The 285,448-nt window shown below is 40.3% G+C and overlaps 17 protein-coding genes and 2 long non-coding RNA genes across 28 annotated transcripts; 7 read left to right on the forward strand and 12 right to left on the reverse strand.

The window, feature by feature from the left end:
- Positions 1-9,607: 9,607 nt before the first annotated feature.
- LOC117263448 (CD59 glycoprotein-like) lies at positions 9,608-12,805 on the reverse strand. Its single transcript, XM_033636772.2, has 4 exons — positions 12,726-12,805; positions 12,423-12,500; positions 10,576-10,683; positions 9,608-10,052 (listed from the first exon to the last, which is right to left on the reverse strand). The coding sequence occupies exons 2-4, from the start codon at positions 12,475-12,477 to the stop codon at positions 9,892-9,894; spliced, it is 324 nt and encodes a 107-aa protein (XP_033492663.1). The 5' UTR covers positions 12,478-12,500; positions 12,726-12,805; the 3' UTR covers positions 9,608-9,891.
- Positions 12,806-30,299: 17,494 nt separating this feature from the next.
- slc39a4 (solute carrier family 39 member 4) lies at positions 30,300-43,722 on the forward strand. The gene is made up of 12 exons (XM_033636653.2): positions 30,300-30,500; positions 32,884-33,234; positions 35,264-35,462; positions 35,717-35,883; positions 36,113-36,287; positions 36,766-36,938; positions 37,138-37,335; positions 37,519-37,623; positions 38,237-38,291; positions 38,402-38,554; positions 39,989-40,176; positions 40,266-43,722. The coding sequence occupies exons 1-12, from the start codon at positions 30,300-30,302 to the stop codon at positions 40,392-40,394; spliced, it is 2,094 nt and encodes a 697-aa protein (XP_033492544.2). The 3' UTR covers positions 40,395-43,722.
- Positions 43,723-49,320: 5,598 nt separating this feature from the next.
- recql4 (RecQ helicase-like 4) lies at positions 49,321-65,557 on the reverse strand. Of its 2 annotated transcripts, XM_078175739.1 has the most exons (29): positions 65,322-65,557; positions 64,944-65,037; positions 64,801-64,834; positions 64,545-64,660; positions 64,312-64,458; positions 64,073-64,221; positions 61,632-62,721; positions 61,466-61,548; positions 61,286-61,385; positions 60,444-60,609; positions 59,287-59,397; positions 58,961-59,128; positions 58,758-58,850; positions 58,534-58,670; positions 58,291-58,374; positions 57,463-57,651; positions 56,266-56,448; positions 55,899-56,100; positions 55,493-55,686; positions 55,285-55,368; positions 54,612-54,749; positions 54,395-54,511; positions 54,003-54,285; positions 53,581-53,710; positions 53,285-53,445; positions 52,959-53,136; positions 51,508-51,661; positions 51,016-51,124; positions 49,321-49,717 (listed from the first exon to the last, which is right to left on the reverse strand). In XM_078175739.1, exons 2-29 carry the CDS (start codon positions 65,025-65,027, stop codon positions 49,596-49,598), a joined length of 4,806 nt encoding a protein of 1,601 aa, XP_078031865.1. In that variant the 5' UTR covers positions 65,028-65,037; positions 65,322-65,557; the 3' UTR covers positions 49,321-49,595. The 2 variants fall into 2 exon arrangements, with proteins under 2 accessions (XP_078031865.1, XP_033492418.2); XM_033636527.2 differs by having other exon boundaries at positions 58,961-59,125; positions 64,944-65,557.
- A 2,927-nt stretch (positions 65,558-68,484) lies between these two features.
- cndp2 (carnosine dipeptidase 2) lies at positions 68,485-85,151 on the reverse strand. Its single transcript, XM_033637982.2, has 12 exons — positions 84,933-85,151; positions 76,209-76,286; positions 75,376-75,519; positions 75,065-75,227; positions 73,585-73,673; positions 71,132-71,332; positions 70,926-71,010; positions 70,615-70,775; positions 70,346-70,510; positions 69,453-69,594; positions 69,057-69,204; positions 68,485-68,689 (listed from the first exon to the last, which is right to left on the reverse strand). Exons 2-12 carry the CDS (start codon positions 76,266-76,268, stop codon positions 68,623-68,625), a joined length of 1,425 nt encoding a protein of 474 aa, XP_033493873.1. The 5' UTR covers positions 76,269-76,286; positions 84,933-85,151; the 3' UTR covers positions 68,485-68,622.
- A 2,925-nt stretch (positions 85,152-88,076) lies between these two features.
- On the reverse strand, positions 88,077-92,691 carry LOC117264000 (zona pellucida sperm-binding protein 4-like). The gene is made up of 12 exons (XM_033637779.2): positions 92,442-92,691; positions 91,204-91,518; positions 91,012-91,121; positions 90,716-90,878; positions 90,479-90,595; positions 90,230-90,402; positions 89,316-89,413; positions 89,019-89,158; positions 88,731-88,908; positions 88,517-88,652; positions 88,218-88,292; positions 88,077-88,148 (listed from the first exon to the last, which is right to left on the reverse strand). The coding sequence occupies exons 1-12, from the start codon at positions 92,626-92,628 to the stop codon at positions 88,140-88,142; spliced, it is 1,701 nt and encodes a 566-aa protein (XP_033493670.1). The 5' UTR covers positions 92,629-92,691; the 3' UTR covers positions 88,077-88,139.
- Positions 92,692-93,143: 452 nt separating this feature from the next.
- On the reverse strand, positions 93,144-101,437 carry dus3l (dihydrouridine synthase 3-like (S. cerevisiae)). 2 transcript variants are annotated; one of them, XM_033636396.2, is made up of 16 exons: positions 101,159-101,437; positions 100,909-101,018; positions 98,768-99,038; positions 98,331-98,682; positions 98,177-98,238; positions 97,981-98,070; positions 97,755-97,796; positions 97,140-97,292; positions 96,880-96,996; positions 96,567-96,632; positions 96,240-96,350; positions 94,956-95,052; positions 94,660-94,735; positions 94,160-94,348; positions 93,917-94,045; positions 93,144-93,800 (listed from the first exon to the last, which is right to left on the reverse strand). In XM_033636396.2, exons 2-16 carry the CDS (start codon positions 100,983-100,985, stop codon positions 93,728-93,730), a joined length of 1,905 nt encoding a protein of 634 aa, XP_033492287.1. In that variant the 5' UTR covers positions 100,986-101,018; positions 101,159-101,437; the 3' UTR covers positions 93,144-93,727. The 2 variants fall into 2 exon arrangements, with proteins under 2 accessions (XP_033492287.1, XP_033492286.1); XM_033636395.2 differs by having other exon boundaries at positions 98,177-98,253.
- Positions 101,438-101,695: 258 nt separating this feature from the next.
- Positions 101,696-104,552, reverse strand: mterf1 (mitochondrial transcription termination factor 1). Of its 2 annotated transcripts, none has more exons than XM_033636539.2 (2): positions 104,442-104,552; positions 101,696-103,446 (listed from the first exon to the last, which is right to left on the reverse strand). In XM_033636539.2, exons 1-2 carry the CDS (start codon positions 104,449-104,451, stop codon positions 102,245-102,247), a joined length of 1,212 nt encoding a protein of 403 aa, XP_033492430.1. In that variant the 5' UTR covers positions 104,452-104,552; the 3' UTR covers positions 101,696-102,244. The 2 variants fall into 2 exon arrangements, with proteins under 2 accessions (XP_033492430.1, XP_033492431.1); XM_033636540.2 differs by having other exon boundaries at positions 104,450-104,509.
- A 5,774-nt stretch (positions 104,553-110,326) lies between these two features.
- Positions 110,327-197,630, forward strand: akap9 (A kinase (PRKA) anchor protein 9). 6 transcript variants are annotated; one of them, XM_033637536.2, is made up of 55 exons: positions 110,327-110,548; positions 119,608-119,874; positions 125,262-125,306; positions 128,233-128,295; positions 130,528-130,668; positions 133,080-133,235; positions 133,390-133,524; positions 133,647-136,517; positions 137,877-137,948; positions 141,266-141,413; positions 141,611-141,681; positions 141,794-141,914; positions 142,349-142,446; positions 143,674-143,770; positions 144,053-144,287; positions 147,321-147,372; positions 148,274-148,618; positions 150,400-150,675; positions 152,752-152,888; positions 153,106-153,266; positions 155,070-155,302; positions 163,213-163,375; positions 166,704-166,798; positions 167,174-167,291; positions 168,979-169,017; positions 169,973-170,205; positions 171,625-171,744; positions 177,583-177,759; positions 178,306-178,410; positions 179,410-179,562; positions 180,127-180,213; positions 180,663-181,691; positions 183,122-183,265; positions 183,352-183,396; positions 183,485-183,625; positions 184,426-184,470; positions 185,066-185,914; positions 186,802-186,859; positions 187,331-187,452; positions 187,577-187,765; positions 187,917-188,084; positions 188,201-188,306; positions 188,441-188,636; positions 189,961-190,111; positions 190,244-190,588; positions 190,712-191,008; positions 191,119-191,351; positions 192,684-192,789; positions 193,120-193,314; positions 193,524-193,727; positions 193,814-194,046; positions 194,180-194,274; positions 194,431-194,578; positions 194,856-194,986; positions 197,098-197,630. In XM_033637536.2, exons 1-55 carry the CDS (start codon positions 110,501-110,503, stop codon positions 197,139-197,141), a joined length of 12,336 nt encoding a protein of 4,111 aa, XP_033493427.2. In that variant the 5' UTR covers positions 110,327-110,500; the 3' UTR covers positions 197,142-197,630. The 6 variants fall into 6 exon arrangements, with proteins under 6 accessions (XP_033493427.2, XP_033493429.2, XP_033493428.2 ...); XM_033637538.2 differs by having other exon boundaries at positions 191,122-191,351; XM_033637537.2 differs by having other exon boundaries at positions 183,125-183,265.
- On the reverse strand, positions 143,482-150,459 carry LOC144467301 (uncharacterized). The gene is made up of 2 exons (XR_013493567.1): positions 150,328-150,459; positions 143,482-144,299 (listed from the first exon to the last, which is right to left on the reverse strand). It is a non-coding gene; the product is annotated as an uncharacterized LOC144467301 (long non-coding RNA).
- Positions 197,631-198,436: 806 nt separating the features above from the next.
- On the reverse strand, positions 198,437-205,060 carry cyp51 (cytochrome P450, family 51). Its single transcript, XM_033636504.2, has 10 exons — positions 204,755-205,060; positions 204,548-204,646; positions 203,423-203,599; positions 203,199-203,325; positions 202,613-202,787; positions 202,251-202,370; positions 201,597-201,792; positions 200,823-200,918; positions 200,514-200,682; positions 198,437-200,379 (listed from the first exon to the last, which is right to left on the reverse strand). Exons 1-10 carry the CDS (start codon positions 204,914-204,916, stop codon positions 200,201-200,203), a joined length of 1,500 nt encoding a protein of 499 aa, XP_033492395.1. The 5' UTR covers positions 204,917-205,060; the 3' UTR covers positions 198,437-200,200.
- A 2,955-nt stretch (positions 205,061-208,015) lies between these two features.
- krit1 (KRIT1 ankyrin repeat containing) lies at positions 208,016-214,813 on the reverse strand. The gene is made up of 17 exons (XM_033636361.2): positions 214,662-214,813; positions 213,007-213,176; positions 212,721-212,877; positions 212,410-212,502; positions 212,184-212,313; positions 211,853-212,096; positions 211,576-211,691; positions 211,237-211,380; positions 210,976-211,132; positions 210,447-210,554; positions 210,091-210,247; positions 209,694-209,845; positions 209,430-209,596; positions 209,179-209,266; positions 208,873-209,079; positions 208,439-208,555; positions 208,016-208,342 (listed from the first exon to the last, which is right to left on the reverse strand). Exons 2-17 carry the CDS (start codon positions 213,106-213,108, stop codon positions 208,253-208,255), a joined length of 2,229 nt encoding a protein of 742 aa, XP_033492252.1. The 5' UTR covers positions 213,109-213,176; positions 214,662-214,813; the 3' UTR covers positions 208,016-208,252.
- Positions 214,814-217,009: 2,196 nt separating this feature from the next.
- rpz2 (rapunzel 2) lies at positions 217,010-221,344 on the reverse strand. The gene is made up of 2 exons (XM_033636576.2): positions 221,203-221,344; positions 217,010-218,281 (listed from the first exon to the last, which is right to left on the reverse strand). The coding sequence occupies exon 2, from the start codon at positions 218,226-218,228 to the stop codon at positions 217,542-217,544; it is 687 nt and encodes a 228-aa protein (XP_033492467.1). The 5' UTR covers positions 218,229-218,281; positions 221,203-221,344; the 3' UTR covers positions 217,010-217,541.
- An 8,078-nt stretch (positions 221,345-229,422) lies between these two features.
- On the forward strand, positions 229,423-234,366 carry LOC117263248 (1-phosphatidylinositol phosphodiesterase). The gene is made up of 4 exons (XM_033636469.2): positions 229,423-229,588; positions 230,151-230,234; positions 232,757-233,327; positions 233,685-234,366. The coding sequence occupies exons 2-4, from the start codon at positions 230,164-230,166 to the stop codon at positions 234,066-234,068; spliced, it is 1,026 nt and encodes a 341-aa protein (XP_033492360.1). The 5' UTR covers positions 229,423-229,588; positions 230,151-230,163; the 3' UTR covers positions 234,069-234,366.
- A 1,711-nt stretch (positions 234,367-236,077) lies between these two features.
- On the forward strand, positions 236,078-239,413 carry LOC117263250 (transmembrane protein 272-like). Of its 2 annotated transcripts, none has more exons than XM_033636471.2 (5): positions 236,078-236,280; positions 236,373-236,438; positions 236,526-236,576; positions 236,691-236,882; positions 238,544-239,413. In XM_033636471.2, exons 2-5 carry the CDS (start codon positions 236,378-236,380, stop codon positions 238,804-238,806), a joined length of 567 nt encoding a protein of 188 aa, XP_033492362.1. In that variant the 5' UTR covers positions 236,078-236,280; positions 236,373-236,377; the 3' UTR covers positions 238,807-239,413. The 2 variants fall into 2 exon arrangements, with proteins under 2 accessions (XP_033492362.1, XP_033492364.1); XM_033636473.2 differs by having other exon boundaries at positions 236,376-236,438.
- A 6,207-nt stretch (positions 239,414-245,620) lies between these two features.
- Positions 245,621-247,851, reverse strand: LOC117263931 (uncharacterized). The gene is made up of 4 exons (XR_004502223.2): positions 247,739-247,851; positions 247,502-247,536; positions 246,142-246,290; positions 245,621-245,886 (listed from the first exon to the last, which is right to left on the reverse strand). It is a non-coding gene; the product is annotated as an uncharacterized LOC117263931 (long non-coding RNA).
- A 6,730-nt stretch (positions 247,852-254,581) lies between these two features.
- On the forward strand, positions 254,582-257,842 carry mrpl9 (mitochondrial ribosomal protein L9). The gene is made up of 7 exons (XM_033637580.2): positions 254,582-254,826; positions 256,207-256,366; positions 256,508-256,632; positions 256,725-256,778; positions 256,906-257,007; positions 257,117-257,200; positions 257,435-257,842. The coding sequence occupies exons 1-7, from the start codon at positions 254,746-254,748 to the stop codon at positions 257,762-257,764; spliced, it is 936 nt and encodes a 311-aa protein (XP_033493471.1). The 5' UTR covers positions 254,582-254,745; the 3' UTR covers positions 257,765-257,842.
- Positions 257,843-258,002: 160 nt separating this feature from the next.
- Positions 258,003-263,713, reverse strand: prcc (proline rich mitotic checkpoint control factor). Its single transcript, XM_033637579.2, has 7 exons — positions 262,947-263,713; positions 262,814-262,864; positions 261,835-262,317; positions 261,288-261,380; positions 261,005-261,151; positions 260,446-260,511; positions 258,003-259,631 (listed from the first exon to the last, which is right to left on the reverse strand). The coding sequence occupies exons 1-7, from the start codon at positions 263,256-263,258 to the stop codon at positions 259,545-259,547; spliced, it is 1,239 nt and encodes a 412-aa protein (XP_033493470.1). The 5' UTR covers positions 263,259-263,713; the 3' UTR covers positions 258,003-259,544.
- A 3,473-nt stretch (positions 263,714-267,186) lies between these two features.
- Positions 267,187-273,163, forward strand: LOC117264181 (hepatoma-derived growth factor-like). The gene is made up of 6 exons (XM_033638037.2): positions 267,187-267,629; positions 269,772-269,848; positions 270,067-270,205; positions 270,416-270,574; positions 270,680-270,868; positions 272,718-273,163. Exons 1-6 carry the CDS (start codon positions 267,543-267,545, stop codon positions 272,736-272,738), a joined length of 672 nt encoding a protein of 223 aa, XP_033493928.1. The 5' UTR covers positions 267,187-267,542; the 3' UTR covers positions 272,739-273,163.
- Positions 273,164-277,515: 4,352 nt separating this feature from the next.
- mrpl24 (mitochondrial ribosomal protein L24) lies at positions 277,516-284,066 on the forward strand. Its single transcript, XM_033636450.1, has 6 exons — positions 277,516-277,610; positions 277,857-278,034; positions 280,677-280,772; positions 281,171-281,274; positions 283,137-283,267; positions 283,595-284,066. Exons 2-6 carry the CDS (start codon positions 277,861-277,863, stop codon positions 283,729-283,731), a joined length of 642 nt encoding a protein of 213 aa, XP_033492341.1. The 5' UTR covers positions 277,516-277,610; positions 277,857-277,860; the 3' UTR covers positions 283,732-284,066.
- The last annotated feature ends 1,382 nt before the right edge of the window (positions 284,067-285,448 follow it).

Below are 285,448 nucleotides of genomic sequence, written 5' to 3' on the forward strand. Positions count from 1 at the left end.
TGAATCTCACCTCGCTGTTCAAAGTTCAGGGTCTGTTGTGTTTGTGTGCGTTTGTGTGTTTGTGAGTTCAGTGTGTGAGTGTGTGTGTGTGTGTGTGTGTGTGTGTGTGTGTGTGTGTGTCAGCCCCAGAGGTATAATCTTTTCCCCTTGTACTCCTGCTGTGCTCCTCTCTCCCCCAGATCTGAGCCCGTACCCCCGACTGGGACAATGAGAGAGTGTGTGTGTGTGTGTGTTGTTTCCTCCCAGTATGTGCATGTTACAGATGCCCAGGAGACACACACCCCGTGGGATCTCTGACACACACATGCCTGAGGGCCCCCATGAGAACAAAAAAAGCAAAAGACAAAGAAACAGATGAATGGATCAAAAGAAATCTACACAACTAAATGTGTTGTTGAGGGTAAAAACCATGCACACAGGTTACTTGCTGTCATTCTTGTTATCGTTAAAAATGTATTCATAGTAGTAGAAGAAGAAGTAGGGGTTTAGTAGATTTGGGCTTTTCCAGAGAAACCATGAGAGGACTAAAAGGAGGACACCAGGGAAAGGACAGCAGAGAACAGATGAAGCGAAATCAACAATTTCTCAGAGCTAATTGGATTAATAGGAGGCTAAATTAATGTGGGATGATCTGGTGTATGAGTGTTCATGTGTGCGTGTCTATGTGCAGCAGTTGTTGTGCCTAAAGCAAAAATATGGAGAGAGAAATTAAGGCAGATTTAGACGGACACAGAGAGACAGATTTGGAGAGAGGAAGACAAAAAGAAAATCGTCAAGGGAAAAATAGAGGGAGACGTTCCTCCTCTCCGTCCTGGTCTGAAACTAATTGGTCCAGGATTAGAGGAGATTATATATAAAAAAAGAAAAATTATACACAGCCCTCCACAGGTCTGGTTTCCATGGCAATCGTCTGCTGTGCAACAGTGCAACAGCAACAGGGAGAAAAAATAAAACCAGTTGCTTCCTTGATTACCAGAAAGACACAGTTACAAACCAGTCACACGACACTGCTTAGAGGAACAGTGAAGCTCGTTATAGATCCGTACAGGTAGCGAACCTGTCTTTTATTACTACAGTTTTACAGCCTGTCGACATCAGGCAGCCACACTGTATAGTCTGATATATCTTTTCTTTTCTTTATATATACTGACTTATTTCTGTGCAAAGTTTGTCACTAGAGAGCTATTTTCACATTCCTCTACTGGGGAGGTGATGTCTGTGCACTTCCCTAAAATTAGGTACGTCATTAATACGACTCACTGCCTAATATAGGGTGACCATATTTTGATTTCCAAAAAGAGGACACTCGGCCCAGCCATGACATAGCCTACTTAAATGATACACAGAGTTTACTCAAAGATGCCTTATAATTTTAATATATTTAAAGTTTATATGTATGGATAGAAAATTCAGTTATATTACAAAATAATATCTCTCAAAGACAGAAATTCAGATAGGCCCCTATAGATAGGGGACACATACACACACTAGAGTGTGGCTACTCGATCTGAGCCCAACGGGTCACGACGGTAGGCCTACCTGACAGGTCAGGCCGGGTTTGGTCACAAATGTAGCTATAAATTGTATTCGGGCTCGGGTCGGATTCGGTCAGCTTTCAGTGAAAATGTAGTGTAAAAATAAATAAAATCCTGTTGTCTGTCCTGTTTATTGCTTGGGGACTGTTATTTACGTGACAACACCTGAACACAACACACACACATTGGCTGTTTGTTTCTACCTCTCCCCTCGCTGGAAGCCTCTGACCTTCCGCCGCCAACTCTCGTCAAACACGGAGGTCTCCCTCTCCACAGAGCACCCACAGCGCACGCCTGGCCTGTTAAATAGCCTGTAACCATAACAACTGTGTGACACAAACTCAGTGCTTTAGTAATTAAATAATGTTGGGCTCGTTTCGGTTTCAGACATAACAAAACAGAATGACTGTCGGGTTCGGACAGAAATAAAGTGGACATGTCCAGGCAAAAGAGGACGTTTGGTCAGCCTACCTAATACAGGAAACATATATAAACTGGGTAACATACTTTGTCACAACATCGGCAAAGAAACCTTAAACTTGCAGTGCAGAGCGGACTTGTCAGTACAGAGCACTAGCATAGTGAAAGTTTTGACGGCAAACATGGTAAAGTATGTAGTTTTTGGATGTAAACAGGACCCTGGAGCTTACTTTCACTATCTACTATCTATAGACGATATTATTGTACGTCTCAAATCCACTAACCCTGAATCAGCCACTGCCAGTTAGCCTACAAGCTAATAAACACCATAAACAAATAGAAGATGCTAACTACACTTATCATTCTGATACATCAGCTCGTTGCCATCATCCTTATCTGAGTCTGGGTTTGACTGAGGCTCAAACGTGTAACATGCTGATTCTCTCCAGTATTTCCAATAATGTCAGCCATCTTGATGCCCTCAACTGCCCTTTCACGGGGCTCGTATAGCCAGACTTAACACCTTCGATTTAGTTCTGTGTCAGCGCTGGAGAAAGGCAAAAGTGAAATGTACCACAAGCACCGGTGGGCAGCGCAAAGATCCAGTAATACTAGTAATTATTGAATTAATTAAGAATTATTACTTTTTGAAGGGGCATATCTATATTAACTGGCACAGTATTTGAAGCACAAGTGTGAAAACCAGGAAACTCACCGACCAATTGCAAGTGTGAAATGTCACGGCTGAAATACATGAGGCACAGATGCTATGCTTCATATAGGTGGGATGGAGTGAGGTTTTTTATCTGCTATGCAGACTTTGTCTCTGACTGCCATGTTAAAAATTAACAAATCGCCTACTGATCATATTTCATGTCTCACTGGAAACAACACACTCCCACCAGTGAAGCCCCTTGTTTTCAGTCTTGCTTCCAGTCATTATGCTAAGCTAAGCTTATCAACTCCTGGCTTCAGCTCTGTGTTTACTGTGCTGCCACAAGAGCGCTACACTCATCTAAAGGCCCTGACACACCAAGCCAATGGCAATCGCAATCACAGCGAGTGTCTGTCGCCCTGGTTTTTGCAGTGTGTCCTGCACCATTGGCACTAGTCTGCTTTTTTTTTCCAGGCAAGTTGGCATGTTGAGTCGGCATCACAGCCAGCGGAGCCTGTCGGTGAATGAACTAGCTCTGACTGGCAGTTCAGCTGGGTTAACCCAGTTCAGAAATGGAAGTGAGGAAAGCAAACAAACAACTAAAGTCAAGAGGGTGTGATACTGAAACAAACGCATCATTAGGTACGATTATACAGTACAGGCCAAAAGTTTGGACACACCTTCTCATTCAATGCGTTTTCTTTATTTTCATGACTATTTACATTGTAGATTCTCACTGAAGGCATCAAAACTATGAATGAACACATGTGGAGTTATGTACTTAACAAAAAAAGGTGAAATAACTGAAAACATGTTTTATATTCTAGTTTCTTCAAAATAGCCACCCTTTGCTCTGATTACTGCTTTGCACACTCTTGGCATTCTCTCCATGAGCTTCAAGAGGTAGTCACCTGAAATGGTTTTCCAACAGTCTTGAAGGAGTTCCCAGAGGTGTTTAGCACTTGTTGGCCCCTTTGCCTTCACTCTGCGGTCCAGCTCACCCCAAACCATCTGGATTGGGTTCAGGTCCGGTGACTGTGGAGGCCAGGTCATCTGCCGCAGCACTCCATCACTCTCCTTCTTGGTCAAATAGCCCTTACACAGCCTGGAGGTGTGTTTGGGGTCATTGTCCTGTTGAAAAATAAATGATCATCCAACTAAACGCAAACCGGATGGGATGGCATGTCGCTGCAGGATGCTGTGGTAGCCATGCTGGTTCAGTGTGCCTTCAATTTTGAATAAATCCCCAACAGTGTCACCAGCAAAACACCCCCACACCATCACACCTCCTCCTCCATGCTTCACAGTGGGAACCAGGCATGTGGAATCCATCTGTTCACCTTTTCTGCGTCTCACAAAGACACGGCGGTTGGAACCAAAGATCTCAAATTTGGACTCATCAGACCAAAGCACAGATTTCCACTGGTCTAATGTCCATTCCTTGTGTTTCTTGGCCCAAACAAATCTCTTCTGCTTGTTGCCTCTCCTTAGCAGTGGTTTCCTAGCAGCTATTTGACCATGAAGGCCTGATTCGCGCAGTCTCCTCTTAAAAGTTGTTCTAGAGATGGGTCTGCTGCTAGAACTCTGTGTGGCATTCATCTGGTCTCTGATCTGAGCTGCTGTTAACTTGCGATTTCTGAGGCTGGTGACTCGGATGAACTTATCCTCAGAAGCAGAGGTGACTCTTGGTCTTCCTTTCCTGGGTCGGTCCTCATGTGTGCCAGTTTGGTTGTAGCGCTTGATGGTTTTTGCGACTCCACTTGGGGACACATTTAAAGTTTTTGCAATTTTCCGGACTGACTGACCTTCATTTCTTAAAGTAATGATGGCCACTCGTTTTTCTTTAGTTAGCTGATTGGTTCTTGCCATAATATGAATTTTAACAGTTGTCCAATAGGGCTGTCGGCTGTGTATTAACCTGACTTCTGCACAACACAACTGATGGTCCCAACCCCATTGATAAAGCAAGAAATTCCACTAATTAACCCTGATAAGGCACACCTGTGAAGTGGAAACCATTTCAGGTGACTACCTCTTGAAGCTCATGGAGAGAATGCCAAGAGTGTGCAAAGCAGTAATCAGAGCAAAGGGTGGCTATTTTGAAGAAACTAGAATATAAAACATGTTTTCAGTTATTTCACCTTTTTTTGTTAAGTACATAACTCCACATGTGTTCATTCATAGTTTTGATGCCTTCAGTGAGAATCTACAATGTAAATAGTCATGAAAATAAAGAAAACGCATTGAATGAGAAGGTGTGTCCAAACTTTTGGCCTGTACTGTATTTTTAGCTACTGAGCTCTAAGCTGAAATGGTTCCTAATTGTGTTATTGGTTGCTATAGCGCACCATAAATATTCATTGTTTTTTCAACATGGGGCTGTGTTGTTGTGCTAACTGGCTAATTAGTGTCTTGAATCAGTCCTGTCGCACTTTAGGTCTCCTTTTTTTAATGATGAATGTAGACTACTGCCGCCTGCTGCTATGCAGAGTTATTTCTTCTCGTGCAGGCACAGAACGTCGGTACTAGTTGGCTGTTGCCTTTTGTCTTTGCGGGATGTTCAAGTGCAGTCTTTTGGCTGAGATGAGGCAATGCAACAGTCGGCCTTCATCGCCGCTAGTTCCTTGATGTCCATTTGGTGTGTGTGGGCCTTAATGCTCTGCAATAAAGTAAACTAGCCCTTTAAACCCACAAACAATACATTTTGTTGTGTTGGATGTTACGATACTTATTGTAATATGTACCATAACTCATCAGGGAACAAAGTGCATTTACTCCCTAAAAATCTGGATCTGTTTTCTGTTGAATGTCCCCAGTAAGTGATGTTCAAATAACACATTAGATGAATGATGACATATAAACAAAAAAAACACAAAAATAGAGAAACCCATTATGACATATTAAACAAGACACAAAGTTTTAGACAGTATATGAATCAAATAGAGGATAAATAGAGTTTTTCAGAGGACGTTCTGCCATAAAATGGAGTTTAATTGGTCGCATTAATCACAAAAACAGTCAGCAGTGGGAGGACTGTCATTTCTTTTTCTCAAGCCACTGCACATGACAACAGACGCAACACTAACAATCTCATGATACTGGATATTAGAAGTCTTTGATATTTAAAAAACAGTCTTATGTCTTCATAACTTTGTTGACATTCAAAAAGAGTGAGAGAATAAGAGGAGGGCAGAGGTGTGGAGAGAAAACAGAAAGCTCCTGAGGCGTCACACAGTCTGAACAAGAACACTTCTCAAAAATGTTAAACTTCAATTATTCGCTGAGACATCTTCTTGTTTCAATACCCCAAAAAAACATCTGCTGTTAATTAAAAAACAGGCCTCTACCTTTCAAAAAGCAGCTGATACTCTGTCTGATTATGGCTGCTGTTTATGGATCTCAGCGAAAAAGCTCTCACGTGCTGCTGCAGGCTTCAGATCCAGCTCTGTGTATATTTCAGTGCTTGAACAAAGGCTTTACAGCGTGTCAGCTGTTGTTTTTTCTTTCGGTGTCACGCTGCTGGCTCGTCTGTGAAATGCGCTCGACTCTGAAGCAGGAAGCTCTCCTCCCTGTCAGTCCTGCAGGCTGATCAGACAGGCTGAGACATCAGGTTTTTCCTGTTCCATCATTGCCTCTGAAATACATTCTTCAGTCTTTACACAGGGTTTTGATCACAGACACCTGTACCCGTGACAAGCAGATAAACCAACAACCAGCCAACTAACCAATAAGAGGAAACTGCTGTTTATTTGCTGAAATATGACACATGTCCTATTTGATTTTATTCAGTTCCTTCACGTAGCAAGATAGCGGTTTGTGGCATTTGTTACAGTGACTTCAAGAGCTATACTTGAGGTAATTTAAACGTGCCGTGTAGAGTTTTTGACTAGTGGTGCTGTGAAGCAATGTTTTTATGAGTATGTCCTGTCCATGCAAGAGGATGCTGAAAATTTGATTATTTAAAGGTCCAGTGTGTAAGATTTAGGAGGTTTTAATGCCATCTAGAGGTGCGTAATGCAGATTGCAGCCAGCTAAAACTGGTGAGAGTTCCTTTGGTTTTTAACAGGAGCCATATTATCCGCAGAGGTCTCTTCCTCTCCAAAACAAATGGACCTGGTGATTTACAGCATTTCTCCAATGCTGTTTGGCATGTCAGAGATGGGTCACCAGCCCAGCACCAAGGTATGTGTGCTCACTTTTTTTTTTCTGATAAGTTAAGATCCAGATATTCAGGAGGTTTTTAACAGGAGCCAAAATATCTGTAGAGGTCTCATCTGCTCTATAAACAAAGGAATCCAGTAATTTAAGACAGTAAAAACTCTGAATAAAGCAGTTTCACGTTAAAAAATACTGCTAATTGCTGAAGGGCAGCTAACTATGGTGACAGATGCAAAAATGCAAATGGTCCCTTGTAGAACCAGGGTTTGGTTTGTCCATTCTGGACTACTCTAGAAAGTTAGCAGGGCAACATGGTGATCTCCGTAGACTGGGACCCACAGCTCATTCCGAGGTAACGAAAACACAGTGATTATTAGTTTCAGGTGATTATGAGCTAAAGAAAACATACATTTATATTATATTCCATTTCTGCTAATATACCCCTCCTAAATCCTACACACTGGACCTTTAAAACAGGCAAAATCTTATTTTGGTGTAGAGCTGTGGGCAGTGTATTGACTCACTCAGCCCTACCTTGCCCCTCTCTTTTACTCTCTTTCTCTCATGAGACTCCTGCTGCAGGAGTGTGAGCTCTGTGCCTGGGTCAGAGTCACACAAAAACAGTGACAGGGCAAACTGTTAGCATCATTCGACCAACATTACACAGTTGTTATTGACAGGTTTAACAACAGAGGTGAGCTTTTTCACAGCCAGTGTGACATTGTTCGAACTGTTTAATGGTTTGGTGTAGGCGCTGCTGCTGTGTTAGTTTGTGCTAACCAGGCAGAGAGAGCAGAAGGCAAGCAGCTCACAGAGTTGGTCCTTCAGCACTGCTTCGAACACCATCACACAACTTATCATCAGTAATATATTTTAATTTTATGGGGAACACTAAATGCTCATAAAAATAGGCTCCAAATCCAAGACATCATCGCAAGTCTTTTTGCAATTTTCATTTGCTTCACAATTTCATTATTTGCATTACAGGCCACAACAATCCCAGAAAACAGCCCATCAAATTTTGGAAGGACTGGTTTATTAATCTTTGTAATATTTTAATTACATAACTAAACGATCATTGATTTCACCAAACACAGCTCATCTTAGCCTCTCTTTCTCAGTCATACACACACACACACACACACACACACCTGGTCTTTTCCTCCCTTGCTCAGCCAGATGTTATCATTGAGATTTCGATGTAAAATCAAGTGTGAGAAATGTTTTTAATTATCTAGCCACCTGGACAGGGTTGTAGCACGCAGACACACACACACACACACACACACACACACACATATACACATATTTTGCATAAAATAGCATCACATGCTTTGAGGCACATTGACGTGTAATGATTTCATAAAACCTTTAACTTCCAAACTTTAAAAATCTGTTTATTGTCCAGAATAAATGTCCTCACTCAATCTTATTTTGCGACTTGTGAGGACATCATGAGGATAAAGTAACACACACACACACACACACACACACACACACACACACACGTTCTCTCAGGTAGCAGATGTTGTCCTTCTTTTGATTAAAGTCAACAAATTAAGACATTGTACTCAGTCACTGCTGCAGAAACACCACATTATTCTATAATCGGCTGTAGGGGAATACAGCAGCTTGTTTAGAAACTCAATGCGATCTTAATTATTATTCAAGGGCGGCAGCAGACACTCATACAGACTTTGATGTTCTTCTTCTGACTGTTTTCAGGCTGTTGTTGTGCTTCAGCAGGTTCGATGCTCCTATTGAGAGCTTTTTAAATCACAGGTTTGAATCTAGCCACCACACACTGTGTGGACATGATGTGTGTTTTAGTCTACTGAGCCACAAAGAGCATCACAGTGTTGACCCAGTCTGTCTCCAGGATCTGTTTTCCTTTGTCACTGTCTCCCTCAGCCTTTCCTCAACATGTACTGTCTACTTTGAATGAAAAGTTTCTTGCTAGACTGTGTATTTTAATTGTGCAGCAGTAAGTACAAGGATTAAATCAGTCATTATCTATGTTACAGATGCAGAAGAGTGAATGCTACATGACAGTTTTAGCTCACAGAAGCGTTAAACTATCAAACTAAAGTGTGCACCTGTGTTTGTACACGATGTAATGCATTAACTTGAGAAGAATAAATCTGCTCTGTTTTGTGAAATAATGAGATTATCGCTTTAACTCAGAAAGACAGAGCTAATATTTTTTTTTCTCGAGTGACTGCACTACATTATAAAATCAGGAAAATATGTTAGTGCATGACAAAAGTCAATTTGCATCAATTTTAGCCACTTTGGCGACGCAATGCGATGACAGGCCGCCACAAAATACCACCCATCTCCATTCAAGCAGAGCTCATACATCATTTTAAGTTAAGTCAGCACTGAGTTTGAGAGAGAGACTGAACAAGTAAAGAAATATAGAAAAAACATAAGTAGCCATTGTAACATTTTCACTGGCCTCTGTGATGCTTAGTACTGTTTACTAAGTTCTCCGGCCTGTGCATGACATTGAATGTTACACATCAGTAAAAATCAAAACAGAAATTAATTCATCCACAGTAGAGTCTTGTACACGGCTCTGGTCTAATACGAAAGCAATCGACCTTTTTAACGGGTTGTCCCGCATTTAAAAAACCCTCACATACGTGCAAATTTTGGTATAAATGTTAACGACTTATAAAGTCTTTATAAAGTGTGCCTTATTAGAAGGTGGTACCATTATGTCAGCATTTCAAAAATACAAATCAGCTTGTTTTAGTAACTTTGTAAAAATAAATAGATACATTAGTAAAAAAGATTAAAACACAGAATAACACAAATTACTGCAATAGAGTCCAGACAAATTGTACAGTTTTCTTTAATGTGTGTCTCCTGACATCAGATCAGTTAAACATGATTCACTGTTGCTTTGTCGACCTCAGCATTAGAACTTAAAAGTACACTTCTTTCAGATAGAAAGTTGATTTTGTTACCTGTGTCTTCATGGAATATTTTCATCAAGACTTTACAGAGTGTGTTACAATGCTTGGCAGTGATACAAGAATTCAATGCTACATACATAGAAGAATCAATATCTTGATGTCAGATTTTAATTTGAATGTATTTGTTCTTTTTTCTTATTTCTTAACCAAAGAAGTCCTTAATCTTCTGAATGAAACCTTTTTTTTGTCCATTGCAGAGGTTTGACTGACAACACTCGAACTCGAAGTCGGGGACGACATATCTGACGGCCAGGGTCATGAAGTCACAGTCTGCGTTCCTCATACATTGGGTGTAGGTCATTTCTGAGGGGAGACAGTGTGAGAAACAGCATCAGTCTTGGGAGCATTACTATTAGTTTTTTTTTAACACTTTAAAGAAGCTTGAAGGTTCAATATGGACCTTTTGCCTGAGCTTTCAGTCACATCTCATGGCCTTCGTCAGTGGATATGGTTTGATCAGTTGTCAAGAGATAATTCAGTTGTTATGTGATTTACATATGGAATTTTGGTCACTATTAAACAGTAATAAATTACGTACTCTACATACAAACTCTGTCGACTAATGAGGTCCATGAGAAGTGTTGAAAAGCTCCAGTGGGTGGATCTGGTGCTAAGAATTATTATTATTCTTTTTTTTTTGGCTTGTCAGTGTTTAAAAAAAGGTTAAATTAGTATTTGAAGATAAATATTTCGATCAATGTCGTACCAATTTTAACAACCCTCCTCCATCTTTCCACACATATACCTGCCTTGTTTCCATTTTCACCATGCTTTCACCAGACAGACATTTTATGTTCTCAAAATGTAACTCCCTAACAATGCTTACCACCACTGGTGAGTTTGAGGCAGCTGTCATCATTTTGGTTACACTCCTGTTTGACTTCACAGCTGTTGGAGGAGCCGTCAGGACAGGAGTAACACTGCAGCGAGCGGCCTGGAGAGACAAGACAGTGTTCCCTTGATTCATTACTCCAGTCTGAAGGTCAGTGTTTGTGAGCATGAACTCATCACCCATTCAACATGAACATCAATCTTCTCATCTAATTCAAGCTCATACACCAAATATAAACATACTTTACAGAATGTCAAAATATTTCTCAGTGTCAGATACTGGCTGTCTTTGTGTCAACTGTATATAGTCTGGTGAATATTTGTATATTTCTATGGAATTGTAAGACTTCATGTTGGAAAGTGAAAAGTTAGATTGATTCAACCCTAAAGCTGAATGACTTTTGCACACTTAAGAAGGCATAGTCATTTTTTTCTGTACATTTTACTCACCTGTGCTAAAATGATAATAAATAAAATGTTGGAGGAAAATCTCAACAACAATGGAAATAAATCCAGGGCCCAGTTGTTTAAAAAATGTAATGTGCATCAGAAGGATCCAGATTTGGAAATCCCATTTATCCAGGATCAGTTAATCCATTTTACTTGCCGGGTTTTCAAAGCAACATTTTTATTCTATCACCCTGATCCAGATACAAACTTTTTAAGATTATCACATCTATATAACCAGTGCTCTAAATGGTACTCTATATGACAATGTAGGTAACTAGCTATGTAAAGAACAACAGGTAGATTAGCCAGAGTTGGGTCACTTTAAGTGTGTAAGATTTAGGGGATTTAATGGCATCGAGCGCTGAGGATTGCAGATTGCAATCAGCTGAAACTACTCCTGGTTAGAATTCCTTTAGTGTTCTTTGTTAAGGAGGTTTTAACCGAGAGCCAAATTATCTACAGAGGTCTCTTCCTCTCAAAAACAAACAGACCAGGTGATTTAAAGCAACACGCACACTAAAATTAAGCATGTTTCAGGTTCACTCTCATCACAGAGAGGCTGCTAACTATGGTGGCTGATGCAAAAATGTGAATGGCCCTATCTAAAGCCGGTGTTTGGTTTGTCTCTTCTGGGCTACTGTAGAAGCATGGTGCTCTCTGTAGACAAGGACCCTGCTTCCTATGTAGATATCTACTTAATCCCTATAGCAATTATACAAATCAAGTGCAAGTGTTTACATAAAATGTGTGTATATATTTTACCAAGTGCATTTTGTTCTTGAAATCATCCAAAATCCAGCCTTCTGCTGGGATCAGGACAGTCCTATTTTTTTTAATTGAAGGTATCCCGATCCTACAAAAAATTTTTTGAACAACACATATTGAAGATTTTATCCAGATTAAAGTCAAGTCTGGATTACTTAATGTATTCCAATTTTAGAATCCTATTTTCTTCTGAACAACCTTTTCCAAGATTCAGTCCAATTCAATGGCGTAAATCCCATCAGAGTTCCTCTGAACAACTAGCCTCAGGACTTTATCACTATCCTTGACAAAAAAAGTCCCTGTTGTATTTAACAAATATATTAGACTCTTGTCGATTAATTAAACCAAAAAGCTCCTGAAATATCATAGCAAATATTGTGAAGAATATTCAGCACTGACTCTGCATTGTGTAAACGGGAGGCACATGACACAAGAGCAGAACATGCAAACTGCACACTGATGTGCCAAAACGTTCCCTCCGGCTGATCTGTTTCCTCTTTGCAAAACATACAATCTTTCTGACTTAGTCCCACTTGGCTGCACATTTCAGGAGCAAAAAAAAAAAAAAAGGGAAAATTAATGAAAGTAACACTGATTTTGTTTTTAACCCCCCTTTTATTTTCTTACCAAATCCAAACATGGCAAAGCTGACAGACAGGAAAAACACCACAGAGATCCTCATGATGACTGGAAGCACTGTCACGTCTGAAAATCAAAACCAAAAGGAAAATTCACAACATTGTCACAGCTGGATTAAAGGCAGGGGATTAACTTTGTGGAAGTGAAAAAGGAATAATGCGTAGAGGGAGTCAATAATCAATAAAATATGACTAAAAATGACTAAAAGAGGATGAGACAAACAGACAAAGTACAGATGAATATTAACATTTTCAGCACAAATTGTTAGCCTTGAATTCATCCAACACTCACCTGTGAATGTGAAGCAAATGACTTTCAGCTCTTGAGGCTTTTTGCAACAGCACCATCAACAAAAGTAAACAACTAGTTTGTTTGGGTCCAGAGTCTATGTTTGGATCAGGCGTGTACAATATGAGCCAATGCAGTGTGCTGTTTGTGTAACACAGAGACATATCTAATAGATGCAATAGATTGTTTTTCTTTTTCCTAATGAACAATGTATGTTGAGTGAATTTAATTGTACGTAATTTGACTTTCATCTGATTTCTGAATGGACACAGCAGTCATCAGAGGGACAGTGAGGGCAGGGAGGGGAGTTACTGATTACATCGCACAATTACAGTAGGCTAATTCAGCTTGTGGACAAACACAGTTATCTGCTGTTTAACCCAAGATTAGGTAATGACAGGGAAACACAAGGAGGAGCAGAGGGAGGAATGTAGGGAGAAAGCACAGACTTAAAGAGAAGAAAATAAAAGTGTCTGTTTACAAGGTGAAACACGATGTGATCACCTGTGTGTTTTGTATCAGTTGTAATGTTTAATGGGAGGTTGGTAACATGTTAGAGCAGTTCGTAACACATTCAGCCTGAAGCACGGAGTCATATACTGCGAGCTGATAAACTGTTACTGCTGCAGGATTTGCCCTAAAAGTCAGATGTGTGTAACATCTCTGTCCATCAAAGGAAGAGGGAAGTCAGCACATTTCTGCTGAGAGTGAGGGTGAAATGAATCAGTTTGAACTTTACTGAATTTATAACAGACACCTCCAGGAAAACAAACAGGGCAGAGAGCTATGTAAAATAACAAAAATAAACCTGACGTGTGCACTGTGAGTGTGTCACATGTATCGCCGGCCCAATAAACACCATCCTGCTGCTGTAAATACTCATAGTAGGGTTTTACCGCATAACTCAAGGCTTCATTCATAATGTTGAAACCTCCTGTTTCTGCACAGCTACAGATAAAGATTAGGCAACACTAATATTCTTAGTATTATATTCATTCATTTTCTGTAACCAGTTATCCTGTCGGGGGTCACGAGGGGACTGGAGCCTATCCCAGCTGACATTGGGTGAGAGGCAGGGTACACCCTGGACAGGTCGCCAGACTATCACAGGGCTGACGCATAGAGACAGACAACCATTCACGCTCACATTCACACCTACAGCCAATTTAGAGTCACCAGTTAACCTGATAGTGGGAGGAAGCCGGAGTACCCAGAGAAAATCCATGCTGCATGCAACCCTATTGCTGTGAGGTGACAATGCTAACCACTGCACCACTGTGCCAGCATGGTAGCATTAGTATTATACTATTTGTAGAATGAGGTAGCTATGTGCTTACTTGACTTCCTTTGCCTGAGGGCCACTTTTGCAAAATGACAGGATGCCAGGGGCCAGTTAATAAACAAATACTGATAATATTTACATATAAAAAATGTATTGTTTGTTTTCAACCTTTCAGTGTTTGCTGTCCTAAGTCATTTTTTCCAAGAGGCAAATCCAGTCACATCAGCCCCGCATAGCTCAGGTGTATGCAGGGGCGTTTCCAAGATTTGAGGACATTTGGGGGTCAGCCGAACTTCTGTCAGGGGGTCCAGTGGATTCTCCCCTGGCATTTTTTTAAAAAAAAAAGATAAATAAACAAGCTCTAATTTAACACATATTATTGTACTGTGGTTCTTTACTTTTATTTAAATTAGCAAAAACAATCCCAGTGTGAATCAGTTTATTTTCATTGCAGATTACAAAATGGTTGGTGGGCCACCTGGCGCCCTATCACAGGCCAGATTCAGCCTGTGGGCGGTAAGCCTAATATCAGCAGTTGGCCAAAAGTCAGAATTAGAGGTAAAGATCAATGTAATCATTTCCAAAATTCACAACATGTTTATTTAATGAAATATTCAGCTTCTATCCATATTTGTTGGCATTTAGCCTTTCTAAACAATTTTTTTTACACGGGCACGCACCTGTATTCGCAATATAACAGCACCATAAATAACATTAATTCATTAAACAAAGTTGATTTCATAAAAAAGAGAAAGTCATTTACTACATGATTCACTTCATAGAAACTGAGGATTGTGTTCAAGGGTGCAGTCATAATTTATTTATTTTTTGTACAGTTTTCAGCAGTGATTCAAAAGCAATTCAAGATTTTTTTCCAAAGAGATGCAGGCAATCTGCGGAGGTGTTATCCAAGTTTTGCGGTTGTATATTCCATTTGGGCCTAGTCATAAAAAAATGCCAACGGACTTTTGAAGCTTCATGAAAGAACTGCAATAGAAGCTTCCGATGTTAGGGAAAAAAAGACATCAAGTACAGCCTCAGTAGTGCTCCAAATGTGTATTAATCCAGCACTGAAAATAGTCCCAAATAAAAGCACTATTAACCTCAATCTGAGTGATGTTTGCCAAATCTAAAATGTCCAGCTGTTGTAGGAAACTGCTGAGCCATTTTAAAACAGCACTCCATGTAAGATTTGTGTCTGTAGTAGAAACAAACGGTCTGCATGAAGACTGAACCTGGAACAAGGCAGATTTAAGACAGTTTTAAGACACTGCAGGTCCCCAAATACACAGAGCATCCAGACCTCAAAGTTTAAATCCATTCAAAACAAATATTTTCATGCTGTGCTTTTCTGTTAACAATGAAAACTGCCAGGAGAGCTGTTTTTTATTATGAAATTTTCACTCTGTAAAATGACTCAACCTCCCATCGCTGTCAGCAAGCGACACAGGTTTTATGTCAATAAACATTCAATCAGGACTGAAACTCTCCTCCGGGTGTTATGAGTTTTATAATCCTGAATTCATATTAAGTCTTCTTTCTTCCCCCTCTCTCTCGCTGCAGATCATTGTAAGCTTCAGAGCCCGCTGGAGGCATGAAATCAGAGTTCAGAGACTCGCACACACTCATACACATGCACCAGAAGCATGAAATCAAAGTTCATGTTACAGTTTTTCCACTCTGAGTATTTTCTTTATGGACCTGCAGCTTTTTGAATCAGTGCAAGGCTCAGTACTTATAGAAGAGGAGAGATCATCTCATTGTGAATAATAGATAAGACTCTACTACAACCTGGAACAAAGTTTATCGTAATAAAATCTCAAAAGTTGTGTCCTTACCGACCAAGGAGTAATAACAATCAATTAAAGAGAATAATATTATTTGGGAATGCAGCCAGTGTCATGTTTAATTCAGAGGTGTTTGAGGTATAATCGTGAATCATTTTTCCCAGGGGGAAGCTCAACATTTTCTCACAGAGGTTTAAATGTCGCCATCTGAAAGCAACATGACTTTGCTTTGCCATTGCAGCTATTTAGGCTAATGACTGGCTGTCCTGCTGCTCATTACTTCCTGTCTGAGGACGGGGCTAAAGGCTGGTGTAATGAGGCAAACCACAGCTTTTATTCCTTTCTGGTGTCGGCTGTTAGTGGGGTTTTCTTTGTGCCTCTGCAGTGCTCACACAGTCAACGTACTCAAAGCTGCCCGGGATTCTCTACTTATTTATTTACATGTTAAGAGGACTGGTGGCACGCTCTTCATTCTGCGACATCATGTGATCACAACTTTGTTTTTCATCAGAGGAAGCTTGTACAGTAAAACTGTAGGCGAATCAGTCCTTTTATCAAAAGGTCAGAACTCCTTGACCGCCATGATGTGAAATTTGTTAAAATTTCCCGATATTTTCTTGCTATGGACACATGGATGATATTTCTGTCTTCTGTATAATGACAGAATTGTTCATGCGGTAAAAACTTTTATTTCCTTTATTCACACTACAGCAAACTAGTGGCCAAATCTACAAAACATATGGAGGTAAGCAGAAGTCAGACAGTACTACTGCATACATGAAAAAAGCTGTCTAAAGATTTTTTTTGTGGCTCCAGAGGGAGCTGTGTGAAAATTGATAAATTGCCTCAAGTGATGTCACTTGAGTCCGTGTTGGTTGAGGCTGAAGAACATCCGGGGGTGTGGAGTAAAACAGAAGTCAGTTTATCAGACCTCTGTAGCTCCTCGTCTCTGCTTGAAACTAGCAGACTGGGGCTACATTAACCATTAAGGCCCAAAAATATCGACATCAAAGAACTGCTGGTGACATAGGCCGACTGTTGAGTCTCCTCCCGTCACCTGTGTCTCACCCAAAAAGTAGCAGTGAACACATCGCAAAGACTACATCTGACAGCCAACTAGCATGTATGTAACACTAACTATTATGAATCATTTCTGCTAAAGAGCTCAATGGCTAAAAGTCTTTTGACTTAATATAACCAGTTTGTTTTGATCTCACACCTCTCTGACTTTATTTGCTTTTTTTGTGAACTGAGCTGAACTGCCACTCAGAGGGATTTCACTCACTGACAGTTTAAATATGATGAATTGGCTGAAAAAAGCTCACAAGGGCTGACTAGTTTCAAGGGTGCAGGACACACCACAAAAACTAGGACGCAAGATGGTCACCAACAGCCCGACACTGACCAGCGGCTGTTTATCGACTTGGTGTGTCATGGCCTTTAGTAGGTTTAGTCTGACTGAAACCGGACTTTTAAAATACACGTAAATATGTTAGTCTGACTGAAATCGTATTTCTCAGTCGGTCTAACACACACATATAATGGGATTTGAGTTAAATTACTCCTGCATGTATACAGTTAACAGGACTCAAATTGGCCTAGGCACTCTGCGCATGCTCCACAGTTTCCTCCCTGGGCTTTGACCCAGAAGTCGAAAGCATTAAATGCATAGCAGAAGAAGAAGCAGGTAACAACGGGGCAAAATCTACATCCAGAGCTGTGCATTTTTAAACGGACGAAATGTACAGAGCTGTAAAGTTGTCCACCATGGTACCAGTTTGCTGCTAGCTAACCGTAGCTAACTCATTTGTTGTTTGTTTGGTCTTTGACATAATAGGTAAACTGGAAAAGGTCCAATACTAACCAGCTGAAAGAGGGCGTATCACCACCTATTGTAGCAGATTTTGACTTACTTCGGTCAATAAATTGATTCCCCGTCCATGCTTGTATACTGGGACAAGGACAGGAGTCCAATTAGACAGCCTAGTTGAGTTATAACCGTAGCTAAACTTAACTGTGCATTTACACGTACCAATTATCTTATGTTTTGCTATTTTAGGGTTAATCTACTATTAATTTTGTTCATATGCAACATTAGCTAAACATGTTTTGTGGAGAACATAACACTGAATGCAGCACACTAAAGACACAAGTTTTTAAAGGAATAGTTCTAAACTTTGGAAATTTATCTTATTTTGTTTCTTGCCCAGAGTCCAATGCAAAGATTGATATAAAATCCATTTCTGTGTCTCTTCATTTTCTTCGCTTTCTCTTTTATTTTTTCCATCCCCCCTTTGCTACATTTTCTGTTCCTCTCTTTTACGCTATTCATTCAGTGTCTTTTGTTCAATTTTTTCTCTTTCAATCTGCCACCATTCCTCTCTGTCTTTCTCTCATTTCCCAGTCCACTGAGTTAAATATGGGAAAACCAAACCAATCAGGCCATGACATGGTTATTATTTTTAAGTACTGATTTTTTTTAATTCCCTCTCAGCCTCTCTCTCTCCATCATTAATATTTGTCCTCTTCTTCCCTTCCTCCACCTCTTTTTATTCTCTCTCTTTCAATCTGTATTCTGTCCATTTGCAAGGATGAAAAACTTCAACACTAAGATTTAAACCCATGAATTAATAAATCATTAACATTTGACCAACATTGTGTGTGTGCACGCTTGCTCATGCATGCATGCGTGTGCCTTTTGGAGGGTTCAGAAAAAAGCCTACTTACCCTGAATAACTAAGACACCATTGATACACACGTTCATATGTATGTATGTATTCACTGAGAGTCTCCATTTGACACCCTGACTAAAAAGAGCTTCCATCTATAAAAAACGATTCCTGAATACATGTACTCCTGCACAAACTACATGTATTATGCTAATCATGCTCCAACTGTGCAAAGTTGCTCAACTCATCCAGGAAATGAAACACACATGTTAGAACCTCCCTGTTGAGCTCATTTAAAGCATGCAGCGATCATTTATAATCTGTAATATCTTCATTGGGGGGATGGGGGACTGTAGTTTTTGGACAAATGATGCAGCAACAGAAACGAGACAAAGGCAGGACGAAAATTTGAAGATTTGAAATGTTTTTTTTTTTTGTTTGTTTGCATTGTCTGCAAACTCATGGCACTTTTCAATAATTTTAAAAGAAAACTCAGACATTAACCTGCAATATTTATTAGGCCACTTGGGGGCAGCAGAAATAAGTTGTAAGTACAACAGTGACATATCATCAGCTTTTAAGGTGATATTGTCAACATTAAACAGTTACTTGTTTACAAACCTAGCAGTTACGAAACAACATTATCATTCATTTGGGGTCATTTTTATGTCCACCCACTAAATAAAAGTCCAATATTTTCTCTCTTTGCCACTCTAATTTGGGTCTCTACCAACTCTCTTGGGGGAAATAACTGCCTTTTTAGCTGCTGAATGCTCCACTGTGCTCACCAGCCACTCGCTAGCTGTGTGTTTCTGCTGTTTGGTACTTAAGGTTTTTTTGCTGAAAACATTTCCCGCTGCTGCTAAAAACAACGTTATAAGAGCAGTAAACATGAGTCAAAAAGGTAAAGTTGTGGGCCTGACAGCTAAACAATGAGCTAAAGCTAAGTGGCAAACTGGAAACTAAAGCCAACACAGAAGAGCCAAAAAACTGCAGTTCCTCTAATGGCCACTAGAGGCTGGCTCCAAAAGCAAGTCAATCCCCATAGACCCCCGTGTTAATATGTCCAACTTTAACAGCAGAAACATGTTTACAGCCTGGTACAAAAATCAGTTTCGGTCTCTACAGTTAATTTCCCCTTTCATGGTAACTGTACAGGGGGTGGATTTTTATATAACTGACCCATTTAAATGCATCTATCAACCAGTGTTATACAAAGTACTGTAAAGTACCTCCTTTGAAGGTAAGTGAATTACTTTATTAGTTGCTATGGAAAGTTACTTACTTTCACATTGGTTCTCTATTGTAAGTTGATCAAATGTTATTCTAAAAATTATTGATTATAGCAGCTTTAACCTCGTTCATTATGACCTGGTTTGATAATCTCTTGATGGGTGACAACACCAGGCAATATCATTTAGTTAAGTCAAGTTGCCAGGAAGATAATAGCTGTTAAACTGCTTCATCTGGCTCATTGTTTCCACAAGAAGCAGTCTGAAAGTTCTGTGTCATTTTAAAGTGTCCTCTCAGCCTCTGTATGGAGGGTTTGATCTTCTCCCCTCAGGACAGACATCTAGAGTACCAAAGCTCGAGTCTAACAGGGTGATGGATTCTTTTATCTCTCCTGACATGAAACCTTTAAATGTTCACTATGACTCAGCTAATGATGAATCTTTTATATAAAAATGTGTGGATGATGACAGCGAAGTAACCATCAGTGACCCTGTTGGATAAATTTTATGTATATGTGCACTGTTTTATGTGATCTTGTGTTTCTTATTATTATCTTATGGTTTCTATTTTATTAAAAATATTTAATAATAATAATAAAGTATATAACTACAATCTCTTTGTACAACATATTCGTGTCACTTCTTTCTGCATCAGTCTAATGTTATGTGTTATAAGTTACAATTTCCCATCAAAGATTTCCTCTGTATCAACATCGTCCTCTCTCTGTATTCCCAAGGTTATGTTAGCTGTGATGCCCCCCCTTCAGCCTGCATACACCAGCGTCTGTGACACGGAGAAAGTAAGGACATATACATTTAGATCCCACAGGGATCGCAGTTTCCAACTTGCCCGGTCATTTTCAGGACACTGACAATTAAGCAGTGTACCTACCCTTTAATTAGATATAGGAAGAAATAGTGTCCTCATTAAGGACGTAATTAACTCAATCAATGAACGCTAAAGAGCAACGAAATACCAATTAAGCTCCACATATATGTACAGTACGTGAATGGATAATGTGTGTGTGTGAGAGAGAGAGAGAGAGAGAGTGTGTTTTTATTATCCTGTGGTCGGACATGTGAGGGTTAACACAGTGAATTAATAAATGTATGACGGAGAGAGAGGAAACGCCATAGGTAGTATAATTATCTGGAATGACCTGAGTGTCCATGCATGTAGGACATACCTCTCTCTCCCTCTCCCTCTTTCTCTCTTTCTTTAAATCTCTCTCACACACACACACACACACACATACACATACACACTTTTTACTCTCTCTCTCTCATCCTCTCCTCCCTCCATCTTCATTGTTCTTCCGGACAGAAACTCCTCAGTAACTCTCATCCCTTCACTGTCCTACTTCACCTCCTCTCTGATTCTTCCTGTACTACCTGAGGCAAACTCACCTCTATCACTCCCTTCATCACACCTCCATCTCTGGGTTTCATATAAGGACAAAACCTGAAACTTGTAAAGATGAGTTGAGACTGGGATTCAGCCTTGATCTTGAAAACATTAGTCCACAAAAAACTGTCGGGAAGGGAGGCATATTAACAAAAGGTTAAATAACTCATTTGATGAAGAAAAGTTGCCCTTCTCAGTTTAAAAGACAAAATCCAAAGACAAAAACAACACTGTCTGACTTTAAACCTTTGATTTATTAACCCTGAATCAGTAAAGAAACAAGAAGTGTAACATCTCACACAAGTCATTTTACTCTTCCTTAAGTAAAATATTCTCTTTCCATTCGTGTAGAGCGGCAGTATTTTCCATACATTGATTTATTTAAACTTATTTAATTGTAGATTAGCACACAATGCATTTACTCAGCCCCTCCTGGTTACACTATCTCTTGCTCTGTTAATGAGACCACAAATAAGACAAGAATTAGTTAGCTTGCCACACCACAGCCACCTCTGCCAATAGGAACTCCCACTCTCTCTGAAATGACCAGTGATTCACCCAAGTCTCCCGTCACAGGTGAGATTTTCTAAAGCTTGAAAAAACAAACCCAAGAGGATGTGCAGAAGTATAGTTTTCTCTCAGACCACTTGAATTACAATATGCTTAAAATCTGGGATGGGATTTTGCTAATGGCAAAATTAAACTGCCTACTGCAGCTTTAATAATCTCAGATTGGAGGCTACAGATTTTTAAGAGAAAGTCTGAGCTGCAAACTGACATGTAGAGTTTTAAAAGCTCATTAGGGAGAGACGGGCAAGTTGCCTTATGGATACTGTAGGATATAGAGATGAGATGAGATGAGATGAGATGAGAGAGATGAGATAGAACTTTATTAATCCTGAAGGAAATTCAGGGAGTCTGCTACGTATACATTCACTCACAAAGACATTCATACAGACACAATAAAAAAACAAGCGCCATAAATAAATATAATGTTAATTAAACCTGTTTCTTATGAGTCTCCTAACTTTATGGGAAAGTAAACATATGTTTAAAATAAAGGAAGTGCCCGGGGCCACAGGTGTACTGATCAGTGTGTCAGGACAGGTATGATATAGTCATAATGGGATTGAATCTGTCATCACTGTAATTTCTATTCTACCTCTAAATCCTGCATCTGAATGACTAAATTAGTTCTAAATAATGTTAATTATAAATTTAAAATAGAAATAGGTGGGGTTCAGAGATCAGATCTGGGAAAGATCCTTCTTTCTTTTCCTTCATTTCTCTCGACCTTTTCACTCCATAGGAAGAATGTGCAGCTCTGTAGGAAATTGTCTTGGGAGATTATCAGTGCGTGTGTGTGTGTGTGTGTGTGTGTGTGTGTGTGTGGATTACCAATGTTTGGTATTTATTTCCAGTGCTCCAGAAAGCTCTGTTTGAATTTTTCACAACAGGGGGTCTTGCTTCAATCACATGCCCCCTGTGTGTATGTGCGTGTGTGCATGTGTATGTGTGTGCGCGCGCTTGTGTGAGCAGACGTGCATGTGTGTGTATGTGCATGCATGTGCATTTGTGTTCGTGAGTCTCTATGTGAGTCAGTATTTGTCCACTTGCAACATGTGTGTGTCTTTGTACTTTCTTGTGTTTCGGCAGGTTTGTGCATGTGTGTGCATGTGTAAGTGTGTGTGTACATGTGGGTGTGTGTCGTCCAGGGAACATATAACTGGATTAGCCGTCATGCTTTTATTTCTGTAATGGAAACATCAGCCTCAAAAAGAAAGTAGGGCTGAGGGCAGACAACGAGTGTGTACAAGACATGGGGGGGAGACAGAGAGAAACAGAGAGAGAAAGAGAAGTGCGTATTACGGGAGGAAATTCTCCGTCCAAGATCCTCTTCGGCTTCATGTTTCCTTCATCGCCACATCAAGCTGAAAGCCTCTTGTTGAATACAATGTACTATTTTCCAAACCAGGCCCACACATTTACACGATACAGTATTCCTGTGAATTAAATAAGTAAAAACAAAAAAAAAGAAGAATCTGGGATCTGCACTGAAGCTTTTTCTCACAGTTGAGAGTGCAGGTAGCAGGGTAACCAGTCAAACACAGATGAAATGGACACACCGGTGCAGTTCAGTGATTTATTGTATCAAAAAGCTTACAGATGGCAAAAGTCAAAACAGCAGTAGGTCCAACAGGCAGGTAGCAGATAGCAGGTAGATGGCTAATAGCCAAAAGGCAAAAGAAAGCACATGCACAAGACACAGGTGATCCTATGGGATCAATACTTCAATGCTACTCATTTGGCATCAGTTCCTTTAAAAAGATATCTATTAGGGCTGCACGACATTGATTTTTTTTTGCCAATATCCAATATGTCCATTTATAACAACTTAATTGACCAATAACTGATATCAATATCAATGTATCCACTTTCTTCCCTACCTTATTTTAGTGATCATCAAGATCCTCTGTCCTGGAATTAACATCATGCATGCATACTGTTATAGTTCTGGCCACCAGCAGATGGAGACATGAAATACAATACTTTTCAAAGTATGTAATATTCATTCATTATGCAAATTAAGAAAAGCATGTTGGTTGAGTCTGATTTTTTTAAAAGCTGACATCAGCTGATACCGATGACGTGCCGATATTATCGTACATTCCTAATATCAATAATGAAATTATAAAAATACAAAATGTGGGTGGCTGCTGCATTATTTCCAAACGCTTTCAGTACTCCAGTACTACAGCACTATGTAATGTTTGTGCCAAAGCAGCCTTGAGTCTTACATTTATGCTTAACATATATACATATTATATTCTGAATTTTCCTTCAGCGATGACGGTGACATGGCGTCATAAATTTGTAAATGTGCATCAGGTATTGGTATTTCCTTTTAGGTCTTGGTCACTTCTATTTATGGGGGGTTGACATGCAGCAAAGGGCCACAGGCTGGAGTCGAACCCGGGCCACTGCAGCAACAGCCTTGTACATGGGGCGCCTGCTCTACTGCTAAGCCACCGACGCCCCGAAATTGGTCAAACTTGTTGCCATATCAAACTACAGACATTATTAATCATAAATAAACAAGTTTCAACCATAAGATGTGATCAGGTTTTGTCCACTTTTGTGTCTGGATCAACTGCAGACTGACTTGGCTCAGATAGCTGCCATCTTGTATTTCCATGGATTAGTGTAATGTGCTCTTACAACAACTAGGTGGCACAAAAATGTGTCCACGAAGGAGGACAACAGGTATAAGTTAAGCAGAATGAAGTACAAGATCAAGTGTACCCAAAATGTGATGTCCTCATATGAGGACACACGGTCTCAGGGTCTCAGGGGGATATATGTGTTGAGGATGTACAGTTCGATTGTATGTTTGAGTTTTGGTGAGATTTGTGTTTATTTTTTGCTGTATTATTTGTCTTGTGATTTGTGCTTATCATAGTGGTTGTTATTGTTTGTTCCTGTTGTCTGTTTGTCATAAACATATGGATTTAAAAAAGAAGCAGAAGGTAGAAATAAATAACTAAGACAAATGTAATATATCACTTCATGTTTTAGCAAGCAGACACACTAATATGATGAGATGTGTTTGCATGTGTGATTATGTACAGTACAATGATAAACTCATACAGTGACCTATAACAGAGATTGTGTCTGTGTGTGTCAACCGTGTGGGACTTGATGAATGTGTGTGTTGAGAACATCTACAGGTTCGCATGACAGACAACATAACAGAGAGTGACATGACGATGGGGGGTGTAAAAAGAGGTCACTGGACAGTGTGTGTGTTTTGTCTCAAAGATTAACAGTGTGTGTGTGTGTGTGTGTGTGTGTGTGTGTGTGTGTATGTTGGGCATACAGCAGAGGCAGATGTCTGGGGTCCCATGCCATAAGGGAGCATGTGTGTGTGTTGCTGTCTGTTCATGTGTGTGAAGTGATGTGCAGCCAATCAACTCAATATCCTTCCCTTCAGTGGTTTCTGAGGCCGTCAGCGAGCGACTGTCGACGTGATTTCAGTTCAGAGATGTCAAAATCCTTGGATCTCACCACACCAGATAACCAAATACAAACAAAGCAATATTATAGTCATAACAGGTATGGATTTATACATTTGTAGAGACAGAGAAATGAACTGGTGGGTCACTCGTGTCGGCATATACACAGAGCATATTGTCAGAATTAAACTTTTACTGTTGCCAGTCATTTTGGTCAAACACCTACATGGCTACAGAACTAAAGAGCACCAACTTTCTCCTGCATTTAACTCAGAGTCTGAGTCATTCTTGACTTCATGCAGTGATGAAGTTAGTTTTTATTATTATTGTCATTTTTGTTGTCAGAGTTACAGGCAGAACGGCATTATATCCTGTAATTACACAGAGCGGCTGCACCATCTGCTGGTTAATACAGAAAGATGCACACACACACACACACACACACACACACACTGATGTTTGAGATCTCTTTATTGAAGGCATCATAGTGACAGTGTCATATTCATGTGTAGACAGACGTGGTTTAATAAAAGACTGATGATTGTTAGCTGTAAAGAAAATACAGTACATATTTAAACAATATGGTATATATTTTTCCATCTCACATTTATTTCTTTCTGATATATTATATATGACATTTTTTTCTGCCATTTGATGGCATACAATACTATGACATGTGTTATGATATTTTTACACACACTGTACTATGATATTTCTATGACAATACAATATATTGATATTTTTTATGACATCCGATATTAAGAAATTTTGTATGACAGCTGGCTGACCATCTGACTATGACATTATAATGGCGTACTATTACATGATTTTTCAGTGACATACTTTGACTTTTTATGGCATTTTTTCTATGACATGCTATACTATGACTATTATTTTATTATTTTATTACTTTTTATACTATATACCATATTTAATGGCAAACTATACAGTGACATTATTGGCATACTATACTGATATTTTTTGTGGCAAACAGTTTTATGACATTTTAATGTATTACTATAATGTATTTTTCATGACACTTTATTTTGAGATTTTAATGCCATTAATTGTATTGCATGCCATACTATGGCATATTTCATGGCATGCTATGATTATTTTTTTTATGACATACTATAGTATGACTTCTTTTTACGACACACCATGCTACATTTTTTTATGACATACTTTACTATGACATTTTTTGTTTTTGTTTTTTGTTTTTTTGACATGCTATGCTTTTGGCTTTGATTTGTGTCCACCATTTACAGTATAATGACTCCCTAAACCTGCTAATACTCTGGGGGTGAATGAGTCCTGGAATTATGACCCACAAAGGACATGATCTTGGACTGGGACAATATTTGGGCTTACATATTTATGTTATATATATATATATATATATATATATATATATATATAGAGATATATATATATATATATATATATATATAAAAGAAAGAAACAACACAACAGCTCATCCACTTTAAGTTTGTGCATACATTATTTATGCCACACCATACACTTTGAGATGAAGCTCACAGATAGTCCAAACAAACTGAAATAAATGAAGCCAGAATACTGTTGGTACAGACCTTCCTGTTTTCCAGGAATGCCCCTCTATAGCTTTCTAATCTCTCGTCCAAGGTGGCTAAGTGTCTTGAAAATATCCTGAAGGTGAGCCCTCAGGAAAATCATATCTGCATGCATAACTGCCACCATGGTTTTCCTCTGAACCTCCATCAATAAATTAATTGTTGAATTTTTTTAGGGATATTGCTCTCATAGAAAGACCATTAGCTGTAATTCATAAAGCATGGGCAGCCACTGTAGAAGCTTGGGATATCCTCGTTAGTTCTCTTTCAAACCCACATTTTATTGCACAAATATAATGTGTCACACATTTAATTTTGTTTTACTTTCATTTTTTGCAAGGCAATGGGGATATGTACATAATTTTTGTTAAATGCTGTTTGTATATGCAAGAATCCGTGTCTGTAATTTGTGCAACAATTTTCACATGATCAAATAGAAAGTTTATCACAAGAAAAAAGAAACAGTATCATCATTGTTTTGCACTTTGTGTAATCTTTATTGTCCTTGGACAACTTAGAGCCAAAAGACATAAGGAAATACAGTCTGTTCCTGGCATTTTAATTGACTTGTGAAACCGCATTCATAGCCCTTGAGTCAGTGTTTTTGTAGTTAACTCCCACCATGGACAGACTGTCAAGCTCTGTACTGATGATAGTGTGTTGTACAACATTTTGAGTCAAACAGTAACAGTCAGAAGTTGATGGGCTGTAGCAGAAACCCACAGGGGGAAAAATCCTACATTAAATGTATAAGCTTAGAACTCTATATTTGTGCCTTTAATATTTAAAAAGCATTTGTCCATCAAGTTTGTAAATTTGTGATTTCCCCGTGCCACTGACTCAGCACTTAATTCTTTTCAAGAGGAGACAATAACTGACTTATTCTGTAACCATTGTCCTTTGTCTATATATCTTACATTGCAGTACAATAACTTCTCGGAAAGTTCTTTGGTAGAGTTACTTTCCTTGAACTGTAGCCAGTAAAATTACGCAAGTTGGTTAAGACGGATACTTTTTCATCATTTTACAAGAAAATGTACACAGTTACTGGCAAGTGTGAAATCATGGAACACCTTGGTGTTCAATGTCAGGCAATGATTTACATCATCTGTCTGTTTCTGTCTGTAGAGTCACTCTTGAGAAGATAATGTTGGCATTATTCATTTGGACAAAGATGTCCACATACATTTGGCAGTAAAAAGATTGCCTAACACTAACGCAATAGCTACTTTCTTTTTGAATTTAAAAAAAGGAGATTTTAAGGGTCCAGTGTGTAGGAATTAGGGGGATATATTGGCAGAAATGGTATATAATATTCATGACTATGTTTTCATTTGTGTATAGTTACCTGAAAATAGGAATCACTGTGTTTTTGTCACCTTAGAATGAGCCCTTTATAGCTCCATACAGAGTGGGTCCTCTTTCAGTGGGTCCGCCATTTTGTTTCTACAGTAGCCCAGATCAGACAAACTAAACACTGGCTCTAGATAGGGACCTTCTAGTTTTTGTGATGGCCACCGTAGTTCTCCTATATGCTTGGCACAGCAGTTGGGACAAATTTTCTCTTGGTCAAGGTTAGGAAAAGGGTCGTGGTTTGGGTTAAAATTAATAGATTTCTGTCAGAGAGTCTTGAAGAAAGCCTACAAGGAAAACTTCACACCGAAAAAGTTTCAATTGCTTGCAATCTCAACTAAACGCTAGATGACACTAAATCGTACACACTAGACCTTCATGTTTTTTGTGCTGCTGATTCCTGCCAGTTTGGGTTTGTTCGGCTCCGTTGTGGGGTCTCCCGGTGTGCTCAGCGTTGTATCTCCTGGACAGCAGTATCTTACCAGGGAGTCCCTCGGCTCTGTCTTTAATACACTGGAGAAATGTGTGCAGTGCAGTGAAGTGTCATGTGCAATTTTTATTAGTCTCTGCAGCTGGTTACAGAGGCAGGTGGGTGACTGCAGGTGCTGCGGAGAGAGGTCAAGGTCCAGAAGTTATCACCTGTAACTGCTGAGTCACATTGTTACAGTGGATTTGTTAATGAGAATCTTCATGCACTTTTTCAATGTAGTAGGACAATTTACCAAAGAATAAAATGCTCATGAAGTTACACTTCATCATGTGAGATTAATGGAATATAAGAATTAAACATTTTGACTTGGATCACACTTGGCTCCACCCAAAATCTGAAAATCTCTAATGTACGTTTGTCACAATTATTTATCTAATCATACCATACCATAACCAGCAAGTGCGATTACTGTTATTTGTAGTAGGCTAGTAGTAATAGCAGCAGTGGTAGTGGCAGATTTGTTAGTTGATTCATGACTTCACAATGAATTTAGTACTTTTTCATTTAATTTTTTAAGACGTATTATATATGACATTTTTTAAAGTTATTTTTGGGGGGCATTTTGGCCTTTAATTGACAGGGCAGGCAGGTGTGAGGGTGGGGAGAGGGAGGGGGGGTGACATGCAGGAGGTGGCCACGGGCTGGAGCTGAACCCGGGCCCCTGTGGCAGCAGCCTTGTACATGGGGCGCCTGCTCTATCCACTAACCCACTGACGCCCCAATATATATGACATTTTAAAGGCAAACTATACCATGACATTTTTAATTCTATTTCATTGTATGAATTTACTACAATTTTGTTTTTATCACGTTATATTCTAACATTTTGCATGGCATACTATTCATGACATTTTTGTCATTTTTTGACATACAATTCTTTTTTGAAAATTTTAAAGGTACTATACCATGACCTTTTTTATGACATTTTGCAAGACATACATAAAAAACAATTATGGGATACTATGACCTATTGATTGAATTCTATAGTATGACATTTTTATGCCTAACTGTGACCTTTTTGTGGACTTTTTTGTGACATTTTCATGGCATAACTTACCATGACTTTTTTCAAAGGCATTCTATACTTTTTTTTCTCCTAATTTTATGGCATAGCCTGCTCCATCAAGCATAAGGTTTCTTAAAAGTGGGATACTAGCTTATCTATGTTTCTGAAACCAGAATATGGTGTTCATGTGGAACACATAACCAGGATACTTATGTGCACGTAAATGCACCCAAACTACAGTGGAGATTAGTAAATTAGAGGTTTTTAATCCATATGGTATGAGCCCCATGTCCCTTTTTGATAAATGTGTGCAGAAGCTAATTATATGGCTAGCTTTTGATATTTTCACCAATACAAAGACCTTTGTATCAATTAACACTGACAAATTAACATTCAATTTTTATTGTATTTTGTTTTTGTTTTCTTTTCTTTTGTTTTTGGCCCCAGCCAACACGGAAAAAAACAAATCTGATCATCTACATGAAGGCTTGTTGAAGAGGCCTTCTCTGTACAGGTGACAAAGAGTTTAATCGTCAGCGCGAGCCACCTCTCAGCCAATCACAATCCAGGTCCAGTGAAGGTGCAGTGGTTTTAAAACAGATAAAAGGTGTGAGCTGAGCTCTGTACAGCTCAATGTCACTGTGAAATACCTTAGCACTGTATAAGCCGCTATCTGCCAATTGTGTTCCTTTTTTCCTTTTTAATTGATCCATTTTTACACAAAAAGTTTTTAAAGTAAAGTTTGAAGATGTTTTTCTCCGGGCTGCTGATTCTTGCCAGTTTGGGTTTGTTCGGTTCCGTTGCGGGGTCTCCCGGTGTGGAGGACGCGTACAGGGCTGTGCTCAGCATCGTGGCTCCTGGACAGCAGTATCTGACCACGGAGTCCCTCGGCTCTGTCTTTAATACACTGGAGAAACGTGTGCAATGCGGCGAAGTGTCGTGTGAAAAGGTAAGTTTTATTAGGTTGTGCAGTCGGTTACAGAGACAGGTGGGTGACTGCAGCTGCTGCGCAGAGAGGTCGAGGTCCAAAGCTTATCACCTGTAGCTGCTGATCCGCGGTCACACTGTTGAGACGGATTTCTTGATAAAATTCTTAAAGTTTTTTCTTTACTTTAAACAAACTCTTGTTAAAGGAAATACATACATTTAATTAAATAAATAAACACCTGGATTAGGCTGCGAATATAAAACAAGTTGCTCAATGGAGGATTTTTTTTACTGAAATATTTTGTGTATTGTATATGTTGAATTTAACAGTGAGTGGGATTACTATTATTTTTTATCAATAGTATTATTAATATGATTAAGTTTGACAGTGAATTCAGTCTGGCTATTGTACTGTATGTGGACTTGACTTGTCAGTGATTTTCTGAACATTGCCAATAAAATTTGCTTTACTAGGCTATTTAATGATAAATTCGAGCTTTCAGTCAGTTTATCAGGGCAAATATTTGATAAAATGGACTTCATAAGATTGTCAAGTCTATGACCTATCTATTATCTCTCTTCCCATTTTGCAATTTCTTAATCTGACTCGAGGTGCTATTTTTCCTCATGACTGACCAAAATGATTACCAAAGTCTGTTAGACTAGTTCACTTTATCAGAGTGAATGAGAGTGAAGTCCCTCAACTTCCTGCGTGTTAGCTGCAATCTGCATGAATGGACAGTGCATGGCTGATAAGTATCTGCTGTTCAACAACTCATGGCTGCTGGGGAACATGAGGGACAAAAGACAAGAGATTAAATAAGAACACACTTAGGCTGATTTTGCTGAAGAGAACTGGCATCAAATGAAGCCGTTAAAGTGCAGTGACAAAGACTCATAATGGGAATTGTTAGAGGTGCTACAGAAGGTGATTAAAGCGTTCAAGAGGTGCAATAAAATAATAAATCACAGGTGAAGTCTATAAGACAGATGACAGATGCCAAGGAGTCCTAGTTTGACCCTGGCTCTTAACCGCTCCATTTTTGTCTGTTTAAAGGAACAGTTCACCCTAATCACAATAATGTGTTTTTTCACTTACCTCTACTACTGCTATTTATCCATGCAGGCAGATAGTTTGGGTTTTATGTGATGTTCTGAGCCATTAGTCCTCTTCTGCCTCCATTCAAATACAACTGAATAAAATGTAATTTGTCTTCCTCAAAGCAATAAAAAATAACATATACAAGATACATCAGGAAAAGTTTTCATAAAGACAATATCCTCATCTCAGTTAGAATGAAAGCTGTTCAAAGTGAAGGCCGAGATCCAGATGAACTAATCACCACAAACCAAATTCCATTCCTCAGTATTATATTGAGGGTGGAGCAAAGATCTTAGAGAGTATGTGAAAGCCTGAAAAAACATATCTATGACTTAATAAAACTAGAGGTCAGTAAAAAAAAAAGCTAAATTCTCTGTTTACAATTTACTGATTTTTATTAATGTGTCCTATTTGCACTGAATGTAATTTTTTCAATGCCACATCCTCTGAACACCACTGGATGGCGACTGTAACACACAAGCTGCAAGAAGTACACTGGCTCTCTGAATTTACTGATACTTTGCATCACATTAGCAACCATCTCACATCCCACTCACTGTTCAACTCGCTTCTTAGGCCAGCAACAGCCTGCACATGGCCAATCTTTGTACGTGAAAATCTTGATTATGATTTGGGGACAATGACATGACTGGACAGCAACCTTGTTTTTGATGTAGCTCTCTTGCTCAAAACCAGGCCAAAGTGTTTAATGAGCTGAAATAGAGAATGATAAAAATATCTCTCAATGTTAAGTCATATCTAAGGCTTGTCCTATTTACTGGAGTGGTGGACAACGTTTCCATTGCATAGGCTAATAACCTAATGGGGCGGTAATGACTGTTCTGGATTGTAAAAACTGTGGGTGTTACCAGATAAACTAAGTTATGGCTTGTGAAAAAAAAATTGAAAATATAACTGACTGGTGTTTTTCTTTTCTTTGACAAGTGACCACAGTAGGCTATAATGCCCTTGTTTCCACAGTCAGGAATTAATCGCATCAGTGGACGCAAAAGGTCGTCCATTAGGCTAATTCCTGATAATGGACACCTCATCAGGCATTATCAGTTTATATTTTGTTACTCAATTATCATCTTTCCTCCTGTCTCAGTTTCTGAATCAAGATCAGTAGTTGTCAGCAGATATTGTATATTGATTTATATTGTAGAAAGGCAATACAAGTAGCTGATACAGGCCACAGGTTGCTGTTAATGCAATGTGCATTTTTTTCTAAGTTCATCTAACCGTGTGCTTAATTTAACAATTAAGTCATATGAGATCTGTATGTGTTTTTCTATGTATGCAGTGTGATCTAACAGACGCTGTTCACCAGCTGATCAGCAACTACTCCACCCATGGACAGGATGAAACTGGAAAAGGCAGAAAAAACATAACTATAAGTTCATCTCAGTTCACCGCTCTCGCTGCTGGATGCATCCTGTACGTCTCATCTCCCGGTCTGGTCTGCACCTCAGTGAGGCAGGGGAGGTGGGGACAGGAGGCTGAACAATTCGTACATAAAATCACACATCAGGGGCCGCACCAGGACCATGAGCACGACCACGACCACAACCATGACCATGAGCACATAGATGTTCATGAGTTAAAAGTGCTGCTTCAAGAGCTTCAGGAGCACTATGAGCCCTCAGACAAAGAGGTAAACATCATGCTACAATAAGATATTTGTAATAAGACAGCAAATAAGAAAACACAACAATAACACAAAAACTTCTCAAATCTTTTTCTTTTTTTGTCAAATACTGAAGTTTCACCTCGCCAAAACTCAACTTAAACTACTTAAGAAGGAGACATTAGCCAACTCTAAATTGCTTATCACAGATCTATGACAAGGTGTGGCCTGAAGATATTGTTTGGCTGGATCTAGTTTATGTCACCAGCAAAAAAAGGTTGGCAATGAGTGATATAGATTATGCAACGATGCCTCATGCTTTACATAAAATTGGCACCATAATTGCCACCAGTAATCCAGTGATGACAATCTTTCTTGCTCTCTGACACAGATTATTCATATGACTTATGTAGTGTATTTTCCCTCCAGGGTGTGCTTTACTAAGATTGTAGCAGTTTATCACTCAACATATCTTATCATACAGGGTGATGCCAGCAGTAAACCTACTAGGCTTTGCCCTGTGCACGGCCACATCACCATAGAAGCCATCATCATGAAAAAAAAAAGTGCCCTCTTTAAATGTTTGGTACTGCTGTATTGTGAGAAGTATAATGCAGACTGAGTTTAAATTCAGATTAGCTCTGGTAAACTGTTTAAGTGTCTTTGTTCTGCTTACTGTAGATAAAGCTATAAAAAGGTGTTTTACTACAGTGCAGACACTGGCTCAATTGTGTATTTTGTGAATAAGGATCAACAAGTTAGCCAAATAACTTTAAAAAAAAGATCTGTAAGAAAGCAATCTTGAGTATTTTCAAATGTTTGGACTCATTTTACCATTTACTTGAATGGAAAAAGTGTTTCCAAACTTTTGACTGGTTCTGTACATAACTGAATCACCTTCCCAAACCTCATAATAAATATTCTACAAAATGAAATTGTGTCCAAAGTATTGCGCAATGTATTTAGCTATCTGGCAAACCTTTCAGACAAAAGCAAACTGAGTTGGGGCTGCAACAACTAATCTGCACAAACCATCAGAGACACTTTGTGGTAGCTCAAGGTAACGTCAAAAAAATGCTTGTTTTGGCCATCCAACAATCCAAAACATTAAGATATCCCATTCACTCCCAATTTTGTAAAATGTAATTTATGACTGCCCATGTTTCCAAGAATTCCAATAAAAAGAAAATATTTGATCACAAAAAAGATATCCCATTCAGAATCACCTAAAGACAAAAAGAGCATAAGAGCCTTCCAGCTGGGAAGCTGGTACTGGGGACTGCTTTTTTGCTTGAAAAATACTTGAATGTATTATATGTAACTTTTCACATGTAGTAGTCTGTTTTTATTGCGAGCACTTGAGCTGATTGTAATGTAACTTAAAAACTGAGACCTTCCCCAAATATCTTGGTTGTCTATAGCAGCCTGTGGAATGACTTCTAAGTAAAGGACTCGGGATGAATTCAAAGATTGTGGTGAACCTTAACAAAACCAGAAAGGACGGCAGAGGAGATATCACATACCAATGTAACTGGGCTAGAAGGCCACAAAAAGGTCCACAGGCTGAGATCAATGCAAAAATAGACTATTTGTTTAAGACATCTGTGTACAAAAAAAAGGTGCAGAGGTGCAAAAAAAGATCAAGAGTGAGTAACAACAGCAGCAAACATTTCAGTCCTTGAGCACTGATCATTCAACACATATCTTTTTTTTTTCTAGTTTGTTTATTGTACCAACACACCCAAGACAAATTCTTTGTTGCCCCAAGGAGGTGCAATTTAACAGCAACCCTTAGGCATGGACCTTAACTAAGAAATCCCTTTCTGGCAGAAAGCCCTGTTGTGACTGATGCAGGTGCTCGCACATGGGTATGGAGGATGCTGACTGCAGTTCACTGAACAGCCTCAGAGAGACGTGTCACTAAAGACAAAGATTTTCTGAAAGTTACATACAGAACCTTTAAAGCTCTAAATTGAGTCAGTGAGTAAAACTCTCTTTGATTATATCCAAACTTCTTCTCTTTGTCCCTCCTCTCCTTTATTGCCATGGTACTCAGAGCTGTGTATCAGCCAGCGACATCATGGCAGAGGTTAGCACATCATCACCAGACCAGGGACAGGAAGTGGGTGCAGTTTTGGGCCGAGTTCTGTATCACACCTTGAAGGGTCACTGCTTCAGCCCGTCCCTTCCTGAGGAGAGCTTCTTCCTGAACTACATCTTGGACCATCTGGGGTCAGAGAACTTCACCACTGAGGGTAAATGTCTTTCAGAAACACAAAAAAACATGGACACATAGATAGAGCTACAGGGCGATTCATCATATGAAAATCCAGACCCTACATATTTAAGCATAACCACCTGTACATGCTGTGCATATCTTTCAGAGGTAAATGACTTTAAACAGTTGGCTATATAAATGTTTAGTTGATGAATGAATTCCTTTTTGTTTACCATGATGGTCTTACCAGGCTAGTTTTGCTCAAGTGCAGGTTTTATTTGTGCTCTGTAGATTTGGAGACTCTCATGATGAGTCTGAACCTTGGACCTGACCACGAACATGGACACGAACACCAGGAAGATGAACACGCTGATCACAATCATAGTGGTTTGAGATGGAGGAAGAGAAGCAGCCATGAACGTCATGAGGGTCATGAAGAAAATACCACCTGGGATCAGGTATATATACTAACGCAAGGGTTTTTACACCAATATTCAGACAGGTGTGTATGAAAAGGTGATGTGTCAAAGTAACAAATAGCTACAGGTGTTTTCTGATGGATTTCACTTCATGTTAAATTAGCAAATTCTTTGTTTTTATTAAACTTTACAGAAAACTGCACAACTGCACCCCAGTCTTAACATAACAGCAATTTGTGTTTAAATGTTTCACTTTACCTTCTTCCAGGTCTGTTTCTCAGCTGAAGAGCTGGTCCTTATCTACGGTCTTGCAGACAACAGCTCTAGCCTAGGTCGGTCCAACTTGGCCCGGCTCAGCCCTGCGCTCATCCAGCAGATCCTGAGTGGAGCATGTGCAGACATCACAGAACCACCAACATCAGATGGGCTCACCGAGAGTGAGAGTAAGTGTATGTGTTCTGAAAGACTGAGGCAGAGACCTAGGTGGTTAACCAGGCCAGCATGATCATTGGGAATAAACAATTGCAACTCCAGAAGCTGTACAACCAGTCCATAACCAAAAAAGGTAACCTAGGTCTAAAATGACCCCACCATCAGCTGTTGCCATCTGGCAGGAAACCAAAGGTCTCACTAGCCAAGAAAAATGGGTACAAGAGATTGCTTGATGCAGCGTACAACCACGTATGCCCCCAGTAGGCAGTAATTCTACTTGAAAGCTACTTCTGATTCACAAGCCTTTAAGTCAAGGTTTTGTCCACCTTATCATCAGGGCAGAATGACCAGATTTTTATAAAGAATCACTTTACATTCATATCTCATATAAGAAGTCCAGGGAATACTTCCAAAGATGAAGTCTATCTCTGCTTGACATCTTGATATCTGACCTTTACCCCCCTCTTCTATTCTCTCTTTGCCTTACAGGATACATCTATGCAACCATTGCCAATACTTTGATAACACTGACATCCCTGTTTGGCATTGTGGTGCTGCTGTGTACCTCCTGCACCAGTGTGTTCCAGTTGTGTATCCAGTTTTGCATCAGCCTGGCAGTAGGTTCACTGACTGGAGATGCCTTACTGCACCTGATACCCATGGTGAGTGATTTAACAAGTTGTTTTTTTTCACACCTCAAAGCTGAAAGTCTGCATAAGTTTGAGGACGTTGTGGCTGTATGGTATTCTTCATAATCACTAGGACACCAAGACGTATTAGTTTTGTCGTGACATTAACAATCATGGCTGCTTCTCATGCAGCATATACTCATTTTGACTTCTTCTTGTGGTCTGTGTGCAGTTTCTAGGTTTACATGTGCACTCAGACAACACCGGCGACCACACGCACTCACATGACCATCACCAGGAAGAAACTCCAGACTACATTTACAAGATTTTGGTTATGATTGGGGGGATCTATTACTTTTATCTGATGGAGACGATCTTCTCTCTGATTGCATATAAAGAAAGTCATCACCATCATCAACATCATCATGGGGTAAGAGAAAAAAATACCATGCTAATACTGATAAACCTGTTAGGAATATAATTGGACACACATAAGTTCACAATCTTATAATTGCCTAATATACCACCCTGTTCTTTTTATATCTCAAATCCTTCTTCTGGTCTCAACCTTCAAGCTAAGTTTCCTCATTATTGTGCTTCTCTCTCTTCTTAGGAAGACTCGGAGCCTCACCACTGTGACCATGGGAGGGTTTTAGAGATGTATCAACAGGAGAGGGGAAAAAAAACGAAGTCACAGTCAGCGCTAAGAGTAGACCTGGTGAGAAACAGACATATATTTAAGGAGTACCTCACCCAGGAAATTATCATTTGTATATCAGTTACTCACCCTGTGTAAGGTTGAATTCGTGAAGAATTATGCATACCTCCACAGCAAACAGAATCCAAAAGCAGAGAAAAATTTTGATGAATTTGAAGTAAAAGAAGAGCAGCAAAGATATCAAAATATATGGTTTTTAGATAGGGATTTGAAATGTGAGGTTTAGGCGAAAGTGCATGTGTTTTGCGTGTATTCAAATTCAATTCAAATCAATTGTCAGTCGTCTACGTGGAAGTGATTGTTTTTGTAAGCGTGACATTACAGTGATTCGGTCTATAGTACAAATAAAAGGTGTTAGACCTGTGTACCAAAACTTGTGTTTTAGAAATGATGGAGACACATTACAGCCTCCTGGAATCCATGAAATCTCTGCACACAAAGTGTCTCCTGGTGCAAATACTATCTCCTGTTAAAATGACTGTGAGCTGCTTTAGTGTGTGTGAGAAACCCTCAGCTACTTCAGCTAATACTATGTAGAAATTTGAAACTGAAAAGCTGTGTTAAAACACATTTTATGACAATAACAGGACTTGTTACTTAATTTATATTTCAGGTTGACTGTGAAGACAATGATGAACCACTTTCAGAGTCAAAAGACCGCACCAGACGTGAGTAAAGTTATTTACAATACAAAAACAAGTATGCTATCATTAAATTGTGATAATAGTGCTAAGTATCCTGGCTTCACCACTAACTATTACTTTGTCTGCCTCTACAGAACAGCGCCTGCTGCCTTATATGATAACCATTGGTGACGGGATCCACAATTTTGCAGATGGATTAGCGATAGGCGCAGCTTTCTCCCTGTCATGGAAGTCTGGTCTGGCCACATCACTGGCTGTGCTCTGCCATGAACTACCACATGAACTGGGTAAAGAACACACACACACCAGCCCAGTCGCCAGAATAAAATGTTGGCATTTTACATCAATGCAAACTACCGATATGTTACGTTTGTAGGGTTCATACATATGATGTCAACATTTCTGAAGTGATGTTTGGTGTGACACGTAGGTGAGACAGCTGCCAAGCAGTATACAAGATATAATAGTGCACATACACAGGTAGCAGCAATAAGATGATTGATGGATAGATAGAAGCAGCTCAAACTCTGAATGTAACGGACGTGAGGTATCTGCAATTAAATGCTTGGCATTCCTGAGTACAGCACTAACAGATATGCTGCTGTTGTTTCTGTGACTTGCCAGTCACCTTCCCTGCAATATAAACAATCTCAGAGTGTTTGTTTTTGTTCACTGCACTCATGTTGGCATGCTATGTTGTTTTGTTGTTGTTTGTTAAGTGATAAAATGTTTTCAACCAGGCTTTTGTATGCTGTTTCAAGTATGTGTTGGCTAACGCAAAAGCCTCTCAGATTCCTGACTAAACACTATTACTAGGTACAAACATGTACAGACTAATATTCCACTTTTATTCCAAATATGGCAATATTCTGATTGATACCAGATATGTAAACAGCACAATCCGTTTGGGTGTTCCATGTTAGGCCTTTTTCTGAATTAAACATTTTCCGATTAACTTTTCCATATTATGACGTGATAAATGAGATGTAAGGGCACATTTGGACTATGCATAGCTGCAGGTAAACGGGAATATTAGTGGAATATTCATTTTCATTACCCATGTCAACAGCTTAGTAGGAATACTGTTCTGATCAATGATTGTGCCCAATTAATTAAAATGTTCCACTTTTTCTACAGGCTGGTTATTGAGTGTGACAGGGAGGATGTAACTGGTTCCTTTTGGTTTTGTTCGTATTATAAGTTCTTTGTTTCAGTCACATTCATTTCTAGTTTTCTTACCAGACACCAGTCCTGAAGTACAGTGACCTGGCTGAAGTGAGCCTCTTCATGCACTGCATTGTCTTTCAGGAGAAGGCTAACAAGAGCCACATCATCTGCATATTTGAACAGCTTGCCAATACTTCTGTAAATGGCTATTTCATTTGTGTAAATGGAAAACAGCAGTGGTGACAGCACACAGCCTTGTGGTGCCCCAGTATTTAAAACAAGGTCTTTTGAGTAGAAAACTACTACTACTACTACTGAGGACAGTCAGTTAGAAAGCTTCTAATACAATACACAGAAACATTAAGTTTCAACATACAGTATCCGCTATGTATGAAAAGTACAAATGTAACCTATCTGTGGTTTGCAGAAAAGTACAATGCCAACTTTTATTCTGACATTGTGTTATACACACATGCAAAGTAAGGCAGTATCTGGTTTATCATTTTTCACCAAAGATTTCATAACATCAGCTTGTTGCTCTTGTTTCCCTCCAGGTGATTTTGCCATTTTGCTCCACAGTGGTATGTCTGTCCGCAAGGCATTGCTTTTAAATATTGGCAGTGCCATGACCTCGTTTATCGGTCTGTACATCGCTCTGTCTGTGGCCACTGACCTTGCCACCAAACAGTGGATAGCTGCCATTACTGCAGGGCTCTTCTTGTATGTGGGTCTGGCTGATATGGTGAGTATTTGTGTTCATGGACCTATTTACCAGACAACTGTAGCTGGCATACAAATAAGAACCTCTATCTCTTCTCTTTCTCCTTCCAGCTCCCTACTATGGTCCACATCAGCAACAAGAGTCCCTGGAAGATGTTTTTGCTGCAGAACATCGGCCTTCTGAGCGGGTGGGGTATTCTGTTGTTGCTGTCACTTTATGAGGAGAGAATCAACTTTTAAAATATGGACAGTCAAGACTCACTTAAGGCTATTGGTTTAACCTATGCAGATTGTAAAATCTTTGAATGATATTCTCAGTAACATAATTGGGTGTTTATGGGCTTACTCATAAATAGCCACGATAAGACCCCTGGAGTAAAAAGCCTTAACGAGAAAATTCACCATCTTTTATGTTGATGTCCAATCAGTGTTGATGGTAAATATAGTTAACAGACGCAATTAATTTCTCATTGAGTGCTTTATTGACCAAGAAAGCACAGTTCTCCTGCTGTGCAGTTCTCGCAGAGCCGCACTGGCAGTGCCTGTGTGTCCAGTGATGCATTGCACGTGAACTTCTGACACCCCTCAAAACCAAAACATAGCATTAGCTGACAAAAATACTCACTCAACGGTCATCTGACCCCTCGTCACTGCTAGTGTTGTTCGCCTTTTCTTGTTCAACTTCAAGAACCTGAAAGAAGGTTTCCTGCACTCCTCTGTCAAAGTGAGGAATAAAACTTTCACATATACCGTAAATTAGCCGTTTCACTTTCACTAGTAGCGCACACATGGGCTCTCTCAGGGCTCTACTGGTGTCAGTGATAGCATCCAACAAAAACTGCCCATGCTGAAATTCATTGCAGCAGAATTATTCAGTTCCGTTTGGTATCAGAGGGCAATTTGAGCAAAGGCAAAACCAGTTGTGTTTTCTCTTGGGAGCTCAGGTTCTTCAGGGTCCCCAACAGCCATTTTCTTTTGCATGGTAGCCACAGCCTTGGCAGTCTCCATGACATTTCTTCTGCCGTAGACTCTGGCACGAATAAATACAGATAAACCACTGTTAAGAAAAATACTGTAAAATGTATCCTCATATTGTATCCTCATGTTGTATCCTTGTCTGAGGGCACATATCCTGGCTACCCAGAGGTGGAAAATCAGCCTGTAGTTTTGTCTTGCCTCCCAACTACGTCACTGTTGCATGATGATGGTGCTAGATGTTAGAAGAGCAACAGCTGCAAACTTTTGCTTTTGCGGTCAATATAGTACACACAGGAATTCATTGATTATATCGATGACATTTACCACCAACACAGATTGGACATTCACAAAGAAGGTGACCATTTTTTCCTTGAAGTGGCCAGACGGTCTTTGTTACCATTACCAAAAGATTAACTCTTACGGATCCTGTAAAATTCACTAAAATTCACCCAAACAAGGCATACCTAATGTAAATTAGTTAGTAGTTAGGTATATAAATTACACCACACTGAAATAAAAGGGTTTTTTTTTTATCTTAACCTGAATATTTTCTTGTAAAAAGATGCTGTAGTTGACTAGAACTGGGAGACACAATGGGGCCATATCATAAAGCCTCACCTAGTCCAAAGTCAAAGTAGATAACAGTATCAAGAAAATAAATATTTTACTTGTTTTTCTAAAGTCCAGGTGCTTTTCAAAAGAAGAAGGTAAAACAATGAACTGAATGTGTTAATAGGAGTAAAAAACAAGTCAACAAAGACAGAAATGTCTATTTAGGAGCTCACTGTATGTAAAAACAGTTTAGTGAACCTGAATTGATAAGAAAGACTTTTTTCCCTTAGGACAAGATAAGAGCAGGTATTTAAAATTTCTGTACACTGATAACAGTCTATGGTCCCTGTGAGGACTTCAAACCTCCTGTGGAAGTTCAGAGTGTCATTGACTACAATACCCATAAGCCATTGGGTCAATCAATCGCTGGCTACTGATTGTCTATAAGCCCCAGAAATGTGAGTGATGCACCTTCCTTCAATACAGGCCCTCACTGGCTAACAAGGCCTCAGCAACAGCATTGAAAGCTCCTGTTGGCTCAAGTGAGGTGTCAATGAAAAGGTCAGGAGTTCTCCTCCATTTTGACAGAAAGCAGTCTAAATATTTACATGAGAAAGGAGGAAATTATGGATAATATGTGGAGAAATATGGAAGTTTAAAGCAATGCAATGCCAGTTTGTGGATATCTATAGATGTAATAATGTTTGGACTAAATATTTTTGCTGGATTTAGATCATCTGGGCCTTTGGGACTGTGTGAGAACTGTATGAGGGCTGTTTTATTAGGATAATATCAATCTGTGGAATAACATGATGTTTATAGGTGAGTGATAACTGTTTGTTTTTTGTCTGACAGAAGTGTTTATTAAACCTGCTGTGGTGGTTGAATCTTAAAATGGCCTACATCACATCAATGGAACCGCTAGGAGTGTAGTTTTCAAAGAATAGGTCGTATGAGTAAACCATTTAAATGCCAGCAAATACAGCAGTTGTTTACATATCATAATCACAGAATAAAACCTCAAGAAGACCCACAGAGGGGTCGTCAGTTTTCTTTTTTTTTTAAGATTATTTTTCTAGGCTTTTTGCCTTTAATGACAGGACAAAGAGTGAAATGGGGAGACAGAGAGAGAGTGGGGACTGACCATCCACTATGCTACTGACGCCCCAGGGCTGTCAATTTTCTATGAAACAACTGACTAATTGTTAGACTGTGGACCTGTATAATTTAATCAAGATGGTTGGTTGCCATCTTATAGGTACACCCATGGTGGTGGGCAAAATATTAGAAACACCTTCCAATTCACTAACACACCAAGCAGGGTGTTGAAAAAATACTTTTCTACAGTCTCAACAAAAACTGAATGTAAGGTTTATAAACGGTAGGATGTACGTATGTATGTATGAATAATATCTTGTTAAAAATATTAGTTAATTTACCTTCATTATGCTTTTAAAGCTGAGATTGGTTATTGTTTCTGGCAGTAAAAATGTCAGTTCAGTTTTTTTTTATTCATAAGCATGAAAATGACTTTAAAATTCAGAATACACATGTTGTTTTCCTCTTGAATTTCCCACTAGATTCACAAGTATTAAATGGAATACAACTTTCTACAGTTACTTTTTGTTTTTATTCAAAGTGCCTGTTGATGAGAAACATACACAAATATATACATTTTTAAGAGAAAAAGCTGTAGAGTTTGACTTTATAGTATTTGCTAAACTATAAAACCCAACTTACCAATTATGATGAAGGTAAATGTATAAAAATGTTAATATATTTTGGTATATACAGTATGGCACACACTATGTTTTACATTCTGCCTTGTTTGGAAAATTAAAACTCTTTCAAACCCATTATTTACTCATTTCTGTGAGACCTGTCAATTTGGGAATGACAGCAGGTGCTAAAAGTGACTTTTTAGCAGTGGGTTTAATCTATATTCCTTCTGTTTGCATTTGATCACAGATACTGTACATTTATTACATCTGTTGGATTTGTAATCTTTGTATGAATAAAGTGAGAGGTGTAGTGGAAACTGGACTTTCTCTTTATCTGCCTCGTCTAATCTCTATTTACAGGTTACATTTTGTCAGCAACAGAGGCTGCTCAGAACTTATCGCACAAAGTACATAATATGTACTTATACAATATGTTGTATGTGTAACCACAAGCATTACCTGCAGTGATGGGAGAAGTACTCAGATCATTTACGACAATGTATAAATACCATAGACTTTAAAGATAATGGAGGTAGTTGACATGATGTCACCCATTGGTTTGTAGACTCCGGTTTGAGCTCGGCATTTTGGTTTGTTGGAGCCATAAGTGACCATATTAGAGCAAGAGGGTAAATGGGTGAGTTATACAGAAATTCACCCCTGTACTGTTGTCATTGAAAAATTAGCTGTAGAGACCAAAACCATTTTTGTACCAGGCTGTAAACATCTTTATTTCTGCTGTAAAGTTGGGCATTTTAACATACGGGTCTATGGGGATTGACTGGCTTCCGGAGGAAGCCTCAAGCAGCTGTTAAAAAAACTGTGGTTTTTGGCACTTCCATGGTCGCTTCATTTTCAGCCTTGGAGGTTGATAAATACTCTACTGCAAGTAAAGGTCCTGCATTCAAATCACACTCCAGTATAAGTACAAAAGTATTAGCATCAAAATATACTTATAAGTTCTCATTATACAGGATGGCCCATTTCAGAATGATATATACCACGATTATATTATTGAATTATAATTACTGAGTGGCTGGGGAGAGGACTGTCTGGGCCTCTTTGCTGAGGCTGCTGCCCCCGCGACCCGGACCCGGATAAGCGGAGGACGACGAGTATGACTACGAGTACGAGTACGAGAGTATAATTATCGATGCCTTAATGTGTTCATTACATTAATGATTCTGCTGGTAATGGTGGAGCTAATTATCGGCGGACAAGCCTTATGCTGATAAATAGTACCACAGTGCAAAACAAAAACATGAATGGTTGGAGCTTCACAGCATCAGCTGTACAAATATGCCTCGGATGAAATCATAGCCCGCACTGCCACTTCAAAACTTATAGGCCATCGTGTGAAAGACTTCCATCCCCTTTAAAAACAGGTGGAAGATCAATTCTCAGGGCACTGGAGAGACAATGGGGGCTAAAAAAGCAGCACCAGCCATTGTAACATCCACTGACCTCTGTTGTGTGGACGCAGACTGCAGCTCATGCACAGTTTCGCTTTAACCACCACAACATAAAGGGAAAAAATGTCAGGGTCAGAGGTCACAAAAAGCATGACAAAAGAATGCAAAAATTCTTAACATCTCCAAACAAGTAAGAGTTTTCAGTTCTTCAGCTATTCTCAAGGAGTGAAAAGAAAGTCCAGGTAGCACAAAAGTGACGATAGCCACAGCTGGGGAATAAAACTCTTCTAATGCACAAAACCACCAAAAGAACACTACACTGCCAACAGGAAAATGTGAGGAAAACCACAGAGGTAGATTCAGCAGATTATTAAAGTCAATGATGACAGTGTTTAACACGTAAATATGTATGCAAATATATGATCAACCTCTCTTCTGAACCTTACAATAATAATAATACACAATTTTATTCATTTATTCATTTTCTGTAACCGCTTATCCTGTTGGGGATTGCGGTGATTTCCCTAAAGTCAATAAAAACAATCCATAATTTTGAAATTACAGCTTGTTTTCAAAGTTTTTTTATGAGCTCCAGGAATAATGTCACTTATTTCCTCAATAAAAAAAAACTTGATTATCACGCTGGTGGACACCTGCAGATTTAAGAGAGACAATGAAAATACAAGGGGAAGACAGAGACTTCTTGACTATGTGCTGTAACTGTGGAAAGCTGGATGGGTAATTTTACAATTACACAAGGTTTATGGTGCAATGACGAAGAAATCTGCATAAAAGTGAGTCTTTCTGTGAGTGACTGCTGGGAAGATGAATAGTTGACATCAGAGTTCAAGTGTTTGAATGTTCAGCTGTGGAGGGAGGGAGGGGAGCAAGACAAGAGCATGTGACTGGTTATACTGGTCATATTCTAGGTTTAGATGTCTGTATCTGAGGTCACCATCAAGAATGTGACTTTTTCCTGTCGCACTACCAGCACGTTAAAGTTTTATTTTGTCCCGTGCTTTTTTTTATGACTCTGCAAAACCAATGACATTCCAATCATCCTCAGCTGTGGTTTGTCTTCGCTGCCAAGTAGCAAACATTAACATGCTAACACACTTAACTAGCATTTAGCTCAAATCACAGCAGCGCATGAGTACAGCCCAGATTTCTACCCTTGTTTTAATCTTACATGATTAAATTAATCCCCCTGTATCACATGACACGAGGACACGTTGTCATGTTTAAGATGTGAATAATAAAAGTAAGTTAGTAATGGCCAAAGTCCAATTACATTCAGTTCCAGGGTATTATGTGTGCTGGCTCAGTGTCATGACTTGACATCTGAATAAAGTAGAGCCATTGTTAATGCTATCAATAACACCAGTGTTTTACTTCAAGTATAAATATCCGCTGTGATGAGATGACGGGAAAGATAAGTAACTCTGCGTCAACAGACCCACCTCCATATGTCTGTTACTTAAGAAACATTCCTTGGGAGTGGCTGTTGATTTCACATTAATCATTGTCACTAACCTGACCTTACATAACACCAATGCCACATGGTAAACTTACTTGTTTAAACATTTAGAGTGAACTGAACTGCCATTGTCATTATCACCTTTTACGTAGGATAAAAAATAAAACTTTGTTCTTCATGTGTAAACTGTAAATATGACTAAGTTGGGTAAAATCAGTTTAACATATACACCAAAGAAAGTTAAAGAAAGATGGGTAAAAGGAAGAGCCACGTACCTTTATAACAAATGATTATTGTTACACTTACTGTATGATACTGATGAAAGGGGCTACCATCTCACACACACACACACACACACACACACACACACACACACACACACACACTAACTCACAACATAGATAAGAAGGGGGGGTGGTGGCCATTACAGCAGTGTTAAATACAGAACAAAACACAGATAAAGGCAAGTTAATTAATTAAATATTCAGTGAAACATCTTACTACGCTGGCCCTATCTGGAGCAACTGTTCGTCTGTCCGCTGTGGGCTACTGTAGGAACATGGCAATGCAACATAGCCATCTCCATAAATGAAAACCCACTTTCTATGTCGATTTAACTGGCTCACTCTAAGCTAACGAAAACATGGCAATTCTTATTTTCAGGTCATAATACACTAAAGAAAACATACTTATTATACTATTAATCCATATCTGACAATATGTCCGACTAAATCCTACACATTGGACCTTTAATATTCAACGTGTCCCAGGTCAGAAGTCTTTAAGAGGACTGTTTTTCTTCTCCTGAGATCAGCCACTATGTGTTTGTGTTTGACTGCATTCACGTCACCCAAACCACTTCTGCTCGCAGCACAAGTTGGAAAACCTGCATTTTAAATGGCTGACTGGACAGACAGACACAGTCATGTCAAGAGCTCAATCTATTTGTGGCATTGACTGAATTCATTTTGCAAAATGTAGCTACACTTGAGCTTTAGATTTAGGTTACTTGGTGCAGTGGTGTTTCAAGATTCATGTAACATAATCTAACATATGGTAATGTTAGGATATGGCTAGCTAGCTTTGGATAACAATGTGCCATGACAAATAAGGTCCCACCCTTATTGGTTTTTATGTCTCATCATATTTGGGAGGGAGAAAGGCCACTGATTTAAATGGCAGGGAAGAAAATACAATGTTGTTTTGTGTAAAAAGGCTACAGTTTTATTTTTTCACCTCTAATTTCTGGTACCGGCCCATAGTAACGTTATTCTCATGCATTCCCCTGCTCTCAGTTTCTCTCAAGTCCCCCCTGGTCCCTTCACCTCTGCTAAGAGACCACTGCTGCGGGAGTGTGAGCTCCACACCTGGGATGGTTGGTGAAAGTCCATCCGCTCCACACACATAATAACAGGGCATCACATGTTACTTAAAGGTTATTCATCACTTTAATGACAGTCAAGCATTTTCAGTGTTGGCAAGAGTTTGTTGGGACAGTGTTGGATGTTAGTCACTAGGGCTGCCACGATTAGTCGACTAATCGATGACTAATCGACTATTAAAATAATCGGTGACTATTTTAGTAGTCGACTAATCGGTTTGAGTCATTTTTCATAGAAAAGTACTATAAAAGCACCCCAAAATACTCTTACTGCAGCTTCTTACGTTCAGATATTGGCAGCTTTACACACTCTCCCGTGACAGTGAACTATAACCCTTTGGCGTGAGTACGAAACAAGACGTTAGATTACGTAATTTTGGGGTTTGGGAGAGACAGATCGACATTTTTCAACATTTCAACACATTTTTCGATAAAATGATTAGTCGACTAATCGAAGAAATAATCGACAGATTAGTTGACAATGAAAATAATCATTAGTTGCAGCCCTATTAGCCACTGCTGTTGTTTACCCGTGGTAACTGGACAAATGTTGAACTAAATATCTGCCAGGATCCAGCAGCTTTGGAGACAGTCCCCTCCCTTCCTTAACAGGTATTGCTTACCATTCAAGAGGTTAAGCAAAACTCTGTCAGCTGACTCTGGGTGCTTGTCATCAAACTCAGGCATTTTTGTCTGTTTTTTTTCCACACTAACTGGCAGCTACTAAGAAACTTGATCACTGACGATTGTTATATGATACTTTCCAGGTCTTCCTTCTTGGAAATTTCAACTGGACGCGTTGGCTCACAAGCCTTATTAGAAGCAGTAACCAAATGTCAGACACTGTACACAGAGATAAACAAAACTTTGATTTTGGACCTGTGTATCAACATTTTTAAAATGATTAAATAACAATCCAAATTTTTTGGATTGGAGAAACAAGAAATTAAAACTTTATTTAAAAAAACCTACTTAACAGGTAGCCAGTGTAGCATTGCAAGGGTGGGAGTTATATGGTCTTGTCTCTTTGATTTAGGTAAAAGTTTGGCTGAGCCCTGAAGTAAGCCAGACGTGACAAAATAAAAGCACGAATGACTTTTTCAAGACCCACTTACGATAGAGAAGGTTTTACTTTCGCAATATTTCCAATTTGATGAAAGCATTGGATTGCATTGCACAACCTCAGAGCTCAGAGTCAAAGATGACACCAAAATTGCGAGCAGAATGTTCAAAAAAAGGACCTCAGATTTGGACTCACTGAGCTGGAGGAAGTTTTGTGACATCCGGCATTTAATATCTGAGAGACAAGCCATAATATGAGGTTTATCACAGGCTTATCTAACAGAAGCTTTGGCCTGTTCCACTCAATACAATATAATGTTTGCTTTCATAAGTACAAGTGTTTCACGTTTATGGGTAAACAGTGACATAGCTACTATGGGATAATAAAGTGCAGAAAGATGCAGTACTCTTCTATTTTTACTTCTTCATATCAGTTCACTTCTAGGTCAGGACTTTTATTTCCTCCGAGGTCTTACCTTATGTACTGACCAAACCCACTAAAACAAGATAAGAGCTTTTCATCTACACGTCACAAATCATCTCGTTCCCAGGAGACATATTTTAAATAAATATCAATGCAAGATCGAGCTAGAAAAATAGAAACATTTTATTTTTAATTACAGTCTACAAACAAAAACGTATATTTATACTATGAACATGTATATAAAAAAAACTTTACATTATAGAAAACATTGTAGATTAAATAATTCAACATGATGGAATAAAAGTGATACGAGAAACAAACATATGTGTTTTTGGCCAAATCCATCACAACCACACCTCAAAAGTATGAGTGTCAGTGAAAGGTGCAGACCTGTGTACGTCAAGGCCGCTGGATGTGCACGTACATTCGGCCGCTCACTTGAAGCGAATGATTTCCTGAGTGGCCAGTTTGATGAGCTGGTTGAAGTCAAACTGGATGTACTTCCTCCAGTAGCGTCTGTCCCTGCCGTACGTTTGAGCAGGATAACAAGGACTTCCTGAAACATAGATTAGATTTCCCTTTTAGTATATGCAAGTCCATATGCTGATCCAAGGCTGGTGAATTTATGCACTTAATGCCAGTTTATTGACGTCCTAATGTAGCTGTCTGAAGCCCTGTGAAAACTTTACAGTGGTTACTTATATTTATATATCATTTACTTATTCAGTCTCTCTTTAAAATTCGGATCAGACTAATTTGGAGCGACGTCTGAGTGCCGCTTGGGCTGAGACGGACAGTATTTTGTGGTGGCACGTCATTGCATCGTGCCGGTTAAGGGGCTAAAATTAGCGTTGTCACACAGGTGTTGCGTTTCCATCAATGCCAATTAGAGCTGGAGTTGATAAATACCCATAACTACTGCAGAGACATTTGACTCGGGTGGGAATGGTGTTTGTAATCTTAAAGCCAGATGTTAACAGGCATTTGTGGGTGTTTTGTGCAGTGGTCTACGATAAATCAATAAAGTTCTGAACTTATAGCCAACATTGTCTGTGGTATCAAGACAGAGACACATGATTTGCGTCTGCTGAATGGCAGAGAAATCTGGTTCAGGGCTTTGGTTAGTGCTGTTAATTAGATTTTAGATATCTCTTCAGACACAGATTAAATTAGGACACTTGCAAACTGCTGGCAGACTCACTGGGGCCATCAGGGTAACTTCAAATTTGTTTTTAATTTGCAAGTATCTGGACACATCCAATGACAGACAACATAAGAATAAGAAGAGATAAGACTTTTGAAATAATGAAAACAGAGTTGAAGTGAGCTTCAGATTTACTTGACAGCTGAGATAAAAGTTTGTGAAGATGTGACCACACTTGTACAAGATAACTGAACATCAGAGAAGACGACATCATAACCATATTAACAGAGGAGAGTTGAGACAGTTTGAAAGAAGACCAGGTGATTTTTTTGGTGCTTGGGATCAAAGTTAAATTTGTAATGTTGTCATGTATGTAAACTGAGATGATTTTCATAACCGAACAGGATGTTTTTTATATCCTGCTATTTGAGCCCAGCTGTAGTGAGGTTAAACACTACCAAGCTGACATTATATCCACTGATCCTCTGACTCCCTCTAGAGGTTAAGAGTCCTTTTGGTCATTTCCACTGGATAACTTTGAAGTGGAGGCAGTGAATTATTAAAGTAGACTTGTGTCATTAGAATAAAGCTATTTATTGGTCACATGCTGTAGGTAAGTTAAACCTTTGTAGTGGCATCTGTGATCATCTAACTAATATACTTGTGTGTTTTTCAGGGGCTTCATCAGAAGCGTGTGTGTGTGTGCTCACCTATGCCGTGCAAGATTCTAGCAACAGCTCTTCCAGAAAACTTCTCGTCACTTCGGTTGGAAAGAAAACTTCTGATGTCAGCTCTGATCTGATTCTCCCAGTCCAACAACTGCAAACACACAAACACACCCACAAGTTAACGACAATATCCAGACACAAACTCAGCTGATGACTCCTGATGTCCACACCTCAGCGCTCATTTATGAAACAAAAGTATGACAGAAAACTGGGCATCAACATTAATTTCATTATGTCTCTCCATGTCGTACACACTAAGGGCGAGGCCTCAAAGCCAAGAGTATACGGGGGCAGAATATATAAATGACGACTGTTTTCAGCCGCCACATTTATCAACGTCTGATCATTCCAACGCAGTCACTGGCGAAATAAGAACGTTTCATGAATCACACACAAACTCTATCATAAGATGATTTGCTTGGCTCTGCACTGGTTTGATAGATGGACTGATAAAAGAGGGCCCTTGTGTTTTACCTTATATTTGTCGAGCTCCTCAATGTCTAGTGGCACAAGTGTGTGGCCTCGGTCTCGCCTCTTGTCAAAGTATTCAGAGAGAAGGTCTTTCAGCTGCAAACTGCGACTCTCATCCAGATCATCGAGACAGGATAATGCACTCTGGAATGCAACACTGCGACATAATGTACACACAGTTACACACAGACACAATGTAAAGTGGACGAGCATATAGACAGACAGAGGACAACACATTACCATTTTATAGAACTGATTCTTTGACTGTTGAGTGCTTAAAGGGGAACAACACACAAATTAAGAATTCTAATATGTGACTTCCATGGCCTAAGTAAATTCTATAAATATGTTTGAGCATGAGCTACTCTCTCTCCAAGTCAGAAACTGGAGAAGTAGGTCTCAAGTCTGGAGCTGCTTCATAGACAATGAATGGTACATTGATTTTCTGAACCAACATTATGTTTGTTTTCTTTTTTATACCCAAATGAGTTTTATTCTATTGAAGTGTTCTCAGTTCTTAAACTGAAAATGTACCCAAACTCTCTGTGTCATCTGAAACATCTTTCACAATTTACTTCTAGGGAGCTGCTTCAGACTTTATAATTGACAACATCACAAATTTGAGCTTTAGCACTGTGGCTGTTGGATTTGGGAGAGTTGTTCATGCTTACTAATGTTTTTGGACTGTCTTAGACCATAGGAATAACATGTACAGTGTTAAGTTTGAAAATCTGCGTAGTTCCCTTAACAGACATTTTGCAGGACTCTATTTTCTCTACTGGCTTTTAAAAAGTTTAAAGGGGTGGACAATTTTACCGGATACAGGTATGGTGATTGACAATATTTCATAACAACCTTTATAAACAAGTATTAGCTATTTGCAATCCTCCATTAACAAATAACATGTATTCATCATGACAGATTGGCTTTACCGAACCATGTCAGTCACAAGGATTTAATTTATTTTTTTTTTTTTATTTTATTGTCATTTTTTATTGTCATTTATTCCGGTATTTGTTGGTATTGTTGCAACCAGTCAAAGGCAAATAATCCTACAAGGAAGACGGATAACAATTTATCTGTCAGCTGAGGGCTGGGCGACAAAATTATCTTGAACTGATTTCAAAAATGTGACGTCTTTGGCCACTCTTTGGCTGGCTCCTCGCAATCCACAACAGGTTTGTTTTACACAATTCTCTGAACCCTAAGGAACCACCTGGTTACTTCAGGCCTCAGTCAGTATCAGGATACTCTTCAAACTGGCAGCATCATTAAATTCAATATGTACTGATAAATACTGACTTTGATCAATATGGAAAAAAATATCAGCCCTATTCAGCAGTCTACAAATACATTTTAAGGCTGTGACAAAAAAAAAACATTTGTCAGTTTTCAAAATACATTTACCTGGAGGGTAAAAATGCTTTACTATGTGTGGGTGTGTGCGTGCGCACCTTTTGAAGGCCTTAAAGCAGGCAGTCAGCTGGTACAGCTGTGTTCTCTCTTGGTTCTGCACTCGATTATGGAGGAACTGACAAACTCTGTCCATCTCCTCATCGCTGAGGTCACCAAAGGAACGGAAGTAGAAAGATATGGAGGAGAATTCAACGTGGACACCACTACGTCCCCCAACTGAAAAACAAATATTTATACCAGTGAAGACAGGCTGCAATACAAGCAAAGAAGGTGTTTTTTTAAAAAGATATTGAAAAGTTGCACCACTGGTATCAGAATTGGCCGTGAAAAAAGAAAAACACTGATCCCTGGTGTGTACACATACCAGTGCTCCACTGCAGCTGTCTGAGTCCTCTCTTCACAAGAGGAAGCTGCCATCCCATAGTGTCCGCAACCTCCACAACATCAAACTCCAGCTGATCACACGTCTCCACCCGTTCACCTGCCATCCGTCTCCTGGCTAACACCACAGCAACTGGAGGGCAACTATAAAACAAAATAACTGATTAAATGTGCGCAGTATATGTTCGCCATTTCAAATATCTATAAAAACATTGCTGAACTTGTCCATATCTCTGTGTAAACATGAGTCTATCCTACAGAATGACAGATGTTTCATACATTTTGGTGAGTTTCTGGAGCTGTCTCGGTCCACTATAGCAGCTGACTTTGCACACAGACAGCGTCGGGTGCATGAGTTCAACAAAGCGCTGGGGGTGCAGCTCCAGATAGCAGAGCAGCGTTTCCACACCTGAAATACACGCAAAGACAGACAGAAAAATTTCAACAATTAAACATTTTGCTTGTTTTTTTTCTGGTGTTTCTCCTATCATTGTTTTTTTATTGTGCATTTGGAGCAGCCTCTAAATTTGACTTTATTCTGATCGTACTGTAAAGTAAAACATGTTGACTGGACCCATATTTTTGTTTTATTTCTTGGATTGATTTCTCTTTATGCTCTACAGTCTGTCTGTCAACACATCTATCTTTGTTTTGATTCAGTGAACACACATGTACACACCCTTGTTTGTATTTCCACTTACCTTCCTCTGTGATGTCCAGAGCCTCGACGGTCTCTTGGATGGGAATTGCTCTCTCGTGCGTGTGACACACTCGCTCACTGGGCCAAGCGCTGCTCTCTTCCTCCTGGTCCCTTAGCCAATCACCGTCTCCTTTCGCCTCTACATCTTTGTGTTTCATCGAACCGTCGGCTCCCTCATGTTTAACCACCTGCTCCTCTTCCTTATCCTCCTTCTTCTTCTTATCCTTTCCTTTATCTCCATCGTCTTGGAGGGGCTGTTCAGCTTCATCAGCATGTGACAACTCCTTGCAGTGAAAACACGGTCACACATCATCAATTGGTCCAACTTAATTTTTTCATTGGGTGAAAGAGAAGAGAAGAAAGAGTATAAAGACCATTAACCCTTTTATTTACCTGCACAGTAGATGTTACTTGTGTGTCTGCGTGTACGTTGTCCTGCTGAGTGGAAGGATTCAGGTTCTCCTCATCACACACATCCATCATTTCCAGCAGCTCCGAATCTTCAATGTCCTTTACAGGTTTTAGTGTTTTGTATTAGAAGTATATTCTCAAAGCTATTTATTCATTTATTTATTTTAACAGCATTAAGACCACAAACACACACAGTTACCTTTACAAGTTCCTGTTGTTTCTGGTGAATCTGTTTACATTTGCATGGTGGGAAAACTTTCTGGACCAGTTTCTTTACTGTGTAATAGTCCACTGTGTCCGCGTAGATATGACGACGGAGCTCATGGAGGTCCCCACCCTGCACACAAAGACACAGCTAAATATTACTGTGTACTGTAGTTGGAAGCACCAACAAGACCACCAGAAAGCCACACAGGAAGACAGAAACAGAATCGAGTCGAGAATACTACTAATGCAGGCCCCTGAATTTAATCAAATCGAAATCGTATCTTGATATCAGCAAATATCGTATCGCTGTTCAAATAATCAATATTATATCGTAGCATGATGAAACTTGTGATTTACTCCCCTTATTGTATTGCTGTTATTGTGACAAATTCAGGCTTTACAGGGGGAAAAAGATATGGCACACTATAAATAGCACAGACAAAAACCTTTGTGAATTACAGCTGACAAAACACATACCAATTAGCTACTTTTTAAAAATCCAATTAATTCATTTAGTGTTTGACATAAAGTTTTGCCATGCCTGCTTTACGTCACTGAAACTCCAGATATGACTAAATGTAGTGATTTAGGCTGCCAGCCCAGAAATACGGAGAATGAGCTGACTTGCTTCCTAAAATGGACAGATACCTCCATCAGAATCTTACCTCAGGGTCTAGAAAGAGGTGACAGTGTGCTGGTTCTCCATCTCTTCCAGCCCTTCCAATCTCCTGAACGTAGCTCTCAAAGCTCTGGGGGAAAAAAAACAAAACAGTAAAAAACAGTTACCAAAAAAGCAAAACATAAAAGTAAGACTACAATGCAATAACAAAGTTTGAGGAGCTCCTGCTTTAGATAAATCAGACCGCCACCCACCTTTGGCATGTTGTAGTGGATGATACCACGGACGTCAGATTTATCGAGACCCATGCCAAACGCCACAGTCGCCACCACGATTCTGAGCTCCCCACACATGAAGTTGTTCTGGACACGACGGCGCTCTGATGCTGACAAGCCGGCATGGTATGACTCCGCCTGCCATTTCAGTGGTTTACGAATCTTCTTCCTCGCTAAACATAGAAATATAGGGTAGTGTGAAAACAGCAGACAGACACACTGAGTCAAAGAGAGAGAAGGTGAAAAGGAAATGGTTCTAGTTTTAAACCTGGCATGCCTGATGTAGTCATTTTACATTTTTCACGTTCACGTCTCTGTTCCTTCACCTCAGTGAAAATAAACAAGTTTTTAATCAATCAAAAATAATGAATTATTCCACTCTTACCCAGCTCTTTCTTTTTCTGTCCCATAGGGTTGTGTGGAGTCTGATTGTTGCTGTTGGTGTGTTTGTTTTCTTTCACCAGCACACCCTGCAGGCAGGTCCTGAGCAGTGCCGCCACACGAGTTGTCTCCTCTCTTCTGGTGCAGTAGACGATGATTGAGTCCAGACAACCAAAACAATCACCTTTTAACAAAGACACTAAAGCCTAAAAAGACGGACCCAGGAGAGACAGAGAGAAATATTAAGAGGACACAAGAGGCGGGTGGTGTAAAATAGTTTCCTCCACTGACTAGGAACACTTATACCCTGCATAATTTCAACTTTGTCCTGCATTGCTAAGGGACACAGAGAAACATGCTACTCATCACACCTGATCCTTCTCTCTATCCATGGACACAGACAGATGCAGGTTAGGAGGCACCGCCGCAGATCGGACAGCAATGCCGTCTTGGTCGGTGATGTCCAGATGTCGCGCGATGTCAAGAGCAGTGGACAGTGTGGCTGTAGCAGTGAGTCCCAGCAAGCACTGCACTCCCAAACGCTCTCGTAGTACCTACAAACACACATACATCTTATTGTTTTTGTGACTGTTGCAGCAAATGCTAGTAAATACAAGGATGTTTGAGTGTGTGATTGGCTGCTGATAAACACACTGGTGCTCAGGATTGTAGCCATCTTTAGGAGAAACCTCACTGTTCAGAAACCTACCAGGCACTGCGGATTAGCCTGATCTGTGAATAAAAAAAAATCTTTCTTAATCTCTAATATTGTTTTCAAACTTTTAAATCGCGTGTAAGAGACAACTGGCGTCTCTATGGCTGTAATGTAATGTGCTAGTACACCTAATCTCCTAGGAAGAGAATTCCAGAGCCTCGGGGCCTTGATGGCAAAAGCCCGGTCACCTTTAGTGTGGGTAAGCTTGAGGATCAGACTGCAGGCAAATCAGATTATAAAACAGACTGCCCACACTGTTATTTGCAAGTCATCATATTGGATTTGTGTGTCCAGACATCACTAACCTATCTGCATGGGTTGCTTTGGTTAACGACATCTTACTACATAGTTATGGTGGTGACACAGCATTCCAACACAGGAGCCTGTACAGAAGCCTCCTCCAAAAGTGCCAGCGGACAATTTATTCTGGCGTCTGTCCATGGTCTCGTCTTCCATAGCACGCTACTAGTAGCAGCATGGATAATGCTCAGCACTTCTGTCACTCAAGATTAGACATTATTGTGTGTTGTTTTCAAAGACACTTTGAAATGCGATCTGAGCAACCACAATGTCAGTACTGAGACACATCTGTAGAAATCGGTTGCAATGGCTTTTTCATACTCAATACTCTTTAAAACTTTAATAAATGTTCACATGCTGTAAGTGTGGTGGTTTTAAATGTGCTGAAATTGGGTTGTTCACGTCTTCCTGAACTATCTGCACCATAGTTATTGTTGGCTTGTTTGCTGACCATGTAATTTTCAAACAACTGTAGTATTACTATTATAACGTTAAATATTATCAAAATAAATATCTGTGCATGGAGTTTACAAACACACCATCATTAACCCACCTTACAGAGTCTCAGGTAGCAGGGCCTGAAGTTGTGTGACCACTCTGAGACACAGTGAGCTTCGTCTATACAGGCGAAGGCCACAGGAGGGAGCTCCTGAGCAGAGGGCAGACACCCTGAGCCTGAACCACCTCCACCAACCAGAGCCTCTGGAGAGAGGAGCAAGACACACACCTGGCCCGACTTCACCTGGAGAAACAGAGGAAGCAGAGCACACACTATAGGCTTGAAATAGTACTGAACATACAATAGTTTAAGATTTCTCTTTGGTTTAAACTGCATGACTCAACTATCAACATACATCTATACAGGACAGACAAAGAATTGTACAATACTAAGTGTATCAGTGTAGAACTATTTTTGGGAATATTATGTGATTTTAACATTAAATCCAAAAAAACAATGTGGGGGAGAAGAGTCTTTTTTACCCTTTGGGAAAGATGTTGGGGTTTAAAGAAATACTTCACCTACAAAATGACTATTTGCATATAAAGTTATCATCCTGTGTTTCGTTGAATTTGTTAAAAAAAAAAAAAAAAAAAAAAAAAAAAATGCTTTTCTTGCATGTCTCCATAGTGAAATTCAGATATGGAGAAAATTCTTGATGACTATAGGTCAGAAAGGTCCATGTTTTACAACAGCAAAATTATACCAAAACATCTGTTTACGAACTCGCACACAACTCATGTAGTATAATCCACGTCTAATATATCCAGTCATATGCTCAGTGTTTCACAGACAGCCCTGTCTGACGGGGAACCGAACTGAAAGTGAAACTGATTTATGCTCGCCACTCTTTACCATGGAGACTCGTATTGTGTTTGTTACCTTTTCTATTGCAGCTTCCCTCTGTTTCATCGTCATGTTGGAGTGGATACAGGCTGCCTTCAGATTGGCTGGCAGGCCAGACAGCTACACACACACAAACACCCACGAGACAACAAACTGTTTTCAAAGTGAGAAGGCACATTTGCTCTGTGCCCTTCAGCTACGATTACAAAAATGTTGGCTTATATCTTTATGTGTTTGTATGTCTTTTTGTTGTGTGTGTGTGTGAGAGCGGGTTAACACCTGGTCATCCATGAGCGAGACGAGAGGCGAAATGACCAAAGTGATGCTTTTTGATCGCTTGGCGTACAGGTAGGCTGGGAGCTGATAGCACAGCGATTTACCCATCCCTGTTGACAACACTACGAGAGTGGAGAGACCTGGAGGAAGACATGAGAGAAACAGACACAAATTATAGATGCACAGATTTGTGTATGTGTGTTCTCACATGTGTGTTCTGTTCATACCTGACAGGATCCTCATGATGGCTTCCTCTTGTCCTGGTCTAAATGACTGATAGCCGAGTTCTTTCAGAGCTGCGTACACATCAGCAGGTGTTTCTAAACAGACGCACAATTCCACAAACAAAACGTAAAGTTTAAAGCAAATATACATGATGCCTATTTTTATTTTGTTGTACTTAATTATAAGAAACACAGTGAGTGTTTACCCTGGACTTTCCCATCATCTCTGAGCTGATAGAGTGGCTCCATTGGTGGTGGAGGAGCGGGGCGCTCGTAGTCGGGACGAATCACATTCAGCAACACCTCATCTTTACGGTTACTGTCCACCTCCTTTTCTTGGGAAGGCTGCTCCTCTGTGATGCTGGGAGGTGCTGCTGGAGCAAACAAACATCCAAAATTTTAACACACACGACAAACCCAAAAACACCTGTGATACTGCAACAAATGCTTTTTGGTTTTGTTCTTTCTAACACTGAGATCTGCAAAGTTGTATTTATGGCATATGACCCAGTCCTAAGTTCAACATGCGTACCCAGTGTCTCAGGATGTAGTGTCCCTGTTGCCCTGGCAACCTCCTCCAGTGTGGGCAGTTCAAAGGGCTCCTCCTCAGCAGGTGTTTCCTCAGGAACAGGAGGGGGAGGGGCTGCGAAACAGAGCTGTTCATGAGAATGATCATACTTATACTACTGCAGCTATGAGCATTCAATGATCTCATGTTACTTGTATGATTTAGTTAACAGGTTTCCAACCTGGGAGTCAAACACCCCACTAGGGGTCGCCAAAGCCTCATGGGAGGTTGCAAGGCTTTCTTGTGTAGTCTAAGAACACTTTTTGAAAAATATAGAAGACTTATATCTCAGAATGTCAGTAATTTCTGTGAAGAAAACTAAGTTCTAAGAAAGTTCAATCCCTAAACAGCCTCATTCTGCATTAGTAAAGTTAGCAGTTAAACCAACCAAAGAGCTACTAGTACAATGACTTTGTTAAAAAGAAGCACGAAAACTTATCTCTGGGAAATAATCCGATCAAAATGTATCCAAATCGCTCATTTTAAACAAACTTCCTGCACTTATTGTGTTTACCATTGATATGGAAGAAAATTGCAATATTTTGCATGGAAATACTGTATCGATACATGCATGCCAAGTACCAGTTTTTTTGGACATGAATTGTTAATATCGCAAATACAAATGAAACTTTTAGTACCATACTAGAAAAATAAAATAAATTTTTTTGAACTGACTGATGAACAGACTGTTAACAATATCTTACTGGATAAAAAAAGATGTTGACAAAATTTTCCTTCTGAGACATAATCTGCAGTTGAAAAAAGTAATAAATCACATGTTATTGAAAATACTATTATAAAACAAAAATCACAATAATATCATATCATGACTTAAGTATCATGATAATATTGTATCATGGAGCCTTGTATTATTAATTGTGTTGTTCTGTGGTTTTACTTTATTGTTATTTTTATGCATTGAATACACCGCACCACCATGAACACCATAAAAAGATTATATTAACTGAGGAGATGAATAACTATCCACAGATAGGTCAAAGCCTCAGTAATGAGCAAATATATTTCAGTGACACGTGATACCTTACTGACGCTGGTTTGAGTCCGTCTCATTATTTTTTAATCGCAGGAGCAAAATAAATGCATGAGTCACTTTGTATTACCTCGTCCCTTGCAGTCCATGGCCCAGTGTCCGGTCCCTCCACACTTGTAGCAGGTGTCACCCTGCCGATTGAACCCCCCTCTGAATCCACCCCTCCTTCCTCTGCCAAAAAATCCACCACCTCCACCAAAACGTTCGCCTTTCAGCTGGAACTTCTGCATGTACATCTAAGAAACACACACAGTAGATTTATGACAACACTGAAACACACATTTTTGTAACTTTGGATACATTATGATAGTTTAATAAGTCATGTGAAACTGAATATATGGTTTAGATTTCCAGGACAAAGGAATCATACTAGTGCTAAGTTAGCATTTATCTATCTATGAAGTGCTAGGTTGAAAGAGAGGCAGTTTAGGTGAGGGTATGAGTAAGGGTTACGTCACATGTTCAAGTATAATAAATTTTAAAGTGGATTATTGCTAAGTTTGGTCTCATATTTACAACATCATATTGAAGCAGGGTTCAAATAACCGTCGTGTTGGTGGGTTTGTCTTGTACTGGTGGTGGGCGCAAGTTGTAGGGTGTGTGTTGTGGCTCCAGATGGACTCTGGGTGCAGTTAAACATTTTTCGTCTACCATGGGTGTTGCATATCCATCAATGGCGATTGAAGCTGGAGCTGATAAATACCTATGACTACTGCAGAGTCGTTTGATGCGGGAGTGAATGCAGATTGTAACCTTTCCCATTAAATACATAAGCCAGATGTTAGCAGGAGTTGGTGGTTTCCTTGTGCAGTGGGAAACCGGCTTAAGTAAACAGGCAGGAGGTTCAGTTTTACCTTTAATGTTTTGAATAAAAGGCAACTTCTCTTAAATTCACACATACAAAGAACATACCTGTTTGCGTAGCCCAGCACCTCTGAGTGCGTATCCTTTGACGTGAGATTTCTTCTTCAGATTTATCTTCACAAAGTTACCCTCTGCGCTCTTCATGCCTCTGAAATAATGAAAAAGAATTATTTGTACACAGAATCCAAATAAAGAAGTCTTTTTGCAGCAGGACATGTTCGGTCTTACTTTGCTTTGACGGGCTGCATGCGATACATTCTCCTGGCTCCAATATCCTCGTCTATTTCTCCCAACAAGTTCTCCTGAGGAACCTGGACAGGAGTAACACTGTATTTAACTCATTTGCACACAAAACATACAGTATGTGGAGATGAATACAAATTAAATGATTTACCTTTTTTGGTTCCTTGGTTTCTTTCTCCTCTTCTGCCTCTCCATCTTCATCTGCCTTTTTCTTGGCTCTCCTTTTCTTCCCTCCTTCTTGAGCTGGGCTGGGGTTTACATCAGAGCTCTCCTCTTTCTTTTTGTTATTTCTACGCCTCTTCTTTACTCCTCCCTCCTCTGTGGGTTCTCCCTCCATGTTCTCTCCCTCTCTCTGCCTTTTCCTCCCTCTCTTCTTTGTAGATTTGTGACTGATCTCATTGTCGTCCTCTGACATTGGAGGCGGTGTCAGTGCTCTTTCCATCTCCTCACCTCGCTTCCTTTTCGCCTTTTCTTCCCCTCCTCCCCTGCTTTTCCCATCGTGTTGTAGAGTAGGTTTCAGTCCGTTATCACTGACTATTTTGTCACTAGCAACGCTCTTGGACGCTTCATCTTTTCCCAAGTCTATGGTATCTCTTCCTTCTCCCTCTGTTTGTATTTTTTCCTTTTCAACTCTTTCATCTCCCTCTCCTCTTTTATCCAGTACTACCTCCTGGTTGCCTGCTCCAGGCTTCACCTCAGCCTCCATCTCTCCAAACACCTGACACCTCTCCAGCCACTTCTTGTCAACAGAACTCAGTCTGCTGGCAGGAGATGGTTTTCCTCCAAAGCCTCTACCTCCCAATCCCCCTTTGAAACCTCCAACAACCCGAGGGCTTCCTCTCAAGCTAACTGGAGTTCCAATAACTGCATCACTAGTAATCTTATGTGGAGTTCCTAAAGTTTCAACATTTTCTTTTTTGTCTCCTGATGCTACTTTACTTTCATTTAACTTCCCTGTGGCTTCTACACCTCCTGTTCTACATGGAGAAGATAACGACAACAACAATGAAGACGATCTGGCTGGAGAGGGAGCTGAACTAGAGACATTTGGATTTTGTGAACTTATAACTTTACTAGTACTACTCTTACTACTACTAATCGTATTACAACTATAACGACTGGCAGCACTTGGAGGTTCTTCGCAAGACTCTCCGAAGGATTTGAATGGTTCAAACGGCTCTTCAGGCTCTACTGGTTGGATTGTCTTTGAAGCCACAGACCCCACACAAGTCTTAAATCCTCTGTAAAGGAAGACACAATTACAGGGAAAGGTCTCAGAAAACATGTGTGGGCTATTAATGGTCATCCTATTCAAACAAAGTGTTCACATGGCTACCCTGCAGGAGTGAAAGTAGGCCAGAACAGTCCAGTACTCTGTACATCTAAAAGATACCATGCCGATTTTGGTGTTACACAGGTACGCAGATCTTGGAGGAAGGGACATCAGCTCCCCATCTAAACCAGTTTGTGAAGTTGGAAAGATATTCAAAGATTCCAACTTATCAGATCAATAACTCATACACAGTTTAAACACAAAAGATGCCCCTTTTAACCATAATAAGGTAGACAACTATGTAATTGTCATCAAAAGTGTGTGTGTGTGTGTGTGTGTGTGTGTGTCTGTGTGCAGCCAAGTTTAGCCAACTGTGAGACGAGTGCACAAGGGCATCTACAAGATGCAACACCAAAAAGCGTACCACAAAAACATTCAGTAACTTCACTCTTATAAAGTGTTGTGTCCCCAAAATCACTTCACATATTAACAGTGTCCTGTTGATTATACTACAATTTTTTTGTGCCCAGTGTTCTGACAGACGGAGACTTGTAAACTGTTCAGCTGTGGATGAATTTAGTTGTACTTTCCTTCTAATGTAAAACAAAACATAATATGGTTTTGATTAGTCATTTGCTATACACGTTGTCAAGCGTTTCTAATTCATATCAACACCATATGAAGTGATGAGATGGCAGCAGCACAACTATTGGCAGTGTTGATATAGAGCATGAAATATAATTAAATATGAGGTAATTAGCAGGGTTATTACTTTTAATGTCTTTTAATCATGAAAAAAAGATTGGAAGACAATATTGAGCACTTAATTTTCTAAATTGCTAAGGGTTGCTTTGGTTTCATGACAGTGGTTGCTGTTTAAAACGTAATAACTGCAGACTGTACAAATACTAATAACAGAGTTACTATAAAAAGCAAATCAAAACAAAGACAGAGTATCTAAGCTTCACTTGAAAAATTTAAAGTAGTAAAAATCTTGGTGTACTATATATTACAAGTAATGCTGAAACGATTATCTGATTAATCAATCAACAGAAAAATAACATTGATACTTTTTTGATGATTGATTCAACATTACATTCATTTGTGAAGCAAAAATACAAAACATAAATCCGACATAAGATCACCAATTTGAAGATTTTCTGTTTTTCTCTGTTCTGTATCATTGTAAACTTGATATTTTTGGGTTCTGGACTGTTGGTCGAACAAAGCAAGAAATATGAAGATGTCACAGAGGACTACTGAATATATTTTATGACGTTTCATATACTAAGTTAACATCACAACACTTCCATAATTACCTTGGAGTGAAAGAGCTTAATTCAGAGTCAGTGGAGGTGGGCTTGGCAGTAGCAACAGGGCTGTTAGTCTGTCCAGTTTGTCCATCTTTTAAAGAATTCAGAGGCATCCGACCGGGAAGGACTGACTTCTTCAGTGAGACACATCTTTCCTGGGATAACAAAAATAACCAAGTCCTTGTTACTGTGACCAGTCTGTTGCTTTATACTGGCACAATAAGAAGTGTAAAGTTCTGTCTCACCTTACTTAGTGTAGCCAGGTTGCTTTTAAGCTTTAGACCATAGTATTGGGCAGAGGCCTTCAGATTATCTCTCTCCTCAGCTGTCAGTCTGGGAGAAGGTGCAGGCTGTGATTTGCGGTTCAGGTGGGCACCCCAACAGTCTGACTCCTTTGTAGATCAATGACAAGCAGACAGTCACAGACATGACAGGAGACAAGTTGTCTTACATGTCAGAGACACACTTTCTTGAGTACCTTCTGGCCTGTGCAGACCTCAGCTGTAGATCTGGGCTGTTCAGCATGTCCATTGGCTGTATCACTGCTGCTGTTTTCTTTGGCTTGTTTCAAACTGCGATACTCTTTATACAGCTCTGGAATAAGACACACAGTTCAGTATTTGAGCATATGTGCTACTGTCTCTAAACATACCATTTAAACTAGAGATGGACTCAATATAAGGGTCAAAGAGGGCTTCTGTTTGTCTGTGTTGCAAGCTATGGATCATACTCACTCCTGGTTTCCTCTGGAGCTTGATCAATGTCCTCCTGGAAATGAAAGAGCATTTTAATAGTCAACTAATATGAAAGAAAGGGAAAGAAACTGAGAGCAACACTGTCAGTAGCAGTGAGTGGCAGTGTTTAGCGTTTAAATTACCTTGTTTGGTTTCCTCTGGTGCTCTTTGACAAAACTCTGCTCCCAGCTCTTCAGCTGAAGTTTCACCTCATTGTATCGATCCATAGTAACAAACCTTACAGGGCAGATTTCACTAACTTTAATCTAGTGCATACATAATTTACAGTAAAGCGCCTGTCAGACAAAAGCTAACGTTACAGCAACACAGTAAGTTAGCTAGCGTTATGGACGCGACATTATTGCCAGCGTTTATCAGAATTTAGCAGCGATAACTTTAATAGTAACCGTTATTTAAGCTTCTTCTTCTCTAATAAAAAAACAGAGCTCTCAAACAGACGAAAATATGAATGCGTAGTTGGTGCACATCTATTAGAAAACGGCGTTAAAGTGCTTTCTTACACTGTGTTGTTTACGATTTTCCCGCGCCGGGAAATGACAGCTTGTGTTGCCAGGTTCTTTCTACTATCCGTCAGTCAGTCTCACGAAACACAGCTTACTGTTTTAAAACGGACTTAAGCGAGGAGGAAAAGTGTTTTAGCAATGGGAACATAAAGAAGATATAATTTAAAAAGATAGTATCGTAATAGAAGTAAGCATCATGAATATTTAATAAAACGATTTAGGTTTACATTTGATGCGGGATCGAGCCTGTCAGGCAACACTTCCTTTGGGCTCCACGCATTTCCGCCATTTCTTAAAGGGACAGACACAGAAGAAAAGTCACCAACTCCACAGTTGACACAGCTCAAATACCATGTTTCACCTGAGTATTTCCTTTTTCTGTTATATTTTTACTTCTACTGCACTACATTTCAGAAGTAAACATTGCATCTTTACTCTACATTTAAACAATACAAACAAATACAAAATAGAATCAACAAAAAATGATGCTGATCAGTTTTTACCTTATCAATTTTTACCTGGTTTAATGTATGTGTGCACGCTGTAATTGATTCGTTTGTCTCTTTAAAGTGCTATTCTTGTGGATTTTCATGTAAATGTGTGTGAAGTCACTGTCAGAAGGTTATTTTTGATTTAAATATTTATTTTCTGTCAAAAGTTGTACTGAAGAACATAATACAACACTATTTATATATTGTGCAGCCCTACCCCTCTCCTCTCCTCTCCTCTCCTCTTGAACTGAGCTTAGGGAAAAACAAACAAAATGCCATTAATCCTTCAGGACCACAACATCAGTAACTTTTGCAGAATAAAAAATTATTGTCATAAACATACAGTGTGACATTACATTGTTTTGTGTCTGTGAGCTTTATTTGCTGAGTTAATGCTGCAATGTAGGTTTTGGTCTTGTTTGGCTATGCTGATGAGGAAAAACAAAATGAAACAAATTTTAAGTTTTCACTATGAACATATGTTACATGGGCTAACATGCATCCATGTTCATCAATCCAATAGCATCACAGAAGCTAAAATGATCTTATGACTATAGTTGCTTACAGAAAAATAATCTCACCTTCTTTACATGAACTACAGAGATATGATGACACTGACACAATTAAAATATTGATTTCCATTAATCAGTGTTTTGCTGACTAACATTATAACAGATTCAACAATACTACAGTTAATAAGCAATACTTTGAAGGGTGACAAAAAGCTGCAGTGAAGTCAGACAGTTTCCCGGCAGTTTCCAGCAGCCTTCAGTCCGTACAGGAAGTCATGAGAAAAGGTAACCTACCTAGGGGTTGTTATCTGTAAGGATGTGGAGCAGCAAAGTAAAGCCAATTTTGATCCCATAATTGAAAAAACAAAATCAAAATTGAACTCATGGTCAATGAGAGATCTATCTTTATTTGGAAGGGTTTTGTTATCAAAAACAGAAGGCATATCTAGAGCTGTCTATAGGTTATATCATTATCACTTCATGTCCCAACAAATGTTATGAAACAACTGGATAAGATACTGTATAACTATATTTGGAGGGAAAAAAACATTATCTCAAAAAAGAAACAATGAAAGGTAGTCAGGAACAAGGTGGTCTTGAGGTCTTGGACTTTAGTTTATTAAATAATACATTTAAAGTGAAATGGCTCATTGAATTCCTAAAGAATCCCAACAGTATATGGCATGCTTTCCCATAATATTTATTTAATTCAATTGGTGGCATTGATTTTTATTAAAATGTCACCAGAATTCTGATTGTATGCAAATTATTAAATAAGAACTAGTCCATACCCATTGATAGCTTTGTCACCTCCTACCTATGCCAATCCTCAATGCCTATGTGCAGTTTCATATAGATTGACCACGTCAGTGAGTAGAAAAACGTGGGACAGACAGAATGACTGACTGACAGAATGACACATTGACAGTTTCTGTGATTATGTACAGCATGTCATACCATGACTTAGTCATACCAATAATTAGAAAAAACAACAACAAACATTCAGCCACAGGGGGAGCCACAGAGATTGGTCGCATTTTAGCCATTTCTAAGTATTTTTCTGTTGTTATAGCGCCACCCAGTTGCCAATTAGAGTTACATTTCTCAAGTCACCTTGAGGCGTCCTGTTCACATATCTACCAAGTTTAGTAAAAATCGATATAGCAGTTAGGCCTAGATAAGAAATTAGCTCTCTAGCGCCCCCATTTTGTTTGATGGGATCAATAATGGAGGGGTCCCCTCAGATTATGTGTGGTCATATGCCTACAAAGTTGCGTGGTGATCGATGAAACTCTTGAGATGTTATACACCTTTGATGAGCCACGCCCTCCACAATATTCATTGCCTTATAGAAGCTCAGTTTTAGTAAGTTTTCCAACTTTTGCCAAGAGAGAACTTTAGATATTGGTCCCTAGATTATGTTCACCGAGTTTCATGCAGATCGGCCAAACTTCCTAGGAAGAGATTGATTTGAAGTGTTTTTCAAAAAATTCAAAATGGTGGAAAATATATATAACCAGAAGTTATGGGTTTTTGAGGCAAATTTGTTCCTCATGAGGAGAGGCATCTCTGTGCACAGTTTCATGTCTCTACAACATACGGTGCATGAGATATGCCCATTCAAAGTTTGCAATTTCAATCGGTTGCTATAGCGCCCTCCTTTGGCCACTTGATGTAATATTGCTTCATTCGCATCCTCCCATGACCCTCTACCACTGTGCCAAATTTCACATGGATTGACCAAGTCAGTGAGGAGAAAAACGTGGAACACACACACCCACAGACAGAGTTTTCATCATTATATAGTAAGATGCTATTCTGTTTTGTTAAGTTATAATATATTCATTTTTCAATTAGCGGTCCGTGCAGAATAATCTGTGGAACTGGCTGCTGTACAGAGTAACTGGGGTTGTTTAGCATGGGACTGGTTGCACTGGTGTTTTTATGTGAGATGGACACCCATATTGATATTAGCATTAAGGACTATGATCACAAATCTAGCCTATCTTCACTGAGGCCTTGAACACATTTAATACCTGCTTAATTACTCCTCACTACATATAATAAACAGAATAACAGAAAATAAAAATAAACACAAAACATTCTCTAGTGACAGGTTGCAGGTTACGTATATAAATAATGAAACAGGACAACAAATAGTAACAACGAAAAATACTTTTATTATCAGTGTGAAGTGTGTATAAAACTGCTTACTGTGAGGGTAAATAATACCACAAAGGCTATGGCTCATGTACTGAGAATGGACATATTTTACATTTGAGATGAGATGTCACTTCATTGCAGCAGTGAAACCTCATGGAAGTATGCACCAAGCATCTTGATCCCTTGAATGTAGTTGGTTCTGAAAATGGGAAAGATAAAACAGTGATCAGCTTGTTTAATCGGTGAATAGTTCTCTTTATCACATGCTGCAATAGAGGGGTCAAGCATTAAAATTATGTATAAAGAATTCAAGTTGTTGCGTCTCATTTTAATTATAACGTTTAGGCAGAAGCACTTCCATTGGTACAGGAATCTTTTCTCTGGCCTTAACGGTAATTTCTTTTCCTCATTATCACATCTAAATTTGTCCATCGTGATGCTCATTCTGGCAACAAACTTTTAAACTCCTATAGGAAACTTTTTGAACTCTTCAGTTCCTCTTCTCAAACAGAATGATTCATGTAGAAAAGGAAAAAAGAAGATGAAAATGTGACACTTTGAAATACCTGTTGAGCTTTTCGTTCTGGGAGTGAGCTCCGTCGTCAGAGGATCCAACAGGAAGCAGCATGATGTTACGTCCTGTGGCCTCCTGGAAGGTCAAAATGACGGGGATGCTTCCGCCCTCACGGGTCAGGTCAGGCTCCACACCAAATACTAGCAAATGGAGAGTGCAGCCCATGTAAGTGAAGAAGGTAAAAAAACCCTCTACAACATTAAGGATGGAGTGTAACAAACAGAAAAATCAATTTTCATCCTCATTCATTACTGCTCTCTTTAACAGCAATCAGATGATGTGAGGAAATGAAAATTATATCCCAATGGGGGTAAATAGTACTCAGTGTTTTGAGTGATCCTTTAATCATATACATTTCAGTCTGTCTTGCATCACTCAGCCTCTGTACCTGTCTTCATGGCCTTCCGACCAGCCATGTAGTGCGGGTGGTTGAAGTCAGAGACCCAGGCCTTGGCTCCGTGGCCCATGTACACGTTCAGTGTATTGGGGCTTTCCCGTTCAGCAAACTTCTTCTGCAGATGATCAATAACCTTAATGATGACAAAGATAAATATGAGTTACAATGTGAGAAGGAAGCGCTGCTTGGCTCTGATGGCTGGTCTGACAGGTGCAAAAAACAAGGTCCCAGAAGTTTCAAATTAATACAATCATGAAGAAAATAATCTCATGCATTTATTCTTTGAGCACAGGCAGTCTAACACACCAATGCATATCGACTCTAGGTTGTCATCAGGATCTGAGAGACAGTAATCAGACTAAATTATACATTATACATTACACATTATATATAAGAAAATGAGTGAAAGCACCAAGGAGATTTTGCGAGGACAACTTAATCTTAACCTTAATTACATATTTCCTGTATTCTGCCCTGGTAAGCACTTGGCAAACTCACATGAACACTATCTTAAGCAACTCAATGAGACCATTTTGTTTTGGCAATGGCAGGATAACTGCATCATTCATCAATTTTCAGTTAAGAAGAAGAGATACAGCACTTTTTTTGACTTTTTTTTTTTTAAATCATAAGGACTGAATAATCTGTTTTACTTGCAATTTTTTTTTGTTGTAAGTGCAATATTCTTTCCAAAAACAGAACAACCAAGTGACTCATCTTTGTGACACACTACTACTGAGGGTGAGAGTGGTTGGCAAAGTCATCAAGTTCTAAATTCCACTGTCAGAGGCTTTTCCACACACCAAGCTTTATTGTGTTCTAGTCACATGAGTACCATCGGATGACAGCATTAAAAACAGTGTAAAGATATTTCAGCATCCTACCTGCTTCTCCACAACTTTGGGGTCCATGTCAGGGACAAGACGGATGGAGAACTTGCCAATGACCTTGCGCGGGATAACAGTTTTGGATCCTGCTTCAGAGAAAGCTCCCTCAATACCGTGAAGAGAAAGAGATGGGTACCTCCAGCGGTGCATCAGGATTTTCTCCTACAGGAAGATTAGAGCAGTACGTCTTAAATTATAATGATAACCATGCAGTTATCCAGAGTTTCTATCTTTGAGTGGTGAAAACAACAGAAATCAATGCTTGCCTTGGTGTCATGCAGCAGCTGTCCAACTCCAACATCTTTGCAGTATTCGTACAAATCAAAATCAATTTTCTCATACAGCTTTTTCTCCTCCTCTGTCAGAGGGGCCACATCATCATTCATCCCAGGAATCAAAATCTTCCCCTTCCTGTCTAAGAGTGAGCCTGTTTAGAGAAAGACAAATACAATATGTCAGTGCTCCTAAAACTGTGTCAAGTGCAGGTCAAAAAAACATCATTTTATTACCAGTGTTTTCCAGTAAAACTGCACTCAAATTAGGTTTTGTAGATTATAATATTATCAGCATCACTTGCCCATTAGCGCAATCAGGTCGCTCATGGCTTCATGAACAGAGCCACCGAACACCCCTGAGTGAAGGTCCTTGTCCCCGCAATGCACCTTCAGATGAAAAAGAATTTTAATGTGCTTCAGCAAAATACAATTTCACAAATAAAAGACATGGTTTGTTTTTGTTGCAGTTTAACCAAAATTTTAAAACAGCACTACAATCAGACTTCACCTCAACAAAGAAGTAGCAGATTCCTCTCAGACCGTAGGTGATGCAGGGTTTGGTCTTGCCAAGCCAATAGTTGTCAGATATGCAGACATAGTCCACGTCTTTCAGGAAGGTGTCTTTCCGAGAAAACACCAGTTCATCCAGGCCCTCAGATCCAGACTCCTCCATCCCCTCGAAGCAGAATTTAATGTTGATGGGAAGCTCCTGCACAAAGAGAGATAAGGACAAAAATAGAACAACTGTCAACTTCCATAAATATCATCACCAGGCCTTACTGTGTATAACAATAAAGATCACTAGGATGGAAGACCAGTTTAAATTAAAACTCAGGGCCATTTTTTTGCTTATTCATTACTATTTCAGGTGAAAGTAAAGGGTGATTCAAAACAGCACGCAGGTGACATGACTTGGTTTAATCATTAAATGATAGCTTGTTAAGACATGATGACAGATCTCATCCAGAGACCTTTGACCACTTTATCCTGCTGACTTCTCTGAAGTGATCGACATATAATTACCAAATCAGCTCTGTACTTTAACACAGAGATAATTCATCTCTCAGAATGATGCAGAGTCACTTTGGAAAATCACTCCTTGTTCCAACACCAAAAGCAACACTTTATGGTAATTTAACAAAATCCCATATTATCACTATTAAGGCTTAAAAATGGGCATAATTAAGGGTAGGGCAACTTAAGATGACAGGTCCGTATCATCTATTGACAAGTTGCTACCACGCCAAAAAAGTCTTGTTCAGCTTTTGGTTGTACTGAAAGACCCCCTAAACAGTCAGATGTTCAGTTTTTTGGTCAGTGCATTTTGTTTTATGGTTTTTAGCCTGTTTTTCACTAGCAAAAATTATTAGCATTAGCATTATTAGCATTATTAGCATTAGCATTACCACAGCTGTAATTGCACTGTGCTAACCAAGCTAGCCTTAAACATTGGAATCATCTCCACACTCTTGTCCAAATATGGTCACTTCTGGCGACAAAAATCCAAACTGGCAACAGCCAAAACGCCAAACTCAAGTGAGTAGGTACAGTAGCGGCTGAAGCAACTACGTGACTTGCTCAGCATACCTACACGGTGGTCCACAATAAGCCCCCTTTGCACTCTGGTCCCTGGATGAGAAGGGCAGCGGCTGCAGAGGCAAAAATTTAGACCCAGTGCAATAAACGGTTAGGTTTACATTCACTGTACCTGGTGTTCTGCTACTCTGTCTGTGCAGCAATAACCGAACTTTATGTATATTCCAACAACGCTCCTAATGAACGATCCAGCTCCAAAAATAGAAAATCAAATCGTGGCAGCAGATATTCTAACCATGTGTGAATGTGTACAGGAATGTGTGGGAAACTTATCTTAACATCTCATTTCTTAAAAAAGGTGACTGACCTCCTCATGTATAATGAATTTGAAAGTGATTTATAGCAGCCTCATATTTATTCACTACAATGTGGCGCTGTAGCAGGGTTGTGTCAGTGGGTCTGTCTTGTATTGGTGGTGGGTGCACTTTGTAGGCTTTGTTGGCTTCAAATGGAATGTGGCTGCAGCTATACATGTCTCAACTTGGGCTTTAAAACAGGAGTCCACAAACCAATGGGTGACGTCACGGTAGCCACATCTATTATTTTGTCTATGGAACTGATTTGGGTTTAATTTTTTCAAACAGCAGCTTTCAAACTGAAAAGAAAATTTCTCTGTGAATGTCCAAAAGAGATGAATTTAACCTATAATTATGATTCCATTCACCTTGTATAAATTCCATACAAAGTTGACATGAAAATGTCATAAAGACGTCATACAGAATAAGTCACCACACCTAAGTTTAATTACCATTTACCAAGCAACGTTCCAACCAGTAAATTGTAATCTGTCCGTTTCCAATCTCCGCACAACCACACCCAAATGTTTAAGTAATGAGGAGGTAGAACATTACCAAACCAAAACCAAAGTGGGTTTGTTCTTATTATCCTCACATTTAGAAGCTTTGTGATGCTATAATGAACAATACTGGTTGGCTGGACTGTAATGAGAGTTGTGTCATGTAAGAGAGGTCTGGTCCAAGATCACTGACAATTTGTATTTAATTTCTGTGATAATTTTCCGGAGCCTCTAAGAGGTTTTTTTAAAGATATTTTTGTGGCTTTTGCCTTCATGTGATGGGACAGCTGTAGCATGAAAGGGGGAGAGAGAAACAGGGGGAAGGACATGCAGCAAAGGGCCTTGGGTTGGAAGACATGGCCTTTGTACATGGGGCACCTGCTCTACAATATGAGCTACTGGGTGCACGAAGGGGGAGGTTCGATTGCTCAAAACAGAACACTACAGATGTGGTTTCCACAACTCTGCCTCTGGAACTAACTTAAACTTTTTGTTCCTAATCACAACACCCATTAAAGGACAGAGAAATATACTGTACATTAGAGATGAAGCAGTGGTGGGAATTTTACCTGCTTGATTTTCTGGTAGGCCTCGATACAGTTCAACCAGGCCAGCACTGGACCCTTGTCATCAGTAGAACCTCTGCCATAGAGCTTCCCTGCAAAGAGAGACAGTGTTTTATCTCAAAGCCACAGATCTTTATTTGATTACAGCATCAGAAAGTTATTCAGAAGTTTCTGGTGACATTCTGTGTCGTCTATCCAGTGTTTCCAGTCCATTTACTCTCACTGTCTGACCCTGTCGTCCCTGAGCAGGATGCTGACCCTGGGGAAGTGGAAGGCAGGCCTATAGTGTCTGTCAGCACAATGAGTCAAACTCCTTGGCAACTAAACAACTGGATAGTAAAACATGACATAAGCAAGAACAGGGCTGATCAGACTGAAACGAGACAGGGGGAAGTGGTATTTTCTGTCAGCTGACTATCAACAGAAAGTACACAAGACCATTTGGGTTATGGTATTAGTAGCACACAAAAAAACAGTTTAAAAAAAGACAGGCCTAATATCTGACAGTCTACCTATCATATTGTCATCAAAAATTAACTGCCAATATATGGGGTTTAATAATGAGGCCTAATAAATCACAAACCTAATCTGCAATGCTTTATCTGGATTACAACAGCAAATGAGGCTGACGTAGTGGGTGAGTGCTGATACGTTACACAGGGTTCACACAGTTTCATTAAGTCATTCTGTGTTGTTTAACATGACAAATATACCTTCAGTTTAAAACTATTACAGCATTGCATTTATGTGCATTTTTTAATGATGCAAAGTAACTAATTTAGGAAACCTGAGACAGCTGCCAAGTTGGTGAATAGCAGACGATGATTCATTGATATGGAAAGAAGTTTATCTAGAAAGACTAAACATCTGTCATCATGTAATAGGCTTAACTAAATAAAATGCTTCACTCTAGCCCTTTAGCCATCTGTGAATGTCTTCTTTATAAATACAACACTACTCATTCAACTTGACCTGTGAGGCCTACAGATAAGACATGATTAAGAGCACAACTCTACCCTAAAACATGTGGTAACTGGGCTGGACTTTGGAAATATGCAGCAAACTGTGATATGATCACAAGTGCAAAGCTGATAAAAGCTCAAAGAGCATTTAAACAAGATGTTACATTTAAGTAATAATGATTAAACTTCTCTGAATGAATGATGTGCAGACATTTACATACATTTTTTTTCAATACTACGTTACCAGTTTAGACACATCAGTCATTTACTTCAGTGAGATATGACACTGTAAGTCTGCCAAGCAAAAGAAGAGGGAGGTGTAATCATTACACGGAAGGCTGGAAACAAAAACCTTGCAGTTACTGACAACACATCTCGTCTTACACACCTTAAAAACATTACTGTTTGCTTCAGTGACTTCCAGTAAATCTATTTTGAACTAACAAATATTTCTTCATCAGATCGAAACAGCTTCAGGGTAAATCTGTGCCAAACAGAAACCAAAACAGTTCTGCTCTCACCATCTTTCTCCACCAGAGTGAAAGGCTCTGTATCCCAGCCATCGTCAATGCTGGCAGGCTGGACATCAAGGTGGCCGTAGATACACACGGTCTTCTTGCCCGGGTCTGATCCCAAACGACCCAGGACGATGGGCGGCAGAGGGATCTCCTCTCCAGAGGGAAGCTCCATGCACAAACAAAAACAACAGCTTGCATTTTAGTTAAGGTTAAGGTTTACAAAAAGGGCCCGTTGTGCTAACTTACAACCATTAACAAAACCACATTAACCAACATAGGTAAAGCAATAAGCAATAGCACACTCATACACACACCTTCTGTTTTCCAATGTCCACCATCTCCACTGTTCCCCCCAGCCTCTCAATGTCCTTGGCGGCCATCTCCATCATCTTCTTGATCTCTCCGCGCTTCTCTGGCCAAGCAGATACACTCTGGACGCCAACCCAGTCTGCAAGGCGCTAGGAAACAAGAATATTGTACATACATTTTAATATAATATAGGAAAACTCTGTTTCATAAAGCAAGTCTCAGTTGTAGAAGTTTAAAAAGACAGTTCACCCCAAAATCAAAAATACGTATTTTTCCTCTTACCTATCAATCTAGGTTGTTTTGGTGTGAGTTGCCAAATTTTGGAGGGAGGGATTTCACCATTCTACTGCTGTTGAGCTGTTTTTGTGCTATAATTACCACAGGTTTAGTACAATCTATCGTTTTTAGAGAAGGCAGACATCTCTATGGCCGATATCTCCAACACTCAGTGACACACAAAAACAATCTAGACTGATAAACAGCACTACAGGCAAGAGAAAAAGTAGGCATGTTTCATTTTGGGGTGAACTATCCCTTTAAGGCTCACATTTTCTTAAAAGCCTCCTTCAAACCTGTAAAGTGGATTCAAATTGAATGTGTGAGCGCATTAAGAGTCCATAAAGTTTAACAGCATCTGCAGTTAACATGTCACTAAAACTAAATCTCTAACTCAAAGTGAATGAGTTACAATGCTGCTTAATATTCAAGGTTAACACCACTGGATCAAGTGAAGACCGATATTTGGCTACAGTCTAATAACCCCCAGTGATTAGTTGATCGTAACAGCAGGAGCTCATACTGGGAGTACACTTACATGAAATTATTAGAATGAGCTTACCTGCACGTACAGATCCTGGTTTTCGTCCACATACTTGAAAAGCGCTGTGAGATGAGCCATCTTTGCCAGCGACAGGAGCTGAGGGTTGAACAGACAGAGTGGAGTGAGAGTCTACCTTCAGCCCCTTTGCTGGGAGAACAGAAACCACGCCCTCCTTGAAACATGCTGACCCCTGCTGTACTCATAGCTCCTCTGTCATGCACGCTGGGCCAGATAAGCAGGTTTCAGATCAGGAAGTTGAGTCGGAGTTAGTTTTGCAACATTATTATTAGGGTCACAGCTGACTTGTCCCGTTACTTTGCAGAACTTTAATATTGTAAAGGAAAAGGCATAAAGTAGATAGTTGCGTAATAAAAAGCTCTCAATGTAGCAGAAAGCTCACCTCCCTGCCATGAAGCTGTACATACGAACATTTATAACATCACTTAAAAAAACACAATTCACTGTGCTGATGCTCCTGTTTTACTTGCAAAAGTTTTCAGAAATTTCATTACAATCACTTAAATGCATGACTCTGTTGGTCCCAGAGATCTGTGATAATTAAATAAGTTACAGAGTGCCTAAAGAAGGGTTTCATCAATCATGAGAAACACTTCACTGTTTATTAGAAAGGACTCCAACTGGGACAAAAATATGCACCTGTTAACAGAATATTACATATCTACATGTATGCCATGCCAATAATGAAAGAGTGTACTGTAAATTCCACTTTATAACTAAGACTAGAACCAAAAATCTTAACTTTCGATTTTAGACAGAGCAGGCTATTAAAAGGGAACGCCACCTAAATTAAAAATTTCAATATGTTACTTCCATGACCAAGGAAAGTTTAATCTATATTTGCAAACCTGAGCTACTGTCTCTCAAAGCCAGAAACCAGAGAAGTCTCAAACATGTGATGTCATGGTGCAGGGATACTTAAATGCTTTGTCTGGGGGCCACTTTTGCAAAATGACAGGAGGCCAAGGGGCCAGTTAATAAACAAACAAACAATACAATAAATTAATTGCCTGTTCCCTTTCAGTCGATTCACTCAGTACAACACATATAGTATGGGATATCACGCCCTCTCGTGGCGTGACTGAATAAACCTTAATTCACGCCTTTAAGGCAGATGATCTGTGGTGACGCATGTGAGGCCCCGCCCACACATATATACCTGCGTCGCCACAGTCATTCTTCAGTTCTTACGCTCTTCACCTCGCTAAGAACACCTCTACCGAGTGGGTTAGCTAGCTGCTGCTAGTTAGCTCTGTTCTATAGGCTACTGCCGACGCGAGATTAGCTTAACAGCCCCTGTTGGTGTTAGCCATCGGCTACCCGCGGAGCACTAATTTCGTGTGTATTTTCGAGTACTATTCATCGAAGGGTTTCGTGTCTCGGTATGAGCACCAAGCCTAAACAGGCGAAGAAGAAGTCTTCTGTTCGCCCCTGTCCTCAGGGGTGCGGCTTCTCTTTGCACGACAAGGACCAGCACGAAGCGTGTCCCGTCTGTCTGGGAGTCCTCCATGCTAGGAGGGCGTTGATTGAGCCCGGGTCTTGTGCGTCTTGTCGCCAGCTCTGGAGCTCAACCCTGGAGAGGCGGGTCACGTTTTTGGAGAAAGTGCTGGGGAAGACAACCGTTTCACGGCAGGACCCCCTCCTCTCCGAGTCGAGGGACCCAGCTTCATCTGAGTCCGACGGCGAGGAGCTTTTGGCCGAAGTCCCTACTGGTGACTGGGCAGACCAAATGGAGTATGTTGACGGGTTAGCCGAGTGTGAAACGGACCCCTCCGAGGGCGCTAGCCAGCCGCCGCTTCAGCTAGCCGCTTGCCATGATGACGATGACGTGCTGGACATCGGTTTGGACGTGCACGGCTTGTCGGAGGATGAACAGGAGGCTTTATCGTCGGGCCAGTACACCGCCGCTGCTGCGTCGGTTGACCAGGACGACACATCCTTCCTCTCACTGTACCGCCGTGCAGCCGAGAAGCTGGAGGTGGAGTGGCCTTCTCCCCCACCGGCTCAGAAACCGTCGCGGTTTGCGGGATTTTTCCGTCCCCCCGAGCCGACGACTGTTAAAAATAGTCTGCCCTTGTTCCCTGATTTTGTCGCAGAGCTAACCTCGACGTGGAACAAGCCGCTGTCTACCCGCGTCACGGTGCCCGGCTATGGACAGTATTTGGACCTGGATGGAGCCAAAAAAGCGGGTCTGGTCAACCCTCCGCCTATGGAGCCGTCCCTGGCAGCCTATCTGGCCCCGGCCCAAAACCATGGTGTCGGCGGCCCCACTACGCTCCCATCCAAGCACTGCAGGTTCTCCGCGTCGCAGCTGGAGAAGATTTACCGGGCACAGGCAGGCACGGCCCGTGCGCTGAGCTCAGTCACTATGCTCCAGACATATCAAGCCATATGTCTGGCGGAGCTTGGGTCAGTCATGCCTTCCGACAGTCCACTGGCCCCTCTTCTCAATGAGGTTAGAGTCGCTACGGATTACATCCTCCGCATGTCCTGCTGTGCAGCGCTCTCCCTGGGCAGAGGGATGGCTTCTACAGTGGTTGCGCAGGGGCACCTGTGGCTGACTCTTTCCGACGTTCCGGAGAGGGACAGGGCTGTTTATTTGGATGAGCCAGTGTCTGCTGAAGGCCTGTTTGGACAGTCGCTCGACGCTATTCAGACAAACTTTGAGCTGAGAAAGAAGCAGACAGAAGCCCTGCGCAGCATCATCCCCAGACGTGATGCGAAACAGCAGCGGTCTGCCAAGCCGACACCGCCGCCTCCCCCCAAGAGGGCAGTGCCGCCTGCGAGTTTGGGCTCCCAGCCGGTGAAGCAGCAAGCGCCGGGCCATACCCCACGCCAGTCGGCTTGGAGCAAGGGTCCGCCACCAGGGCTCCAGAAGGATTCAGCGCCTAGGAGGAAGAAGCCGCACTCATCCTAGCTCCGGGAGTGGGCCGAGAGGGGCTCCAGCAGCAGGGAGACACTGCTGCCCCTCATCTGTTGCCACCAAAGAGGCCGCGTTCATGTTTAGTTCTGGGCGAGAGGCATTGCACTCCCCTGACACAGTCTCCCAAGCACAACCCCCCCACATACACAAGTGCCCCAGTGTTGGTGCCTTCTGTTCACTATGTGAATGTTGTAAATGTGCCTTTATTGAACTCAATAAAGGTTCCGTTTTGTACCCAAAACAATACCAAACAAATAAACCAGGTCAAACTGGTGGTGCCGTTCCCCTCTGGCACGCCAGGGGGCGACAGCCCATTCCCTACATTGCTGCAGGTCAGTCGGCTAGCTGTCCATCTCCCTCAGTGGCGCGCATGTGCAGTCTCACCGTGGGTAGAGAGGACTGTTGCCATGGGTTACCGGTTACAGTTCAGGGCCCGGCCACCCCGTTTCCACTCTATAACAAACAGTTGTAGGGGACGAGGCAGCTGCAGTACTGAGGGAAGAAATAAACAACTTGTTGAACAAGAGAGCGATACGAGTTGCTATTTTAGACCTGCGAGTGTTAAACAAGTATCTACGAACTTACAGGTTCAAAATGCTAACAGTCAGACAGCTACTGAGCGTGATCGGACCGGGATATTGGTTTACAACTATCGATATTACAGACGCTTACTTTCAAGTAGCGATACACCCGGACCACAGGCAGTTTCTAAGGTTTGCATTCGAGAGCACAGCCTACAAATACCTGGTGCTGCCGTTCGGCTTGTCACTCGCCCCCACACCTTCACAAAATGTGTCGAGGCGGCGTTAGCTCCGCTCCGGGAGAAAGGCGTTCGCATATTAGCCTATCTAGACGACTGGGCTTTGATCGCGAGCTCCAGAGAGAGGGCAGCGGCGCACCTGTCGCTGACTCTGTCGCAGGTCCAAGCGCTGGGCTTCTTGGTGAATTTACGGAAAAGTTCACTGATCCTGAGTCAGCAGTTTTCTTTTCTCGGGCTGGAAACATGTTCGATTTCAAACCGAGCGCGTCTGTCAGAGCACAGGGTGGCTGCGTTTCACCGCTGCCTCGCTCAGTTTCATTTGGGACGCAAACTACATTTTCGGACGATCTTACAGCTGTTAGGCATGATGGCATCTATGATTGCTGTAGTGCCACTCGGGCTGTTAAAGATGCGAGCGTTGCAACGCTGGACTCAATCTCATCGGCTGTGCGTGCCGCTTCACCTCCAGAGGAGGCTGACGATATCTCCTTCTTGCATGTCGGTGCTCCTCCCGTGGAGGGAACCCAGTTTACTACAACAAGGCTCCCCTATAGGGAGGGTGTCTTTTCGCAAGGTGGTGTCCACAGATGCTTCCCTGAGGGGGTGGGGGGCTCTGTGCGAAGGTGCAGCAGTGAGAGGGGTGTGGACGTCGGTACAATGCAGGCTCCACATCAACCACCTGGAGCTGTTAGCAACTTTCTTAGCTCTAAGGCATTTTCGTCCGGTTCTGACAGGCCATCATGTTCTGATCAGGACAGACCATACAACGGTGGTTTCCTACATAAACAGGCAGGGAGGGACCCGCTCACTTCCCCTGTTGAAACTGGCTCGCTCTCTGTTGCTATGGCGCAGTGCTCATTTTCTGTCTCTCAGAGCCACCCATGTCCCGGGCCACCTGAACTTGGGGGCCGGACCTCTCCAGGGGAGGTCCTCTTGTGAGGGAGTGGAGGTTGCACCCATTGGTGGTGACTCAAATATGGGACTGTTTTGGCAGGGCGGAAGTGGACCTTTTTGCCTCCAGAGCAAATACCCACTGCCCCCTGTTCTTTTCCATGATGGACCACAACGCTCCCCTAGGGATGGACGCGTTAGCGCACACATGGCCCAACACGCTTCTGTATGCGTTTCCCCCAGTGGAGATGATTTTGTCAGTTCTGGAGAGGGTGCGCCAACAGGGTCTCTCTCTGATCCTGGTGGCCCCTCACTGGCCAGTGAAGTCGTGGTATGCCGAGATAATAAGTCTGCTGGCAGAGAGGCCCTGGCAGCTTCCCCTCCGCAGGGACCTCCTCTCCCAGGCGGGAGGGGAGGTGGTTCACCCACGCCCAGAGCAGTGGCGGTTGCATGCCTACCTGTTGAAAGGTCCAATCTAATAGCTAAGGGTCTGCCACCAAGTGTGGTGTCAAGACCGAAATGTACTCCCATTTCAGTGCTCTATTGTGGATGTTTTGACATTCCTCCAGAAACTGCTGGATAAGGGTCTCTCTTTCTCCACAATTAAGGTTTATTTGGCCGCTATATCTGCATGCCATGTTGGTTTTGATGGAGTGACACCAAGCGCTCATCCTCTTACCATGCGTTTCCTAAAGGGAGTCCGCAGGCTGAGGCCTGTGATTAAACCCAGCGTTCCCTCATGGGATTTAGCTTTGGTGCTTGAGGCGCTTTGTGGACCTCCATTTGAGCCTATTGAGTCTGCAGATATGAAGTTTCTTTCATATAAGACCTCACTACTTCTCACTTTGGCTTCTGCAAAGCGGGTGGGCGACCTTCACTTCGGATGGCTCTAAGGTTACATTGCGCCCAAATGCAGCGTATTTGCCTAAGATTATCCCTGCAGCCTATAGCTCTATGACGTTTGAGCTTTTGAGCTTCTGTTCCCCTCCGTTTGCTTCCAAGGAGCAGAGGAGGTTACATTTCTTGTACCCCGTGCGTGCGCTACGTACTTACATAGACCGCACACAGAGTGTGCGTTTATATGACCAATTGTTTGTCTGTTTTGCTAATCCGGCTAAGGGTAAAGCTCTGTCTAAGCAGCGGCTTTCTCACTGGACTGTGGAGGCCATCTCCCTAGAATACAACAGCAGGGGTCTTCCATTGCCTCACGGTGTGAGGGCACATTCGACCAGGGGCATGGCAGCATCATGGGCTTTATTTAAAGGGGTATCTGTGAGTGATATCTGTGCTGCAGCCAGTTGGTCATCACCGCACACTTTTGTCCGGTTTTATCGTTTGGATGTGACAGCCCCTTCGGTGGCTCACTCTGTCCTTTCTGCTGGGTCCACGATGCACTGAAGTGCTGGAGGTGGACTCCGGTTCGGTGGATGCTCTGCGGGGCGTGTTTACATGTCCCATACTATATGTGTTGTACCAAGTGAATCGACTGAAAGGGAACGATCCCTGAAGGAGAGGAACGAGGTACAACACTAGGTTGCCCCGCTGCGCAGCTGGGCTCGGTGAAGAGCGGCTATCGAACTGAAGAATGACTGTGGCGACGCAGGTATATATGTGCGGGCGGGGCCTCACATGCGTCACCACAGATCATCTGCCTTAAAGGCGTGAATAAAGGTTTCTTCAGTCAGGCCACGCGGGGGCGTGATATCCCATACTATGTGTTGTACCTCGTTCCTCTCCTTCAGGGAACAGAAGTTATAGTTATAACATTTCGTTTTCAACCATTTCATGTTTGCTGTCCTCACTCATCTTTGCCAAGAGGAAATCTAGTTGCAGCAGCCTCGCACAGGTCAGGTGTACACAGGGGCTTTTTTTTTTTAAGATTTAGGACACTCTGTCTGGAGGTCTGGGGGTATCCTCCACTGGCACTTTTTTTTAAATAAAAAAAGCTCTCTTTAAAGGAGTGCCTCACCAACAAAATCAGCATTTTAAATCAATTATTCATGTTTCATTTATGTTTGATTCATGTTTGCTTGAATTTGTGAAGAAACTTTGTTTTTCTCGCATGCCTCCACAGACAACTTCAAACATGTTGATTTCTGGACTGATTGGAGACCACGTTAAACAACAGCAAAGCTACATCAAAACATCTGTTTAAAAACTCTCACACAAGTCATGCAGTATAATCCAAGTCTCATTTATCCAGTCATATGCTCAGTTTCACTTTCTGTGCATGTGAACACTGAAAAACGCTTTCGTCATGAATTCAACACAGTATGACTAACTGATTCACAAATGGTTATTTTGTGGATGAGGTATTTCTTTAATGCCTTTTTATGCACTCTGGCACCTTTTTTACCCTGGCAGCCTATCACAGGCCAGATTTGGCCCAGGGGCCACAAGTTGAGCATAGGATATTGAGTCTGGAGCTTCTCCATAGACAATGAATGGGAGCCTGATTTTGTGGATCCACAGTGTGTTTATGTGCTTTCTCATACCCAAATGAGTTTCATTCTTTTGTGGTGCTTTCAGCTCTGAAACAGAAATACTCAGAACTTCCTCTTGGTGCATCTTTCACAATTCATTGTCTACGGAGCAGCTCCAGACTTTATACCCAGACATGTTCCCAGTCCGGCCCAGGGGCCAATCGTGGCCCACAGACTGATTTTAAATGGCTTGTTGTTTAGAATATGCTAGATGTGGCCCCACACATTACAAGTTAAACAATCAAGATCACTTTGCAGTTTCTCCATTTCACCTCACAATGGCAGGACTATGTTACAGTTTGTAGACATGCAGCAAGTAGGAACTACACAGGCCGAACAATGTGTTTTCATAAACAGACAGTACACATGCAAATACACGGTTCACTTACAACACATTGTCTACATGTCTACAGCAAAGTAGAGGGTTGAGTAGTAGGCACTTCAGCATTGTGATTTTATGTTTTGTGATACAGTGTTTTTGAGAATCAGTACAGTATTCATTTTTGATTAACAGTTCACATGCGTTGGGTTTAAACCCCGACTGCTGGACAGCAGTGCTGTAATCTCTCTTCAGTCACGTGACTCCAATGTAACATCTTATTACAGGGGCTGTGATGAATTCAGATCCTTCTGTTCTGTTTGCATTAAAAAGTCAACATTTTCCACTAAAATTTTATGCATATAGTTGAGTGTTCTCTTTAACAGTTTTCCTTTGCATTTACCTTACTTTGCAAATACCACAACATATCACCTTGCTTATATATCCCAATGTATTGCATGTACCCCCTTTGTCTTGATATGTATCATATCGCCAGATTCTTCAGCAAAGGAGCATAAAGTCCACAGCAAAGCTACCTCTTTCACAAGCAGTGTAAGGTTGATTTTTTTCCCACTGAAATATGAAACAGCTGGGCTTGTCTAAGTTGTATGGGATTGTTTTTTATAACCCATATGATGCAGGAAGCAGCTGGCCCCCAGGTATTTTCACATTATCTAACCCCCATTCAAAAAAGTTGGACTCCCCTGCCCTGTGACATAGACAAAATTGAGTTTTAGCACTCTTTGGCAGGTTTAGGATGTGTGAGAGTGGTTTATGTTAACTAATATTTTTGGAATGTGTGAAAATGGTCGAAGTTTCCCTTTAAACCCAGTTCAGAGGAGTTTTAAATCAGATCTCCAGAAATGGTTGTTTATTTGTTTATGTGGTTTATTGTTGGTTTAATTTGTAGGTGTATGAATACCGGGAACTGGTCAGTTTTTCATTCTATTTTATTTTATTTTTTGTTTTTTGTTTTATTTGTTTTGTTTTTGGGTTTGTTTTTTTTTTTGTTAATTTTTATTATTATTATTATTTTATTTTTTGCTAAGATCTGTCATTATGATCAGCCTGACCTAATGTTTTTTTTAATATTGTCATATAAATCTGTAAATAGTTTCTATTTGATGCATGACTGAAGTGAAGCTCTGACTGAATAGGCCCGGAGCTCAACGGCTCTCTGAAGGCAGAGCAGCTTGGTGACAGGTCACAGCTAACGTTAGCCGGCTAACTCAATATCTCCAAAACTCGCGGTAACTGGCTAACTTAACGTTACACCATAGGCTCTGGTCATTTCTAAAACACATAATTAAGCATTAAAACTAAAAACTGTTCCGTTATGAGAACTCACCTCGTGTTTATTTCCGTACAGTTGATGTCTTCATGTGACTCTTCTCACCTGACTGACACTTCCTGTGTTTCCTAAAGCCGCTGACTAAGCTGAAAAGCTTAAAAAGTACGATGTGTTTTGTTCTGCGCACAAAATAAGAGAGGACAGAAAGTCTTCACTGCACCGGTGGACACAGAGCGGCTGTTGGATTGTTTTCACGGCGCAATGAATTGTGGGTCAGCAGCACATGCTTCGTCACGTTCATTTATTGGGTACGGAGACAGTTTAAAGAGGAGATAGACCATCTCTGGAAAATCTACATACAAAGCTCTGATGTAACGATAGTGCAAGAAGTACTCAAGTCTCCTACTTCAGTAAAAGTAGCAGTACCGCCGTGTAGAAATACTTTATTACAAGTTAAAGTCTTACATTTAAATTTTCACTTAAGTAATAGTAAACAAAATACACTTTAAGTATCATTTTCACAGCATTTCAAAAAATAATGTTGGCTGTTGTGAATTCAGCAGTGGAAAGTGACTATGTAGCCTATATTTATTCAAGTAGACCACTGTACTTAGGTAGCCTACACATTTTGGGTAAGCCTATTTATACTTGACTAACTCCATTTTGTGCAACTTTAGCCTACGTCACTACGTCTTAGAGTGAAATAGACATTTTATATGATTAAATGAATGAATGAATGCATTTTTATAATTGTGTCATGCAAGCAGTTAATGCCCAGCCCACATAGGCTTAAAAGACAGATCAGAGTCCATCAAACATAAATTCAGGTAGCATTAAAAGGAAAGAAAATGAAACAAAGCAGCAAAAGCATTATATTCAGATCATCATTTTGGAAAACCAAGTTCGTGGATCACTCAAAGGCATTTATTGTGTAAAATGAAAAAAATCAAAATAAATACCAATTATCAAACATTCTTGCAGTCTCTTCCAGGCTTTAGCAACAAAATTTGCAAATTTAAACACATCAAAATTTGCCAGCCACATTAGCTCTCGGTCATCTGAGCTCGAGAAAATGTCAGGGTTTAGATGAGCCATTTCATAGAATATAAGCTTTCCTCAGTCATCACAGTTTGTACAGAAAGAAGATGGGACTCACTTTCCACCTCATCCAGATCACACAGCTCACATATTCTGTTCACCTGAATATTGTTGAATCGCCAGATCTCAGTGGCCAGAGGAAGAATACAAGCTCTCAGCTGTGCAACTAAAGATCTTTGGCTTTGAGATGAAATGAGAAGATTCCATGAATGTTAAAAATGTCATTATCATTTTTAACAAATGGTGAAATTGAGCTTGGTATGCATAAAGTAAGATGATTAGGCTTCCTATTTGTTTTTGCAGAAGTGTAGCATATCTCCTCTAGATGTGATATTCACATTCTTCTGGAGTGATGAAGTGAAGGATGAAGTATTCCTTTGAGTGGAGAAAATTCTCCGTACATGTTAATGCAGCAGGAATATTAATACAAAACCATACATAATAGTAAAACACTGTAAGGGAACATTCTGATGCACAATGGCTACTTTCAGTTTTCATACTGTAAATGCATTTTGCTGAGAATACTTACATACCTTTACTGAAGTAAGTTTTTGAATACAGGATTTTTACTTTTGCTCAATTGAAAGATCGGAATACTTCACTGTTAGATGCAAAGATCATGCATTTAAAATTTCACTTGAGTAAAAAGGTAAATGTATACTTAAAGCACCAAAGGTAAAAGCAGCATACTGTTTTTGCAGAACAGCCCATCTCAGAATAATGTACACATATTGTTGGAATGTGACTATTGATGCATTAATGTGTTCACCACATAAATATTGCATCTGGTAAATTTCAGTGTATTTGTTCATGCTCACTCAAGGATACAAGAAACAACCAATAGCTTTTCAAAACTGACTTTTAAAAAAAAAAAAAAAAGTAAATCTAATGCTAGATGGTGTTAACAGGTTGTGTTAAAATAAACCTGTTCAGAAAGTTGTATTGTACATTTTAAACCATGAGATTCTGAGGTAAATATTTGATAGTGCATTAATAAAAACCCACAAATGGCTTCCGCAAGACATGTTGGTCATTTATTTCAGTGACAATGGATACTAAAAGTTTGCCAAGCCAAATAAAGAAGATGTAGTCATGACATTGAACACTTGTAACAGAAACCCTGAAGTTAACCACATTAGGTCTCATCTTACACCAAAACATTCCAGTCTACTTCAGTGACTTCTAATGACGTGGTTTCACTTTGAATTGGCAGACTCTGGATCATAGAAACCACTTCAGGGTAATTCTGTACCAAACAGAAACTTTTCATGGGTACTGTTTGTACCAAGGTGCAGGTAAATGTTAACCCCTTGATTACCACAAACAAGAGAAACTGCAATTTACTGAACACTGTCAAGAGGAATGATGGTCAGCACTTGTGTCAACTTACAAGTTGGAGATCAAGCTAGAAATTTTGGCTTAGTCATGGACTCTAACATGGATTTCAACAGTGGCAATAAAGTCAGCCAACTATCATCCAATATATCAGTGATTGAAAGGACTGTCTCAGCAGGATTTGGGGGAAAGGGGAAAAAAAAAAAAAAAAAAAAAAAGTGCATTCACCTTCCACAGACTAGACTACAGCAAATGTCTCTACTGGCGAGGTCTCCCTAAACCCAGCTCTGCAGCTGATCAAGAACACTGCTGCTGAACTCCTCACTCCAACTTGCCTTGGAGGATGTAGTAGGTGTTGACTATTGCATAATACAGTTTGTCCTCTTTGGCTAGTTGCCAAGTCTCTACTCAAACCTCAATAACACTGAAGATCACCCTGTGGTTGTACCTTTCAAAGTAAAGACTTGCAGGTACCACAGAAAGAAAGTAGTTTCAAGTGTAGCGCCATCCTGAGGTCAGTAAAGTCACAAATCAGATGACTGACCCAGTTATTCCAAGACACTGATTTGTCCCTCAAAATGGATGGTCATGCTACTTTGGGGACAGAGTTAAGCACTTTTGTATATCCACTACTAAATTAAATTTTGCCACAACATTACCAAAGTAGTAACATTTTAGCACACGGAGCTGATTTTGATAGCATGCAAAGACTTTGTTTAATTTACACCAGATGTAAGCCACATTTATCCAGCAAAAAGGACACTCATGTTGTTCTAAAATGTTCTGTTTATTTTCAGTTTAATAACATGTTTTCTTGCCATCTCCAAATCCTTATGGTGCCTAGAATTAGAAAGGATTTGATTAGATATTTAAAAGCTGGTTACACACTTGCAAATTTTAGAGACTCACCTTTCCATCAAAGCAACGTTCAGGACAAGCCTTTTCTGTTGGCCTACAAACTTCTGCGGAGCACATGAAATAGATCTGCAGGGGGAAAGAAACCCACAAATAAAAAAAAAAAAAAAAAAAAAAAATTAAATTCTCAGCTTTACAAAGTTCAGCTAAGACTTTAGTAGCAATTATTCTTAAGCAACAAGTCGCCACATTGTGGTGACAGGGCTCATTTTGTTAGTGTTCAGTCAAGTCTGTAATTGTTGTGTACAGCACACCTTTAAACCCACAACGGCTTCCTGAATAGTTTGACTCACCTCTTCATTAAGGTACTTGTTCGTCTTTTGTTCCATGAACTGGAAGGCACTAACTGAGAAGCGCCTGTGGTGGCGATTTTTTGGATTGCCAGCAATTTTAAGGATGGACACATCCTTATCGTAAGGATTGGCACACCTACAGACACACAGCAGTTAAGGCTAGGGCAAAGCCATGTTTTAGTCGTATACACACAGAGGGATCAGAGTCACTTACCCTTCATAAATGAGCACCAGAGCATTATTTGCAGAGCGAGGGTAAGCTAAACAGTAGTTGACGAGAATGACTGCATCTGGTTTTGGAGATTTCAGGCGCAGTTCGAGATACACTGGCTTGCCAAGGAGCAGTCCCAAGGGCTGAGATGTTTTTGGCAAGTAGCTGGAATACGTCTGATCTGTTGAGATCACACAAAAATGTTAGTTTCAGAGCTGTGTGCGCTTTCACTCCAGACATGTTTATCAAAGATTGTCCCTGCATTTGTTGGAAAAATAGTGTATAACTCACCTGTGGCAATTCTCAGCTGAACACCATATAAGCCATTGGAGAGGACTGAGTCTGGCACGACGGAACCCGGGTTCTTGACCATATAGCCAACACTGGCCATAGGGCTCCCTGATTGGCCATAGCGACATTCAACCTGAATCCTTTATTTAAAACAAAAAAAAAAAAAAAAAAAAAAAAGTGGTCAGGTTAAGCTTGGCACTACATGCATGTACAGAGAGCTTACAGCAGGATTAATACTCAGTTACTTGATCATTTTGACTTTGTTGTAGAACAGAGTGAAAATGTACAACCACAAACCTGAGTGGATTGCTTCTTGTAATGATGCCATATTTGAGGTTAAGGGCTTTAACGACACTCTGCACTTCAACCATGTAGATCTTCACCCCTTTAACTTCCTGTCAAAAGTTGACATTTCCTCAGTTGTTAGGCTCAGGTCTGCCAGGCTACACAGCATGTATGATGTACTGCCTGAAGCAGTTTCCATAACTGACAGCATGTTTAGAGTAACATGTAAAATTTCTTAAGTGTTTAAGATTTAGTGGTGTCTAGCAGTGACGATTACAGATTGCAACCAGCTGAACTCTCCTGGTTAGAATTCCTTCAGTGTTCTTTCAGGTTTTTACTGGGAGGCAAATTATCAGTCTAATCATAAACTGCTGTAAGACACAATCATGTCAGAATCATACAGAAACGTGTGCTTGTCAGGGGATACTTTGCTGTATATACACATTTCAGAGGGTGTTCATTTACAATATCGACGTTTTAGACCCCAGGCTTTAGGAGGAAATGCATATGGAAGATTGCAAGTGAATTTCAACTAAATTAGAGTTGAAACCCATGTTGCATTCAAATCAGAATGACACAACTTCAAGGTGCTATGCAAGCATGTGATCAGAAATCTAGATGCATCTCAGTCCATCCACTTGTGACATAACATTTGCTTTAATAGCAGGTCAGGCTCAGAGTCTCATGAATGGCCACGTCAAATAAAAACCACCCATCTACGCAGCTAAAAATAAAAAGCAAACTTAAGGTTGCAGCTTTAGTTGTACACCATCTGTCTTTCTAAACAAGTGGTAGCAATCAGTATCAAGTTAACAAGTCTTAGATCACTTGATCAGGCAATGCATTATTATCTTGCACTAGATTAAGACTTTTAAACTAACAAGTGGAAAGTGCATTGTACAAGTCAAACAAAGGGGATAACTTACATAATAACGAGCTCCACATTCGGTAACTTTGAACTTAAAGATGGCAACCTTGTCATTAACAATGACTGGTTTACACTCTGGATGCCCAGGAATAACGAGCTTGGTGGGGTCCACAGGGGGGGACGCCAAGCTGGAGCGAATGGCAAACACAAAGTGCTGATCTCCAGTGCACTCTAAGGGAGACAGAAAAGTCAGATGTAGCCAGAAGTTAAAGATCACTTAATACATCTCCCAAAACAGGAGCCTTACCATCCATTGGGTAGTAGCAGGAATTAGAAGCCATACAGCATCCCAAGTTCTGACATTCTGAGGGAGATATTCCTGAATAACCACACATCACCCGCTCCGCTGACGAGATGGCACAATCTGAAATGAGAGGCATTGTAAACTGTTTGCAATTCAACACATGTAGTAAATCATTTAGCCATCCCAAAAGTGATGCATTGAATACCATGCAATTTCAGCTTATTTGCTGTATGCACTCACTTGGAGGGTTTGGAGGGGTTGGTTTGCACTTTGGGGATTTAGGTTGGCCACTGGAGCGAGGGAAGAGGCCAGAGTCAAACTTGGGACTTTCACAAGATGCGGTAGCAACTTGTGTCTGACCGAACTCATTGGCAAACAACAACTGCACGCTGTAGCCGTCAGTCTGTAATAATTTCAAAGTTGAGCTTTTGGTTAAGATGAGCTTAACACAAGGAAAAAAGAAAGTTACCATATCCATGTTTAGATTTTTAAAAAAGACAGTACAGAGCCAAGGCAATTACTTTTCAGTAACCTACATGTTTCACATTGCATCCAGTGAAGGGTACAGTCAAGGTGTTCTGGAAAAAGTTCACTTCATAACCACAAGACTCTTGAGCATCCACGACAGACAGCAGTTCCTTTGAGCCTGGAGAGGGAAAATATAAATCCCTGCAAGTTAATATGCATTCAACAAAATTTCAAATAGGCAGACAAGCCCCAGTACATACCCAAAACTTTAACGTCACTCAGTGAGCCTGTCCGCACAGTAATCTGGAAGCCAACTTCACTGCAGACCACATCTAACCCAGAGGAACTAGGACAGGTGCTGCCGCTCCAACTCCTTGGAGGGGCATATACAAATTCCACCGGGAAATCATCACTACTGCCGTCCCAGTGTCTTGAAGGGGTGTCATCAAATTCCAACTGGAATCCATGGTCATGGTCAGCAAAAGGGTTGGCATTTTCACTGGTGGAGGCACCTTCAACTTCAGGAAATGCATCCTCAGGATCTGTATCTTCATTGTCAAAGTCACTGCTGTCATCTGGAGGAGACAGTGGTAGTTACCACAGATTGCTAGTCAAAACAGCTTCACCCAGTTTGTAAGAAAAATCTAAATTGACAGCCAATTGCAAATACAGCCCAACAAGTCAATGTCTGACTCAGGTACAAATTAATGACTAAAGAGCCAAGTTTGAATCAGTTTGTTTCCCCCTGCCAAAAGAAAAAAGTTGGGTAAGTTATACTAACCATTTTCTTTTGATGGTTTTATCCAGCCAGAGACATACAATCTTTAAATTTCATGGGTGGGGCATTTAGGGATGTATTTTTGTAGAATATGTGTAAGAAAAAAAACATTAAAGTCTCTTAAACTTATGTTAACCATAGACCTAGGTCCAAGGCTCTAACCAAAAACTGATTGACTTCAGGATGAGGCAACCAGGAGCACAAAAATACCAGTTCATCTCCAGGTTTTGGGCAAGGAAAATATATTTTCAGAAAAGCCTTGGTTTAAAGGACTCATTCCTGGACACCATTATAGGATAACAGTAAATGTTGTAAAGAGTCAAGTGAGTAAATGAGTCAACCATCCAATACCTGCTGTAAGTCAGCTAGCATTAGCCATTATTAGCAAATATTACTGGTCACACCACACCATGTGGTCATAGCAGCCAAACCTCATGTGCATTTTAGTTTAGAAATGTATTTCTCCCCCCTTAACAACTCAACTTTAAACTTGTGACAAAAGTAATTTTCCCCATCAAAGTTACATTTTGTCAAACTTTCAAAATTTAAAAAAAAAAAAAAAAAAGGGCGCAGACATATCAAGTCAGGTGAATTGGTTGTCTTACTAAACAGACAACAGGTTCATGTGAATGAAAACATTTATAAAAAAACAGACAAACTGAAAGTCCGTGAACCCACCTTCAGCCACTGTTAGTGAGAGTATCACTGCTAGTCACTCACCTGTCATTGTAATGGTCGATGTGACGCCTTCTGGTTCACTCCACGGCTCCGACGGGTGTGGCTGTTCATTATTATCATTATTATCATCATCATCAATCACCTCCCACCCCTGTCCCCCTACTGAAACCGGCAGCAGAGTCCCAGTCAGCACCACCAGCACCAGCAGCTCAACCCTGACCCCAACCATGGCTCCAAGTGATGCCCTCCTGCAGCTACTGAGCCCCGGATACAGGAGCAGCCTCCCGCGGTGCTTTAACTAGTGGTGTGACGTTAATTGATCGCACCTGACGGCTGGTAACTGGTACGTGCTACTTGTTAAAGTCTCACCTGCCTGAGTGAAAACTGTTAATTAGGTGTAAAAGACAGGCCCTTGCAAATAGAGAGGCCCTAATACTAGTTTAAGTCCTGCATTATATTTGAAGGACAAAAAGTAAAAGGACTAAAGTCTTATTTTTATCCATGATAATAACTTAAAATTTATTTGTTGATAGCTAATATTTTGTATTGTTAACCTAAAATCTTAATGTGTAATGAATTGTCAAATAAATGTAGCTAGGCAAAAAGTATATTTCTCTGATATGTAGTAAAGCAGAAGTCAAACGAGACTAAATTTACTTAAGTTACATTCCACCCCTGGTATGTGCAAATATATTTAAGGACACTTTTTTGAACACTTGTAACAGAAAAATTCTGACATTTACCTGGATTTTAATAAATAAAAAACTTTATTTACTGCAGTTTTTTCCATCAACTTGGCGAAAAATATTAAAATACAGTAATCACAACATACCACCACCAACTCTCAATCTCCAAAAGTCAAATTAGCACTTCAGTGACCCAGTGTAAAAAACATTATACATGTTTTATAGCTTGGGAGCACTGCTTTTCTGTTGTTTAATATTACATTTTACAGATGTACCTAATATTCTAGTATGTCAGTGCACTGTATATCGGATCTCATTAACATGTTAAATTGTTGTCACCAACTCTGTAGCTCAATTTTATATCCAGACATACACAACATATATCTGCATTTCTCAGAGGGCTACTGAATTTTTGTGTTAGTTATAACAATATTCCCCAGTGACAGATAACTCAGTGTGGCAAAAAGACTTTATTGCATATATTTAAAGTACACAAACACCCCACAGGTCAAATAAACAGACTATTTAATAGTCTTCATTATTTAAAACAAAAAATTCTCTTTCTTTAAGTCGTATTCTCTCGAGCCAATAAAAAACAAAACCAACAAATCAGAAGACCTGGATGTTCAGACAAAGAGAAAATCACTTGTAGGCATTGGCTTTATGTTTGGGCAAGAAGTTGAAATTCTTTGGTACAGGTCCAAGCAGCATTTCACTGGAAACAGGAGGAGAAGTAAGAAATTATAATCCGTAAATACATCAATTTAAAAGTTAACAGCAGTGTAGCTTGATTTTGAATGGAGTTTCTTAATGTTTTATAAATGTCTTTACCTAATCCTGACCCAGTCCCCAACATGTTGGCTGGCCATCAGTGACTCCAGATAGTTCCTGCCCATGTAGTATGGAGGTCTCTCGTTGATTTTCTGTGGCACTCGCTCCAACAGGCCCACTGGAATGTATCTGAGAGACAGAGATGGTACATACTGAGTGGATATTCAGGATCAAATAGCAAGTTATGAATACTGCCTGATAGTCGAAGAAATGCAACACACTTAGGAGCATGCTGTTGCCCACCTGCACATGAAGGAGAGCCACTCCAGCATGAAGGTGCGGGTCTTCTCCACACCTCGGGTGTCGGAGCCCCAGTGCTCCAGACCGAAGTTAGTGAAATCCCTGAGGATGTCCAGTCGCTCGCTGGACGAGATGTCCCAGTGTTTGCTCTCCTTTATTTCAGTGAAGATCCAGGGCTTTATGAGGGCACCCCTGAGGAACATGCAAACTCAAGTTCAAGTTCACCACAAAGATGACTGGGCTCTGTAATGTTTCCTCTGGTCAGGATTCTGTGTGGATTTACTATCCTCATAGTGACTGTGAAGGTAAGAAAGCACAATGACTTTACTCATTGCAGTAGGTAATACACTGAATGTGGACAAGTGCCTCAAACAAGCCCACTTCAAAACACCTGAACTATTCTTTGATAACTTTGTCGTCTTGATGTCTTTAGGGCTACAGTTTGACAATTCGGTGTATACATTAGTCTATACTGTGTGTGTGATCATATAAGTAGCACCAACCTTGCAATCATAATACCAGAAACTCCGGTCTCTTTCGCCCTCATGGCATCTTCATAAGACAAAATGTCTCCATTACCTGAAACAATAAACACAGGTCAATACAGTTTGTCTCATCACCAACAATTAATGCCTCTTCTGTAGCACGTCCATCATTTTACAACCTTGAGATCGCTAAATTGTATATAGAGTTATTTTTCACCAAAGAGGTGGTTGTTTTTCTAGTATTTCCCTCTTTACTAACACTACATGTTCTTATCTCAACTGTGTGCAGCTGCAATCTTTACAAATCAACATACCAAAAAGTGGGACGGGACTGGCCAGCTTGGAGCAGGTGGTGATGTAATCCCAGTCAGCTAACTTAGTGTAGCGCTGCTCCCTGGATCGGCCATGCAACTGTAAGAAAACAGCAGCATCAGTGGTATGTAATCACACTTAAAATCTGACTCGTATAAAAATAATAGAAGACCACGAAAATATTACACATGACATAATAAGGGGCTTGGAAAAACAACTTACAGATTGTCAATATGATAAGGACACATATTAAAGTCAAACAAATGCAACACATCACCTCAGATCAATTAAGAAGTGTTCTCACATCACATTTTCTCTGATTTTACTCTAATTTCTTGAGTGCATTTACTAAATAAAACAGGAGTGTGCCAACAGATATGGGGGTTTATAGCTACATGAATGAAAGGTATCAAAAGGTGTCCAGCCCACATGGTCTTACAAGACTCCATTTAATATGAGACTCCAGCTGATTTCCATAGTTTCAATATATTTCTAGATTTATGCTGCAACCGTTTTAAAAGGTATGGATTGTTGGTTACTGTTTGCAAACATACTTGCCAGTGAAACTGAACATAGAAGTGACTACGTGATTTCTCATTTGTCGGGAGCTACGTGTTTATGTATTTCTTCATCACTGCAGCAAAGACAGTTTCTGACACATTAGATTGGTTTATATTTATGTGTAATTTTTTAGACTGTTTTTGAACTGCTTACAGATAGTTTCTATACACGAGTACACTGTTTACTGACCTTACTGTTGCTTCTCTGATTAGTGTTCTGCTCTCTACCATGTGTCATTTACAGCATCCTGTATGGGATTTGCAAACTTTGCTTCGTTGTTCTTGTTTTATGAAGTTTAAATGAAGTTGAAATTTTTCAGTGCTGTGTCTCTTGCATGGTCTGGCTACCTTTTCACAAAGCCCCGACCTCACCTGAGCACTGTGGGGGTACACGCTGATAAGCGTTTCAAACACAAAAAATAAAAAGGAGGCAAGAAATACAGGCAGAGGGCAGAGTCTCTGCAGAAAAATACAGCGCCACGCACTAAGTGATGCTTGAGAGGGACTACTTTGTTATGGGTATATTGTTTGTTCTATTTTTTAGAACAATCCTGCATAGTTTATCATAGTTACTCTGTAAACAGGCTTCAGGCACCTTGAATTCAAGTTATTGTTACTATTATTATTTTAATCTGATTTTTAACACACCTTTTCATGCTGCCCACAGCCTCCTTAACATTTGCAGCAAGTGTTCACATGTATCTCTGATGCTTTTGCAAGACTTACTGTGATCAGAGAGACACCCCAGTTCTTCATCTCTGGGATGAGTTTGTGCGCTATGTTGCTCTTCTCCTGAACACCAGTGCGGATCTTGACTGTTAATGGGACATCAAGGACCTTCAGGAAGAAAATAGACTGTTTTCTAATTCATCCTTTAACTTTGGGTGGGAAAAAAATCCCCTGATTTGACAATTAAAAACCAATTCAGTTTAACTGCTACGTAAAATTTAATGATGACACGCGGCAGCATTTTCTCCTCAAAGCCAGAATTCACCAAGACACCCCATGCAGATTTTTTAATTTTATTTAAATAAATAAAAAAAAAAAACTTACATAATTCATTCCCTTGATTATCTGTTCAAACTTTCTGGTTCGTGTCATCAAGCCGCAGCCTCCGCCCTGACAAGGGAAAGCCAACAAAGACCATCAGTCAGTGAGTGTCATATTGTTTAATAGTTCCAGCCAAATACCAGTGTCTGCTTTATACACAGGGAGACAGACAGGTTTGGTAAAACTCATTTTAAAAAAGTAGTATGTATAAAAATAATACAGTTGACACTACAGGGGTGGAAAACAAATGAGTGAAAACCACAGTGGAACTTTTATTTAATCTGGATGGCACTACTTTGTTTGATAGAGGGTTTACCTTCTTGTAGACAAGGTCAATGGGGCATCCAGAGTTGATGTCCACAAAGTCAACATCCGTGTTGTTGTTGATGAGCTCTGCACACCTCGTCATGGTATCGGGAAAGCAGCCCTCCACCTGGAAACACAAGCTAGATTTCAGAACTGAGGTCATCTTCACTCCCACACAGAGCCCCAAGCCATGTTTATAACAACATGAACAGAGTAATTCAACTTCTCTGATGGGTTCAGAAGAATCTCAATAATCTAAGATGACATCACCTGGACACCAAACACATCTTCACTTTCGTGCCGTTTCAGGAGGGCCCACTCTGACTGCTGGCCCTGCAGCAGGTTTGTGCACATGGCCATCTCCCCACAGGTGATGTCTGCTCCGAAGCGCTTGCACACACGACGGAAAGGCAGATTTCCGCACTATAAAGAAAGGGAAAGAATCATTAAAAGGGGGCTTTTTTGCTCATTTTCAGGTTCATACTTGTATTTGGGGTTTCTGCTAGAACATGTTTATATGCTTTTATGGTCAAAATACACTTTATTTTTCTCCATCTGTCTGTACTTGAACACCTGTATTCAGCCTCTGTCTGAAACGCTCCATTTACTGCCTGTCTTTTTAAGCTCCCTTTCCAAAAAAAAGCCAAAGTCTGCTCTGAGTGGTCAACATTTTTCAGTCTTCCATATCTGCACTCTTGGCTTCTCTGCACCATCACTGCAGCTCTTATATTATCGATTCCGATTTTGTAAAAAGCAATAGACCATATAAAGTAAGCACAACAGGTCCCCTTTAAGTTTTGCCAAACCTTATTTTATGGGCCAGCTTCTGATTTAATTTAATTTCTATATTAACCTTAGAATATAATTCAGTCTGGTTGTACTTACAGTTGTTAGGGGAGCGAGGTAGAGCTTGTCTTGAAAGTCCACCTTGTACACAGAAACAAAATTGCATGTCGTTAGCAATAGAGATTTAATTTGTTCAAACACTCTCATGTAATATTTATTTAACCTGAAAATGGATCACATCATATTCCTTGTGTGTTTAAAATAAGTCAACAAACTCCTTTAAGAGAATATGGTTTTGGAGGAAAAACGGTTGGCTGAGATTTACCTGTTTCTTTTCACATGGGCGCAACTTGATGACATCTACATCCGTCAGTGGGCCAACAGTCTTCACTAAAGGCTGTTTATCTGGGCTGGCCTGCAGTTTATCGAAAAGCAAACATGTAAAAAGATCTGTAAAATACCAAGCACCTCAACATATGTACACCGTTGTAAGAGGAAGTGGTCTGAGTAGATGTTTATACCTGTGTTTCAGCTTCAGTAGACACACACTGCTCCCCTCCTGTTGGATCTGCAGATACTTCAGCTGCACGAGTATCACCTGTGAGTTTTAAAAAGACTGAAATTATAATACCAAATTCAAATCCCCACCTCTTCAACTCGTGTTACTTGTCTTACCATTCCCTTGATGTTCTCTTTTGTCTTTGTTGTTTGAAAGTGTTTTGAGGTACTCTGCTGACTTCTTGAAGGCCACTGAACGCTTCCTCAGGCGATTCTGGAGGTCTTTGCTCAAGCTGTTCTTCACTGTGATCCTACCCTCGTTGGCCTTAACGAGATCTGCGTTCTCCATAGTTTTGAAGTCAGCTGTAGTGTGCGCCTTGGCGAAGCGGCAGGAGAGACCATAAGCACATTTTCCAAATGTGTCGTAGAGGTAGCAGCTTTCCCCGATGTCAGCGGGCTTGGTTGCAAAGTACTCGGCTATGTCATGATGAAAGTGGCATTTGTCTCCAAAGGGGCACTCCCTGTTGTCCTGCATGGATAGAAAAAGACACGACAATAAGTATCAGATAAGTACTGTATGAGATATTAGTGAATGGCTGGTTAAATGTTCATACCTGAATGACTGAGAGACACAGTCGTTTCTCATCATACGCAGTAGGCTTTGTGTGTGGCCTGGACTTATTCTGTCCCCGAACACGTTTACCGTCTGGTCTGCCGCCCTTATTCCTCTCCTCAGGGTCTAGTTTGAGCTTTTTGGCCTCAGGTTCCTCAACAGGCGTCTCATTTGTCTCCTCATCCTTTTGATTTTCACTGGCCTTGTCTTTTTTTGAGCTCTGCCACTCGGAGTCTACAAACTCGTGAAATTTTTCTTTGGTGGTTAGAAATCTGTAAATATAAGAAGTAGTAATGTGGAAGATGTAACAACCTGGCATTCAACACAACACTTAAGTACATACAGTATGTGATGATCACTGTGTGAAATGGTGCTATAGCAGTGCCTTACAAGATCATCTGTTACAATTTATGTGTAATTTATATGTAATTTGACACAACAACTTACTTCTGCAAAGCTGTTACTATTTTAACTGCTGTGCTAATAAGATGTGAGACTGGTGAGTTAAGACCTCAGGCATTAATTGGGTTTACACACATTTGCTTGCTGCTCTACGTCCACATGCAGGACTGCCCATAAGGGGGGAGAAAGAGGAAAGCTGTCTGGGGCACAGCCACTTAGGGAGGCCCACGGAGGCCTAAATATTAAACAAAAATAAACACTGCATTATTGTTGCTTTAGTCAAGTGTAGCCTGTTTCATAATGAAAACCCATCTCTATCCACCACATGACCTGAGAAATTTAAAGATCCAAACTAGCAGAGAGAGAGCACGCGCATGCGTTGACGTAAGTGAAGCAGATTAGGGGATCACCCATTCACTGGACCTTTACATGGGCCCAGCCATTTCTGTGGGCGGGCCTAACCACATGAATACTGATTTAAAGGTCCAGTGTGTAGGAGTTATGGGGATATGTTGTCAGGAATGGAATATAAAATAATAAGTATGTTTTCTTTTGTCTATAATCATCTGAAACTAGAAATCATTGTGGGGTTTTTTACCCTTGAATGAGCCATTTATATCTACATACAGAGCAGGTCTTCATCCACAGAGATCACAATGTTGCATTGCCATGTTTCTACAGTAGCCCAGAATGGACAAACCAAAGACTGCCTCTAGAGAGAGACATTCAAGTTTTCGGGGTAGCTACCTCAATCAACAGCCCCTCTGCCATGAGCAGTGCCAAAAAACATTCAGTGAAACTGCTTTAGTCTGTGCGTTTACGTGTTTAAAATCACCGGTAAGAGACCTCTGCACATAATTCGGTTCCCAGTAAAAACCTCCTGACTGTCTAGAGCTTAAGTTATAAGACAAAAGAGATGCACATGCATTAGCAGGCGCTGAGCTAGCGGCCCCTGGTCCATTTGTTTTAGAGAGAAAAATAATTCTGCAGGTAATTCTGCTCCTGGTATAACCTCCTAAACAATGAACACTGAAGGAGTTGTAACTGACAGAAGTTTCAGCTGGTTGCAATCTACAATCCTCACCACTAGATGCCACTAAATCCCCCTAAATCTTACACACTGGACCTTTAATGGTACAATTTCAAGAGAGGCTACTGATGCAGACCAGCCAGTCCTTGTAAAACTGGAGCAAAATCTTAGTCACTATTCTGTGCATGAAGTCAAGTGCATTCACTATAGCTGCTACGTCTTTTGCTGGCAGTGTAGTTCTGTTAGCTCCATCAGACAAAAGAAATGCAGTGTTAAATGATTATGTGGGAGACAGCACCCTCAAGCATGGGTCCACCCTACTCTGCTACAGGTTGGGAGCCAGTTGCTGCCCAAACTGAAAGGCCACCAATGAAGAGTTATAGTGAACTGTCATGGTGAAGAGGGAGCTGCCGGGCGAGATATGATGCAGAGTATTGATCTATGGCACAACTTCAACTGCTTCCAAGATGCAGGGAGAAAAGAAAAGGTCTTCCAAAGTTGTTCTTTATACTAGGAGTGTTGTTGGACTTTTGACCTCCTCAGACATGACATGATGCTCAGCGTTTTGGTAGCTTTATGTTTACTGGTACATCATGTCTGTATCTAGATTCTTCCATCAAACAAACAAACACTGTGACCAACACTTGAGAATGTTTGCAGTGCTTTCCAACATTTTTTCTCGTTTATTCCACAGACGCTTGGTTACTTACTGTGGTTTGAGGGCAGCTTCACCCTTCACAGCTACATCAGTCTTCTTTTCAACGGTTTCCTCCGCCGCGTTTTCCATCACACCTTCACAGACTTTCTCCAGTGCTTACTCCTGAAACATGTCGATACATCAGCTGGTCGTTTTTAATCTAACTAAAGAAATGCTTAACACGGGAGCCAACGCCACTCCACTTTTCTTCCCTAAAGGTTGCCTGAATTATTTGACTGAATCAAATTAGCCGAGTTACTTACCCGCTTCCTCTATGGTTGCCAAAATAAGCAGCTATTGTGGCATGCTTTGCTTCAAGTGACTGTAGGCTACCTAACCCTGCTAACAAGCTAACAGCTAACGTAAAGGTTGACGCAACTAGCCACCACCTACCTCACGTATTTAACGCTAATTCATAACTATTAAAACATGAAATTAAATGCTAAACGAATGACGCTGCAGATAACTTGTATTATACTCTCGTACCCTGAAATGCACAGCAACGGTCCAAAGGCATGAGGAGACCGTTGTGCGTCAGTTTGGTGATGTCCGTGGTGTAGTGGTAGGCGAACATTGGTTCCGCATATTACAGTACGTCTCCCCCGTTACTCATATTTACACTATTATTTCAATTTAATGGGGCGCTGTAGCCGAGGGATGGAAAATAATCACATTAGCCCTATAAACTGAGGATACATGACATGTTTCAGGTTTAAAATTGCACCAAGAATTACCTCATATCAGTTACCACATATTTATGAGAACATAAAAACAACTGGAATGAGGATTGAAACACATAATCAGATGTAACGCTTTTATTTCAAGATTGCATCTCCACCAAAATTCCAAGAGCAGCTCTCCAAGATTTAACTTACACAACTTTAAACAGGGAAAAATAGTCTCTGCAAACGTACTGTGAGTAACACAAGTTCAAGTACGAGATATTAGAGCTGAGGTAATTACTAATTAATTGATTAGTCAAACTTTAGCAGCAACAGCGTTGATAAATGAATCATTGCTCAAGCAAAAATGCCAAAAATTCCCCTAGTCCAGCTTCTCATTTGTTAGAATTTGCTGCTTTTGTTGACTTATGAGATAGTAAGTTTCATAACATTTTGTTTTTGGATTACTGGTTGGACAAAACAAGTCATTTGAAGATGGACCCTGGGGAACAGGAAATTGTGATTGTTGAAATAACTGTTTGTTGTAGCCCCACCAGACATATTGACATCCAAGAAGTCAGAAATCATATTCTAGTTACTACATGAACAAAACATAATAACCATGAAGCCAGGTTCGAGAAAAGCAGCACCCAACATTATGTAACATCATAATACAGACAGCCGCATTCATACATCAGGTGAGGCCAAAAGTTTTTCAATCTTTGCAACAAACCGCTTTCGGCTAGTGTCCAGGATGTTGATGCCGCTCTTCTGGAAGTCATATCCAACTCTCTTCAGCTCCACTAGTCGCCCTAAAATGTTCTGTGTACTGTAATCTAAAACCTTTGGCTTTTCCACTATCTGCTTCATTGTTACTCCTCCATTCAGGAGACAGTCCAGTTTAGAGCTCAGTGTGTCTGGCCCAATGAACAGAACCATTGGATAGTTGATAATCAGGTTTTTTATATCAGCTTTCCGACAGCCAAGTGAAACCATCCTCTGCTGGAGAGTGTTAAAATTCTTCTTCAGGTACTTACAGGAAAGGTCCAGTATTTCTGCCCCAGGGCCTTGAAGAAGAGCAAGCAGTTCTGAATCACTCAGATTAAGAGAATCTCTCAGGATATCAATGTTTGTCTTGACTCTTTTAGTGCTTCGGATAAGAATGTAAAGGTTTCTGGATATTACAGCTTTAGCAAACTGCTCTGGATTCTCCCCACCAAGTTCGGCACAGATGTCTTCCAGAAGCTCCACCATCTGCTTGTTGAGCTCTAAACTATTGGAGAATGTCCGTGGTGCTGTGGTCAGCAGCCGATGGAGGTCTTTGGTGTTTAGTCCCAGTGAGGTCAGATAAGCTATGTTTTTCTTCAAGTTCTCATTATCACTGGTCCGGAAGAAAGACTCGGGTGAACGATTTAGAATGCTCACGATTTCTTCATCAGTGTTGAAGATGTTTTTCCACAGCTTCCAGCGCTGTTCCAAGTGATTAATTGAGCGGGTGATAGCACGGGGATAACGGGATATGATGTCAGCGATTACTTTGCCACTGGCCCCTTTGCTTTTCAGAAACTGAGCGAGACCTTGCTCATTAGTGGTGACTTTACGGAACACTCCAGGCTGACGCTGATGTGCCTTCTTCACATCAACTCCCAGGAGATTCAGGTTCTGAAGGAGAGATTTATTCTCAGAGTTCTCAGGTGGCTCTGGTTCATTTGTACTTGTAGTAGTGCTGTAAAGACTCCTGGGAAAGGAGACTGATGCCAACTGTACTGGAAGGAGCCGAAAGCGGCACTGCAATATCACTGATCGATGGAGGCTGAGGAGAGCCCACACTCCAGGCACTGCTGCCATCTTCAATGAGGAGGGTAACATCACTGCCAGTTTAAGTAGACCTAAAAGGAGGAAAATAAACACATTCAGCTGAATATTGATGTAGTCAAAGAGGCAAAACTCAAGTCATAGCTACTGGTCATAGCAGTGCTCACCTGCATAATGTTTTTAATAGCTAACTGACAGATAATAGTGAGGTCTATCTTTGATTTACACTAGCTATAATTTAATGTTGCTGTGGTGTAATTAGTACTCACACTCTCACACAGCAAGTATCATCAGTACATTGAGCTTAAAGTATCAAAAATTTAAGTACTGAAAATGCAGATTGGCCCCTGTCACAGTGTTGATGCACAAACATGTCTGCAGCATTTCAATGTTGTGACTGGTTTATGGCCATTAAGGCTAGTTTTACCTACCAACAACACCATATTTACATACATACATCATATTTCATTTGTTGATCAGATTTTGTATGTAAAGTTAAATTCAAAATCTGCAGGATAACTCGTGATAATAACTCATAATAAAGTGTAATTTTTCCATGTGAATTTAGTCTGTCCAACCATCATCTCTGAGTTTACGTTAAGTGTGAGACATTACACCTGACGCAGGGACACGTAATACTTTTATTTACAAGCTAACATGTATATGACCATTAATAAAAGTTATTTATTACATACAACACGACTGACATCTACGTGAAATCTGTCGGTGACGTAGGTCTCAGATAAGTTTATCGCTAACGTTACTTGTCAACGGTTGAGAAACTGTATTCGCCTCCATATAACTGAAGGTAAAATGCCGGGTGTTGTGTCGAAGTATGTTTCCCCATCGATATGCATTTCCCTCTACCGAAACCTTACCCAAACCCTTAGCGCTACCCCTAACCACGCGCTACACATTAACTGAAGAGAAACATTATTCGACAAGGGAACACATGTCGATACAACACCGGCAAACCAAACTGCTTCAGCGTTTATCCTGTGAAATTAAACACCAATTTATCAATACCACAGCCCTTAGTATTCTTCTAGAAATGAAATAAAACACATACTTTCATACATTTGGTTTCTCTCGGCCACCAGCACGCTACTGAGACGATAGACGGTCCTCTTCCCCAAATCAAAGCGGAAACGTTAAACTTCAGAAACTCTCGCGAGATTTGTTGTATGAGGGGAAAATAGTGCCATCTAGCGTTTGGGAGTTAAAATGAATTCTCTGCTCAGTTTAAACCACTAGATGGAAGCAAATTACGCAGTGTCTTTTACCTGTCAAAGGATCCACTCATATTTTAAAGTAACCATAAATTAAAGATATGATCACACATTATTCGAAAGAAGACTTTTCACACTGGTAACAATAATATAATTTCCATTAAGCAAGTACTGTGAGGAGTACAGCCCAGTAATGGTGGCAGGGCCATAAGCAGGATTTTATATTTTATGATGATTTTATTATGTCCCTTATTTTATTAAGTTAATTAAGTTTTCAAAAACATTTTCTGTACTTTCTATCTGCACAATTTATGGTATAAATGTTCAATGTGATCTCATAACAGTGCCCAAAATGAAAAAAAAAAATTCATCTTAAACACTTGAGTCAGCTTTCTAAATCCACCATTCATCATTTGTGAACTCCTCCTAAGGTCGTTAAAACTCACAGGAACAATGTAAAAGACATTGCCCCTGTGTTCTCAGTGGAGACGACCCTGAGTATTTGTATTACTGTTATGCACAGACTGTACACGCTAAGTAAGTATTCAGTCTCTTACAAAGCCATGCAAAGAGAGCAGTGTGATTTTCCATTCCATTCACAGCTATGTTATGATTTCTGGCAAGCTCAGTGTTTTCAGTATAATCATAAAAATAAATTGTGGAGTAGAATATTTAATGAAAGATATAGGCATTAATACTTAATGGGCACCAGACATACAGTTGACGCTCTTGTATACCCCTGAGGTACAAGAGAGCGTTTGCCATGTGTGGTGGCTCACAGCTCAGCACTGAAATGCCCACTGACCCATTGCCTCTCTTTACTGATGAGTCCCACCACTTATGAATATTTTAATGCAGCTCAGTGATATCTTCATTATGCAAATTAGTTTTCATCCTGCCACTGTGAGACTGGAGTGAGCGTGGTGTTTTAGCCAAAAGTGTTTCCTCCATGACATGGTCTCCATTTTTATTATTTTTTTTCTCAGTCATTAACAGGGCACAGTGTATTATTCATTACAACACACACAGTTCCACTTGTACCCAGCACTTGTCCCTGTATTTGCATATTGATGTGATAGCGAGTAACCCTCATGGCCTGTGATTATTCCTATTCCAGCCTTCTTTCAGTGCTAAGAAAAGTTATGAGGCAAATGGAAGACACAAGAAGGAAGGCTTAATTTCATCCCACACTCAGTTCATACTTGTTATATATGTTGCACATTATAGCGGCCTACTGGTGCCTGCATGGCCACAACTGACACTCAGCTGCTAGTTTATTATGTACACCCAACCACATTGCAGTCTGATACTGCTAGTTAATTTGTTTTTATTGGCATGTCATGTCAAAATGGCATGACACTTGAGCAATGCAATGCAAAAGAAATAGAATACTGCAGGGCTGCATCTAAGGGCATAGGTTTAGTTTCAACTCATAGGGGGACCCATGAAACCAGGGGTTCAAGGGTCCAATGCCAGAAAAATTTGAGCATCAAACACTTAATCTCCTGCATTCTGGGGAGTTTTATGTACCAATTTCTGCCTTTTCTGCATTAGTTTATGGTGTAATTTTCTTTAGTGTGACTGTTTATACCTCTTTTCTTTGTGAAAAGTATTTAAGATGGATGCTGATTCAGTTTGATACAGTTCAGTGTTTCTTTTATTTACTCACTACATCTATGGTGTCTTTATTCTGATTAGACTGGATTATTTTTGGTAAAATGTTCATAATAATAATAATAATAATAATAATAATAATAATGGCTGAGTGTCTCTCCCTAACATCAGCCATGTTCTCTTAAAAAGTAGGGGTATTGTATTGTTATCTTCCCATTCATCTTTGCTCAGCTAATTCCATTTTAATTTCAGTGTGCCTATTTTTTCCTTCCCTCTGAACCTCTTGGCAGTGTTAAGTGAATTGCTGTGTTTCTTCATGCATGATTGTGCCTGCTGTTGTGTTTTTAATATTAAATGGAATTCTGTCCTGATCCATTTGTTGTGGTCTACTTGGTAAAGTTGCTTGGGTAACTGCTGACACAGTACCCCTTCAGTGAATCAATAATTTAGAAACTGCAGAAACTTTCAAACGCCGGTTTGTGGTCTTGTAGACGCTGTTGCACACACAGCAAGTGTTAACAGGTAGGACCACATAGGTAAGAATGTCCAAAAGACGATGGGTGGAATTCAAAATCTGCCAGACCATCAGCTGCTCAGCTCCCGTCAGCCGAAGACACAGAGCGTCCTCTCCTGCTGCTGCTGGTAGGTTTTAAATATTTCTAACAGGCAGGAGAAACTTTGACATTCTGATAACTTATGTGAAACCTGCAGGTTTTCTATGAAAAACTAATATATTCTGAATCATTTTGACTGTGGTCTACAAGATTAATTTAAGGATGTTTTAACATTAACCTTTGTTTAGTTCCCACCAGGACTAAAGCTCAACTTTTGGACAAAACTTGCACTGACAAAAATATACATACATTACACAGCTGCATATTTGTTTGGACTCAAGATCTTAAATTTGTCTGTTTTTAGTTGGGATTTGAATCACCAGAGGCCTAATGATGATGATGGATGTTTTACAATAAACTGAGTGTTGCGATAACGATATATTGCGAATTATAACCTTTCTTCAATTGCAAATTATGTCAAAAAAGGAAAACTTTGTCAAAATCGTTTTTAATCTAGTACAATTAAGTTTTCAATGTTCACACTTCAGTCATTTTTATTGCAGCAAAATGCATCTAGTTGACTGAAAAGCAACTGAGCTAGCCAAAAGATTTATTTGTATTTGCAATAATAATAATCAATATATTTTTTTAAAAAATCAACACTTAGGATTTGCGTATTGATTCAATATTGTCATATAAAATATTGCAATACTTTGCTATATCAATTTTTTCCCCTACCCCTATGTTTTGGGGGGAAAAGGGGCACTAGCTTCATCAGTATCTCTCCACCAGAATAATAAACCTTGCAACGTGGAAATAGACAGACAATTTAATCACACAAAGAAAATGACAAATATAATAGTAAATATATAGATAAAGAAATAAATAAGTTCAACAATCTGTTAATTTTCCAAATATTTTTGGGTGGTTAAACAGTCCTGCAGGGGGGAAACAGGAATCAAACAAAGGAAAACAAGCTCAGCATTATGAAAATCATGTCCACAGACCTGAACATCACTCGATCCAGACCTCTGAGTTGCAACTCATGCAGAAGAATGAATGAATGAAAGGACAGTTCAGACAGTCAGGATATTTTATCACTTCTGTAGTGCATATGCTGAATGTCTGCAGAACAGATGCTGTTCTATAACAAATTATATTGATGTATTTGTTAGACTTAAAATAGATTTCACATGAAGTATGTCCATAAGTTAAATACTGGACATCGTGTCCTTTATCTCCTCCATCCGTCCTCGAAACTGATGCCAGTCTCTCATGTTACCTGCTGTCCCATTCAGCCAAGGAAGCTCAAATGTTTCCTTTTCAAATGAGTAGGCTGTATGTCACTGTTGTCTAAGATGTGCTTAGAATAGCCCAATCAAGTGCTGTGCTGTAAAATGTGAGTTGGTGGCCAAAGTCTTTATTAGGAAAAAAAAACACCGCTTTGAGATGAAAATATCTGGTGTTAAAAAAGAAACCTCTCAACTGGGACAGCTCTGGCAACCTTTCCTTGCGTTACCATAGAAACTGAGCAGACGTTTTAAGCAGGATTCAGACTGAATTTTAAACAGTGGAATTTATGACAATGTGCATATCATCAGATATGTTTATTATATCATCAATGATTATCACCAAATAAGGTGCATTAACGCATTTAAGGATTCTGTTGTGTCTGTAGTGGCTCTACAAATTCAGATTTTCCTGCAAACCTCAGAGATCATGGGAGACGAAAGTAAATACATACATTTACTTCAAGTTGGTATCTATACTTGAATAACATGTTGAGGTACATGTAGGCCTACCTCTATTTGACTCCACTTTATACTCCAGAGAGATATATTGTTTTATGCTGTGAATTACTTATTTATCCACTACATATTTGTCAGCTACAGTTACTTTATAAGTTGAGATTTTACATACAAAATCATGTGCTGTTCTCTATTGGTTTGTTGTAAACAGTAGCTATATCAAGTGGTTAAATTAACCTCTCCCTGACTACATTAATATGCAGCTTATATGTTGATGCATCAGTAACAGGCCTAGTATTCCAGTTATATGTGTCAAATATAAGGTGAAGCAGGTCATTTTGGACATTTTTGGCAAAACCACCTACGACTCTAAAGACTACCTTAAGTGCTACTTTTAGAGCTTGTTATATATCTCTGCTATACTTCTATAAAGAAAATATGTTGCCAGTTGAATTACTTCAAACCCATAAAGAACCAATACCTCACACTGATGACATGTTCAGGTAAAATTGGACAGTCATGTTTGTTTTTCAGTGGTTAAATCTATTCATCTATCAGTTCAGCTATTCTTTTTCTACATCGTCAGTCCCAGCCAGCATTTGTATGTGGGGCCCATAGTAAATGTGATGAAAAATGGACCCTGGCCAATAGCCCACAAGTGGGTTTACCCAAGTGCGTATGAGCCCATAATGGTCATTTTTTCTAGGGCCACTAGGGTAAACCCATCCATGTGGGCAACTGGCCAATATAAGGCCAATTTTTTCACCCATTTACTACCCCCATGGGCCCTACATACAATATTAGGTGCCATATTGTTTACAATGAAAGTGTGTGGGTGCTTGCACGTGTGTAGCTAATTCTGGATCTTTGTGGCTGACATGGACTCACTGCATCATCTTTAATATTTTTAAGAGACAAAAATACAAAAAAAAACATATTTATGTTGCCTGATATTACAGTGTGGCACTAAAATGGAGCAAGTCATGAATTTATGGCGCCTGGTAGCCTAAAATATGCTGGTTTCACTTCAGTTAAATGCCCCATTTTATTTTAATTTTGTCTCAATTTACCTGAATGTATTAAGTACTCATTCAAAACCATTTTCCACAAGTAAATTGTGAAAACATTTTGATCACAAGTCAAACATATAATAGAATGCAACATCCCACAACCAGTTTTGTTGTTATATGCACAACATATATGCTTTAGCTGCAGTGCTCTTATCATGAAAATGAAAAAAAAAATCAACATGCCACTGGCTTACATTGGAAGATCTGGGACCTGTGTTTTATTGTATCTTTGCTCTGCCCATACTACTTTATCTCAGGCCCGTTGAACTGATTGTTCAATGTAAAGCACATTTGTTGCAGCAGTGCAATAACATGTGATGATTGGCTGCTAATAAAGAGCGATCCCAAGGTGCAAAACCTTATTCGTCCCATTTTACCTGATGTCTCAATGACCTGCTTCACCCTAACACTCTGAACACTGATACATACTTTTACTTTTGATACTTTAAGTACACTGTGTTGGTAATATCTACGTACTTTTACTTGAGTAAAAAAATAAATGCAGGGCTTTTGCTTGTAATCGAGTACTTTCATGTTTTATTATTACTACTTTTACATAGGTAAAATCTCTAATGATCTCTCCTACCACTGTTCAAAACTGTAGTGCTAAGTGGTAAAGATTGTTATTTAAAGTATTTACGACATTTGTGACAGCTCGTGAAGGCAACACTAGCGGAATGCCAGGGGGCGTGGCCACAAAGGCACCTACACGACGTCATCATAGTTGGGTCTCATGTTTACGTGGAAAACATGGCGGCGGACTACCAACAAGGAGACAGCAGCTAGTAACTGCGACTGGCAGCGCGCCGGGAGCTCAACGACAGATATATTTAACCGTTAGTTTTTAGATTTGTCTCGCTGATATTTCGCATGAAGCAGTTTCCCTCTTGTTTCAGCCACAGGGACCGCGGTGATGGAAGACGAGGAGAGGCAAAAGAAGCTGGAGGCCGGCAAAGCAAAGGTAGGATTCTCAGTTTTTGGTATTAGCATAACTCACTAACACTGCTGTCTCTGCTGTAAAGCAGTACCGTAATGTTGTGGTCAACTTATTTTCTCACGGCCGAGTCTGTCAGCTGTTTTTCGGTCCCCCCTCCCCTTCTTATCCCCCCTCAGCTGTCAGTCCCAGAAAACATGCGCCCTGCTCCCACAGCCGGGGTGTTAGCATAGCCACTGCTAGCCCCAGACTCCTTTGTCATGCTGCATGTCAAACCCCACTATGTTTATTTTTACTCTATGAAACTAGCGTGTAAAAAGTGTCCACGCATTGCTTACTTAATCACCCGAGAGTTAAGCCGTCACATCGTTATCAAAGGCTTATAAACGCCACCTGAAGTGAGGCTGACAGGCTGGTGTAACAGGATTTACAGGACATATCCCCACTAGCTAGAGCAAACACTGCCCCACATGCCAAACGTGTGTGCTAAATTGGCTTTATCAATCACCAGCATCAACATCTAGGTCAGGACAACCCCCCACCCGTCCAGCAACTGATGTAAAACAATGTTGCTCTAACAAGAAAATGCTGCATTTAATTTTGCCCTGTAGACCTGGATTGATGCCCATGCCATCTTCTATACTTAAAGCACAAAATTTGCATTTTACATTATAAATTGCAATGATGTAAATGATAAACTGCCCTGAATGAGCTATGCTGACTCACTGCTCGTAGCTTTGACTGGTGAGGTCCTGCATGACCTTGCAGCAGCTCTGGCATTGATAATTGTATGTCCAAACATTCTGGATGTGAACTCTGTAAAAGTTAGGGAGATCTTAATGAGATGTAATGGTCTGAACGGGCATAAAATGGATAATGTAGGCTAGGTATCATATGTAAATAACGTGGCTAATTGGAGCATATGTGCAACACAGAGGGGAATTAAACACAAAAAATGTTGTCTATGAGTGCAACTATTTAGTGATAGGCTCAACCTTGATGGTCTCATCTCAGCACAACAGTCACAAATAGTTTTTCATCACTATCATTCACACGTCACTCACTATTATTGCAGTTTTTGTCCAGCTGTGATTCTCTATAAACCCCGTACATTTACAAAAAGTTAGCATTAAGAATAAGAATGATTTCTGTTGGGCAGACTTGAAACAGTGCAACACTCTGAGTGCTTTCCACGCTCGCTCTGCAGAGAAACATCTACGCTATTTGGTGTCTCTTTCGGTTACACGTTTCACACTGCAGCTGGTGATCTGGCTTTTAGGTTATCACAGCGGGAGAGACCACGAGAAAGACCATCTCCGTGGTTATGGCTTTGGCATTTTTTCGGTTTATAAAAGGCCTCTCTGTGCTGCAGGAGGGGGTTGCTGTTTTTCTTTCCACACAGTACCATGTCACCATGCCCTCACATGCAGGGGAGAAACTTCACAAGATATTTCACTGAATAACACATTTATAATAGTAAGCACTGCAGTGAGGATATCTAGGACATTTTTTATTTGTTCTAATAGCCTCCCAAAGTCAGACTGGATTTTGCAAGCTTAAATTGAGTCCAAGCTGAGTTGTGTCAGAGTCAATCAGCAAAGTATGGGGAGCGCTCAGATGATGACATGACCTAGTGTTTGTCTAGACCTCCAAACCTTAAGGGAAACATTTTTGATAGGTGTTTTAGATATAAAGTAAATACATAGTTTGCACCTGTGTGGCTGCCTCAGATATATTTTGGAAGTATGACATTATCAGGACAGCCGCTGTGATTTGCCAATTTGAAAATCAGAAGCAAGGACAACTGATAGTGACTTCATAACGCGTTTCTTGAATCAGGTAGCATGTCTGAGTGAAAGGAGAACTGTCGTTTCTCTATTGTACAGACTGCTGGGAATGATGTCCATCCCGAGCAAGTGCCTATTGAGTCATATCAGACAATGAGTAGAAGTGTTAATTGTGGGCTGGTGTTGCCAGGCTATTGTTCCAAGCCATTAGCGGCAGATGCATTGTTGCTTTCACTTTTAGCTGTGTGGCACCATATTGATAAGTGCATTACCGGCATAATGGAGTTACTCGTGCAAGACTTGAAGCTCAGTTCTCCAATTACATGGCAGAGAGGGCTTGAGTGAGACATCACGGTGATAATCTCAAGATGGTGGAAAGATCTTTGTGTAATGGCAAAGAAACTCCCAGACTCAGATATGGTATCTTTTACAGTCACCAGTGGGGAAGTCTGTGGCTTTATCTCGTATCACTTTTAGGTGCAAACCCAGACTCTGCAGATGTCTCAATAAGGAAAATCATCTTACAGTGACACGGTGTAGTTCAGTGCAGTTACATTTTATCAATTGAAACATAAAAAAGAGATCATTTATCTAAATAGTTGTTGCCAGTAAAGGTTGAAATGTTTACTGTCATAGGTGTGTCTCACCACTGAATGAAATAAGCTTTATAATATTGATTTTCCCTTTTACTTTTTTATATATCTTTTTGTCTGTAGAGCATTCTCAGTCTGTCCATTAGTTTGTCACACACAGTATATTGAACAGCATGGATTTTTTAAATTTCAAATTCCACTTCAGGGAGCACCGTGCCTTTTGCTGTTCCAGCATTTTCAGAATCATACAGATGGGCTGAGGGGCAGGGCACTGCAGTGTTTTTTAATATGGCCTATGGGACGCACGCATCACTCATAAAGGACGCCTCGCTTATTTGTTTCTCTGCTTCTCTGATGTGCCTGCTGGTCACTGATTAAAATATGTTGGTAACTTTACCAGCCTCTGCCATTATGATTGGTGGGCTTTATTGACAGGTTGTAAAGCTTGGTATCATTTCACAAAATGAGGCATCAGGGCAGTGAATATCTGATGCACAATGTCATAGATTTATATATCATTGCTTGCTTGTGATTGTGATGCTAAAAAGATATACATGTGTGTTTCCATCCCCCTGTTTTTATGCTCATTTTCAATTTGTGCATAAAAAAAAAATCTGAGTGTAGACACTGATAATTTGGGAAAGAAAACCCCCTAAAATATTGCAAAAAAGTTTTTACGATTAGGAGAGGTGCATGAACAAAAGTAAAATGCCAGAAAGTGCAATGGAAACCAACTTGGTGAATTGATAATGCACATGAAGCATGTGACTTAAATGTTCACTGAAGAGACAAAAACATCAGCTCTCTGTGGAGCAGTGAGGAGACTGGACCCTTCCTCACATTGATACATGAAATAAACATATAAACAATATCTCCAATATGGGTATATTATGGCTCTTTTAATGACCTCGTTTCGTTGTGTCCTCTTCTTCTGCAGTGGTTTAATGAAACTGACTGGAGAATATGCTCCATCAGCTGTTTATCTCCATGAACCAACATCTTCTTTTGCAGATTTTCTAAAAACTCTGTTAAAATGTGTGCTACATTTGCATGAAAACCTGGCTATGGTCATTATTTCCTAACCAAAAAAACAATATATTAACTTTAAAAAAAAGTTTTTATAGCAGCAGTCCAAATTAGAGCGACCATTTGCCAAACCATGTATGACGCAGCAAGTTTAATAGTGAGACAACTGCAAGTAGGTTGCCTTGGCGCTCAAATAGCCTAAAGGTCAGTGTCACTGTCAGGCAGCATTGGAGGATTTGAGGACAGCAAAGGTACAAGTTGATCTACTTAGCCAAGGCCTGAATGGTTAATCCTTTATGTGCCTAATCATGTACGTGCCCCGTTCAGCTCTATATGATGAATAGACTTTGACCACCATGGCTTATTCGGCTTATTAATTGGCTTAATTGACACTGGAGGGTTTTACTTTTTGGCTGCAGTCTTTCTCATCACTGTATGTTTGAATGTGTAGCATTGAATGCCTTTGAAGTGTGTGTAATGTCATGCTGTACGGCTTGAGAAGGGATTGCCAGGTGATTAATTGAATGTGATAGTGTAACAGCTGTCCAGTTTTAATTAGCTACAACTTGGAGGAAGATGACTGAACCTAACTTTCTGTGCAGGTCTGGAAACTTTTGTGAAGACTGAAAAGAGTCTTTGCCCGTCTTTTGAAATGTATAAAATGTTTTTTTCACTTGAAGCATCTTGCAGAAAAGTTCCAGAAGCTTGCTGGTTTCGCTGTCAGAATGAGACGAAAGGTCTTCAGTTAGGAGCAAGTATCTCTGCGCCCGAAATAATTCATCACAGCTTTAGTGTGATATATGTTGGGACGTATTCACACAAGACTGCTTTTTGTAGTGTTGCAGTCTCTCAGTTCGAGTTGTTTGGTCACGCACTACAGTGTTTATAACAATCTTTTTTTGCACCAAATAAAAATCCTGAAAGTGTTAAGTCACAAGTGTCTTCCATATGAACTGTGCCTTTAACGAACTACAGAAAACAACACCAAGATGTTTTGGTGTATAAGGACCAAAAAAGCCCAACACTGATTTCTCAGGAGAATATGGTGAGGACATGCAACAATAGTCCTATAGGCTAGTTTCAAACCCAGGACATTGCACGCATGTCATTGTGACCTATGTAAATTTTTTTGTGCGTCATTGGAGTAGCAGCCATTTTCCTTTTGCTTGCTGCCCACTGTTTTTTTGTTTTTTTTTTTGGAGCGAGGGAGGCTGTAGCAGTTGTCATTAGGAGGATGATGCTGCATGAGCGTCTCATTCTCAGTTGAGATTATAAGGATGCTTGACTTTGATGACGGCTTAGATTTGTTGAATGCAAAGGCACGTAGAGCAGGGAAAAATAAGTATCACTTGAGAGTGACTTGTTGGTCCGCAGAACCAAATTTCATTGTTCACTGATAATATGTGCCTGCTGAGAATCAGAATAAACCTCTGTAATGACTTTGTGCTTGGCACTGAGAGCAGTCTTTGCTGTGTGAAGCGAATCAGGAGCAGGGCAGGAGTAGTTAAGAATTCATCAGAGGTTTATAGCTCTGTAAGATGCATATGCACACAAATTATAGTCAGTTCCAGCCTCTGTGTTTGAACGTTTCACAACGAAGCTCCACCCGCTGCACTCGTTATGATGAAGCAGGTGGGGCAGAGATGGCTTCAGTTGCTGTTGCTTTGTTTTCAGGGCGATTAGCTTTTGTTGCTAACTGGAATGTGTGCATGAAGCGCAGGATTTTTGCCCTCCAGCAGCTGGCTGTTGACTCACAATGTTGCTGCCTGGCAGTCTCATTGACACATGACATCGGAGGCTGTGAGCTTCCCCCCCTCTGACGTCCACTGCACTGCTATATTTCAGTGTTGCTTTGGTATTTTTTAGCAGTGTGTGTCTCAAAGACATTGAGCAAACTCTTTTGTAAATGATACATGTAAACTGTACATTAAACATCACATGTAATCCTTCTTAATATGTGGGAAAGGGTTTTAAACAAACGTGTGCATTCAGCATGTTTTTTTTTCCCTTGGGGCAGGGACGTTATGCTCTTCTGAAAGAAGCTGTAGTTATTGGTCAGCTGCGTTCCTTGTGTTTCGTCATGCATCACACAAAGCAGTCATATGTATTTTTTCTGTTTAAATAATGTTTCCTCATGTATTGATTTTTGCACTTCTAGGTGCAACCATTGCTGTGATGATGATTTACAGGTGACTTGTAGTTAAAGCCTGCAGAACAAGGTGGTAGTTATCCAGAGGGTAGTCTTGCATGTAGGGCTGCTCGATTATGCAAAAATCTCAATCACAGTTACTTTGGTCAGTGTTGAGATTACGATAATTTAACCCGAGCACTCATTGACCAATGGTTCTCTTTGCGGCATCTTGTTTGGCCAGAGCCAGCCGGCTTTGGCCAAACATGCCAAAGCCTGGCTGAGAGTCAGTTTAGACTTATAGGGAGGGGCAAAAGTGCACCATTATAAAGGACAGGAGTGTGCTGGCTTCATAACACAGGACAAAATGTTAAAACAATTTTATCTCAGTTATCTTTTTTTATAAGCTAAAATCGTAATTGAAAATAGAATTTGATTAATTGCCCAGCCCTACTTGAATGTACTATGTAAGTGGTAAAAATGGGTAACTGATTTGTATTGTGGATATTGATATATCTATGGTACATTTCCTAGTAAATCACTTGATAAACTGTTCATGGATGAAATAACCACAGAATAATGTTTGTTTTGGCTAAGTCATCCCATACAATTCCTGACAAATGAAAAATCTTTTCATAAATCAATTCTGATTAACTCCAACTTTGCTTACGATGGTTAACAGACTAACTTATAAAGGGATACACACCTCAGACATAATAGCAAAATCTCTTGTGGTAGGCAAATTTACATCATCTCATAATATGTATCATGTGTAGGGCTGCACGATATGTTGCCGTTATTTTACCAGAGATTGTGATTGTCATATGAGTCGTGATTTTAGTCAGAATGGTAATTTTCCATTTCATTTTCACTGGAAAAAACAAAACAAAAAAACAACGATGGTGTGATTTTTGCTGCGATCTGCACCAATTAAGCATGTATTCTTACGTCTGGAATATGATTTTTAGGCCAGGGCATCTATTTAGCACTAGAATGCTTCATTTATAATTGTATGTTGTGGCACATATAGCCTTTATCCAAAAGTTGCAGCTCCTGCGATTTGGATATTGCACTAGGCCATATACTTGCAATTTCGATATTTCACTTAATTGTGCAGCCCTAATCATGTTATCACCAACCTTACTGCAGTGTTTTTTGTGTAATGTCCTCAAACTGAAACTTATCCTGCTGAAAAACACATTTTATTTGTGTTTGCACAAAGTTACATAAGTAAAGTAGTTTGACACATCAGAACAAATCAAAGACATTATACCAACACACATCAGTACTCAACCTGACTATCAAAACATTGATTTTGTAGCTTTCAGTAACACGAGATTATAATTGCAATTTATCTTATTTTATCATCTGAAAAACATCCAGCACAGTTTACTGGATGTTGTTGTTGATGCTGTTTGTCAGCTACTACTAGAAATGGATAAAAAAAAAAAGCCTGTGGTAAAAAATATGCCTGTGTAAATGTTTTCAGACAGCAGATGGTGATACACCTACGTAGTCTCTTTTCCCAGATGGTGATACAGCTACACGGGCTCCAGCACTCCATATGTTCTGCCAATGCTCTGCTCTGTGCGGCCAAATAGGGCAGCCTGATATGATAAGCAGCTCAACGAAAGGCCGGGTTTCCCGAGACTTCTCCAAAACTCAGGGTGCTTTCTGCTGGCAGATCGCACACTACTGCTACTAGTGTGCTCCTCTGATTGAGTCAGAATTAAAGGACAGCCGTGTTGTTTTCAGAGCCTCTCTGTCGTTGTAATCACCAGATTCTTCATCTGTAACACTGGCACTCATTCATATCTCGTGCCTGGTGTTTAATGGATGAAGCTCCTGTGGAAGTACAGATAGACGGGTATATTTAGATGAGGGGTGGGGCGTGTGTGGAGGTGCAGAGGCACACATCAGAAGCCCTTTGAGCTTTTAAGCTGTGTGTTGTAGGTGGGAGACGTGACCACGACGCCCACTCTCAGCTCTGTCGTGTCGGCCTTGAACCTTTTGTGCAGCATCACTGAACCAGGCGTGTCGAAAAGTGCCTACTTTTGTGCTGACTTTGCTGCTGCAGGAGCGTGGTTTGTAGGAGAGGTGCTTAAAATCAGTGCTGCAAATAGAGCTGCAATGAGTAACTTTATTTGATCAACAAAAAAATGAATCGAGTAATCTTTTTATTCTCTTTTTTTTTTTTGAGTAAAAATGACAAGTACAGTACTGTCTAATGTCAGAACCCCAAAGAACGAAACAAAAATGCTGGTATTGTTGTCAAACAATAATGCCAAACCTATATGATAATTTGCATTTAGGGTTATGTTTTCTGTCATAGGGTACATTTCCTGGACAGGTGAGCTTGCATTAGCTCGGTGTCCTTGGCAACAGTCTGTCTATATCTACAGCAATCCATTCAACACCTGTGCTGTGACACCTGCAGCCCCTGCTGTCTGCCCTGCTCAGCTGACTCTGCTGTCTATTTGCTGTCACCACTTGCTCATACATAATACACATCAGTAGTAGTACTGACCAGGCTGTGTAATTAGTGTCATCATTTCCCTGGGGATGATTAATGTAAAATACTCCTACTGCTTTTGTTTACAGTATAAAATTGGTCTATATGTGTGTCAAAGAAGGAGAGGGAGAATGAAGGTTATTGTGTTGTGTAGTCTGTGTTGCTGTCACCTCACAGCAAGAGGGTTTAAGGTCCGAACCCGGGCAAAAACATGCAAGTGAGGTCAATTGTTGATGCTAAATTTGGTAGGTGTTCAGCGTGGTTATTTGTCTCCATGTGTCAGCCTTGTAATAGTCTGGCAAATTGTCCAGGGTTGAGACAGACCAAGCATCATGATGCTGTTGTGAAGATGAGGGAAGATTTATATTAAGTCTTAATCTAAAAAAAGGTATGTAAATTAGCACAAGCGCTCCAGTTTCTCACATTGATATGACGTGGAGTAAGGCTCTCACAACCACAGAAAGTTATTTCAGTCATAGATCCATGAATATTCACAATTTAAACACAAAAAGATGTGTGGTGCTCAATAAAGCAAAGAATAACATTTTGAAAATGGTGAAGAAGATAACAAAAATGTTATCTGCTGTTCAGACAGATCGTTGACATAGTTTATAAATGTAATCCCTTTAGTAGGGATTAGCACCTGGCAGAGCAAGAGGCATGTGTTGGGTCATATGGACACAGGGAGGGAGGACTCGCTCGGAGCAGTGGGGAAGAAGCCTTTTTGGGAAACACAATGTTTCGCTTGAGTTTCACGAAACTGTGTAGACTCAGAGTAGGTTCATATGTTGTTTTATTTTTGTTAGATGTATAAACTCTTTGCTGTGTGAAAGGAGCTGGCTCTTACCCCAAAGTCTGAGAATTGGGGTCAGATAAACAGAGATCTGAATGGAAGCTTCGACTGGAAATGTAGAATGATGCTTTAATGGATGTTTGTTGTGTTTGCTAATGTTTTTTCTGTAACTTCCAAGGTCCACCATTGAGGCAGAAAATGTAATTTTCTATCTTTAACACTGCCTGTTTCCCTCTCTCCTCTTCAGCTGGCTGAGTACCGTCAGAGAAAAGCTCACGCGGACTCCCAGAAGAAACAGAAAAAGAAGAAGAAAAAGAAGCCAGGCGAGGAATCTGAGGGGGACTCGCAGGGAAGGGTGGAGGTCGAGCAGCCTGTGGGAGGAGAGGAGGTCTCAGGCGGAGCACGAGATGGATCACAAGAAGGAAATAAAGACCCACCCACCACAGAGTTCAGCTTCGCCAGGACGCTGCGGAGTGGAGAGACTGTCAAGCATGACCAGACCTACACCATAGAGGTACACACACTTACTCATAACAACTGTACAGTAGCAGCTACAGTCTATTCATTCTTTTTAATGCATAAGACTCTGACCAGGCGTCTGTTCCACTAAAGGTCATGTCAGAGCAGTTAATAACTATTTTCATTATTGACTGGCTTGCTGATTATTTTCTCTATTAATCACTGAATAGTTTAGTCTAAAAAATGTCAGAAAATACTGAAAAATGCTCATTGAAATGTCTTTAAGCTCAAGTTGACACATAAACCCAGATACTCAGTTTACTATCAACGAAAACCAGCAAATATTTGAGAAGCAGAAGCCATAAATTTATGTTGTTGCTGAAAAAATTCAGGAAGGATTTCTGGGTGTTGCCATGTTTAAGGTGATGTCAACAAAAGACTTTGTCTCCAATCGAAATTCAAAACTAGTTTGAACATGCCCATGTGTTTTGTCATCATTTTAAGTTTGTTGAGCAACAGAGAAAACAAATGAGTGTTTTTTTTTAAAATTACATTAACCAGAGTAAAATCCACATGCCCACTGGTTTAAAATATTCTAAAATACATCTTGTAAAACTAAGACGATGTTGCATATGCCACTTTATATTATAGAACTAACTAAAATTTGACTTCAATAATATCGTACACAACTTTTTTTAATGACACCTCACATTTTTATGACACCTCACATTATATTCATTCACATCTCCAGAATATCTCTTCAAAGATTAGTCTGTGGCAAATAATAATGTTTACTGTAACTGCTTTAAAACAGCATTCAGCACATTTATTTCAGTGATAAGTCACACAAAATTGCAGTATATAATGCTCATTATAATCATTATCAGTGTTTGTTTTCATTCAGTGATAGAGTTATTTTGGACATAGTTAAAGCAAATACTGCACAGATAATTGAAATATTATTGAAATCACAATATGGCCAAATGCATCATCCAAAGCAAAGGAGCTGTTTTGATAAGAGTAAGATGTGTCACAGCATACTATTATAAATGAAGTATTGTGGTGCTTCATAGATGCCCCACCCTACAAATCATGTTCCAGACATAAGGGAACATGTGTCTTTAGTACAGACCCCAGCTAAAATGACATCATCATCATTTTTTTGTTTATTTTTTTTTTCTATGAAAATGAAACTGGCCCAATAAAATCACAACTCCTATTGCAAAATCTGTCAGAAAAATCATAATACAATTTGGGATATCGAGCAGCCCTGTTTAAAGCCTTTTTAGATATCAGCACTCCTCAGAAAAGTGTTTATTCAATCTCTATTGCCACAGTCTGATTTTTATTACAGTCTGTCTGCTCCTTCTGCAACAGGAGAATCTTTAAACTCAAGACATTTTATGGCTTTAGTTTTTTTTTGTCATTAACATATACTTGTAAGAGCCAAAAGAGATGCATTTGTTGTTGTAGATCTGTGCGAAAATGATCATTGTTCCCTCCAGAGTTTTGTTTCTGATGTCTCCTTGAGTTTAATGAGCCTGCTGTCATGACAACCAGTCCGACTGGGAGCAAAGAGCACCTTTGAGTTACCTTACTTCCTCCAGATTTTTAGAATTAATTGTTCATTAAATGGAGTCCAGGTGAAGGTGTATGATATTATTGAGTCACACAGTTTAATCTGAATAAACATTAAAACATATCTACTTACTGAGACCTTCACGCTTAAGACAGGCAAGCAGAATAAACAATAGATTAATGACCACTTTGGTTTTAATGGGGCTGTTCTTTCAAAGAAAAGCCTATTTTCACTCTGGTACTAAAAAACCTTTACCTGAAGCCTTCCTAGAAAAATGAACAGTTCTCACTATTAAATCAAAACGCACATTCACCAAAATCTAACTAGTGAGACCCGTACATGTGGAAAAGAAATGTATCTTTGATTAAGTATCCTAAAGGTGGAGTTTGGACTTAGGTTTGGACTAATTGGTATTCGTGTTATTGTATCTCGAGATGTTTTGCTTGTTGGAGGCCGCTGACTAAATGATATGATTAAAGAGAGATCTGAAAGACTTAAGTAGATGATAAGAAGAACTTTTATGTTAATCCTCTAATTGTAACAGTTTACTTAACTATTGTGCTGCGTTACAAGTAGGCTACAACATTAGCACAATCAACTAGCCAAATGCTGGTAGAATGTGCAAGTGGCTTGCAGATTTGCTCACTTACCAGCCCAAAAAACGTGGTGATCCATTAAGTGGCTGGTAAAATTTGAACATTTACTAGCCATTCGACCAGTGGACAAAAAAAGTAGGCCTAAATTTGCACGCTGGACTCCTGGTTTTATACGTTGGTGCAATGATGCTTTGATTGTCATTCCTATTTTGCAGAGGATTAACTGATTTATTGTTGGGTGTGAATTTTATAAAATTCACAAACTTTTTAAAGTTTTGGTTTTGCTGGGGCTTCGGTTAAACTTTCAGCTGCTTAGTTCTTCCTTTGTATAATACATCACAGCCATATACCTTCATCAAGCATGCTGTTTGAAACTTAACAACAGAGGGATGAAAAATCAATGTTTGTGCATTCTACGAATTAATTTCATGTCCACACAAACCACTGCAGCCCTTGAAAACCAGGCTTGCTTGTTGAAATTCAAGAAATATTTAGTCAGTTCAGTGTTTGAAAGGATAATTGGTATTTGGTCTGTAAGCTTTACAAACATACATGACCTTCAACCTGCAACGAATTTCATTCATTAGTTTTAATAATGTTCCTGACGAATAAATATTGAGCAGAAAATCTGTTGAAGCAGTTTGAAAAACATGCACAGTCCTGGGGGCTCTTACACTTCTTTTTTTTCATCATTCGAGCCCTCTCAGTCTCTTTTATCGGCTCTGCGCAGCCACTTTTTCCCTGAACCCACTGTACATCTGATGCCCACAAAACTACTGGTTGCCATGGAAACAGACAATTGCCTTTAAACAGGTTGAGATGCGTTGGTCTGTGCGACCAATTCCTGTGGCCTTGCAACACTTTTTAGCAGACCTTAAGGTTGATTGAATGTATGAGTGTTTTGTTGCGCAGCGAGGTTTTTTTTTTACCTTGGGAACGACCCACAATCCTGTCTGTTACAAAAGGCTGTGGGACACACTGTACTCTCCTGCTGCACGGATGGAAGCTGTTATGTGTCACTAACAAATGAAACCGGTGACTGAGCCATACAGCGTGGTATGTGTGAATTATTTATGTGGATAAATTATGAAACCTCTTAAAGTTAAATGGTTAATACTCCCTCCCCGACTAAATGGTCATGAGGTCTAAGTCTCTTCAGAGGTTTTCTAGTGATGCTGCTTTCTGTGAGCAGGAAATGGTTGCTGTGGAAACAACAGCGTCAAAGTTTTTCATTCTCAAGTCTTTCACAATATAAGCAATTACAAATACGGAGTGGGTTAACTCATTGATGCCTCGAAGACATCGGCAGCTGCAGTTAAACTTTGCATCCATCTATGAGGTTGTAATAAAATGTTAACGTCACGTTACTTTGCAATTTTTCTTCTTTTTGCTCATCAGTTTGAGGTGATGTTCTGCAGTCAGTTGATGCAAAACCTGTCATTTCTCTCTCTTTCTGGACCCCGTACAGTTAAAATTGATGAGCCAGAAATTAACCCAAAAATAGACTTCAATAATGGTCGTCATTACTGGGAGTGGGAGTGAGAAAGGAGCTGCAAGACAGAAGTAGGTTAGGCCCATATTTTAATGCTACAGAAATAGGACATAAGGCAGGCATTATTTGAAATTGTAATGACTGAACATTTTATTTTAACCATTTTATATTTGATCGAAAACTTCTAGAGCTGTAACGACCCCTTTTTTGTTCCACAACAAAAGACAGAAAATTTACTGCAATTACACTTATTTAGCTGCTCACATGTTTGATGTCAGTGTGTCTGCAGGTCTTTAACAACCCTTGAAATGTCTTTTTGAAATTCAGTTGTAGGAATATAAGGCCTCAAAAATCATTAAATAGTCTTAATTTGTAGTTTGTGAGGTTTTAATTGCAACAAATATTTTATCTAATTTCATTTATCCATCTTTTATTTTATTTTTTAGTCAAAATAAGTCAAGCTCTTCTTAAAGAGCATAAAAGTCCACATTTCTGATTTACAAATCTTTGAACCTACCACTGAACGTAATAGTTTTTTTACTTTGTACCTGCAGCAGCCTGTTGGCAAAATTTAGATGAATCAACCTCACTTAAATAACCATATTCCTACATAAAACTTACCTCTGCACTAGTGCTGCAATGATTAATTGATTCATTAAGTAGTTGTCAGCTATTACATTTAATTGTAATTTATTTCCTTCTTTCTTTACTCCTCCATGACAGTACACAGTAAATCTTTGGGTTGTGGACAAACCAAGACATTTGAGTATGTCATCTGGGCTTTTTGAAAACACTGACAGACATTTTCTCTATTTTCTGACAATTTATAAACCAAACAATCAATCAATTAACCAAGAAAACAGTGAAAATAATCATTGTTTGTAGCTCTACTGAACCCACACATATCATATGGTGCTTCTGTCATGATTGAAAGCATATTTATTTTATATTCCGTTAGTTTCCTACACAAAGTATTTAGGGATGTCCCGATCCGACATTCGGATTGGTATCGGCTGCCGATATTAGCAAAAAAACGTGCATCGGATCGGACTGCGTGGAAAAATGCCGATCCAGTTTTTCATGGAATCCGATGCAGGTTTTCCGGCCAGCCCAGCGCTCTGCGATTCAAGCAGTCCATTCCAGTGATCCGCTCCATCACTTACTATCAATCCACCAGGCCAGTATGCAGACACACAGGAAACAGCAGCACCAGGCTGGCACTGACACTACTAAAATAACTGAAAAGGAAAGGCTGCATTGTTTGTTAAATGTCAACAATGTCTTATGGTGTTAATCTATTTTTTATTTATTAGGAGGGCAAAGCACAAGTGTGTGGAGTCTTGCTGCTATTTTAATGTCAATGTTAGACATTTTAAAGATTTCTTGTGTTGATTTATTTTCTATTTATTAAGGGGCCAAAGCAGCCAAAGCAAACCAGCTATATTTTTTATTTAATGTTAATGTTCAAGTTTAATTTTTTTTTTTTATCCCTGTTAACAATAAACAGGTCAGTTTCTCATACCAACTGTTGTGGATCATTCTAACTAACCCGATTAAGTAGTTGTTCTTGTAAGAGTAATATCGCTTGATCAAACCTTTTCTAACAGGACTGACAACAAAATAAGTGAATATGTATAATACACGCTTGGATCGGATTGGTATCGGTATCGGCCAAAACTCAAGGCTCTAATATCGGTATCGGATCGGAAGTGAAAAAGCTGGATCGGAACATCCCTAACGGTATTGAAGAATTTTCTTTATTCTCTCTGTTGCAGCCGGAGAGTGAAGTGTCCACTACTGCTGAAGATTATTCCTCAGAGGTGAGATGATCTTTCTGAAAATATTAACCATCATCTTTTGATTTTATGGTATCTCCAAATGTTTTTCACAATGTTTACATGGATGCAACTTGCACACTGAAGCGTCTGTGCAGGGCTGCCAGTGTGGTTGTGTTCATGGTCACATCTGTGGCTTACTTCCTGTTTTTTAGGATCGTCCAGAGGATGTTCTGTGGATTTTGTGAAAGTTTTTCATAATTTACACCTTGTTAGCCAGGTGGTTTGTCGATTGTTTTTATTGGAAATGGCATTGGAGACCCGATAGAGAAGCAGAGGGAAGCACATCACTGTAGTCAGCCAGAACACATCCGCTGAGTCAGACTACTAAACAGGGAACTACACAACATCACATGTTAAAATCTTTCTTTGGTGGAGACTTTACTAAATGTCAACTGCAAACCTCACCACTCATTTTCAGGACAATGGGTGAAAGTCTTGGAGGCCATTATTCTTCGCCTGTTCTCAAACTGTGTCCCTAATATGCTCAGCTAGAATTTGTGCTACATGAATAAAGTTCTTATTAGTCAAATTAAAGACAATCGTGCTTGTAACAGTGGCACTACTAAAAACCAGTATCATCAAAAATTCTTCAAACTCTTGTTGCTGATTTTCTGCTGGTATGTTGCCTGATGTTACTACATGTTAAAACATTAAGAACATCTATTGTAAATGAAGGTATGACAAAGGACTTTCCAGGAGCGTAAGGACAAATTCAGTTTGCAGAATCAAGATCTCTTTAGATACTTACAGGGTAAAGATTATATTGCCAAAATGATAGGTTCAAAATGATGTTGCAAAGACAACCGGATCGATGTCCGTTTTCTTACAGAGCACAGCAACTACTGTATTTTGTTGTCCATAGTTACTTTGGTTGTTCCATCATGCTGCTAATAAGGATAGTAACTGCAAAGAACTTACACTGATACTGTAGCCGAGAGTTATGAGTTGCACCTATACTTATGAAGGTGATAAACTAACACTTTTGAGGGTCCCTAGTCTGAACCTGGATGGCAAAATCTTTATTGTGTCTCGCATTGTAATTGTCAGCTGTGGAAGTACAGGACAACAGGATACAGCGTTGAAAGTGGGGCCCCGTTTATTCCCATAAGAGATGCTCAGTGACGCAAGAAGCCAAAAACATTCAACTGCTGCGTTTAAAATTAGCAGGATGATTGATGCTGCTTCTGCATCATTTGGCACATAGAGCCACTACAGGTTTAGCGCTCTGCTAACTTAAAAGGGGATAAAATGATTTAATCTTGCCGCTCTTCTAGACTTTTCAACTGTTATCGGACCGAATACATCAAATCCTGACCCAAGCATTTTGCAGGTGTTGTGATGCTCCAAAAATGTATCCACTGATTTACACACATCACTTTCACCATTAAATCTATGAGAAAAAGTGTTTTTGGGCCCAATGGCATCACGAGGGCGTCAGAAGTTGTAATTCCATTGTTTGGCCACTATGGATATTGGCTTCAAACCTGGTGCACTTCCTGGGGGCCCGTCGACAGTGCCTTGCAGCTCCGCTCCTTCTGTTTCTACCTTTCCCGAGAAAAGCTCCAGTCATCATAGACACCGCTTCACTGTATACCAAAGGGAATTTAAATCCACTCAGAGCATCTCAACAAGCTGACAATACTTCTTGGTAGCCGGAGATAACAACTTATAGCTACTGGGGAAAACAGAAGCTCTATTGTCTTCCTGTTTGGTTACGCAGTGTTTTACTCACTTCCGTTGTGCCATAAATCAAGCCTTCATTTTTGCGGGAGATCGTACTTGGTGGCAGACAGAATTGCATAGTGACAGGAAGGCTTATAGGGAATCAGTCTAACTGCAGATGGTGTCATTGTTCTTTTGAGATTGTGAAGTTGACATCATAAACTATGTTGTTTTAGGACACTTTGGGAACAAAGGTAACAGGGCATGCACCTGATAAGGTGGCACCCCAGTCCCACAGGGTGTGATGTACCTTCACATACTCTACAGCCATTACATCGTGCAATCAGCATTTACTCATAATGATAAGTTAAAGCAAAGAAAAGACAAAGGAAATACCCAATAAAGAAAACACACTCTAATTTAAAATAAGATGGTAATCAGAGTAATGTGACGATCCCACATGAGAAATGGGAAGAGATATTTAGACAACATTAGAAAACAAGCTCTCCATCCTGGAGAGAATTTTGCTGGAAGGGTGTCATCGGTTATTTTTGTACTCCTGCCAAGATGAAATTTTATTCAAATCAGACTCGCTGTTGTAGATCCTGCAGGACCAAAGATGCAAATCATTTTCATATATTTTGGAGTTGTCTCTCTGTGGCTCTGTTGTGAATTAAAATTCATGGCCTCCTGGAAAATGTCCCCTTAACCAAAATCAATTTTAGTTTTGAACTAGAAGACAGGAAGAACTTGAATAGAGGAGAATGGATACATATTTCACCAAGAACCAAGAAGTAGCTGGAAAAGAAATATTGTGTTGAAGGTCGGATGGACTTTGTATACAATATTTATGTAGTGGAGAGAATAGCTTTTCATTTTAGTCCCCCGTTGTCTAGTCTATGTACGCATTCTGTGATCCATTTTTTAACTTCTTTTTTCTTTCATGCTTGAAAGGTCTTCATGTTCATGTAGTGTCAAATTTGTAAATGTGTTTTTTGTTTGTTCTGTCTTTAAAAATCAATTAAAAGAGAATTACGTCTAAATAAGGGAGACTTAAACTAAATTAAGAAAATCTAATCAGTATATGGATGATTTAATTATGATTTCAGTCCATACTGAAATGGACATTTAAGAACATTTGCTAAGAAATTGTTTCTACCCAGTGATAACTTCTGAAATTATGTAGACGTTTCCGTCACACCTACCAAATCTTCAATGTCTCACTGACAGCATTGTGAATTAACAGGTAAATGGGTGCCATGATGAGATGACAGAGAACCTAATGATGCCTTCAAAGGATTTTATCTGGGTACAGTAATCAGATCAAGCAGCTCTTTTGTCTCGGCTTTTGGCTCTGCTAGCAAACCCACTGGCTGCTGGACGTAACTCTCTGTTTGCTTTTACTTTAAGTCTTCTGCAAGATTTCCTGTAACCCACTAACCAAGCTTGTTTTATGTCGCACTTACTCCACTATATACTGACATACAGTACAGTTAAAAGCTGTACTTAAGGGAGAAGAAAAAAAATCTTTTGTTATAAATGAATATTTTGAAAGCACAAATGACTGTGGAGATGGAACAGGGCTTTGTGACATTTTAGAGGTGTAAATTATCTGTGAAAGCTGAAGGAGAAGCAGGTGAGTGATGGAAAAGAAGGGAGAGGACAGCGAGGAACAGAACAGAAGGGTGTTACACAAAAAGCCACTCTCAAACCATCAGTACAGTCCAGATAGATGGGGAGCAAAAACAGAGGTGGTTAAAGTGACATGCCGACTGCCTCATTGCTTACAGTGAGATGTTTAAAAAAAGGACTGGTTCATTAACAAAGTCACAACTGATCTATAGGACTAAGTATTGTTATGATATATTTGTTGTACCATAATTTAAATTAGATATTTTATAAATTAAATTATTGACATTTTTGTTATTCCTTTGTCTGGGGTGAAACCTAGTAATTATTTTCCAAATGATCTGCCTCCTACAACAATGCGACTAGGGCTGCAACTAACAGTTATTTTCATTTAAGGTTAATCTGGCCATTTTATTCTGGATTAATATTTATGCCTCTGATAGCTGAGTCCATGTTTTCAAGTTGTCCATCCGTCCTATTCTTGTGAGCGTGATATCTCAAGAACGCCTGGAGAGAATTTCTTAAAATTAGGCACAGATGTTCACTTGGACTGAAGAGTAAACTGATTAGAATTTGGTGGTTGAAGGGGAAAGATCAAGGTCTCTGTGACCTAACAAAATATGTTTTTGACAGTAGCTCAAGAATTCTTACGCTGCTTATGACAAAATTTCACACAAATGTCAAACAGGATATAATGATACAGAGATGACATTTTATATTCAAAGGGTCAAGGTCAGCTTCACTGTGACATCAAAATGTTGTGCATAAAACACTTTTCTGGCCACTACTCAGCCTCATATCTTAGGAAGAGAACATTTGGTTAGATACTGAGCTAGTGACACTAATCTTGGAACTGTGCTGATTTGTATAGATCTTCAGTGTAATGAGGCGAAGATGTGTGTGAAGCATCCATGTTTTCACAGACATGGATATAAACTGTAAAGGAAACTTACCTGGTGTGGCATGCAGAGACATACAACTATGTGGCGGTAATTCTAGTTTTGTCTATGGTATGGTATGTGTTATCCGACCAACAGTCCAGAAATCCAAAGCTACTTGATTTTTGCTCATGTATTAAATTTTCACTTTTAGAGAAGCGTGAACCAGCAAATGTTTTTTGCTTTAAAAAATTCTAAAACTATTATTTGATTATTAAAATAGTTGCCATTCAATTTTCGGTCAGTCAGCTAATCAATGAATTCACTAGTTGTTGCAGCTTTATTTGCAAATGTTTTTATCTTTTCAAGAAAAATATTGGTATAATATAAGTGCTATGAAAGCATTTCTGTCCCCTTTCTAATTCCCTTGAATGTTGGATTTTGGCCATTCAGTGAGGTCACATACTTTTTGCTGTTCTAATAGAAGTTAAAGGGAATCTAAGGTACAAAATTACCAGCTAAAAACTGTGTTCTTAATTATCTTGCAAGAAAGAAATAACTTATGTTTGCATCATTTTGTCCCTCGAATTTCCCCCTTTTTTAAACCTTTGAGAACCCACAACAATCAGATCTATCAGCAATCTGCAAAATTCAAGAAAACAGGGAAAGGAGAAATACTTTGTTTGTACTATAGTTTAACTTTGCTTCCTACTTACAGCTTCTCTAGTTTTCTTTGAAAGTAGCTGAATTAAACTACCTTATCTCATTAACTTTCACTTGTAGAGCTCACTGAGACACCTTTTGCTCAATCTTCTTTAGGTTATTGGCATTTTGAACAGTATATTTAAAGCTGGTTTTGACCACAACAGCACTTAAAAATAGAAATAACATTAACATATTCCTTCATGTGGCTCCTTGCTCTTGTAACTAATTGCTGTCCCTCTCCAGTGGTGACTAATCGCTAAGCTCATTCTTGAAAGCTGCTTTTCATGGTTTTACCAAAACCTTGTAAAAGTGCAACTTCTCCTGTTCAGGAGGAGGTGGAGCCCCTGCAGCAGGTGACAAAGGGAGGTACGATGGAGGATGCTCTAGCCGCCAAGACCCAGGCAGTGGAGGAGCTGAGTCGAGAGCTGGAAGAAATCAGGGCTGCCTTTGGCACAGAGGGAGTACAGCAGGTAAATGATTTATGACTTCATCATAGATCATACTGTTTGTTTTTCCTCTGAATATTAAGGCTAAACTTCTGCCAGTGCATTTAGAAAACACAATGGATGGAGATTATTTTAACTTTTCTTAAATAAGAATAGTTATGTTTCAGGGAACTTCTTAAAGTATATATTTTTTCTTCTTTTCTTTCCCCTTCCACTTAATCTTTGTATGATATCTGTTTCCCTTCCATCTCACATCAAACAGTTTAGCTGAATTTCTAATCCTGTGGTTATTTTCTCCATTTTATGGATTTTGTTAATGGTGTCCTTCCATTTGCTCAGTTGAGGCACTTTTGGTTTCAGACAGTTTTTTGTTATCTGTTTAATTGCTGCTGCTCTTAAATTGCTAACAAGACACTTATCAGTTTGTTGAAAGAGTGGCTGTGGTGTTCGGCCAAGTAATAATTGCTCAGGCCCAAAATGAGTGAGAACTGAAAAATGCTATCTAAAGCTCTTCCTTACATTTTCACCAGCAGCTCAGAGTTGCCTCTTAAACTTGTGCTTTTCCATGTATTAGTACATATATCCTTCCATATTTCTAGAGATATGACCACATTTAGTTTCATTTCTCAGCTGGTGATTGCTTTGATTTCCTGACTTCTAGATTCTTCTTCTAGAATACACTAAATTTGACCTAGTATGTTTTTTGTGTAGGCTTTGTTAGATATTCTTAGTTTACAAACTATGAAAGGATGTATCTCCTTCACTGTTTTTACTCAACTTTGTTGTTCTAAAAGGTAAATTTAATTTTTAAGTGTTCATGAAAGTTAGATTTTGGCAGGTTATATAACTCTGATTGATGAATTCTCAGAAGTATCTATTCTTTTCTTTGTAACTATCATATAATTTATTATTAGTCGAGCCTTTACTTGCCCAGGTACTAGAACACTTCAATTCATAGCCTGGGCTATTATTTGTTTGAATCACTGAAAACAACAGGCCTATATTTGGGGCAGGCGTCTACAGGGGACAGGCCTTTAATTCCTTTCACACAAAACTGTTGCTCAGCAAAGATCGGGAAATACAGTCCAATTGTTTATTTAATCCAGTATGAATATTACTTGTCTAGAAATAACTTTTGAGATGATATATCATTTATGAATCATTCATTTGATCCAGCTCCGCCAGACAACGCATCAGAGAGTGTCAGGGCACTCAAGGATTACAGCACCCTGCATACTGACACAATACAACTTTATCCTTTTAAAACAATACTCACATCTTGCGTACATTTTTATGAATAACCCTTTTGATTCTTTTGATCTGAGGACCCTTTTGGACTAAAGGAATATGAATAACTTACAGGGTAATTGAGGAATGGACACATTATTTGAGGTAGCCATTAACCCGCTTTTATACTGTTTGACAACTAGTCCTGGCCTCTAATTGAGACAGGCGTTTTTTTTTTGTCAAAATGTGTAGCCACACTGGGCAAGTAAAAGGGACTGGGGGTTTAATTGGGACCAGGCTTTTATTTAAAGTTTTATGGTATTTCTCTGCTGTACCTTACTAATAACGCCTCAAGTGAAAAACTTTTCAACCTGCACCCTATTTTCCTATGTTTTTGTGTCTAAATGACTCAGGGTAAGAACAATTTGGTTCAGTATTATGAGAGACCGCAGCAGTTGGCAACAGTAAAACAGGCTGCTGCTATGGACAATTATGCAACGTCAATTTGCTTCCATTAAAAGTGCTTATTTTTGCTACTGACTGATTCTTATGAGAAGTGTAAGACAACATAATGGAAAAGACCCTTCAGAGAAACAAAATGTTTCACTGCTCTGTTTTTCATTATGACAAAGTCTCGCTCAAAGAAAAGTCTTGTTCTGAAATCTCATGAGAGGTGACTTGTTGTAGGAAAAATACAGGTGGAAACATTTGTGAGAGTTGGAGGGAGGAGTGCCCGGAAGAGTTAGTAGTGTGGGAGCACAGAAAGCATAGCTTAGTGATATCTAAAAGATATTAAATGTCATAGCTAAATATTTTGCTGATTTTGACAATGTGAAAAAGTCCATGAGATTTCAGAACAAGACCTCTCCTTCAGTGAGACTTGATCACAATAACAAACAGTCCAGCGAAAGGCGAGGAAATACGTATTTAATTTCTGTGTAGGCTCTTTTCCATAATGTTGTCATACACTAACAAAATCAAGCTCAGCCTGTCAGTGGACATAAACTGACAGTGCACAATTGACTGCCTGACTGCTTTGCCAATTCCGCTGCACAGTCTCACTCAATAGAGGACCAATTTCAAAAATAGTTGCCTCAGTTAGTCACTTAGACAACGTGGGGTAAACACAGTCCAGGTTAAAAAGATACTGAAGTTTGCCTTCAAGTTTTCTGTGAGGTGATTTACATAATTGCTTTTGACTTTTATAGCTGCAGGACTTTGAGGCTGCTCTAAAGCAGCGAGATGGCATCATCACCCAGCTCACAGCTAACCTTCAGCAGGCTCGTGAAGAGAAAGACGAGATCATGAAAGAGTTTCTGGAACTGACGGAGCAAAGCCAAAAGCTACATATTCAGTTTCAGCAGGTGAGAAATTTTTATGTCTGAACCACTGTGAGATATTAGCTATTCTGTTCTACACCACCCAGCAGCACCAGGCCATTATGCTTTTATTATTTTGTTCTACTACTTGCTCTCCATGCATTCAATTAGAAATTAATTTGTATATGAAAAATCACAGCTGCAGGCGGGCGAGACGCTGAGGAACACCAGCCACAGCAGCACAGCAGCTGATCTTCTGCAGGCCAGGCAGCAGCTCATGCAGTACCAACTGCAGCTGGAGGAGCTCCAGCAGAAGCTCAGTGAGCTGGAGATGGTAATAAGTTGCCTAGTATGATCCTGCATACATCTTTTAGTTATACTCTGTTAAATCCAAGTGGTTACAAAGTGTGTTCTCAATGTTTCCCCTGCATTTCTAATAATTGGTTTTCTTTGTAGTTGGGGAAAAGATCAGAAGAATCATTCACACAGCAGATAAACGAAAAGGACCTGCTCATTGCTGAACAAGAAAAAGTTATTTTAAGTCAGAAGCAGTCGCTGACAGAGTTAAGAACGGCGGAGGAGTCTTTTGCACAAACACTGAAAGAGAAAAATCAGTTAATTTCCGAGCAAACTGCAATAATCACAGAACACGAGCTGTCATTGACCATGCTCAGAGAGGAACTACTTCATGTGGGACGGACTACTGATAAGAATATTATAGCCCCTTCAGATGATAAAGAACTGATTATAGCAGAGCAAGAGAGAGTCATTTCAGAACGTGACTGCTCTCTTACCCAGCTCGAGGATGAGCTGGAGTCCTCTGAAAAACGCTTGCATGACCTGCAGCAGCGAATGGCTGCAAAAGAGTCGGAGCTTGAAAGATGCATGGATGAGTTGGAGATCAGTAAGTCTGACTTAGAAAGCTGTAAAAAGGAAATAGAGAGTTGTAAATTAGAGTTGGAGAAAGAGCGAATGGAATTAGAAAGCTGTAAGGTTGACCTTGCAACTTCCAGACAGAAAGAGCGAATGTCGTCTAATGAAATCATGCAGCTCATGGGCACAGTAGAGGACTTGCAGAAGCGTTATCACCAGGGCAGCCTGTCTGAGAGCGACACCATCCAAAAAATGCAGGAGGAGACTGTGAGGAAGCTTGAACTTCTCAGGGCAGAGCTGGACGAGATGTACGGCCAGCAAATAGTCCAGATGAAGCAGGAGGTTAATTTGCAGCATGCAGCAAAAGTGGAGCAAATGGCTGAGCAACATCGCGCTGAGCTCGAGCTTCTAAAAGCACAACAACTGTCCCAAAGTTCCAGTGTTAGTGTTGAGGTGGACACACTCAACGCAAAGGTTAGGGAGCTTCAAGAGACATTAGAGCAATCCCAAGCAATGTATGATAAAGCCAGACATGAACTTAGCCAAGTCACCCAAGAGAAGTTCAACCTGCAGACCAAGGTTGAGGATCTCCTTCAAGATCTCCATTCTGCTAAAGAAAAAGTGGAGCAGGTCTCCCACAGTCTCATCTCTCAGGAAAGCCGACAAGATGAATTGCAGCGCCTCCAGGAGACAATTGACAATCTGAAAAGTGAGCTGGCTGCTGCTCAGGAAGCGGCACAAGAGGCAGACATTAAACACGATTCAGAAATAACTAATTACAAGATCAAGCTGGAGATGCTGGAGAGGGAGAAAGACGCTGTGCTTGACCGCATGGCAGAGTCGCAGGAAGCAGAGCTGGAACGACTAAGGACTCAGCTTCTGTTTAGCCATGAGGAAGAGCTCACGCTTCTTAGGGAAGAGTTGCAAAGGGAGAGCTTCCTAAACACAGAAAATCTTCTCAATGAAGCTGCTATCAAGCATGAGAAAGCACTGGATGAGCTGCGCATCGGTTATGAAGAAGAGCTGCGTTTGTTACGAAGGGAAAAGGCGAGCTTTGCCACAGAGCGAGATGAGCTTTTTCACCAAATTCTTGGGCTAAAAGAAGATCTTAAGCTCGCTTCGAGCAGCTCCAAGGCAGATGAGCTTGTCCAGCAGCTTCAGGAGCTTCAGGTAGAGCTTGAGGAACTGAGAAAGGGAGGAGAAGAACGAGCTCGAATGGAAAACAAAATTAAGGCGTTACAAAAAGAGACAGATGTGCTTGAAAACCAGGCAAAAGAGAAAGAACAAAGTTGGGAGAACAAATGGAAACAGCAGGAACTGGAGAAAGAGACACTGATAGAATGTAATAACTCTTTAAAAGAAGAGTTGGCCTCAAAAAGTGAGAAAATCAATCAAATACAGCAACAAGTAGTTGAGCTCAGTGAGAAAATTGAAACGCAGAGGACTACTTTCTCTTTCGCGGAGAAGAATTTCGAGGTAAACTATCAGGAGCTGAAGGAGGAGTACACATGTCTTGTTGAGGCAAAGACACAGATAGAAGAGAGGACACTGAAGGAGACACTTGAGTTTGAGGCAAAAATTGCCAGCCTTCAGTCACAGATTCGGGAGCTGGAGGAGAGCAGAGGAGATATCAAAATGGAGGACATTAATACAGATAGACAGCAACAAGCTGTGATAGAAAAAGATACCACTGAGCTAATGGAGAAGCTTAATGTTACTTTAAGTGAGAAGGAAAGCTTGGCTGGGAGGCTTTCCGAAGTTACAGAGCAACTGATGTTTACAGAGAGCAAAGTGGGACGGCTGGAAGAAGAGCTGATGAAAGTGAGACAAGAAAATGTGAAGGTCATCGCACAAAGTGAAAGCCTAGGGAAAGAACTGGAAAAGAAGCAAGAGATTATGAGCAAGCAGACGAAGGGGCAGGGTGCCCAGAGAAAAGCTAAGCTTCAGCATGAAGAGCAAGCTGTTGAGCCAGTTTGTTCTTTTGAGGATCATCACCTTCAGATTCAGTCTTTGCAAAAAGAGATAAACACTCTTCAGTCCCTCTTGCAGGCAGCTGAATCTGAAAGAGACGGCATCCGGCAGACCCTGGAGCTCCAGGGGCTTTCACAGACTCCATCTCCAGCAGCAGTCCAGTCCTCGGGGGAGGGACCTGTTGAGGGACGATCCTCCCCGCACAAGCCCACAGCTTCAGGGTCAAGCAGGCGCAAGAGACGGCAGAGGTCGAAGCAGGAGCGCAAACTGGGCATCGCTCTCTCAGACTGCAGAGAAGAAAAACAAAGGGAGGAGGAAGAGGAGGCAGCGGTGGAGGAGGAGAGAGCAACAAGTGCTGCAGAGCAGGAGATGCAGCCTCAGATGGAGAGCCAGGTTATGTCATGTTCACAAGAGAGGGCCGGTAAGGAGGACTCCACTGACGGGTACCAGGGAGACGAAGCCAGAGACTACATCAACAAACAGGTAGGCTCTCACATGTATCTACTGCACCACTCTCCAGTCGCTGCCTTTTCTGTCTTCCTTTTTAAGTCTGATGAAATTACACGTTTGATTGTGTGATTAAAGAGCTTTTCAAAAAAGCTGTGCATGAGAAATGAAAGCACAGTTGCATGCTTCAAAGATGTCACGTTCACAGTTAATGCTTTGATGTTTGCTATTGTTATTAGCTCCATTGGAAATGTGTGGATTGCATTCACAGCTACATCAAGCTCTTAGATTGAACAGAATATGACTGAGGCATTTCAGCACTAACATGTTTCCTCTCTAGTGACTAACGGTCATGATTGCAGATTGCTTGAGTGTCTGCAGCCTTGCTTCAGACTGTTGTGTCAATAGCCATATGTTTTTAAGTTCATGCCGACCATTCAGCGACATTTATATTGTGTGTTATTGTAGTAAGAATAATGTAAAAGAAAAAATCACGCACAGTAAAGCCTGCACATAACGATGAGGAGTCAAGACTCCATCGATATTCTGCTCATTTCCACTTTTAAAGAAACACTATACAATATTTATAATCTGCTTTCATTTGATGCTGCTTGTCCTCAAACTGAATTTAATGTTGGTTTTGAAAAGGGCTGAAAAGAAAGCAGTCACCCTCAGTCTTCTGATGGCTTTGAATCATTGCTGTTGTGTAGAAATGTGTACATTCTAGTTTCTTTCCATCCTGCAGGGAGTGAAGGGTTTGAGGTGAGAAGCCATTTTACCCCAGTCACTTCTGTGTCTGTGTCTCTCCAAGCTCTGCCTCAATTACACCAGGCAAAAGATAGTGTCTGTCTGCCATTTCACATTTGTGTTTCATATTCTTTGTCACCTCCTGGGTTGGAACACTGCATATGATCCAGAATGACATTTTCAGTGCCTTTAAGTCTTAAAAAATAATTGTAAAATGTACGGCTGATGTGTAATAGGATGGGAAAATGATATCTTATTGGATATATGTTTAATGTTTTGTATAAGCCCTCTTACATTAATTTAATCAATAAAAGAACTTTTTTTTTTAATGGTATACAGTCAAACACAGATGATCAACCTCTATTAAAGCTGTTAGAAAAGCTTTATAAACAACACTCCACGCGGGTGAAACAAAAATGAAATAGAGGCAAACTAGATGTTTCTTTTGTTGCAAATTATAGTGGATCAATTTAATGATAAGGTGATTCTGCTTAGTTATTTTCTGCTCCCCCTCAGGAAGTGATCCATAATGGTGCATCTGGTCTTTCTGTCATCAATGTCATAATTGTCAGCATTTGTACAGAGGGGTGATATGTAAGATGTGTTGTTTTTTTAACCACACTGTTTTTTCTCTGCCTGCTTATTTAGGTGAGCAGACATGGGACTGGCCACCGCACGGAGTGTCAGGGAGAAGAGGAAGAGGGAGAGACGACTGAGCATGTAAATGTCACTTAAGCTCACATCCTGCCCTTTGCTTCTCAGTGTCACTTTGATACATCATACAGTGTGGCGTAAAGGTCAATAAAGAGGTGCTCATACAACACAAAAACAACAGGAATCATGCAAGAACATTTTCGTATTCTTGTCCCAAAAATCTCTTGTTCTTGAGGTTTGCTAAAATGGGATTCAGCAAACTCTCTTAAAGCTACGTTTGGAAACTTTTATATACAATAAACTTTTTGTCATATTTCCTGAAACTGTCACTACATTCACACAGTAGTGTGAGATAGATAATCCTTTTATCTGTTTATCTCTAATGGCATTTGTAAGAATTCACCGTATGTAAACAAAAACAACAAATCAGAGCCAAGGAGTCTCTCACACAGCTGTCAATCATGTCAGGCGCGTCAATTGCTGCTCACGAGCTGCAGTCAAACTAGGCAGCGCTGATCAAATATGAATCAAGATTCTGAGCTGACGTTACTGAGTGAAAACAGGTGGCGGGAAAAACTCAGGCAGCGCCAGCGACAATACTATTTTCACCTGGTTGATACACACAAAAACACAAGATAAGCACCCTAGTCATGGTGCAATCTTGTGTAGTAATAGGGTGTAAAAAAATAGATGGGTAGCAGAATATTGTGACACATATTTCCTTTTGAACATCATCATGAAAGGAGATCCAGGTAGATAACAGCTGTGAAAAAGAAGAACGGGACTCTGGGATCAGATGCTCCTATTTGTGGTAAACTTTTCATTTCAGGCAAGTAATGTCAGCTAACAAATGAATCATAATTAACTTACATAAAAGATAAAAGTGAAATTTTAAATGTTTTTATAACATTGATGTTGTTCACTCAAGTTGGTTGCAGATAGTTTTCTGGCAACGTTAGCTAGCTAAACATGTCTGCAACCAACCTGACTCAACAACATTTACTAACGTCAGATAAAGACATTTACAAATTTCCCTTTATATAAAATGATCACTTTTATGCAGGTTAAATATGATCCATTTGTTAGTTGAAGTAACGTACAGGAAATAAAATGTGTACCGCAAATACAATTGTTTGATCCCAGTGTCCAGTGCTTCCTTTTCACAGCTGTTATCCACCTGCATTTTCTTCTATCCTACAGATCAGGTTCAAATAGTATTGTCGTTGGCACTGCCTGTTTTTGCCCACCAGCAACTACTTGCCGTTTCCTTAGAGTTTGGATCTCACCCTGTCGTTGATCAGTTCATTGTCATTATTTGTGCAGCTATTCGACAGCTTGCCATGACAAACCACCGCTTTGCTAGCGCTGTATTTTTTTTGTGATGAGAATAATGCTTTTGCCCATTTGTTTGTTTACAAATACCGGTTACTCCCATTTCTCCCCTCAAATGTTTTTAGAATTATATTTTAGTGCACTGTTTAGCTATAAAATGAGAAAATGTGTGACCTGGCTGCCACGTTGAAAACAGAAGAGCCAAAACCAAGCATGGCCCACAGGCCGGAGCAAATTTTACAGCTAAATTGTACACTAAAATATGTTTCTGAAACATTTGAGATGAGAAAAAGGCAGTTTGACTGCAGTTTACAAGCAGTGATTGACATGATTGGCAGCTGCATTACAGACTCCTCAGCTCTGATTGGTTGTTTTCCTTCAGTAGACTCTAGTGAATGTCATTAAAAGCACCATAAGGAAGCAGAGGTACATGCTTTTTTTTCATAGATTATCTGCCTCATGTACTACTGTGTGTATGTAGTGGCAGTTTCAGCAAATACGACAAAGTTTTTTCCATTAAAGATACCAACTGTAGCTTTAACTGCACAAACCTTGATGTAGAGTCAGGTTCCTTTCAGCCTGACAAATACGACGATCATTTGAATTATCTGCATCCCCAAGTGCAAGTTTTACTGACAATCCGAGAGTAAAAAGAAGAAATTAATTGCAGAGCTTAAAGTCCTGCAGTCAGATATCTGCAGACAAATGCTTAAAGAATTCAGCAGTGTCAATAGAAGTCGTAGATGTGACTTAAAACAACGAAGTTTTATCAGAACAGAGCTGTACAGTGACAGAAATAAAAAGGGAATGGTTTGACAAGAAGTCAAATGCTGAAAAACATATTTCTAAAGTAAAGCGGTCAGTGATGTCACGCTGTCAGGTGCATGGAGGATGATCTACAACAATGCCTTAAGGCAGCTGTCAGAGTGAGAGGAAGTTTCTACTCTGCTGTGCCAAATCATGCCGATTAAATCTAAAAAACCTCAAATCAAATAACAGTAAATTTGCATGGCGAACAGAGTGTATATTTTGCATTAAGTTTGATATATTAATGCATTTTATTTTAGCTTGTTTTGATGACACACACTATTCAGACTCCAAATTCATGTCAAATGAGTGTTCTTCCTGCTGTAGATAAAGGTAACCCATCTGTACTGTACATGACTCATACCGTGCTGAATGCCACAGATTCTCTTCAGCCACTCATATGTGCCACTTTCAAACAAAAATGTTTGTACAAGTGGTTCCTTCAATAAATGTAGCCTTGGTTTTATACGTTTTAGTGATCTCCTCTTTAGTCTGGGTTATGTTTTTTAGTAAACTTAATAATTTCCATCTGAGAAGTAATTCTGTACTTGTTGGTGTGAGCAGCAGCGGCACTTTATAACACAGCTGCCGTCTGTTTGTCCTGCTCTGATCGTCTCTTATCTGCATGTTTTAAGCAGCAACATCTGAGCGGTTACAGGTTTGAAGGGACTCTTCACACTGCACTGTTAGATGTAGTGGGAATGGGGAGATTGTATCATAACAAAGCGTTTTAAATACAGCCTAATTAAAATGTAGAGTGCACTTAAAAAACATCTGACATCAAAGGTAACGGAATCACAATTTGGTAATTGCATAACCCTAGCGAATTAGTGCTAATGCATAATGCATAATTAGAGGAAAAGGCCTCACTGTTTGCCTTTTGTTCTCTGTTACAGAAGTGATAATAGCAGACCTCTCAGCCTGAAAGCAGATGGCTCGTGCCACTGCTCCGTCTTAAAAATAGGATTGATGGAATTATATTTAATCATAAAGCTCCTCTGATTAGCTAATGGGTGTAGCATGCTGCATAATTTAACTAAAGTGATATGTATCTTATGCTTTTTACAATTTTTCCACAATGTTACAAATGTTTGTTTTTTTGTTAATTGGTGTCATTAAGTGTGATCTTTCTGAGACAACACAGACAAACTCTTCAATATAAAATTGTATGCTTGCAAAAAGGCATTTTCCTCCGTGGTTTAATCCAGCCGTGTTAATGTGATGATATTCCTTCCTGTGGTTAGGGTGAGTGCAGGCTGCAGATGGAGGCTCAGCGCATCAGCCTGTCTCAGATCCACACCGCCCAGCTCGAGCTGCTGCAGGAGGAGACGGATGCTCGCGCAAACGCTCTGGAGCTGAAACTGCAGAACCTGAAAGATCACAGTGACCAGGGTGAGTAATGCGTTTTCAGTTGCCTTTGTGTGCATTTGTGTTTGTGGCAAAGCTTTTGATGTATGATTCATGATCGTACAGCACAGATGGCTGATGTCTCTGCCGTTGTATTTGTGCTCAGCTGGTTGTCAGGGTCTGTGTGAAGCATCAAACATTTTAATTCAATTAATCCCAATTTTCTGTTCCTTTTTTTCCAGATGAGCCAAAAATTACTAAATACCACAACATGTTACAAGCTGTGTCAGAGGAATGCAGCGAGATCATTCAGGTAATTGCTGAATACAGATAGTTGTAATGTAAGTTTTCTGAATGAATTTTATTCATGTGTGTTGCCAGGTTACCACAGCAGTTAACCTTCTCTCTATCTGCTCTGTGTTCAGCGTTTTCGAAAGACGTTTGGTGAAGAGTTTTTGGAATGTGTTGCTGGTGGGGGCCCGCTGCCCCCTTCTGTGGAAAGACCAGAAACTAGTGAATCCACCTCCATCATATTGGAGGCCAGAGGTATTTTATCTACTAAAAAATTAAATTGCAGTGTAAAACAGGGATGAGCATACTCGAGTACTCGACTTGGATGTCAGTTCTGGTTCATCATATAGAGACATCACTTATTATTTCCTGCTTTGTAGAAGAAAACACATTTAGACAGGACACAATGATCTATGAATATCTGCACAGATCCATAAAGCAAAAATGAGTGATTCGACAAAATAAATGTGCAGTGCATGCGAGTACTTGACTATGGAAATTATATATGTATAAATATATATAAATACAATATTACAGATAGTATAACATGTATTTCCAGCATAAATAGCACTGTGAACCAACATTAAATTCAATTTATACTTACAAAGTGCTTTTAAATAAAATGCATTAAATATCTTACTGTCTTCATTTTAACCATATTTGCATAAAATCATCCAATTTATTTATAGAGCTCTACAGAGATCTTCAGCAGGTGAGGCAGGGGATTGAGCAGGAACACCATCGACTGTCACAGCTCCAGGCTCTGCTGAGAGCTGACGGGAACAAGGTAAAAACTTCACATATCTGTGGACCTACAGTAAGCTGTGTCACAACTACATACTCCATGCTAATTCTCAGCAGGTTGTTGTTGGCTCACACTGGAACATTAGCAAAATAAAATGTACACAAACACATAAAAACACTTGATTTTTTGAGACACTGTTTTCCCACAATCCACTGAAGGAGCTGCTCAGAGCTGGAAAAAGCTAAAACTAATTTGGGATTGCACCATGACAACTTTGTGAACACCAAAGAAAGCCAAACATTTCTATTTAATCTTCATTCATACACTTTGCTCCTTATTTATGAAGTTAAATTGGCAGTGAGATTGGAAGAAGCAGTTTGATTTGCATGCATTGGTGCATGTATTGCATCATTTCCTGTTGGCATTAGAGGAATACTTCACTGTCCAAATAATGGTGATGAATTTGTGAGTTTGTTTTTCTCGCAACCCTCCATGGTGAACAAAGAATCCAGAAATGGACAAAATCTTGATGAATTGAAGTAGATGGGGTCCAAGTTTCACAACAGTAAAACAATACCAAATCCTTTTACAGACTCTTACGATCAGTAGTTTTTTTGTGTTATAGTGTGACTTAGGTGAATCTGAACTAACCCTTAAAAATACCAAAGTCACAAAATAAAATAAACAGTCAACTGATGGAAGCTGTGGTTGACCAGTAGCTCCAGTGAGGTAAAATTACTATTTTTGTCAACAGAGTCTTAATTTGAAGAGAGCATAGGTACATTTCACTCTCAATTCAGTTTTAAATACTAAGGTATGAACGAAATGCATGTGTCTGGAAAGTACTGAGCATTTAACTGTATATATTGAGACTTGGATTATACTGCACGAGTTGAATGACAGTTTGTCAACCAATCTTTCAATATAGTTTTGCTGTTGTCAAACATAGACCCCTGTTACTTCAGGTCATTTGAAATGTTGTTTTTTTGATTCTTCGTTCACCATCGAGGCAAGCGAGAAAAACAAAGTTTTCTTCACAAATTCATTGTAGCACTGGGTGAATAATTGATACACAAATTGTCATTTAGGGGATGTATTATTCCTTTAAACTGGTAAATAAGTTGATTGTTTTACAAGTGCATATATATAGTGCACAGTTTGTATGTATTAAGGAATTGGCACATTTTGTTGTCTGTTTGAGGAACAGACTAATAATAACAGGATAATAATACAATCAGAAATGCGTTAACTGATCTGTTGGTCTCCCAGATGACAGAGCTGCAGGCGGCATACGATGAACTGAAGAGCAGGAGTGAGAAGGAGATCTCTGACCTGCGTGTGCAAGCTGCTAGCTCTGCGAGCAAAGGTAAATAATGTGGAGCTATCCTCTCGAGCAAAAACTGAAAAGCAAACAGGTCAAGCATTAATGTCAGGTCGCTGAGTCAAACACGCAGGTGTGTAGTAAGAAGACAGACAGAAGTTAAATGTTCTGTAGTATTCTCTTTACTCTGTATCCCTCAGTTATTTGTTACTGCAGTGACCCATTTTTCCCAGAAGGAACATTAAAGTTTCATCTTATTGATTCTAATCTTCTAATGCTATCCAGTTGAGTATATTGAATTTCTCACTTCCCCTCTGTATTGGTCAGATCCCGAGGAGCGGGCTGGTGCACCATCTACCTCCCTGAACAAGGAATTACAGAGGCTGAAGGCCGAAGAGCAGGAGAAGCAGCTCCAGCTGGAGGAGAGCCACAGACAGGAGATGGAGCATCTCCGAGCTCACTACCAGCAGCAGGCGGCGGAGAGTGAGGAGCGATACGCCACTGAGCTCTTCATGCTGCAGCAGCGACTGCAGGAGGTCACGGGAACTCAGACCCACTTCAGGTGATGATAACACTGTGAAAACACATGAGCAAATTCATTTTTTTTAAAGTTTGTATTGCAAGACGAAGGACAATAGACTAACAGAACAGCACAAGGAAGATAAAAATAAGCTATCCAAACTCATCGTTAATAAATCGGCCATTAAAAATTCACTATCACCAGTAGGCTATCTAATTGCTTGCTGTTGTACAAACACTGTTGTGTGTTTGAGCTCACCTGAATATAAAAATGTCCTATAGCTTAATGTATCAGTAAAAGTAGTGTGTAGCCCTGTCTAACAGAGTAAAAGTACATAGATTTTATCGCAAATGTATTCGAGTAAGAGTAAAAAGTATTCAGGAAAACAACCACTTTCATAAATACAATTAATCAAAAAAATAAATCAAGTACATGTAATGGAGTAAATGTAACGTGTTACCACCCACCACTGCCAGTAGATTAAATTTGGTATAGTTAAAATGGCATGGTTTCAGCAATGTCCCTTGGGATAAGTTACATTTTATCTTATCTTTAAAAGAATCGATTTGACTTAGTGGATATGACTGAAAATGTTGTCTACTCAGTTGTGGGTTATTTAGCATTTAAAGAGCACTATCACTGGATTCATACAGCCTCCCTCCCACACAGTCCTCATGTTATTAGTTGCTCTTCACTTGATTGATTGGTACTGTGCATGTGATAGAGGAACAGCAGACTGAGCGACACGATCTTCTACTTTTACTCGAAGCTGGTCTACACATCCCGTGCAGCAAGTGGAAGCTACCTGACCCAGTTCAGCTGACAACAAAGCCTCAACTAATGAAATATTCACTAGGTTGTTTGAAGCTTTATTCATGCCTTTTGTTAACCCACTAACCTATAAAAGTACCCTTCAGCCATTGGAGATCCCTTCCTGAGGGATGTGCTGTAGATAACAATATAAATGTTACTGTTTGTGCATGCATCGCTTAGTAGTATGTTGAATTGTGTGTGAGGTTTCTAAAGAACTCTTTTGTTCAAATAGATGTATAATCGTTTTTATTTAATTTGTATTTAATATTTATTAAACCACGAGAGTCTCATTGAGATTATGAATTTTTGGTCAAGGCAGGCAGCAGCTTAAATTTAAAGAATTACAGAAAATACAAAAAGAAGGAACTAAAAAAATCAAGAATAGAGAGCTCATATTTTAAAAGAGAAATTTAAGAATTTGTTTCGTAACTGAGTTAAAAACATCAACATCTTAAGTTTCAAGTCATCCTGCAACATATTCATGCCGTGGGCTAAGAATACAGAAATGCCCTTTTTCCTTTTTCCGTACGGCCATGCAGAATAGACAGCATAAAGAAGTCTTAAAAAAAAAAAAAAAAAAAAAAAAGGTATCGTCTGGCACTCTTTCTTCGTGATAATGACAGCTCATTTCTGTGACATACTGCTTGTTTACACACACACACACACACACACACCAAAACCAAACTATATTTCTGTGGGTGAGCTGTTCCTCTTGGCTAAAAAGACCAGAGTCCTACTGGTACTGTGAAAACTGAGATGCTGCTGCCCTCCACTGTTTGATATGGTAAATATAATTTCTAGCCATTTTTTTTAAAAAATAGTTCACTTCTTAAATCCCATTTTGTGTAATTTTCTTCAGGAAAGTGATACCCAAAAATGTGGAATACAATCACACATATTATGCCCAGATATATTACATGTATGTGCACTGCATGTTTAATTTAATTCATGCAGCCGTGCCTGGTATTTTATGTACTTGTTATGTCTAGAGTTCAAACGTGTAATCATTTAGTGGATCAACAGAAAATTGCTCCAAAGCTATTTTGATAGTTCAGTCATTGTTTCAGTAATTTTTCACAGGAAAAAGGTCAAACCTTGTCTTATTTCAGCCTCTCAAATGTGAGGATTTGCTGTGTTTTTTTTTTGGCACATGTATGATAGTGAACTGGATATCTTTGGGACAAAAGAAATCTGAAGACACCACCTTGGACTCTAGGAAATCCTTATGGGGATTTTTTTAATAATGAATCCATTAATCAAGAAATCAGCAGATTAAAGGAATACTTCACCCCTAAAATGAGCATTTGTTTATCAATTAGTCATGCTGTTACCTTGAATTCATAAAGAAAACTTCTCTCTTGTATGCCTGAACGGAAAATGGTGAACATATTGATTTACTGATTTATTGATTGATTGGGGACCACATTCAACAACATCATTACATCAAAATTCTCTATGAAGTTCAAGCAGCTACATGTGTAGGCTACCTCAGAGGGTTACTGGTGTCCGTGAATGTGGATTATGATAAGGACTCATCATATTTTGACAGTCAGCAATGTTTCATCACTATTTAACTTTACCACCATCTCCTGGATTTTAAGATGCCTGGCATTATTCCGCCTCGTGATTCAGATCAGCTCTAAAATTTAATGGATTTGTCCTTGGTCCATGCTACGCCCATTCACAAGGTTTAATGGAAATCTGGCAAGTAGTTTTTTTGTACTGCCGCTAACAAACAAACCAAACCCCTACTTAAGTAGTCATTAATCACAGCCCTCGTTATGTAATCACCTCAGTTCATTTTGGATTGTATATGTCATATTAGTACTCGCTTAATAATATTGTTTCGTTATATTATTCAGGGGATGGCTGTTCAAATTACCGTCACACAGAAATGTTTAGACTTTCATGCTTACAACCAAAAAGCTTGTAAGCTCAGCTTGTTCAAGTTTTTTACTTGACTGATATGAAAGTAAGAAGGATACTTTCCGTCATCGTGTTACAGTAATTGTTTGTCAGTCGCGGTTATGGTTATTGATTTAACAAACATTAGTCCCTGTCAATACTTCATGGTCCTTATAATTACATTTTAAGCGTTTACATTTGTACTTAACTATAAACTAATAAAAAAGCACTTCAGGCCATGATGTAAGACGTCATAAAGAAAAATAACTAAAAATAAACTGTATCAAACTGTTTAACTTATCTGAGGTTGTAGAACTATTAATTTTGACTTCTCGTTTTCTCTTTCTGCCTGTCCAGTGCTGCAGAGTCCAGCTGTGAGACAATGGAGGAGCAAGGAGACGAACTAAAGGTTTGGCTGCTACATTTTGCCCTCATCTAAATCTTCCGTGTCACATGCATCACATCTTACTACGAGCTGAAACATGTACATGCATTAAGACGCTGTGACAGTGAGGGTGGATGCGAGTGGGCAGTTGCAGCCTTTAGGCTAAAACGTGCCCTAAATTCTGCAGCTTTGCTCCGGAACCAGCATCATGAACGGTCCTGAATCTTAACGATTGAAAGGGTCGGACGTTACATAACCTACCATTTTACTGTGTTACTCGTGAACCAAAGCGGACGTACTGTAGTCGTGTAGGCTGCATGAAAGGAGCATTCTGCCTTGCGTGAATGAGCCGCACTCCATTTACGCCATCTCTCACTCACATCACTCCAACTTCCATTGCGTCTTAGCGTGTCTCCTCCAACCTCAAAGTTTCCACAGCTCGTCTGACTGTGTGGAGATCAGAGAGGAAGATTGACAGAAGCACAGCAAGAGCGAGAATGGGAGAGAAAGGAATTGGGCATGATACACTTTAAGATATTTGGATTAGAGATGTTAAGCTTGAGGCAAGTGTTGCTGAAGAAGCTGAATCACCATGAAGCACACAAGACGGGGATTCATCACAAGACAGGGGTGGTAGTGTGTTAGGGCTAAATGTGGCTGTAATGTAATGCAAGACTTCTCTTTATTGCTTTATCATCAGGGGGTGGAGGGAACAAAACGGTGTATTTAATAGTGATCTAAGGGCGGATGGGTTTTATCTACAGTAAAGAGGAACAGTTTATTTGTGGATCAGCCCTGAGGAACTTTGTTGTCCATATTTTGTTACATGACTCTTTTTAACACACTGCGGCAGCTGTGGTCTGCTACATTAGTTCTTGTAATTTGTTCCTTTCTTTCTCTTTTCTGCTCTCCTCACTCTTCACAGGACCTGGGTGAGGAGGAACTGTCAGAGGGAGGTGTGGAGTCGCGCTGGCCCGTCAGGTCTGCAGGCCTGACAGCACAGCTGCAGGCGCTGAGGAAAGCGCTCTACCACAAGTATGTCCAAGAAGTAGCAGCGCTGAAAGAGCAGCACAACAGGGAGCTGAGGAGACTGACAGAAGAAAAGGAGCAGGAGAGGAAAGCAGAGGAGCGTCAGGAGGAGAGAGGAGAGAAAAAGGATCTCAACAGTATTAACGGTGCTGGGAGCTCCAGTGATAGCCTTGGGGCGACTAGGCAAGTCGTGCTGGAAGACAAACAACACTGGGAGAGAGTGGAAGAGGAAGTTGCCAAGGTAGGTGGACATGTATTTTTATACAACTCCTGTATCTAGTCAGTTTCAATAAAACTGGTGACAGAAGCATTGCGTTTGATTGATACGAAAGGAGTTGGAGTTGAATAGTCGATGGTTCTGGTTCCTTAAATATGAATATTTGCTGGTTATCTTAGTCTTTTGTGATTTTACAGTTTTTCCTGAATGTTTACACACTAACAGTGATTCCTGAAGCATGATTTCTGACACCATGAACACTAATTCACCAAGTGTGCCAAACTGAATGCACATTCTCTGCTTTACCATCAGTTTGTAATTTAATAACACTTCTAGCAAAACTGCAAATGCTGGTCTCTACACTATTTTGCCAGTTGCCCTTTCACACTGAAACATGTGCTGCCTAACTCAAGACAACATGTGATGATGAAGTTTTATGGCCAGACCCACAAAGAAGGCCAGATTTAGCCAAATATTCTTCTGATTCATTTTTCTAACATCCATGTTTTTGTTTTCAGTAACACTTTACTTGAAGGTATCTACATAAGGGTGACATGACACTGTCATAACTATGACATGACTCTGTCATGAACTTGTCATAAACATTATGTACATGTCATAAACGTTTGTGACTGCTGTCATTAAGTGTCATTCGTTTTTTGTAATGACAAGTTGACATTGTTTGGGATGTCCTTATTATGATAGCTTGACATTAACCAGGATGACATTACCAGGAGATGTCTTTGTCATAACGACTTGACATTAACAAAAAAATGCACCTGTTTTTGTGTTTATGACAAGGTGACATAATGATTATTATAATTAGTTGTCATAATAAGGACATCCCAAACAAATGTAATGTCAAGTTGTCATGACAAAGACATCTTCTGGTAATGTCACTTTAATTAATGTCAAGTTGTCATAATCAAATCATTACAAAAACCTAATGACAGCAGTCATAAACGTTTATGACATGTACATAATGTCTATGACAAGTTCATGACAGTGTCAAGTCATAGTTATGACAGTGTCATGTCACCCTTTTGTAGATACCGTCAAGTAAAGTGTTACCTTGTTTTTTTTCTGCAGCGCTTTTGTTGTATGAGGAGTGTTTGAAATTCTGTCCTCCCTTTCTTGACAGTGTTTATGCTCATAAATACACATCCATACTTTACACATTTGGATATCTGTGTGTATGTGTGTTTAATTTATGTATAGAAATTATTTTGCAAACTGCTTTGCCTGCACACAGCCTTAAGTGTTTTTTTATTTCTACTATCAGTGTTAACTTAGTGCTTTGTGTGCTTGTTCACATGATGGTTTGTGTGTACTTTTTCGGAATAGTTTAAGAGTTTTTCCAGAGGTTTGCTTCTGCACGAGATGTATAATGTTTTGCTGGTTTGGTGTAAGGTTTTGTGGTTAGTGTGGAGAGTTAAAAATAACCTATAGATTCAAAGATAGTGCCCTTAGCAATTAGAAAAAAACTATTACAGAGAGTATCTTTTGGTTGTGGACTGCAGGTCAGACAAAACAAGACATTCAGAGATGTCATTTGAGCTCTGCGACCATGCATTTTGCCTTTGGTTAGACCAAACAATCAGTCAATTAATCAAGAAAATATTCAGCAGAATAATCTAGAATGAAAATAACAGTTGCAGATACAGTACACTAATTCTCTTATGATGGAAAATGTTATTTTATAATTGTTAATATAATTACATCTGCACTCTTACCGTAGATCTCTGTTTCTCTATATCAAGTAGAGTCCTAAGACACATTATCTTCGGATCCATATTTTCTGACAGGCCATAGTTCAGATGTCCGTGGAGTTTGCACAGCAGATTGAGCTGGCTCGAATCAACAAGCGTGCCTGCCAGAGGAGCGCCGCCATGCAGACCTGGTCAGATAAAGAGGAGGTGGAGGAGAGGGAGAACGAGGAGCGGGCGAGTCCCGGAGCTCCTCTCACCTCAGGCGCCTGGCTGGAGGAGGTGGAGAAGGAGAGACTGGAGAGGGAGCTGCAGGAGAGGAACGCCGAGATCAGAAAGTTAAAAGCGGAGCTGCAGAAATCAGAACCTGAGCAGGTCAGTGTTTCTAACTGAGCTGTCACATTTGATGTGTTGATTCACTCTCCGCTGTCCCCACAGATTTCATTCACTTTATCTGAGAGAATTCTGCTGTGTCATTCATTTTCAGATGCACTGTCGCAATGCAGCTGTTGCATCGAATACTCTATCATTGATTATGTATGCTTCAACTAATATTGGTTTTGCATTGTCTTTTTACCAACACAGTAGATGTGTGTTGACTAAATAATGAAAGTATTTGTTTAAATACTGTCATTAGTGAGTAATTTGGTTTAATTTGGGAAACAAGTGTAAAACGATGCAGCAACATGTTTGTGTAATATGCTGCATCACCAAACACACTGTGTGTAGAGTGGGACCTTGTAAAATGTTTCTATTTTTGTTCATTTTTGGGATCCAGCGTAATTCCCAATGAGGTTTTTTTGGATTTGCACACAACCTTTCTAGCCTCCTATTTACCTAGTATTTCAGATACAGTAATTGCATCTCTTTAACCAACACCTTTTATCCGAAAAGTGTGGAACAAGATGTGCATACACCCTTATTATCCTTTTAAAGTAGGGTACACCATTTGAATTATTTTACTCTTGTATACACTTAATTTCTGATTTATTGTGTTTCTCACTTCAGTCGTTACAATTTCACAGAAAGCATATTTGTTCATGCGCTGCTGTCAAAGAATAATATTTTAGATACCCACTTTCTCCTCTATCTACTCTCCATGTTCTGGTTTCCTCACGTTGATTTAGGATTATTTCTTTAAACCACCCCTCATGCCTTGAAGAGCTAATCCCAGGGCCTGCCAGGCTTTCACTAACCATTTATTGCATGATTAAGCTTTAACTCTGTGATAGCAGCGGTTGTCAGCTTCAGTGTTCTTTGTGAGATGAGTTGCTTCAACACACGCTTGGTGGTCATTCAGATAGGATAATTTAGTGAAAAGCAAAGTTCTTAAGCTGCAGTAATTGGCTCAGATGAGTTGTTATGATAAAAGTCTGATGACACTCGATTGAGATGTTTACACAGATTATTATCTTATTTTCTTCTAAATTAATAGATTTATGTAAAGAATTTCATCAAGCTGAACACTGTTTGGTTGGTCCATAGAAGATAAACTGAAGTCTGATAAACGTGACATAGAAAGCCAGAAGGATATTTTGTTTTGGACAAAACTCAAATGTCCCCTAGGTCCAAAAAATATGGTTGTAGTAGTTCTGGATTTTAAATTCTTGCCATTTTATGTTTAAATTCTCAGTTTTAGAAAACAAGCTAATAAATGACATTACAAATTATGGAACAAATAATAGACTTTTCAAGGGTTTTTTTTGTGAATATTTTAGGCCCATAAAGAATGATTTGGTTGTTTAACATGTCAGTAGACGTAATTCAAACTTTAATACCATGTTCATGTAACTTTAAATCTGTTAACACATATATAATATATATTGGCATGTTAATGTACGTTAATTATGATGGACAAAATGCTAATGCTGCATACTAAAGAATGTGGAGTCAAAATAATTACAAGAAATGGGAACATTTTTGTGTCAATAAGATTTTTAAGCTTTACAGGCATTTGTACAACACTGTATGTTAGTTAGATAACTATAAAACAGTGTCATTCAAAAGATGCTATGATCTGATTCTTTGACTGAAGTCAGTGCCACTCTCGCTCATCTGCAGTCTGTGCACAGCGTAGTGTCTGGGAGTGAAGTGGCTGTAGAAGCAGAGCTGCACTTCTGCTGTGCTCTCAGAAGATGGAGCTGTCGCCTCTGCAAGTCTCTGTGCCTCAGGTGCACCTGTTGCCATAGCAGCACAAAGATACTAGTGTTTCTCCCGGCCCCGAGAGAGTCAGAAGTGCGTCTTTGTGTTTGTGTGTGTCTGTGTGCTCGTTAAAAAGGGCACTGTGTCTACGTGCCCCCTCGCCGTGCCTTATTTGAATGCACTTTTACTAATGGTCGCACACACAGCCGCTCTGTCTTTTGCCGTCCAGAGTTTTCAGGAGTCTTTGTGTTCAATTGCAACTTTGCAATGACGGGACTGCTGTCTGTGTTCTCTCTGCTGCCTGTCCAGGCCTTGAAGAAGAGAGAAGACGGTCAAGAAGAAGTTGAGGAAGAGGAAGATCCAGGCGGGTCAGGAGTAAAGCAGGCTGGTGGAGGCAAACTGTCATCGCAGGGTGATGGAGGGTCTTCTGATAAGGACACTGAAAGGTAGTGACAGACACTGTGTTCGTACTGTTTCCTAATAATAAACCTTTGTGTACGGAGATGCTCCAAAGATTTATATTAATTGAAGCCAAATTAGACTTAATAGGGTGACAAATATGTTGTTAATTGCCTCAAGCCTTTCTTTTAGCCAACCGACATTTTGTTTTTCATTAGCACTACAGATGCTTAGAAGAAACTCTTCCTCACTGTGTGCTTACAGAAACATCTTGCGTAAGGCCAATGAGAAACTCAGTCAGGTGCTGGTTGATGTCCTGAAGACTACGGCAGCTGCGGAGGAAACTATGGGACTTCACATGCAGAGCTTGCGTGACGCCTCCAGTGGAGGACAGCAGGCTGCACCCGTCAGACCTTACACTGCAGGCAAGTAACATCAGGTCTAAGTAATAGTTTAAGGTAAATGCAGGTGTTTATGTTTGGGCAGAGGGGTCAACCACAAATTTACTCAGATATGTTAGTTCAGATGTTGGTAGTTAGCTGGAGGTGAGATTTGTACTGTAGCAAACACACAGGAGAAGAAAATAGACGAGAAACCTTCAAACTGTAGTTATGTCAGCACTCACTAAACAGCACCACAGTATTTATAGAGCTTAGAATCAGTTTGCATTATTATTGGGCTGCAACTAACAACTATTTCCACTATCGATTGATCTGCCGATTATTTTCACAATTAATCGTTTTATCAATAAAATGTCAGAAAATAGTAAAACATGCCCTGTGTAATTTCCCGGAGCCTCAGGTGATGTCTACAAATGGTATATTTCATCCGACCATCAGCCCAAAATTCCAAAGCTACTCACTTTATTATCACGCATGACAAAGAAAAGCATCAGATTCTCACATATAAGAAGCAGGAAACCAGCCAATGTTTGGATTTTTTGCTTAAAATAAATTACGAAAACAATTATTTGTTATCAAAATAGTTGCCAATTAATTTTCTGTTAACAGACTAATTGATTATTCGGCTAATCCTTGCAGCTCTGCATAACAAAAACGTTTGGATACTAAGTAGTGCAAATCTGTTTTAAACCACATTCACTGCCATTTTTAAATCTGCTTTTAATTGGTCCAGAGTTGAACTTCAAATCACATTTGAACTTTCAACACAACTTGTCCAGAGTGTTGCTAGCTGCCATGACTGCAATTTAAGCTTCTGCTAATATATTCCGGTGTGACAGAGCAATACTGCACCATGACTACATGATGCTATTGTTCTGACCAAGAGTGTATTCACCTCTCTCTCTTCAGCAACCTTAGAGATTTTAATATATAATGGAACAACATATCATCAGTTAGCGTATGGATGTTGTCACACACAAATTCTTTGTGATCACATGCAAATAACATCTTTGACAGTTTGTCCTGTGAGTCAGATCAGATCAGATTTGCCTGCCGTCTGAATGGCTCATTATAACTGAAGGGAGCTATAGACAACAAAGTCTCGTGTTAACAACATAATCCTGTTTGTACTGTAGGTGTTCATGGGATTCTTTTGTCCTTGTTTAATTCACGATTTTCAATATTCCTATAATCTGATATGCCAGTTTGTCTTTGTAAGTTTATTGGGCTGCACATGACTTGCTGTATTTGACCTGCTGACGTTATGCACCTTAAGATTGGTATTGTGGATTCAAATCTCTTAAATTTTAAGTCATCTTGCTGCCTGCTGCTATCGTGATATCCCTGTGAGACTGTGAACGTGCAGATTACGTCATGTAGTGTTAAGGCACAGTCGCGTGACACTGTGTACTCATTTGAACCATATGATGAATGCGCCTACAACCTCATTATGGTTATATATTTAGCACTGCTTTGCCTCCTGTTCTGTCGTGAATTTAAACTACACAAGACTAGCATTTTTTTAAAGGTTGCACTTGTCCTTCGCCAAGCCTTACATCAGTTCATTTAGTCATGCAAACTTCAAATGGTTTTAGGAAACCAAATATTTATTCTTCTTGCAGAGTTTTACATGAGTGTGCTCCTTATTCTCTCACAGTATCTTTGGTTATTTGTCTAAAGTTAGCATGCAGCTAAAACATAAACATCTGCAAACTTCACAAGGAAACTGTAATAGCCCCCTGTAATAGAGTTAAGTCTGTATACAGTATAATATACATCAGGTCTGTGTATGATATGTTTCTGCTCTCTCTTCTCTGGTCATGCCAGGTCACTCTGCACAAAGCTGCCAGGGCAGTGAGACCACTGCAGATGATATGAGTCAATGGTCCGGGGGGACGGAGGCTGACGAGGGTCTGGAGGTGTCCCAGCAGATGATTGAAAGCCTGCTGGTGGGGGCGGGGACACAACTGGAGAACGAGGAGTATCTGATGAGCATCAGCAGCCGACTCCAAATGGCTCTGGAGAAGATGTTAATGGCCATCACTGACACCACCAACCAGGTACAAACATTCTTTTGGTTAAGTGGCCTGAGATCAATTTATTATTGATCTCTATAAACAGATATCTGTATACGTATGCAGAATCTGTTGGCAGGGAGACAAGATTTTGGTATGGAAGCATTCTGATTTCTGTTTCTGGGCCAAGTATTACTGACCAGTCATGTCTGAGTAGGCTTTGGTTGCCCTGCAGATAAACACTCTGTGTGGAGAGCATTGGCTCAGACCCCACTGACTATCATTTAACTATGATTTATCTGCATTCATATGCATGTATGTGTTTATAGATGTTAGCTAATTGTGTCTGGGTACATCTCAAGTTCCTAATTGAACTGAAAACAATAATTGGTGCACAGAAGACAAAGTCTTGCCTCTTGCTGTGGTAAGCAGTTTTTCCAGGTATAGCATTTCAAACGAATCTGAAAATACACCCCTCTTTCTGGAGCTCTCCCCTCTCTGTCCTATGAACCTCCGACCAGATAGGCACAGGCACATGCGTGCACTTTATACAGTAACCTCTACGAGTACTTGTCAGTCTTATCAATCATTCCAGTTGTGATTGTGGTCCTGATGCCATTATATAATGGCAGTTTTACGCAAATTACTGTCCTTTTTTCTCCGCAAAATTATGGGCCTTTATAACCCTTTGAGATGACACACTGTGATCAGACCCACTTTTTGTCCATCTTCCTTTTTTCGAGTTGCTTTGCAGTGTAGACAGTCATTGCCAATGCTGGACTAGCAACTGTCTCTACTGGATGCTCTTCCATTGAATCAGGCTCTCACCGAAGGGATGTGCACACGCATCTGTATTTGTGGAACAGCAAATAATCCAATCCAATCCAATCCAACTTTATTTATGAAGCACTTTAAAACAACCACTGAGGTCCCAAAGTGCTGTACAGAGAAAATAAGAACACCCTCTCATTTAAATGACCTGTGATTGGACAAAGTCTTCCGTCACTGCCTAGATTTTCTAAAACCTGAAAACAGAGCTAACAAAAACAACAACAACAACAACAACAACAACAACAACTTCCTAAGTCTCAGATGAGAAGATCGGCAACACTCTCTAATCTGGATGTTAAATAAAAAGCCAGTGGCTGGCTATCTTAGCTCAGCATAGAGTTTTTGAAATGGGGGAAACAGCTAGCCTGTCTATCTTCAGTAGATCTTAGTAATTAACGTCCTCAATAATAAATCTGTACAAAAACTGATGTGCAATTTGTTCCTTAACAAGGATTTACATGCCAAAATTTTGAACTATTCCTTTTAAAAGTTATTGTTTGCTTATTAAAACCATTGTAAATCAGAAGAGTTTCCTGATTTACATAGATTAGGATAATTCAATCAAATTATGACAAAACCAGCCTCATAATCTGACCAAACATTTGTTGCCAGTTTTAAATGCTCAACACTTTTTTCAGTACTCTAGTGTTGTCGTAGTTTGTTCAGAGACATTGGATCTTTTCAGGTTGAGATGTCAGAGGAACTCTTCATGAACAGTCCTGTGTGTGTTTGATTGTGCAGAAAGCTCCAGTGACACATTTAGGCTTTGTCAAAACATTTAAATACCCACACTCAACACTCCCTCTGTGGGTTTCTACGCCTGTTCATGGAGGCATAATGGGGATGAGACTGCAGAATGTGGCCGGCAACAAAGTTGGCCTGTCTAGAATTCACACACAAAAGAGCCACCTCATTCCCAGTGGTTGCCTATAGATACGAGCTGTATTTACACTGAGCTTTTGTCCGGTCGATCAGCCTATCATAGTCAGGAGTGGACAGAACAACTCCACCCCCCCTCAGGCTGTCTGTGTAGTGCTCCTGCTGCGTCCAGTGTCAGCCCACAGAGACGGGGCCAGTTTAACTAGGCCATTGAATGTGTTACTGTAACTGACTGCGCAGCACATCTTCCCGTTGGCTGAAATTCATGCGTTACTCACGCTGAGATGGGTTTTATCTTGCCGATCTAAAAATAGCTTTAAAGAAATTTCCAGCCGAGCATCACTGTTGTTCAGCCTCCATCTAGACAGCAGAGAGCACGATGGTAGAATTTTATTTATTGAATCATTTGGATGCTTTTAAAGGCTGTCACCACATTTTGAATCCAGCAAACTAGGGCTGCACGACACGAGGAAAATGTGTGATAACATTGTTTAATACCACTTAACCGTGATAAATGAAGAGATATTAAAGTTCACTCAGTTTTCTGCTGCTCTCAGTATACTGCTAAAATGCAATGACATGCTTGTTGAATCATAAAAAAAAGTACCTATTCTCGGCAGTCTTATATTTCACAAATTATACATCGATGTGAACACAAAAGGTACCAATAAAAAAAAGAATGATAGTCACACATTAAAGTGCAGTTTTCTACTGATACTCTCTTCCTACTAACTAAAAGAAATCCCTGAGTGCAATATTGCAGTCTTTTACTTTGTGTTTATCCAAAATTTGACATCAAAATGATGATTAAAAAAAACAGTATCTTAACTACTATGATAACTAACAATTATTTTTATTGTCAGTTCATCTGTAGATTACTTTCTCGATTTATCAATTAGTTGTTTGGTCTATAATATGTCAGAAAATGGTTAAAAATGTTGATCAGTGTTTCCCAGAGCCCAAGATGACCTCCTCAAGTTTCTTGTTTTGTCCACAACCCAAAGGTATTAGTTAATAGTCATAAAGGTTTAAAGAAATCAGAAAATATTCACATTTAAGAAGCTGGAATTAGAGAATTTAGTCAAATTGATAAATTAAGTATCCAGTAATATGGTGAATAATAGTTGTAAATTAATCAATTTACCAATTAATTTTTTTCTTGGGCATCCTCTTGGTGGTTTTCTTCACTTAATTTGTATCATATCAATATATTGATCTATATATTACAATACAATTACAATACAATATGTTGTAATCAAGAATATACATATTTATTTATTTGATCTGTCATTTAAATATTTTTAAGCAAAAATGCCAGAAAAGTCACAGGTTCCAGCTTCATAAATGTAAATATTTGCTGGTTTTCTTTGTCTTCTGTGACTGTAGGTTTTTTGTGAATATTGAATATTGAATATATCAACATTAGAGCTGCAACGGTAAGTCAACTAATTGATTAGCCAACTATTTTGATAAACAGTTTATTGATTCAGTCATTTTTTCAGCAAAAATGTCAAACAAGAGTGAAGAGTCTTAGGGGTTTGGACTGTTGGTTGTACCAATGAAGCAATATCAAGACATCACTTTGGGCTCTGGAAAATTGTAATGAGCATTTTTCAATTTTTTTGTTTTTTGGCATTTTATAGACTAAACATTTAATTGTGAAAATAATCAGATTAATCAAAAATGAAAACTAGAAAAGCACTCAGAGAGTGCAGACCTCCGCCAAGCAGCTCGGATTTCCTGCCATTTTATTATTTTATCCACTTCGCTTCAACTGATCACCACCAAAATTTTATCATCTGTTCCTTGTCCCATTATCAACCTTTCCTGAAAATTTCATCAAAATCCATTCAGAACTTTTTGAGTTATTTTGCAGACAAACAAACAGACCAATACTGGCGAAAACATAACTTCCTTGGCGGAGGTAATAATAGTCAGTTGCAGCCAAAGTCAACATGAATTCGGTTGATTTTTGATGATTTTCTAACACTTTTAAGACCAAACAATAATAAATTAGTCAAGATAATACAAATTAATTAAAATAATAAGCTGCAGCCCCATTAAAGGACCACTCTGGATTTTACAAGGAGAATACACAGTTTACATCTCCAAGTACGCACCATTAACAGCACAATAAACTTTTAATCAACAAAGCCTCCTAATGGTTTGTTCAATGATTTTTCTGCTGCTATCGATCTGATATACATTAGTCTTGTCTGTGAGCGGTGCTTGATTGTCACGTCTTGTCTGAGGAACAACGTCGTGAACAGAGATTGATGTAACAAGCCGGTCAGGAATGTTAAGTATCTTTGTTAAACTACTGCTGTAAATTATTTGCATGAGGACGGCGTTTGTTTACTCCCACAATCTGCCGGTAAGACGCCTCAGTGAGACATGGAAATTGTCCATGTGCAGTCATGGTTGACATGTCAAACAGAGACAGTAGGTGGGACCGAGAGGCAGCATGTCAGAACGCCTTAATTACTTTTCTATGCAGCTGCAGGACATAGGGAGGGAATCCAGTTTGACAGCTTTCTGTGGGCAGGGCGTGTGTTGTCTGTGGGTTATTTGTGTGTGTGTGAAGATTCTGTGATGTGTTTGCAAACCTACCTGGCCCACTGGCTCTAAAGATAGAAGCCACACCTGCTCCCCTCCCACTTTTGTTGAACATTATACTGCTATGTGCTGTCAAAGTAGGAAGTGGAAGCTGCTCTTGCTCTGAGTGGTGAAAACTGACATGGAAGTCTGGGATTTAATCATTTTTTTAAAAGCACGTGGGTAGATGGAGGCAACATGAGTGTAACAGAGTGACAGTAGGCTGCCTTGGGTAAATAAACTTCGCTTGACAGGACAGAGAGATCCGGCAACAGTGAGTAATATCATGACCACGGGAGCATGCGTGGAGAGGGAATGACAGAAATCCTAGACGGAAGTAGAAAGGAAAGAGTGAAATACTTAAGATCCAAGCCCTGTCATTTCACCCTCGGCCGGCTGCTGCTTGGACTAAACAATTAAAAGGGGCCCCTGGGAGGCTTCCCTGCAGGTCGGGGTTGCTACGGTGGCATAGTATTGTTAATGAATCTCCAGGGAGAGAGAGAGAGCAGAGAGAGAGAGAGAGAGAGAGAGAGAGAGAGAAGAGCAAGCCGGAGCATATGTGGGGCTGTGAGTGTTACTGAGCGGCATGATATGGTTTCACTCTGAGGAAAGAAGGTCAGAGAGAACAGAGGGCTGGAGCTCTTTCAAGAGGACACCAAGAGAAGAAATGTTTGCCTTTGTGTTTACAAACCTCCTGTGGTCGTGTTCAGGAATGCCTTTTAAGCTGCCGGATCAGGATATGACTTCCACCTGCTGTCGAGGATGACACTTTTTTTCTATGACACCAACTCTCACTGTTGCTGGATGATTTTCTCTCTCTCACAATATTTACCTGGAACTTGTTCTACCTCCACCTGGCAGCATGTGATTGAGATGAAGTGAATGTCACCCTCTCTATCTGTTTACTCTTCTTGTGTGTGTGGCAAACACATAGAAACTGTTGCTTGGAGCTAACCACAACGTTGCTCGCTGCTTCAGTCCCCACTGGACTTTATTCTCATTTGTGGTTGCACAGCTCAGCCTGATAGATCACGGCAAATGGATACCTCTTTTGATGACTCCAGTAAAGCAGCTCCAACATAATAAACCGAGGTTGGAAGTTCTCCCTTCCTGCGTCTATCTTTTACCATGGATTCCTACCGCTCGTACTGGAACTCAAGCATGCGGAGCACAGCGTGGGTGGAAGGGGAGGACCAGGATGTGTACGAGGTGGAATCTCGTGTACCCCTTCCCCGACCTTTCCCAATGTCCAGCACCTTGAATGAGAAGAATGCTGTCATTGTGCAGACGCAAATCTCACATGTCAATCACAGGACTAATGGTCACCTTCTTAAGGTTATCTCCAGAATCTCCCTGCCCACTCCTCCTTACACCGTAAGTTTACACCCGACAACTGTACTGTGTTGGACAGGTTTGTGTCATTTAAAACAGATGGAGAGAGCTGTGCTGTTGATTAATACTTCATGGGTACAATTACTGCCGCCTGTTTCATGCCGTTCAGGTCTGCACATGCAGATGTGATGTAAGTAAATGTCATTCCACGTCGGAGCACAGCAGCTCTTTTGAATCAGCAGGTGAAAGATTATATGACATCTGTGGCAGGGTCACGTTACCACTTCCTGCTTCCCATAATGTAACAATGAGACCTTTGCTCAGGAAGATATGGGAATCTATGGAAACTAACTGTGGGATGAATGCGAGTGTGTCGACAGGTTATTGCAATATGGTGATGTCATAGCTGTTCCGCAAGAATAAAACGCCGTTTGTCACCTGACCTGAAGGTCATTATACGAATGTGATATCAGTATCATTTGGTTACATCTGCACCTAACCTCATTTTGTTATTGACATTTACATAGGTGGCTTTTTTGTACAGTGCCAGTGCACTTACATTAAAGTCTGTCTGCACATGCATATTTGTATTTGTAATTTGCAATTTGTAATAGTGTATCCTTAAAGGTGACAATAAAATGAATTTCTTAGTAAGTTAAAGGTAAATTGCTTGAAGGAAAACTTCACCTCAAAGTTAAATATTTTTCCTCTTACCTGTAGTGCTGTTCATCAGTCTTGATTGTTTTGATGTGAGCTGGCAAGTGTTGGCGATATTGGCCGTAGAGGTGTCTGCCTTCTCTCCAATATAAAAGAACTAAATAGCACTTGGCTTGTGTTGCTCAAAGCGCCAAAAAAATAAATAAAAAAATTGAAAACTCAACAGCATGCACCCACTCAAGAACAAGAGGCTTGCGTTCGGGACTGCGCAATATATTAACATTAATGGGTTCCTTCTTGGCCAAGCTGTACAGTTCACTAGCTCAGTGATGCTAGGTGAGCTACCAGTAGAGGCACGCTTCCTTCTGCGTAGGGATGTGGTTGTAGTTCAGTAAAGAGAAAATAGTTCCTACATGAAACTCCTCCTCAGGTCTGTGGCTTATCTTGAGTGAATAGGTCATGATTTCTAGAAAGACACATTGCTGTTGAGGTTTTCAAATGCATTTTTTGGCGCTTTGAGCACCACAAGCCGAGTGCCATCAAGTTCCATTATATTAGCAAGAGGGCAGACATTTTTACGGCTGATATTGCCAACACTTGCCAACTCACACCAAAACAATCTAGATTTATAAATTGCACAACACGTAGGAGGAAAAATATGTATTTTTGATTTGGGGGTGAACTGTCCCTTTAACTTGATTTATCAATTTGCTCTCCAGCTGCATCTTTTTTAAATTAATCATACTGGTATTGAACTTAAATTTACTTTATATATTTATTATGCAGATAGAACAAATGGGCTGGAAGATGTAGTTGAAATCAATATTTTGATACTAGAAGGAAAACTTTCTGGATTCAGTAATTATGTTACAGTAAATGTATATGTGTAATGTGTATCAAATAGACACTGAAAGCAATTAATTGTGGTCCACTGTTATGTATTACATGAGACTTAATTTTTTTATATGTAGAAAAGAGTTTCATTTTAATTTTGTTAGATTTGAACAACTTGCTCTGTATCATTAACATGGACAGCAGAGGTTTGTAGTGCAGTAATACGATCAATTACATCAATGTTTGATTCAGCTGAAAGTGGTAAATGATGAGGAATAAAATTAAATAATTAATGTGAGAGAAACAAAAACTTTTCCCATAATGCAGCTTAATAACATCTTTCATTAGATCCTTGCTGCCTTCTTAATAGACACTTCTTTCAGACCCCACAAATCCAATTTGCGACACAGGCTTTTCATTTAAAAAAATGTAAATCTTGAGTCCAAGCTAAGATGACATCATTGGCCACCAAAGACATTATACAGCTGTTGACACCAGTGGGGTAGTTCTCCTTGTGACAAGTAAACTGTTGTGTAAAATCGGTGGCGTGCCCCTCCAGGGCAAACGATTCATTTTCAGTGTTTGTTCTTCTAAGCTTATTAATACAAGTCTTCCTTCCCCTGACTGTTCTTCTTGCGTGATATTATCTTTCCTGAAGACAAAGGAAATCCAAGATACACTGTTGGGTTTTTGCAAAAATTAAAATGCTTTTATTTTAATGGCAATATAGATTAAAAAGACCAACACATTGCGAGTTGCAACGCTTTGGTCTTGCAATGAACCCTGCAAAAGATGGAATAACCGTCTCTTTCCTGTTCCCCTCTCAGCTTGAACATGCCCGGATAACCCAGACTGAGCTGATGCGGGAGTCCTTCCGCCACAACCAGGAGATGAGCGAGCTGCTGCAGAAGCAGGAGGAGCTGCAGGAGAGGCTGTCCGAGGAGGCCCGGGCACGCGAGCAGCTGGCTCTGGAACTTCACCGCGCTGAGGGTGAGTTTGTCTGGACAATGAGAACATTTTTAGGAATTACCATGTGCACGGAATAAACAAATGAGTTTCTCCGACGTACTTTAGGTAAGCGTTGGTCAATTTTTATGTCCCTGAGGAAGTCTGCACAGTAGGGCTGGGTATTGGTACTCGATACCTTTAAGGTATGGCGTGAAATAACACAGTACCATGTAGTATCCAGACTTCTACAGTCAACACAATACCTGTATTTGTGCTTTTTTTTGTATCCAGATCTAGAAAAAATTTGTATGGTTTAACTCGAAGCCAATCACCACAAGTGATCTTAAATTTAATGCAACATGTGATTGGCCCACTACTGCAGCAGCTACAATCCATACAGTCTGTGGTGTGGTGAAGTCAAAGGCGATGTATTTTACAGAGTTGGCACTTCAGCGTCCATAGATGCCACCACAGCGTTCAAAAGTAATCAAATAATTAAAGAAGTTAACTGAATGCTTCCATTTACATAATGAGTATCAAATGAAGTAGGAAAAAAGGTATCATATGAAGTATTCTATTGGTATTGGCATCACTTTAAGGGTACCGGTATTGAACTTTTTTAAGCGATACCCAACCCTACTATCATCCGCTTTTTGCAGCTTCGAAAAACCATCTTCTTCAATGCAGCCTCCGTACAGGAAGAAACACAGTACCTCTCTATTCTTCTAATTGATGATGTGCGAATGTGTGTCTGTATGTCAGAATGATTACAGAAAACAGAGAGCATAAGGAGGAGCTGCAGTGAAAAGGCATGTGTGCATCTGTTTGGGGGAGGGGGGGTGTTACAGGGTGTGATGGGATCAGCTGTTAAAAAGGGAGAGTGTGAGACCATCTGTGGTGAGAAAACGACAAATGTTATTTTCTGTTTCTGATTTGCCTCTGACAGCTAAATTATGAGGCTTTGTGTCTGGAGGTGATGGTATTTGTGTGAGAACAAAGTAAAATCTTGAAGCTTGACTAACTTCAATTAACCGGGAAGTCAGTTACCAATGTTTAACAACAGTTTAGGTGCTTTGAGAGATCTTGCTGCGGGTACAGCTAACTCGATGTCCCCTCCATGTCAGAGACAGCTGGTCCACTAGGGTCAACTGTTAGAAACACATCCACTCTCTCACTCACCAGACGACTGGGCTCATTTTAAGTCCCTCACACAGTTTAGCTGAAGTATAGTCATTTCTTTCTTTCTGGCTCTGTGTAGACACTGAACAATGGTGAGTTTATTGCTTTTCTCTAATCTTAATCATCTGTAGTAGTATCCTGGTATGATGTTTGTTTCTATTATCTTACAGAGGTGCTGAAGAATGGCAAATATTTGCTGTCATAAAATGCTTTATAGTTTTACAGCAGATACAGATAAAGCATGTGGTGAGTGTTAGAAAATAAAAGGGACATCATTATAAAGAAAAGGCAGGGCAACTAACAGTTATTTAAATGTCTATTTATCTGCTGAGTTTTTGAATAATTAAATAAATGTGATCATCTTGCCTGTTTTCACCTAGACCAACAGCCTAAAACATTTTCTTATCAAAGAAAGCAACAAATCCTCACACTTTAGAGGCTGAAACCAAAGAGCAGTTAATATTTTTGCTTGGGAAAAAAAACTGAGGTGATCGCTCAGTTAGTAAAATGGTAGCCGGTAAACATTTGTCAGTCGACAAATCAGTGAATCGAATATTAGTTGCAGCTGTAATAGAGAATAAATGCTGCACCCTGGGGTTGCGCATACTGGTTTCATGGTATACCATGATATGAAAATTGACTGTTATCATAGTGTGTACATTTCTTTATCTATGGTATTGATAGAAAATGCAACCAGATGGACAATCTCAACTTTATTTAATTTATTTATAATCAAAAGTGAGACTTTTTTACACATACTTCCATAAAAAATTGTTTTAATTTTCAATTATAGTAAGGCGTTTTTTTTAGCCAAAAAGAAAACCCTTCTGTTTTCATTCCCCTTATGGGCCACTGCCACTAATGATGATCATGATATTAATAATAATTGTGTAAAACTGTGTATCATGATCCCGTCAATATTTTTTGAGGCTGTTATTGTACCGTAAAAATCTCATACCGCTTTAAGTCCACTACAATCCCATAGTAACATCATGTTATTTCATGTTAAAGAGTCACAGAGCGGCTGTGCCTGTCTGATCCTGTGGCATGCGGTTTCTTCATTAACTTTAAAGGAGTGCTTGCAGTTTGCGTAGCCTGAATCTCTTGGACATCTACTTGTACAAATGCCAATGATATGATAATTCGCCTCCTATTGTGTGCATGATCCACGCAGGTAAAAGCTCAGGGTGCGGCCCTTTTTTAAACTGGTTTTGAATGAACCAAAAAGACAGGCTCAACCTGGAAAAAGATCCTCTTCACTGATGACGGGACGTATTATATGTCAGTGAAAAGGATGGAAAGTCTTCTCTTGTTATGTTTTAACAAGGGGAAAATGGGCTAAGTTGGACAATATGAAGATGTGGAGTTGTTGTCTGGCAGAGTAAATGTGATTATATATTCCCAGGAGAGCTCTGTGTAGGTAGTGGAGAGTGTTTTTAAGTCAGTAATCATGTGCATCTGATGGCTGTGTATCGTGGAGGGATCCCTCCTTAGGCAAACTTTACACACAGCTCTGGTTCCTGCTTGGATGTCGATGAAATAACACCTGACAGCACAGGTGACATTTACCTTCTGCCTCCTCTAGATAACACAGAGCACATTGTGAGCTCCAAACAAGAATCCGATCAGGAAATATGTAAATTTTACCTGCAGAGCTGGTCTCACTCTATGCCAAAGTTGCAGTTTCAGTAAATGAATAAAGGGTTTCTCATTAGTCTGTTAGTGTGTGCGAACCCCCATTTTCTTGTGACTACGGGCTGAATACCATCCTGGTGCTTAATGCTTGCTGACCTGTGACAGAGCAGTACAGTAATGATGGAGCATTTCATTGTGTTTACAGCTCAGTCTTGTACTTCATGTCAAGCAAAATGGGTCAGACATGCTCACTGGTGTTCATCTTTGCATTTGTATGCATGTTTGTGTGCCTCTGCATTTATGTACGTGTGTTTTTGTTTGCGGTTGTGTTGTTGGTAACCTTGGATTTTGTATCCTGCTGTTAAGTGCTTGTTCATCTGGATGGCTGCCCTCTGTATGTGTGTGTGTGTGACTGAAGCTAGACTTAAGGCTCCAGATAATTCCTCTATTAAGTGATTGCAGGAATTAAAGGATCAAAAAGAGGCAATAACTTTATGGAAGGGAAAGTTTGTATATGAACACCCTTTTTATTTGTCCTGCTTATGTGCAAATTCAGGTCTGATTGATGGCTACACGGACGAACGGGCTGCGTTGGAGGAGCAATTGCGTCAGAAGGAAGAGCTCCAGCTGAGCCTCGAGCAGGAGCTGCAGGTGAGGCATTCCAGCTGCAAGCAGGAGGAAAAATAATTAACCTTTTTTATGATGGCACATGACCTGACAACGTTTAAAGGTAGATTTTTTGATATTGCCTCTGGCGCCGAACAGTAGTGACTCACGTGTAAGCAGAGTTACTTAAGGTTCAATGAGGAAGATAGGATAGATAGAGGTTGTAAGTCTGATCTTTTTCTTATCATCAAGAAATCCTGTTAAAAGGCCAGAACCAACAATAAGTATTATATGTGTAGCTAAAGTCAAATATAGCTTCACAGTATGGAACATAGAGAGTCCTTTAAGTGACAGCCCATATCTAACACAGATATCAGAGTTTTCTTCCAGGCTGACACTGACGGTCTTTTCTCCATGCAGGTGACAGGTAGCCGGCTGCACGAGTTGGAGCAGGAGAGGCTTCAGATGCAGGAGGAGCGTGAGCTGCTGTCACGGCAACAAGACGCCATGAGGGAGCATGCAGGGCCCCGCGAGCTTCGTACGTATCCCAGAATTTCCTTACTGAAAATATATACCGATTTTTAGGAAGTTATCATTGTTACAGTTTAAAGGAAATATTAGGAAATCACATCCACATCCAAACACTAAATATATCTTTGATTTTGTGAATGTAATTGCATTATAGGCCATAGTTACTATGCCAAAGATAATAGATGAAGAAACCAAAACACAAAATTTCTCAGAATCTGTATTTAGATTATTAACAAATAGGTTTTCACATACACAGAAATTCTTTGGTGTTTGGTGCATATCAACAATAAAAGCAAGTATAGAAAAATCAAGAAACATAAAACCTTTTGTGCTCTTTTATTAATTCTCAAATTTCAATTGACAGTATGACACAGTTGTATCAAAAGAGAAACAACTCACCTAAATTAAAACATGAATTGTTCCCTGAATTACACTTTACAGCTTAATTTGGTGTGAACCATTAACCCAGGGTCAGTGTCAGCTGCGTGCCACATAGTAGTTATCACTGTTTTTAGTACCTCCTTCAAAGTTGTGTATATTGACGGTATATAGTACCCAGATCTGCATCTACACAGGGCCTCAGCTCTGATTTAAAGGTTCACAGGCCTCATGTTGATTTCCTTTGTAGTTCTAGTGTTGCTGTGGCCTAATGGAAATAACAACAATTTACGAGCCACAATTTGACTGCATTGTCAGCGACAGGAATTCAGACCAAAGTTCAAATGTTCATATTTAGAATGTTTTTTCATCGTAAAAACACTGAGGAAAGTCTTATCTACATTTCTTTCACACTTGCCACAAGTCATACATGTACAGGTATTTGCCAAGAAGTTTGGAAGCTGAGAACGGCAGTGCTTGCAATTATTTTTTTAATAACGTTATCTCAAGATAACGAAGCTTGTTTTCTCGTGATCATGGGGTAATTTATGTCCAGTCTCGAGAAAACAAAATGAGGAGCTCTTGAGATAACAAGTCATTTTATCACTTTCGTTTTCTTGAAATCTCAGAGTAGTTAGGGAGAACTCAAAAAATGAGTGTCTGGTTCAGTTGATCACAGCTGATAATAGCTTTTACGATCACTGTCATGTCTAAATGTTATCTCTGGAAGAAAGACACAGCTCGATATGTGCCTGTGTTAGACCTTGATTGAAGTACAGTCTGATGCGTTGATCAGTAATGGACACTCCTTGATCTGACGTTTTCATCTTAAATCAGTTGTAACAGTTGTCAAGACACCATCTGTGTGTGCTGGCATGGCACTCCTGGTGGTTGGTTATCTTTACGTACCAAAATAATTAACCCTTGTTCTTGGGATAACGTCATTTAAAAAAAAAAAGATTGCAAGCACAGCTGTTTTTGGCTTCCGGAAAGACGTGCTCTGGAAACATGAAGATTAATGACTTTACCTACTAATCTTGCATTATTACCCCTGGATGAAAAGAAAGGTATGCCATGAGTTCATTCTCTGATAAAATGGTGAGTATCTAAAAGTAGCATCTAAGGGTAAAAAATCAAAAGGGCTATTACGGAAATTTTTTCCTTTCACAGCATCCTTTCCACAGCTTTAACCTGCAGCTGTGAAACACACAGTGCTGTTCTACCTTCACCCTTTTCTATTCTTTATCTGAGAGTTTTCCTGTTCATGACAAAAACAAGAGCATGTTACATTCCTGTGCTTTCTTATTCTCCTGTAGGCCTAGTTGAAGCTGCAATGGTTGCAGCACCTGAAGCAGGTGTGTCCACTTTGAGCATGGCTCAGTCATGTATCTACTATATGTTCTTTTAATTGTCTCACTGTAGCCGAGTGACAGTTTATCTCTTTAACCCTAATCCAGCAACTCACCAACACAGCTTGGAGCTTGCTTGCTATGAGCTCACAAACTCACTCAGTTCAATCACTAACCTTTGCTTCAGCTTTTCATTTTGATTGATTTGTGTCCCAGTTCGTCAGTTTTACTGTCTTGGAGTCAATGTTAGTACTCATTTTAGCATGACGAAATGAAAGTAATCTTAAGACACATACATGTAGTCATTATTTCCTAACTGTCAATCATCTGCATTCTGAATTGAGGCATCTTTTTTTAACTGTAACATATATTTTAGATCTGTAGTTGCTGCTCTTACAGCATATCTTTGAGCGAGATGATTGGCCGTTCAGGAAGTCCCTCTCCCCCTGCCTGTAAATGCTTATTGGGCATGGATATGGCAATGTCTGGGCTGTCCACGTGTCTGTTCTGTCATATGCACTTTCTCACCTTGTTACTTTTGCACTAATCCTGTGGGGTTTGATCCTGGGTGAACCGGTGTGGGTTGTTCATTGGTGGCAGCGGACGGGCAATGAAGCATCATGATGGGGAATCCTGTTCAGTAACGGGGCGTTACTGTATGTTGGGAAGTTGACTGAGATGTTGGAAGAGTCTGAGGTTAGCCTTGTATTCAGAAGCTGTAAAAGTGACCACAACATATAAAACTGCAACATTTCAGATAAGGAAGTTTTTTAACAACATGATAAAAAAACAATTAAATCTAATCACATGGCTCACAGACTTCAGACTCGTCCATAGATCATCTCAGCATCCTGTTCGTCACTGAAATCAAACCTGAATGAATCATTAATCGAAGTTAGCCAACTTCAGTTGACAGGCAGTGATACCTAACCTCTCCTCCAACCTCCACTGTATTCTGTAGACCTGCTGGAGGAGACGGAGAAGCTGATGAAAGAGAAGGTGGAGGTCCAGCGTCAGGCAGAGAAGGAGAATGCCGACCTCCTGAAGCAGGTGAAGCTGCTGGAGGTGGAGCTGGAGGAGCAGGTCAACAGGGTGGTCGAGTTGGAGCACGCTCAGAGCACAGAGAGCGGAGACCTCCGACAGCAGGTCCAAGCACTGGAGAAACAGCTGGAGAAGAACAGGAGGTTCCTCGATGTAAGTGACAAACAAAATGATCGCTAGTGTCAAGCAGCTGTGCGGCTTATATGAAGGAATATTTCACTCCTCAATCAATGAATACATTGAATGTGATAAGAAAACTTTGTGGGGGTTTTTTTTTTGCATGCCTCCATGGTAAACAAAGAATCCCAAATGGAGAGAGGTCTTGATGAATTGAAGTCATATATCAAAACATTTGTTTCTAAACTCACACAACTTGTGCAGTATAACTCAAGTCTCATTTATCAAGTCATATGCTCAGTGCTCTATGTGCTGATGACTGTTTCTTGTGACTGGATATAATGCAGGCAGCACCTTATGAGTAGAGTAGACAGGTTAGTTTAGTTTAGTTTGCATTTTTGCAAATGTAGCCAGACTTTAATTTGAATGCTGGTTAATAAAGTCTCACTGTTATGAAGTCAGGGAAGAGATAACTGCTAAAGACTCATATTGCAGCTTCAGGCTCAAGCTATTCAAAATATCTAAAAGCCAACCTGGTGATTTCATAATTGAGTTGTTGAGTTTGTTCCCGTTGTCATAACTGGTTCTCTTGGCCTGGAGTTGGCACGTCATTGTCTAGATGGGGTTTGAATGCAGATTCCTTCTATTGTCCTGTTGATGTTGGTTATGCACAAATTTGAAATGAGCACATTAGTAAACATGTCATTTTTTAATTAGATTATTTGTCCAATCCTCTTCCTCATAGAGACAGACAGTCGCATCTTTCTGTAGCGTGCCGTAAAAATGGAAATCTAGATTTCATTTGTGTGTTTACAGCGTGGGTTAATGAGATCATCAAACATTTTCTCTGATCATCATCTGAGAAAATTATGATTCTTATATAAATGGAGACTCACTGGATTTCAGCCTCTCTTAAAAACATTTTTGAGAAATGCTTCTGTCACCTACGTGTCATTTGCTCTGTGTATTCACATTTATGTGACATTTGCCTGAACTTTTGTTACTGAAGTATACAAAGACAACAATGGCACTGTATGTCAGTGCTTACCTCATCAGATGGTCGCCCAAAGGCGTACAATCTGCAGATTATGCATCACCCAAAGCACTTTTGCAAACTCTCAACTGTAGCTACAGGTGTTTGCATTGGTGTCCCTAAAGGTGACTTCTGTCCAAGTTGTCAGTCATCATAATCTGCAGCAAGTAGGATTTAATAACAGTTAAATGATCCCATTAAAACTATCTCCTTCACTTCAGACTTGTGTAACATTGACCAGACGACTAACTGTAAGTAGGAGGAAAATTCAGCACATAGACACTTGCTTTCCCAAAAAAAAGAGCAGTTTTATTAAGGAAACCTGTTTCTCAAAATGTTAATTTGTCTTTGCAGATAGGATAAGCCTGTCTTGAAGATCTGGTTTAACATTTTCCTATTTCTGTCTTTATTTTGGTGTCCAGGAACAAGCTGTGGACCGAGAACACGAGCGAGATTTCTTCCAGCAGGAGATCCAAAAACTGGAACAACAGCTGAAGAATCCACAGAAGCTACAGGCTGGCTCTGAGCAAAGAAACCAAGAGGTAACAAGAGAAAGCTCTGTTCTCTGCCAGAGGACCAGGCATTAATGGAGATGCTTATTTTCTGAACATAACACTGTTGTTGTAGCTATGAGCACTGAGCTGAGAGTCACACAGCAGAACAATAGAGCTGGTAGAATTACCTGCGCCACCTCGAAAATGATACCAAATAGTGGGAGTGTTACTCAGACGAAGAAGTGAGATTAATGTTTGTTCTTGTGATACTTTGTGAGTTGTGTAATAGTGGGTTTTATTTGCACGATCATCAAATGCAGAATACAGTGGGAGTGAAAAGATTTGCTGAAGTTAATCGCTGCTCTGCTGCATCTGTTACTCACATACAAAATGTTGTGTGTCCAATTCCCATACTATTTAATATGCTAGAAAAAGATCTATGTCCAAGTACGTAGCATATCAAATGCAGTGTGCAAAAATGCCAGGATGTTCTACTGCATCTAGTCTTAGTGCTAGCCAGCATGCTTTTCTAGTTAGATCAGTTTCAGTGACCGTGTCACAGACAGATGACAGCTTGACAGCTGACTGATGCTGCACTAATTTTAATCAATCAATCACAAACCATTTAAAAAATGTGCAGTTATATCTTGAAAGTTTAAACTACATGCTTTACAGTGTGACAACAGCAGAGCTCTGGGTTGACCTCTGTCTCTGGGGAGCTCTGCGAATGGTAATTTGTTCTATCTCCAAGATAATGTTAAGATCTGCTGTGGTCCAAATGGCATACTTTTTCTTTTTGCTTCAAATCTAGCGTTATCGACTGTGACGGATATACAAGCAAGTTACGACTATGAATATGAAGCAGTATTACTATAATTTCATATAACAGTATGTACTTTTTATGGCAGCTGCAGTACATGCTGGGGTAAAAAAAAAAAGTATGCCATTTGCAGCCTGTGCGTGATGTGCATTTTCACATAAGTACAAATACATGGTATGTAATGTAATGCCTGATATCACATTTCAGAAGTGAATACTCATGTCAGGAGGTCACAACTGCTGACAGCTTACAGGCTAAATTCAAATGATTTCGCTTAAGGTTGCGCTTACCAAATTTTTTATATTAACAACAGATCAGGTGAAGATTTGTAACATAAAAGGTGTTGCTTTTATTGATGAACACGTAGAGGTTTATCACCCTCTCAATGCGCTGTTCCCCTCAGCTCTACTGTTTTTAGTAATTCAGATCATTGTTTTGTTTAATCTCACTGCTTTTATCAACCTTGTTTCCCCACCGCTGTTTTCATCTTAAAAGCTCAAATAAAACCCACTTTAACTTGTTCAGCACCAAACAACAGAAGGACAAGTAGTTTATGAACATAGCAGCTGAAGAGACTGATATTTCCACTTCAAATTAATATTGATATTGCTCTGTATCTGCTGGATGTGTAAATAGGTGACTGTTTGCCAACATTGCCAGATCCAATTATGGGAAGGTTATTATAAGTCCATAATGTGTTCACACCTTGTTCCTCTGCCCCCAAGTGGCCAAAAACAATTCAGTAATGACACACATTACACCTAGTCTGACATTGCCAGATAAATTCACAAATGCAACTCAGGGTTAGTTTGTTTGGGATTTCCAAGAGGCATCATCAACGGCCGTAGATCAAAATGCAAGTGGACAGACCTACAACCAATCAACTATGACTATGGCTTGCAGAGATGAGCTGTGATGATGTGGCATCAGTATGTCTGTGTCGCCATTTTCACAATCAGGCTTTGAAAGTAGTACTTAAGTGGAAAGTTCCACATCAGCTGCAGCCATCTTTGTTGTTTTCACAAACGTCTTGACGGTGGTCTTCTTCACGAAGCTAGGTTTATGCTCTCCATAGTGTCCTCAGCGCAAGGGTGCGTGAGCATCAAACACGCTCAATATCAGATTAACACTTAACCACCTGAGTCCACCTGAAAATCTGTCTGAGCGGAGGGAGACCTGAGGCATAAAACATGAGCTTGCCAGGCACATTACACCTGCACCATGACACGTCTAACATAAAATGTATTGTTTTTAGGATCGCGATTAACTTCTACAGATACTGGTGCTAGTCTTCCCAGTAATCTTTGCTATCGAAAGTCAGTTCGACGTAACTTCCGGTTCTTTGTCCTGTCCTGATTTGTTGGCTGAATTTGATGGTCACATTTTCACAATTTTATTTCACTGTACATAAAAATATTTAGGAAATATTGAGGATTGTTTGACAGTAACAGAAATAACAGAAGATATTTCTTTTTGTGCATCAGTCTCCTTCATCACAGCAGTAACTGAATTCAGGTTTAACCTCAATGTTGTTTTGTTTTCTGTGTGGTGTTATAAATTTTCCCTTGTCATTTTTCATCCACTTTTAATCTAGCCTCCAGTTCACTCCAGGCAAGGAGAAATGTAATTTTGATCAACACTGTTGTCGTCATATTGAAGCGCTAATTATGTCCCCAAACCAGATGACTGGCTCCTGCACAGGACAAAATAATTTGACAGTAAAGCGTTATATCCTGTTTACTCTGAAGGCATTGTGTTTATCAGAAATTCAACTCATTTGCCTTTTGATAATATAACAGAACACAGTTGCCTTCAGAAAATAAGCTGCATTGGGTTATGGGCCCTCTGTGCATTTCACTTTCCCGATCTGAAACATCATTTGACAAGATAAGTCAGTTGTTCCATCAGGGGAAGATGAGTTTAGTATACAGTGCTATCAAAGTGTTTCCTGTAACTAAAGTATCCTTGATTTGCCCTTGCTGCTTATTAGTCTTTGAAAGGTCTGTCTGTTTGTTCCTTTGTAAATTAGATTGAGACTTTAATTATTTCCTTTGCGGTTGCTTTGAGTCATGCTATACATTAGTTGTGTTTATAGTATTGCTTCATACATCAGTTTCATTTCTGCTTTAAACTCACAGGCTATACCTCAGAAGATAACCTCTACTATTTCTATAATTTCCAGAGACTGCTGCCACGTTTTTATCACTAAGTGCTTTTTCTTCCCCCTCTTGCCCTTGAACTGTCCATCCTCTGATCCCTTATGCCTCTTCCTTCTCTCTCCCGTGGCTATTACAGGTGGATGGAGTAACCTCTAAGGTATTGCTTCTAGCTACACGTAGAGTCCAGTCTACCCCAGAGAGTATTTAGTGCATTTTAGTAATCCCGCCCGACCCTGTAGCAATTAATGGACTGTCCGTCTTTCTCATCCTTTTTCCTCTCTCCAGTTTGATCCCTATCTGCCGTGTTTGTCTTCATCTGGACACGACTTCAAAACACTCTTTCCTCCCATCTCTTCCTTTACTGTCCCAGTGTAAAACTCAACATCAAAGTAAAGTAGGGTGTTCACAAGCTCAGTGTAGAATCAAAATCAAGATTACAAAAAGTTTACGTCCCCGAGGGGCAATTTGCTTTTCAGACAGTAGTCCAACACAGATACATGCAATACAATATTCACAACACAGCATAAGGTCCATATCTCCTACACTGACACCATGAATCATGGACAAAGAAGACAAAATGACATCCAGAGTTATAATTTGTTTAAATTCCAATAGCAGAGGAGATAAGTGGCAATCTGTATCTATTAGTGCAGCCTTTGGGGAGTCTAAACCTCCTCCCTGATAGAAGCATCTGGAACTCAACATGTAACAGATATCGAGGGTCCCAAACATAGAGTGTGCCTTTGAGATGCCCCTCACTTTATACAAGTGCTAAACGTCATTAAGGGTAGCACCAGTAATCACCTCATCAGGAAGCCTGACAGTTTTCCCCGTTTGTTCCTATTTTTACGACTTAAGACTTCCAAACCAGCAAGTCGTAGAAAAAGAAAGGACAGACTCAATAAAAGAATAAAACCTTTTTGTTGAGTCATGTCCATGTTAAAACTTCTCAACTTCCTTAAAAAGAGCAACCATTCATTCGCCTTTTTACATATAGCATCTGTATCTGCATCACATGCATAAATACTCACACTTCACTTTAACTTAGTAGTATCCTAAATAAGGACTGTCCTTAGATACAGTTATATAAAACCCACTTTTGCATACTTTGAAAGGCTTTTCATATTTTTCATAGGCTATGCAAATACATTAAAGGAACACTTCTCCCACAAAGTTACCATTTGTATATCAAAATGCAGTGTTACCTTGAATTTGTTTAAAAAAAAAAAAATCTTTTTTTTTTTTTACATGCCTCCACAGAAAACAGCAAAAATAATTATTTATTGCTTGATTAGGGACTGTGTTTAACAACAGCAAAAACTATATCAAAACATCCCTTTACAAACTGTCACACAACTCATGCAGTATAATCCAAGCCACATTTATGCAGTTGTAGAATAGAATAGAAGACTTTATTGTCATTGTGCATTGCACAACGAAATTACGTGTAGTACCCTCGGCAAGATAACAACACAATAAAAAGACAGACAGTATAAATAAAAGGACAGACAGTATAGCATAAGGTTGATACCGTCTTCCGATATCCAATAGTTCAGCTCTTCCGAACTGGATTAGAGCCTCGAGAGTCTGAACCGACATACAAAACACACACAACAGGACGAAAAGCCGGGAGCACCAAGCCGCTGCATCTGCACACGCCGCCGCGTCTGCACGCGCCGCCATCATCCAGTGTAGTCCCAGTACTTTCCAAACACATGAATTTTCACTGCAACATTACTATTTAAAACTGAATCGAAAGCTAACTTATCTCTGCTCTCTTTGAAGTCGGCCTCCACAACTAAGGTTTTAGCAAAAATGAATGTGTACTGAGCATCGACTGGATAAATGTAACTTGGATTATAGTGCATGAGTTGTGTGAGAGTTTGTAAATGGATGTTTTGATGTCTTTATTGCTGTTGTTTAGCTTGGTCCCTAATCAATCAATAAATCAATGCGTTTGCTGTTTGCCGTGGAGGCATGCAAGAAAAACAAAGTTCTAATCACAAATTTAAGGTAACATGGCATGACTGATATAAAAATGGTCAATTTGAGGGTGAATTATTCCTTTAATATGAATTTGCGTATTTTAGCAGTATTTTACTTGCGACTTTATCTATGTTTTTGTTTTAAGCAAAAAGCAAGTATGTCTCCAGCCACGTTTTTCCTGAACATAAAGCTAAAAACTGGATGAAGAAAAGCACTACAGATGACTGTAATTCCATCCATAAATGAACCACAAGGGACACTCTGGTACAGTAAAGCCTAAAGAAATATAAATAGACCATTCAGGGCTGAAGTACTCACATGAAGAGTCCATCCGACACTCTAGTCACTTTAATATTTAATGAAGGGCTGCCAGTGAGGGGGTGTGATTCATCTGCCTTACTACAGTGTCATTTTTTAATAGAAACTCAATTTTTTGTGTCACAACATCCTTAAAATGCATTTCTGAAACAACATGATACAAAAAAAGTCAGTCGTTCATGAAGCAATATTTTCTTGTTTGATCAAGCAGGTGGTACAGTTTACCATCTAGATGTACATTTATTTCCTAGTTCTAGGATAATCCTAAACAAACCTTCCTCCCATTGACCCTTCTCCACCTCTTCATTGAGCTGCTGATGTTTTCCCGTCTCACAGATGGATCAGTTACCTGCCAGCGGTCCTCCTGGTTAATGTGGTTTGTGTCACCCTGAATGAAATCTCTCTCTCCCCTCTGTCCCTGCACCTCTTTTCACTCTCGGCCCCCTCCTTTCTCAGGTGGATCAGCTGACCTCACAGCTAGCTGTACATGTATCAGCTATGCTGTAGCGAGTAATGTCTGAGAGCGATTCTCATTAACCGACCCCCCCCCCCTTCTCTCCCTCTCTCTCTCCCGCTCCCTTCATTTCTCTCTCTCACTACCAGGTGGACCAGCTGACCTCCCAGCTGAAGGAGAAGGCGGATTGGTGCAGTGAGCTGCTGCTCAGCTCAGAGCAGCTGCGTCGTGAGTTGGGAGAGCGCGACGAAGAGATTGACAAGCTGGAGAGCCGCATCCGCGAGCTGGAGCAGGCCCTGCTGGCCAGCGCTGAGTCCCTGGAGAAGGTTAGGAAGGGGAGGGGGAATGAGGGGGAAAGTGGGAGATGAAGGATGTGCAGGAGACTGAGTCAGAGAAAGCAAGAGAGAGAAACAATAGCTGTGTTGAATGGCAGAGGGTGTGTGTGGGTGTGTGTGTGTGTGTGTGTGTGTGTGTGTGTGTGAGTGAGAGGATGTAGATGAGGTGACAGCTAGAGGAGGAACGGGAGGAATGCATGGAGAGGGAGAACAATGTGTGGGTGGGTCTACTTCAGCCGCCCCGGCAGTTTGTTGTTGGTGATGGCTGGCAACTGTCAAGATTGCCCCCCAGTGTTCGTGGAGGGCTGTTGTGAGTGAACAAAAAGAGCAGTGTAGAAAATATCTGCTGTGCTGCTGCTCAGTTGACGAACGGCATAGAGTTTAAGCTGCACGATAAAGGGTACAAAATGGAAAACGTGCATTTCTAGTTTGCATCCTTGAAAATCTGCTTGATCACAAGAGTTTGCTCTTTCACGCCTTCATGCGCAGGTTGTAAATAACTGCTGTGCTGAATAGTTTCTTTTGTGTGTGTCGCAGGTTGAACAAAAGAAGCAGCATGCATCCATCACAGAGGCAAAACATTCCACACTGGAGGCTCAGTTACAGACGGAGAGAGAAGCTCTGGAGAGGAAAGAGAAAGAGGTAGTGTGCTGTTCAGTTTGTACTCTGAGGTTTTTCGAAGCACAAATGTATTAAATTGGAAAATATTTCAATCTGATGAAGATCCAGCTGGGAATGAAATGTCTATTTGAATGAATGTGTGGCTTGGAGTCAGTGTGGCGCCGTTACAGCGAGGGATGGGAATTAATAAGATTTTATTGATAGCAGTGCCATTAGTGGTTCAGCTTATTGGTCTGATTCTTTATTGGTTCCCTTATCAATTCCAAAACAATTTTATATGTGAAAAAAGTAGGCTCGCTGCAACAAGGGAATATTTGTACAGCATTAGTTTTCATTTAGGTTTTCTTAGTCAAAGAAAAAATCTGTTAAACCTGCCTGTGTGGCGCTAAAGTTATTATACCATAGGATATTTACCCTCAGTAACAGATGTGCAGCTTGGATAAGAAGCAGTGGCACTTGCGTGTAAAGTGTCAAATACCTGGCATTTCTGAAATTTAAGCCCATGTTTTGTTGAAAAATGTTGTCAGCAAATAGCTAGTGTTTCCACCCTTACTTAAAAGTAACATTTTACATTAAAGCAGCACTGTTGTCATCTGTCTTCTTGAAATGTAGCCACGCTTTGGACCATTTTTCATCCTCTTTGCCATGACTCATTGTTGCAAGTTTACAGCAGTGTAGATGATGAATGAGTTCAACATCATTGTTTTGCAATGTGCAACTGTCAGAACAACATGTTGGCATCAATAAAAGGAATTGATAAGCTGGGAGGCATGTAACTCCAATGAATCAGACCATTTGGAACTGGTTCTCCACCAGTTCTACCCGTAGTTACAGCCATGTTTTTTAATACAGTTGCTACTACATGTGAGGTGTGTATAAATGTGCTTCTTTATCCTGCAGGGGAAAACCATTTGTACTGTAGTTCGCTTTGATATCTGCATATTTGTTTACTTACAGTTAGACTGAAGTTAAATTTTCAGTCATCTCGTGGTGTCTCCTCATGTTCTCCTTTCGTCTCAGATCTGTAACCTGGAGGAGCAGCTGGAGCAGTTTAGAGAGGAGCTGGAGAACAAGAGCGAGGAGGTGCAGCAGCTTCACATGCAGCTGGAGATCCAGAGGAAGGAGATCAGCAGCCAGCAGCACTACCTAGAAACCAGGGACAGCATGCTCCAGGTAAATGGCTGCACACACTTTTTATAGTTTTTATGTAACATTGGTTGTGTGTTTGTACTTATATTCTCAGTTCTTATATGATTAACCTGTTTTCTACTTATAAGCTGTTGTGCTAAAGAGCAAAAGATAAACTGCTAGTTGCTGGTGACTTTTAAACTGTTGACTGATGTGATAAGCATGACATTGTCAGATAAGCTTGTACTTTAACAGCACAATACAACACAAGGCCTGGTTATTCACACAACTACACACTACTCCCATCAGTAGCAAACAAGATCATTTTTATGCCATGCCTAACATTTATTTTTCTGCTCCCAAACTGCAAAACACTTTGGTTCAAATGCTCTTTTTTTAATTTACTTTTTGTTGCTGATTATAGTTTGCACATTTTCAGGTTTTTTTGCCCGTTCATTTGCCTTGCAATAGTCACTGCCACTGCTGGCACATTTCTTCTTTGACCCAATCATTGTACTTTCTGTAGTCCACCACGAGGCTGACTCTGAGTGGACTGTCCCGTGACACGTTTATTAAAAGCCATCGCATTATAATCTCTGACTTTTGAAGGTGATGGAGGAGAAGGACAGGGAAATAGCACTTCTTAATGAACAGATCACTAAGCTTCAACACACGGAAACAACCTCTGATAACAAGGTAACGCAACATGCGTATACGAAATAGAACAAAAGTCTATTTCGAATACACATAGCTCCGTGGTCGTGTGTGTGTGTTTTCTGCATTTGTGCACACCTTTTTTTTTGTTTGCTCCATTTTTTTTATTTGTGTTTTAAGTTGGGTTGTTTTTTCATTGTTTTGTCTCGGTAAGTAAATCCATGGCACCATCGTCTGTTGTGAGGTGATCATTTGCTCATCTGAGGTGGTTGACTAAACCTCTGAGTCTCCGAAAGAGCTTCAGAAATTCTTTCACTATCTGATCAATTTTATCTGACATTTCAAATACAAATGCCAATAAAAACTTTGACCCAAAGAACCTCTCGAAGCACAACAGGGACTCGGAGGTTTATTCAAATAGCAGGATAGCTATCAACTCCTCAAATCTGATATTTTTTATGGTTTATTAATATCTGCACATTTCTCTATAGGAAATTGATGAGAAGGATGAGCTGATGAAAGACCTGGAGTCCCAGGTGGAGTGCCTGCGGAGCGAACAAGAACGCTTGAAGAGGAATAATGAAGAGGAGCTCGACCAACTGAATGCAGTCATAGACAGACTTCAGCAGGAGCTGGCCAGTATCGAGTCTAAGCAGACTACAGAGGAAGAGGAGGACACCAAGGTGGAGCCAGAGAGCACTGCGTGGAGGCCAAGTAAAGAGGAGTACGATGAAATGAAGCAGAGAATGGACCAGGCCACCAAAGATGTCGATACACTTAAAACAGAGCACAGCAAGCTGTTAGAGACGTACCTGCATTTGAAAGAGAGCGCAGAAGCTTTAGCTGAGACAGAAAAACTGGAGAGCTCTGAGGGAGAACTTGAAGAAGCTCTCAGACAGAAAACTGCAAGCTTTGTGGTCATGCAGGCTCAAGTGCAAGCTTTAGAGCAGAGTGCAACAACCAGAGTTGAAGAGTTGGACCTCCGCATCCAGGAGCTCGAGGATGTGGTTGATGAAAAGGACCGTGAGTTGAGCAACTGTCGCCACCTTCTGGAGCAAACACAAAGCTATGCAGATGGTCTCCAACAGAGGGTCTCGAATCTGGAGGAAACTCTGAGGGATAAACTGGCTGCAGCGCTCGTCAGCCAGGCCACACTGGAGGCCTTCCAGCAACAGCAGTCACAAGGATCCAAAGAAAACCAGGATCAGCAGAGACATGCTGAAACACATGTGGAGCCACATGTCTATGACTTTGGTGATTTTGATATTCCCCAAATGGATTTCAGTGGAATTGGTCAAGCGAGACAAACTCCCACAGGGAAGGTGGTCCACCTGACCCAGAGGCTGCGGGAGCTGGAGGTGGGACTCAGCGGGATGCAGAAGGACCAGGAGCTCCAGAAGCAGCTGCTCTCCAGCTCTGAGGAGGAGGTGATGGAGTACGAGAGGAGGCTGGCTGTGCTCATGGATCTCCTCAGTCAGATGAAGGCCAGGACACACCAGAGGTCATCGCCGGCTGTGGGGGTAAGAGTTCGGCCAAGAAGTTACAAAGTAATAGTTCAACAGTTTGAACCTGGCCAAGAAAATGTCTGACACACATTTCTCCATAAAACCACAACTTGTTTTTTTTTACACTTCAAATTTTGTTTGAATTAAACAAACAAATAGCACATGTCTCTAGAGGCAGACAGATTTTGTTACCTTTGTACAGAGCCAGACTAGCTGTTTCCCTCTGTTACCAGTCTTGATGCAAATTTTCTGTACAGACACAAGCAACATGCTCTCATTCCCAACTCGTCAAATACAGGCTTGGTCAGTGGCTCTACACTTCAAACTATGACACTCAAGGTACCTCTCTAGCATCAGTTTTTCATCAGTTTGTTACATAACTTAACTTGCGTAAAAAAGTTAACCAGTATGTGACTTATCGTATGACATGTAGCTAATGTAGATGAGTTTTGGTCACCTGGGTGAAACTCCCATATTTGTTTGACCCGTCCACCTCCCATCCCTCCCACAATACGCTGACTTTCTCGCTCTTGATCTCGCCTGATGTGTCTCACACAGACTCTAAAGGGTGTCTTGTGCATAGGAATGCAGCTTTATACAGTGAAACCCTTTTGGGGTCATAGTAACTGCTAATAGTTATATTAATTGTGTAATACCATGAAGCTGTGATGTTTTCGGAGACCGTTATATCGTGAAAGTCTCATACTGTTGCAACCCTAGTGCGCCGTTATCAGAAGCCCCCTGACCAGGCTGCCACATTTGATGCCCTAGGAATGAGAAGTGGTTGACACAAAAGTGGTAGTGATCTTTTCATCTAAATCCCGGCATGAAAACAAACAAATATATTTCACAAAATGTCAAAGTATTCCTTTAAAGAGCACAGAAAGACCTATTTTACTGTTCAAATCAAGGTATATTAGTGTATTATGTATAAGAATATATAAAAAGACTCCAGGGTGCACTGATAAAATGTGATTTTTTTACTTTTATTTTTTGCTAACTTTAGATCTCACTGAAACAGTTTCAGTTTGAGTTTTGTTCATAATATAAAAAACACCATTAAAATATAGTATTTTAATTTACATGTAGCTCTCTCATGTTCCACACTGGACCAATGGTTTTTCTCCTTAACTTAAATTTGTGGTAACTAATGAGCACATTATTGTTAGTGATAGAACTCTTATGAATGAAGTAAAAGTAGAAGAAATATAAGCTTGGATTTACACCTAAAAGTTAAATGCAGTAATTGCCTTTTTTGTCTCTGTGTACAGTACACTATATGATCAACACCAAATCTTTATATTGGAGCAGGTTTTTAAATTTACCCTCATAAATGGTTAACGAGTGAAACCCAATGAAGTCACTGTCATCAAGTCTCTGGCTGTGTAGTGTCGTCCCGTCCTCGACACATTTTTAATCAGTTTGAATCTTTGTGACTATTTTAGCAGGCGTCCTCTGCTGAGGAGCAGCCAGCTGTTGCGTCAGAGCTCCTTCAGGAGTTGCAGGAGGTCAGAGACAAGGCCTCAGCCACCAAAGAGCAGCTCGAGAGCTACAAACAGAGCTGCAGCAGACTCCAGGAGGAGCTCCAAGTATGTCACTGCCTCTGGGTATTCATACTTCTTGTGAAAGTGTTGCTAATGTTTGGTGAGATTAACAAGCCTGTTTTTCTTTCTAGGACAAAGCTGTGACAATAGACAGACTACAGGACCAGCTTCAAAAGGTAGGAACAAAAATACGATCTTTTGCAGTTTACATTTTGGATAAACCTAAGTCTTTTCTTGTTTAACATTTAAACTTTATCACGTTAGGTATCATCTGGAGGCCAAGAGGAGACCAAGGTGTCAGACCTTCAACAGGAGTTAATAGAGGTTCAGAGTGAAGCAGCTGCCACCAAAGAGGAGCTGAACAGCTGCAAGGAGAGCTTGGATAAGTTGCAGGAGCTGCTGCAGGTACAGAGCCAGTTTGTTATATAAAGTCTTACATTTATATCCTGTCTTGGGTTCTGTAGAAGTCTGTAGAAGTCTGAAGGTGATATTTTTGCTGTGGCGAGATTTGAGTTTATCTAGCTGCTACTAAAAGGAATAGTTTGACATTTTGGAAAATATGCTTCTTTGATAGTCACTTTCTTGCTGAGAGTTAGATGAGAAGATCAGTACCACTCTCTTTTCTGTAGTATAGATATGCAGCTTGAGGTAGCAGTCAGGTAGCTTAGCTTAGCATAAAGGAAACAGCTAGCCTGGCTATGTTCAAAGCTAACAAAATCCACCTACCAGCACCTCTAAAGCTCAATAAAGCCCCTTTCCCATTGGACAAAAATCCCAGTAACACCTAATCAACGTTTGGCTTTTCTATTTAATGGGAAAGGTTACAATTAGCATTCACGCCTGGGACAAATGACTCCACAGTAGTCATGGGTGTTTTTCAGCTTCAGCTCTGATCGGGTCTGATCAGCAATGAGGGAAATATGACACAAATAACACGTTACACTTCTTTTTTTATATGGATTAAACGTACAATATACGGTGTATTAATTAGTGAGTGTTTGAGGTGCTGATGGGTGGATTTTGTTGCTGTCCTACAGAGCAAAGCCAGCTGTTTCCCTCTGTTTCCACTCTTTCCCAAAATGTCAAACTATTCTTTTACATGTGTTAACTTTTGTTTTATTAATACTGAAGTCAAATATTAGTTCACTTGTAATGTATGTTTTTATTTATACACATTTTGATTAAATGCAATTGTGTTTTTAAAGGAGCGGGAAATGACCATCGCTCACCTAAAAGGAGAACTTTTTAAAGTAAGTCGGAAATGTTTTAACTCCGTTTTTCGACATGGAAATATGATGTAGGGAAGAGTCACCATAATTGTAACATTTTCCGTTTTTTCACTTGAAGATTTTTTTTACCTGCATGTGTCTGCTATCATAAACCACTAAGTTTTTTGATAGAGAAAAACAGTTTTAAGGAGCTAAACTGAAAGAGGACGTTAGGGACACACGAGATTAAACAAATAGTTTTCATGGCAAATCAACAATATTTTAGTCAAGCAACTGTTTTACGTTGATTTCATACCATGGATGTGATCTCAATGTATAAAACATCATGATATTATTGAAACTCACCACCCGATTACACCTCCATGCTATAGCCACAAAGTTCACTTATATTTGCAAGTTAACAGACATACAAGGCCATGATATTAAAAAACTTTCCTGTCAGCATTTGAACTGAAATTTAACAGTTACATTTAAGGCGATTCTCCCCTACAGTATAATCTGTGTTTTTATATTTCTCTAAAACTGTTCAGATTGTTGATTTATATGAACACATTATATTCTTTCATGATTCCTGGGTATGTGTGTAGTATTTGACCTTTTCTTTATCGTCCTCAAGGTTCAAGCCGATGAAGACCAAGCTAACATGTCAGAGCTTCTGCAGGAGCTCCAGCAGGTCAAAAACGATTCGGCCTCCACCAAAGACGAGCTCAACAGCTACAGGCAGCGTAATGAGAAGCTTCAGGAGGACGTCCAAGTCCGCGAAGTTTCCATTTCTAAGCTCAAAGAGGAGCTCCAGGGGATGAGAACAAATGTGGACACCACCAAAGAAGAACTCAACAGCTACAGGCAGCACAACGAGAAGCTGCAGAGCGAACTCCACGTCCGTGAAGTTTCCATTTCGAAGCTCAAAGAGGAGCTCCAGGAGGTACGAACAGCCTTGATGAAGACAGCAGATTCTGGTCCTACATCTCCTTCTCCTTCTCCATCTCCCTCTCCATCTCCCCAGCCTGTCTCCTCTGCTTCTTCCTCCTCCACCACCCAGCCTAAAAGGAAAGGAGGCAAACAGCCGGCTGGTAAGGGAAGCAGTGCCAAAGATAAACCATCTCTCTCTAGGAAAAACTCTGCCACTTCCAGCCAGTCCTCCAACAAATCCCACAGCGCGCGGCTAAACAGCACCTCTGAGCAGCAACACGTGGCAGTAACGCACTCGTTCACGCAGACAGAACCTCTCCAAATGTCCAACCTCAGCCAGGAAAGCGAGTCTGCATCCAAAGAGGAGATGGAGGAGGTGATCGGAGAGTTCCAGGAGAAGATTGTACAAATGCAGGAGCTCCATGCGGCAGAGATCCTGGACATGGAGGCGCGGCATATAACAGAGAGCGAGAGCCTTCGCAGGGACACACAGGCTCTGGAGGACGAGTGTAAGGCCCTCAAGGCTGTCATCGACAAGCTGCGCTCCACAGAGGTGAGGGCAGGAAACAACACCTGTGTCCCAAACCCATACAACATACTGAATCTGTACATGCTAATTATAGTCCACATACTAATCGTCATAGTGTACCGTTTTGTCAGTTTGTACAGCTGGTGGGCAGCTGTGATAGAGGTAGAGCGGTTGTCCACTAATCAGGAGGTCTGTGGTTCGATCCCTGTCCCCTGCAGTCGCCCCTGCAGTCTACATGTCAAATTGTCCTTGGGCAAAATACTGAACCCCAAATTGCTCAGTGTGATCACTTATTATGGATTTTTAAGGCATTTGGTTCATGCTGATTTTACATTTTGTCTAAAAAATAAGGTGTTTGCAAAAGCAAGATGGCTAAAATGTGCTGCGCTCACTTTCAGAGATTCTTCTCCTCCTGCCATGAACGTACATGACAGTTGATTCATATTTATAGTTGCTCTTTGAATCACAAATTAGGGCTGCAACTAATGACTTTTTTCATTTTGATCAACCACTTAGTCCGTGAGATGTCAGGAAATTGAGGAAATTGTGAAAAATGCTCAGCACAAGTTCCCAAATTAAATCTTCAGATCGTTCATTTTGTCCTGCAGACATCCCAAAAACCCAAACAATATTCAGTGTACAAAGATATGAAATAGAGACAGTAGCAAATCCTTGTATTTAACAAGCTGAAACCAGGAGTTATTTGGCACCTCAACTTGAAATTTGCCAATTAATTTTCTGTTGAACAGCTATTTGATAAATTATCTGTCATCTATCAGCGTTTCTGTGACATGTACAGTAGTAAAATGTTTTGAAGGTGCTGCGTACTAAAGTCTCATGATCTTGTGTGGTGTTATCATCACGATTTATTCAGTAAAAGAAGGATCTGAATCATGTTTCATTTTTTCCAGGCCCCTTCATTAAGACAAGACCGTCCGGCATCACAGTTCAAAGATGGCTACACAAGTGGTAAGAAACAACACAAGGGGCTACTCCTCTGTTTACCTTTTGCTTCAGATGGTAAAGTCTGTTTTTTCCTGTATTGTAATCACCTTAATTATCCATGGACATGAAGTAAACAAAAACTGACAATGATCAAATGTTTTACAGAACCCTAGGTGTGTATTCAGGTTTTGCTTGAATAAACACTTTACAGAAATAACCTGAGTCCCATAAACAACACAGTCCTGAGATAGTCGTCTGCTCAGCTATTCCTATTGCTGTCTCACTGTTTCTTTGCGACACTTAAAACAGTTTGTCAGGGCTGCTAGTGTTTCACACATTTCTTATTAGCATTGGTAACACTTTGATGCATAACATTGCCATGTGAATGCAGGAGAAACAGAGTTTATTTAATTGTTATAGTGACCAAGACCTATGTCCACAAACTCATGGGCACGTCAGTGTTGTATTCAGACCAACGTGTTTGTCCTCTTGCAGACAGCAGCTCAGACTACAGTCAGCGGACTGGATTTGACTTCCCGAGCTTGCAGCAGGAGTTTAGGACGACTCCAGAGGGTGCCAGGAGAGATACTGATGATCCACTGCCTGACCGGATCAAGGTATCGCCTTCACTTAGCATAAACATCGTCCTAGTGCTCAGCAGTAAATGATCATACTGAAATATGCGATTCTTTTCATTCGTTCTGCAGAAATAAAAATTTCTGTGTTTTTTTGTGTATTTAGACGCTGCTCAGGGAGGTGCACCAGGAGGGCATGCAGGTGCTCTCTCTGTCAGAGCTCCCTCTTACAGAAGGCGAGCCAGGCACCCAGTTCAACATCCCAGGCTGGTTGAAGGAAAGAGATGCCTTACTGGCAACTGTGGAGTCTCTTAAAGGCCTCATCAGCCAGATGCAGACACACAGAGAAACACAGGTACATGAGGACTCTTCACAAAACACTGCTTCCTGTAGATCAGAGCTCAACCAGTCAGAAATATCACAGTTCAAGCAGCAAGATTTAAATGTCAGGTTGTGTTTTTTCTCTGTGCTTGTGTCTTTATCTGTGCATCTCTGACTTGCTGCAGACATCAGGCGGCGTTGACTGGCGTGGGGATCTGCTGGATGCAGTGCGGCAGGTGTTTATGAGGGAACGCAGTGTGCTGAAGAGCGCCCTTTACAGTCAGTTGGATCTGCTAGAAACCAGTGATGCCATCATACACCTCAATCAGCTGGAGCACAAACTAGCTGAACAGGTCAGAAATAAGAAGTGAATCTGTAATTGGACACTAAATCCAAGTCCTCACTGGTCTCTCTCCTCTGCTTTGATTTTCGTTTGTGTTGGTTATTGGTATTTATGATCCTGATGCAGGACGCCCAGCACAGAGAGGCGATGAGCTCGCTCCATACTGCAGAAAGGTCCAGTCTCATCTCTGAGATTCATCAGCTCCGTGGTCAACTAGAGAAAATTCATCAAGGTGAACCAGTTCAAAAAAAATTCCTTCACACTTACACTCACTCTGCTGGTGATGATGTGTCATGGCTTTATTATTTTTACCTGCTCTGAGTGGGCAAACATCCTGATATTGATGATCTGATTGTTGTCCTTCAGGTTCTCAGCCTGCTGCGTCTTTAGGTGTTGAACACAGTGTGAGGCAGCAGAGGGAGGGAGGAGGAGCTGATGGAGCAGCAGAGGCCGACCGGCTGTTGGTGGAGGAACTGAAGGGTGAACTGTCGCAGACTAAACTGGAGCTAGAGACGACGCTCAAGGCTCAGCACAAACACCTCAAAGAGCTGGACACACTCAGGTTAGACATGATGTTTGTTCACAGACGTGTGTCCAATACACATGGATACATTTCAGTAACTACTAGAGTAAATGTACTCAACTACACCAGATGTGGTTGATCCAGTAATTTAAGACTTAATGATAAAAGTGTATTAAATGCTTTTACAACAAAGTTATGATCTGAGGGCTTCCAAAGTTCACTAATTGTTCAATATTTAGGCAAATGTCCTTCAAAAACAGAAATTAAATTCTATCTGGGTTAATTTGACTTTTATTTTTCATCATCTAAACCAGTGTGGATGTGATATGTTTTTTAATAAAATGGTAAAATTAATTTGTTGCCAACCTGTTGGCCTGTATTCCCTCCTGGATCTCAGTCAGTCAGATCCCTCCTGGGTGCCAGACAATGTGAGGAGCAGGTGCTGAATGGAGAATATAATGTGACTTCCATTAAAAAACATGATAATGACTAAAGCCTCATTTCCACCAAGCAGTCCAATCCAGTTCAGTCCAGTTTGTTTCACATTAGAGGGCTTGTTTTTGTCTGTGTCGGTGCACAGAGGGGTGACACACACTGATCCAATTCTAAAAGGTGGAGCTAGAAACACTGCAGTCCGTTGATTGGACAAGGAAAAAATCGTCATCCTTGCTCCACGAAAACTTGATGCACAAACCAGCTTATCCCATAGATTGTGGCAACTGTGGTGTTCTTTTTTGTTAATGAAAATTTCGGCATACAACCCCGTTCTGTGGACTTTAAACAGGGTGCAAGTGCTCCTGAGCATCGGCCATGAAGAGGAAATATAGTACAACCTGAACAGAGCTGTGACGCAGCTATTTAGAATATATGTTAACAACCCCACCTACATAATAAGAGGACTGTCACCGTTGGAAACGCTAAACAGATCTAGGGTTTAGGTGCATGTTTGTATTGGTTACATACTTCTAAGGGGACTATACCAAAAGTGTTTGCTGGAAACACTTTGGGTCTGTTTTCAGGTATGACTACCAACCCAAAGTGTCAGTATTTGACCTGGAAATTAGGCTGAACAATCAACTATCAATCTCCAGAGTTATACACTCCTTTAAGTTATTGTTCATGCAATAAAGGGTTAGGTCTGCAGATCAGCCTTTGCATTGACGTGTGAGGATATAGTAGGTCTGAAAAAGTGAAAGTGTCCAGTATTTTACGAGAAAATAAAAAAATTAGATTTAAAAAAGTCACCTTTTGCCCCTCAGATTTTGCTTTCATGTGTCCCTTTAAGAACCAGTGCTTTAACATTTGCATCAGTGAATATTTGAAGGATTTGAAGGATTAAATGAACAATTATGTCCCTCAACAGGGCAGAAGTATCACAGAAGGCTGCTGAGGTGGACGCACTGAACGACCAGCTGACAGAGGAGAAAAAGAGAAGCAGAGATCTTCAGTGGGCCATGGAGAAGGAGAAGTGTCGAACTGGGAGAAACGAGGAGAGTAAACGAGAAGAACTGGAGGTAAGTGCCTTTAGACATGTGCCTTTTGTATGTTGCCGTTTTATTTTAACCTAAATAAAAGCCTAACCAGGGATGGGGGCTATGAATTAACAATATTTATCAATCTTACCACTATTTATATTTTCCTCTCAGGATCTGAACCTCACTCTGGAGGACCAGAAGAGCCGCGTGGCCCAGCTGACACAGACCCTGGAACAAGAGCGCCAGGCCTCCTCTCAGCTCTCTCAGCAGGCCGAACAGGAGCGCCTCAGCCTCCACAGACGCCTCCAGGAGCTCCAGGTCCAGCTGGAGACAGAGCAAGCTAAGACCCTGGAGATGACCACCGCGCTGGGGAGGGAGAGAGAGCTGCGGATGGGTGCGTCCTCAGACGGAGGTCCGTCAAGTGAGCAGCGGGTGGAGGAGGATAGGAGGGGGCTGGAGGAGGAAGGGAGTCTGCTGGAAAGACTGCAGAGGGAGCTGGATGACAAACATGCACAGGTATGTTCTCTACTGCATTTGCTCCAAATGGACACAAGACGGGGGAAAAAAGTATAAATGTTAATTAATTGTAAAAACTATCCTCCTCATTATATTTATTTTTATCTTTTATGTCTCCCCCAGGTCGTGCTTCTCCTCAGCCAGGTGGAGGCCCAGAAGCTCGAGGTGGTACGAAAAGAGGAGGAGCTGACTTTGGGGAGTCAGAGATCAAGACGTGACCAGGAGGTGCTGCTGGAGGCTCGGGCCCAGCTGGAGAGGCTGGAAGCACAAATGTCTGAGGCGCAGGAGCAGCTGGAGAGAGAGATGGAGAGGAGGAAGAGCCTAGAAAAGGAGAAGGAGAGACTGGAGGAGAGGTTGCACCAGTTAGAGCAGAGAGGAGGGAGGGAGGGGAGCGGACCTCTGCAGGCTGATGGCCACGCTGTGAGTATCAGCCAGTCACACACTCCTCCTATAATTCCTAATTTTTAAATAACTTTTCAAATCTGATTTTATCACACGTGATTAAAGCTGTGTTGTTATTATCTTGACAGCAGGCCATCTGGCACAGCGAGTCCACTGACCGCACCAAAGACTGGGTGTTCCAGCAGAAGAGTGGAAATGTACAGTCAGCAAGCTCCACCTCATCGCCCCACGTGGAGGTCTCTCCAACAGGTCACACTAGTGGGCCACACCATGGTCCATGGCGCACAGTTGACAAGATTCTGGGCAGACTCCGCCTCATTTCGTCCAAGGTCCGAGGCATGGCGAACAAGACTACTGGCAGGTAATTGAAGCGACTGTAAATAATGTTTTCATATTGAGAATGGATCAATCAATAAATTTGCCATGTCAGCTTTATAAGGTGTTAATATTTACAGCTTGTTCTGCTGCCCCCAAGTGGCCATAACATGTTATTGTAGGTTTAACATTTTTACAAATGATGCTATGTCAGATTATCAAAGTGTCTTTATAACAGTAACACTTAATTAGCTTTGACAGAATCCATAAATGTGTCATGATTTGCAGGACTTGTCTGAGGTCACATCCACGCTAATACGTTTTAGGTTTTTGTTTTGTTTTTTATTTTAATTTTTATGTAGAACAAAATTGGAATACAGTTCCTACATCATATTGTAGATAAAGTGTTCTGTTTTTGTTTTTTTCTCACTTTTCTTGGAAGATAAGTAACAAAACCTTAAATACAAATAAAAACATTTGTTATATGATTATGCCTTCAAAGACGATCCTATTGGTATGATAAATTAACATATTTCAACCCATGAGAAAACTTATAGGTAAAAAAAAAAAAAAAAAAAGATAAATAAATAAAATCATAAAACACATAATAAAATACAAAAAATAATAATATAAAATCATAAAATAAATTAGTAAGTATTTGGCAGGAAGAAATACACTAAGCTACGTAATTGAAGTAAAAAAAAATTAATACTTTTCAATTTTACAACTGCATTTTAAAACAGCAATTTCATACAATCTCCATACACGAGCGTTGCAACACAATTTTAGAGGTAATCTCTGTTCATACTAACACACCTGAATATGCATATCATGTGACCATTCATGTACAATGGGCATGTGCATGCTGTTGTAAACAGGAAGCAGATTGGTTGCTTAGTTACAGGAAAAACTATGGAGATTGCAAAAATTAAGACCAGAGATTTCTTTGCTTTGAGCAACATTGAATTGGAACTGTTATAAAACTAACACATGAGTATAAGGCAGTCAGGAAATGAGTAAGCTTACCCACACAAGAAGGTTGAATCATAAAAAGTAAGTAGGCCTAGCTTAAATGTTTGGGCTTGACACACCATCTCTGATAAGATCCTATCAGGACAGGAGCATTGTTGTCTGCGTCATCATTTCCAGTTTCCGTCTGTACAGGCTAAAACACAACCCTGGAGCGTCAAAAAATAAAACAGGGTCAGCAGCATTTTTGAAGGTCACCATTTTAGGGGTGATCTTCACATCAACGTATTATGGACATTAGGTGTAAATGTAGCAATAGCTGCATTTTAAAAAGGAAAACATTGGTGTGGACATAACCCAGTAACCTTACAGGAATGAACTGATTGTGAGTTGTACATGCTGTGTGCAGGCTGACTGCAGAGGTCGACAGTGAAGAGCTATCCTGGGTGCAGTCCAATGTTGACGAGGTCATCATGATGCTGCAGCAGTCCCCAGGTCTACCCTCCGTCCCCGAGGTCAGAAAATGTTTTTTAAACTCCTTCAGTTATTTTTTACATGTCTTTTTATTTAATTTCTTGCAGACAGAACGGTACAATTCAACAAGTAAAGAAATAAAATTAATTGACGACACAGTGTTATGATATCTGTCCAAATGCTATATAAAACAATCAATAAAATGTTTACTTCCTCTTCTCATGAAAAGAATGTGGATCAAAATCAGAAATTGCACTTTCCTGATGAGCGCAAATCAATTGTTTGTTTATTTTTCCAAATGTTTGTAATCTGTGGAGCTCCTAATGTGATCACACATGGTTGTGACTGCTGTTGTTGCTGTTTTCCCACAGAGTGTGTCCCTGCTGGCAGGAGGCTCCTCCAGCTCCTCCAACAACCTGACGGAGCGACTGCTGAGACAGAACGCCGAGCTGACAGGTTTCGTCAGCCGTCTGACCGAGGAGAAGAACGATCTGAGGAACCACACGCTCCGTTTGGAAGAGGAGCTCCGACGCTACCGGCAGGCTGGACCGGGATCAGGTGACAGTGTGAGTACACGAGGACATATTACAACACTTTGCTGACACTGATATCAGTCTTATTGTGGACCAGAGATGTGGCAGCCAAAACTATGAGATAATATAAGATACTAGAAGTGCCTCATATGTGGGAAGCTCAAATATAAACTTTGATTTGGTTGTCTGTTGTCATTTCATGCAGAAGACTTTGACTAAATTACATTAATTTCTCCCTGCAGTTCAGCAGCAGGAGAGGAGTGTCCAAGACGGATTCGGCAGGTATGATACTCTCCCAGGAGCGGGAGGCTTGGACGAGAGAGAAGCTCCGCCTGGAGAAAGCTTTACTCTTGGCCCAGGCCCAGGTGGCCCGACTCCGGGGGGAGATCAGGACCGACACCCTGCGAGAGATAACGGGACCTGAGGCTGACAATGCTGCACTGAAGGTCAGCTAAAAACAAATGATATGTCACCATAATTAAGGAGTAATCGTAGTAAGTTAAGGGTAGTAATCATTTTACTTTTCCTCCAGAGGATGTACGGAAAGTACTTGAGGTCAGAAAGCTTCCGCAAAGCGCTGATCTACCAGAAGAAGTATCTGCTGTTACTGCTGGGCGGCTTCCAGGAGTGTGAGGAAGCCACGCTGTCGCTCCTCTCCAGGATGGGCAGCCGGCCATCTCTCCCCAGCATGGAGTCCCTCAGCCAGCGCCGCCGGGGGCTGATGCGCTTCCGCTCTGCCGTCCGAGTCTCAATCGCCCTCTCCAGGTAGGCAGCTGTCTGTGTTGGAGGGTTTGTTTTGGCCAGTGCTATCTTCCTCATGTTAACAACAGATGTATATGCAATCACAGAGATAACTATTTATTTTATAAAACTAAAACCGAAATATTTTCCATTTTAGAATGCGTTTCCTAGTGAAGCGATGGCACAAGGCGACGGGGATGAGCTCCACAAACTCCTGCAGCGTCAACAAGAATGGAGCAGGACAGATGTTAGGTAACCAAAACACATCATGTCTTTTAGACTTTTGATTTTGATTTTCTTTTGGGATACTGTGGTTAACCTTGCACCAGCTGGCACCCAAGAAAGAAACACGACTGTGCACAAGGTATTTTAAGCTCTTTTAACAACATTTTTATTCCTCTCTCTCAGGTACAGATGTGAGAGACTCACCGTATCTTCACCCGGGCAGCGTAGAGATGTACAGAGAAAGAGGAAGCGGAGGAGGAGGGGTCTCCGGCGGCAGGGGTCGAAGTGGACGTGAATCCCCGAGATCAGCTGTCTCCTCCACACAACACAGGTGCAATATCAAATGGGACTTCAACTAACAATCACTGTTATTATTAATTGATATAACAGTTCTTTTCCCAAATAGTCTGTTGAGATCGATCTATAAAATGCCAAAGATAATGATCATCACAAGATATCAGCCCAGACTTATTTATGTTACATTCTACTGACATAAAAAGATAAGAAGACATTAACTTGATATTTTATAGAAAGAATCTGTCTCTAGTGTCATGATGTGTCAGCTCTGTGGCTGAAAGGTTAATGTCAGTTGTTTTCGTGTGGTGTAGGTTTCACATCGCCGGAGACCACGGAGCTCTCACCTGTTCACACCTGCAGAACTACGACCCCGACCGAGCGCTCACTGACTACATCTCCAGACTGGAGGCACTGCAGAGGAGGCTGGGGAGTGTGACTTCAGGTAACACACACAGTCAGCTAAGTCCCAGAAGTACTTCATACTAGTGTACACACTTTACTAGGGATGATACCAGAATTTTATGATACAATACTAGTATGAAAAACAATACTGGATACCTCTTTTAGTACCACAGCAAAAAGAAAAATCAGTCCTAGGCACAGAAAATAGGATATTTTTTCTTATTTTTATTAACAACTTGCACACAGTGGTACAGAAAAAAGTCACTGAACACACGCCTCCAGTCATGAGTGAGAGTATGCGTAGTTTTGTTTCTTTTCCAGTCTGAACACACTACATGCAAACATTTTAGTGGTTCAAATCAGCAAAACACTGTAAGAAGACACTAAAAAAAATTGTAAATGTCGACTAACTTGGCATTTTAATGTCATGCCATGGAAAGAAAGTGTAAAGGTATTTATACTGTATGTATACATCCTCACAAACAAAAATGTCATATTTCTGCTAATTTGAAGACTGACGGCAAGAGTCACAACACATCAGTGTTAAATTCAAATGGTGGTTTCTATGGACCCTCATTAAAATGATGATCATAGCCATGTTTTACACCATAAACATATATGTACACTATCCCTAAATGACTGTGCAGGGGACTGAAGTTGCAATTTGGAAATGGTTTGCATGGAATTTAACTTTTATCAGGATGTGGTTTGCTTCATAATCAGTACCCCAACATTCCAGCTACAGTACAGGCCAAAAGTTTGGACACACCTTCTCATTCAATGCGTTTTCTTTATTTTCATGACTATTTACATTGTAGATTCTCACTGAAGGCATCAAAACTATGAATGAACACATGTGGAGTTATGTACTTAACAAAAAAAGGTGAAATAACTGAAAACATGTTTTATATTCTAGTTTCTTCAAAATAGCCACCCTTTGCTCTGATTACTGCTTTGCACACTCTTGGCATTCTCTCGATGACCTTCAAGAGGTAGTCACCTGAAATGGTTTCCACTTCACAGGTGTGCCTTATCAGGGTTAATTAGTGGAATTTCTTGTGCCAGTTTCGTTGTAGCGCTTGATGGTTTTTGCGACTCCACTTGGGGACACATTTAAAGTTTTTGCAATTTTCCAGACTGACTGACCTTCATTTCTTAAAGTAATGATGGCCACTCGTTTTTCTTTAGTTAGCTGATTGGTTCTTGCCATAATATGAATTTTAACAGTTGTCCAATAGGGCTGTCGGCTGTGTATTAACCTGACTTCTGCACAACACAACTGATGGTCCCAACCCCATTGATAAAGCAAGAAATTCCACTAATTAACCCTGATAAGGCACACCTGTGAAGTGGAAACCATTTCAGGTGACTACCTCTTGAAGGTCATCGAGAGAATGCCAAGAGTGTGCAAAGCAGTAATCAGAGCAAAGGGTGGCTATTTTGAAGAAACTAGAATATAAAACATGTTTTCAGTTATTTCACCTTTTTTTGTTAAGTACATAACTCCACATGTGTTCATTCATAGTTTTGATGCCTTCAGTGAAAATCTACAATGTAAATAGTCATGAAAATAAAGAAAACGCATTGAATGAGAAGGTGTGTCCAAACTTTTGGCCTGTACTGTATGTGTGTGCTGCGATTTCCGAGTGTCCTGAGCAATAAACCTGCCATAATATAGCTGCATCCGCTAGAAATGCTAGCTATGCCTCAGTTTTGGTGCAAAAGCTCTCATGAACATTTTATAGTCCTCTCAATTAAGACTGTTTTCTGGGAACAAATACATTCATTCCGAAAGTTGCATCGCTGCATGAAATGTCTGAGTTTGTTACGATGTAACATCTCTGATCCCTCTGTTCCCATCTGCTCTTGAACGTACTGTAGCAAGTGATGGACAGTGAGCTGCACCAAGCATGCTGTTAAGAGGTGTAACGGTTAATAGGGGTCCCCCTCTCAGTACACACACATGTTGTAGATTTCAAGAGCTCTGGACACTGCACATCCCTGGGTCCTCAGCAATACATCTGCCAAGTGTGAGATCAGTTGGATGAATGGTTATAGAGAAACTTTAAGAACAGACGTACAGGAACTCCTTTGATTTCAGTAAAATAAAGCAGCTGACAAATTGTCTTAACTTTTTTTTCCCCTCCGCAGGTGTTTCTTCATATGCTCAATTGCACTTTGGCTTGAGAAGATAGACGCTGTCAAGTAACTTTGGCTTGAAGAAACTCAGTTGCCTTTTCTCGTGCTGAGCGCTCTGCTGTTTTCTATCATTCTGGTGTGGACTGTATCTCTCCATGTGGACCAAAACACATTTTTTTAATAGCGTACGACATGTTGTATCCAGGCTTTTTGTCGCCAGCACTTGAAAAACAGCTATGTTTGTAAATGAATCTGCCTCTTTGTTGTGGATGAACTACAATCATGTATATTTGTCTAATGCTAATTTAAGACCTTGTGATTAATTTATATGTTTGCGTTGAATGGGTGGAGCGTTATGTAGAGAGTGTTTGGGTTTATTGTTAAGGAGGCTGCTGCTGGATATTCTACACTACACTGTGTTTTGTTTAGGCCAGACAGACTACAGAGGACATTTGTAGAGAACGTATTTTTGTAAAACGTAGGAGCTTTGAATTTTCTGGGTATTTTGTCAAAAACTGAAATAAAGAGGACTACATTATTTGAAAGAGTTGTGTATGTTTCATTTCTTGTTTTCCACTGAATAGATTGTGGTTACGAACGTTTTTCCTTTAGGGATTTTTCTATAACCAGCCTGTTTGACTATGGATTCATCACCCTCCTGAAATCATACTATCTCTATGGGGTCTAATCACCTAAGACTTTCCATATTTTTCATTCTTATGTGCACATTTAATAAATATTCTTTTCACTTTAAATAACAAGTCTCTCCTGATTGAACTATTCTTCGCAGAAGTGAAAAAAAAAAGATGAGATAAAGGCCTGCTGTATATTTTTTAAAAGCTTTTTAACAACCCTTACAATTGAGAAGGTCTTGTGATCCCCCCATGAAGCTTTGACGACCCCTAGTGGGGGTCGGGACCTCCAGGTTGGGAACTTCTGGAGTAAAAGATGAGGGATGCTGTACCAGAGCACAGTTATTCAATACATTAAGCATCAAGTGCCAACAGTGTGGGAGCTTATTTTTAAACTTTCTTTATTGAAAGAAGGAATTAAACTTTTTTTCAGAACCAAAATTCACAATAAGATTAAAATCAAATATTCCACGATGAGGACAATATTTTCTGTAATGAGAAGACATGTTACAGAGTCTAAGTCTAGTCCTAGACACAACACAGCTTGGGCAATGAGACATTGTAACTTAATGTTTACACTAAAGATAGTCAGTGCTCATTAACTAAACGAGGTCCGTTTAGATCAGTACAGGTCACTTTTTTAAAAGCACCTCATTCAAATTTCAGGTGAGGGCAAGAATAACAGTTTATCTCCTCAAATGTGGCATTTCCTATTTATATTTTGGTGTTTATTTTTTGCATTTTTGAAGGAAAACAATCTGTGACCACATGGCAACATCCCCCAGCAGCTCATTCACAGTGCTATTTTGCTCTTTATGTCATTATTTCCACCAAGCAGGTTGTTTTCAGGTTAATTTGTCTGTCAGCAGGATTACAGAAAAACTAGGGGCCTGATTTTCATGAAACTTGGTGGAAGGGTGTAACATGGGCCGAGGAAGAACCACAGACTATATAAAAATAATGGATAGAGGCACTTGTTGGTTTTGACTCAAGTTCAGTATTTTTGCCAGCATCATCTTGGTCTTCTGGAGCCAAAAGTGACCAAATTTGGACGAAAGGGTGGAGCTGACTCATAGACTATAGTGTCGCCTCACAGCCAGCTTGTCACTGAAGCAGCCACACCCTTAATTATGTGTAACTTGAAGCCTTAATAAAATAAGAGGTGAGTTACATAAAAATTCACCACCCGTGCAGTTGTCATGAATCTTGAAATTAGCTGTAGAGATTATATCTGCTGTAAAGTTGGACATTTTAACATCCACGGGGATTGACTTGCTTTTGGAGCCAGCCTCAGCCAGTGGCCATTTAATGAGCTGCAGTTTTTGGTACTTCCACGCTGGCTCCATTTTTCAGCCTTGGAGGTTGCCACTTGGGAAGAACACATACAATTTTGGAGTGGATCTGACTATCTGAGCAGATACACAAATTATTCTTCACTTTAGTTAACATCGGAGACAGGGCATAAATGCCTTACATCTTTAAGTCCAGTAGATGGTGGTAAAGTCTACTACTGACAAAACAATTGTAGAAATATGATGACTCCATGTCACAATCCACATAATCATATGGGTAGCCTACACATGTAGCTGCTCAAAGCAGTCGTTATGAAGCACTCAGTGGTTTCATAGGGGAGCCGCTAGACTAGTAACATCATGTGTGTAAATATTAAGTTACTAAATCATACTGGCTTGTAAAATTAGGGTTTTTTTCAGAATGCAGATTTAAATTTGACTCAGGAAAAAATTTCTTCCTTGCGACAACTTTCTTTGTTAACAAGCTGACATGTTGATAGTGTTATTTCAGTCTCAGCATTTGAAAGTTATAAATATGTGCATGGTATTTCCTGGTTTTCACAAATGCGTATCAAGCATGTGAAATATTCCGGTTTGGAAGTACCTAATAAATGCACAGCTGAGACGATGAGGTTTCGGCACAGCACAGCCATATTTTGACATAATTCTAATAGTTTGGGAAACATATCCAGACATATACTGTGGTCATGCTTGCAGATCTGCATGTCATGGCGGCACCATTTTTGTTTCTTAATGCAATAAAGGCTGCAGTTTCATTTCCTCCTCCCACCCAAATCTGTAATATGGTCTAAAGTAAGAGCCTCTGCTTGCAGTTAGCCACTGAATAAAACATGCAAAGGCCACAAGCCTTTCTCCTCCATCGAGGCACTGTGTTAACTGAGCATTTCTGTTTTTAAGAATTCACATTGTGAACATTAGAATCTGTGTTGAAGTCAGAGTAAAACAGTCAGTGTGAAAATCTCTGCAAACACAAGTCCAAAAAATGCTGATGTTATTACTGACAGAAGAAAGAAAGGGCTGAAAGAAGCACAAAAACTAAACAGCTGGACATTCAGGCAAATCAAAGTGCGTTCATGTAAATGTTCCTAAATTCAAGTCCCAGGAAGTTACAGGTTCGCTTCACACACTTAGGATGTTGGACTGTTTCCTCCTGTCTCTGCTGCGCTCCTCTCATTGTTTCCTCCTCTTGTATCGGATGACGGGGTTGTGAGGGGTGTGAATCATTGTGGTGTAGTTGATTGTGGGGAAATATCCATCCACCAAGTCAAAGTCGTACATGCGCAGTAAAGTGGACCAGATGGTTTTGATCTGGACGTAGGCGAAGTTCTCTCCAATGCAGCGATGGCGGCCTGAGGAGCAGACGGCAAAGGGACAGTTTGGATTTGGATTTCTTTTGCTAGTTTTTGTACATAATTTAAATTTTTGTACACTCAGTTTTAAAGCTGAAACTAATATTGAAAAGAGAATAATTGATTTTTCTTACCAGCTCCAAATGGCACGTAGGCGAACTTCTCCCCTGCAGCGGGGTTGTCGTTGAGGTAGCGGTCAGGGTTGAACTCCATCCTCTCCACCCAGGTGTCGCGCAGACGGTGGTTGACAGTCGGAGAGACGCAGACCTGGTGCCCCACAGGGATGGTGTATCCTGCTGCAGTCTGAGAACACAATGGAGGAAAAACTGTTTCTGCTACACTGTGCTGAGAAATGGAGCATTAAAATTAAAAGGGGAAAGTTTATTTTTGCTGATGTCAAACACTTGAAAGAAATACCAAAAGGACTAGACAGGTGCTCTTACCTGAGGGGAGCGAGCCATCCTCATCATGGTCATGATGGGTGGGCGGAGACGCAGGGTTTCCTTCAAGCAGCGTTCCAACAAGCTGAGATCTTTCAGCTGAGGACGACATCAGCACAATATTAGGAATATTTAACTGTGGCCCAGAGCAACCATTACTTACACCAACAAAAGAAAATATTTGAAGCCTATCTGTATTTCACAGTTGGCTGTAAACTGTTTCATGATCACATCGCACATTTAAATGTTTGTTATTGCTATAAATGAGTACAACCAGGAGGGGGAGCACCTTGTAGTACTGTCATGACTGTTCCCACCTCACGCTTAAAAACTAAATGGGACAGGGCATTTGCGGTCAGGGCTTCTCATCAGTGGAACGACCTGCCTGAGGAACTCCAGCTTGCTACATCTGTGTCTTCTTTTAGATCGCTTTTGAGGACTTATCTTGATCAAAAGGATTTCTGGTAACTTCTCCTTTAAGTTTTTAGGTTTATTCAAAACTATTGAGTTACACCACCTTGAATTGCTCTATTACACTTAACATTCACCCACTGGTTTTACATTTTCTTTGGTGTTTTACTCATGATATTTATTGTTCTTAAATTTTTCCTTGTGCTTGCCTGGTTAGTCAAACATTAACAGTGTCTTTATTTGTTGTGTTTCATGTATAAAGCACTTGGTAACAATGGTTGTGATCAGTACTATACAAATAAACTTTATTATCACTAATATACTCATACTATAAAATCTTTGCATCAACACTGCATCCAGCCTCACCTGATCAAAGTCAAGTGGAGGCAGCTCTTCTCCACACACAGCCCTCTGCTCGGCATAGCAGCGCTCCTGCAGAGCTTTGTCTCTGGCCATGAAGAAACCCATCCAGGCGCTGGTGGTGGAGGACGTGTGCTGACCCGCCAAGAGGAGACCAATCAGCATCCCTGCAATCTCATTATCGTTCAGGGGTCGTCCGTCTCTGAAGGGGAAAGAGTGTCATTTTTACAACTGAAGAGGATTTAAAGGGCCATAACGATATTTTAAATGTTTTAGGAGACAGCTTCCTACGGACACCTCTTCAGACTTTATGGTGATTTTCTTGTAGCAACATCACTGACGATATAAACGATGTCTTCATGTCTAATCTCTTCGGCTCAGTTACCCCTGGGATATAGTTTTAAATAAATTAAAACTGCTGTTATTATGTGAGGTATATATTTACTTTTACTGTTTTCTAGTAAGAACTCTATGATTTAGAAAATTTTCAGTTTATTTCAGGATCTTAAGCTCCTCTAAAATTCTACCATCATCTGTTTTCTTTATTATTTAGTCTTTGGAGAACATGATAACATGTCTAAGTGTATCTAATGGTCCAGTTAAATATGATCCAGCAGCATGAGCTTACATGTTTTGTCCCGCACATTAAAGCTCTCTTACTTGTAGGTGGCATCGACGAGCGTCTGCAGGATGTCGTCCACTTTCTCTCCAGACTGCCGGCGCTTCTGAATCACCTTGAAGAAGATGTTCTTGATCTCTGTGTGAGCTCTGTCCCTTTTCCTAACAAAAAATAAACATATATTTGTGTTATTATTTTTACTCACACTAGAAACAGTCCAATCAGACGGGATTGGAAAAGTGACTGTACATGTACAAAATTTGTTTTATGTAAAGTGTTGTAAACTCTTTCTTAGAATTATTGTTAGAGTATTTATGGGCTTCTCTTGTATTGTAATATGCCAGCACTCAAGAGTCTTTCTTTCTACCGATGTGTGTGTCCTGAGCTCCTCCAGTGCTCCTACCTGAAGCTGGGCAGGGGCAGCCAGCCGGGCAGAAGCCAGGCAGCGTGACTGAATCCTCCGTCCAGGTCGGCGTAGAGCTGGGCCACTCGCTCATTCAGCATGCTGCGGATTTCCTTCCCATGAAGGCAGCTGCTGGCCGTCAGGATGATCAGCTCAGACAGAGCCTCAAACAGGTCTGAAACAGGCAAATAGGTCATTAAGTAAGCAAAACAATCAATTAGACAAACAATATACCAGACATGCCTTGTAAATAGTTATATTGCTTTATTTTTCCGTTGTTTTTAAGTGTTAATATGACACGGGATGTCTATTAATGGCAAAATTGGCACTAACAAAAACTGACAGTGATCAGGTATTACTCAATATTTTTTCTATGAGTAATGCATTTAAGTTGTTTTGTTTTGGACTCAATATAAAGCTGCACAATACATCATAAAATGGTGGAAACTACAGCCAAAATACAGCTGTTAAGTGACTTCACATACTCCACAAAAGTGACCGAAGAAGTCTGATTAAAAGTAAATTACATCACGTGTTAATTTTCTGATATTCATGTTTTAATTAAGTTATTTGTGAAGGACCTTACTTTTCTCCCCGCTGTCTCCCCATCTCTGAAAATACTCGATAGTCTCGGCTTCGATGATTTTTACGTGTTCCCTAAAACGAGCAATATTCAGTCCGGTCTTCAACATCTTCTTTTGTTCCAAAAAGATCTGCAACATATGGAATAAAGTACATTTTGAGATTCATTTTCTAGCATTTATTAACTAGGTGGGATCTTTCTTGATTTCACAGTTAAGGTGGACTCACAGGATTCGGCACATCATAGGCTACTCCTTTGCCAAACACCGGAGTGGTCAGTCTGGAGTAGACGTCCTCTGCATTCAGATCCTCATTCTTGCTGTTGAACATCAGCGTGGCAGCTTCGCTGCCAAGCAGGTAGGTGAATGTACTGCCCACCATGGTGAAACTGAACACAGGGCCGTACTGGGGGTGGACAGCAGAGATGCAAATGTTAAAACAGTACTGAGGGGTCGGGATAAAATACATCTAAGGGGTTGCAAGACAGTTCATTTGAATCCTCTACTGTGTTAATAATAGAGCTGCAACTAACTATTAAATTTATTGCAAACTACTTTGATAATCGATTAAACGGTTTGAGTAATTTTTTGAGAGAAAAGTCAAAATTCTCCAATTAATTTGAAATGTGAGTATTTTCTGATTTATATTTATATTTGACAGTAAACTTAATATCTTTGGGTTGTGGACTTTGGAAAACAGGGCATTTTTCACCATTTTCTGACATTTAATTGTCCAAACAAATAATCGATTATGCGAGAAAATAATTGTTTGTTGCAGCCCTACCGGATGACTTCAAATCTTCAGGCCAGGATTTATTCTAATTAATTTTAATTGTATTTTATGTAGTAGTCCTACACCATGTGCATACTGGTGTGGCAAGTAGACATTGTGTTTAGGCGTCACAGTCCAAAAAAAGTTGAACAAGGTCAAGTGTGTACGTGTGCAAATCCATGTGTGAGAGGTAACATGAGATAGAGACAAGATTTTTTTTCTTCATCTTACCTGCAATCTGTAACTTATTGAGCTTCAACTACCAATTATTTTCTTCCCTAATTTACCTGTCTAGTATTTTCTTGATAAGCTGATGAGTCATTTTGTTTGTATTGTTTAAAACATTTATCTCAAAGCTTATTTTTAACATATTGAAATTGCTTGTTTTGGCTGACCAGCAGTCCAGAAACTAAAGATATTTAGTTGAATATTACAGAAAATCAGCCAGTATTTACATCTGAAAACCTGGAATAGTGATTTTTTTTTGGCATTTTTGATAAAAGCTTACTTAAGTAATTGATTCATTATGAAAACAGTTGCAGATTAATCAACTATTAGTCTCAGTTCTTCTGCAATACTTACTTTTTCATATGCATTTTCAAGAAATTCAATGGGACTTTTCCCAAATGCAATGGCATGGCCCAGGAAGGGGATGCTGGAGGGGATGAAGGGTGGATACTTCTGCAAAAAAGACACATGATAACAGTAGGTGATGATGAATACAAGCTGACAATAAGGACTTTCAACAACCATTTTTGGCACTGAATATTTGATGCATGGCTAACTTACCAGATCTTTGTCAGGGCTCTGTTTGAGCAGCAGCTTAGAAATATATCCCAGAGTGAGAGTGATGACAGAGGCTGCCAAAACTACGGAGGTCAGGTTGTCGTTCATTTTCCCCAAAGTGTCCCCGAGCAGTTTACTGCTCATTTGATACAAGTGAATAGACATTTTAACTTCCTCCGCTGGATCCACAGACACACTTCAACCTGAGAGAAATTCGCTTTGTAATAAAAAAATAAATTCAAAGTTTCCAGTGCATATAAATGTCCAGCTCATCTGATGCTCATGTTGGGACACAGTTGGTCATATCTCCCCACAGTCTCTACCTGGCTATACTCGTCCTGCCCCCGCCTGACCAATGGGGGCTTCCTATTGGCTGCTGACCGCGTGTCTGTCAAGCATCCGCCGCAGTGATTGGCTACTGGTACCTGAACCCATGTCTTGCTATATGATGTCACTCCAGCCGGGAGAACACTGCGCCATCGATTGTAAGGATTTTTGATAGAAATTTAATACCAAAATCATTTTATTCGGCTTTAAACCTTTTCCTTTATCTTAAAACGAGCGCGGTGAAAAAGTTTAAATTCTTTCCTGCCTCACAGAAATATACGAAACATAATACATACCAAGACATTTTTAATTTAATAGAAAAAAATGAGCTTGCAGGTTGCACTCCACTGGTAGTGTGATTACTGGAGGGTAATCAGTGCACGTTCGCTTTAAATGCCAAGACCTTTCCAATTTGCACAGTGGCTAATAAGAAAAACATTTTTATCTCAACAGAAGCAGAAGGTTGATAAACTTGAGATTTTTAGATGTTTGTAAGCAGGGGCGGATTATCAAACAATGGGCCCCTGGGCACAGATATGCAAAAGGCCCCCCACCTCTCCTACATAGGAGCAAAACACTTGCACCAACTAGTTTAGCCTCCTTTTCCTTGTTGTTTTGCATCACTTTGTGGTTGTAGTGCATCTTTTGTGGTTTTTGTGTCCGTGCTGTAGTTTGGTGTCTCTTTGGAGTAATTTAGTTTGTCGTCTAGGTACTTTAGTGTCCTTTCTGGTTGTTTGTGTCGATTTGTGGTAGTTTTGCTCCTTTTTGTAGTTGAGTGACATTTCACAGGTATAGCACAGGCATGTCCTGATTTTGCCACGTGGTTGTTGTCCTGAGAACAACATTTTGTATGATAGCTCTGGGACAGCTGCCTCAGCCAAACAATGTTTGTGATATCATCAAAGAGAGCCCTGCTGCAAGTGTCCTGCAAAATATATAACGGCTGTGCAGAAAGGTGAAAATTACAAGACGAGACCCAACCTGAAAGTTTTACTTTAGTTTACGCTAGTCTGCCACTACAGACGTTAAAATATATATTTGCTTTTAAGATTAATTGTAAGTATTTCGTCACCATGGATATATGCTGACATTAGCTTTCAAAGGTGAGCTAGCAGTTAGCCAGCTAGGGTGCTACCTGCTTAGTACTAATCCCTTTAGAAAGGCCACTACAAGAAAATGTGTTATTTGTTTGGATTGTCAAAGGAACAGTGAGCCATAGATGTTTGTTTCTGGCTGCTAGAGTTAGTGGCCTAGCTATAGTGCGCTAGCATTAGCATGCTAAAATTTGCATGCTAGCGTTAGTCCGCTAGCCCACCAACTGTTTTTTCCAGGATTGTGCCAGGTGAGAGAAAGTATAGAGTGCCGAAGTCACGCCCCTTCCGGTGAAGCTCATGGGACCTTAGATCGGAAAAAATATGAATGTCAGTGAATGAGGAGAGAAATATTATCTTTTGTTCCCGTTTGAGTTGTGACATGAAATCCAAATATGTCGTTAATGAATTTAAAACATAAATTTTAAGGTCAAGAAAGTCATACTTTGTGGTCGAACTGTTGAGATATAAGCTTTTGAAAAAAACGTAATTAGAAAAACTACACGAGGCGGTCGCGTATGTGACGTCATAGCTTTCGCTCGCTTCCTGCATCTTCAATCATAAATCGATTAATCATTAAACAGTGGAATTTCAGCAAGGAGGCCAAGCTGCAGGAAGCGAGCGAAAGCTATGACGTCACATACATGACCTCCTCCTGTGTACTCTTGAGTCTTTCTAATTAAAAAGCTTATATCTCAGCATTACCAAAAAGTATGACTTTCTTGACCATAAAATTTATGTTTTAAATTCATTAACGACATATTTGGATTACATGTCGCAACTCAAACGGGAACAAAAGATAATATTGCTCTCCCCATTCACTGCCATTCGTATTTTTGACGATCTTTTTTTCTTTTCTTTTTTTTTCTTTTCCTACTTGTCTGCATTGGTCTTCATAGCTTAGCGCCACTAAAGGGTGTAAGCTTCTTGTGAAGATTGATGCACTGTTAATCTTGCAGTCAAGTATTTTATACCCATAATGCGTGGTTGTGTATTTTTGACGATCTAAGGTCGCATGAGCTTCACTGGAAGGGGCGTGACTTCAGCACTCTATTGCATAATGAAAGTGATGCTTTCAGGCCACACAACATAAGAATTATTTTCTATATTATTATGTAAGCTACTACACAAAGTATATGCCCAATATTGCTTTTTATTAATGTAGTATTTCTATAGTATCTTGTTTAGTACTGAAACATTAGCTTTTTTCCATAACATTAAAAGACAAAGTACTAACCTATTTCTAACATCAACCAGTTTCTTTCATGGTTATATCATTTTAATCAATGATTGTCAAAGATTATGCTCTAACAAAATGTATATAATTAAAAATGATCAGAATCCATGTTTTATTTAGCCTATGTATGCTCCAAGAATGATTAATTCATTTCAATTTACACATCAATTGAGATGTGTGTCCTGAAATTAGCCCTTCTCTTGATTACTTTTCTTTTTGATATTTTGTTTAGGTACAGTGATACCTGCTGGATTTTCTCTGCTGAGATAGGGTAAAAAAATGTTTATACATTTCTCGCTGCATTTTACAACTAAGACAGACACAGAGGTCCCATTTAGATACTCTATCTTGTAAAGGGTCCTTGGTTGAAAAAAGGTCGAGAACCTCTGCTCTGTATCACCTTAAAAGTGATTTTCTGAAAGTGATTACTTATTATTTCACTTCCCTTGGTTTACAGCTGTTTGTTAGTTTACAGGTCATGTTAGAATTTTCCAAACAGCCTGATATTCCATAAGATGAATCACTCTAAAATAACATTTTCTATTCATTGTGTTAATTAAACATAATGTGGTTCAGGCTTTTCAACACAAACTCATAATACATCCTCAATTATGCATCAGTCAATTTATTAAAAACAAAACATTAAATAAACATATTTACATGCACTCAAAATATATGACTCATCAGAATGTGGAGTGGTGAAAGGTATCGATCAGTATGCATAATATACAAAATGAGGTGTTTGTGGAGACTTTGCTCTTCATCCAGAATTACTGCAGTCAAATGAGAATTAGTCAGAGAACCTGCACAGGGATTTATGGCAGCTGTGGTTTCATCAACAGTTTTTCAGCCGTAGGCGTATTTGTCCGTTACAGTTTTATCATTTGGTGTCATCTGTCCACTCAGCTTCATCAAAAGCTTCACAATAAGGCCAGCCTGTAAGGAAATAAAAAATATAAGTGTTTATGTTTTAACATAACTTTAAACATGTGAACCATTTAAATAGTGTAGGAAAGGTCCTGGAACAGTTACCTGTTTTGTGTGCACAATGAAGTTCATTTTATTGTCACCACTGTGTATCTGGAAGTACTGATCAGCGTGTCCAAGCTGCCACATGAATGTGCCATACTCTAAACTGATGAGAAGGACCTGCAGGTGCAGAGGTTTAATAAATTATTATACGGAGGTTGTAAGAAGCATGCACAAAAGAGATACATTACAACAAATGCTTGATTAAAACAATGAAGAAAATCCTATTTACATAATTATTAAAAATTATGAGTTTTTATTGATTAATCCATCAGTGTATCTAGGATTAAGTGGAGAATGGGATATACTGTTTTCACTTCCTACAAAAGCATCTATTACAACTGTCCAAGCAGCTTGTGCAGCAAAACTGCAGATAAACATTTGGAACATTTGGTGTATAGCTGAACTTTAACACAGGGAATAAAAGATGGCGATACCTTGGTCTCCATATTCATGAGGTGCAGCCCCTTTGTGTTGACCCCGACGTAGACGCGGATGACTTTGTGGTTGCTGGCACTGGCCTTTGTGTAGACCTGCCCTGTGAAGAAGGCAGCGCCGTAGGTCGGGATGTCCCAGCAGTTCTGCAGGAAGAGTCGCTGCAGGTGGTGCATCTCTTTACTCACCCCCTCACTGGTGCTCAAGGCCTTTCAGAGAAAGAGGGAAAAGCCTGTCAGTCAAGCCAGCATGGGATTTTTTTTGATGACTGATAGGGGTTTTTTCTACAATGAAAACCTTGAGCGTACTTTGTATTCATGCAGAATCCTGTTGGTCCAGTGGTACGCTTTGCTCTTCACTTTGGATATCGGCACAATTGATTTCAGGTTTTCCTCACTATTGAAAAGAAAACACAGAGAAATGCAGCTTTTTACGAAACACACACCACCTCAAACATTCACTTCAGCATGACATATCACATACAAAAGGTAATGTTAACATTTAAGAGGTCAATGCAATATGTATTTAAGCATAAATATGATGTGAGACAGAGTTTTACTTGAGGAATCCTTGCTTGTGCTTCTTGCTCTCATAGCTGCCGTAGATGATCTGCAGGAGGAGGCTGGCCAGTGTGATTAGCTTGCTGTCTGGGGCAGGAAAGAAGCCCTTCAGGAGGCAGTGACGGGCCTCGTCAAACAGAATGAGGATGGCCAGAGGATCCTCCACCTGGGACAAAACAGTAAGAGGCAGAGTGAGGAATCGCTCTTACCACATTTCACATGCAGGCTATAAATAAGCAGCTTCTTGTGTATAAGTGAACTACCTTCTTCTCGATTTCAAGAGGCAGCCGGACGTCCCTGCGGAGGAAGAGCTGAGGCGTTTCCCTTTGAGGGTCCAGCACCGTCAGGTCCGTCACAATCTCTGTCCAGATCCGCAGGTGCTGCAGCGGCTTGTGGTAAGGCTTCAGCTGCAGGTCTGACACACAAAATGCACACCGATGTTACTGCAGTCTTACAGTTTCATTATCTACGTGATGAGAAATTCTGAGGTTGAAAGATATGAATTTTTGAAAAGATTTTGTTGCAAAAACAAAAAAGCAACACACAACATTTGATTAAACTTTTCTGATATACAGTATGTTTGGCCACAATTGGTTTTGCAGCCACAGGATGATGATGATTTTAGAGTGATTTTAGCACGTGTCATATGAGTGAACTCACGGAGGTTCTCGGAGCACATCCAGATGGTGAAGTACTGCTGGGTGTCCTGTGAAAGACGCATGCCTTCCATGATCTGCTGCACTGTTGTGTTGTTGCCGTGCTTCAGCTCCACAGAGCGATAAGAGCCGTCCATGCGGTAGATACGCACCTTCTCATACTGTAGAACACAAACATGCCATAAGCAAAACTAAATAAATAAGCTCAGTCCTTTGTAATTAAAAAATAAAATCTGCTGGGCACCTCAGATCATGCTTGAGACATTAGCACCATCTTGCGACCAGCAGACTGAACTGCTGATCATGTTTAGATACATTAATAACAAACTTGATCTTCCTGTTTGCAATATAAATACTCACAGGTTTGCTGCTGGCTTGCTGCAGAAGCTTCACCGCCTCCTCCCATTCGTTCTGTTTGTTCTCCTCACACACCTGCAGAGGTGATTTCTTCTGCTGGTCTTCAATGTGCTGTTGATGGCAAAGTCAATATCGGTATTTATTGGTTATCGTCTTCCTCTACAACTGTATTGCTAGATGTGATAAAGTGCATCATAATACATAAAACTTTTATTCATAAATTAGAAAAAAGCAATTACTATATATGTCAAATTTACAATATAATCAGTCAGTTTTACAATATATCCATTGTAATGAACATCAAATATTCAATTTGTCAAATAATAGATATAATGTTAAGATATAACACTTTACTGATGTTACAAATCAAATTGAAAAGTATATATATCAATACATATACATTGATATCAAAAATCAAATCAAAAATTTTGATATCAAAATGATAATGGCCATTAAATCATCCATTGCAGCTTTAGGAAAAAAAAAGGAAGACAGTCAAGTGTTAAGACAACACCAACATCACGTTTCTTACCCGGTCTATCTCAGGGTGCTGCAGCAGGAGTTGCACTATCTCTGCATGGCCTCCTCTGGCTGCAAAGTGCAACGGGGAGCTGAGCTGACCATTCAGCAAGTTTGGATTACAGTTACCTTTCTCCAGTAACAGCTTAGTCGCCTCCACTTTACCGTGCCTGGATGGAACCAAAGAAAACTTAACCACAGTCCAATATTAAAAACAAACAAAAATCCAAGGACATAAGAGCTTTTAGATATATGAGGTGAGCATCAGACTCACCAGCAAGCATAATGAATGGGAGCCCAGTGGTCGCTGTCCAGCTGCTTGACTGAGAAGCCGCTGTCCAGAAGCTTAGACAGCAGCTCCGTGTCTCCTTCACAGGCACTGCGGTGGAGGGGGAAGTCCTCCACCCACTGGCGCTCCCTGCAGAGAATTTTGTTAATATTCTTTTAAAGGCGTTTCTTTTTTAAAGACTGCCTTATGAAAGGTGGGAAGAAAAAGGAAGTCAACAGTCATAATCAAACCTGTGACACAAAGAAATGAGACACAAAGAGGTGCAGAGGTTGACAGGTGGAGATGACAGCAGTTATAAGTGGTTCATGTAAGAATAACTCCTACTTGTCTTCTGCCACACAGTTAGGACCGTGTTGCCACTTCTCCCTCTTGGGGATCTGGATCTTGGAGTAATCAGGTGCTCCGAGCCCAAAGTATGGGTTGATGATTACTTTGTCCACCTGCAGACATTGGCCCAATGAACAGGGAAGACAAATGGAGGGCGATTTAGGTCGCAGTGCAAATAGAACCACATTTTCCAAGTTTGAAATACTTCCTTACAATGGACAAAAATGTCTACTCCCCATCCATTTACTATGAAGTATCTTCAAAGTTAACTCACCCTGTTGGTGTACTGCAGATCAGAGCCGTAGAGCGGGTTGAGAATGCACATGTCTGCCTTCTCCAGGGACATCATCTTGCTCTTGATCTCCAGAGCAGTGTAGCCCATGTGCAGCCCCTCCTCACTCAGTTTGCCTTCACTGCTGTAAGCTGGGTTGCTGACATTGGTCTTCACCCGCTCAACGGGTGCTGGTCTGAACAGAGCGGGGATGGCGTGAGGCACTGTGTGCTGCTCTGCTAACCATCTACGGAGGTCAAAGACAAGATACAGTTTAAGCTCGGTTTCCACAAAGCCTCATCCAAGAAGATCATGTTTTTAAATTTATTCTTACTTGTCTAAAGCCAGAAGCATCTTGGAGGTGATGGAGCAGAAGTGGGTGCTAGTCTCACTGCACACCCGCATGATGTCCTGGAAGCAGTAGAAGCTCGGGCTCCCGGCAATATAGACAGGCTTGCTGTTATCTGTTCAGGGGGATGTATTATTACATAGTATATAACTATTTTTTACAATATTTGAGGCACTGATTTAGAGAGACAGATTCTTTGTTTCTTGCTCACCTTTAACACTGACTGGCACAACAAAAAGTGAGGCCTCTTTTCCTTCATTGTCTCCATCTAGAGGGAATTTCTTCATGTGCACCACACGCTTTCCTGAAACCCAAAACTGTTTTTAGATCCCTGGTTCCCAATCTAAGAGGTCAACTCAAACACATGTGCAGTCTGTGAGGAAGAATATTCTTTACTTTAAAGAGATAAAAGGCAAAAGGCTTGGATACACTGTTTTAAATGGTCAGGAGGGGTGATACTGTATGCATGTCTTAAATTAGAGATATTCATGAGTGCAAATGTCACAAATGTCCCACGCTCACCTATGAAGCCTTGGTTGTTGGATATCGGTCTGATTGTCTCGTCGACATAATCCAATATGGATTTGGATTTGTCTCCTGATGCTTGGATCTTTGTCGCCAAGAGGACTTTCTTTCTCTTCTTCTCCTTTCCCTCCAAAGGCACTTCAATCAGCAGGATCTTTACAGGGACCAGAAGAAACATAGAAACTAGGTTAGAAATACAGGACTGGAAAGGTAGGGAACTGGCTGGCTGAATGCCTGTCTAGATGCCGGGAAGACGCTCTGCTGTCAGACTCAGCACATTTACCTCATAGGCTTTGGCTCTGTACTCCTTTGAACTCAGGCTGACTTGACTCTTTGGGCGAATGACAGCAACAAACACATCCTCGAGGCTGTCCTCGTTGCCCATACTGCTGACTCTTTCTCAGTCCTGACAAAACCGTCTACACAAGGGCCAAATGCTGTGGAGAGGCATCCCTGAAACAGAAGATCACAGGGGGAGCAAATGTTATCATGACTAAGATTAATAACAATTTTATGTTGATAAGACCAGATCTAGCTCGAGGTTAAAGCCTGGCATTTCTGACAAACTCACAATAACCTCACTCGAAAAGGTGCTGATATTTCAAGAAGGTTTTTTGATGCTTTATATAACATATCACATATAATCAATTAGTTTTCCAATACAAAATCTAACTCCATCTATTGTGAGAGTTGATTTATCATTTATGTCGTATTTCAAGCAATAATGTCAGACATTCTCTAATATCATCTTCTCAGATGTGAGGATGTGCTTCTCTAAACTAGGACAGAGTGTTGGCCGAACAGGTAATTTATCATTGACCGTAGAGCAGGGATGTCAAACATATGGCCCAGGGGCCAGAACTGGCCTACCAAAGGGTCCAATTCGGCCCACTGGATGACTATGCACACCTGATATTGATGCACCTGTGACAGCTAAAAGGTGTCAGGTTTAACCAGTGAGCGGATACTTCATGTAAAATGCTGCCTCAGAGGCCTCTCTAACCTGACCAGCATACAGCTCTCTGAAATAACAATAAATGGATTTAAAGATATTGAACATTGTGCAAAATATTATTAACCACCAGCTTCAGTACAAAAGACTCTGTATCAGACTTCTATCATAAAATAAGATGGCTGGCGGGTGTTCATCATTTGTTTTTGTAAGTGGATGAATGTTTTCAGAATAAATTCCTTTACACAAAAAAAGGGTAAAATCTGAAGGGGTTGTTATTATAGATTATTATGTAATGGTTTTTCTGGTCCGACCCACTGTAGATCAAACTGGGCTGTATGTGGCCCCTGAACTAAAATGAGTTTCACACCTCTTTCCTAAAATGTCAGTTCACTTGTGAAAATTGCACCACTTGATTGTAATGCATCTTTTAAGAACCATAGCAGATGATGTTTGAGGTGCATATGATTGTAATTCATTACAAGTTTTATTACTTTTTAAACAAAACCCTACCAACTGTGATATATGATAGTAAATGCACCTGTGTTGCCTTATGACTGTGGTTATAAGACATATCATGGAAGCTTACAGCAGCGTGTACCATGCCTTATCAGCGTGTTATAACTATATTATGGCAATAGATTTCGTAGTTATCTGCAATGCAGTGCAGACTTCAGGTTAACCCACTCTCCAATGACTTATAGTAACAATCAAGCAACAATAATAGCTGCTCAAAATCAACTTGTTGAGTTCAGAGGGGGTCACGCCCCGGAAACCAAAGTCTGTTGTCTTAGAACAGTTATTACACAAAGTGAATTATGCGCTGTATTTAAGACTACACTCCGTGCTGTCAGATCAAACCAATCTCGACACATTTCCCCGACCACAACAAACAGGATCAACTTTTTGGACTGTATCAGCAGCTGTAGCCGGGATGCTACACTCATCATCACCGCTTTTCCGCTCGCTGGGCTGTTGAAACTTACCGAAAGCGACGTGACTTTTTCCTCAAACAGACCAAACACAGTCTCGCTCAGCTCGCAGGGAGTTTCAGCTTGTTAAATTTAATAGTCCGCAGACGGCATACTGCCCCAGGTAAACTTCCACGGCAGATATTTGGGTTGAGGTAATGTTTAGTGGTAGGCCTGTAACTTGGGGCAGGGCTGCAGAGACAAACAGAGGAATCGTGTTACGTTTCATGACAGCAGCTCCGGTCGGACAACAGAGAACTCTGGCGGTGAGGGGGACTCAGTGCGGCAAAACTGTCTCAAAATACTGCTTATATTCCTATAAAACAAGGATTGATAATACTGATAATGATGACAAATACTAAGTTACTATATAAAATGTATTTTAGAAATATGGATATAATCACAGGGACATTATTAGTGAGAGTGATTTATTTTTCCTCTTAATTGCTCCACCCTGTCAGTTGAACATGAAGCTAACTGTTACAGCTAGCAGCTAGTTAGCTTTATATTTAAAAGACAGAGTGGTGTCAATAAAAAGGAAAAATAAATCACTCTAACCAAAAAAGTCCCTGGAATTATATCCATCTGTCTAAAATACATTTTACAAAACTGCTTAGTATTTATCATTGTTATTATTTATTAATTTAAAGGATTTTAAAACTGTAACTGTTACAGTTGGCAGCCGGTTAGCTTAAGTTTAGCTGCTAATCTAAGCTAACCAGCTGCTAGCCGTAACAGTTACCCGGTGCTAGACTTTGTGAACCGATGTGGCAGGCCTTGGGTATTGTAGTTTATAAAGGATTCAAATTTCAAATAAGCCATCAACCATCTATATGTGTTGAAAATAGCTGCTGAAATTAGCAAGAATGATTTTTTTAAATATTTTTTTAATGCATGAAAGGTTGACATTTTAGTAGAAATACAAGTAAATATGCAAGATAAAATGTTATTGACACAAAGATAAAGTATTTAAAGTAATAGAAACAGAACTTTGTATTGCATTACCCTCCTGAGACCCAAATGTTTGTTTGGTATGTATTTTTAATTTCTCAGAGCTGTTAGTTTGGATTAGTAGGACCTATTAAGCATTAAAAAAAACCTAAACATGGTCAACAATAATAAAGTCCCAATGTCCACAAACAAAACGATAATAAAGTCCCAGTGTCTTCAAATGAGCCAACGATAGAATCCCAATGCCTTCAAAGGAGTACTTCCTAATTAACAATGTCTTAGCTTGTTACTGTTGCTAAAATTGGTAAATTGGCATATGAAACTACAAACTATTAATTGTAAGTAAACAGGTTTCATCGGTAAAAATGTGATCAGGTTTGTAGCTTGCGACAAGCTACAATTCTGATGGCTGCCATTTTGTTTTTACATAGATTAGTGTATTGGGGTCTTACTACCACTATATAGCACAGAAAAGTGTCCATGAACGAGGACAACAGGTCTAAGTTAAGCAGAATGAAGTTTAAGGTGCAGTAAACCCAAAATGTGATGTCCTCTTAAGCAGGATTTATACTTGTGTGGCAGAACCTACGCCTTAGCCTACACATGTCGCCTACTCCGATGTGAGCATTTATACTTGTGCTGGTGTCTCTGTGTCACTCTGCAGTGACACCTCCAAAACACTAGTCGGCGGCAGATGTTTCTGTGGAGTGCTTTAAAGATTAGTTGATTCAAAACACACATTAAACATGGCTTAAAGAGACAAACAAATCAATTTCAGCGTGCATGCATACATCAAACCAGGTAAAAATGTTCACGCTGGCAATAGGGCGCGCACACACAACCCAGTCCCTGATGTTCTGTCCTTAGCCACTGATCTTTCCAAATCCTAAAAACGCCCCTGGTTTAACCTCCTCATAAGTCTCCATAATGACACACTGCTCCCTATGCGAGAAGCAAGCTGCACGTGCCCTCTCCATTGGTGCATCACTGAAACTGTGATTGACCCATGCGGTCTATTTAAGAAAGCCGTGGACACTCACTTACCTGAATAAATTACACCTGGCTTGACATAGCCGCTCCTCCTCAGCCTGGCTTGGCGTTCGAACAACCAATTAAGCCAAGATGGACGTGTGAGACTTTGTCCAGCCTTGCTTTTCCACTTATCCTGGATTGCTTAATGCTATTTTCGAACAATGGGCCCCTGGTTACCCGTTTTCTCATGTTATAGTCTTTATGCTAAGCTAAGCTAAACTAATTGGCTGCTGGCTGCATTTAGCCATAATGGGAGTTTTTTTCATATTTTCAGACACTGCAAAGACATTATTTACTGTATCTCCTGTTGGCAGGCATCGTTCTACCTGCCTAATATTCTACAATGAAAGGAAGGAATGGAATCAAATAGTTTGATAACATGTTTTATGAGTTCAAGTTTATTGTTTTAACTGGTATCTTAAAATCTTTTCCATGTAGGGTCAACAGAAGTATTAAGAGCGTTGTTGTTTTTTTTCTAGAAGAAGGGGGTTTGTGTATGTTTGTGTGTGTGTTTTTTAATCCATTTTGAAGTTAGAGCTATGCCCTACAAATTTTACCAACTAGTACAACATGAGGTTTCAGTGTGGATGAAATGGATTTCACAAATATACAACTTTATCGACTAATATGTACATTTTAATTGAAGAGATTGTGTAAAACTTCAGCATATTGGCATGTAACAGAGCAACTGAAACATATAGTGGTCTCTTTGAAACAAAAATTAACATACAATTTCGATACATTAACTAAAATGCTGCAATAATAACATCAGGTGCAGCTCTAGTGCACTTGAGAAAGCATGGCTTTGGTTTTATTTGGATATATATTATTACATATTTTGTCTTTTTTCATTGGTCCACAGCTGAGAGATCATATTGTTCCTGGCGTCGTCCCCTCTCTGCTGGTCCATGTTCAGGACGAGTTGTCCTTGCACTGACTGAGAATCTCTTGCATCTTCTGCTGGATGTCTGCCACCCTCTCGGCCCACTTCTCCCGCACCTCGTCTTCGTCGTCCTCTGTCACAGCTGTGTAGGCCATGAGGGCAATGAGGCCCATGTGGAACAGGTGGGTGATGTGTGAACAGTGGCGCTCCATGATCTCACGGTTGCCGTCGCAGTTGTCCAGGTACACCTTCAGCAGGGGTCTCCCAAACAGCAACTTGGTGCCCATCACACCGCGGTAGTATATATCCAGGCTCATGTCACTTTTGTCTCTCTCATAAATCTTCTCAAATTTCTCCATGTGGCGCTTAGTGTTGTCTGGATCTTTCTTCACCTGTGCCACCATGTTGTTGAAGGCAGTGTACTGGTGCTTAATGTACTCCTCGTACTTGCCGTAGGTTTCGTTCACCTCGTCGATGTGGATCTTCATCAGGCATTGATGGTTCTTCTCAGAGATGCTCTGCAGTTTGGTGTGGAGCTGCTGGAAGTCCTTGTCTAGAGCGTGGCCCTCCTCCTTGATCAGACCCTTGCGAGCCACCCCAACCAGGGAGGAGACGATCCCAAAGATGGGGTCGATGGAAGAGGCGAAAGAGGAAACCTTCTCCACGCAACACAGCACTTTGGCTGCAGTTTTCTTGATCTTTTCTGCATCAGCCATCACTGCTGCTTTTATTCTGCCACGGTAAGATCCACACAAAGTGAGTCTGGAGGCTGGGGGACACACAAAAAAAACATATTTTAAAATATATCTAATATATCTCAAGGATATCTTTATCATCCTAGAGTGGCAATTTGTTGCGCAGCCAGTAGTAAAACCAACAGAAGAAACAATAAATACGGTGCATTAAATTCAAATACAACACAATATAAACATCACATTGAAAGATTTGTAATGTCATTGGCAGCAGTCTATTGGTCCTGCATCTGGGCAGATTGTATATGCACCCAGATGAACTCCTTTGACAGGGGCCAGCTAGGGTCAACTAGAATTGACTTGGCCCTCTTCAAGGTCTTAACCTTGAGCAGATGAAGAAGGAAGCTAGTTAATCCTTGCTCATGCATTTGGGCAGCACATAGGCACTTTGCTCTTTGTTTTATGGATTAAGTATTATGGTTTTATTGTTTTTATGACTCTCTTTCCATTTTTACAATGCTTGTGTATTTCTATCTTTCTCGAGGCATGTGCAATACTTGTTACATCCTCTATTTTTAGTGATGTTGCATGTTTTTATTATGCCTGTGGTGTACCACTGTTACACAGTAGGGTCATGTTGACTATGTATTCCCAGCTGGTCGCCACTATCATTAGACGTTAATATTTGGTTGACTTTAGGTTATGATGTCGGAAGTTCAAAGTCAAGACAACGTCTAATGCCAACATTAATTTGACATAGGAAAATGTCAACAGATGACGTTGATATTTTTTTGGTTTTAAGTGACCAAAATCTGCCGTCTTCCAGACGTCTCATGCCAACGTCATCTTGACAGAGAATAACCACATTTAGTCATAAGGTCTGGAGAACAAAACCCAGTGTCTGCAAAATGTAATAATAGTAACATCCACACAACGGGAAATTATAGTATTGTCAGACATGTAAATTATCGTCAACCTGATTTTCATTCCAACCAAAATTTGACATTGGTCCCATGTAGGAGTGCAACATCTTTCTGACATGTTGACATCCAGTGCCAGCTGGGTTTGCTTCAAGCCAAGTGAAGCTAGGTGGAGCACTGATGCCCAGGCAAAAATTTCCTCTCTCATCATTCAAGGTCGTGCCTGCAATTTTGCTGCACACTGTGAGGATACCCTAAAAGATATTCCTATTTTTGAGGGAAACTAAACCGTACCAGCTGACAAAAGAGAATGAGAGGACTGATTCAATAAAACGGGAATAGAACATTTACATGAACATATTGTCAACATTTAAACTTAGAAGTTTATTTATGATTAACGTACATGCACTGGAGGGCTTTTCTACACACAGCATCCACATGAAGCTCAAAGGTTGGCTTGTCATCAACTTCAGTGCCAAGATATTTCTACTGATGCTGGTCAAAAGTTAAATCATTTATCACCACAGCAAAGATGACCGTAGGATTATTCCTAAAATCTATTGTCATATCTTTTAATATAAATCTGTACTCTGCATGGTAGCTTCAACTTCTGACCACAATCTAAGAGCTTTACCCAAAGGATTGGTCACAGAGGATCCCAAATGTTTCCTCCTCTTGCATTACCCAAAATTAAGCTCATGGCTGACTCTCAGTTTGCTGGTGCTACAACACACATGTCACCAGCTGCTGCACAAACGCCATATTGTAGAAGGTGTCATCTTACAGTGTAATGTTACTGGCAACAAGTCACGATGAGGGCTTGTGTTGTCTGCAGTGATAAACAGAGCTCAACATGTGAGCAGAGAAGGAAACTAGGGCAGGAAGTAATGAATCTGATGATTTTATCAATTCTTTGGAGTATAAAATGTCAAAAAAAAAAAAGAAAGGAAAAAAAAAGACGAAGATCACCATAACTTAACATATTAAAGTAGCTTATTTTGTCCAAACAGCAGTCTAAAACCCTTAAGTATTTACTTTAATAACATAGCGAGCAAAGAAAATCAGTAATGTGCACACTTAAGACACTTGAAACCAGCTGATTTTTGGCATTTTAGCTTTAAAGAAGATGACATAAGAAATTAACATATCATAAAAATAGTTGCCTCGCCATTTTTTTGTCTATTAATTATTGAAGAAGTTGTTGCAAATTACCAGGAAATGGCACAGAGAGGTTCCTCCTTCTTTAAGTGACTGAAAAAACATTGTTGAGGAGATATATAAAAACTCACTCATTTACTGAGACTCCAAAAAGAGACACCATCTAAATCTCTTTATGAGCATGGCAAACATGTTTCAGGTGATCGCTGAATTGCTGATGAGTACTGTAATGCCCTAAATATATGCAATTTACCTCAGTGACACTCCAGGTTTGTTTTGTGTTTATATGTTATTTTTGTGAAAACAAATTGTTAAAAAAAGCAATAAAATTTCAGTTAAAAAAAGAAGTTGTTGCAGATAAAAAGGAAATTTGTTTTTGTTTCTCTACAATGTAGGAATTCAGAGTTCACTTAAAAGAATGACTGTGTTTTGGGTAATTATTTTAAAACTTATTGTTTGTTATAAGGGGGCATTATTACATCCTAGAAATCTTTAACTAGTTTCTGAGACCACAGACCAAATCAATTTGTGAGCATCTTTCTCATCGTTGTGACATTAATCATCCCTCTCAATGTTGTCCTGCAGGAAAAATAGCAGTGGGTGTGTCTTCATAGTTACACAAGAAAAAAATAAGAAAATAAACAAATGGTTACATGTCGTGACCTTCAAAGTGTCATCTTTATCACTTCAGATAACTCCAGTGGCTGTTTGGCACCTTTAACTTTAACTTGGGATGTTGCTTTGTTTGTTTTTGAGCCTGTTTCTCTCATTTCCTGATTCCCAACAACACACGCACATGAATCAACCAACCATCTTTCACGTTCTTTTCATCAGTCCTAGCTCATTCAGATATCACACACAGTTCAAACATCCTTTAGATTACAGATAATAGAGCACTCAGAAGACAGATGTTTACTCACCAGAGATAAAACTGTCGGTATTCCTCTGTCTACTGAAGCCGTCTGTCTTTCCTTGCCACCATTTTCCTCCCTATAGTCAAACAAGGACAACCCCTTCCTGCCATATAAGGGGGCAAACACGAGGAAGTGACTCATGCATGCCCTGTGCTGATTGGTTGAGGGGAGTTCCTCCAGATGCACTGCGGCTGCAGGCTCCAACCACAGGCTGCAACAATGACAGGGTATTCTTTTCATTGTGTTGTTTTTATTACTGGTCCCCACACCTTCCAAACCAGTATGTTGCACCAGATACCACAGAGATTACCATTAACATGAAGTGAAAGAGACTGTCACACTTAATAACCAGGAAACAAGATTGCTTTTATATCTGAGTATCTCTAATAACACTGTGAAAACTTTATTTAAATAAAGAAAAACTAATAATATTCCATTATTTTGTGTCCAGACTACATGTGAACACATCTTTAAGCAGATATATTTGGTGACAATAATCTTGAAACATGGCCAGAAAATACACTTAATACCTTTTATTATATTGCTTCAAAGTCTTCAGTACATATATTATATGACTCTGGACAAACACAGATGTAAACTTATTTGACTGCTTGGCAGAGGCATACAACCGCAAGGCAGTAATTCTAATGTTGTGTTAATTTGAGTGAACTGACCGTTTAAAATGCCTGAAAGCTAGTGGTCACCTCAGACATCCGCCATGCCAAAAAATGCAATGTTCCAAAACAGATAAAGTCTACAGAAATCCTGTGAAAAGATAGAATAAGCTCCTACCCGCATGGTGGACAGATAAATACAGCTTTCATAGCCAGAATCTCATATCATGAGTTCATATTCCCCTAACACACACACACACACCCAAAAAATCTTCTCTTCCACACCACAATATAACTCTGGTGGAGAAATGTTAAAAACCCTTATTTATGTTTTGTTACAGTCATAGTAAATGTTATAGTACCACGTAAACTCTCACACAGATCATTAAAAGCCACAAATTCCCAAGAACAATTCCTGAGATGTGAACTCTGTCCTAACACGTAGCCACGGCCTTGACGGTGTTAAACATAGAGAATCATGGCACTGATTCAAACATCAAGAGGAAATGTTCCACTACCCTTTACCTCTGAAGCTTACAGGAATATTGTGAAATTCAACACAAGTACCAGGAGCTGGTTTTACCGAAGAAGTGTGTGTGTGTGTGTGTGTGTGTGTGTGTGTGTGTGTGTGTGTGTGTGTGTGTGTGACATTGGTCCCATGTAGGAGTGCCATGTCTTTCTGACATGTTGACATCCAGTGCCAGCTGGGTTTGCTTTAAGTTAAGTGAAGCTAGGTGGAGCACTGATGCCCAGGCAAAAATTTCCTCTCTCATAATTCAAGGTTGTGCCTGCAATTTTGCTGCACACTTTGAGGATACCCTAAAATCTATTCCTGTTTTTGAGGGAAACTAAACCGTACCAGCTGACAAAAGACAATGAGAGGACTGATTCAATAAAACGGGAACAGAACATTTACATGAACGTATTGTCAACATTTAAACTTAGAAGTTTATGATTAAAGTACATGCACTGGAGGGCAGAATCTGCTGGAGATATGTCAAAAACTTTTATTTAAGTTTTGTTACAGTCATAGTAAATGTTACAGTACCACTTAAACTCCCACACAGATCATTAAAAGACACCAATTCCCAAGAACAATTCCTGAGATGTGAACTCTGTCCTAACATGTAGCCACGGCCTTGACGGTGTTAAACATAGAGAATCATGGCACCAATTCAAACAAAAAGAGGAAATGTTCCTCTACCTCTGGAGCTGAGAGGAATATGGTGAAATTCAACGGAAGTACTAGGAGCTGGTTTTACCGAAGAAGTGTGTGTATGTGTGTCCTGTAATTACACAAACACTCATTTTGAATTCACATCTCTACCTTTATACAAGATGTCCTTACCCTTACCTGTAGTGATATTTATCTGTCTATATTGCGTAGATGTGAGTTGCTGAGTGTTGGAGATGTCAGCCATAGAGATGTCTGCCTTCTATAATAATGGAACTATATTGGAGAGAGAGCAGACATCTCTACGGCTGAAACAGCACTACATGTAAGAGGAAAATATGTATTTTTGATGTTGGGGTGATCTGTCACTTATGGACATTATATATAAATTGAATATAATTATTTTGTTTTATTCTGTCTTTATGTGCTGCTTATAATAATTATCACTCTTAGTGTAAACTTTGACAACATTGATACAGTGGCTGAAATTATGCAGTTAGTTAACAAGTGCAAACATAGCTTTTGTGATATACTGTACTATGCACTGCACTATGATTTGCTGATTGACGGATCCATTGTTGAGCAGCTGACAATATGGCTATCTTTTTTCCACCAAACCTGCAGGACCTTCTTTCTTGCAACTTCTTTTGGACGTCCTCCACAGTCTTGGTAAGTGAAGTCATATAGTACATTTCATACAAAAAGAGAATTTATAATGCTTTACTTAATAGTCTAGCAGGAAAAATAGGGTCCTGTGCACCTACATGGCATTTTTTTGTGACCTGGTTTTGTTGCCAAGGTCAACTCGTGGCCCATAAGGGTTCGTTTGGCGACCATCTTGAATTGATGTGCAGGCTAATGGCGAAAAACGCTGATTTTCATTACTCCTGTCCTGAACCAAACAACATACAAAAACAAATGAACCCACTTTTTCAAATAATTTGGACACCAGGAATCAAACATAACAGTCACTGACATGCTACAACCACTCATTGGGAAAAAAAACAGGCAAATGACACATTTTAGGCTCATAACAATATAACTTCTGCTGTTGTTTACCAGTTGTTTCCTGCAATAGGCAAATGTAGCTACTTTATTATAATATATAATGTTTAATACCTTTAGTAGGCCTACTTGTAGAGTACAGAGGTTGTAAAAATGTATCACTTTGGCGCCATCTGGTGGTAGTATGAATTACACTGTGGTACACTCTTTTGAAGAATCTAATTTCCATCCCATTACTTTTCAGAAGTATAACTTGTTAAAAATGTTTTGAAAAATAGCACCAAGACATCTTAACAAACGGGAACGCTTTAAGAAAGGTTTATTTGCCCAATAAGAAACATACATGCAATGTAAATATAGAAGAAACAAATATGCATTGTTCAAAAAAGATGCCCTAGCCTAATGATTCTCAAGTTTTCCATTCTCTCTATGTAAACACGACAACACATATGAGCTATTAAAATCCAGGGGTTTATAAATTAATCAAAATAAATGATGTGTCATTGACATTAATTGGTGCCCCATGCACATTCAAAGAGGTTACATCCCCAAACAAAAGAATACAGAAAAGTAAAAAGTAAATCAATCCTTTGTACTCAGCAGGGGCACATTAAATGAGACAAGTTGATCTATAGGAGAATGAATATTTAAAAAGTAATACAAAAGTACTGCATTATATTACATTATATTTTTGTATTAAACTGTCACCTGCCGCCTGAAGTTTATGCTGTCCTTTACATAAATGGAGCCATTTTTGGAGTGCAATAAAGTGTTTGATGCTCAAAATGATGTGTCTCTCCACTAATGTTGAAGCAAAAACTACATCCATGGTAGCAGCCGAGGCTATTCCCTTTGGACTTGCCTTTATACATTTTTTTCCTGACACAGTGTAATTATTTACTCTTACCACATACAGATCCCCTCATTAAATTGCCTAAAATCATGTATGTTTAAGGCTGTTTAAAAGATTTTTTTCTTCATCTGATTTCTCATGTCCCCACCACTTTTCAACACGTCACAAAAGCCCTTGTACACAGCAGTATGACCCCCCTCAGCTTCCTGCACACCAAGGCCCCTTATGTTAAAATATCATAATTTATCAACTCCACTAAAAGCTTTAACAATAATAATAAATAATTAGATTAATCAAAGTGAAATTAATTAACAGTATTTTTGATACAGTTACTAACAACAGGATGGTGGATAATGTATCATTAGCTTTAGGCACACATAGAAACACATTTTTCCGTTAGCTTTACTGTAAGTTTTGTAGACACGTTCTATGTCTGCATTGTTCTGTTAAAAGTCAAGAGAAGTGCAATTAGTTTCCAACTGTTATCTACATTCACATGGCCTGATTATTTAATAGAAAGAGGAAGAGGAATGTCTATTCTGTACCCTCCGGCTATACAATCTGTGTTGACAGCTAACCAAATATTGCTCAACAAGGACAAGGACAAGGACAAGTGTCTTATGTAATATTTGACTTCCCGCGTAGTGATATGAGACAAAACGGGAAAACATCTGCAGACTTTTCCATGTGCTACATTTACACACACATACACACACAGCAGATACACTTTCCCCGACCCCTCAGAGCTCAGGACCTCACACTGCCTCGGTCTGTGTGCTCTAACAGCTGATTTATTCTGTAGGATGCTTGTCCAAAAATATTAATTTCAAGCATATTTGTTATAATGATGTCACCCATACAGTAGAGATACATCCAGTAGACGTTTGGCAATGCCAAGTTCCATAAAATTTTAACGAACTACCACAATTTTAAGTAAATGCGATACTTTTCTGTACAGTGCAACAAATGTTTGATACATTAAAATAATACAAATGCAGAAACCATTGAAAATAGCAAACTAATGTCCTACAATTTCATAAATTTTAGTAGTTTTTGCATTTGTATCATAATGATGCATCAAACAGGCCAACGGTACATTGTCAAGGTTGCTTTAAGTTCTTACCAGAGTAAAGAAGAGAAACACTGATCAGCTTGCACCGTCTAGTTTGCAAGAAGATATATGTCTGTATAGCAGCTGTTTCTTCTTCAGAGTCTGGCTGAAATGCAAGCTGATCCCTGTGATTTTGTTTCACACCTTTCTCAGTTCATTGTTCTTCATCTGAAAATCATCAGGTTCAGGATGCCCCTGCTGGATAACGTGAAAATGTCGTTGTTATGTCCCTAAGATGAGAAAGCCTCTATACTAACCACTACATTTTTAGACATTTGTAAGTGGTTTTGTGAACAGCAGGTTCGAGTGGCTCGAGTCCACCATGGTGGTTGCTTGGGTCCTCTACCAGAGGCCCGGGAGTTTGAGGGTTCTGCGTAGTATCTTAGCTGTTCCTAGGACTGCGCTCTTCTGGACAGAGACCTCAGATGTTGTACCTGGAGTCTGCTGGAGCCACAGTCACAGCCCCGAGTGCTCTGATTATCACTGGCACCACTGCTGCCTTTACTCCTCACATCTTTTCTAGCTCCTCTTTCAGCCCGTTCTAATAGCCTCAGGCCTCCTTCTCCATGGAGGGTAGCGCTCTTTGTGGCTCATGGTGTTCATCTCGTAGCAAAGCTTCTCTAGGATCACTGTTGCTGTGGTGTTCGTCTCAGTAATGGTCTTAGTGGGGATAATTCGTAGTGCTGCATTCACATCATCTAGCAGACTTTCAGACTGTTCTTTGTCACTGGTAACCGGCTTCGGGGGTGCCAGGATTCCAGCTTATTCATTATTCTCAATCACAGGTCATTCACCCTCGCTGTAAGGGAATCTGTCTCGTAAGGGATTGGGGCTTGGTACCCAATCTCAGAGTGTGGGGATGATGATGATGATGATGATGATGATGATGATGACATCCCCACTTTAATCCTCATCAATCTGTAATTGTGATAGCAGTTGCTGTTTGCGGTGTTGAAACACTGGGCTAGGAGTTGTTTCTTTGTTAGTGTAGACATTGGGTTTCGAAGCATCCATATGTCCCACATCCTCTGCATGTAACCCCTCTCGCTGGAGTTACCTGTATAGTAGTATTACAACAGTCCCTATTTTCTGCTCTTGTCCATCTATGTTTTATTCCAGTAGCACATTTCTCATCAGGATGCCCTGGTTCCCCAACACCTGACGTGACCTTTGTTCACAGGGACGACATTCGAGCCAGTATGACTCTTGTTTTTGCGCCTTCACTCATCCTGAGGTAGGCGAGTTAAGAACTTTGCCTAAGGGTTCAGACTGGATATGTGTTACCTGCCCTGACCAGGATATTTATATACAGTACAGGCCAAAAGTTTGGACACACCTTCTCATTCAATGCGTTTTCTTTATTTTCATGACTATTTACATTGTAGATTCTCACTGAAGGCATCAAAACTATGAATGAACACATGTGGAGTTATGTACTTAACAAAAAAAGGTGAAATAACTGAAAACATGTTTTATATTCTAGTTTCTTCAAAATAGCCACCCTTTGCTCTGATTACTGCTTTGCACACTCTTGGCATTCTCTCCATGAGCTTCAAGAGGTAGTCACCTGAAATGGTTTTCCAACAGTCTTGAAGGAGTTCCCAGAGGTGTTTAGCACTTGTTGGCCCCTTTGCCTTCACTCTGCGGTCCAGCTCACCCCAAACCATCTGGATTGGGTTCAGGTCCAGTGACTGTGGAGGCCAGGTCATCTGCCGCAGCACTCCATCACTCTCCTTCTTGGTCAAATAGCCCTTACACAGCCTGGAGGTGTGTTTGGGGTCATTGTCCTGTTGAAAAATAAATGATCGTCCAACTAAACGCAAACCGGATGGGATGGCATGTCGCTGCAGGATGCTGTGGTAGCCATGCTGGTTCAGTGTGCCTTCAATTTTGAATAAATCCCCAACAGTGTCACCAGCAAAACACCCCCACACCATCACACCTCCTCCTCCATGCTTCACAGTGGGAACCAGGCATGTGGAATCCATCCGTTCACCTTTTCTGCGTCTCACAAAGACACGACGGTTGGAACCAAAGATCTCAAATTTGGACTCATCAGACCAAAGCACAGATTTCCACTGGTCTAATGTCCATTCCTTGTGTTTCTTGGCCCAAACAAATCTCTTCTGCTTGTTGCCTCTCCTTAGCAGTGGTTTCCTAGCAGCTATTTGACCATGAAGGCCTGATTGGCGCAGTCTCCTCTTAACAGTTGTTCTAGAGATGGGTCTGCTGCTAGAACTCTGTGTGGCATTCATCTGGTCTCTGATCTGAGCTGCTGTTAACTTGCCATTTCTGAGGCTGGTGACTCGGATGAACTTATCCTCAGAAGCAGAGGTGACTCTTGGTCTTCCTTTCCTGGGTCGGTCCTCATGTGTGCCAGTTTCGTTGTAGCGCTTGATGGTTTTTGCGACTCTACTTGGGGACACATTTAAAGTTTTTGCAATTTTCCGGACTGACTGACCTTCATTTCTTAAAGTAATGATGGCCACTCGTTTTTCTTTAGTTAGCTGATTGGTTCTTGCCATAATATGAATTTTAACAGTTGTCCAATAGGGCTGTCGGCTGTGTATTAACCTGACTTCTGCACAACACAACTGATGGTCCCAACCCCATTGATAAAGCAAGAAATTCCACTAATTAACCCTGATAAGGCACACCTGTGAAGTGGAAACCATTTCAGGTGACTACCTCTTGAAGCTCATGGAGAGAATGCCAAGAGTGTGCAAAGCAGTAATCAGAGCAAAGGGTGGCTATTTTGAAGAAACTAGAATATAAAACATGTTTTCAGTTATTTCACCTTTTTTTGTTAAGTACATAACTCCACATGTGTTCATTCATAGTTTTGATGCCTTCAGTGAGAATCTACAATGTAAATAGTCATGAAAATAAAGAAAACGCATTGAATGAGAAGGTGTGTCCAAACTTTTGGCCTGTACTGTACGTATATGTATAGATTTTCTTTTTTTTTTTTACATCACTAAGTTCTCTCTATTGAAATTCTCAGTGTTGTATTGACACACTTTTATAAGTATTGGGCCTATTTTGGACCTATTTTGGGGCTGATAAGACTGATAAGAAACGCTGTGGGAAAACATTCACCTGTAGCTGATGCACATAGACAAGCCCTGTTGTAACTAAAACACTTTATTTTTTTTTTAAATATTTGATCATAAAGTCATTCTCCTCACTAGCTTTTGTATTTTTAATCCTTTTAGCCTTTTACACATAACATGCTATGGCAACGCAAACATCTTAAAAGTGGACTTAAAGAAATCTTTAACAATGGCTAGAAGCCCAGCAATACATTCACATATTCAAAGGATTTTTTAACCACTTCCTTGAGTTGATTTTTGTATGTTTGATTCTGAACCACAATAAATGAGGGATGTGATCAGATGAATACCCCTCACACACAAACACACGACCCTGCTCCCACCCCTGCTCTGTAACGTAGCGCTCAGCTGCTCCTCTATGGTATTTCCCACAATAACATCCCAGGTCCACACACTGACTCTGTCATTTTGCCTCTGACCCCCTCCACTCCTCTTTCTCTCTCTCTCACTCTGTCTCTCCGTCTGCTCTTTCTGTCCCAAGGGAGCCGGACCGGAGTGAGGACGAACATCTTCTGGTGTCAGGTATGACCCGAAGCAGGCTGGAGCAACACATGAACACATCAGCAGGTTTGACACAGCAGCAGTGGATGGTTTGCTTCGGTTTTGGGATTAAAAAGGTTTAAGCCTGCCATTGAAATGGCCTGGAGGGGTGAGCTGAGGTCGACCTCAGCTCTGACCGGGATCGAATTGTTTCCACTGTTTGTTTGGTTTTTATATTGGCTGACATACTTTCATGATGGGAAAGGGTTTTTTGTGTTTTTACTAAAAAGCAGGCGTATGCCAGCCCGGGAGAGAACTAGAGTTAATTGGACATTTAGTTTTACCATCATCTAATCTGTTTTAGATGATGAACAAGTATTGATTTAGTTAAAGTTCTAGCCACATTGTGCTGCCTGTCTGTGATAAATGTACAGTATGTTTAAATGCTCTTGTTCTGTTGAGCAGTTCATTGATACTTTATTAAGTATTCCATTAGCTATTTAAATGATCATATTATTTTCCAATTTGTTATTCATGGGGTTATGTTTTTACTTAATGTTGACTCAGTTGTATTTTTCTCACCTTTTCCTCTGCCAATCATCAGAAGTGACCAATCGATGATGAGCAGCATCAGACGAGGTCCAGTGAAAATGCAGATGATGTTAATTGAGTTGATGGTGCTGGTGGGGTGAGTGAACTAAAAACATGCCAGATTGAAAACACCAAAAATACCATTATATTCACTCACAGAGGTTTTAATGCAACTCAGTTAAATATACCTTTATTTATCCCGAAGGCAGTTTTACACAGCAGCTCGTCACCCAGGTCAACAAATACCCACACAATGAAAAGGAGAAATAAGAAGAACACTTTTAATTACAAAGCTAAAACAATCAAAGGCTATAATCTTCTAAACTACAGTTGCAATCAAAATTATTCAGCCCCCATCGCATATTAGGCCTATTGGCAAAATATACAATTTCTCTGCTGTTTGCAATAAACAAATTACTCAAGAACTGTTTAAGTAGTTCAATGAAACTAATATTACAAGGGTTTTGATCCAAATTCAACACAAAATACTACTTTCAATGACTACTGCAGTCTCAAAATTATTCAACCCCTTCATGACAAGCATCTTCAGTACTTAGTAGAACACCCTTTTGCTGTTATGACCTGCTGCAAACGTGATGCATAGCCAGACACCAGCTTCAGACAGTGTTCCTGAGGAATCTTAGCCCATTCCTCATGGGCAATAGCCTCCAGTTCAGTAATATTCTTGGGTGTGCGTTTTGCAACCACATTCTTCAAATCCCACTAGAGATTTTCTATGGGGTTCAAGTCAGGCGACTGTGACGGCCACTCTAGAATCTTCCATTTCTTCTTCTGAAACCAAGCCTTGGTGGAATTTGAGGTATGCTTGGGATCATTATCCTGTTGGAAGGTCCAATGACGCCCAAGCTTCAGCTTCCTCACAGACGGCACAACGTTTTTACCTAAGATTTCCTGATACTTGACTGAATCCATCGTGCCCTCCACACGCTGCAGGTTTCCAGTGCCAGAGGCAGCAAAGCAGCCCCAGAGTATCACTGAGCCACCGCCATGCTTCACTGTAGGCAGGGTGTTCTTTTCAGCATATGCTTCATTCTTCTTCCTTCAGACACACCGTTGTTCCATAGGCCCGAAGAGTTCCAGTTTTGTTTCATCACTCCACAGAACAGAATTCCAAAACTTCTGTGGCTTATTTATATGGTTTTGAGCATAATGGAGCCGACTTTTCTTGTGCTTTTGGGTCAGTAGTGGTGTACGTCTTGGAGTATGGGCATGGAGCCCTTCGGTGTTTAGTATGTATTAGTATGTTTAGTATAGTATTAGTTTAGCCTTATTGTACAAACTGAAACCTCAGTGCCTGCTGCCACCAAGTCTTGCTGCAGGTTTTTTGCAGTCACTCGAGGGTTTTTGACCACTTGCCTCCTCAGGAATCTGGTGTCAGCCGCTGATAGTTTCCTCTTTCTGCCATGTCCAGGTAGTGTAGCCAGTGTTCCTTTAACTTTGAACTTGCGAACTATGCTTCCAGCTGTATCTCTAGGAACATTCAGAGCTTTTTCTATCTTTTTGTATCCTTTTCCTTGTTTGTGCAAGGCAATGATTTCTTCTCTGAACTTTTTGGACAATTCTTTTGCCATATTTCTAACATGCAATCAAACGTCACTCTCAACAAACCCCTAGCCAGTTGAGGTATTTATGTGTTCTATCTCAAGCACACCTGAACTAATGAAGCCCTTGATTAGTTGCACCAGGTGTGCTTGAAACAGGGGGTTGAATAATTTTGAGACTGCAGTAGTGATTAAAAGTAGCATTTTGCGTTGAATTTGGATAAAACCCATGGTAATATTAGTTTTATTAAACTATTTCAACTGTTCTTGTCTACTTTGTTTATTGCAAACAGCTGAAAAATTGTACATTTTGCCAATAAGCCTAATATGCAATGGGGGTTGAATAATTTTAATTGCAACTGTATATGTGAAACACATTAATAAATACAAATAAAACACACAAAAATATCTTAAAAAAAATGTCTAAAAAACACAAACTAAGCTCGACAGAGCCATAAAAATTACCTATGAATAATTAAGAGGGTGGACAGCGAGGGGAACAAAGGAATAAAGATAATACCTTTACTGGCAGGTAGAGCAAAGTGCGGAAAAGTCTGGATAAGTCTGGAAAAAAGAAAAGAGAGTATGGATTATATTTAAGTTTACAGGTGTTCCCCTTTTCTGTTTTCTAAAATATAAAATTCAGATTTAAAAAAAGATAATTGATCATATAAGCAGATTGTATTTCATGCTTTTTGGAGCAGGAAGCCAGTATAGCCAAAATATTTACCACTGTGTGAGAGAGTGTGTGCCAGAGTGAGCTTGATGTCATTGAAAGCAAGGCAAGAAGTATGGCATGCGACTTAAAGCACACTCCTAAGCAGAGCTGCCTCTACGCCTGTACGCCACAACCTGCAAAACAGCTCTGACCCGAGTGCGGTACACTGTAACTGAACCAAACCTGGACATCACAAATAACAAAATATTAAGCTTGTCTGGGTAGAAACTCTGCATCATAAACATTAACCAACCTTTGACATTCTATGAGAACAACTCCAATGAAAACTTGATGCCTCTACATACACTAAGCCTCTGACATATCTCTGTCATGTTTTAGAGTCATTGGTTTGAGTTATGGTGCTGTTCAGAGACCAGACTATGACGACACACCCAACCCAGAGTTCCTCAATCCGTCCTGGATGACCAGCATCCCCGATGATCAGCCGCTGTCTGAGGTCACCATGCCTGGGACCCACAACACCATGGCCCTGTACGGCGGTGTGTATGCCGAGTGCCAGACCTGGAGCCTGGCCTCCCAGCTCCGAGCCGGTGTTCGCTTTCTGGACGTCCGTGTCCGTCACATCAAGGGGAACCTCACCATCCATCATGGAGTATCCTATCAGCGGGCGCACTTTGGCCACGTACTGGAGGGTGTGGCTGACTTTCTTAGTGAGTATCCCAGTGAGACAGTGCTGATGCGGGTGAAGGAGGAGTTCAGTGAGACGTACGACATCTACGGTGCTGTGGTAGACTACATCCATCGTTACGCTCACTGGGACCTACTGTGGCACAGCCGGCTCGTGCCGACCATGGGAGAGGCCCGAGGGAAACTCATCGTCCTGCAAGACTTTCCTGGACCAGACCTGGGGATGCGCTATGGCTCCCTGGACATAGCTGATGACTGGAGGGTATGAAAACGTATAACTCAAACATTTGTCATCATTTTACATCTTGCTGTAGTGGTATGATTATGATATGAAAAGCCCCACCTGCAAGTTGATGGGATTGGTTCTTTAGGTATGTGACATATTAAAACCCTGGCCATTTGAATCCATGCTTTTGAGACATGTCTTTGAGACTTGTCATTGATACACTGCGATTCCCAGGAGAAAACTCTCAGCCTTGACATTGTCTGCCTATTTTGACTATGATATGTCTTATAGCATATAAAAACAATGTTAATAAGATTTAAAGCTTTTATTTCCATCGGAGGGAATCTTTATATGAATGCTTCTGAGTTATTCAACATTTTGCGTTCCCTGTAGGTACCCACACTTCTGCATGTGGAGGAGAAATGGCAGAGCGTCTATGAGCACCTGGAGGCTGCACCTGCTGGAAACAAGGCCCAGATTTTCCTCACCTACAGCAGTGGAGCTGGTGTGTTCGCATACCCCAGAGCCATCGCTCAGCGCGTCAACACACAGCTGTATGACTACCTGAGGGCCAAGACGGACCTGAACCAGCGCCTTGGAATTGTATGCATGGACTTCCCTGCTGCTCCCATTATGCAACTAATCATTGACTTCCAACTGAGAGAGAATGCAAAGAGAAAACAGGTCTTTAACACAGCACCTAGCAAGGCAAGTTTGAAATATACAATTTCCAAACTGAGAAGGGAGATGATCAAACATTTTACTGTAAATGTCTGAGCCAAAATCAAGCACGAGGGAACAGTAGACTAGTCAATGACTGTACATTCAATAAGGCATCACTATGGACACCACATACGACACTTGTAGCTCAGATTTAATAGGTAGGCCTAACTTTACTCCTTTACTGTAATGAATATGATTTAAATTATACCTCAGATGAAACTTCTCATTGTGTCATTCAGCAGAGACACTGGAAACAAAATAAATGTGCCGTATAAAATAATCAGAAAGATCAGAAATGGCAATATGTAAAATTTTGTGCAGTAATAAACTGCTGTGGAAATGCTGAAATGCATCATAATTGCTGTTTGTTTTTAAAACTAATGTGCAGTATAGTTTTGTCATCATTTCATTTTCCATCTTGTCCTTACGAGGTTTCCAGCAGCCTTGACATCTGTGCAGCTTTTTTTAATAATAAAATGTGTAAGTGTAATAGGATGTGCATAAAATCCAAGGATGCAGACAAAAAAATCAATCCAAAGAATAATTTTTAGAAATGACAAAATAATAATTTTTGTGTCAGGTCATTTGGTAACTGTAGTAAAGCCACAATAAGCCGACTTTTACTCCACTCCACCTGGGGAAAGAACACAGGTCAACAGATGATACAGATGTTTGCCAGGTTTTGTGGCTCTGTGTCTCTTTGAATCACCATCAGGAGTTATGTTTGAGACAGTCCCGATGTGAGCAGTCATGTTTCATCGTCACAAGGTGGCAGTGCTGCTGCACAGGCACTTCACACAAACATGTTATTCTGGCTCTTTGGTGTGTGTGTGTGTGTGTGTGTGTGTGTGTGTGAGGTGGTGACCAGCAACAAGAGTGACAACCTTTGCATCACAAACTTGAACTGTCACACCGCTGAAGGAGAGTGCTAATTTCACCTTTGATTTATTGTCTTTGTCTGGTTTACCTTTAATAACTTTTTTATCATTTTACTCAAGTTATACACATTAAAAGGGAACTCCACAGATTTTACACATCAAAGTCTGTTTACAGGTCTTGAGGAGTGCTACTGTATATGGGGAAAAAAGTTGTATTAAGCCTTTTGTGGCTCCTCGGGATCAAAAATACATATTAATCCTCTTACCTGTAGTGCTATTTATCAGTCTAGATTGTTTCGGTGTGAGTTGCAGAGTGTTGGAGCTATCAGTCATAGAGATGTAAGCCTTCTCTCCAATGTAATGTCACAAGATGGCGCTCGGTTTGTGGTGCTCAAAGCGCCAAAAGAACAAACTGTTCAAAAGAAAAAAAGAAAAAGACATGAAGAAGAAAAAAAAGAGAAGTGAGCTGCTGCTTATTTCTGCTTATGGCTTGGTAGCCGCTAAAAGTGAAACACCCAAATCTCTGACTGACCTCTCTGTGAATGTGTTGCATTTTGGGTAACGTAGGCATCTTAGTTTGGCAAGAATTTAGAAACTCTACATTGAAAAGCTGCGAATGGTTCATCATGTCTATCATACCTGTTTAAAACACTTAAATGATCTAAATTAAGCTAACCATTGTGGATAGCCAGCACCCTGTCATGTCAACGTAAAAGACACCACTTGAATATTGTAGATTATTAAAATAAGACTAACATTTGTTTTATTTTTATTTTTGGTAAATAGAATATGCACATTAACCAACCATAAGCAGGTGCACTCAGTTTTTACTATCCAACAGCTCTACAGAAAATATTAAGTGATAAAATGTGTGATACAAGTGCATCCTGTGTATTTACACTGGTGAGACATGATCATAGTTTTTCCTGTCTATGTAGGTACCAGTGCATCACATGATCTTTTCAGTGCATAAATTGAGTCCTCGTGCTGCACCATGCAATGCCACTAAAATCTATTGATCATGTCCAATTAATTGCAAAGTGTAGAATTTCATAAAAGTGTGTTTTGCAAGAGAAATAGAGGAACACTATGTGACTGCTGGTGTGTGGCTTAAACCACACTTTGCATGCAGATAGTTGATATCAGATAACTGATTTCATCATTATTTCCTCTCACTTAAACACAGAGAGCATTGCGAAACAGTTGTTGAAATGCTTTGACTTGAAACAATATGTCTTAACATCCTGCCAAAACAGCCAAGGACGTTAACAAAGTGGATGCTTTGTCAAGAAGTGACTGACGCCAACTTATGCAGAGCTCTACACTCATTGAGTGAGTACTAGAAGAAGAAAAAAGACTTTGAAGTGTCTCCATTCAGAGCTGGACAGGTACAGTAAAACACTGCTGCTGCTGCTGCTGCTGCTCCTCTTTCTCTTGACATTGGTTGACAATTGTGACAAGACTCTTACTCTCTTTACAGCAGATATGAACCCGTCTCCACGTGTCGAATTCAGGGCTCAAAGTGCCGTCACGATTTCATTACTTGGTTAGAAGTCCTTTCTTCATCACATTTGTGTCTGCTTTATTTTATGTTTTACTGGTCCCTCACACACTCCCTCTTCCTCTCTTGTAGTTGTGGTGAATATCATTTGGTGGATGGTTATGATTGCAGCCATCGGTTTGGGTTGGTTTTCCTCTGTTTGACCACTGCAATATTTCTGTGATATTTGACAGCAAGCTTTATGTTTCGAATCTTTTTCATGTTAATATTGATGTTTTTTCTGGTTCTGGGTCACAGGGGCAACACATCTGAGCCTTTGTCCAGTGCAGCCCAACATCCCTCTCTACCTGATAGTGCTTGGAGGGGCAAACATACTCTCATTCTCTGTTACCTACACCAAGAGCACCTGGGGGGATGGCATGGTCGCCATCCTGTGCTCGACCTGCATGGCACTCCTACACCTCTTCAGTTTCGGCTGGTTCATTGCAGGTGGGATAAAGTGTCACAGCAATTTTATGTTTTAGTGAAGATAAATTCCTCTGGAGTCTACATGCTTGCATGGAAACACGGTAAAGTAAAGTATTTACTCAAGTGCTGTACATCCGTGCAAATTTCAGTATTTCAATTTCTGGCTTTAAAGTTCAACACACAAAACAGACATCCTTAAGAGTTTCAAAAACTCCATCCAATCTCAGACACATCTGATTGCAGGCGCGGCAGGGCATTCTGTTGCGCATGATAGGAACGCCCGTGTAGATCACTGGTTTACATGGGACAGGAACACCCAGTGTAATGATTGGCTCTGAGGCACATGGTTATTTATCAGCATCTGCTTCTCTACCAGCAATGCACATCTGGTTCTTACATTCTACAATCTCTCATTCTACTGTTATTATTCCATTGTAAAGACACACAAAAAATGACAGCACACATCAGTAAACCAAGATGAGCTCTATTTATACATTATGGCATGGTCAGTAGTTGTCTTGTGTAGGCTGTGTGAGGATATGTGGAGGATCATATACTCATACAGAAGTAATCCTTCCCAATCATCAGAATTTTACTGCAGAGACTCGTCCCTCTGTCTGTAATTTCTTATTTTCATTGAATTTTTTGTGTTCAAGACGTTAATGGGCGTGTACCCCCACAGCGCTCAGGTGAGGTCGGGGCTTTATAAAAAGGTAGCGATCAGCTGCCAGACTCTAATGCCTCAATTCCACTTACATATGTGACTGGAGGCCGTAGATTTGTAAATATATAGAAGTTTAACATTTGCAGTGGATTTCAAATTTTGATCCATATATTTATGGATCTGTGAACACCAGTCACATTCGTAAGTGGAAACGATGCATAAGCAGCAAGCATCCAAAAGATACTGACAATCCCTTAAAGGCTAGTTTTGCCTTAACAGAAAAACCTGGCAGAAAAGTGCTGTTCAAGGAGAATTCCCACATCTTCTGATGAAATGAATCACCCTTTAGGGGCATGCAGCCTGCAAGTTAGCACTGAACATTTCATCACCAGCATTACATTACTTGCATCAGTGGATGTTGAATCATTTTTTAGAGGTCAGCAAGTAAGCTAGCAAGCTTTGTTGAGATCGTACTGGTACAAATTACTTGCTAATGCTAATGTAACACTAAGGATCTGTTAGTTTGTGTCATCAGGTCACAAAGAATATTAAAATGATTTAAGAATTTGACAAAAAGGGAGTTAGATTAGAGTTAGAGTTAGATTAGATGGGTAAAGTTACGCGGCAGAAAAAGTTGCTACCAGGTTCTCCTGTCTATCCTACATAAATCAGTGATTTTCATGGGTATTCCTCTCATGTGCGACAGGAACTTCCCGCCGACTACTGTCTCCTTCAGGTGTGTGAGTGTGGTTTGAGCCGGTTTGATTGACAGTGACCAAACAACCCACCGACTCTCATCACATTTGGTTTCAAATGTTGCTGAATTGGTGTGAGGAAGTACAAGACATCTTTTTTTCACACCCTCTTCAAACCAGTGAAAACAGCACAGACAAAAATGTTGGACACCATCAGTAAAAAGCTGATTGAGAAGATATGTTTCAGAGCCTTTATTTTGAGTTTAGAGTGCAGTTTTGAGTCTAAATTGCATTGAAATGTGTTTTTAAATGTTTCCCTGTAGGCACTATCTGGGTTTATCCTGTATATCCTCCCGACTACACGCCCGGAGCAACTCGATACTGCCACAGGGTAACCTACCAGTTTGCCTTCGTTGTCACCACTCTGGTGTGGGTTGCTGCAAGTCTCGTGTTCGTCTGCGGATGTTGCTTCGCTCTTCTGACCTGTTGTGCGACTGTAATTGCGGGACGCAGATTGATACCCGGCCGCTATTCTTTCTATGGTGCGACAAGTGATACACAAGAATCCACTGCTGGTGATGTGTGATATTCATTTTTGTTTGTGTCCTGAAATTCACAATGGGGTTAACAGGAAAATTATTTTTTGTGGTAGTTTTTCAGTTGTATAGTTTTAAAGTTGTGGGCACTGGGCAGCTACAAGTAAAATGATTAAAACAGCAGATCTCAGAACAGTTTTTGCAATTTTCCTGTAAATGCTTGAAGACAGATTCCTTACTTCACTTGAGACTTGAGCTGAGTGTTTTTGCTGCATTTAATATGTTGGTGTTTTGTTACAGCAGACAAAGTGCATAGCTGAAGCAGCTCTGTCCAGCTTAATTCAACAGTAGTCACTCTCCACAGGGCGTGTAGTCAAATGTAGGAACAGCACCATCACATCATGTGCTTCCTGTTGACGCCAACAGTCAACATTTTAGCTGACAGAAGAGAAGTTGTGAGATAATCTTGTGGCAGCTAATACTAATTCAGCATTAAGATAGAGTTACTGGTGGTGTGTTTTTGTATTCTACTGTGCTATGTGCATGACAGATGTGTTTGCAGTGCAATAACTTTTCTTGACTTTTCTTAAAGATGGTATTGTAACAGTTCATTGTGCAGTATTGCTTGAAAATAAAAGCTTGATATGTTGTATAAAATAGTCTCTGGTCTCATCTCTCGTTCAAAGTTTCAAGTGTGTTGCTCCTGAAACTTGGGGAACCTGTAACCACACCCAACAGCGATCATGTCACTGTGTACACATGTATCGTGAAGTACACTTCTACATCACTGTAGCAAAGGTGAGAAGGTAAAACCACTAAAGGCCAGCTGGTGTTATAATAAGGTAGCTTTCTAATCTTAGCAACCACTAAAAGCACTTTACAACACTAACAGCATTCACACAAACACATACATAGCGGTAGTATGGTGGTAGCAGTGCTTGAGAAAAGGTCTAGAATCACCATGTTATAATTCTGCTATAGAGGAGGGGTTTCTCCATCATAAATAAAGGCGTTACAAGCATTATTAACAAAGGCTCATTCTTCATATGGGCAGGAATGCTGCTCGAGTACTGGTAAACTTTCTATTTTTTGATAAATTCATTAAGTAACATTGCTATCAGGTGTGTTTCAACCATCACACGTCAACTCCCTAGACCTTCTAAATCAAAACAATAATTAGGGACCGAGCCTAGAGGCAGAGGACTGCTCAGGACCCTCTTGTTTTTGCTGCGTGCGTTTATTAGGGACCAAGCCCAAAAGCAGTGGACTACTCACAGACCAGTCCTCGCCAAAGGCGAGGACCCCCCCCCCTATACTTTTTGCTGCGTTTATTCTCACAGACCAGTCCTCGCCGAAGGCACACTATTGTTTTTGGTGTGTTTATTATTATTTTTCTTTCTTTCTTTCTTTCTTTCTTCCGCCGCCTCTTTGAGCTGGAATTTGACCCCCTAAACATGCTCAAAAACTCACCAAAATTGGCACGCACATCAGAACCGGTGAAAAATTTTAGAAAATCATGACATTAACCCCTAAAGTGCCAAAATGGGCTCTCTAGCGCCACCTAGGCACACAAAAATGGCCGCCATGGCCTGTAGGAACGTCGTAGAAACATGAAACCAAAAGTGGCGTGTTCGTCCAGAGATATTGGATGAAGCGAGATACCCAACTCAGCTCACTTCCTGATTCAGTGATGTCAGTGGGAGAACAGGCTCTGATTGGAGGGAGAGCTAACCACGCCCACTTAGGAGACAGGAAGAGTAACCGTTTTCTTAACATTGGATAAGCCTACAGTTGGATATCTCCCTTCATCCAGTATCTCTAGTTCGTCTCATGAAGACCTAAAAATCACGCGCTGACACCCCTGACCTAAATCCAACAGGAAGTGAGGTATTTGCCCTTTCAAAGTAAGATTTTGCCTTAAAACTGCCTTTCCTAAAAAATCTTCTTCTCATACACCGCTTATCCAATCGGCTTCAAACTTGCACAGATGACAGATCAACTCGTTCTAATCAAATCTTATTCGTAACTTTTTCATTACTCGCTTAGTTTGGATTTTATGGGCTCCATAAGGTGAGATGTCAGAAAAACATCCTGACGATCTTCGAAAGCTGTCCCATAGGAAATGAATGGCAGCAGGGGGGAGAAAGAGACCAATCTTAGGGCTTTTTCTAGCATTTACAGCGTCTCCATACTTTGTGTTACAGACTCCATTCCAACTCTCAAATGTTGCCACAGGTCTCATCTATTCACTCATGTTTTCATCTTTTTCATATCTTTTACCGTTTTTCATCTGTGCCTCTCAAAGTACCATGAGCAAAAGTGGAGAAATTCTCACTTTACAATGGGTGTGTATTGCATGGAATGCTGTGAGCTAGAGTGGAGAGGGCTCTAAAAATCGTCTAAAACTTTTGTCTTTAACTCGCTGCCATGGCCACAATTTTCACTGTACATACACAATTTATACCACAAAACGTAGGAAAATTTGTCCTGGTCACAGATATGTTGACATGGAATCTCTCACATGTACACATTTTTGTTGAGTGGCTCCAAAGCGAAGGGAGCGCCGATTTTTTTCTCATTCACTCCCATGTAAACTCTGAGGACAAATTTCTGGAAACAGCTTAGGTGCAACACATTTTAAACTCGCTCCCCTGACCACATTTTTGACTCGAGAAATATAAAACGCGACACGTGCGTTCACGAGACGTGGCTGGCTCTCAAAATCACTTTATTTTCTTGCTTGGACCAACGGTTTGGGTATGCGAAGCATTTGTTCGAGGAGTTAAAACCCATATTAAACAAACTTTGGTGATCTGCTCTCCTGACATGTCTGTGTCTGCCACAGGTGCAGGCAAGTCATTAATCGCCATGACAACGGCTGCACACACAGACACAGCCACAGGGTTCTCTGGTCTGTGTGTCTCACAATCTTTAAAGGACAGATTACAGCAGCAGAAACTTCATTTGAAACAGAACACACACATTATTAACCCCTAAAGTGCCAAAATGGGCTCTCTAGCGCCACCTAGGTGCACTAAACTGGCCACTGCAGCCCGTAGGAATGTCGTATCAAGATCAAACCAAAACTGGTGTGTTTGACTTACAAATCACGCGCTGACACCCATGACCTAATTCCAACAGGAAGTGAGCTATTTGACCTTTCAAAGTAAGATTTCGCCTGAAACATGCTCTTAAAAAAACATCTCCTCCTACACCGTTTATTGTATCGGCTTTAAAGACGCACACATGCCAGCTCAACTGCTACTAAACAGGTCTTCTGTATAACTTTATCTCTCTCATCATCACATTATTTTCATGATTGGACCAACGGTTTGGGAATGGGAAGAACTTGTTCGAGGAGTTAAATCTCCACTAAAACAGGTCTCTCTGTGTTCTGTCTCTGTCTGTCTCTACTCTTCTGCCAGGTGCACATGGCAACCGCTGTCACACACAAATTCCATTTTAACCCTTTAGGTGCCAGAGTTTATTGAGGAAAATATTCCATTTTCATTTCAACATTTCGAAAGGCTGTGGCTTGAAAGTGGTGAGAGATAAAGGCATACTGTAAATGAGAAAACTATTCATCATGACCCAAAGTTTGTCATGGGAGTAAATTAACTCATCTAATTTGCATTCCGTGACGTCACTAGGCAGCGGCCATATTGGATTTCATAAATCTCAGTAAAACAGCATTTTGAACAGATTCACACAGTAGATTTCTTTTGTTTTGTGCTGTTTTTGTTGTCTCTTCCTCAAAATAAAGGAAGAGGAATCTGATGGGAATAAATTAACCCATCTAATTTGCATATTGTGACATCACTTCTACATACATACAGCTACAGAAAGCCTTCAAACATCAAAACATTCAGCTCTGTAAGGATTTTCTGATGTTTGTGGCAATATGTTTGATATTTCTCAATAATTCACAATGACGACATAAGCTGGGGGCCGAAATGGGCGCGAGTGCGAGGTCCCACCAAACACTGCTTGCAGCTTTAATTAAGGTTTGAAATGAGTATTTCGATTAGCATCAATAGAACTCTGAGCATCTTTGAAAAATAAAATGGCTGCTGTGTGTCATGGGGTGCATCTCAAGTCTCCACAGCTGCCTCCACGCTTCCTTCACTTGCGTCTTTTCCTTTGCATCTTAGCCCCTCCCATCAGGGATGCAAGGAAACCATGGATCCATCCCAAAACCAGATTTAGCATCCACGTTTCTCTCACGTTGCATCTCTTCCTCACGTCTTAGCTCCGCCCTCGTTGGACACGGGGGAGAGATGCGAGGATGAGATGCGAGGAGAGAAGAAACGAGGAGATATATCTTTAGAGAAATGAGACATCCTTTCCTCCGAAGCGTCACGTGAAGCGACGTCCGTTCCTAATGACGGCGGCAGCTGATTACAGCTGGATCAGCTGTCAGGAGGCTTTATTAACAGCCAAAGAAAGTTTTAATGGAGTTTGTGTCTGCACACACATAATGTTATATATACATATATAATAAAGATACAGATACAGTTATCACATAATGTTATATACACAAATATAGGCTAATGATAAACATACAGATACAGTTCTCAGTAGCAGAGCAGCAGTGTTTTCTCTCTGTCTAAATCACCTGCACATGAACAACAACCTGCATACTGTATTTATAATCTGCCCTGTGTCCTGTTAAGAGTCACACAATGTGTTTTGCATCTGCATTTATTGATATTCTGATTGTAAGTTCATTATCTAATAACCCAGATTATGATCATGGTGTCTTTGAACACTGGAAATAATTTATTAGGCCAAATGTTTCAGAGAAAATTAAAATTCTGTGACTCATCCACCCGACGCTCAGGAATGATCAGTCTGTTGGCAAAAGACTTCTGCGAAGGCTGCACTCGTGTATCCTTGCTTCCCTCCCCCCTGAAAGCCTCCTCTCTCCTCGACTCCTTGACTCCTCCGAGTGCATTTAAAGAATTGAGACGTCCTACAAGATGGCGAGTCTCAATCGATTTCTGGGTCAAGTGATCGAGGATAGAGGACAGAGGAGTCGAGGAGGGATATTGGGATGGACCCGAGATGTACCTATGGACTCTGCTGGAGCTTCCTGCTCCTCTTATACCCCACCCCTCTGCTGCCTTTCCTGCACACACCCCTCTGCTTGTTCTCCAGTCAGCACCTCCCAGCTTCTCCCACTAGAACACTGCCCACACCCATTGGCACTCTATTTGCATTGTCTGTCAGCCTATCAGTTGCCAGCATTCACATCCGGCCACACACCTGTTGCTTTACGCTTCAGTGCTTATACCAGTCAGTTTGCCATCAGATCGTGGTTTTGTTTTGTTTGTCTGTACTGCCTCTTGGATTTTGACCTGCGCCTGCTTTACTGTTTTGAACTCTGCCTGATGCCTTTGTGCCTCTGCCTAGATTTTTGGTTTTGACCTCTGTAACAGATCACACTTTGCTCTGCCTGAAAAGAGTGAACTCAGTTTTTGGCTTACTCCTGCCACTGCCCTGTGATCATGTGTGTGCGTCCCTCTCTGATCTGTGACTGCTGTGAAATTAATAAATATACAGTACAGGCCAAAAGTTTGGACACACCTTCTCTTTCAATGCGTTTTCTTTATTTTCATGACTATTTACATTGTAGATTCTCACTGAAGGCATCAAAACTATGAATGAACACATGTGGAGTTATGTACTTAACAAAAAAAGATTGCTCTGATTACTGCTTTGCACACTCTTGGCATTCTCTCCATGAGCTTCAAGAGGTAGTCACCTGAAATGGTTTTCCAACAGTCTTGAAGGAGTTCCCAGAGGTGTTCAGCACTTGTTGGCCCCTTTGCCTTCACTCTGCGGTCCAGCTCACCCCAAACCATCTGGATTGGGTTCAGGTCCGGTGACTGTGGAGGCCAGGTCATCTGCCGCAGCACTCCATCACTCTCCTTCTTGGTCAAATAGCCCTTACACAGCCTGGAGGTGTGTTTGGGGTCATTGTCCTGTTGAAAAATAAATGATCGTCCAACTAAACGCAAACCGGATGGGATGGAATGTCGCTGCAGGATGCTGTGGTAGCCATGCTGGTTCAGTGTGCCTTCAATTTTGAATAAATCCCCAACAGTGTCACCAGCAAAACACCCCCACACCATCACACCTCCTCCTCCATGCTTCACAGTGGGAACCAGGCATGTGGAATCCATCCGTTCACCTTTTCTGCGTCTCACAAAGACACGGCGGTTGGAACCAAAGATCTCAAATTTGGACTCATCAGACCAAAGCACAGATTTCCACTGGTCTAATGTCCATTCCTTGTATTTCTTGGCCCAAACAAATCTCTGTGTGCAAAGCAGTAATCAGAGCAAAGGGTGGTTATTTTGAAGAAAGTAGAATATAAAACATGTTTTCAGTTATTTCACCTTTTTTTGTTAAGTACATAACTCCACATGTGTTCATTCATAGTTTTGATGCCTTCAGTGAGAATCTACAATGTAAATAGTCATGAAAATAAAGAAAACGCATTGAATGAGAAGGTGTGTCCAAACTTTTGGCCTGTACTGTATAACTTTTTGTCAACTGAGTAAAACTTCAACTCCATGTAATCTGACCTTTGACATCCATCATTTATGTTCTTCAAGAAAAAATTTAATCACTGGGAGGTTGGCAAATAACACATTTTGAAATATATTTTCCCACCCTAAATGAATTATAAAAATCAGCAATGCTTTTATATACTACTGGGAAGTAGGTTACAAGGGAAAAACGTGATAAAAAGGTGTTAGTAAAGTCTTGAATTTAACATAGGTTGCGCTTGGCAATAAAATAACCTGTCACTCTCAGTTTTATCTACAAACCTATTAAAAAAAACTCAAGCAAGCAAGATTTAAATCAAAACACTTTTATTATTGTGATGTGAAACCACATAGGTCAGATGGTAAGGTGTAAACTTCCCATCAATAGTGTTTTCCATGCTCATTACAGGGTTTTCATTTTGCCTTCTGCTGTTCTTCGCTCAAGTACATTTTGATATCATCATAGTTTTCCTTGGCAAATCCAGCAAGCAGTCTGGCGAACTCTTCGAAGTCCACAAGCCCATCTTCGTTCTCGTCCACGCGCTTGAACACATTGTCACGATTCTGAGCTCGTTGCTATATTGAAAAAAGAAAATATATTCACCCACTGTGTCATAATACACAAAGTAAAGGATTAATTGAGTTTACTTGTTAAGCCGTGAGGGTTTAGTTGAGATACAATGACACCTTTGACTTGTCTCTGCCATGTGACAAAAGTTTACGTGATTTCGATTTTATTCATTGACCATGCACTTTTAGTGTGTAGAGTGTTCTGCAGAATTCTCAAACAATTGTGATGTGTGTGTTACAAAGTACAATGATTCTTCTCACCAGAAGAGCAGGCAGTTCACCCGCCATTATTCTCATAAACTGCTCCTTGGTTATTTTTCCATCCTCATTTTCATTGCTCATGAAGACGCCCAGCATGGCCATCAAACCCACTTCCAAACAGGACAGCTCCCTTTCCATTGTAGATGGATCTAGACAGATAATAATAACATCAATCACAATCATCATCGCCGTACGGTAAATACCGATAGCTCAGCCTGTGGTACTGCTGCTTATAGCTTTATGGAGAATTGCCATACATACAACTTCACATTTAACAAAGCACTTCTTTGGGTCCTGAGCAACACCTGGACCCCAAACAGCTATATATTTATTATGATGTTTAGACATGATAAGATATAAAACTTTGCTGATATTCTATCTCATTGTGCCCTAAATAACGAATAGAAGGCCCCCAAAGCACCTAAAAAATATGCAACTCAGTGGTATACAACTTACTTACTGTGTACTTCTACTTTAGAGGAAAACATTGTTGGCCTGCTACTGCATTTACCTGTTGTACTTGTTGTACTCACAATACATAACAAATAAAATATGATGCATTATTATTCATTTAACTATCCAGCATTATATTAGAATTAAAAGCTTCACCCTAAACAGATCTTAAGTAAATGTACATTACTGACAATGCCTCTCTTTTACTCTTTACTTTAAGGAAAAGGACTTTTATTGTGTGGTATTAATAGTTTTACTAAAGACTTAATAGTTTTATTTCAGAAGAAAAAGTTTTACTTCTTCTACCACTGCTAATACCAACATTCCCAGTTAGAGAAGGGGACATAAGACATAGGTGAAGACATGCTTGACTCTGTCTGCACCGCCATGCGGTAGAGCATGGATTTAAATAGCAGGTATTATGCACATGCGCACACACACACCATGCACTTGGTGACTTTCTCACTTCCTTTTTGCGACTTGCAGCTCAGAGTGATCTCAGTCAGCATCTCTCCCCCTCTCTCTCCTCTCTCACCGTGTGCACGCAGGCAGGAGAAAATTACTATGGTTAACCTGTTAGACCTGCTTCACTCTCTGCAGAGCTCTAAGGCCCCATCCCCGTCTCTGCACAGAGCCAGAGCACTGTTTGCTTGTTTATTCAAAATGTTTTTATACTGAACATGTCCAACATGCACCACATCCTTGAGCCTCCAGCAATACATTCACCAAGTACACACACACACACACACACACACACACACAGGAATGCAGAATACCTGCATGATTATGAAAGTAATCCCAAAAAGATCTGGATCTAGATTTTAAGCATTTCTCCAAAAATAATAATAAATAAATATAAATAAATAAAAATAAACAATAATGATAATAATAAGAATAATTCACACACCTTAGCCTCTAAGTCAGCCGCACTGAAGTCTGTACCTGAAATCAGAAACCATGCAATTAATGGGTCTTTATCAAAACCCTGCTGGCAGCAGTTTAACAGTCACCAATAAGTGTCAAATATAAGTCCAAGCAATTTTAACAAGCAAAACAGGTCTAAAGATTACTGGAAAAACCACCCTGTAAAAGAAAAGCAACACTAAAATGCAGTCATACAAATTTTGTTCTTCCCTGTTCCTACCTGGATTCAGAAGATGAGTCCACACAGTGAGGAGAGGACAGCTTGTGAGGGTTTTAAACAAGGGGAGCACATTTTGGACCCTCCCAGAACACCAACAACCATGTGATTAAGGTATCCTGTTTAACAAGTCTTTATGATAACAAGTGCTGACAAACCCTGTGACTGCTAAATAGTAATTTAGAGGCATCTTTCTATATCATATAGGTGCCTGATACTTTTATTATGCCAAACAGTGTTGGAGAAACACTGATTGTAATGTCCAACATCTTTATTAAGTGTTTTTAATTGCCTGGTCTGTTTGTCCTGCAGAGGAAGAGACCTCTGCAGATAAATTATCTCATGGTAAAAACCTCCTGAACAATGAACACTGAAGGAATCCTAATGGGAGAAGTTTCAGCTGGTTGCAATCTGCAATCCACGATGCAACACATCCAGAGGAAGGATCTTAGCAGTTACTTAATATTGTGTAATCTATTTTTTCCCCATGGTTTGATGCACATAGACAGCGACCATAATTCATCACTAGAACATGTCATTTGGTGTTCAAATTGATGAAAGGGTCAATCTAATCAGGCCAAGAAAGCCATCTCTGGGGAAGCACTACATTAATACTACATTAGAAGATGATACTTTCTTGCACTATTCGAACCAGGCTGCAGAGCATGAAGAGACTTCAAAAAATTCAATAAATCAGGCAGGGCTACTTTTCTAGTGCAGTTAGAATGCTGCTTGGGTAGTTATGGGCTTACATAACCAAAATACACCTCAGGGGCATAACATGCAAAGTTTGTGGAGTATAGAATTATACTTGATAAACTTTGCAGAATGATGCGGTGTTACAAAGTACAATGATTCTCCTCACCAAAATAGCAGGCAGTTCATGTTTCATTATTCTCATAAATTGCTCCTTGGTTATTTTCCATCCTTATTTTCATTGCTCGTGAAGATGCCGAGCGTGGCAGTCAAACCCAATTTCAAACAGTTCAGCTCCCTTTCCTGCTTTGGTGCCAATGAAAGTGACAACAGGTGCAATGGAGAGGCAAAAAGCTAGACGACCCCCAAAAAGGGAATGGTTTTACATGTGGTGGCCACAGACAGTTGCTCTCTCCTCATCTCATCCTTCCTGACTGATTCCTCTCTCAGTTTTGTGTTCTGCTAGTGTCCTTTTCATTGCTGGTAGCATGAGGCGGTACCTGCAGCCCAATCAGGTTGCACAGGTAGTCCAGCTCCTCCATCATGGCACATCCATACATGGGGCAGCAAGAAGGTTTGCTATGTCTCAAGAGCATGGAGGAGACACCAAAAGACTGGCCGTTACACAAGGAGAGCTGGACAGGGCCTTAGAGGGGCATCATCCCAGCAGCAGCACTGCCAGAGCCCTACCAACATCCAGCAGGCTACTGGTGTGCATTTTTCTGACCAACCTGTCAGAAGCAGACTCCGTGAGGGTAGCATGAGGGTCCGACGTCCTCTGGTAAGCCCAGCACCATGCAGTTTGATTGGCATTCTCCAGAAAACACCAGAATCAGCAGGTCCACCATTTGTGCCCTGTTCTCTTCACAGATGAGAGCAGGTTCACACTGAGCAAGTGTGACATGTGTTAAAGAGTCTGGAGCCGTGGTGAAGGTTATGCTGCCTGTGACATAATCCAGCATGACCAGTTTTGCAGTGGGTCAGTGATGGTCTGGGTAGGCATATCCTTGGAGGGTCACACAGACCTCCATGTCAGAGCCAATTCTCAAACAAATATGTGAAATCTTCTAATGCTTGTTAGCGCCAGTGATGTAGTGATAAACTTTGCAGAATGATGCGGTGTTACAAAGTACAATGATTCTCCTCACCAAAATAGCAGGCAGGTCAAGCTCCATTATTCTCAATAATTGCTCCTTGGTTATTTTTCTATCCTCATTTTCATTGCTCATGCATGGTAGTCAACCCGATTTCCAAACAGGTCAGCTCCCTGTCCACTGTAGATATCTAGACAGATAATAATAATATCAATTACAATCATCATCATCATACAGGTGTCCAACATCTTTATTAAGTGTTTTTACCAGTTTTAATTGCCTGGTCTGTTTGTCCTGCAGAGGAAGAGACCTGTGCAGATAAATTATCTCATGGTAAAAACCTCCTGAACAATGAACATTGAAGGAATCCTAATGGGAGAAGTTTCAGCTGGTTGCAATCTGCAATCCACGATGCAACACATCCAGAGGAAGGATCTTAGCAGTTACTTAATATTGTGTAATCTATTTTTTTCCCCATGGTTTGATGCACATAGACAGCGACCATAATTCATCACTAGAACATGTCATTTGGTGTTCAAATTGATGAAAGGATCAATCTAATCAGGCCAAGAAAGCCATCGCTGGGGAAGCACTGCATTAATTCTACATTAGAAGATACTTTCCTGCACTATTAGAACCAGGCTGCAGAGCACGTAGAGACTTCAAAAAATTAAAAAAAATGGGCAGGGCTACTTTTCTAGTGCAGTTAGAATGCTGCTTGGGTAGTTATGGGCTTACATAACCAAAATACACCTCAGGGGCATAACATGCAAAGTTTGTGGAGTATAGAATTATACTTGCTAAACTTTGCAGAATGATGCGGTGTTACAAAGTACAATGATTCTCCTCACCAAAATAGCAGGCAGTTCATGTTTCATTATTCTCATAAATTGCTCCTTGGTTATTTTCCATCCTTATTTTCATTGCTTGAAGATGCCGAGCATGGCAGTCAAACCCAATTCCAAACAGTTCAGCTCCTTTTCCTGCTTTGGTGCCAATGAAAGTGACAACAGGTGCAATGGAGAGGCAAAAAGCAAGACGACCCCCAAAAAGGAAATGGTTTTACATGCGGTGGCCACAGACAGTTGCTCTCTCCTCATCCTTCCTGACTGATTCCTCTCTCAGTTTTGTGTTCTGCTAGTGTCCTTTTCATTGCTGGAAGCATGAGGCGGTACCTGCAGCCCAATCAGGTTGCACAGGTAGTCCAGCTCCTCCATCATGGCACATCCATACATGGGGCAGCAAGAAGGTTTGCTGTGTCTCAAGAGCATGGAGGAGACACCAAAAGACTGGCCGTTACACAAGGAGAGCTGGACAAGGCCTTAGAAGGGCATCATCCCAGCAGCAGCACTGCCAGAGCCCTACCAACATCCAGCAGGCTACTGGTGTGCATTTTTCTGACCAACCTGTCAGAAGCAGACTCCGTGAGGGTAGCATGAGGGTCCGATGTCCTCTGGTAAGCCCAGCACCATGCAGTTTGATTGGCATTTGCCAGAAAACACCAGAATCGGCAGGTCCACCATTTGTGCCCTGTTCTCTTCACAGATGAGAGCAGGTTCACACTGAGCAAGTGTGACAAGTGTTAAAGAGTCTGGAGCCATGGTGAAGGTTATGCTGCCTGTGACATAATCCAGCATGACCAGTTTTGCGGTGGGTCAGTGATGGTCTGGGTAGGCATATCCTTGGAGGGTCACACAGACCTCCATGTCAGAGCCAATTCTCAAACAAATATGTGAAATCTTCTAATGCTTGTTAGCGTCAGTGATGTAGTGATAAACTTTGCAGAATGATGCGGTGTTACAAAGTACAATGATTCTCCTCACCAAAATAGCAGGCAGGTCAAGCTCCATTATTCTCAATAATTGCTCCTTGGTTATTTTTCTATCCTCATTTTCATTGCTCATGCATGGTAGTCAACCTGATTTCCAAACAGGTCAGCTCCCTGTCCACTGTAGATATCTAGACAGATAATAATAACATCAATTACAATCATCATCGTCATACAGGTGTCCAACATCTTTATTAAGTGTTTTTACCAGTTTTAATTGCCTGGTCTGTTTGTCCTGCAGAGGAAGAGACCTGTGCAGATAAATCATCTCGTGGTAAAAACCTCCTGAACAATGAACATTGAAGGAATCCTAATGGGAGAAGTTTCAGCTGGTTGCAGTCTGCAATCCTCACTGCTCGACGCCACTAAATTTCCCTAAATCTTACACACTATTCCTAGAGTGCAAAGATGAGCAGTCAGACTGTACGTAGGCCTACATAATGTTACATTCACATCAATTACATCCAGAGGAAGGATCTTAGCAGTTACTTAATATTGTGTAATATATTTTTTTCCCCCATGGTTTGATGCACAATAGACAGCGACCATAATTCATCACTAGAACGTGTCATTTGTTCAAACTGATGAAAGGATGAATCTGATCAGGCCAAGAAAGCCATCGCTGGGGAAGCACTGCATTAATTCTACATTAGAAGATACTTTCCCGCACTATTAGAACTAGGCTGCAAAGCACATAGAGACACTGTGTGGGTGTGAGTTTAAACTACCAGTCAGTCTGGTGACCTCCTCACCCAACACATACCTTCAAAAAATCAGGCAGAGCTAGTTTTCTAGTGCAGTTAGAATGCTGCTTGGGTAGTTATGGGCTTACATAACCAAAATACACCTCAGGGGCATAACATACAAATCTATGGAGTACAGAATTAACACAGAGATGGTTCGGCAAGAAACATTCACTGGATTGTCAGCAGTGTTGTAGTGGTTGTTGATGAGGTGGGTGTAGTATTAGGTAGGGCACAATGTCTCCATTCTCTAGGCAGAGGTTGTGAATGGTGCAAATGTTGGGCGGGTCTTCATCATCCCAAAGACACTAAATATTAGGACTGCAATGACCTGATTGGATACTGCTCAATAAAATTAAGGGAATAATCATCACAGTATAACACCAAGTCAGTGAAACTTCAGGGATATCAATCTGTCCATTTAGGAAGCACAAGTGGTTGTGAATCAGTTTCAACCGCTTTGGTGCAAATAAAAGTGACAACAGGTGCAATGGAGAGGCAAAAGCAAGACAACCCCCAAAAAGGGAATGGTTTTACATGTGGTGGCCACAGACAGTTGCTCTCTCCTCATCCTTCCTGACTGATTCTTCTCTAGTTTTCAGTTCTGCAAGTGTCCTTATCACTACTGGTGGCATGAGTCGGTACCTGCAGCCAAATCAGGTTCCACAGGTAGTCCAGTTCTTCCAGGATGGCACATCCATACATGAAGGTTTGCTGTGTCTCCCAGCACAGTCTCAAGAGCATGGAGGAGATACCAGGAGACCAGCTGTTGCACGAGGAGAGCTGGACAGGGCTGTAGAAGGTCATCAACTCTGCAGCAGGGCCGGTATCTGCTCCGGTGTGTGAGGAGGAACAGGAGGAGCACTGCCAGAGCCCTACAAAATGACCTCCAACAGAATAGGTTCACACTGAGCACATGTGACAGGCGTGAAAGAGTCCGGAGACGCCGTGGTGAACGTTATGCTGCCTGTAACATCATCCAGCACAGCATGACCGGTTTGGCGGTGGGTCAGTGATGGTCTGGGAAGGCATATCCTTGGAGGGTTGCGCAGACCTCAATGTCAGCCAGTGATGCCCTGCCTGCTGATAGGTACAAGGATGAAATCCTCAGAGCGACTGTCAAACCTTATGCTGGTGCAGTGGGCCCTGGGTTCCTCCTGGTGCAGGACAGTGCCCAGCCTCATGTGGCCTGAGTGTGTAGGCACTTCCTGGATGATAAAGGCATTTATGATATCAAAAATATCATATCAAGTTTTGCAAAAATATACACAGTCACACAACAGAATTGGCAAGTAGCCTATGTTACACTAAAAATAAGATTGAATTAAATGTAAGGCTGCTTTACGTGTAGACAGAACACAGCTCCAGCAGCTGCATTTCTGCATGAAAATATATTAAAAAACAAAAAATAATCTGCCGGCAGCACAGAGCTATGTGTGAAAGGGGGTAACATGCCAACTGGTGACCAGTTGAATAGATAAAAGCTAGTAATTATATGAATGGGAATTGTTTCAGTGAACAAATAGTCATGAAGATAATAAATTACTATTTTAATTGTATTTTAAAATTGTATTAATAAAGTTTATTCTATTCTACTCTATTCTATACAACAGGATGTAACTACTACGTTAGAATTTACAATGTTTGCAGTTATAACTTAAAAGTTATAACAACATACACACTGCAAAGTAACAACAACAAGGCTGTCCAGGTTGACCTCCATCTATGGCGAGCTCGGCAGGTGGCGTGCTATAAAGTAATGTTCACCATTCCAAACTGCATACTTTTCTTAGTTCTTCAAATTTCGTGTTACACACTGTGACGGATATAGGAGCAAGAAGGTCAAAGTTCAAGGTGCAATGTTACGACGAAGCAGTATGTCCTATTGTGTCCATACTGCATGCAATAGTATATACTCGTGGAAGAGAGAGCCTGAGTTTTCTAGAAATGTTGACCAATCAGAGCAGACTGGACAGCCGCTAAAACGAAGTGTTTCAGACAGAGGGTGAATACAGGTGTTTCAGCACAGACGGTATGAAAAATAATGTGCTTTATGCACATTTAAACATGTTCTAGTAGAAACACAACATACAAGGTTGAACCTGAAAATTAGCATGATATGGGACCTTTAACATAGCATTTAGATATTGCTTACATTTGTACATCCTATGATGTAGCCTAGTACGTTTGTGAAGCTAGACAGAGACGCTAATTGCATAGCCTTAGCTAATGGAGATGGAAAAAGTATAATACAAAGATACAGAAAGAAAAAAGATTAAAGATACTTAGAGGTTGTTGGCTCATTGTTAATGTTTTAATGGTTTCATAAGAATGTAAAATAGTATAAGAATATATCAAAGACTGAAACCGAGTAACTGACTGTTGGTTAGCTGTAATAAAGTGACGACTTTTGTGTCAGGCATTTTTCCGGGACTACTATTTCAACCGGTGGGGTCCTTTGACGTCATAAACCAGCGCCAGTTGGCTGTTAGCATACAGGCTGACATGCATGTTGCAGTTATCTGACAGGTGATAGAGGAATAATTGCGTTTAATGGTGGAGGTGCCGAAGCAAAGACAGCAGTGAACCTTTGAGTGATTTATTAGGATACTGTTTTTTCAAGGTGGTGAATTACAGTGTTGAATAAAGATGTGGAGCTCAGGCCGCCGTGTCCTTCAGGATCTGTTCATCCAGCCGGCTGTCAGGAGTTTCTCTCTGAGTCCTGCTCAGGTCAGTGTGTTCTCGCTTTTTACCTGAATTATAAATAATCTCTCAGGTAATTGTTTATGATTTTGTTAAAAAGTGTCTGCTAAATTGTGTGGCTAAATGTTCAATAAAACATTTTACAGACCAGTCAACAGGCTTTTTCGGCTCTTGGTAAATATTTAAAAAAAAAAAAAAATGACCTAATGTGATTAGGTCTGAAAGTACAGGTTATTTGCATTATCAAGTAATGTGTTGGCTTTATATAAATATACAATTGATTTAGTCTATAAAATGTCATTAAATAGTAAGAACATCACTATCATACCAAAAAACATTCAAATTAAAGTGATATGAAAAAACAACAACAACCCAAAAGCCAGATCTAACATTTCAGAACCTATAACCAGAATAAATTGTAATCTTTTTCCATGAATTTATATAATTAATCAGTAAAACTGATTAAATAAAAATAAACGTACTTAGTCAATTATCATACTTTGTTGTTGATTATTTTCTGCTTATCTTCAAAACAAGTTGTTGAATCTCGTCAACACCCTGCATTAGATCTAAAGATTCACCGTATCATCATATTGTCAGTGTCAACCAATATTAGAATCAATAAACAACATTAATGTTTTATTTTCATTGCTGATATTTGACCGAAACAAAAAATGCTATCTCATGGTGGGTATGTCTGAAACTCCACTTTTCTTGCACCTGTATTTGCGTTAAGTCTGACATAAATGAAGCGTACTAACAGTTAGAGAACTCGGTCCACAGAAGCATATGGGTCCATCGTCAATAACATCCTCTCTACAGTATTCTGTAGTGAGCCTCCATGACAGCAGCTTTATTAGCCTGCTGAAGAACACTTATAATATGAAAGAAACCATTGCATCCATCACCTAATTAATGGCTGCATGACACAGTGTCTTTGGAAAAGATCAGATTTTTCATAAGGGGTTCGACAGACAAATTTCATAGCAACTTGCAGCCCCTGATCAATTACGTAAAGAGCCAGACCCCCCCTTTCCCCACAGTGACTACCTGGGTGAGACAGTTATTATATATAACAGTTGGATCCTCCATTCTTGCAGAGCATTGAAAATCTCCCAACAGCTTATTATGCAGCTCAGTGACCCATATATATTCACTTCACTCTCTTAAATTTTTTTTATTGTATACCCCACGCATTATTCTCATTAGTAACTGATATGTGTTGTTTTTATTGTTGTCATTATAATTCCTCAGCCTCGGATAAGTGAGGTGGGAGGGGGTTTATCATTGAAATAACTCATGTCACTGTATGGTTATGTGACGACTCCTGAAATGCTAATACAATATGTTCATTTAACAAAAAGACATAACAGCAGACTTAAAAGTTTGTGCTCGATGTTTCCATAGAACACAGTTGTGGTGGAGCGCTGGTGGCAGGTGCCTTTATCTAAAGTAGGAAGTCCGCCGAGGCTTCACCCTCGAAGACACAGAATCTACAAGTTGGTTGAAGACACCAAAAACTCTCCGCAAGAGAAGATGGAGCTCATCCTGACTCAGACAGTACCCAGTGAGTATCTGCAATGCTCTCAACACATCACACAGACCTCAGATTTTTAGAGTTGTCACAAGAAGTAAATGAAATGTATTTATATCATTTCTTTGCACCACTGAAACTCTTAATATTATGAAAATAACTTTGTCCCTACAGAGCTCGGTGGGCGAGGGGACACTGTGTTAGTGAAAAAGTCCATAGGCAGAAACAAGCTGCTGCCCCAAGGTCTCGCAGTGTATCCATCACCGGAGAACAAAAAGATATTTGAAGAGGAGTTAAGAGTGTGTACTTCATCTTAATACTGTCATTTACTTCCCCTCATATTTTATAGCAATGTATAGCTGTTAATCATTGTCACCTTTTTTACCAACAGCTTCTGCGTGAGGGAAAGCCAGAGGAAAGACAACAAACACGCACCGGACTGTTGGTGAGTAATCTAAAAGCATTTTTTGCTACTTAGGTTTAATGCTGAAGTCACAGTTTTTAAGAGATGAAAGGAGCAACAGACTTACCAGCTGTACTGTTTTTTTTTTTGTTGTTGTTTTTTTAAACAGACAGTGGAGCTCCTTAAACGCACCATGCTGAGGATACAGAGAGTGCCCTCAGATGAATTCCAGGTCACCAAAGAGGTCGTCTGCAGACACTTTCAAAAGAGGGTATGGCCGTCTTTGTCTCTGCCTTTTTTTTTTTTTTTTTTTTTTACATTTCCCTGTTTAAGAAAGCGCTTCTGCTGAACATAGAATAATAAATAAAACTTTTCCTCAGCTGGGAATTGTTGTGCCAACTCACGCACTGACACTCCCGTTCGAGTCAGTCAAGGACTCGGGTGACTACTGGTGTGAAGTTACGGTAAGAGACATTCTTTTTCAGTGCATCACGTTAAGGCTGCACAATATATTGTTGTTTTTTTTTCTCGTCATTGTGATGTCAATTTGCATGATAAACTCACTGTGAAAAACTGATTGCACTCAGGGATTTTGAGTTAGTTGAAAGAGAGTATCAGTAGACAACAGATGGAAAGCTTTAAGGCTTTTTTTTCTGCCAAAGACCACACTGCTTATTTCTCATATTCTTATCTTTCAGGTTAATGGATTAGACACAGTTCGCATTCCCATGTCAGTGGTGCCATATGAGGACCCATCTGCAAGTTATAAGCGGCAGCTGAAAGCACAGAGGCTGCAGCAGGAACAGGCGACCGCAGATCTGTCAGAAGCAGCTGCTGAGCAGGAAGCTGCTGTGAAGGCAGTTTCTGGTGCATCAGTGGAAGCTGAAGCAGGGAAAGACTCTGTGAGTCAAGTCAGTGAAGCCACAGACTCGGCAGGCGTCTCTGCTGCTGAAGATGAAACGGCAGCGAGTACACAGACGAGTCAAGACACAACAGCACCACCAAGTGACAGCCTGAAAAAAGAGTAAAGGACTCCAAATGAAGATGTGCATAGAACTACAAATGGATCTTGTTTACCTGTAATACACATTATACATGCATAAAAACTGTTGTCTGCGTAATTATTGAATTATTAACATTTTGGGGAATTGCAGTGTATTACATGTGAGCTCTAAATTATAGTCGGATAAACTGATATTTCATAATCTTACGGTATGTAACACCTGCATCATTGTGATACCAGACATAACCACAGACTACCCTGTTGCATTCAGAGATATGAAGCCATGAAGGGAAAAGATTTATTCATTATTTTAAACTGCACAATATGCATGACAAAAGTATAGAGTAAACAAAAAGATTTTCCCAGCATGCCAACATGTGGGTTGTACGCTTCGTAAATTTCTACATGAACCATGCTGAGGTCGAGAGACAGATATGTAATTAACCAAAGAGTGCTGTGAATGTCTGATTAATTTTAAGGCCCTGACACAAGCCGACAGTCGGCTATTTGTCAACGTCACGCCATTGTGAGTGTCTGTCACCATGGCTTTTGCGGTGTGTCCTGCAGCGATGGCTGTTTGGCCAGTGCTAGGTGTGCTAATCCAAGAGACAGCAGAAATTTTGCAATATTCTCCTAAGCTGGAGAGTGTGGCAGGATTTAGTTTCACCGCACTGAACAGTCCTATATCTGGCAGTGGATAAGCCACTTACACAGATTATTTTTTACAGCACAGTTTTCCGAAAATTGGAGCAGCACAGAGAAATACAGTTACAGCCTCTTCTTAACCACCTAATGTAAAACATAAACTTGATATGAAGGCATTTGCCATTTAGAGTATCGTCTGGCTAAATGTGTTGCATCACTGCCAATGGCACACTACTAAAAAGACTCATCATGGGGAATTAGGAGAAAACAACTGAATTTGTAAGATGCATGTTGGATGCAGCAGGTAAAACTGAGGTTCCTGTTTCATGTCAAAATCAGATGGTTCTCTGGCCTGATGGTTAAAGAACCAGCTGGATGGGAAATGCATGTTTGGTTCTCTGGCAGTTCATTTATGTAAAACATATTTAGAAAAAAATGCTCTTTCAAAGCTTTGAGTTTTCAATGCAAGAATGTGATGTAAATAAAAAATACAGGGATGAAAGAACAGCAACACAGACAAGTTTTACATCCTTAATTTAATGAGTCATTAGGAGCAACTGCTGCATGTGTATTCCAACATCTTTATTTCTTAATACAAAGTTGATTCAGCGAATAAATATGTAACGTGTCACAGCTTTCTACTGACTCCAGTTCATTTCTCATTTGCATCATTTTAAATAACATTTGCCAGAGAACCAAACCTGTTTTGTAGAGTCATCTGTCTTTATCCCACACACCAAAAAGGAGTCACACATCTGCGTTCACTGTATGAACAGGAAGCACACACTTTCAAAGGAAAACATTTATAATGGCGACTTGAGGGTCACGTTACACACGTCTGCCACTGACTGGCCACAGGTACCTTAAAAACAGTTGTATTTTTATTTGTAGGTATAGAGCATGTATTAAGTGTAAATTACTGTGAAAGGAGGTTTAACGGCTGTGGCTGCAGTGACACTGTAAGAAACGGTCGAACAAAAGAACTACTGAATAATAGCAATTCAACACAAATACAGGAAGGAGGGAAAAATCTGTTATAAAGGTGTGTATAGTTTCTTCCCGAACACAAGTCTTCCCTTTGCGAGGGGAAATCTGCAAAGCTCTACTCTACTTTCTGATGCAGGGTTTCCACATGCCACCAAGAGTCCACAATATGACATTTAGAAACCGTATTTGGCCTGTGTCTGTCTGCGGGTTAGCTTGTTGTCTGCCCAGCTGTTCTTCAGCTCCAACTCACGTTCCTTTGCCTGCATGAGAAGAAAAGCAAGTAAAATTTTCCACAGGAAGAAAAAGGATGCAGTCAACTGGCCAAACCGTGTTTTTTTAATTAAATTTAAAGTGTTACAATTTGAACACGCTTGTGGACAGGGTGAGATCTGTACTCAGTATGTATGTCTAATTATGGGGTCAGTACCAGAGTTATCACAGGGAAATCCCATCTTCAGAGAAGCCAAAAGCCTGACTGAGTACAAACACAAATATGAGCTCTGAATACATCCGTCTTAACAATATTCCTGTGCACTAATCCCTACTCTCATTACCATCTGGGGTGTGTAAAAATAAAACACTCCACATGACAGTAGAGCCAATTACTCTGAACGTTAAACAAGAAGCTACACGAGGAGCAAAGACAAATTTGGCAACTATTTTTAGCTTCCTTAAATGCCATGTGTGGGCTCGCCATCTTGCAGATTATAAACCAGTTGGCAACACAATGCTCGATGTTTGCCGTGTCCAAACAAGCATGGTGGTCGACAGATTGGAGCTGAATGTGTGCAGACATGTCACACTGGAAATGCAAGACTCTTGGAGAACTCTTGACTCACACCCTGCTCTGTATTCCCTTCATAACTAACTTCAAAATAATGTATGAATTCTGCCAAGCTGGTCGAGTAGTTAGCTGCAATATATTCTGTTTGTGTTTCATTACATTAATGAATCTAACTGATCTCTGAATCACTGTCAACAGACGTCCCCACAGATCCTAGCAAACATGACAATATGATAGAATTTACAACCCACAAATCTGGTAAGTATAACTTGGGCTTTAGGAGCACTCACCTGATGAATGAGATATGTTATCTGATGCTTGCGTCGCTGTTGTCCTGTAGGCTGCTCTCCTTTTTTCTGCAGACATAAAAAGGTAGATGTTACATTAAGTTAAATGTGCTGTAGTGAACGTGTTGTTTCTTTGCAAAACTGACTCTTGAGAGCAATCAGGACATGTTCCACAATATTATCTTTGTAACATCCCTGTAAGTATGAAGCCCATCTGCATGTTGTTGTTTGGTATAACCCTCATGAGTCATATCACAAAGCCACAATCTTCCTTTTGAATGTTCTCGTTAGAGAATTAAGAAACCTGTCTGTTGAATCAGGCCATGAAGTGTTTTTAGTTTCAACCACATCAAACATTTTTAATGGCTCGAGGGCTTTAGGTGTTGCCAGTCTCACCGGAGAATCATCAACAGTGTGTGAAAGCACACAACATCCAACCACATTCCAAAAGCCACACAAAAAAAATCTGAGCATAAACCTTAGCACAACTTTACACCCAACCCTGTCAGTTCTGGGCCACCAATGCAAGATGCCCCCGGTGATAGAGATCTAGTCAGGTCACCTTGCTGAAGGACTGACGGGTCTGCTTCTCTTCTGTTATGCTCTTGGTCATCCACTGCTGGTTGCCGCTCAGCTGGTCGTCCCCTTTGATCTCCAGAAACTTGACCTCCTCTTTGCCCCTGTTCCGTTTCCCTTGCAGCCGCATAAACTGAATCACAGGAAGAAAATGCTCATGTCAACTGAACTTTGTTTTAAACTTGGCTTGATGCAGCTGCAAAATTAATTATTAACCCTCTTGAAAAAGTATGGAGTTATACAGATAGAAGAAGCAGCAAACTTCTTACCGCTTCGTCATCAAACATAGCAGAGTTGCCGGGCTCTTCAGCCTCTGCCAATCCCGCGTCAGGATCTTGGTAGTATGGCTCATTATAATACCCCTGTCAACAGAGAAAATGTTTGGGATGTCGCTTGAAGTGATGTTCTCTTTTGCTGGTTTATATCTTTTTACTGTCTACAGTCAGTTATTAGACTGCTCTCATTTTTTTAGTTTGTACAGGGAGGCCTCTTGCTTTCTCTCAACTGCTGCAGTTCAAGCAGTGAGCGTACTTGGGATGCCGACAGCTCTTCTGTGCACTCAACTAATGGATACTCTGCATGGTTAATGTTTTTGAATGGCAAAACGAGGATGTCACTGCATACAGGTTTCCATGATTGCAGTCAGATCTGACGAACTCGAGTAATTCAGGATTTACAAGAGGACTGTTTTTGAATTGGATTGACCTTTGTTAGCTCATTTTTAAACACTAATGCCTCAAGTAAATTTAAACACAGTCAGAATATTCAGAATCTAAAGCCATCCTGCTTACATGTACATGAAGTAGTCATGATTACCTGAGGGAGAGCTTCTGGGCCTGGCATGGGCTGCTGATACTGCGGGTATTGACCTCCCCATGGACCAGCTCCCTCACTGTTCCCCCCAAAGTCGAGAGGAGCATCTGACTGACCTGGCTCATCTGCAGGTGCAAGAGGAAGAGGCTCTGCGGGGGCTCCTGGCTCAGGGTCTAAGCTTGGGACGACCGCAGAGAGAGGCTGGGAGCTCTCGCCCAGAGAAAAGTAGTTCTGTGGGGTTATGTCCTCTTCGTTGTCCTGGTCATCAGTGGCTATTTGTCTAGCTAGCTGCAGGGCGGCGGACTTTGCTGCAGCTTTGATAGCAGAGGGAGATGCACTAGAACCAAGCAGACCTTGACCTGGGGCTCCAGGCTTGGGTCCTTTGGGTTCTTGGCGCTTGGTGAGTGTGTGAGGAATCAGGGGTCTATCCATCTCTTTTACTGTCAGGTTTTTGGGTTGGGGAAGAAGGGAGGACAGGCCTGAACCCTGGAAGAAGCAAGCAATATGAATGGAAACAGCTACATCCCTGACATTTTATATTGTCTGTTTATGAAGCAGAAGGATAAAATAATACTTATGTGTCATTGATTTCCATATTGACGTATTTTTAGCCGTACGGAAGGAGTGGAAATGTTTAGAAGAACATCAAAAGAGACACAAATGAGGGAGGTGGCAGAGTTAAATCTAAGATGGCATGTGTACTGTAAACAGCTCTGTCAATAACTAGAGAGTTTAAATGCAAAACACTCTAGATGCTACAGTAGTTTAACTCCAGTGGGGGGTTTTGGGACACAGATAAGCTTTTCATCACTAGTACATTACCCCATAATGTGATAATCAGAAGGTCGTATATGACGGTTTCTGTGGTAATTCATTTAAAACAGGTCTGAGTGTTGTTTAAATATTCTTGAATAAAAGTATTTGAGGTAATAAACAATTCAGATAACTGTGAATGTAACTGCACACAGTGAGATATTCATACCTGAGGTTGTAGTTTTTTCTTTGCTGGTTCATCATCATCATCAGAGTCTGACTGTGGACAAGAAATACATAGATTATCAATCACAACTTGGTTACATACCATAGGAGAGACAATACGTTAAAAGGGAACTCACATCCCGTTTCAGGATCTGTGGTACGGTGATCTTGACAGGCTCTGTCCTCTTCTTCGGTTTAGGTAGACTGGACAGTAAGCCTCCTTTAGATGGCTGAGGATCCAGGTCATCGTTTGACGTGCTGTCTCCTGCTGAATGGATCGTTTTTGTCTCCTTTCTTGGTTCACCGATTCCTCCGACCGATCCTGGCTTTTTAGGTGCAGGAAGGAGTGAGAAGAGCCCACCTATGCTGGCTTTGCTCTCCGGTGCGGAAGAAGTTGAGGTGTCCTCTGAGTCACTCTCATCACTGCTGCCATAAGCGACTAAAGACATGTTTGCTGATGTTACTGAAGATTATTAATCTGAAGGAACTCGTGGACATGGATAACCACTTCCCTTTGATTTGGTGTCGAGAAGCCGTTCTCACTTTCAGACGAGTTTACTTCAATTAAAGGTACGATAATCTTTGATGATTATAGCCACAAAGACTAAAAAGAGCTTTTCAGTGAGCTTATTAAATCAAAGGACTGTCCCAACTTCGCAGCGCTAACTAACGTTAGCTAGGCCGCCGCAGCCTACGATATTAATTAACTGACCGTTTCTGGCGTAAACGAACTCAATTCGTTTCAGATCTGTTGCAGCACATAAAACGACACTGTTCGTTGCAGCACTTGTGATTTACATCACAGAAAATGAGCTTTTTAATCCATAGACTCCATCAAAACATTCGCCTCGATCATTTATGATTGAAGAAACGGCAACTGCGCAGCTTTTTGCGCAGCTTTTTTCTTCTTCTTCGGTTTGTTTTTCGGTTGTTGTTCTTCTTCCTTGAGTTTAATGACGGTTGGAAAACAAGCGTTCAAGCGCATTACTGCCACCTACTGGACTGGAGTGTGTAGCAGTCGATGGGCAGGAAACAAACAAACAAATAAATACATAAATAAATTCTCTCTATTATTCCCTTTTTTCTTAAATAATCAAATAGAAGCTTACACATGCTCCTTGATGCTCCCCAATGTAATACTGCACTTTCCCTCAGTTAGTCATGTTATTAACTGCCTTCTTTCTTCTTTACTGCTGCAATCCATTAGTACATGTTTGACTGTTTCCAGCTTGTTACAGTGTGCACATAGTCCAGTAGGGTGCTTCCCTATTCCATAGAGGGTGTCATTTAATCCTGTGTGTCCTATCCTCAGACAGGTAATGATCATGTCTTTCCTTGGGCTCCCACTGTAATCTGCCAACACCTACATGTTTCTGAATACTGTGAAGATGTCTTCCTGTGTCGCCCAAGTCCCAGTGTTCCTGCCAGGTTTTGTGCATACAGTCCTTTATTATGGTTTTAACCTCTGCTATACTTAGTGGCACTTGCATGTCAATTAACTGTTGTTTTAATGATTGTTTAGCCAGTATGTCTGCTTTTTCCTTTCCTTACACCCCACGTGGGCAGGAACCCAAAGGAAGGAGATCTCTACAGTTTGTTATCAGTTGGGAAACAACTTCAAGGCATTCACGCCCCCAGCAGACAGAGTGTGTATCGACATCAATCTATGACAAAATAAAACAAAATACATGAGCCATTGTTACACTGACTTTTCAGGTTTGAACAGAGTTGAGTTTACATTCCGCAATTAAAAACTTACACATGATGATCCGATTCCAGTATTTTTAGACTAAATTTGACAACTTTTAGGCCAAAGAAATCATAGATTAAAAGAATACTTGACCCACAAAATGACCAGTTGTGTATCAGTTAGTCGTGCCATGTTACCTTGCATTTGTGAACAAAACTTCATTTTTCTCGCATGTCTACACGAAAAATTGTCAACATATTAATTTACTGATTGATTGGGGACTGCATTTAACAACAGCAAAACTATATCAAAACATCCCTTTACAAACACAAGCTGTGCAGTGTAAATGGACAAAGGAGACTTGGATTATACTGCGTGAGTTGTGTGAAAGTCTGTAAACAGATGTTTTGATATAGTTGTTCTGCTGTTGAAGGTGGTCCCCAGTCAGTGAATAAATGTTCACTGTTTTCCGTGGAGGCATGCAAGGAAAAGTTTTCTTCACAGATTCAAAGTAAAACAGCATGACTGATTGATATACAAATGGTCATTTTCTGGGTGAAGAATTCCTTTAATAAAGACTTCAGTATTCGGTGATGTGGTGGTTAGCACTGTCGCCTCACAGCAAGAGGGTTCCTGGTACGATCCCGGGTGTGGGAGCCCTTCCGTGCGAAGTTTGCATGTTCTCCCTGTGTCAGCGTGGGTTTTCTCCGGGTACTCCGGCTTCCTCCCACAGTCCAAAGACATTCTTGATTGGGGATAGGTTAATTGGTGACTCTAAATTGTCCGTGAGTGTGAATGGTTGTCTGTCTCTATGTGTCAGCCCTGCGATAGTCTGGGGACCTGTCCAGGGTGTACCCCACCTCTCGCCCAACGTCAGCAGGGATAGGCTCCAGCCCCCCGCGACCCTAGAGGATAAGCAGCTAGAAAATGGATGGATGGTGGTGGTGGTGGAGTGGGTGGGGGGTCTTAGGGGAACAAGATTTTTTAAATTCTGGCTACACCCCTGTTGGTGATCCACCCTAATTTTCTGCAACTGCAACAGCAATTTAAGCATTACAAGATAAAATGAAGGTGCAAAGCTTGATTACAATATCTTCAGAAAAACAAAGAGAAATAACACAGTGCCTGTTTAAGTCATTACCTTATTTGGATGTAAAGCAAGAAAATATAACAAGCTCATATTTCCTTATTGTCTTAATTTCCCATCCATATATGTCACTAACATTCAAGACTGTACATACAGCCAAAAAACATGTTGACACCCCTTTTGTCATTTTTTTTGGTCTTGGGCTGTTTTCTATGGTTTGGGCTAGGCCTAATGGCAAGCTTACCAACTGGACAAACTGGGCTAAAGTATGCCTCAGACCCTCAGGGGGTCACAAACACTCCAGGTGCACTCTGCTGGGGAAAACTCTGAGACCTAATAGAGGTCCACAACTAATTTTTGCCTTGGGGCCATCTAGTGGATTAGGACAACCATGGCTAGCCCAGAAAAATCTTCCTGCTACAGCAGACATTACTATTTAGGACAAGATGCACTTACATCTTTGAGGGAACTCTACTGTTTCAACATATTAATGCCCTCAGTACACAAATCAAAGTCTGTAAAGAAACGTTTTGTGTTTGGTGTGGAGCCCAGAACTCAACCCACCAAACACCTTTGGGATGAATTGGACCAGAAACTGCAAGCCAGGCTTTATCACCCAAACTCAGTGGCCAACCAACCCTTACAGCCAAGTCCCACAAAGTCTTGTCCCAAAAACAGAGAAGTGGAGGCTGTCAAAGCAATATGTTAATGCCTGTGGTTTTGGATTGAGGTGTCCACATATGTATGGCTAATTTCAGATAGATGAAAATTAGGATATAAGATGCCTTGTAACATGGATGATAATTAATATCTGTGGCAATGACAACCTTAGCTTATGTAGGTGTAACTGGGAGACAGGCTGAGCTAGCAGCAGGCTTATCCTAATTTCATTGAAAAAATGCACCACTAACACATAATATTAGCTGACATGATAAAACATGAAGGGCCCTTTGTAACTGACACTGAGGCTCTATCTTTAAGAGGCTCTTTGTGTCAAAATTTGATACCTTCATTATCTCAGTTTGGTGTTTATGTTTTCATTCATCAGACAAGCCACCTCACCGTCCTCTTTTTTAAAAAAAAATTATAGTTCTTTTTTATTATTTATTATTATTCATTTGCTTATTCTCAAATGTCCTTTTTTGTCTCTTATTGTCTGATATTTCAATCTGTAATTGCAGTGCGTATTTTATATTAACATCTCTGTAAAGGACTTTGTAAACTTGTTTTTGAAAATGCTATATGAATGAAGTTTATTATACTATTATTATTATTAGAAATGTATGTGTTTAATCAAATTATCACACAACACAACGATGCCGTGGAAGTATTATCACAGAAAAACTGTTTTTTGCTTTGGGCCTCTGTGCGGATTAATCCGGTCATGTAGATTAATTTAGTCCACTCATTTTAAGCAGATTTAAGGTTAACGTTAAAAGAATAAAAATATTGATACCATCAATTTCTATCTCAAATGTTTTTTGTTTGTTTGTTTGTTTGTTTTACATGAGATGAGCCTGCAGTGCGAGGCTTTGGCCGCCAGGGGCGATAACCGCAGCTTCATCAGGTAACGTTACTGGGGGCGCGTCTGCGAAGTGGGAAGCGGGTTTCAATTTCAAACCCAAACAGTCCGAGGGACGAGCCAGCCAGTGGATTGTGGCATAAGGCTACAACCAACTAGTTAGAGCGTTTAGCGGCAGAATTTGTAACGTAACTCAAAGATAAATTTGGACAGTGTCGTTCCCAGCAGCCGTGGTTACAGTCCCCAGATTCCGCGGAAAAAAAGTCGCTCGCCGCGTCTTCGCTCCAGTTTTCCGCGCCTGGTTAATTTGGATGACAAACCGACGCTTGGCTTGTTTGCAGCAGGTGTTGACCAATCCGGACACTGTGCCACATTAAAACTACCACTGTGTTTTAATTCATTATCTGACACAGCAAACCATTTCTGCCAGAAACATGCCGAGGTCCAACAGGCAAAGAGAATACAAACCTGGTGATCTTGTGTTTGCTAAAATGAAGGGGTATCCACACTGGCCTGCGAGGGTAAGCACCTCATGTTATGTTTCTTTTCTTCCATCTTAAGGTTTGCTTTTTATTGCAGTCCCTCTGGCTGCCTGCTGCCACCACTTGTTTACCTGCGAGGCCTAACAGTAGTTAGCGTTAGCTACCATGAGTTAGCTTAGCTCGGTCGTGTTAGCTAGCGTTGCCCAGCATCCACACACAGCTAGCAAACTGTAGACAGTTGCAAATTTCTTTCGGGTGAGTCATCGCGTAGACAGACACCTCATTACCCTTCTCTGCTAACTAAATATGAATGTTGTTGCTAGCTGCTCCCCGCCACCAACGCTGCTGCTCATGTCCCGTTTTCGTCTCCCAGGGGGCCTTTTATGCTAACGTTAACTTTAAGCTAACCGTTAAAAGGAGCAGTTGGGTAACCTAACTGCGGCTACAAGTTAACGGTCATGTCACACACAGCCTTAACGTCTGTCCACTAGCAAACATCTTAACATGAAAGCTGTGCTGTGTGAGCACGCAGATACGAAGCCACGGTGTAACTCATTAGCCAAGTTACGTGCTAAATAAGTTTAAAGTTGTTTTCCATTATAACTGTTGCATTACAGACTACACATGGCTGCTTGTGTCGCCATATGCTTTGGTACTTCTGTAAACATGCCCGCCCGCCCACACTTGTTGCGACAGTATTTGGGCTTGTAACGTTAATATAACTTCCATTACGTTAAAATTTGGTCCAGACTAATAAAACAGGATGGTATAAGATTGTAACGTAATGTCTGCCCGGTCCATAAACACACTTTAGCCCAATATTGCAGTCAATTTTTCCTAATCATTCAGCATAGGAGAAAATGTGACATTTTAACTCTCACTCAGGGCTTAATAAATACTGTTATGCATTTACTTAAAAATAAGAAAAATTGTGATTAAAAATATCCTGCTGCACTACAGCCAAAACTACAGCGGAAAAATGTGGAAATAAAACAGCACAAAACCACAACTGGCCTGTGCTGTTGAAAAGGAAACACAGGGTTCCACTAGTTGTTGATGCAGCAGCCATTCATACATTTCAGTGACAGAAGTTGTGGCTTTCACCCACGCAAAAACTTTCTTTTGGTCTATCAAGAGGGCCACTAAAACCTTTTAAATCTGCACCACCCAGAATAGTTAAGTTAGTGTCCGTTTTTATCTGAGCCTCTTCCCTCCTTTTTCTTATCAGCTATGCCCCTTGTCAGCAGGCTCCAGGTCCAGCCCCACCTATCCTGACACAGTGACCCTATCTGGGAACGCATGAAGCCACATCTCACAGTTTATAATCTGATGCCATGCTTGGCCGTCATAACAGTGTCTTCCTGTGTTTCAGTGTTTCGCGGTGGTCTTTTAGATACACGAATAAATACTGGCAGAGTGGCGGAGCCAAACAGTGAGTTGCAAGGATGTTAAAGATAAGAACTGAGTAACCTCTGTTCTCTAGTTGGCTCATTAGGAGTTATATGAGAAGGGATTTTACTGTAACTGTGAGGACCTGATTGAGCTGAGCAATACATTTAAAATGCCTCAATGAAGAGTAGGCATGTAGTGACAGAAAATGGCCAACAGTTTTGATACTAATATAACTGTTTAGGTCATTTTATCAATAAAAAAATGTCAGATATTTTCTGGTTCAGGCCTTTCAAACGTGAGGATTTGTTGCTCTCCTCTCCTCTATCATTGTAAATGAAATATTTTTGGTTTTTGTACTGAGTGTCTGATAATACAAGTAATCCAACAATGATGCATTAAGACATTTTAGGGCATTTTTTCCTGTTATTTATAGATTAAACAATCAATTGATTAATCAAAATAAAATTATTATAATCTCCAGACTGGACTTCAAAAATGACTTGCATTGCTGCAGATGTGCAACTTTTGTTTAAAAAAAAACAAAAAAAAACTTTTATAGCTATGGATGTATGTTCTAGCTCTAAATATGTTTTTCAAATTTAGCTTTTAAACTCAGAATACCAGTGACCGTCATTAATTTGATGTTGTTTTAGTGGTCCTGTGTTTGTTACATCAACATATGAATCAGTTTTTGGCTTTGTGTGTTATCATTTTTACTATTTAAAGAGTTGTGTACATTTTTGGATTTATTGGCATTCTTCCTCAAGATGTTGTGTTCTTAATTCACAGATTGATGAGTTACCTGAAGGAGCCGTGAAGTCCCCCTCAAACAAGTACCAGGTGTTCTTTTTTGGGACGCATGAGACGTAAGTAATCTGTGTTAAGGTTTTCCCTCTTATTCCAAGTTCAGAAAATGAAACCTGAATGCTACTGAAAATGAGTTTCTTATCTGTATTTGTGTCCATTTATGTGCATCACATTAATCACCTAATGTAAATATGCAGTAAGCAGTTGAACTTGATGTGCTTGAGCGGATGGCTGCACACATTTAGAAAGCTCACTGAGTTATGTTTGACCACCACAGGGCATTCCTGGGGGCCAAGGATTTGTGCCCGTATGAGGAAAATAAGGAGAAATTTGGAAAAGCAAACAAAAGGAAAGGCTTCACCGAGGGACTCTGGGAGATCGAGAACAACCCCACCGTCACACATGAAGGCTATGAGGTGTGTGTATATCGAGGATAGATGCCAGGTGTTCTTTATTTGTGCACATTAGGATGTTGGAGTTAACTGTGATGGAAGAAAGCCAAACTGGAGACACATTTTCTCTAGTTTTTGGTTTAACCTGTGCTTGATTGTTGGTGTGTTGTGTGATCTGATGTTGCTCCAGCCTGTTTCCTTTTCTTACACCAGTATTTTAATCTCTGCTTGCAGTCATCGAAGAAGGACAACGTGTCAGAAGAAGCAGGGGACACAGGGAGTTCGGAGAAAGCAGGTGCCGAGGGCAGCAGTGATGAAGATGAAGGGGCCCTGGTCATCGACGAGAAGAACGAGAGGGGAGGAACTAAACGAAAAGCAGAGGAGTCCACAGAGGTGAGCTTTAAGTCTGTCAGTTGTACACAGTCCAAGAAAAAGCTTTGTCGTCAGTTCTTAGTCGAGCCCTCTGTCTCTCTGACACCTCCTCAAACCTTTTGTCAGACATCACCCAAGCGGCCGAAGGATACAGATGCAGAAGGTGATTCTGAAGTAGACCACAACAAGTCAAACACGGAGGCCAAGCTCAACGATGTGGCTGGACCCAAGGCAACTGCTCCCTCCTCACAGAGCGAGTCAAAAGCAGAGGCCCAGGAAAACGCTCCAGCAGGAGGCCAGCTAACAGCAGATAAGGTGAGATACTCCTTGTATTATTGTTTTTCGCCAGGGAAACATCAAATTATGAGGAGCTGAAGCAACAGTTAACCCCTCTTACCTGTAGTGCTGTTTATCAATCTAGACTATTTTGATGTGAGTTGCTGAGTGTTGGAGATATCGGCCGTAGAGATGTCTCTTTCCAGAAATCATGACCTGGTTACTCAAGCTAATCCACAGATTTGGTTGTGAGCAGTTTCATGTAGGAACTATTTTCTTTCTGCCAAACTACACCCACCAGCCATATCACTACACAGTCAGCCTAGTCATCGGAATAAAATGTTGGTGTTGTACTGCAAACCACGAATATGTTACATTTGTATGTTTTGTATGTATCATATCGTTTCTACAGTGACGTAGTGTATGAGCTGACTTAAAGGGGATATATGGTTGTGCGTAGACCCTACGCACAAAGCCTACACCGTTGTGAGCATTTTTACTTCTGCAGTGGTTTGTCTGTGTCTCTCTGCAGTTACATCTCCAAAAGGCTAGATGGCAGTGGAGGTTTCTGTTAAGTGCTGTAAAGTTTAGTTGATTCAAAACACACATTAAACATGGTTTAATAGAGACAATATCAAACACAAATACGCAAATTGGCTTCACTATAAATCGCAGCATTGACGGACAAACACTTGTCTTCATCTGGACGCGTTTTCCAAGCAAATACAACATGCTAACGTTATTAGCACAAGCCTATGGCATTTTACATTGTATAAATTAGCCTAGCAACTAGCGATCTTTCCCTCTTCTCATATAAAGTCAGGGACAGCAGCAGCATTTAACAAAGCTAACGACACACCATTTGGCTCCATTACAACTCACAACATTCACTGACAAAACAACTGTCTTGTACTAAACACATTTTCCAAACAAATACAACATGCTAACATTATTAGCGCCAGCCTATGGCATTTTAAATTGTATAAATTAGCCTAGCAATGAGTGGAGATTTCTTCTTCTCATATGAAGCTAGGATAAATCCCTAAGTATAAATCCCTAAAGGATAAATCAGACAACACCTAAAATGCTATTTTAGTGGAGGCTTTACTGTCTTCACATTTTATTGTTTCTCATCTGTGAAATACAAGTAAACACAAGCTATATTTCCACTGAGGGAAAAGGTGTCAATATACAGAAATAGACAGGAGGTCTCCGTCACCATGATGCGTAGTTACAATTCTGGGGAGGTGCATGTCAGGCTATGTTGACGTAGAGCCTACGCCGTAGCTATGATTTCAGTGACCCAGTGCTTTTTTACAGCAGGGATAGTACCACTAAAAGCAGTTGTTTTTTTTTATCAAGAAATTGCTGCTTTTCCAGCATGGATTGGTCCTGAAAAACCAGATATTTCAAGCCAAAACACAATTGTTCTACATAAAACTGCTCACAATACAATGGATTATCTTGAGTAACCGGGACATGTTTTTTTTTTAACCTGTAGTGCTATTTATCAGTGTATAGATTGTTTTGGTGTGTGTTGCAGAGTGTTGGAGGTATCAGCAACAGAGATGTCTGGCTTCACAATGCTGTTGAGTTTTCCAAATGTTTTTTTAACCTGTAGTGCCTCCAACACTCAGCAACTCACACCAAAACAATCTAGATTGATAAATGGCACCACAGGTAAGAGGACGGACATGTGTTATTGATTTTAGAGTGAGCTGTCCCCTTAATTCTGGTATTTTTATAGGTTTTAGGCTAACAACAACAAAATATTCCACAGTAATGTTAAGTGTAGATACATTAGGACCATACAGAAATAAATGATGGTATTTGTATGTCAGAGACATTAATTAAATGTAATAATTGCTCTCCACTGCTCTTCCTGCAGCCTGTGACAGACAGCGCTTAACATCAACTCTCAGAAGAAAACCAAGATTCGTTGATGCTTTTCTCTGGAATTTAAGCATCAACACGATTACCTGCAGGATGCCAGATTTCAACTGTTTAATTAATAGGAGAATTTTAAAAAAAAAAAACCGAAGTGTTTATATTGAGAGACAAATAAATCCTCATTTGCCATTTTTGGGATATCATATATCCCAGAAACAAAAAGTTTGCTAATCTGATTTCAAACAATTGAACTGAGCACTTTAAGGCTCATTTATAAATGGGATTTTGGTGTGTATATATTTTTTATTTCTAAGTGCAATTACACAATTACAAAGACTGAATGCTAGGTGTCAAAAACATATTTTTTTTTTCAGTTTAGAGGGAAACACTGACTATATGGTAGATAAAAAAGGAAAAACATTTAAACCACACAAAAAAAATAAATACTTCCATTTGATGGTTTTAAAACGTAGATATTGTACAGGAATATGAACAAAATTTCACCCATGCTCTCAGCTTTAGGTCATAGATTAAATGTTTTACTTCCATTTATTTCACCTAGCTTGTCAGCCACATCTTAAATCATATATTCAGTCATTGGATACATGATGAGTTGCACTTTGAAGTTTTTTTTTCTGCCCCATTAATCGTCTAGTTCACTGTATGATGTTTTTGTGCAACACGGGTTTTGTTGCTTTGGTGTAGTGGATGCTTCATTACAGGTGACCAAATTACAGGATTAATTTCACCAGATTGAATAAGTAACGGCCATTTGAGAAAAACTATTGTAGGATTAAAACAGTTAATTTGTAATCCCCTCTGTAACTTTCTTAAGATGATGATTGTTCGTTATGGAAAGCAGAAAGACATTCCTGAATGTTGTTGTGTCAGAGCGAGGTCTTGAAACTTTGGTGGAGGTGGAGGTGGAGGTGGAGGTGTGGCGTTGGCTAGGGGGAGGGGGGGGGGGGTTTCTGGAGAAATTATTTCAAACTATTTCAAATCCATCAACTCATAATTTCACATTATTACAAGTTCTTATTAAGCTCACATTAACGCTGCCATTGCTTGATACTTGAGATGTAATTTGGAAGAACGCTTTTTTGCATTTCATTAATTACCAAATATGTTACTTTTTCAAATGTATTGCTGACACTGTCAATGCCAACATATGATCTACATGAAATTGAATTGTAAATCATAAATGAAACATTGAAAGAAGAATCTACAGAGTGAACCATCTGTAAAACTGTTTGCAGACGTTTTTTTGGTTTCTAACCCACTTAACTGGAATATGAGTCTGTTTTACTTCAGTCAATGGTCTTATTTTGGTTGTGAAACAAAGTTGTGATGTTTAAAAGATGTGTTTTATTTCAGCATTTGTTTAGACGACATGTTCAAAATGTGGTGTTTGTTATTTTCCAGTATAGGTAATTTTTCAGGTTCAAATGCCGGACCTGCTCACCATTTACTTGGATGTCAGTGTCATTGCTTTAGTGTTCTTTCCTGTATTTGGCAACATGAATCAAACGTTGAACCCTAAGGGACGTCTCCGCTTTTAAAAGTGAAAATAATCTTGACTGCTTGGCCTAAAATTGCTTTTGCCCACCTATAAAATACATCTGACTTCAAACCATACAATGGTCAAAGTGTTCCACTCAAGTCTGGAGTTAATTCAAAGGATAAAATTTGGCATTAAGGTGTATTTCTCGGTTAAGCTTTCTCTTTTACTTTCGGAAGCTGTCATTCATCTTAATCTGCTACTTAGTTTACTGTTGTAGTTGCCAGTCCATTTAATAAACATGTTGATTACAAAAAACCCTCGTTTTTGTCATGTTTATACTCAGTAAATCCTATTTGTTTATTCTAGATTATTCAATTCCTCACTCTGGAAAGCACCAAAACTATCAGGTGTTAGGCACTGAGTTTTTTTTTCTTACACCAAGATTGTCTACCATTACTTTTTCTTTTTTAAAGGAGCAGTGTGTGATTTAGTTGCATCTAGCGGTGAGGATTGCAGATTGCAACCAGCTGAAACCTCTCCCAAGAGCCAAACATGGACTCTCGCTTAAGATTTCTTCAATATTTTTGTTGAGATTTTTACCAGGAGCCAAAACAAACAGACCAGGTGATTAAAACTGGTAACAACACTGAATAAAGCAGTTTCACATCACAAAAAAATGTTTCTCCAGTACTGTTTGGTTCGTCGCAGACAGGCTGCTAGCCCAGCACCTGCTAATGGTCGATCACCTTTTTTTCTCTTATGAATTAAGATCAAGACGTTGAGGAGCTGTTTATTGGAAGTGGAATTATCCACCGAGGTTTCTTCCTCTTCAAAATAATTGGACTTGGTGATTCATACATTAGAAATCTGTTTTTGTGATGCTGCTTGTCACAGAGGGGCTGCAAATAACGATGGCCAACAAAAACCTGAATTGCCTGTGTTTGGTTTGTCTGTTCTGCTCAACTCTAGAAACATTGTGGTGCAACATGGCAGACTCTGTGGACAGGGACCTGTTCCCTCTGTAGATATATAAACAGATCACCCTAATATAAGGTAACAGAACACAACGATATTTATTTCAGGTTATTATTCACTAAAGAAAACATATTTATTATATTATTTATTTTTGCCAATATATCCTCCTAAATCCTACACACTGGGACCAATAATCATCCTCTTGAGTCCCACAGTACCTTCCAACAGAGTTGTGGACTCAAGTCAGGTGACTTGGACTTGAGTGGGACTTGAAATTAGACTTGACAGAGTCATAAATGACTTGCAACTTTAACACCAATGACTCTTGGCTTCACTTGGACTTGAAGTCAAGCCTTCTGACTTGAAAACAGTTGGTTCCTTTCCCCCAAGCCCAAACATTAAAAAAAATTATGTTGTTTAAAAAGTGTGCCTTCTTTTTATTTTATTTAAACATAGAACATAAAGCACGCAACAACATACAGTATCACTTTAAAGGAAGAATAGTCTTGCATAGTCTTGTCAGACATTTTCCAATATGAGATGAGTTCAATATAACAAGATGGGACAGAAACAAACAACTGGTTGGTGCTATATGCTATGAAAAAGCAATAACAACACTACTTTTTTAATGATTAAGTTCAGTCGCTCTTAAATAAAACTACTATACTACTACTACTACTACTATATAATATTACCCTGGTGTTAAAAAGGCATCACATTTGGTGAGGAGCGCATTGTGACTTGTTTTGCACTCAAAACAAAAGTTAAGAATTTGGGATCAGTGTGCGAGGACTTTAGATTTACTTGTGACTTGCAAAACAATGACTCTGTGCCACCTCTGCCTCCTGCACCAGGTATGATGTTCAGTCTTTATCTCAAGTGTTTAAAGAAGGTGAGAGTCTGCTGTTGCTTTTAAAACCATCCAAACCTAATTCATCATTTCACATTTTATTTTTCTCTCTGTTACAAATGTATGACGATAACGATGGCACCTTTGTGTGTGTGTGTGAGTGTGTGTGCGCACTTGTCACAAATAATTGCTCTCGGGAGAGAGAGCCTGGCAGCACAGTTGATAGCTGAACTAGTTTTGGTGTTATGTAACATATCCTGACAGCTCTGAATTCATCACTGGGTTTGGGTGTGTTAGAGTTCTTTAAATATGTTGTTTGGGTGGATACATTATGTTTTAAACCCACTTTAATTTGTCCTTTGTATAAAATCCATGAGGACCTGGACTAAAAGGTTTTGATTTGTAAAAGCAGCTGGTTCATCCGGTTCACAAGATCAATGTCTGCTTCAGTATGCTTACATGTTTGATTGCATGGTTTTCAGAAACTGTAGCCTCTTGTTTTGTGGTGTATGGGCGCTATAAATATCTCTCAGCCTGGTGGCAGTAACTCTTCAGTATGGCTGGTAATAACTCACACTATCTGTCTCCATGGGTGCACCCAACATGAAATAAAGGTCTATTTTAACAACCAACAAACCAAGATTATACAGACGAATCAACTACAGAAGTAAACACATCCAGTTTTGTAAATAGTTTCCCTCAAGAACAAATTACAAATGAGCATGACGTTATGTATTATCTCAATATATTCTTCTATTTTATTGATCACAATAAAAACAATAAAGGACAAGAGGAAATGAAAGAAAAATAATCATAACATTTAATTTTGTAGACATTGTTTTTCTGCAACCCTATGGCAACAAAGGAAAGTATTTAAGGAATATTGTAGCCATCCTATTAATTATGACGCACTCTGCTGTTTACATTCAAGTATACAATAAAATCTTTAACATTTTGTACTCATAATGTATACAAAAAGAAAGAAATTAACCCCATTTCCAAAACAATTTTCTCACTGTGTCTGTGTGATTTATCTAAAATATCCCTATCATTTAAGAATATCATTATGGTATATATAATATTTTATTTAAGAAGCGACTGCTGACAGTGACCCTGATTAAAACCTGTGCTAATCGCAACATGTTGGTCATTTGAAATACATACAGCAATGCAAAACAAAGACATTTTAATTATGCACAAATCTTACAGTGTGCCTGGGATTATTTTTGAAGGAGACTTGCATTTTATATTCTTATATTCTACCCATGCAAATAGCCTTTCACAAAATGGATCAAGCACAATATCCCTATTATTTAACTCAGTGATATGTAGACTTCCAAGAAACTGCAGTAAAGTAAACAGTGAAGGTCATTTTGTTTTCAGAGGCCTGCATCCTGCCCACAGATCAATCACTATTGCTGCTGCTGTCCACCAACTGCATGCATGGTTTGGCCACTGCGCATGCGTGCAGCAATATCTCAGCCTCCTGTCCACTAGGTGGCGCTGCGTGCTGAGGGTGGAGCTAGTGTCAGTGCTGCTACATGTGACTTTGACATCAACAGAGGGTAAGCTCCTTCTGCATGTTATGTTACTTTACTTGTTTTATTTACAACATCGCTTAGGCAAGACAGACAGCACTCTTATTTAAAATATTAGCGTGCTTGAAAAGAGAGTGGCGAATGTTTAGCCATTGCAACACAACGCTAATGATAGCTTCCCCACAAGCTAATGTTAGCTTAGCTTGTGTTGCCAGTGAAGGCAGGGCACCTTTGAAGCTAATTCACCAGCCTTGATTCATCTTGTCTCTGCAGCACAATGAGGCTGACCGCTCTCCTGGCGATGGCAGCCAGGGTTGTTGTGCCCAAAGATTACCGCTACGGCACCAACAGACCGTGGACACAGGCTGCTAAGAGGCTGAATCCTCCCGGGCTGAGGAGGAGGAAGGTGTTTGTGGAGCCTGTAGACTGGTCTGTGTTCAAAGGGGACACGGTGAGTAACGCAAGTCAAGTCCCAAGTCTTCATAAGATAATTGCAAGTCAGTTGCAAGTCCTTATAATTAAATATTTAAGCTGTGTGAATCTCAACCAGTTCAGAAGTGAATGCTACAATAATAATGATAATAATAATAATAATAGTAATAGTAATAATAATAATAATAATAATAATAATAATAATAATAATGATGATAGTACACAGTTTTATTTGTAAAGTGTGTTTCAAGACCCAAAGCACCAGATACAAACAAAAAAACTAAGGCACAAAAGCACATAACATTGTAGGTACAGATGGTGTTACAAAACAAAAGCATTTATTGAAGAGCACATGAAAAACTGCAGATACAGAAAGTGATATAAAACTTAAAATGTCCATTCATCCATCCATTTTCATTCCCTTATTCAGGGACGGGGGCAGCAGGCTAAGCAAAGCACTGTGTCCCTCTCCCCAGCAATGCTTTTCAGCATCTCGTATGGTATCCCAGGGTGTTGTTATATATATATATATATATATATATATATATATATATATATATATGTATATGTGTGTGTGTGTGTAATCCCTTCAGCCTATTCTGGGTCTGCCATGGGGCCTCCCACTAGTTGGACATGCCCAGAAAACCTCTGGGAAGCGCCCAGGAGGCGACCAGATGTTTGAACCAACTCATCTGGCAACTTGCAACCGAAGAAACAGCATCACTCTGGATGTCTGAGCGCCTCACCCTATCTCTAAGGCCGAGCTCAGCCACGCTAAGCTCTTTTCGGCCGCATGTTTCCACGGTCTCATTCTTTCGGTCACTAGTAAGAGCTCATGACCATAGGTGAGTGTTGGGACATAGATGAACCAGTAAACTGAAAGTTTTGCCTTCCAGCTCAGCTCCCTCTTTACCACAACAGTCTGGTGCAGTGCCTGCATCACTTCTGAGGTTGTACCAAACTGCCTATCGATCTCATGCTGCATTTACCCTCACTGATAAACGAGGCAGTAACTCTCTCCCAACCCAGAGGGGGCAGTTCACTGTCTTTTGGCAGAGACCCATGGCCTCAGACTTGGAGGTACTGACTCTCATCGCGACTGCTCCACACTCAGCTGCAAACTGCTCCAGTGCATGCTGGAGGTCACAGTGTGATGATGTGCCCAAACTGGACCCCTTCCTCCCCTCAGCTGCGCCTTGAGATCCTGTCCATTGATATCATAAACATAATTGGTGACAAGTGACAAAGTGCCCCTTGTCACCAAAGCAAAAACAGTCAGCGTAGAAGCACATAAAAAATTGTAACTACAGACAGTCATAAAACAGTCGCCATAAAAATTGCAGATACAGACAGTGATGTAAAACAAAAACACTCGCCATAAAAGCACTTAAAATTGCAGGAACAGACTGGTAGACAAGAGCCTGCTATTTAAAGCCTAGTCCTCAGATGGCCTGTCTCATGTAAATTAAGTACAAGTCAAAGTCTCAACTCCTGATTCTCGTGACTTCTTTTTGTGAAGTATCCCCTCAGTCCAAGTCTCGAGTCTTCAGTTGTGGGAACTTTTCTGACTGAAGACCATGGTAACAGGACGGGATATCAGTTACAATGCAGACGTCAGAAGACATAGTGTACAAAAATCATGTACAACACCCTTAGTTTAAATTTGTAGGAAGCTATGTGTACTTAGCTGGCTGTCCAACATTTTTGTTGTTCTACCACGTTAACATTAAACTACAGCTCTGACCCAGACACAACAAACCAACATCAAAGAGCTAGTGGCGATGGAGGCCTCACTTTGCTTTTGTCTTGGCCAAAAAGTTGCACTTGAACACACCGCAAAGACTACAGTCAATGGCTCACTAGCACACACGTTCTGCGCCAGCGTGGGAGGAAACAAGACTCCATAGCAGCAGGCGCAGGCAGTATTCATCATTCAAAAAAGGAAACTGGAAGACTGACAAGACCAATTTGAGATGCTAGTTAGCCAGTTAAAAATAATCTTACCTAAGTTTGTTTCAATCTCACACCCTCTTGTCTTTATTCATTTGTTTGCTTTTCTCACTTCCGTTTCACTTCTCGTGCACTGAGCTGAACTGTCGATTAGAGTGACTTCAGTTCACTCACTGCCGGGCTCCGCTGTCTCTGATGCCGATTCAGCATCCTAAATTGGTCATAAAAAAACTGACAAAAGGCCCACGAGTGCCAGCTGTGTGGGACACACCCCAAAAACTAGGGCGACAGATGCTTGCTGGCGGTCCAATTGTGTAAAATAAACTACTTCACAAGTATGAGCTTGATAAGTACATTTCCAATGTCACAGTTGTTCAGTGGTACATCAGTTCAGTTTTAAATGAGCCAACTTTCAGGTAATATTTTCAGGAGGAATTTCAGTTTTTACATAAGACTTAACAGTTTTTCCACCATTGGTAACAGAGCTGATGTTAGTAAATATTGTAACTACAGTTATTTTGATGTAGCCACATCTTTGTTAATATCATAAAAAGTAATGCTATGCATGGAGATCACCCCAAGAGAATCTCGTGAAAGAGACTGTAAATACCGTTTTGGCCAAATTTGCATTGACAAAACTAATTGGTAGATGTAATAAGAGAATGCTTGTTCAACAAAGACTAATGTATCTGCTTTTCATTTGTTTCTTAGGTTGAGCTTCTCGCAGGGAAGGACAAAGGCAAGATTGGAAAAGTGATCCAAGTCTTCAGAAAGAGAAACTGGGTTATAGTGGAGGGCCTGAATGCAGTAAGTAACTGCTCTGATGTGTTTCCCAGACAAAACTGGAAACTGTTCAGTGTATCACAGCATAATTGGTGGTGCTGTTGCGAGAATAAAAAGTTGGCTCTTGCTGTTCTCTCTACACAGAGTGCTAATGCTCCAGTATTCATTTAAGCAATTTTTGGATACAGAGATGACCTGTCATTTATCTCATTTTACAAAAAAGTAAAGTTAACAGTAAGGTGTTCATGTTGGTTGCTACTGTAGCAGTGTCATACACTGTATTTATTTTTTCACTCCACCAGATGGAGACAGATGTCTAGTCAAACTTCAAGGTGAAACAAGTTGACAGAGTGCACCATGAACAGCCATCTGGCCACCACCTGTTTGGTTTTTAAAGTCAGAACTATTGTTGTCTGTCACAGCATTACAGGTATATTGGAAAAACTCAGGATTACCGTGGGACCTACATTGTCAGTGAGGCTCCCATCCTGCTGCGCGATGTTACACTCATTGACCCCTCAGACAGGTACAGTAAACCACTAGCAAGTACAAAACTGTGGCTTTGCATGTGTACACCCACCTCAGGACCTTAAGAATATCTGAAGCAGAGATGAGCAGTCAAAATCAGTTGTAATCATTTTTCTTAATGGTCCTCAGGTTTTCCCACACATTCATTTATTTGTGGCTGCCCGCCAGAATATCAGCATTTTCTGCCACGTGTTGGTTTCCATCTCTCTCTCTCTTGCTGTCTCTCTCTCAGCACACTATCGGGCAGCAGAGCGCCAAGCACAGAGAAAGTGAAACGTAACTGTTCATTAATTCATATAGAAATAGAACGCTCTTGTGAAACCAGTTGTGTTCCCAGTAGGGTTTGGTTATTGAACTTTATTTTTGACTTTTGCCTGAAGTTGATAGGACGGTGTTAAGCATGAATTGGGGGGGGGGGGGGAATGGGGATGACATGCAGCAAAGGTTCACAGGCTGAAATTGAACATGCAGCCGCTGCAGCAGGGTCATTGCCTTTGTACATGGGACACCCACTCAACTTACTGCACTACTAGGTGCCCCTAAACTCTCTACTTTTAAGCGTGCCAACCAAATTTCGTCTGTACTACCGAGAACCAATTCATGTAGTATCAATTGGTGCCAAATTTTGTTACCTTAGAGCGCACCTTGTTGAGAAGGCTGGGCGGGACAGGAGTCAGAAGTGCCTCAAAATGCTATGAAGCCAGGAAGCTGGTCATGGAGGTTCGTTGGCCTATTTTATTTTAGAAATTGCTCAGTATCACTGCAGTTTGTGAATGTGTTTTAAATCAAGTACTTATTCCACATATTTGTCAGTTATTTCTAAACAGAGAGAGAAAGAGACGAGCAGACATTCACCTGCACACACACACACACACACACCCACACATGGAAGCAGACAGACAGAGACTCAGTTCTCTGTGTGATTAGAAAAGAGCAGAGGAGCAGACTCATGCTGACTGCAGCTTTTTCAAAAATTACATTTTTGTGATGACAAAAGCAGTGATGTACCAAAAAAAAGGTACTATTGGGGACAGGTACTGAATTGAAGGTACTGCACTGGCATTGGGTTAAATGCAAACCATACTTTTAATGGAAACCACTCACCCCGTGGTCCAAGCAAAGACTCTAACATGTAATGGCAACAACATTTGAACTGGCCTCTGCAGCCTACTCCCTGCGGCCTTAACTCAACTAACTGCTGCTGAGGGGAAAAATACTCATGTAGAGTTCCTGCCTCCGTTGCGTTCACCGGTTCACAGAGGGGACACAGAACATTCACAAAAGGACACACCAATGAAATTAAACAAAGGTGGCTGATCCAGTGCAACACCCCCGTAATTTGGGGGGGAAAAAAGCACTTACAAAAACGCATGTCGGTATATGTTATGGATGGTCCACCAGCAGACGTTGGTCTGGCATGTTTTAATTGTGCAACAGCAATGATGTAATTAACGACACAGACAAAATAACCTGAGTAGTGTTTTAAACGGTTTTATTATTTTGCCGATGAGGTCATTATATAGTCCTCTGCGCAGAACTCCCTGGAAAATGAGAAGGAAGTTGTGAACGAGTGAATGATTTCAGACACTGCAAGTGTGTTTGGGGAACTGTAGACTAAACAAAAGAATCTGTGTACACAAGTTTTAATGTATTTTATTGTTGATCTTTATTACTGTGCATCTGTAATGGTTCCTGCGTGCTTTTCCTTTACACTACTATTAAGATAAATGCTGTATAATGATAACCTTCAGACAATTTTTTGATATTAAAAGACAGTCCAGCATTATTTACTGTAGATACATTTAAATGATCTTTGCTTTCATAACAGATTATTATGACTCACTGATATTGGTCTTCCAGGAAGCCCACTGAGGTGGAGTGGAGATTCACAGAGGAGGGTGAAAGAGTCCGAGTGTCTGTCAGGACGGGCCGAATCATCCCGAAACCTGTTGTAGAGCGACGAGATGGCATCGTGCCACAGCAGTGGAAAGGTGAGGGTGTTTGTGTTTTATTTTGTTTCTGTTGGAGTGGGCTTCATTTCAGTACCTAGTTTATTCCACGTCTAAGCTAAGAGTCAGCACATAAAACTGTTCATTTTTCCACCATATGCAGACTTGAATTGTAAAACTAGATGTCTGAGTGATGCAGTTTAATGGTTTTATAGTGGAAGAAACATTTCTTACTAAACTAGAAGACACATGTTATGTATGAACCGTAACCAATGTTGAACAACCATCCAACTTAACTGTGCACCCTAAAGTCTGGGGTATTAAGTTGTATGTAGTCCTGCATGTGACTGTTTTTTTCTGGTATTACAGATGGTCCGAAAGACACCAGTCCAGAAGACACTCTAGAAAAAACCTTTGTACCATCTCTAAAAACCCTGGAGGAGGAAGTGATGGAGAAACTGGGCATCCAGGAGACCAGAAGGCACCGAAGGTCCTACTGGTACTGACCAGAGAAATCAGAGACTCTCAGGCCCTTTTGTGCTCTCCAGTTTTCACAGGGACTCTCAAGACACCATGTTTTGGTGGAGTCGAGCAGAGTGACGAGTTAAAAGAAACAATGAGGGTAAGATGAGTAAGGCTTTTGGACTGTAAAAAAAAAAACTGGGGCAACATACGTATTATTAGGGAAATGACAGCATTGTAAAATGATGAGGAGGTGAAACAGACCCAGAACTTCAAAGTTTCCTGACTGGGTACAGTTTCAGTTGTTCTCTTTTTTTACTGTGGTATCATTATGTTCCTGTCTTTGTTATTGTGAATAAATGTCAAACATAAATTAAAATAATAGCTTTTATTTTGCTGTATACTGGAGGGTCACAAGGTTTCCAAACTTAAAGGGACACTACACTCCAAAATGAAAAAAACATATTTTTCCCTCTTACCTGTAGCGCTATTTATCAATCTAGATTGTTTTGGTGTGAGTTGCAGAGTGTCAGAGATATCGGCTGTAGAGATGTCTGGCCTCTCTCCAATATAATGGAACTAGATGGCACTCGGCTTGTGGTGCTCAAAGCACCAAAAAAATACATTTGAAAATCTCAACAGCAATGTCTCTTTCCAGAAATCATGACCTGGTTACTCACGATAGTCCACAGACCTTGTTGTGAGCAGTTTCATGTAGAAACTATTTTCTTTCTACCAAACTACACCCGCCAACTGTAACGGCATGCTGAAGGAAGCATGCATCTACTCCTGAACAAGAGGCACATGACAGTGTGAGATGTTAACATTAATGGCATCGTCTTTAGCTTAACTGTTAAGTTAGCTAGCTCAGTGGTGCTAGGTGAGCTAGCCCCTTCTAAAGGTTTGGATTTCACATATCAGGATGAACATGCAGTAATTTGGGAAGAGAAAATCTAAATTTTGCTAATTTTTTAACACTAAGAAAATACTTCCAGAACATTCACTGAGCAAGAATGAAACACTACTGATGAGATAAGAAACTTCTGAAAGAATAATACTGACTAAATTTGTATTAGAGCCATCTTTAGGAGAACAGCAGTGACAGTAGCTTCTGTCCCAGAGAGAATAAATCATCTGACATTTAGCATTGCACAGTGCCTCTCACACACACTGCACAGTCTGCTTGATTTGAAAAGTGACATCATTCTTGGTATCAGCAGGGTTAATAATGGTTATGGTTGCAGCTGGTTTGGATCATTCATAAGGCTGAAAATAGCCATATTATTTTACAGAAGCCCAGACATGCTGCTCTCCAAAACTTAGAATCTGTGGACAAATGAGTCTCTCTTTCCAACGTGTCTGGGAAACAGTGTGCAGGAGGAAATGACTTGGGAGGAGGAGACAACACAGACTGGGTAGTTTCAACAAAGTTCCCTCACCTCATTTGACTTTTTATACACTGGCACTGCGTTGTACTCCTGTGACGTGTTCCAGTTTTGGCAATAGGTTTCAAGTATGACCTCATCAGGTCATGAATTTAAAACATATCAATTGAATCTGTATGATACACATTAAGGAAAATATTCACATATTGTTTGGTGCATACATACATCTCTGTGAATGTGGTAGATTTCACTTTAGCAGCTCTTGTTCACATTTTTAAATCTCAACTTTACATTACCCTCTTCTTTGGTGATCAGTTGTAGAGAGCATGTTCCTAATTTATTCATCAACCCAAGCAACTTACCGTTACAGCTTGCT

Source organism: Epinephelus lanceolatus, chromosome 16 (assembly GCF_041903045.1).
Source record: "Epinephelus lanceolatus isolate andai-2023 chromosome 16, ASM4190304v1, whole genome shotgun sequence".
NCBI classification, from domain to species: Eukaryota; Metazoa; Chordata; class Actinopteri; order Perciformes; family Serranidae; genus Epinephelus; species Epinephelus lanceolatus.

Excerpts from the sequence above, each read along its gene's own strand:
- LOC117263448 (XM_033636772.2), bottom strand. The coding sequence starts at position 12,477 with ATGAGGATCTCTGTGGTGTTTTTCCTGTCTGTCAGCTTTGCCATGTTT. Across the intron at positions 10,684-12,422 it reads CTTTGCCATGTTTGGATTTG|GCCGCTCGCTGCAGTGTTAC; the intron begins GTAAGAAAATAA and ends TTGTCTCTCCAG. Across the intron at positions 10,053-10,575 it reads CCTCAAACTCACCAGTGGTG|AAATGACCTACACCCAATGT; the intron begins GTAAGCATTGTT and ends GTCTCCCCTCAG.
- slc39a4 (XM_033636653.2), top strand. The coding sequence starts at position 30,300 with ATGTTTTTCTCCGGGCTGCTGATTCTTGCCAGTTTGGGTTTGTTCGGT. Across the intron at positions 35,884-36,112 it reads AAAATACCACCTGGGATCAG|GTCTGTTTCTCAGCTGAAGA; the intron begins GTATATATACTA and ends ACCTTCTTCCAG. Across the intron at positions 36,939-37,137 it reads TACTGCACCTGATACCCATG|TTTCTAGGTTTACATGTGCA; the intron begins GTGAGTGATTTA and ends GTCTGTGTGCAG.
- recql4 (XM_078175739.1), bottom strand. The coding sequence starts at position 65,027 with ATGGATCGATACAATGAGGTGAAACTTCAGCTGAAGAGCTGGGAGCAG. Across the intron at positions 58,851-58,960 it reads AGATGATGGGAAAGTCCAGG|AAACACCTGCTGATGTGTAC; the intron begins GTAAACACTCAC and ends GCGTCTGTTTAG. Across the intron at positions 53,711-54,002 it reads TCTGGACATCACAGAGGAAG|GTGTGGAAACGCTGCTCTGC; the intron begins GTAAGTGGAAAT and ends CGTGTATTTCAG.
- cndp2 (XM_033637982.2), bottom strand. The coding sequence starts at position 76,268 with ATGGCTCATCTCACAGCGCTTTTCAAGTATGTGGACGAAAACCAGGAT. Across the intron at positions 73,674-75,064 it reads CACTCTGGTGGAGAAAGATG|GGAAGCTCTATGGCAGAGGT; the intron begins GTGAGAGCAGAA and ends CTCTCTTTGCAG. Across the intron at positions 68,690-69,056 it reads CAGAACGAAAAGCTCAACAG|AACCAACTACATTCAAGGGA; the intron begins GTATTTCAAAGT and ends TCCCATTTTCAG.
- LOC117264000 (XM_033637779.2), bottom strand. The coding sequence starts at position 92,628 with ATGGTTGGGGTCAGGGTTGAGCTGCTGGTGCTGGTGGTGCTGACTGGG. Across the intron at positions 90,596-90,715 it reads AACCCCTCCAAACCCTCCAA|ATTGTGCCATCTCGTCAGCG; the intron begins GTGAGTGCATAC and ends CTCTCATTTCAG. Across the intron at positions 90,403-90,478 it reads CTGCTACTACCCAATGGATG|AGTGCACTGGAGATCAGCAC; the intron begins GTAAGGCTCCTG and ends TGTCTCCCTTAG.
- dus3l (XM_033636395.2), bottom strand. The coding sequence starts at position 100,985 with ATGGAAAACGCGGCGGAGGAAACCGTTGAAAAGAAGACTGATGTAGCT. Across the intron at positions 97,797-97,980 it reads GCCCATGTGAAAAGAAACAG|GTGGACTTTCAAGACAAGCT; the intron begins GTAAATCTCAGC and ends TCTGTGTACAAG. Across the intron at positions 96,997-97,139 it reads AAGATGTGTTTGGTGTCCAG|GTGGAGGGCTGCTTTCCCGA; the intron begins GTGATGTCATCT and ends TTGTGTTTCCAG.
- akap9 (XM_033637536.2), top strand. The coding sequence starts at position 110,501 with ATGGAAGACGAGGAGAGGCAAAAGAAGCTGGAGGCCGGCAAAGCAAAG. Across the intron at positions 193,728-193,813 it reads CTGACAATGCTGCACTGAAG|AGGATGTACGGAAAGTACTT; the intron begins GTCAGCTAAAAA and ends CTTTTCCTCCAG. Across the intron at positions 194,579-194,855 it reads GTCTCCTCCACACAACACAG|GTTTCACATCGCCGGAGACC; the intron begins GTGCAATATCAA and ends CGTGTGGTGTAG.
- cyp51 (XM_033636504.2), bottom strand. The coding sequence starts at position 204,916 with ATGTCTATTCACTTGTATCAAATGAGCAGTAAACTGCTCGGGGACACT. Across the intron at positions 203,600-204,547 it reads TTGAAAATGCATATGAAAAA|TACGGCCCTGTGTTCAGTTT; the intron begins GTAAGTATTGCA and ends GTCCACCCCCAG. Across the intron at positions 201,793-202,250 it reads CTCGTCGATGCCACCTACAA|AGACGGACGACCCCTGAACG; the intron begins GTAAGAGAGCTT and ends TTTCCCCTTCAG.
- krit1 (XM_033636361.2), bottom strand. The coding sequence starts at position 213,108 with ATGGGCAACGAGGACAGCCTCGAGGATGTGTTTGTTGCTGTCATTCGC. Across the intron at positions 212,314-212,409 it reads TGTGCCAGTCAGTGTTAAAG|ATAACAGCAAGCCTGTCTAT; the intron begins GTGAGCAAGAAA and ends CCCCCTGAACAG. Across the intron at positions 209,267-209,429 it reads CACAAGCAAGGATTCCTCAA|TGAGGAAAACCTGAAATCAA; the intron begins GTAAAACTCTGT and ends TCTTTTCAATAG.
- rpz2 (XM_033636576.2), bottom strand. The coding sequence starts at position 218,228 with ATGGCTGATGCAGAAAAGATCAAGAAAACTGCAGCCAAAGTGCTGTGT.
- LOC117263248 (XM_033636469.2), top strand. The coding sequence starts at position 230,164 with ATGATGAGCAGCATCAGACGAGGTCCAGTGAAAATGCAGATGATGTTA. Across the intron at positions 230,235-232,756 it reads GAGTTGATGGTGCTGGTGGG|AGTCATTGGTTTGAGTTATG; the intron begins GTGAGTGAACTA and ends GTCATGTTTTAG. Across the intron at positions 233,328-233,684 it reads ACATAGCTGATGACTGGAGG|GTACCCACACTTCTGCATGT; the intron begins GTATGAAAACGT and ends CGTTCCCTGTAG.
- LOC117263250 (XM_033636471.2), top strand. The coding sequence starts at position 236,378 with ATGAACCCGTCTCCACGTGTCGAATTCAGGGCTCAAAGTGCCGTCACG. Across the intron at positions 236,577-236,690 it reads GATTGCAGCCATCGGTTTGG|GGGCAACACATCTGAGCCTT; the intron begins GTTGGTTTTCCT and ends TCTGGGTCACAG. Across the intron at positions 236,883-238,543 it reads TTTCGGCTGGTTCATTGCAG|GCACTATCTGGGTTTATCCT; the intron begins GTGGGATAAAGT and ends GTTTCCCTGTAG.
- mrpl9 (XM_033637580.2), top strand. The coding sequence starts at position 254,746 with ATGTGGAGCTCAGGCCGCCGTGTCCTTCAGGATCTGTTCATCCAGCCG. Across the intron at positions 256,367-256,507 it reads CCTGACTCAGACAGTACCCA|AGCTCGGTGGGCGAGGGGAC; the intron begins GTGAGTATCTGC and ends TTGTCCCTACAG. Across the intron at positions 256,779-256,905 it reads AAACACGCACCGGACTGTTG|ACAGTGGAGCTCCTTAAACG; the intron begins GTGAGTAATCTA and ends TTTTTTAAACAG.
- prcc (XM_033637579.2), bottom strand. The coding sequence starts at position 263,258 with ATGTCTTTAGTCGCTTATGGCAGCAGTGATGAGAGTGACTCAGAGGAC. Across the intron at positions 261,381-261,834 it reads GCCCAGAAGCTCTCCCTCAG|GGGTATTATAATGAGCCATA; the intron begins GTAATCATGACT and ends CTCTGTTGACAG. Across the intron at positions 260,512-261,004 it reads CCCGTCAGTCCTTCAGCAAG|AAAAAAGGAGAGCAGCCTAC; the intron begins GTGACCTGACTA and ends TTATGTCTGCAG.
- LOC117264181 (XM_033638037.2), top strand. The coding sequence starts at position 267,543 with ATGCCGAGGTCCAACAGGCAAAGAGAATACAAACCTGGTGATCTTGTG. Across the intron at positions 269,849-270,066 it reads TTTTTTGGGACGCATGAGAC|GGCATTCCTGGGGGCCAAGG; the intron begins GTAAGTAATCTG and ends TGACCACCACAG. Across the intron at positions 270,869-272,717 it reads GCCAGCTAACAGCAGATAAG|CCTGTGACAGACAGCGCTTA; the intron begins GTGAGATACTCC and ends CTCTTCCTGCAG.
- mrpl24 (XM_033636450.1), top strand. The coding sequence starts at position 277,861 with ATGAGGCTGACCGCTCTCCTGGCGATGGCAGCCAGGGTTGTTGTGCCC. Across the intron at positions 280,773-281,170 it reads TAGTGGAGGGCCTGAATGCA|CATTACAGGTATATTGGAAA; the intron begins GTAAGTAACTGC and ends TGTCTGTCACAG. Across the intron at positions 281,275-283,136 it reads CTCATTGACCCCTCAGACAG|GAAGCCCACTGAGGTGGAGT; the intron begins GTACAGTAAACC and ends TTGGTCTTCCAG.